This window comes from Sciurus carolinensis, chromosome 5 (assembly GCF_902686445.1).
Source record: "Sciurus carolinensis chromosome 5, mSciCar1.2, whole genome shotgun sequence".
NCBI classification, from domain to species: Eukaryota; Metazoa; Chordata; class Mammalia; order Rodentia; family Sciuridae; genus Sciurus; species Sciurus carolinensis.
In genome coordinates this window covers 113,917,577-114,205,934 of record NC_062217.1, presented here as the reverse complement: position 1 = coordinate 114,205,934, position 288,358 = coordinate 113,917,577, and the positions used below count along the sequence as shown (strand labels likewise).

The window sequence follows — 288,358 nt, the reverse complement described above, 5'->3', positions numbered from 1 at the left end:
GCCATTATAATGCTTCTGATTGCATTTTATATTCTTAACAATTTCCTCACCATCTCGGTAAAGATGTCATTTGACTTGTCCATGGGGATCAGTGACTGTGTGTCATGGGAGGGTCCCTGGAGGTCAGTAATGATTTACAGATTTACAGTTTAGCAACAGTACTCAGTGTACTGCCCTCTGAAGCTTCCTCAGCTGTCCCATAGACCTAAACAGAAAGAATTGTTGATTGTTCCTGTTGCACAGGAAGAGAAACATCTTACTGTGATCACAGAGGTTTTGAGGGCCTAGAAGCTAAGTAATAACGGGGCCAACACCAAGGTTGAAATTAGTAGCAATTACTTTTGAGCACAGTGCTCCCGCTTAAGTACTTGTGATGGGTTTAGGAAGGAGGAATTTGATTGATTGACGTCAGACTCTTTGAAAAATGGTACTGTCTCCATCCATACTGACATTGTGGGTTTTTTTTTTTTCTTCTTTTTTGGGGGGATATTTTATTGAAAAAAAGAGTTGACACTACTCATCATCACTTTTTATTAACAATTGTAAGATATTAAACATTAAACATGAGGCTCCCATCCTACCTACCAAAGGTAATCACTCTGAACATTTTGCTGTGCGTCTTTTTCTGGGTTATTTTTAAGTCCATCTGTCTGTCGGTCTATCCATTCATCCTTCTGTCCATCCATCTGTCATCCATCCATCCATCCTGAAAATATACTTGTAGATGGAAACTTTCTATATATGTTAGTCTGAAACTACTGTGGGTATTTTAACATATGATATATATAAATTTATAATATTTTTTAAAAAGCTGCATCACATTCTTTAGTCTGTATTATAATTTATTCAATCAGCACTCTACTAATGAACATTTAAATGTTTGTTTTCTTCTTCTGATTTTGTCATAAACAATGCTACAGCAAAATTCATATAATATAATATTTTTTTACTTGCATTTCTGTAGGCTGGATTCCTAGAAGTGGGATTATAAGGACAAAGGATAAACACATTAAAATTTTTATTTTTCAAAGAGTTGGGCCAATTAACATTCCCAACATCGGGGTATGAGATTGCCTATTTCTTTTACCTCTGGCACCACTTAGAGCATAATTCTCCAATTTAAATTTTTGCCACATTGAAAGCTGAAAACTAGTATCTCATTAGTGGTTTCATTTGTAATTCCCTGACAGCTAGAAGGTTTTACATCTTTCTGTGTTTATTACACATTTGTATTTTCTTTTCTTTCAATTGCCTATTCAGCTATCTTTGTTTACATTTCTGTGGAGTTATTTATATTTACAAATAATGTAGAAACCCAATATTTGTTTACACACAATATTTGTTTTAGTTGTCAATGGATCTTTTACTTATTTATTTATATGTGGTGCTGAGATTTGAACCCAGGGCCTTACACATGCCAGGCAAGTGCTCTTCGACTGAGCCACAACTCCAGCCCCAGTTACATATTTAATATTAAGTCTTTATTAAGCTTTTCTTCCAAAGATGTGTGATTTTCTAAGAAATGCTTAATTAGTAAAGCCTTTTACTCAATGGGACTCTCATGCCAAAGTTCAATAAATGCCATAGATAAAAAGGGGGTTGCAGAACGTGGTGTTGAAATATCATTGCTTGGTAAAAACAAGCTAGAACTCCTTGGAAAAATGGCTGATTCTGGATCTGGGGCAGGACATGTACACAAGACACTGAGAACATCTGGACATATTAGAAAGAAAGTATCAAAGATCACAAGTGTCATGTTCTGGGTGTGGTGGTGCACACCTGTAATCCCAGTGGCTCGGGAGGCTGAGGCAGGAGAATCACAAGGTAAAAGTCGGCCTGAGAAATTTAGCAAGACTTTGTCTCAAAATCAAAAATAAAAAGATCTGGGGATGTGGCTCAGTGGTTAAGCACCCCTGAGTTTAATCCCTGGTGCAAACACACACACACACACACACACACACACACACACACTCAAGGGCCATGTAACAAGGACCCAGGAGTCAACTGGACTTGGCTCCCACTGGACAAAGATGGGATATATGTGAGAGAGTCAAAAGGACATTAACTGCAAAGAATTAAAACACTTCAAGTTACTTAAGTTCATGGGTTCATGACAGCTAAAAAGTGTTTGCATTATGGTAAAGAATTAACTCAATTTGAAAAATAGTTAAATAAGTCATTTGCCCTGATTTTCTTGTACCTCAGGGTAACCAGAGAGCAGGTAACGAGCAGGTTATACTTCATGTAAGTATTCTATTCAATAAAGTCATTAAAATTAGAATGTCAACTAAAGTAAGGGATCACATTCAAAGATTCTGATGAACCTTCCTAGTGGTTCATAAATTATATAATATAAAGGATTTGGTAATGATTATACATGGCTACCAGCATCACAAAGAGATCAACACTCACTAGACATCAAAAGCCTCCTCATAGGTTTTTACAATACTGTTGCAAAAAAAAAAAAAAAAATCAAAGCCAACTCTGAACAAACCTCTTGCTGTAACTACCATGTTACAGAAAATACATGTGTCAGAGAGAAATATGCTAAATGATACCATAGGGATGTAATCCACAAAATCCAGAATCTACAGAATAAAGAACATGGTTTAGAAGGAAAGGAGAGGGAGGGATGGGGGAGAAAGAGACAGGAGGACTTTAGATTAAACAACATTTAAGAGACATATCAATGAATTTTACTGCATGAACTTTATTTTGATCCTAATTTGAGCACATACACTTAAAAATAGGAGGCAATTGGGAAAATGTTAGCATTAAGTAATTTTGTAATAATATTACAAAATTAAAGTTAAAATTTTAAAAGTTAAAAATGTAAAAATTGTAATATTATTACAAAATTAAAAGTTAACATTTTTAAGTAGGATAACAGTCTGTGGTTATTATTATTTTAAAGATTATCTGTGACTTAGAGATACATTATGACAATATTCACAGGTAAAATGACATGATGTCTGGGATTTCCTCCAAAATAATGAAAACCCATCTGAAGGAAAGAAGATTGGCCATGGGTTGGTAATTGTGGAAACTAAGTGAAAGATACAAGGGGGTTATACTTCTTTCTTTACTTTTATGTAAGCTTTAACATTTTCATAATGAAATCAGGTCTGTATTGTTAAAGTGGAGTAAAGGGGAACATCCTCTCATGCCTCAAGACACCCAGTAAAATCTCTGGGGTGCCACTGGAATGAAGTTCTTTTTTAGCAGGGAATTTTGCTCATTTTCATCCCTGTCAGGTCCCCAGTGTTCAGAAGAGTGTATGACACTTAGTAGGCCCTCATTATTTTGCAGAATGAATGAATGCTTCTCAATGTGATTGGTGTGAGTTTGGCTTCATCAGAGTCACTCAAGAGACATGCTACCCCACAGAGACCTGGACACAAGCCCCTGAGACCTTGTGAACCAAAGACCTCCTCACAATCTGGTGACTATTGGCATAAACTCAGGGCTTATCACACTGCAAGCTGAGGATCTTGACAGCAGCATGTGGCCTCATGTGGCAAAGCTGGCCAAGCCCAGGTCTATAGAGGTCCTATCTTATGGTGTCTGAGGCAGAGGATCGTGTGGTCTTTGCAACAGAACCACCTGGGAATGCTTTAAGGATTCCTGGGTCCTGCCTCCAGAGAGTTTGGGTTTATGAGACCCAGACAAGCTATTGTTAAAAAGAAGAGAAAGTTTCATAGGTGATTCTGAGGACTATCAGCAGTTACCCAAATTATTTCCTCAGCCCTGTGCTGGCCTTGGCCTACAGAACTGTGCTCTAGCATCAACATTCCTATATGGTCTCCTTGGTGAGAGGCTGAATAATCACCTTCCTTCTCCTAGACCCCATCTGTGGAAGTTTACCTGGGACACATAGATGAGATCCAGGTCCATCCTGATCCAACTCTGCTCCTTAGCTCAGCAGTGAATATTTGTTTTCTGAAGTTGAAACATTTTGCTTTTATGGAGCCTTTACTCCATATTCTCAGTAGGCAGCCCTCTTGCCTCAGAGCTGAATTGTCCCGCTTCTTTGTTTTTAACTAGCATTTTTAAGCAGTTTCTGGAGGTGGGGTTTCCTGCTGCTGCAGTTACTCTCTGGGCTAGTGCATCCAACTGATGTTCTCCCTGCAAGTAACCTCAGAGATAAGACTCCTTCATGGCTTGGAAGTTTGGCTAGTTCTTCTCAAGGCCTTCACCAACTTTTGCTTTCCTATTATATAACCTTATTGATTAATCAAAACTATTGCTCACAGCTGCTGGTTAATGGATGATGGCTCTGGAGTTTGCCTGAATACAATTATTTATTGCTTTATTGATGTGCTACTTATTACTCTGTTAAGTACCATAGGGTGTTTAATTATGTGAAAGGGAAGTGCAAAAGCAGCTGCTGAAAGCTGGCGTTAAAGAGGCCCAGTACCTGAGTTCCTGACAATGTGTCATAAAACAGCTTTGAAACACATGCACACACAAAGGACAAACCCCATTCCAAAGTTTAACGAGCTTGGAAGCAAAATGGGCTTGGGGAACTGCCTTGCCACTTTGTGGCTTGATATTAGCCACAGTATAAGCAATGAAAACTGAATGTTTTAAATGAAAGGGAGACCTTTTTTGGGCTTTCATGCATTTGCTATTTATTACTAATGACTGAAGTGGTGTCCATGACAAAGGCCACAGCTAGAGAAGTACCTGATGGGATTGAAAAATGGGTCCTGTTGAAATGGAGACATCTGACCTGGCCCATGTTGAGATGTTGAATCTGGGCTTCTTTCTGGTTGGTGGTCAACTCTTGCCATTCCGAAGGGCAGCCATATTGCCCCAGGAGAAGTTTTGAAAGCAGCACCACAGTGATCTGTTGGAGTACTCTCCACATTTTGTGTCACATTCTGTTCCTGCTAGCACCAAGCATGGCACCAAAATTCAGTGGTTTCAATGTTTCAGAGACCTTGGTGAAGTGGGAGATGTGCTTGTGTTGAAGTAAGCTCCTTACTTGAGCCTTGAACTGATCAAAGGGGAAGAAATTTCCATTATTTTTATTTTTCAGATAGGAAGGTTTCAAGTTGTGCTCTGAGAAGCTTAGGGTTCTGTGTTTCAAAGATGGCAACCTCAGTCAGCGTGTGTTAAGCATAAGCAGTAGGATATTTGGTCAAAGCACCTGGACTGGGGGCCTGCTAGGCAGTCTGTCTGGAGAACCAGGACACCATCCCACCTATGGAAACTCAGGTCTTCTCTCCTCATAATCACCTCTATCCTAGGACTCTTTGGTCCCTGTGGGCATATTTCTCCACAGTTTCAATATGGGGAGGAGAAAATAATTTTCTTCTTGCCTACTCTAAAATAAAGGGCAAACTATAAATTAATATCTCAGTAAATAATCTTGTCACAGAGACATGTATAGATAACAACATAAATGACCTCTAAGATGCATAGTGTTGAGTACAAAGAGCTCAGAGCTTGGAGTAAGAAAGAGTTGAAATTCTACTTTTCCCACTTTTAAAATTTTTGTAATAGTCCCTTAATTTCTTTAAACCTGGTCTCCTCATTTATAAACAGGCCAAAATAATAGCAACATCAAAAGCTTATTGTGAGCAATAGTGAGATAATAAAGAGACCAGCCCTGTCCTTGACATATAATGAGTTAACAAATTTTTAATGTTTAAATTTTTCCAGATAATATACATAATGCTTCCTCTTTTTAGATAGTGAAAGATAGAGATAACATTTGACTTTTAACGTATTCCTTTCTAGAATTTTTTTCCCATGCTATTATAGTGATTGTTTACTCTTAAAGTAATGGTATATAAAGTGTTAGGATTATAAACTTGGTATAAAATATAATGTTTTTTGAAAGTAAATTTTTACTAACATATACTTACTAGAAGTTTTAAGCATATTTACAAAATTGGAATCATATGCTGTATGCAATTATATATTCTACTTTTTAATACTATTGTATCACAAACAGTCTTGTTTGGGGGAGTTTTGTTTTGTTTTGGAACCAAAACTCTGTTCTCAAAAATTCCCAGGAACTAAGTTTGCTCAAGTGCATTAAAAAAACAAAGTTGTTTACAATACTTGAGAGGCCATATTTGTCCCATGTCTTAGGGAATGTCTAACTCAGATTCAAGATTCAAGACTTGGGAGGCTGCGTAGTATTATGGATGAGTGGATAGTTCCTAGAATCAGGTAGGTAGAATTTGAATTTCACTTCTTCCACTTATTGGCTTTAACTTGACCTTGAGAAAGTTTGTCTATTTCTGTAAGCTTGTTTCACATCTATTAAAGAGAAAACTAATAGCATCTAACCCAGAAGGCTGTTGTGAGGAATAAATGTCTTAACTTAGGTAAGGCAGTTAGCCACTCGGTAAGTGAATAATAAGCAAGCAATTATTATTTGATTCTTAGATTCCCCTAATTTAAAGTGAGCTCATTGAGATGCAGTAAAGGGAAAAGTCATAACTAGGGTAAATTACTTAAATTTATTCTTGTTGATTTGACTGAATTCTTATGGAAAGCCGAGGGATACCTTAGGATGAGAGCATTGGAGGAGTAGTTGACCATGACTTTGTCATGATTCAGCTAATTCAGGGGTTGTCAGTGCTTTGCTGTAAAATATTTTTCACTCAGAATGTCTAAAGTTAAGAAATGCTATTAATTAGGCTCTATTTTGTTTTTGTCTATGATAGCTGTATTTTGAGTGACATCAAAATACTATGATATTGTGCAAAGATTTAGAACACTCTCTTTGGCAACAGGCAGACCTGGGTTTCTGTTTTGAGTAGTATGGGTAAATGACTAATTTTTTTTCTAAGCTCCCATTTTATCAGTTATGAAACAGAGATAATCAAAGGGCATCCATTTTGTATCCTCTACTCTGCCTGGTACATAATTATTGTTTAGACATTCTGAGGGAATCTCCCGCTGGCTAAGTTTTAGTCTTCTATCTCTGAATTTGATGTACAAAAGGCCCTGTTGACCTTTCTGTTCTGGTCAGCCCCACATGGATTTCTAGGTGACTTCATTGCTTCAGTGACTTCTGTAAATTCTCTACTTGGTTCATGTTGAATCTTTTTAAACACTCCATTCTGAACATGAGCCTGCAGGACACACTTGGGCATGTCCCTGATGACCACTGACTGTCATGCCCACCCTCACTGCCTGGTCAACCATCAATGATTCCAATTGAATTCCCTTTGAGCACCTATGTGCAGCCCTCATTGGTCTCGGGTCATTTCACAGTCAATAATTAAACCAAACACAGATCAGACTTGGGGTCATTTGGAGAACCTGAGAAGCACCTCCTACATTGGACAGAATGATTTGTAAATTCAAAATCTTTGCCTACTCAGAAATGAGATGTCATATATAAAAGGACTGTGTCAACTATAAAGTGCTTCCTAAATGTGACATTTCATAAAATCTATGTAGGGTCTCACTTTCTGGGGAAGGATCAGCAGACAATCTTGTCCCCATTATTGAGATGGGGAAGAGCTTGGCTTGAAGATATATGGGTAGTTGGTGACACAAGTGGGATTTGAAGTCAAGGAGCTTGCTCTTGAACTATCAGAGTACCATGAAGTACTTACCTGTGTCACTTACTATAGCAAGCTAATATCTCTTACTGTTCTAGTTTTATATTACTAAGTACTGTAAAATAGGCATTTTACAAACGCAGTAACTGAGATTTGGAGAAATGATTTGCTTAAGGTTTTATAACTAGAAAATGTTGGAAGTGGGGTTTAAACCTTGGTCTGTTGACACTAAGTCTGAACTCATAGTATGTAGCTTCCTGAGGAAACTTTAAAGTATTTCAACATTAAACAGAGAACAAACCATACCTAAGAAAGTTTTAAAATTTATGGTTATCTGATGCCTTATTCTTTCCTTCCTTCATTTAAAAAAAATATTAGATTCCTGCAATTGTTAGTCACTATACTAGACATAAAAAGAACTGCATTTTAAATTTCTCAGAAGTTACTGCTTACATCTAAACACTTCACTTCACCAACGGGGCATGTCAGGGCCCTTCTCAGGGTCCCTCACCCTAGTATCAAGCCATGTTAGTCTGCTTCCCAACTTTTAGCTCTTGCCTTTCTTTCCTTGAGAGCTTCCTTTGGCACCAAAACCTATTTTTGCCTGCATATGCGGCCAACAGTAAGTACCGGGAACTAATGCCTGTCAGAAACAACCTCATCCAAATACCCATGGCAGCTGGCGTATAAATACTCCAGCCCCCACTCTCTGGTGGGATCATTATGAGGTCTACATTCTACTCCACTGGGATTAAACTCCAGTTGCTCTAGTGGTAGGTAACTTGACAGTATACCTCATATCTACTGTTTTTTCTCTTCTTGTTCTGTAACTAGTGTTTCTTTTGCCTCCCAAATTGACTTCTTGCACTCAGATCATCTGCATATCTACTTGTGAGGGAATCCAAAAATAAGTCAGGGCTTCTAGGGGTTCCTCTCTTCAGTCATTAATAGATAATGTGAATCTTTTTTTATCAAATGTGATTATTTTTGATATTTTGAATCTTAAGAAGAGAGGCTCCCATATTTGGTTTCTTAGGCTTAGTTTTTGGCTGGTCACGGTTTAACCCTTGTTTACCTCAGCCTCTCACTGAGTTATATGGGATTGTTGAGGGCTGTCACCTACTATATCCTGGAACCTGTGTGGATACTGAAGAAATGATGTATTAAAGATTCTCCTGAGAGAAAACTGTTCTTACTTTGCAGGGATTTACTTTGTAAGGCCCACTGGAGCAAAAAATACTTAGGAGTATAATGACTTGAATATGATATCATTTTATTTTCCTGGACTCTTACTCTTTCAAAGTTGAGCACTTTTTGCTCTTGTTGAGAAGGGAAGTACATCCCAGTTTTTGTCAGGTAAAGAACAAGTCTGAATGGGTGAGCCTGGGAGCCATCCTTATCTCCTTAGAGGGCATTTTTATTCTGCTGTTCAACAAAAGTTTATTGCACCTTAATGGGGTTTGAGCTCCAGGCTAAGCAACGTGGAACACACATAAACACAAAAAATGGATAAAAGGCACAGTTCCATCTAAAGGTTCATGGATCTGGGAACAGCAATGGCAATACTCCTTTTCAAGGTTCATTTGGGTGGTAATACATTTCCTCCTGGAGAACAATCAGAAAATCAAATTGACTTTGGTATGTTTGCTTGATTTTAAAAATATAATCCCAGGGGGGAAATGGACTGTCAATGGAGACAAATGATTACCAATCTCAAAATAGTTTTTACTGTATTTTTACTCAGCCACAAACATTCTCTTTTGGAGTCTTAACCTAATTTCCCAGAGTTGCCTGGCCTATCTTTCTCCTCTAATTTTAATGTTCTGTCCAAGTCTTTAAGGTCTCAGTTGGTTAATGTTTAATGCTCTCCACGACCAGTGTTTGATGTTTACACTTTATTGGGCTAACCAAATTTGTAGAGCAAATTAAATGTGTACAGGTCTCTGGCAAGCCACGTTTAGATATGTGTTGCTCAGAAACCATCTCCTTGTTCAATACTGCATGCCCCAAATAGTTTCAATTAACTGTTCTTCTTTCCTGGCAATATCTGTAGCTATCTGCTTTGCTTTTGGGGAGCTATTACTTCCCAGATTTACGAATGTTACAGCCTCATACCCCTTTCCTTCCAGAAAGCATGTCACAACAGAGAGTTCCACTTCTATGTGAAATGAGAGTGTCAGCAACAGGTAACCTATTAAACCAGATTGACCAAAGACCAGAAAAATACACTAGGGGTGGAGCAGAGGAAACTGGGAGGGGAGGGAGAGAGTAGAATTGAAGAGCTGGTATTGTTTTTGAAACGCACACACACACAGAGTTGAAGGAAACACAACTTGCATAAAAAGCTATTACTCTAATTACCTGAAGAAATATATGATATGAAAATCCATTAATTTAATTTCAGTCTTCTTTTCTTGAATAAATTAAAAGGGTGATGGGCTTCCATGTGATGAATGGGGTTGGAAAACCGAAATTTAAAGTCCAAGTCCAGTGAGGTCAGGCTTTTCTGGTGTGACCTTGGCCAAGCCCTCTCCTTGACCTTGCTGGGCATCTTCCATGAGAGAAGAGTTGGCTTTGATCTCTTGAGTTTTCCCGTCTGGACATTTTCAGATTCAGTCCTATCTTTAGCTCCAATTATGAAATTCCTGGGGAGTGGAAGATTGGGCTTACAGCAATCTTCCTAAAAGATGTGTTTCACAATAATTGCTCAATAGACTACGACTTACTATTCCTCAAAGAGTGCCTTGAGTTTTGGCTATTAGCAGTTTTCCCCCCAACTTTCCAAACTGGTATTGTCTTTCAGCCTTGCTGAGAGACACCCGGTTTTGACCCAGTGTGAGAAAATATTCAGATGGTTGGTTCTGGGATTTAATCAACAGATGAAAATAAGGAATCCTCGAACCACAGGGTCATTGATGGACTTTGGGGCTCAGGTTTCTTGGGGGTCAGATTTCCTCTGTCTCCTCAAGGCTACCAGAGAGAGGCCAGGTCTGGAGCCATAGCTGCTTTTCTGGCACAATAGCAGTGGCTGAACACTAATGTGTTTAACAGTTGGACTTATTTTTAATCTACTGTATTAGGAGCACAAATTTAATCAAGAACAAAATGTTACCAATGTTGTTTTTTTGTTCCTGCATATGCATATATCCTTAACACTGTTCTGCATTCCCTGGTGCTCCAAAGCTCTCCATCTGACATCTGACTTATTTCATAACATTAGTTTTTTTAAGTGCAAATATATGTGGAGAAAAAAGAGAAACAAGGAACTGAATTTCCACTCAACACAGCCCCCCTGCTTAAAGAAATAACTGCAGTACAGATTTTAACAATTAACATTCCTGTAGTGAATGTCGTTATGGACGGAGCTAATAAATGTTTTCAAACACTCCCCGGCTCAAATAGGCTCCAATACACGTTCAGCTTATTTTCTGTCATTTGATGGCATGGGTGGGTTGAGACATTCCTCCAAGTTTTTTCTCCCCGCTTAGTCAAAGAAAGAGATCTTATCTCCCCACCCTCCCTAACTTATCCCCTTCCTCCACCCCCGCCCCCGCCCCTCGTGCCTACTTTACTGAAACCTGACTTGCAGGTCAGTGAGCTGGTAACAGATTAATTTTACTTGGTGAGGAACACCAAGCGTTTTGGCTAGGATACATGAGAATCCTGTTATTATATTACCATTTTTCTAAATTAAATATTAGGAAAAATTAAACCAAATTGTGGCACATAGTGCAATGGAAAATATTTCTCTTCCAAACACTCCTCTGTGATAAATGCTTGTGTAAGTGAAAGCACAATAAATATGCAGTACGTTAAAAACCTAGATTATTCAGGTTTTAAGACTTATAGCTAAAAGTGGTTTAATGTTTCATGCCTAATAATAGATTACTCCTATCACATTTCTAACCTTTATTTCTCCTCCCTTTGAAGTCCGGCCATATAAAGGTTGTTTGTAGAACCACACGAAAGTTAAAGCAAATATTACTTAGAGTGATTCATACCAGCAAGAATTTGCAATGAAGGCAGTCTTTTTTTCTTTTTCTTCTTCTTCTTTTTTTTTTTTTTTTTTTTTTTTTGGTGTGTATGTGTATCTGAATCAAAGGAAATGAAATGCTTGTAATATTTTTTGGTTGATAAATTTATTAAAACATTTTAGAGGCTTGTAGTAGAAGCACAGCTGACATAAACAGACTGACTGGAAGCAGATTATATTCTGCTCTGTGGGGGAGGCAGAATTTAAAAGGGGGAAAAATTCCCTGGATTTCAAAAATTGCCACCAGGTCACAGCAATACTTAATTAACTGAATACATTAACAGAGGGCTATAACCTAGATGCTAAAAAAAAAGGGTGGGGGGAGTAGTCAGATTCATTTAATCCTCTGTTCTTTGCTTACAGATTAGCCTTTCAGAATGAGCAACCTGATTTTTTTTTTTTTAAAGGATCCATTTACCTTCCAGAGCTTTTCATAGCAAAACATTTTGCATGGTTGCAAAAGAAATTAATTTGTTGCCAGTTGCTCTATACTGGCAGGAATTCTGAATAAAGAATGTAAGCAATCTATCTTTGTTTGCAAGATATAATTAATCTGGCAGTTAAAATTCTTTGGAAACATTCTGATGACTTATGTGGAAAAGTAGCGCAGCATTTTCAAAGAAAACTCTGAACTGTATGCAAGGGAAGATAAAAGATATATGAAGTGTTTGTTCTAAGTGATACTATTCATTTAAAGATCATAATGTAACCCCACCCTAGCAATTATTGTGAAAAACAAGACAAATCTCCATCTATAGCTTTTTGACACAGTCTTGATTTGAGAAACAAAATAAGCACATTACTGTTATAGTCTAATAGACTGCAAGCTGTTTTATTAGAGTCGGCTGAATCCTGTTTTGCATAAAAAAGAACTCTGTTTGCTATCAAGAACACATTTACATTAATATGACTTTGACAAAGTAAAATAAAATCGCATTAAGATGATGTAAGTAGATAAGACAATGAAATCTCTGTGAGAGAGTTTTGGCACACACTAATTACAGTCAAGTCCCTGCAGGAAAAGAACATATTTTTACACCAACTATCCATGTGCTTGAAAATGTAGAGAACCTAAAATGCAATCCTTGGTTTAGGTATTTCCTGAATACATTGTGTTTCTGTGTTTCTAGGGTAGTTGTTGTTTTAAAGGAGCCTGCCTGATAAATAACACTTTCATTTACAAAAATACAAGCATGTTTCTTTCTGAATACTAGCCTGTAATCATCCTGATTATTTTAAGGGACTTTCCAATATAGGGCAGCTGAAAACAAGGTTTTAGATTACATGGTAATTTAGGAATGCATGAAAAGCTAAGCAGTTACCATAATAGGGTTCTGGATAAACTTCATGGTTTTTAGAGCAAAACATAACAACATATGTTTTGTGATTTGTTTCAATGATTTACACACACACACGCACACACACACACACACACACACACACACAGGCACATATATATGAAATATTTTTTTGTTGCAGTTCTATCAAAATATTTGGAAGGCTCATCTGTGTACAGCGTTTTTATAACCCTATTTTGAAAACTTTGATGTCTCTCTTTTAGGTTCAGTCATTAAAAGAAAGGCAATGATGGATGATGATAAAGCCTCAGATTTTAAGACTAATCAGTTCTTGGCAGTGGCCATATTTCTTCTGTAGTGAAACTTTAATATTCCTTTGGCCTTGAATAGACCTAAAAATTTTTTTTGGAACTTTGCTATTCCAGCTACTTATTAAATATTACCAAACAGCTATTGCACAAGTATTAGCCCTCTGATTTAACACCTGACAAAATGAAGCAACCGGGAAAGAGGATCTCATCTCTTTCCTGGCTTCTCACAAATTTTGGCTGCCTCGTGCTTGTGTTTTTCTTCTTGGTTTAAGGGTAGGAGTATGAAGAAGTACTGTTCGAATGGTAGAAATGAGAGGGGAGACAATCTCCTTGGGGTAAAGATGGGCTGCCATTTGCATTTTCTTTTCTCAAATTATCTTTGTGGTGATGCAATTTTTATGAGAAGTCTAATTTTCTGCCCAGAGTCTTTGATGTATTGTTCTTGAAGTTGCAACAACAAACACCAGGTGTCTCCACTTAGCTGAGCTAAAGGTTCTGGAAAGGAAGGCCACTTCTGGAAAAGTTGAAGCAGCCTCCCCTTTTCCTGGTGCTCCTGGCTACTGCCTGGAGAAGGCCAGAAGGGCTGGCTGGGAGCAAGGAAAGGGAGTTCCTTCTTTCTCCAGTGTTCAGGTGGGAGCTTGTTGACTCATATCTAGTTGGTAAGGGAGCCTTGTTTTTGTATGGAAACCATGAAACCTGGCATCTGTGGGAATATTGGTATGCTGGGGAAGGAGTCTAGTGAACCAGGTGGCTACAGCCTAGATTACATTTCTGATCTATTCTGACAGAAACTTGCCACATTAGATGGCAAGAGACCATTAGTGGTGGATGGGAGTCATCTTTTGGGAGCACCAACTTTGTGGAAGCTTCTTGGACCCAAGACTTGGAAGCTGATATGCTGGCTTCTTCTCTACCAGTGACTGATGCCTCCAATTCAAAGTTGTGATTTCTATGAACATTTATTCATTTCTTCCACAAATATTCATTGAATCTCTATGGTGTGCCAAGTACTGTCCATAGTGGTGGAAAACTGGACAGACCTGTTCTCCCACATGCATTAAGGAGCTTACAAAAATGCCCCTTTAATGCTGGGGGAGGGTAACAAATGATGCCAATATTTCCCAAAACAGGCCATTCCAAGGATGGTGTTAGGTATTGTCTGAAGAAACATTTTCATAATTCATGACTGGGTTAGAAATTTCCTAGATGCAAAACTCCTTAATAACCTCTGTATGCTAATTTGTGTCATCCCTTTCTAAGAGATGTGCTTTTTCTTGAACATATTTGGCTAAGGAATCATTAAAAAAAAATTCTTTCAGCCATTTTAAAAGAATTACCATTACTCTAGGGATATATTGTAACAATTTCATCTGGCCATATCATCTTTATAATTCTTTATTTTGTCAGTTGGCATCCTTATATTTATATTTATTTTTGTATTTTTAAGCTTAGACATTTTCTTAGACATAAGTGAATATTTTGAAGAATATGTTTTGGGAATAATTGCTTTGAAATATGGACACCGTGAATTTTTCTTTTTCTTCAGGTGGACATGAGACAAAAGAGCCAGGGCTTGGAGGCCACCTGTCATAGAAAGAAGTTTGCCCCAGAGAATGTCTGTGGAAGCAGAACTGGTCTCAAATGGTAGTTGGAAAACTCTGTTCCTTCTCAGATTCCAAGCAGTCATCAAACAGTAATGTGACTGATGGGAAAACTAAGAGATGGAGAGTATAGTCCTAGCTGTTTCTCTAACTATCTGTGCAATCTTGCATAATTTGCTTACCCTTTTGGTCTTGATTCCTCATTCCTAATAATAAGTGTTTAATATACATTAAGTCATTTAATCATCAAAACAACCTTTTGAGATAGGAGGTGTTATTGCCTGTATCCTGAGGATAAAGAATCTGAATAAAAGAAATTTGGAAACTTGTCTGAAGTCACAGAGACAAAGCTAAAAGTAATAAAACCAAAAATATTGAATGACACTCTTGAATTGGGCAATTCTTTTAGATCTGATATTCTACAATTATATGAGTGACTTTTGCTAAATCTAATATCTATTGTTATTGGGCAATGACTCCTCTAAGCAGAAGTGATTTATTATTCAACTGATTTATTGAGCATATGCTCTGTGCCAGATACTAACCAAGGAAGATGGGAAATCCACAGGGAACGAGACACATGACCTTAAAGTCTAGTAGCAGTAGGAGACAAGTAAACAGGCAGTCCATCTGTGTGCGAAAATATTATCAACGTTTCTATAGTGAATCATATCTTTAAAATATGAATGTAGACTATTCACAAAAGCCGAAAGGTAGGAATAGCTCAATGCCACTCAACTGAAGAATGACTAAACAAAATGTGGTATATAAACACAAAGGAATATTATTTGGCCATAAAAAGAAATGAAGTCCTGATATATGCTACATTACGGATGAACCTTGAAAATACTGTGCTTAGTGGAAGAAGCCACATATTGTATGATTTCATAAAATGTTCATAATAGGCAAATCCATAGAGACAGAAGGCAGATTAGTGGTTGCCAGAGCCTGGGGGAAGGAGTGACTCCTTAATGGGTACAGATGTAGCTTTGGGAGTGATGAAATGTTTTGTGATTGTTACACAACATTGAGAATGTATCATTCATAGTCAATTTTATGCTATGTGCATTTTACCACACAAAAAAATGCCCCTCCTTCATGAAAACAAGGCTTATTATCCTCATTTTGAGTGACTAAACAACTATTCATCACCTGCACTGTGAAAAATGGGCTCAACAGTGTTGTGGTTATTACGGCAAAACAGATACAATTCCTGTCCTTATGGATCTTACAATTTATTTATTGAGTAAAGGGGTGATCACATTGCATCATGATAAAGCATAATTAAACCAGTATCATAATGGCAGAATAGGTGAAGTATTGAGGGATATTTGGGAGGAAGAAACAATTTGTTATCAATTGAAGTTATTGGAAAATTCTCCTGGAGAAGGTGGGAATTCATTTATCTTTATGATTGAAGAGTAATTCACCAGAGAAGAGGAAAAAACAGATGGCGGCTGAGGGGAGGGGGTTCCAGATAACTTGCTGAATGTCATACAACAGTGACAGAGCAGAAATTGAATCCTGGGTTCCTGAGCCTTGTTCATGCCATTCCATCCTCATTATTTGGGGATTCTGTGTTTGTGAATTCACCTACTTGCTATAATTTATTTGTAACCCAAACCAAGACATGGGGCATGTTCACAGCCATTCATGGGCACACACAGAGTGGTGAAAGATTTGAGCTGCCTGACATGCATGATGCCAGCTGAGGGCATCCAAGGTGACCAGTGTCCTTTTGGCAGTCGGTGTAGTTCCATGTTTTTCACATTTTGGTGCTTTTTTTGTTGGTGATTTCCTTGTTTAAACATAGTGCTGAAGCGTGGTCTAGAGTTCCTAAGAGCAAGAAAACTGTAAAGTGCCTGATGGATAAAATTGTATTAGATAAGTTTTATTCAGGCATGACACACATGTTAGTGCTTTTGGTTGGAGGTTTGACATTAGTGAATGACAATATAAATTAAATAAGAAATCCTTAAGAAGAAACAGACATGAATGAAACCTATATATTGACAAAAATGCTGTGTCCAGAGTTTCATAGAAATCTGACCTTCTATTTCCCCCAGGAGAAATGGATCATTCAGTATTTGCTAATTCGGTCTTTGCAGAATATATAGATCATAACTTCTGCAAATAATGAGAATTGACTGAACTTCTCATTACTATCTACTACCAGGTTTGAAATTATGCTTTTCCTTCTCCTCATTAGTTATCAACAATCTCACTTCCTCTCTCTCACACACACACCTCTCCCGAGATAAATACCCAAATTTCAGGACCCATTTTCATTTAGAAAATGAACATATAGAACCTTTGTTAAGTAATTACTACACATTTTAAGATGGCAGGAGAAGTGTGTTTAACTGCATGCGTGGGGCCCTGTGCGGGCCGCACACCCATGAAGCTGGATGGTCCTTGCATTTCCTTCCACTTAGCCAGTCAGTCCTTACTTCAAGGCTTGTGCTTCTTTTTTCTCAGAGATAAAGAAAATCTTAATTTTTTGCCCCATATCATTTGAGCTACGAAGTTTATCAAGTCATTCAGGCTTCTCAGATGTCCCTGGGGAAGAGGGGAATAAGTGAGCAGATGCACAGTGTGGGACCTGGTAGTGGAAGGGTTGGCTTGGCCTTTGGTCTCCTGGAGTCAAGTGACTTGGAGGGTTTTTATTTTCTTGCTGACAACCCGCCAGAGCCATGTGGGCCTGCATGTCAGAGCAGAACAGAGCTGCAGAGCTCCACTCTGCCTCTCACGAGTCCCCTGGGTCACATTTCCTGAAAGAAGTCTCCTTAATGATCCGATAGATCCCAATTTAGCTTCCTTGAAGTTCCTGGACAATGCTTGGGTCTTGGCAGACTCTCACAGGCAGCCTTCGCTCAAGGACTGTGGACTCTCAGAGATGGTGAGACTTCCAGGACAGAAGCAGAATCGGGGTGTGGCAGTAGAGTCCTCAGGAGAGTTTGCTTGGCCTAATCTTCAGTGAGGAAAGGGAGGGAGGAGAGGAGAGGGTCAGAAGCGCTCACTGACGACAGATCCCTGGAGTCCTGTTCCTTATCTTAGCTCCCCTCACTCCCGCTCTCCCTCTGACCAAGTTGGAGTAGTATGAAGTCAGAGAGTGCCTTGCAGATTTGCAAAGAAGCAGGCTTGGCTCTTTATGGAAGGGATGACCAGGCCAGGCTAGTTAGATATTTGCAGCTGTCTTCATTTCTCCCTCAGTGTGGGCACCTCTCATGGACCCTTCAGAGCCACCCACCTCCAGAAGGCCTCTAAGCCTCCTACGTCATGTAGGAGGTCATAACAGTTTCCTGGAGCTGCTGTAACAAAGCACTTCACACTGGGTGGCTTATAGAGTAGGCATGTATTGTCCCATGGCGACAGAGGCCAGAGTCTGAGCTGAAGGTGTCAGCCAGGTGGGTTCCTTCTTAGGACTGTGAGGGAGAATCTCTTCCAGGCTTCTCTCCTAGTCACTGACCATTTGTTAGTTGTCTTTGGTGTTCCTTGGCTTAGAGATGTGTCATCACCTAGATCTCTGCTTTGATAATCACATGGTCTTTTCCCTCTGTCTCTGGATCCAAATCTCCCCTTTTTATAAGGACACTTAGAAGGTTCACCCCACGCCCATATGACCTCATCTTAACTAAGTATATCTGTAATAACCCTACTTAAACAAGTTCACATTCTGAGGTATTGGGGGTTCAGAAATCAACATGAATTTTTGGGAGATGCAATTTAGCTCATAGGAGAGGTTGTGGTGGTGGTGGTAGGGGACCACAGAGGTAAGATTAGCAAGGTAGGTACTAAGTGAGATGGGCTAGACTGGGTCATCAGTGTAGGATGGGAAGAGTGGGACTTGTAGTTTTACATATACTATGGAGCCAGTTTGTGAACTCTTTTAAAACAGCTAGGCAGAGTACCTTTAGACTTAGCATAGAAGGCAAGTAGGTGCCATTGTAGGTTCTTGGATTGGATTGTAATAGGGTCAAATGGCATTTTAGGTCATTGACCTAAAATCAATGGGTTGAAAGAGTATGTTAGTAGAGGCAGAGGAACTAATAGGAGCCAAGGCTACCATGGGACTGGAATGGAAAGGTTATGAGAGTTTTTAAAAGAAAACAAGATGGTAGACTGGATTTAGGCAATGAGACCCTTAATAGAAGTGACCTGGATCAATGGCCACATTGAGAAGGGCTGGGGGAGGATCTGTGCTGCCTGTGTACACATGCTCAGATGAACACCTTAGTTTGGTATGTATTGAGTTTGAAATGATGTTTGACATTTAAGAAGACACATGGTTTTCTTAGACACATGGGCAAACTTTTTATAAAGGGACAGTTAGAAAATAATTTAGGGTTTGTAGACCATATCAGCTCTGTTGTTATATCAGGAAAGCAGCTATACATAATATGACAGTGAATGGGAATGGTTGTGTTCTGATAAAACTTTATTTACAAAAACAGGCAGCATGTTGTATTCAGCCGAAGGACTGTTGTTTGACACCCTGTTCTTGGAAGTTGGAACTAAGATACAGCAGTAAGTTAAAAAGAGAAAGAACACAGAAGTCCTTTAAAGATCATTTTTTTTGTGAAGTCTTTTGGAATGATGAGTCATCACTATTCAGTGGGAATCTATATATAGCACCCACTGAAATGCATTGACATCTGCAGCAAACATTTTATTGAGGATCAACAAGGTGCCTGTGTGCTTACATGGAATCAAAACACTCTCTACTGACAACGTTCGAAGTCATGTAACTCTTATACCTCTTTTACAGATGAGGAAACCGAGGAGATGAGGAGGCCTTCGGGAAGGCAATGTGAAATTGTTGAACTTTCTTCCTAATTAGAAAGCATAGCCAATTGCTGGATGGAAACCTTCCACTCCAGCAAGAATTTTGGCTAGGCTTAATCATTTGCATGAGGCATGAGGCAATGTCAAATTCAATATCTACTTGTTTGACACCAGAGTTTTCACTTTGCACTTGGTTAATAGTCTTCAGTATAACTTCTCCCTGTTCTTGTTAGACAGTAAGGTCCTGAAATTAGGGAAAAGCTACAACCTGTCAAATGCCTGGAAGAGAGAGGAATAGAAGATAATTTAAGGTTCACGTAATTTGCCCATTTATCTAGATTACTTATGATTTTTTTCCCCTTGATTAAGATGGCTACTGAGTCCCTCACAGGATTTTTCTCTTGTAATATAAGACAAATACTGGTTTCTTTGTTAGAACTGTTAAAAATAATGTGGATTTTCTACCAGTTTAGCTGAAAATTATATTTGAAAATATTATCTATTACAACCTCATATATTGTTTCTTGTTGAGAAACTTATCCTGGAATTTGATATAAAAATTATTTCTTTCTCAGAAGATATGATTCTGTTTTTCAGTGAGAGAACCATGAAATTAATTGTTTCCTTTTTCTATAGGGCTTCCAGGAAGCTCAGAGCCATGTTTGATGTGCAAAAACAGCAAATACTGCCCCTTACTTTTATGTTTCTCAGTCTGTATCCCCATTCTTGTTCTTATTCACATGCTTCCTGGAGACAGATGAGTGTTTAGAAATATTAAATTTAATTGATTCAGAGTCAAGGTTAGAAAACTTTCAGTCAATCAAGATAGTAACAAGTTTCATTAGACTCAGGAAAAAATGCTTTATGATTAAGAGCAGATATTTGCTTTTGTTTTGGTGACTCTTAGAAGTTATTGGTATTTGTTCTATGATGACAAATTACTATATGTCTGTTGAGTGAGCTGCCTAAATGGACTATTACATTTGCCTTAACACAGGGTTACAAGTGAGGTACTGAGGACAGGCAACAGGCATAAGGTTTGGAGATGAGATGTGAGGATTTGTTTCAGTTCTGCCACTAAGTGCTCAGACACCTCCATAGAGGACACAGAACTTCAGCTCAATGGTTTTGAATATCCCTTCAAATGTAACCTTTTAGAAACCCAATGCCTATCTGCTATTCTCTGCTTCTCACCCTCTTTCATAATTCCTCAATTGTCTTATTTTTTTTTTTTTTTAGGAAGACTATAATCATCTAGTGGGTAGGAGCTATGTCTATGTCTATATCTATATCTGTATCTGTATGTATATCTGTATATCTACATGTCTCTGTCATTTATCTGTATCTATTCCTGAATTATATAAACCACCATATTCCATATAGATTTGATATGGTTTACAAAAATGAAAGCAATACAATAAGAGAAAATAGACTTGAAGTAAATGGAGAAGAAAAGGCTTATGTAGAGGGAACACAAGATTAAGGCTAGAGAGACGAGAAGGTGGGTAGGTAGTTGGTGGACACCTGTAGAATAAAACACCAGCATCACCTACCTGCCTGAAGAAATCACATTTGGTTTCTACCCAAGCAAAAATTGCCTGGGAAACTAAAGCAGAGTGGAATAAGAGTGTGAAGAAATCTCTTTGTCTTAAATTTAAGTATCACATGATAGAAACATAGTGTATATGAGTTGAGTATTCATTCAGTCAGGTGCTAATCATGAATCTATGAAAGTATTTACTAAATGTGGTATAGGGAAATTCCTTCAGCCAAAAATGGCCCTGTGGAAGTTCCAGAGAGATTGTGACAGTGGGACAAAGGAGATCAGAGGTTCTATTTCGTAAGGAGAGTTTCACTGGAAAGAAATTTTGGCACACAAATGGCTGCCTGGGATCCCAAAGAATGAAAAGGCTGCTTTGGCTGTAGGGCAGGTAGTAGCAGCAAAAATGACAGCCAAGGAGGAAGCAGGCTGGGGAATTCAGCAAGCAACACTTAGGAAATTAATGAGTAATAAGATAATATGGGGGACCATTCATTTTTTGAGGACAATATTCTCTGGTGAGCTCTTCAGATGGAAAGTTCTCAAATACTGTAATGCACATAACAGCAGAAGAAATTTGAGGTTATGGTTGGTAACACTGCCATTAATACTTCATTTATTTAACAGATATTTATAAAGCTCTTACCTTGTATTAGATACTATGCCAAACACTTTAGGGAATGGTGGCAAGGGAGCAAATAACGAGATACATCATATCTGTCTTTTGGAAGCTCTTATCTATATGGGGAGTTGTATGGCAAAAGGTAAGTCTTACTGGTTCATTAAAAGTATTTACTGAAGATCTATTATATACCAAGGGTAGTACCAGATGTGAGCTACACAATGTGGATCCAGAACAAACATGATTTGTTTTGAATTATTAAACCAGGAATTTGTAAATCAGTAGTTTCTTCCCCTGTCTTAACATAGAATTAACACAGAGACTGAACTGCTAAGAACTGCATAGATTAAGTAAAAACTGGACAGGGTCCAAGTAGTATATAATAAAGCCATAGGGAGAGAAACAGGCCTCCACAACTTAGAAATTCCCTTTCTCTCCAGGCCCATTTCTTGGTAGATTTGTTTTGAACACATCTTTCTCTGATTTTGCATAAATAGTAAGATGTTCTTAGTTTTGAAGATTTAGGTTGTTGGTTACTTAAAATACTGACCTGATATTTTGTCAAGTGACAGAGTCTGTATAAGTGATCTGAGTTGTCAGGAGAGGAGAATTCAGACAGTAGATAAGCAGTCTTTGTCAACTCTCCTGTCCTATGTCCACTGTAGACATTGCTAATAGATCACAGCTGGTCTGAATGTGGCCTGAAAATCCTTCTTGTTGTGGTGCATCAGGTGTCTGAGCCGGTCTTGGCACACAAGATGAGCTCATTTTGCCCTCAGAAGATCCTTCAGGCCTTAGACTACTCTCCAACCCTTCATATTCTGAGAAACAACAGAATACCTTGCATTTCTTTTGAGTTTTCCCCTTCACTTTCTGTTACATTCTTTTTTCAAAGTTTGGTTGAAATTGCAGTCTGACAGTTGTTGAAAGGCGATGACAATATGTTATGACTAAGGACTTTCACAGTTTTGGAAAATAATGACACAATTTTATTTTATATAACATGTAATAATTTAAATAATTTTATGTCACTACAATAGTTTTATTATAGTCGTTCCTGACCCCCAGTAATTAGGTGTAGACAACCTTCCATGTACTACACTGTGCGCTTTACGGACATATTTTATTTAATCCTCACAGGAACTTTGCGAGGTAGATAACTATTATTGTCTCCTGAAAATAACTTGTCTGAGGTCCTATCAGTAGTAACGGGTAGAATCTAACTTCAAATATCCCCCAGGTGTCTGATTCCAAATCTGAAATTTGTCCCTGCTTGCAGAGTCAGAAATGTGAGAGCATCACCCCTGGAAAGCAATGCTTTTCTTCTCAATGGAAAAAATAATCACTCCTCATTCTAAAATCAAAGTCATCATCTGTATTTTAAGGAGAAAGAATAGACTTAGATAAGTTTTTAAATTCATGTTCTCTCCTCAGTCTCACAGAAGAGAATACAAGATGTCAGTCTTCAGGTTGTCTCAAGGAGTTTAGTGACTGGTCCAAGTACTAAAATTGTTGTTCTTCTACCCATACTTCCACTGCCCATGGCCATTACTTGTTTGAAACAGCTGACATTAAACAGTGGGTTTGGGGGAAGAGGAGTAAATGCTCAAACACTTAACATTTTTCTTCTTCTAAAACTGTCAGTAAAATGAAGTGAATTTCAATTCTTACCTTGCCCATATTCATTCTGGGGTAAAACATATAAGAGGCTGAGGTAGGCATTAGAAAAGAGAAGTAATGGACAGTGTTATGGTTTGGATGTGTTTTGTCCTCCAAGGGTTCATGTGTTGGAGGCTTGGGGCTCAGTGCCGTGTGGGGATAGTGGACCTTTAAGAGGCGGAGCCTAGTGAGAGTCCCTAGGTCATGTGGTGGGATGGTACTGCCCTCAGAAGGGCATGCTGCTTTCCTGGAATGATTCCCACTACAATGAGTTGTTACAAGAGTAAGCCCAAGCCCACTACAAGTCACATCTGACTTCCTGTTTTAAAATCTGATCTCTTTCCTCCACATGCACTCCTGCCATTTGCGTGAGGTGGTTGCCAGCTGAGAAGACCCTGGTGCCATGCTCTTGAACCTCCAGAATGTTGACTAATATGAGCCTCTTTTCTTTATAAAATTATTTATTCTCAGGCATTTTGTTATAGCAGCAGAAAATGAACTTATATAGACCCAAAGAATCACAATTCTCAAAAAACTAAGGGTCTACATTAAAGGGGAAAAATGGGGGCTGGGGAGATAACTCAGTCGGTAGAGTGCTTGCCTTGTAAGCACAAGGCCCTGGGTTCGATCCCCAGCACCCCCCCCAAGAAAAAGGGGGGGAATGGTATTCTCTGAACAAATATGGGGTTATGGTGCTGATTGAGTGAGACAGTATAGGAAATAGAAACAGCAATATTATTTCTTGAGTTTGTGTGTTAGCTACCTCTTTAAGTGCTTTACACAGATTTTTAAAAATTTGTATAACTATATAGGGTTTACATTGATTTTTTTCTCTTTCATGTTTGGGATCAGAGCAATTAAGACACTTGTCTAAGGTCAGAGCTATAATGGTCAACCAAGATCAAAACAGGATTCCTGCTGGGTGCAGTGGCACATGTCTGTAATCCCAGCAGCTTGGGAGGCTGAGGCAGGAGGATTGAGTTCAGTCTGTCTCAGCAACTTAGTGAGGCACTTAGCAACTCAGTGAGACCCTGTCTCTAATAAAATATTAAAAAAGGGCTGAGGATATAGTTCAGTGGTTAAGCACTCCTGGGTTCAATCCCCAGTGCCAAAAACAAAACAAAATAAAACAAAAGCAAAACACAAAACAAAACAACAAAACAGGATTCCTTTTCACCTGAGGTTCTTAATCTGCTAAACTTGACCCATGAGCAAAAGGTCTATAATTTATCAAGCACTGAAGAGTGAATTTACCACAGAGCTAATAAAGTTTAAGTTTTAGGGACTGTTACTTTCCGGGATATTTTATAAACGTGCAAGAGGAACTCCATTAGTTTTTGCTAATAATTTTATATTTTTTTACTTAAAGATCACCCTTACCTACTTACTATGTAAGCTTCACAAAACTCGAATCTGCCCCTGAACACACTGAATTATTCTAAACTAAATGATCACACGGTCCTTCCACTCTTATCCTTTCCCACCCATAGTGCAGCATGAGTACAGCCTTCTCATCTCGAGGGAATTACTCATCATCAAATTCCCAGTGTTTCCCTTCTCTGGTGTCTCGAATTTTTAGACAGAAATCTGTGTTGGGGGCTGAAGCCTTCCAGCCACTCAGCAAAAATGTATTCATTTTTTCTCTGGCATCTCACATGTGACATCGCCAATGGTGTGTCTGTAACCCCTCGTGAGAACTGCCGACCTTCTAATTATAGTAAATGCAGTCAAGGAAAAGGGCCCAGATTTTAAACAAACAGCCATGAATTCTGCATTTGCATGTCATGCTCTGGAATCATCTTTTTCTGAGTCATAGATTATCTATTTAGATAAAGCTACAAAAAGCATCGTGTTTTGTTAATTTGGGGCTTTTGGGAAGGGCAAAAGAATTCTATTCAAATATCCTAAGAGATTCTGTACTCTTCAAAGTAAAACATCTTGGTAAATCATTAATAGTTCTGGGGTGACTACACATTTAGGACAAGGCTACGTTCCTGTTAAGTGAACTCCATTTCTAGAATGGCAATGATGTAGAATATGTGGTTATTGGAAGATTCAATAAGCACTGAGAATACCAAATTACTGTAAGATTTGATTTGGAAAATAATTTGAATACTGGGACAAGAATCATAAAATATTTATCCATAAACATAAACCAGATATATGTAAGGGAGTATTAGTTGAAGTAAGAATAATGTCATTAATAAGCTGTGTGGCTTAGTGCTGCAGCTGCTAATGATGATGATAATAGTAATAATGAAAAAAGTTAGCACCATTGTTTGTTTACTATGTCAGGAACTGTGCTCAGCACTTTATATCCATTATCTCAGTTAATCCTTACAATTCTATCACTGTCCCCATTTTTCAGATGAGGACCCTGAGGCTCAGAAAAGTTGAGTGACTTGCATGGTTACTCTGAATATTGTGGACCTGGTATTTGAGTAAAGTCTGTCTCACAACAGGATCCAAACTCTTATCCATGCTGCATGGTACTGCACCCCCTTGGGGCTTGGTTTCCCTTCTGCATAATGAAGGGTGTGGTTCCCTTGACCTCTGCTGCTTCTCCTAGCTGAAGAGCTCTACGATGCTATATTTTCAAGTTATAATCATCTGGCAGCAAAAGAGCTCCTGGTTTTTTCCTAATATGTTTGTTTTTCTAATTGATCTCTACCAGCTCAGGGTAATTAAAACCCCACAGCTCTTACATTCCTCAAACAAATAGAAGTGTGCATGCTCGCCATCCCTCTGAATGGTGCACATGGCATTGTTTATGTGTGGCACCTAAGATAAAAACCAAATACGTGGCGGAAAGCAGCAAGTGCTGTGTGAACAGAGCAATAAATGTGCGTACAGCCTCACTTACTATCCTGTAAGTTTCTGCCTATTTACCAACAGTGCTAAGTGTTGACCTGATCCACGGCTCTCATCCATAACCTTAGGTGATCTGTTGGTAAACAGTACTTTACCTTCCTGGTAAATATGCAGTGGACTAGTGAAGTGAGCAATGCAGAATGTCATTCAGCAGCTTGCGATCCAGGTAACCATTTATTATGGCTGAAGTAACAATTAACAGAATGAAAAAATGCTTAGCCTTCCTGGATTAAGATACTATCATAGGTGAGCCTTCATGCACGGCCTTAGTTATCATGGGGATCATGATATAGAATGTTCTAAGTTCTTTTCGTTGATGGACTGTTGCATTTATCTTCTGTGTAAGGAGGTGATTGGATGGAGGTAGAAACAGAACAGGGTTTGCTATGAGGCACCACACTACATAGCCAGGGTTCTTTAGTCTGTCAGGACAAGGAAGAAGACCATTTCACAGAGGACTTCCTTTTCCAGCTTGGTGTTGGTGCCACAGGCTCTGGTGGGATGAAGCACCCTGGGGACATGTTCTCAAGATCTTCCGGCAGGACAGAGAAGCCGCCCATCAATATCAGTCTGTATCACGTTTCTTTCTCTAATTTGTCTTGTCTTCCTGAAAAGATGACATTGCAGCTAGGCCTTAAAGGAAAATAATCTAGATATACAGAAATTGGAATGAAGATGGAGAGGATGAAAATATAGGAAGAAAGATTAGATGAGATGAAGGAAGGAAGAAGCTGGGCCAAGGATAAACTTGTTTGTGTTTTTCCTTTGTGGCAGCCACATTGTTATCATTGTGTTAATATTTGCTTATTGATCATCTCTCCAGACTGCAATGTCAGCCCCCTGAGAGCAAGGACGAGGGACAAGGTCTGCCCTATTCATCGATGTAGGCCAAGTGCCCATGGCTGTATATATGTTAGAAGGGGATCAGTAAATGTGTATCATGGAAAGGGAGGAAGAAAAGTTTGGAAAGGATCTGGTCAAGAGTGGAGAAATACGTAGACTGTCAGGATTGAAATCATAATTATCTAGAGAGTTAGTCAGGCTTTATTAAAAGTCAGAGCCTTATAATAGTCAAATGCTAGTGAAGTAGATAACAAAATTTTAGAAGAGAGCAGATATTAAAACTGGGCAATAGAGGTCACAGGTCAGAGATCATATGGGGACAACTTAATCCAATTTAGAAAACATGTTATCATTTGTAAGCCAGGCATTATGGAATGACAATTTTAAGAGAGTGCACAAGAGCCATCAAGATCAGCTCCAACAGAGTTTCAAAGGAGAGAAGCTTGTGTCTCATAGGTAAATAGTAGCTTCTCAGAAAAGGCAGTGATTCAAGTACAATTTGAATAATGAGCAGGGTTTTTCTAGAGCGGAAGAGGAGAAAAGGGCATTCTATTAAAAAAACAAGAGTTGGAAAGAAAAATAGCATTTATGGAGAACCTAACCACATATCAATATGATGGTATGCTCTTTACATAAATTATTTTATTTACTCTTTGCAGATCAGTGGGGTCAGATTATAAATGAGGAAATCGACCTTGCCAGTGGAGCTGTGACTTGAGTCTGTCTGACTCTGATTTGGCAAGAATGATCATAATAATCGTTAACATTTATTGAACTATGCTCTTTCTTATGCATTTGAGAAACTCCATCTTTCTTGAATCAACTCAAGCATTACCTCCCTGATACTTGTCCCTGCAAATGTCTGTAAATGGTCTGTATATGCCCTATTTAGAAGATTTATCTTGTTATATTACAGTTGTTCATTGGAAGACACGAAACCATGAATTCAATTTGGAGAGGGACCTGACATATCTGCCACCTTCTACAGATAAACTCCAGGTGGAAGTTCTCTGTATAACCAATAGTTCAAAGAATCATATGGAATCATCAGATGACAGAGTCTATACTGAATGGCTGTACCCTAGCTGCAAGGGAGGCTGGGAAAGTGAATTTCTGGTATCAATTTTGTAGTGAGATGGACTGAGTCTTCCAGCATAGCCGTAGGTGTTTGGATGAACTGAATCATTCCTGAACCAACTCTGAGTAAATATTAGACCTTGGTTTGAGTGTGGATTATGGATAAAGGAAGAATTGGAGAAATAAGGAAGAACTTATTATCCTTATAGTAACTCAGTTGAGCCACTCTGTGAAGACAGAAGGGGGCAGTTAGCCAAGTCGAGTTCAGTATGGGCATTGTTGGTGGGTCAGAGGATGGTTTGGGGGTTTACAAAAGCATTAAAAATATTTTAGTAGTTATTATCTTAATGTATGTCAGAAAAATAATTAGTGCATAAAGCCTGTGAGTTCATAGATGTTCTTGCTTAGAAAAGACTGAGTTTAAAAGATTAAAAAGAGTCACTCAATATTAAAAAGATAAGTAGGTAATATGGCAGGTGGCAAATGACTATGGCATGTTGTCTGAAGGTTGCTTGGGAATGGTGGACATTTGGGAAAGCTCAGACATGGAGGCAGGAGACCAGAGCTTCACTGGCTCTCTATGTGTATTTTCACATAGAACTTCAATTTTATCCTTACAGAGGGTCAGCATTATCTCTCTGATTTCTGAAGGTAGGATCAGGACTTGACTAGACCTCTTGTGGTTTCTAGGTGATGCTTCAGTTTGTTCGCCATGCCTGTCAAGACTGCTTGTGAATTTTGGGGAGTATAATCCATGCATCCTCACCATTCAGCCAAGCTTGGAAAATGTCAGATCCCTGAGTTATCAGTCTTTAAGTAAAAGTCTGCATCTGAGTGGGCTTTTGGGGGAGTTTTCATCAAGGGTGGATGTGTCTTTCCATTTGAGAAGTTAAGTCTCAAGTTTAAATTTTTTTTTTTTGTAATTGTAGATGGACAGAATGCCTATAATTTTTTTTTTTTGTATATTTTTATGTGATGCTAAGGACTGAATCCAGCACCTCACACACGCTAGGCAAGCGCTCTGCCACTGAGCTACAACCTTAGCTCTAATATCAAATTTTGATTTGCTCTAGATGTGGGTCTGCTTCCTGGCTCCATGGGGCCTCCTCCACTTTTCTTACCCATAAATCTTGCCCTTGAGTCACTGGTCACTTGCTTTCAGGTTGTGAGCTGACTGAGAGATGAGCATTCCTTTCTTCCTGTCCAGTTCCCAGTCTGGCTCCCTGTAGGTTCTTGGTGGATCTAGAAACACAACCCCCAAGAGTGGACATTATTCTACTATGTAAGTTCAGCTTTCAGAAAATGGAATTACTCTTCATTGTATTCCCACCAAGAATTCATTTTTTAAAATATTTCTTAGAGACATTGACAGTTTAGTAAGATCTACACCTTCAGAAAGCAAGGGAAGAAAAGGAACTAGGAAGAAACACAGGGTACTCTGTGTTTGTGAAGAGGTTGGGTCTGCTGGGCCTGGGGAGACTCTGGCTGAGTAGGGAGGACAATCTGAACACACTGTGCTGACCACTTGCTGAAGTGGGAGGTGGAACTGTCTCATACCTGGGATCTGAATATAATGGAGAAGCATGGATAGTTACTGTAAATGAAAAGTCTGTTTAGAAACTACTCTTACATGTGACTTGGATGCCATTGGCAGGTGTTTTGATCTTACTGGTTAAGCTGGGTCAACAATTAGACTAAAGAAAATGGGGCTAAAGATTGTGCCCTCAGTAAGCAAGCCCAGGCATTCCTTCCCCTTCATGGTTCTGTGGATAAACCTCAGATGAATTATTGGTAAGTTACCTGACTCATTTTATCTTCAATAAGTAATGGCATGGTGGAAGGTCTTACTGTTCACCAAATATTCCATTTTTCTTGTAGTACTTTCCTTCAGACCAGTTTATTTATTTATTTTTATTTATTTACTTACTTACTTATTTACATACTTGCTGGGATTTGAACCCAGTGTGCTTTACCACTGAGTTAAGTGATTCTTCTCCCTCAGCAGAGTTGCTGGAATTACAGGCATGTGCCACTGCACCCAGTTCTGCATGCCTTTAATACATTTTCAGTTTGCTAAACCCACAAGTGGCCATATTATTTGATTTAATCAATTAAGAATGGATTAAAATGATGTATAATTCCTGGGCAAAAACTTTAAGAACCCGTTCATCTCTTTTTCCTTTGTTGCAACAGCTAGCAATTTTCCAGGTGGGGTCCAACAGCAAAGTCCCTTAAAACAAAGCCAAGGCTGACTGCAAAGGACATGTGGGGAGTTCAAGAAATAAATCTTTGTTGTTGTAAACCATGTCATTTTTGTGCTGTTTATTATAGCAGTATAATCTAGCTCATTCTATCTGATAAAAACAATTGTAAAAATACCAACTGGGGTTTTTCAAAATATTTTTTTGGTTGTTGATGGACCTTTATTTTATTCATTTATTTATATTTGGTGCTGAGGACCAAACCCAAGCCTCACATATGCTAAGCAAGTGCTCTACCACTAAGCCACAATCTCAACCCAACAATAAGTTTTTTAAAAAGCACATACTATACACAATAGACACTGTGCTATGCTTTTTTTTTTTTTTTTTTTTTTGTGGTACTGGGGATTGAACTCAGGGGTGCTCAAACACTGAGTCACATCCCCAGTCCTGTTTTGTATTTTATTTAGAGACAGGGTCTAATTGAGTTGCTTATGCCTTGCTTTTGCTGAGGCTGGCTTTGAACTCATGAACTCCTCCTGCCTCAGCCTCCTAAGCTGCTGGGATTACAGGTGTGCAAACTGTGCCTGGCAAACACCAGTTTAGCGCACCTAGCTGTGCTAAGTAAGCATTTTTCATACTTTATATCTCATTTAATATTTTAACAACTTTGTGAGGTAGATATACTTCCCTCAGTTTATAGATGAGTAAGTTGAAACTCAAAGAGGTTGAAAGGGTTTCTTGTGGTCACATCATTGCATGTATGGAAGGGTTTTGCACCGACCTTTGCTCTTAACTGCTTCACTTTGTTGTGCATCCTGACCCAATAACTTTTGTTAAACTGTCATCAGATACGAGTGCAAAGCTTCAGGTTCTCAGATCCCTCAGGTGTGGATCTCTGCAGGGAGCAAACCTACAAGAGCGGGGCCTAGCCTCTCAGAATTTGGGGAATAAAATAAGAGAATATAGCTAATCTATTGCTCACAACCTATAAGAACCTATTATTTATTCTACAACACTAAAGCCACATACATAATTTTTTACTATAAAACCATGCCCTAGACCTATAAAAATAATCCAATAATTGCACTACTAACCTGATAGTGTGTTGGAAGTTATAACTATTTATCACTAAGAAAATATTTTTGTATAAAAATTGGGGGGGAATATAAATATACCCCATATATGTTAACAAATACTTAAGTGTGTGTTAACACACACACACATATATATGTATAAAATCTATTTTGGAAATAATGGTCTGGATAATTCATATTTAAACCACAATATATACATGTCTTAAAGTCTTGTTATTGGGTAATTACAGGCCAAAAATACTGCTGTGCAAATATACACCATTCGCACAGAAGAGTTTGCCAAACAACAAACTAAATTAATAATGATATAACAGAACTGCAATAATTTATAATTAAAAAACAAGACAGCAGTAATTTAAAGACCACAACCAACCAGCCCAAGACTACACTGATAATATGTTGATAAAAAAAGGACCCTTTCTGGAGCTTGTGGGAATTCCAGCTGTGTGCATGAGCTTGTGTTGAAGCTTGTGATGTTGCCAAGCATTGTGTGGGAGCCAAAATTGTTAGCAGAGCAATGAATTAATGTCCTCAGTAAACTAGTAACGTGTTAACTTGAATTTATGAAGGCTGAAATTTAGTGACTTCTAATTACCCACTTAGTGGTCCTCAGGTCTACAGATTAAATCAAGATCAATTTCCATTCTTTCCAATGGCAGCTGGGCATTGGGTCTCATTGGTCATAGTTTGATAATCATTCTTCTTGAAATCTGTTGAATCAGATTGCCAGCTTCCCCACTTAGACCCCTATTTCAATGATCTTCTGAAAAAGTACCTCCTATCTGAGGACCCAGGCATGGGGCATCTGCTCCCTATACTTTTCCAAAATGTTCTTTGTGGACCCATCAATCACCTCGGAGAATGCATTTGGTTTGCCAGATGCTACAGTATTGATGGAGATGTGTCTGGTGTCAAGAGCTTGTGTAGTTTGCCCTGACCCAGTGTGAGCATCATGTTTCCTGAGGCTGAGAACATCAGCACTTTTGGTTGATAGCCAATAAGATGGTATTACCAACCTCCATTATAGATTGTGCCAAGTACGGAATGTTTCAGACCAGGTGGAGAAGTGGTTTCTGGATCCCTTGCTGAGAAAGTGTGGCTTTCCCCCAGGGTCCCCGTCTGGACTATTAGCCAGGTAATTTTACTGACTTCGTTGTTCCTTTAACTCTCCTTCTTGCACCTTTACCTCCTCACTGCCCTCAAGTAGAGGTAAAGAGTGATGAATGAATTGGTACTTGAACTAATGAACATTGGCTTCTCCAACTGAAGGCACATTTTAGAGTCTAAGTTTGATCATTCTTAATTTAACATATCCTGCTAGCACACGCCCTTCCACACACCTTTTCATCTATATCAATACTTACTGTACCTTGTGTTCTGGGTTGAATTGTGTTCCCCAACTGAAGGCCTGACTTCCCAGCACCTCATAGTATAATAGAAATAGAGTTCTTACAGAGATAATCAAGTTAAAATGAGGTCTTTAGGATGGGTCCCAATGTATGAAGACTGATGTCCTTATGAAAACAGGGAAATTTGGACACAGACAAATATGCACGGAGGGAAGGCTATGGGAGTCGTTAGGGAGAATAACATCCCCAAATCAAGGAGTACCTCAGGCTACCTCTGGGAGAGATGAATGCAAGATTTTACCTTAAAATACTCAGAAGGAATCAATTTTGACAACATCCTCATTTAGGACTTCTAGCCTCCAGAAGTTAGAACATGGATTTCTATTGTTTAAGTCACCCATTTACCGCAATCCCGGGAAACTAATATACCATATCACTGTGCCAATGATATTAATTCATTGCAATTTAAATCAACAAGTACTTATAAAAGGATTCAGGCAGAGGTGGTGGTGTATGATTATGGTTTAATATGCTTCTCCCTCCTCAAACTCTCCACATTTTTTCCCAACTGGGACCTATACTCCACTTACCTTTCCTTCTTTACATTGACTCTCAACCCCCTCAATGTTCTCAGTTCACCTTACCCATATGTTATGGTTTGGATCTGGAATGTTCCCCAAAGATTTGTGTCGAAGACTCGGTCTCCAATGAAGCAATGTACAGAGGCAAAGCTTTTGGGAACTGATTGGATTCTGAGGGCACTAACCTCAGTAAAACAGTAATCCATCCTGGCTGAATGGACTATGGGGAGGTGGAGGAAACTAGGACATGGGACCTAGTTGGAGGAAGTGAGTCACTAGGACCACTCCCAGGAGGGATGTATCTTGTCCCTGGTCCTGTTCACCCTGCCCCTCTCTTTCTCTCTCTCTATGTTTCCTGGTTGCTATGAACTGAAAGCTTTCTTCTGTTATACCCTTCTGCCATGATGTTTTGTCTCGCCTCAGGTCCAGAGCAATGGAGCTGACCAACCATGGACTGAAACCTCTGAAACCATGAGCCAAAATAAATCTTTTCTAAGTTTTTTTTTGCCAGGTATTTTGGTTACAGTGATGAAAAGCTGACTAGCTTAGACTGGGTATATGACGTGGGTCATCATTATAATCACTTTTTTGCATTCCATCAACTACCTTGCCCTTTCATTCCTTATTCCACTCTTCTAGAAAATGCCAACCTGGATTAAATTGCACTCTCTGCCTATACCTATGTAATTCAATGTGGCTGTAGAATACACACATGCTGAACAATGACACTCTAATTAAGAGTGTCTAATTAAGAGTCTAACTAGGGTTGCTAGGCCTACCCAATCTGATCTTTAATTCCTTTTACAAAGGACTCTTCTACTTCTCTCTCCTCAAAATATACCTTCCCCTTCTCTTGCACTCTTCATTTTCACTTAGAAATTCTACTTCCCATTTCACAGAGAAGTTACATCAAAAGAATATATCTATATATTCCAATTTCCACATCTCTGAATATGTTCTATTGTACTCATTGACCTCCTTTTACTGTGATGAGCTGTTCATGCACCTAAGACCTCCCCATCCACCCTCAACAAGCCCCAGACCTCAACTCTTCTCTATATTCAAGATGGGACTCCTGCCTTTACCTCCTTCTCCTGCATCATGGATGTTTCCTGTTTACTTTTCTCCTGGAACTTTTCCATCAGCAAACAAACTTGCTGTGACTTTTCACATCTTAAAAAAAGAACTTCTTCTGACATACACCTCTTCCAACTGCCAATCAATTTCTCAGGTTTTCTTCACAGAACAACAGTGAATGAATAGTCTTTATTTTCCTCCAGTTTCTCTCCTTTCATTCTCTTTTGAAGTCACTCCAACTAATCTTTTGCCCCCAACAATTCACCAAGACTAATTCTGTGAAGGCCAGACAATAATCTCCAGACTCTTAAGTTCATTGGTCAATTCTTGATCCTCACTTTACTTGACTCATCAGAAGCACTTAACACAAACAATTGCTTCCTCCTCATTTGAACATTTTCTTCTTTTGTCTCCAAGACTCCATACTTACCTGATTTGCCTCATATCTCAATAGATACTTTTTTCCTCATCTCCTTTGATAGTTTCTCATTTTCAAATGCCAAAATGTTGGCATGTCTCAGGAATTGGTGATCAGAATTCTTATCTTTTATATCTGTTCTCACTTTCTGAGCAATAGTCAATACTATGGTACAAAATATCTAAATGCTGATCATCCCTGTATTTATATTTTTAGTGTTCACGTTTGCTCTGAATGCTACGTTTAGGTGCCCATTTGATAGCTTCTTAGATGTATGATAGGTTCTTAAGTTGAACATAGCCCAAATTAACTCCAGGTCTCACCTCTTCCCACTATTGTTTTATTCTGGCAGTGTCCTCCTCACAGTCCATGGAAAGACACCTTATCGGTGGCTCAGACTCTGACATTTACCTCTAACACATAGTTTATATTCAACCCTTCAGAAAGGAAAGGTACTGACTTATCATTTGAAGCATCTACAAATCTCAAGTGCTTCTCCCAACTTCACTATTCATTCTTTGATCCAAGCTGCCATCATCTTACACCTGTTGTTTTGCAACAGCCTCCAAATTGGTTTCCATTCTTCTGCCCTTGACACTGTATAGCCTTACCAAAGCAGCCCTGATGGTTGACTGTTATAAAAACAAACAATAACTTTATTGAGAAATCATTCACATATAAGTAACCCATTTAAAGTGAACAATTATATGTTTTAAATACATTTATAGAATTATGTAACTCTTACTACAATAAATTTTGGGACATTCATTACCCCAACCCCCAAAAACCCCTACACCCATGAGGAGTTACTTATTTTCTCCTAACCTCCCCTGCACCTCTAGTTCTGTGCAACTATGAACATTTTATGTTCCTATAGATTTGCCTGTTGGGAACATTCAATATGGCAATATTTTATCTTTTTTGACTGGTTTCTTTCATTTAGTGTAATGTTTTCAAGGTTGATCCCTGTTATAGTTTTTATTTCTTTAAATTGTCAAATATTCTACAGTACAGATAGATTAAATTTTATTTACATGTTCATCAGATGGGTATTTGGGCTGTTTCCATTTTGAGGTTCTTATGAATAATGCTGTAACACACATTTGTGGACAAGTTTTTGCATGGACATGTGTTTTCATTTCTCCTGGGTATGTAACTAGGAGTGGAATTGCTGAATCATATGGTACCTCTATGTTTAACATTTTGAGGAGCTGTCAGATTGTTTTCTGAAGTGACTGCACCATTTTACATTCCCACCAGTGTTGCATGAAGTCTCTAATTTTTCCACATCCTTGCCAATACTTTATATTATTTGACTGTTTTGTTTATAGCTATCCTAGTAAATGTGATTGCTCATTGTATAGAATGAAATCATCATGTTCCTCCCTTTCCAATGCCTTTCAGTGACTCATCACTCAGTAAAATGACCCTACATGATTTGTTTCACATTCTTTCAATCCAACTCTTTTTACTTATTTTCCACCATTTCCCTATTGCTCAAGGGGATCAACATGGCTTCAAAGTCTTTGCAGTTACTGTTCCTTCAGCCTAGGACCTGCTTCCTGCAAATGGCCACCTATCTTGCTCCCTCACCTCCTTTGGGTCTTTGTTCAATTGTCACCTTGTCTGGGGAGTTCTGTTCATTGGTTAGTTCTTGGCACCTCCTAGAAAATTTTCCTCCTGAATATTCCTCCATGGCTCTTATAACTGTCTGACACACTATGGATTTTAATTTGTGTATTGCCTGTCTTTCTCCACAAAATGTTGAGTTCTATAAGAAAAGGACTTGTGCCTTCCTTTTCTCTATTCCTATCCCTTATACTAAGATCAGTATCTGGAAAATATGAGAAGCTCAGTACATTTTGAGTAAATAAATAAAGGAATCACCTAACAGAATGTTGTGCAACTTTTCTTTAAGTCAAAAGAATTACTTAAGTAATTTTTAAGTATTGTGAACCAGGGAGACCTTTTAAAAGATAGGTACCCAAGTCACATGAATTTGGTAGTCTTTATCTCTTCTTGATAATTATACATTGCATGTAACTTTGACAGAATTGATATTTACAGTGCAAAAAGATAAAAAAAAAGATGGTGCTTTGTACTATCTGAAATAGAGATGATGTGTATGTGTGTGTGTGTGTGTGTGTGTGTGTGTGTGTGTGTGTATGTCAATAAGACAAGGCAATTCCTTTTCTGTTACTAATTTACTGTGTTACTCTGAGTAAATCACATAACTGTCCTCAGCATAGTTTTCCTATTTGTACAACAAGAGGGTTGAACTACATAATCTTTAAGGTACCCCTAGCCATGGTTTTCTATATTCTGTCATACTTTTCACCTAATGAAGTACTAATGCTGGCTTGATTTTAGGATGTGGGGTCCTGGGAACTGGCGGCTATCAGCAAAAAAATCTCCAAATGAAATTCGAACATAGTTGAGCTTAATGTATTTTTGAATCTGGGTTTTGAGAGATCAAGCTTTGAGTTGGCAATATAGGGACTTCAGTTACTATTTTTGACAAATGGTTGGACTTACTGAATGATACATTGCATCTGGCAGCATTACTGACGAATCAAGGAACAAGGACAGAGTTAAGAATTTCAAAATAATTGAAGGGCCTTAAAATATTGACCCTAATGAGGACACTAGATTCTTTTAAGATCCACAGAATTTGTCTTGCAAAACTGTCATTATGCAGAATGAGTTTCTTAAAGTCAGAGGAGGGAGATGATATGTGGAGTGAAGAGTTAGTGGGAAGAGGAGAGCTTAGGGAATGACTGGGGTCCAATTGGGATAGGCAAGGGGATTGCTTCTCAGAAAGGGTCAATTACTGCTTACCAGTATGTGTTTGTTGGGAAGGGAAGAAAGTGATATTGTGAAGGTAGGAAAGGTCGGGGTTGGTGGGCCTTTGTGACTCATGGGGAATTAGATTTTATAACTGTAAAACAATAATGCCTATTAATGGTCTGTAAAGATTGGAGCTCATTTGCACTGATGTGAAGACATGCTCTAAAATTGTTTTTTCTCAAATAACATCACCCTGGGTAACTGACGTGCCCTAGGGCAACCCCCACCTGGTGATTCCTTGGTAGGTTCCTTGAGAGATGGACAGGGCTGGGGCCTACACAGCAGAGGATGAAGGACTTTGGAGAAAGTGGAGATGTAGTCTGGAACTTCTGCCTCAGTGGTGTAGTGTTTCCATGATCTTATTAATGCCATGTGATCCTACGACATTTGTACACAAGACTGACTGTGGTAGTTTTGGCTTATGATTCTCCATACATGACTCTGAGGATGCCATCAGAGCCTGTGGATCCCATAGATACAAGAAGGGAACTTTTACTTTAGAGGTGGCCTCTAGGTTTCATACTGAGTATCACCATTGTTTGATTAGCAACGGTTCCCATGAGTGAGAAGGGTGAACACATATGTGCAAATCATGTGTTAGCAATATCTGATTCATTATATTTTACTGAATCTTAGAAAGTTGAGGGCAAAGAGGGGAAATGACCTGTCTAATGTCATACAGCTAATTAGATAGCTGGGAATAAACCTAGGTCTCCTTCTCTGATGCCTGTATGTCACAAAATGTGTAGGAAAACATGAAGATGGGCATGACGGGTATGAGAAACACTTAAACACACTGCTTTGAGCAGTATTGTCAATTCTGCTTAGTTCTTGATTCAACAGGGTCCAAAATAGCACATGTCTGCTTGCATCATCTGTGAAAGCTACAATACTGTGGAGGACATGGAAACTCTGTTCCTCGAGCAATTAACCTTTTTAAAGAAAGTTCATTATTTTATGGAGACACATGGAATATGTACATTTCTTTCAAATATTTTAGGCTCATATGAAATGGGGCCTTTGTCCTTTGGAATTTTCAGTATCTGCTGTTCTTCTAAAGGTGAAGTTACTAACTTAGGCTTTTGAAGTTTTTCATTTTATCATGAGAGTTTGTGTCTAATGGGCTCGCTAATGAACGGTGACTCCCACTTCATGCCCCCAACTACTGAGAGTGTAGGATGCTCTTTAGGAATTCTTTGATGAAAAAAAATTTTTTGCCCATGATGTATGCCCCTCTCCAGGAGTAGTTTGCATTTAGAAATTGTCTGTGTAGGGGTTTCACAGCAACTCTAAATGGCCATCCTAGTTTCATTCTCCCCTGCGATCAGCTGAGGCTTCTATTACAAATATACTAAACGGTTCCCTATGCTCAGTCCTGCTTCCTTTACCTTCTTTTGGGTGTTGTTCCTGAGAGCACACCCCAATAAACATTTTGTGTGCATGTCACCTTCACAGATATACCCAGAAATGTTCTACCAACAATCTGGGTATCCCTTAGCCCAGTGAAGTTGATACATAAAGTTAACCATCATAATACACCCATTGTCAACTTGGCACCCATGCACATCTCCTTAATTGTACTAAATCTTTAAATAAAGATAATAACATGGTTATAATTCTGCTAACATTAGTAGGCATACATGGATTGGCTTTTTGTAGTAATTTCCCATTGAACTTGATCCACAGCCTGAGAATAGTAAGGATGTCCAAACTATGTACTGTATTTCAGATATACGTTTCCTCATTGTCATTGTGTAAAACTGGTCAAATTTCCCATTGGTACTTAGGATCAACCACCACAAACCATAACTCTTTTTTTCCTATTGATTCAGACGCACGAAGAGTCAAAAGTGGGTAGCAGTCTTATCCTACAGTTCAGTAGATTCATTACTGTGTCTACTGGTGAAAGCACTCCTTCCTCTGCAACTAAGAGCTCTAGATCAGCAGAGCATAAAGTTGTGGGAGCAAAAAGCAATGACTTTGCTAGAGAGTCACTAGGAGTTAATGGTGAGTGGTGCCACTCCCATTTCTACCTCTTGATTCTTACATGATCCATGAATCCTTTCTAGGGGAGAAACAGCACCATATATTGGATGCTGATTCATAGAATATGTAGCCTTCTACAGAACTTTGCCCAAATGCTATAAAATATCATGACCTGGATGACACTGTAACTGGGTGCTCAAAGGACCACTGTGCTGTTCTATCAAACCAGCTGCTTCAAGATGTTGGAGAACATGATAAGACCAGTGAGTGCCATAAGCATGGATCCATGCTTATTTTGCTGTGAAGTGAGTACCTTGGTCAGAAGCAATGCAGAATACCATGATGGTTAGTAACACATGGATGGTAGTTTGGGCAAAAGCGTTGCATACAGGGAAGGGAAATCAATATTCAAAGTAAATGTCTATTTTAGTAAGAACAAAATTCTGCCCCTTCCATAATAGACGTAGCCCAATTTAACCAACTTGCCACCAGGTAGCTATATAATAACACTAGGAAATGTTTCCATATCAGAGGCTCATGTTGGTTTTTGCTGTTGCCAGAATAGGTACTCAGTGGTAGCCAAAGCCAGCTCAGCTGTGGTAAGTGAAAGTTCATGTTGCTGAGCTTGTGCATAATGTCCGTCCCTGCCACTGTGGCCACTTTATTCATAAACCTATTGGATAATGACAGGTGTGACTGGAGAGAGAGGCTAATTGCTATCCTGTCCACTTGATTATTAAAATAATCCTTTTCTGAGGTCATCCTTTGGTGAACATTCACATAGGACACAAATATCTTCATGTTTTTGCTTATTCAGAGTGATCTATTCATAGATCTCTTCCCCAAATTTATTTGTCATCAACTTTTAGATCATGTTTCTTCCCATGACTATCCAACCAAACCATTGCCTAAACTTCATGGGTTGATATATAATTCCATGTCTTTCCATTTTTCTTTCCTTGTGTGAAGTGCACAACCAAATGCATGGTTCAAAGTTCTACTCCCTGAAAGTTTCCTTTCACTGCTGTCCTTTTTGGATATTCCAGAGAGGGTCTTTAGTGCTTCAGCTATTCTTTTGGGTGGTGTCTGCATAACATGTAGAACTATCTGCAAAGCAGGACCAAGTCTCCTCTTCTTTTGTCAGCTGATTGAGGGTAATCACATGATGAGGCCACAGTGGCAGGATGGGAGACAGAAGGCAATGTAACCACTGTGGCGACCATGGGCCTTTAGACTATTTCTTCATGTAACTTATTTGTGCCTTCATGCCTTTTGGGCTCTGATCACATTTATATCACTTCCATTTGATGACAGAATATTGCTGGGCATGCCCAACTTTTTAGCTTGGTAGATGTAGAATTGATGATCTTATTATATCCTTACTTAATTCACTAATATTACTCCTTATAAATACTGAATGGATTCTGGCAGTTAACAATGAGCCAACACAGTTTCAAGCAAGGAGTGGCTCCAATTTCATTTGCTGTGCTGCATGTGGTATCTTTGCTAGTGAAGATTAAAATGACATCAGATATGTGGATCCATATGTGGTTATTGATCTAATGAGTGGAATTTCCCCCCTTACCATCAATAAAAAAAGATCAGAAACAGTTTACATTTATGTGAAATGGACATTCTTGCTTTGGGACTTTATTATTTCTCCTTCTCACTGTCATCATATTGTTTGAAGGGATCTGAACCATTTGGACATTGTATTGGCAACACATTGGTCTTTTACATCAATGATATTGTATTTATTGGATCAGATAAGCAAAACCCAGAAATTATGTGGAAGTTTTTTTTTTTTTATTGTAAACAAATGGGATACATGTTGTTTCTCTGTCTGTACATGGCGTAAAGGCATACTATTACATTATTTGTGGAAGTTTTGATAAATTATGTGTGCTTCAGAAGATAAGAGATAAACTCTGTGAACATATATTGCTACATTGGTAAAAATTTTTAAATGTTAGGTTGTCTGGGTTATGCTGAGACACAACCTCTAAGGAAAAGAACAAATTATGCCATTTCTCCTTTTCCTACCACCCAAGAAAGAAGAACAGTATTTAATAGAATGTTTTGGGTTCTGGGGCAGCATATTTCACACTTGACAATACTCCTTCAATCCATTTACTATGTTATAGGGAGTACTAGCTACTAGTTTCGAGTGGGATCAAGACCAAGAAAGAACTCTACAGCAGATATAATCTGCAGTGCAAGAAGCCCTGCCAATTGAACCATACAACCTGGAAGATCCTATGATGCTATAAGTCTGTGTGGAGTTTATAGCAAGCCCTCAAAGGATTACACCTAAGACCATTCCATACACAATACAAAACTATATAGCTTCCAACAAGTGGATTCTGGCATGTTACTGGTCTCTGGAAGGACAGAGCATATGACCTTGTAACATCAGACATCCTTGTGGCCAGAGTTTGCTACTATGAGCTGGATTTTCTCAGATCTATGAAGAGAGGGTAGACCTATGGTGATGATGATGATGATCACCATCTCCATCAGGCATCAGCCATGCGCAGGGACAGAAAGTTCAAGTAACTGTACAAGTAGGTTGCTGGACCCCTGTGCCATCCTCCACTTTAGCTCAGTCCTACTCCCTTAGCACAAATCTATGCTCACATGGAAGGCTCTGTATAACCAACTGACAGAGCAACTGAACTAACTTGGTTCACAGATGGGTAGAATCAGTATGTGAGTCAGGAAGCATCTGCAAAGGGGTTTAGAATAGTGCCACACACATATTTAACATAGTAGAAGAGTTTGCTGTTATAAAGGAGTAGATACTGGACTTAGTTTGACTTGTTTGTTAGCTTTGGAAGAGCCTCCGGGTGGCATTTTTGAGGATACTGGGAAATGGTTGGAAAAAGTACAGTGACTAAAAAAATAAAAGTGTTGGTATTTGATGTTACATTACCTTCATAATCTCACTAGTTCTTGTGTATCGAGTGCCTAATGTATATCAAGCACAGTGTTGAGCACTATGGAAAACCCAAAGATAACTACAATATGGACTCTGTCTTCCAATAGGTCTTTGCAAAGTCCCTGATTATTAGGGCAGTATTGTCCTTCTCTAGAGCCGAGGACAGTCAGCCTTGTGACACCTGCTGCCATCTCATACCATTTATATGCTTCCTAGTCCAGAGGTGTAAATTGCATCTGTAGAAAACCCAGGAAACCTCATCTGACATTGTCTCCAACTAATTTTTATTCAGTTACTGAATTTGTTCTTTAACCTACCTGAAGTCTCACCCAAGAAAGATCTGATAGTAGTCTTCCTGAGATGCTCGACATTTCCCACGCAGCACTTGACCTCTGGACCTCTCACTGCAGAAGACCTTGAACGCTGCTCAAGAGGAATTTATGGGTCAAACCTGCTTGGCTTTACACCAATGGATGATAGAAGCACACCACCAAATTTTTATTCTTGACACTGAAAACTCTGCCCCAAATTCTCTTGGGTTAATTGTATTTAAATTTCCCTGCTAATATTGTTTGTTGAATATACTAGTGATACACTAGCTTATATTGACTTCATGGTTTAACTGCAAATTTTACTCCTTGGATGATTTTTACATAGGAAGTTAGACAAGTCATTACTTTGATAATATTAGGAATATGGTCTTTTAACATGGATGTGTGTGAAAAAAATCTTATCCAGCAGTTTATTTTGCTATCCCCACCCCCGCCCTGGCAATGTATATGAGCTTCTCCTTTGCTCTTGGTATCAGGAAAGGTTATGTGTTGTTTTAATAGCATGTATATATAAGGCCTAATAGTACTAATGGGATGTATTCTTTCATCAGGACATAATCGCCAATAGCATGCAAATCAGCAAATTCGTTCTTCAATGCTTGCTGAAGTCTTCGTTCTTGGGTAACATATGGTCTCTAGTCACCTCCTCACTCTGCTCTGAAAATTTTCCATTACACATCTTAATCATCAATTTTCCCCCCTCTGTTTAAGAAATGAATTAAGCCAGTAAAAATTGGGATGACAATGATTTTTAGATTGAAAAGAACCTCTTATCCTTGCTGCCAAAACCCACCATTGCATTTTTATTTTTCATTTATTTTATTTTTTTACATCACCAATTAGTGCCTCAAAATGATTTTTGCATCTGGCATGCATGGGATGTGAATATAAGAATTCTGATTTGCTCTGTTCTACCAGGAAAAATGTTCCCTTTATCAAGTGATTGCGTAGGCACAAGGGATTGTAGAATAAGATGCAATGTGAATAGTATTTGTCCAGATAGTCAAAATGATTTTAGAAAATGTGTGTGTCTGATAAAAGCATATCTGATGAATGCCAGGCAAAAAGAAATTAATACTGAAAGAACACCTACTATGTGTCGGGCACTATATTCCCCTCATACCAATTAATTTTTTAGTTGACAAGGCAACTAAAGTAACTGGACCTGGTTTATTCATTCATTTGGGTATTCATTCATTGAATATAAAAATAATTACTGATCACTAGTTTGTCCTAGGGATTGTGGACTGAGGGCATCGTGATCCATGTGGTAGGCTTGGACCCTGCCCTTATTGTATTTATGATCAAATTGTGAAGACAAATAGAATCCAAGTAAACAAAGAGATAAATCAACAACAATAAAAAGGTTAGTAAATGCCCCAAGAAGATTTTGATATGAAGGATAACTGGGGATGCAGAGTGGGAGGGTCCTCTTTGATCTTGGGTACCACACCCAAAATAGGGGCAGGATTCGTGATTCAAACACCATTAGGTCCCCAAACTGTTCCTTTCATTGTATGTTTTGAGTTTCATCATGGTTAGGATTGCTAACATTTCCTAAGTCCCTACAATGTGCTAGACCCTATTCAATTTTTGTGTTTCTCTACCTACCTTATGAAGTGGAAATTATTTTTACTCCATTTTGCAAGTGAAGAAACAGAATCAAATCTTCAACCTGTTCAAATTGACATAATACCACTGTCTTCAGTCCCAGTGGTCAAGGTTTAAAGAGCTAGATTTTGTCATCCCCTTCTCTTCCCTGGGTCCAAAAGATTTTGTCTTTCTCTTTGGATTAAAGATTTAAGCAGTGGACTAACTGGTGGAACATGTCCCCCACCCCAACCCATTTCTACCTTCCCTTTTCTTCCCACCCCTTTATCTCTCTTTCCTTTCTCTCCTTTAAAAACAAAACATGCCTGGACCCTGGAAGTCAAGACAAAAAAAATACATTTTTAATAGAGTTCTACTTTGAAAACATCATATTTTTCAGATAAAATTGATACATGGTTATTGTTGGTAATTTGGCAAATTAAAAAAGGACAGGAAAAGAATAAAAATCACTCAAGTTTCCACCACCCAAGAAGGGAAGTATTCTGGTTCCTTGTAATATTTTTTCCAATGTATAACAAAAATGACTGTCCCTTAGAACACTTATCATGTGTCAGGCATAATTCTATATATTTTACATTTGTGAATTGATTTAATCACCACAGTAACCCTACACGGAAAGTGCTATTATTATATCTGTTTGGTAGGTCAGGAACTTGATTGACATTCCCAAGATCACAGGATCAAGCCTTCTCTGGCAGGCTACTTCTGGACTGCATGCTACTCATCTTGCTCTCTCACCTCTATCTGGAGTTGTACATAGTCCTTTATACACCTGGGATCATACTTCACAAAAAATTTTACATTTTCCTTTTAACATAAATTATTTCATGGGCATGTTTCCATGTCCTTACATGTTCCTCAGAATGTTTCTAATGGCCGTGTGGATGTGTTTTACATTACCACCTCCCACTGATGCACACTTAGGTTGTTTCCATTTTTTGTTATTATAAAAAATGATGCCGTAAATGTCTGTGTACATAAATCTTTGACCAGCTTTTCGGTTATTTCCTCAGGACAGATTCCTGGAAGAGGATGACTTGGTCAGAATTTTTGGCAGTTCTTCAAATTTTTGGTGAAATGGAAAAAAAAAAAAAAAAAGGAAGACAAAGAAATATTCATATGTGTGGTGCAGATTTAAATGACATACAAACTCAGGGAAGTCAGAGATCTACATGAGTCAAAGAAAAATAATCACTTCTTTAGGAGGTGGAATGGGGGAGGAGCTGTCCTGAGTTGATAAGGGCCTGGGAAGGGAGGAGAGGCTGTCTGAGATTCTGGCCACTTTCTTCCAGAAGTAAGTTGACTGGGCAACAGGCTGTGAGACAGCAGGGGCTACAGGGCAAAAAAAAAAAAAAAAAAAAAAAAAAAAATTTGCTAAGACAGATAAGGAAGTGAGAAGAGGTAAGTGTGTCTTTTAGGAGTAAGGAGTGCATTGGCAGGCCCAGAGTTTGAGAGAACATGAGAACATGGAAGGCCTCACATTGAGGCAGGGAGGATTTAAGAGATGAGTTTACAAGAGGTAGGCAGGGGTCAGACACTGAAAGGTCCTGGGCATCATGTTAGGGAGGATGGTGTTCTTATGTTGACAACAAAGAGTTGCTGGAGTTTGGGCTTAAAGAGAGATGTGGTAAAGTTGGTGGCACACATCTCTAATCCCAGTGCCTTGGGAGGCTGAGACAGGAGGATGAAGAGTTCAAAGCCAGCCTCAGCAACAGCGAGGCGCTAAGCAACTCAGTGAGACCCTCTCTCTAAATAAAATATGAAAAGGGGCGGGGGATGTGGCTCAGTGATTGAGGGCCCTTGAGTTCAATCCCTGGTACCCAAAAAATAAATAAAATAAAATAGAGATGTGGTAAGATTTGCACTGTCAATAGACAGCATTAGGGGGTCTACAAGATGGGTGGGAGCAAGGACAGAGGAAGACTGTATGGGGGCTTGCTTTGGGGACCTGAAAGAGAGTCCTTCCTCCAACGCATTGCTGCTTCGGATTGCTTTGCCCACATCAGTGTCTGTGGCCTAGTCATTGTTCCCCAGGGCTCACCAAGAGGAACACACATGGAACCCTGACATGGAAATGAAAAAGCTGCAGAAACTAAGAGCACAAACACTTCCCCTGTGCTATTGAGAGTGAGCATCCAAGAGAAGTATGTGCATATGTCAGAGCAGAAAATAATGAGGCAATATACTTTCTTAAACAGATTCAGTTCATCTTTGCAGGGGTCCAGTGGTGGGAGGACAGTTGGGTGCAGCTTACCTTGCTGGCGCTGGCTGCTCCTTTCCAAACAGGCAGGCCACTCAGTGCTTTCTTCCAGGTAATTATTTTTTGGATGACTGAAGATTTTGATCAACCAATCAAGCTTTTATAGAAGCCTCTTTCCTTGATTATGTCCCCGATCTTTAACTCAGGGAGAGATTTTTCTCTGTAGGTTTGAGTACCTCAAGTTTTCAATTAATTTCTCTCTCTTTGCCTCCTGCATCTTGCTTTTGCTTTTATTTGGGAAGCTGTACTGTTCCTAGGCTCACAAGAGCTCCCAACACTAGCTCCCAACCTGAGTTCCCTACATGGGCCTTTATGGCACCTGAAACTTTCCTCAACCAGAAATGTCCTGTGAAAGGGTAGAGGGACTGGTGAACAGGAAGCTGAGAGAACAAGGGGAGTTGAGATGTGGCACTGTAGGATGTACAGAATTCTAAGAACTGCAGTGACTGAATTTAGGACCAGTCCCAGGGACATGCAGAATGAAGAAGTGTGGATCAGTAGCTTCAAATGTAGGAATCATATCCTTGCTTTGAAATGCACTGATGAATATTTTGAATTTAATGGATATATATCTATTTCTCTGTGATTTATTTCATAGAAACTGTTGATTTTATTTTTAAATAAAATTATTTACCTAACACATAAATGGCTTCAATAAAATTTTAGGTAAATTGGTTCAAATGTTTGCATGAAAGGTAGCAAAACTCTCAAAGGTGGCACATGAGTGATTTAAAATTAGGAGACACCGGTATTGTGGAAAAAAATTTTGCAATCAGAGACATGAATTGAATCCAAGTTCTGCCTCTTATTAAACTTCTCATGGGAAAATTACTTAATATTTCTTTGCCTTGGTTTTCTTGTCTGTAAAATGGGCACATAATGCCTACCTTTTGACCTTGTGGGATTTAAAGATTCATTTGCCCATTCTTTTATTCCTTCAATCATGAAATGCTTACTGAGTGCTACGTTCCATTCACTCTCCCAGGCATGAGAATATGGCAGTGCATAAAAAAAGTGCATACCCTTGTAGATCTCCTATTCTAACTTGGGGAGACAATAAAATACATGGACAGATATGTAAGACGTGTTGGAAACTAAAAAAAGTACAGTAGAGTGAGGGCGAGGCTAAAGCAAAGCCTCTAAGACAGAGTAGTTGGCCTGACTGAGGAAAAGCAAGGTGGTCATGGTGAGGTTGGAGTGGAGGGATGGAGGGGGAGGGAGACAGGAGGAAATGAGGCCAAACAGCTGGCCAGATGTTAGGGCAGAGAGTACCTGATAGGGTAAAGAGATCTTGGATTTTAGGTTGACTGTGATGGGAAAAGGGATGATCAATATGTTACAAATCACATATGCAATTTATATTTGAATGACTACATACCTAGGGCCCAACACATGCAGAGCACAACATTTGGCTTCCAGATTTTGGTATATCAAAACAAACTTGAGGGAGTGGCTCTAATTCCTGTTGAGGGGACAGTGGTCTAATCAGTTGATATCTAATATTCCTTAATACTTGACATGGACCAGTATTTTGGGATGACTGAAGATTTTGATCAACCAATCAAGCTTTTATAGAAGCCACTTTCCTTGATTATGTCCCCGATCTTTAACTCAGGGAGATTTTCCTCTGTAGGTTTGACTACCTCAAGTACAAGTGCTTGACTACCTCAAGTCCATAAGTACAAGTGCTTTCTTTTAATGTAATACCTCACATAGTCCTGTGTAGTCCTTATAAAACAGAGGGCTATAATCAGTGATTATCCCATTTTATAGATGAGAAAATTGAGGCACAGATAGGCTTTCCACTATACATATTGCCTTTTTAAAAATTTTTGTTGTTGATGAACCTTTATTTGTAATGCGGTGCTGAGACTCAAACCCAGTGCCTCACACATGCAAAGCAAGTGCTCTACCATTGAGCTACATTCCAAGCCCCTATATTGTCTTTTGACTTTCATAAAAACCAGTGAAATAAATGGGCTCCCCATGAAGTTAAAATTGGAGTGGAGAGCAACATTACTCTAAGAAGGGAAGACAAAACCAAGGGACTGTGGGTGCAGTGGAAAGAGGCTGACACCCACTAATTGATGGTGGGGCACATTGCATCTCCCTGGGCTTCACTCTCCTCATCCATAACATGGGATCAACAGGGGTATGTGTCCCTGAGGGTGGTTATGAAGATTGAAGGACGAAATGCATGGGAAATGCTTTTGCATAGGTCCAGCCACCTGGCAAGTGTCCCTCCAGTCTTGGTGATACACCTGTCAGAAATTGGGTATGCTCCATGAACTGGTCTGGACCTTAAGGTACTGGAAGATTTTTACAGGAAGCAAAGTTAGAGAAGTTAAGTTTATCACAATGGAGAGCATCTCAGAACTTCAATGGAGTGCTGAAAGTTAATTGTGTGACTGGAAGGTTGAACTTGTGATGAGAATGAAGTGGACAGTTCTATTAACTTGTAATAGCAGACCTTGACTGTCATACTAAGGATTGTGTATTAGTCCGTTGGGGCTGCTATAACAAGATATCATAGACTGGGAGGCTTAAACAATAGAATTTATTCCCACAGTTCTGGAGGGTGGAAATCCAAGATCAAGATGTCAGCAGCTTTGTTTTCTTCTGAGGTCTCTCTCCTGGGCTTGCAGAGGCCACTGTCTCACTGTGTCCTCTTGTGGTCATTCCTGGGTTAGTGTGTTCTCTATTTGCTAAACTCTTTCTTGTAAGGGTGCTGGTCCTGGTGGATTAGGCTCATCCATAAGACCTCATTTTTGCCTTGATAACCTCCTTACAGGCCCTGTCTCCAAACACATTCACATTCTGAGAGGCAGAAATAGGATTTCAGCAAAGGGATGTTTGGGGGGACATAATTTAGCCCATAATAGAGTGAGACTTTGATCCTTTCAGCATAGGTAGAGTCTGTGTTCTGATCTGTGCAGCATCAGGAGACTGCAACTGTCAGGGTGGGACCGCCAGGTGGGGAGAGGGTGGAGAGGGAGGTGTGGGTGAGATGCGGCAGAGGTGAAATCCACAGGGCTCTCAGCTCCTTGGAGCTACACATAAACACACACAAAAAACAAGAGAAATCCAGATTTGCCCCGCCCCTGGCCTCTTTCTCTGTCCCGCAGGGATGAGTCTACTTTTAGCTCCTTAGTTTTCCCATCTGTTAAGTGGGAAAAATAAAACCAGGATCTCATGGCTCCCCACGGGATACAGTCATATGTTGCTTTAGCACTGAGACTCTCGTGGCAAATGCAGGCTGGTTTCATTCCTCCTGCTAAGAAAAAAAAAAAAAAAAACTGTCTTTCTACCAGAATACAGTACCAACAAACTTACATTTTCTGAGTATCAGAAAGCCATGGTTTGGGTTTGAGTTATTCACTTACTTATGATCTGAGATTATTCTAAAAAGACTTTGCAGCTTAGTCTAATTGGGTAATTGGGATGTTTCCAGATGAAATTCGACTTGTATTTTTAAAAAACGCTTTGAAGAACTGGTTGCCATGGTGCTGTACTGCTGACAAGATCCCTCACTGGCTCCCACTAAGCAGCAATAATGGGCTTCTGTTTATTCTGAGTTTCAGGTTACCCACCTGAACATCCTTCCTGGAGGAGACAGGGTGTGAACCTGAAGGACTGGTAAAGTCCTTCCTGAGAGTCTCTCCTCCATGGAGGGTGTGTCTCAGCAAAGAAGCAGATTTGCTTCCTGGGGCCGGTGTGGGGCAGGGGTCAGGCCTAGCAGAGGCTCAGCTGGCCTAAAGGGACTTCCCAGACCACTTCCTGCTGGGCAGCTGGGAACCAAGGAAGAAATCACTGTGCATTTGCCATGGTATAAACTAGGTGGCTGTTTCAGGATATGAGTACTAATCCTTTCATATTTGTGGGCAAATAGGTGTCTGGCAGGGAGAGTTGCCTTTACTTGAACATGTATGATAGTCTTAAAAGCTAGTATTAATGTTTTTATGATACTACTGTTTTACATTTGAGAAGGCCTTAGTTCTAATTCAATTTTTCAACCCAGTGGACACAATTCTTACCCATTGTCCTTAAACTTCTTGTATCTGAGTGTTTATTATAATAATGTGGAACATCATCCCCAGATGCAGTATTTTGGCTTCATTAAAAGTTTTTCTAGTTCCTCTTCAGTCATGTCAATATTTACCTTGGACAATGCTTTGTATCCTTTTTGTTTATAATTCCAGAATTCTCCAAGACAAACTGATTATTCGTGACTCTCTGGCCTGAGTTACAATTTAAACATACCTTAGGCTGATGTTTGAAGTATGAATCCCCCAAAATGCTTCCTCCATTTCTCATGGATTTGTAGTTCGTCATCTTACACACCACCTCATGCCTTGTATTCTTTCTCCTCTCTGGTGCCTTCCAAGCATGTCTTTATTCTTAGAACATAGAGCACGAAAACTTATTTTCCTTTTCTTTTAAAATCCTGGGGTCCCTCTCCCCTGCCAAGGATGCTTTTAACACAGTGTGTTGTCTCCACATTCTTCAAACACTCCCATTGTTTACCTAGCGAACACTGTCTTCCAGGTGGCCCATTCCCTCTTGCTCAATTTCTGATTGCTAGTACAGAGGACACAGGACCCTTGTCTCTACTGCCTGAAGACAATGGCTTAACTCCTCCTAGTCAGTAAAAGGAACCCTTAGTGGCCAAACAGATCTCAGGAAGCTCAAGCATTTCCCTAAGGGGCCCACTTGTACAGAGCCAGTCATCTTTCCTTAATCACTCAGGATTTTATCAATCTATGTACTTCTTCATAGACTCCATAGACTATTTTAAATAATTTACTAAGTATTTCAGATACATTATTATATTTGATCCTTATAGAAGTATTGTAAAGGAGAGTCAGAGGATTCTAGTGACCCGTTTAAGATCACAAAATAAGTTGAATAAGAAATTTTTCTGCCCTTGGGTTATTTATATCAATAAACCATTTGGATTTATGCAAGCCTTTCTGTTCCTCTAAAATGCAGTACTGTTCCTTGATTTGAGGACCTTGCCTGTGCTATTTTCTTTGTTTGAACTACACAACTTCCCCTTGGATTAGCTAAGCTCTTGCCCACTTTTCAAACCTCAGCTTCAATTTCACTTTCTCTAGAATCATTCTCTCGTCTCTCAAGTTAGGGTGAGAACTTCTTTTGCCGTGCTCCACAACACCCTTACAAACACATAAGCAAGTTTATCACAGTGTCTGTCACCCAATGAACCTTTAACAGGCATTAGTTTATCATTCTCTATCCTGACTCTTGGAGAGATGATCAATAAGTAGGTGTTGAATAAATAAACGATGTGATGCACATTGCATCTTTTGCTTGATATTGTTTTGGGTCCTTGAACTCAAGAGAAAATGCCAGAGAGGGCACCAAGAGAGTTCAGAGAATTTACAACATTAGAGTCCAACATTAGAGTCCACCTACTGTAGTCTGAGTGTAGGTAGCTAAAGTAGTGGCTATCTACTGTTTGCTGCAAACACTCTCTTCCTCTTACTTTGCCACCCCGTCCTCAGTTCCTTTCTGGAACTGTCTCTTTCACCATTTTTGCTCAGTGTTGTTCAGGTGGGGTTGTGCATGCTGATTGACCAGGAGTAGATCTAATAAGCATATTCCATTACCTGGGTCCAGTGAACAGGCTATGGATGAGCACACAGCCCAAGAAAGATGGATGAGTGTAACCCTGTTGGAACGCTTAGGAGAGGAGATCTTTTCCCCTTTGAATGTTGTGAGCAACAGAAATAAGCCTGAAACTTCATGAATTGGGAACTTGTGTAGAAATCAATGAAGCCAGCACAGAACAACCACAGCCAAGAAAGAGTGGCAGTGTAGAGGCATGATGGAGACATTGTTTGAATATCTGGATTCTGCGGTACCTGAAGAATGACCCCTGTGAATTTCCAAGTTTATGAGCTGATAGAAGTCCATTGTTGCATGTGAGCAGTTTGAGTTGTATTTCTGTCAGTCACCAACAACTTATAGTGTTCTGACTAATTTAGTAGCAAGCAAAATATGATAATTTTTTTTTACTGACATTAGTGGTTTTTGTTCCTTTGTGACTTTGCTTACGCTTGTGCTTCTTCATATATGTTTTGCAATTTGTCTTGGATAGTTAATCATGTGTGCAGTGAAAAAGTATGTGTTTGACTTATTTTTCCCAAGTGCATTGACACACGACAGGCTTGCTGGATGTGTACCAGTTTGTATTGGAGCTGAATTCATGTTTGGGATTCTTCTGGGAATGATGAATTACATAGAGTGGCTTTTCATACTCCCACACCCTACCTGTGGAGTCTCCTGGGGTAAACTGTGGGAGAATAAATGCAGTGGGATCTGGGAGGATGGCCTATGATCTCAGAGTAATGCATGCAAAGATCCTGAGCATGTAGAATCACAGCTTCAGTTCTGAACCTGACGTAGCTTTGTGTTCAGATCTGGACAGATGAGGCCTTTAAGTTCTGTTTGGAGACAACTTTCTGCTCTGCTAGAAAGCTAGGAAATCAAAAAAAGTCATGAGTTTTTGACTCTCATAGTCAGTGGACCTTGGTCTCTCAGAGCTATGGTGACTCTATGCATGGACTTTTTTTGTCCTGTGGAAATTCCTCTTTTCTAGAAGTCCTCATTTGGATATGAAGTGCCTTCCAAAAGCTCCTCTATTAATGCAGGAATGTTTGGAGATGAAATGATTGGATCCTGAGAACAGTAATTTAATCAGTTCATCCCAGTTTAAATGAACTGAGTGGTACCTGTAGGCAGGTGGGTATATGGCTAGAGGAGGTAGGTCACTGGGGTATGCCCTGGAAGGGTGCATCTTCTCTGAGGCCCCTTTCCCATTCCCTCTTCGCTTCCTGACCCTGATAAGAGCTGCTTCCTCTGCTGAACCCTTCCCTCCATGATGTGCTGCCTCATCTTGGGCCCAGAGCAATGGAGGCAGCTGTCCATGGACTGAGACCTCTGAAACCATGAGCCCCCAATAAAATTTCCCTCCTAAGTTGTTTTTATCAGATATTTTGGTCACAGTGACAAAAGAAGCTAAAACCCCCTCAATGAAGTACCTGTGGTGATTGCCATAATCAATAAACCCATCAATTGCTTTCTATACGTGATTCAAGGAAAGCATGTTTGTTATTAAAACAGAAAGGCAGGGATTCCATTAATAGAGATTCAGTCCTTACTTATTGCCAAAATATATTCCTGGAAACAATTATCATTTGCATCACTGGATAGGGGACAATACATTCCCATTCAAGCCTTGTTCTGTTTGGTAGCTGTGTTCTGGAACAAGGCCACAGCTTTGAAATAACAGAGGTGATCTTTCATTGTCATCAAATCCAAGATACAAACTGCAACATCTTAAGATGAAGAGGTTAGTATCTAATTACTATTTAATTGCAAAAATGTAAATTGACACATTTAAAATGGAATACATATTCTATGCCTATTGTTTATATATGTACCTCAATTATACATGAAGTATTTATCATATAAATACATTTGGCTATTATACTTTAAACAAAAGGGTAATGTCATGATTATAAAAGATATTCTTATATTAGGAGTAAGTTCATTTTGCTTGTCTTAGAATTTTGAAGGTTTGTAGGAGAATTTTTTTGAATAGTTTATATCTTTTAATCTTTTTACTACTGAACTGGTCTGCTCTTTTCCATTTCCGCATGTTGCGTAACCAACTGCATGAGAAAATATTTGTTTATGAAGATGGCGATGATAGTGATGGTAGTGGCATTACACTCTCTGAACCTGATAAACACGTGGAGAAGTGACATGCAAATTGTCATCTCTATCTAGTAAAATTTCAATTAATAAAGTCATAAAATTATCCATGAGGTGAAACCCATTTTTGCAGTGAACCATGTTTATAATTAAGAAGTAAAATCTGCTTACTGCCTCCTTGGGTCTGAAGTACGCAAAGTTTAGGGCTGATTTCAATGTGGGATATGAAGCAAGATTATTTTGTCCTCTCTCCTTTCTGTGGATGTCTTTTTCTCTCCTCTTTTGTCCTGTGATGTCCTAATACTAAGCTTTGGGTTTGCTTGGATGAGCAGAGAGAGGACAGAGGAGTTCTGAGCTGAGACTTAGGCTCTCCCTATCAGAGAGTTCTACCTAAGGGCTTAGGGCACAAATACAGTTGATGACAAGGTAGCATTTGATTTCTTTCGTCAAAATTTCTTTTGCACATAGCTTCCCAAGAAATTGCCTCTAGACCTAGGCTCTTGGATTTCTAGGACGACAGCATCTTCATTCATTAGTATCTTATATTGATTCCTATGAGAACCAAAAAGGAAAAAAAAAAAAAGATTTTTTTTTCTGCCTGGCTACCAGTTAACCTGAAAATTCAATTAAATGGCATCCTCCAAACACTACAGTTCATTGATGTTTAACTATGCACGTTTTAAGAAAGGCCAAACTAGATGAAACTGACATTTTGAAAGCTGTATTTTGCACCGAAATAGAAAATGAAATAGGAATGTGTTTTTTGCTTGCTTGTTTTGATAGCATTGTACCAATAGAAAGTTTGGGGAGGCAAATACCAGCTTTTTGGTTTATTATCAGTGAATATTTCCCCCGGTCTGTATTCTGTTGTTTCATTTACAAATGGTACTCAACAAAGTTATATATTTGCTTTGGAATCTCACTGTTGCCTTCTCTCTTCCTTCCTAGAAGATCTTTGGATATTTAAGGGTTGCATCCACTTAGATGAGTGTTGACTTCTGCATTGGAGGCTTTTTCTTAACTTTATCCCAGAATTAATGAGCACAACAAACAGCTGTGCTGATAGACCCATTGTGCTTGGTGACACTCTCTCACCAGCACAATTGGCAGATGGTCTGTCTTGCAGGGGATTGCAGCAGAGTGGGGAAAATTCTGTTAAGCAAGTGGGGTCCTGCTTATTTGAAGCCAGGTTTCTCCATTTTTTTTCCTGGTGTTGAGCATCCTGCCTCGTAATTTTTTTTCTCACCACTCTAATTAGGTGGGCTGCCTCTCTCTGCCATTTCATATTTCCACTCTGTTGTACATCTTTTTTCAGTTCCAGCATTTTTATTTCTGACATTGAAAACTGCCCAAACTCCTCTTGGGTGAGTGTCTGGGGGTGCTATTCCATAAAAAGTCTACAGCTTGATTCAATCTCCTGAAAAAAATTACAACCGGAAAACAGCAAAGTGAATAAAGGGAGACAAGATGAGCTAACTGAGTGACAAAGACAATCTTGTCACAGTAATGTTATTCAAACCAATGCTAGACTCAGCGCAGAGCACATGCCTGTTCTAAGTATGTGTGGAGCTAGTTTGTCTTTGTTTTTTGTAACCATGCCCTGAATGACGTTACCTCTTGCATAGCTTATGTCTCTCCTGAAACATGTTCCTTTATGCTCCAGACCTTGGAGTGCAAGAAATCTATGAACAATAAATTTGTATCTGGAAATCGAGATATTGGATTGTTGCTTGTTTCTTTAAAATGTTCTTGTTCTAGAGAAAAGAAAGCCTTCACTTGTTTCTAAGGGAAAAACATCCCTAAATGCCTATTGGGGAACTAATGGCCCTGGAGACAGGGATGGGCATATTCATTCAAGCTCAGATTTTAACCTTGAGTTACTTTGAATCCACTATTTAGAGGTCTTTAATGGCCTTTAATTATCAACCATACCTTTTAAAGCTATAGACCTATTTATCCACTCCCAAGAGAGACTTTGTTATGTTTGAGTTGTTTTTGATGGTGTTGAGATGAAAACTGATAACTCTTAAACTAAAAAGCTGCAAGATCCTGGAGCCACCTTTGTTACTGGTTCCTAAAGAATGTTCTTGGAATCCCATCACTGTGAAAAAAATGCATTCTTGCTGGTTGGGCAACTGGCCCTAAAGGGTTTTGTCAGAGATTCTTTATGTCTCATGGACACTTGCAGCATGAGACACTGAGGACCCCTTCCAATTCCAATATTATGCAGGATGTGAGGGTCCCTTTTTCTACAACTTTCCTTCATGTGAAAGACATCTAGTTTTGACTCGAGTTGCTTTCATGATAGGGAACTCACTATTTCAGCCATGCATATTATTTGGAGTTTCTGTAATTGTGTGAATTATCTTCTTTAAGAAAAAAATCTGCCTCTCCTCTTTCCCCATAACTCCCACAGAGTCTCTCCTCATATGACAGATGCTTCTCATTGCCAGGGTGTTCACTGCTATGCAGACCCTTCATCATATTGACTACCCCTATCTGCAGAAGCTACAACTAGTCAGGGTCTGTGTTAGAGGGTATCATGAAGAACCATTGGTATTGAGAAGAAGTGACATGTCTAGACAAGGGTAATCTGGTACCCTAGATGTGGTCTATGAGTGCAGAGCAGACAGAGGCTAAGCAAGCCCTCTCTGGAATCTTCTCATGTTCTTGTTTATTGTAAAAACTTCTGCCTATGAATATCAAAGTGATCCAGCCTTGTAGGCAACACCTAAGATTTGATGTTTCTGCTTGAATATCCAAAGAACCATGTACAGGCAAATTTCTAAAATCCCAATCATGATCTCTAAGCTGACAGTGCATCTGGTTCTGCCTCTTGACTTCCACATGTCTCTGATGACTCCTTTTCTCTCTACCATCTTCTTCCAACTGGTTATTATTTCTCTTTTATGGGACATCTTTCTCTTCTTGCCCCCATTCCTTTCCCGGTTCCAGTCTTTAGCTGATATAGGGAGTATGCAAATTGCAGGGTGTCCCTATAATACTTTATAACATCAGTCTCTCTCTCAGGAGGTCACATGGAGGAGAGGATTGCTACCAAACAACTGGCTCTTTGGCAATGCCAAACTGCATTTTGCTAGCACATTCCCAAGTGGGGAAGAAGTGAATGTGGCATGAAAAGTGAAGTTATCCATCTTGTTAAAGGGCCTAATGTTGAAAGGACCACAAGAGGAACACATTCTCAAGATGAGTAATCACCTACAAATTGTTAAAACAAAAGCTCCTCAGGCCATGGCTGCACCCAGAGGAGTGGGGACAGAAGTTCTGATTGAGAACTTTGATTTCCCACAGATTGTTGGAGTCTTAAATGAAATCTGGAAAGGTTCCCTGACATCAAAGGCTGTTCCTTTTGGCTAATCGATTGAGTGTGTTGTGCCCGTCCTCCCCGGAGCCCCCCGACGACTGGGAACATATGTCACATTCTCCCTTTGCCAGTAATTTAGAAGCTCATGACAATAAAACATCTTTTTTTCTAAGTAAAAGAAAGGGTGGTCCTGGGGAATGTTAATGTAGCAGAGAATAGCCACAATTTACTCCTCCCTGAAAAAATATACGAAGTCTGATCAATCCATATCTGAATATCCTCTGCATAATTTGAAAATAACATAGAAGGGAATAGGCCTCAGTATCCTGTTCACATTTACATCTGGAACAGCTGCCAGGGCCTCTTAGAGTTGATTTTGTTCAGTTTTGCAGGACCGATTTGAAACCCAGGCAGAAAATGAAAGTGAGCAAATTTACCTCTGGCATTCAAAGAAATGCTTTTGGTCAAAGTGAGTATTTCTGACCATGACTCATTTTCAAAAGAAGCATTGAATTCGCTTTGTCATCTTTGCCTGGATCGGGCTCAATCGGCCCTTTTATGATTTTTAAAATATCCTATATAGCTGGGATGGCATTTATTAGGCTTCAGCTATTCAATATTGCATTTCAATGTATAAAAGTCACTGTTCAATTGAATATTGAGTTTTCTAAGGAAGTAAACCTACAGAAAAGAAATTTGCAAGAAGCTAAAATAAATGAGTTTGAGGAAGATCAAACTGCCCTTTTGGCTGTTTCAAAGATCAAAAGATCTCTCTTTTATAGAAATCAGGAGCAGTTTGAATAGCTTCTTTCCTCTACTGTAAAGCCCCATTTTTTCCACTATCATTGATAGCTTGGGACTGAACCATAATGGTATGAAAGGCCTTGGGGGAGAGAGAAGATGGTTTCATTCTTGAAAAGCATCCAAGACTTTTGCACCTGAAATAACAGGCTTTTAATTTAATTTAGTCTTGAACCCAGTAGAGTGAGCAAATAAAAATCTGTCCTCAGCTCCTTCAGGAGTTGGGATGGCCTTACAGCACACAAGAGGGTCTCCTGATAATTGTTTTTAAAACAATTCTGTGTATCCTTGTTTCTACCTGTAGTGGAGGCTGGGTTATATATAAGAACACTATCTTTGGGTTCACATCACCCTACATTCTGCATAACCTTAGAAGTTACCCAATCTTCATACAAATTATTATCTACACTTTATACATGAAGCCATGTATAAAATAGAGATAATATTTGTACCTTGGCTTAAATTCCTTCCAACTCAGGGCCTTTGCTCATGCTGTTCCTTCGACGGGGTAAGGAAACCTAAAATATAAGTGTTTACAGGAAAATGAAATTACCAGGTATCTTGAGTGAATGAGATTCATGAAGTCCAGCACATAATAAGTGATCAACAAGTGGCAATTCCTCTTGTTTCCCTGTACTGTGAGTTTCTGGAAGCTGCGATGAGCCTAACCTCTCCACCACAGGGACTTCAGAGATGCAGAGTAGCTGAAGCACAAATGTGTGCCAATCGTTAGTTGCCACCCGATTTCCTTCTACCCTTGCTTGCTTTTCTGTCTTCTTTCTGAGAGCACATTATGAACTTTCAGGGAAATGCTGAAACCCTTGTTTATTCCTTCAAACTGAAATTTCTGTCCTGGGAAGCTTCTTCTGGTTTCAAAGAGAACTCCATAGGAGAGGTCTGCAGTGAGAGGCAAGGAGCCATTACAGGGTTAGGTAGGTGGGGGAGTTGGAGAGGTCAGCTCCAAAAGCTTTACCCATGAAGGTGGTTCTCTCATGCTTCTCAACATCAACACTAACGTTATTGTCAACATTGAACACTGACAACTTCTTTGAGACTGAAGGAAAAAACACTTTGTCTCCAGGCCTGAAGAAAAAAAAGTACCCATTCATGGTTGGAGAGTGACCACCAGAATCTTTCCTTTGGTTATAGCTTCTAATAAGTTCCTCTAGAAGTTATTGCTTACTTCTTATGAATTAGTTTGTCAGTCTTTTTTCTCTGAGAAGATGGAAGACCAAGTATTAAGGCCTTCGGTTGCCTATGGGGGAAGGAAGTATTGCTGTCAGCATTTAGTTATAGATAACAGAATTCAGTCCAGTTCTTTTTAGCAGAAATGGATTTCATACAATGAGTAAGGAGTTTACAAAAATCACTAGAAAGGTGGGAGGAGTAAAGAGTAGGTGGAACTTCCAGGAATCACAACTCATAATAATACCCCAGGCCTGGCCCACTGAGGTAGCTAATGCCTCTGCCATGATCAAGTCAGTGTTAGAGAAGGTCATCTCTACAAATACCCACATTTTCACTTAACCATGCCTAGCCCAACCTACACCATAAAATAAATGCACTTGTCTTACCTATCAATAGCCAGGGTGCTGGCCCTGGACTTTCTGTTATGGCCCCCATGTCTCCACACCGCACTGCTTGAGGTGCAGCTTCTACCTTCTACATCTCAGGGCGGAATATCTGCTTGGCTGGAGCTAGGTTCCACATGGGACTTAAGCTGCAGGGGATTCTGGGAAACGAGACTGTCTGCTTTCCAGCCTCTGTACAGGAACTTTGAAGAGCTTGGCATGGACCGAGTGAACCAGTTTGCAGATTCTACCATAGGGGCTACATGGTGGGGGTGCCAGAAGGACATTTTTGAGGAAGAATTAAATGAAAAGGGGCTGAAACAACCTTGAGTGACCTCACAATTTTGCCTACAGCTAGTTAGGACGATGAGGCATTTTAGGAATGCCACATCAGGGAGACATTATTGTTTTCTTTGGATAGATGGTTTTGAGATCTGTATGTAAACTTGCCTAAATAAAGAGACTCTGTCTCCTATGCTCCCGACACTTATGGTGGAGGTATTTGTGTTTCTTAGCAGAGGAAGAAAGGCCCCATTCCTCTTATGCCCTCTTTAGACTCACCTTCAACTGGGTAGTCTTTCTTCAGTATAATTTAGAAAATGCCTCAAGACAATGAGTGAAAAGAGAAGCTCTGGATAACACCTAGGAGCGTGGTAAATCACTGTTTTTCTGATGAAGCGACCCAAAAGAGAGCTTGACGTTGCTAGATGTGGATGGATCACAGAAGCACCTGAATTTTGGAAGCAGGAAGTCAGGGTGCTATTATGCCATCATCTTTTTAACATTCAATCCAGCAAAACACCTTAAGCTTTAATAAACATCTTCTCCTTTAATAGTGTTGACTCCAAGCTAATAAGGCAACCAGCGAATCGAGTGAAGGTAAATTTCTCATTAACAATTTATTTAACTTTGTTGAAGAGAGCAATTTCAAATTCTGCTAATTGAGTTTGTAACAAAAACATGGATCCATTTTACTACCACCCTCAGGACCTTAATCAAACTCCAGGAAAGGTAAAGTAACTCTCATTAGCAGACTAAGGAGGTAAAAAATCCAGGATGGAATGGAAGGTACCAGAACATTGTTAAATTCCAGAAATGTCAACAGGATTATAAAGCAGAGGCACAGACTGGCGTTTCACAATGTTTTGAGTTTTATTTGCCAGTGGAAGAACTGTTCTGACACGAAGCTAAAACTGGACACATGTATGACTTTGAAGATTCTGGCTTTGGGATGCAGGTGAGGTGTTCAACTTCCCCCCTTTATTTAAAAGCTCTCTGTGGAATGTGGGAGAGAGAGCTGGGTAGGCCTATGAGAGGACTTGCCTTTTTCAGCTGATCCAAAGCCTTTCCCTGTGACTCCCGGAGGTGGCTGTAATTTAGGAGTTTCATAAGGAAGGGCTGATGGAGGCTGCCTAAAGTGACAGCCCCGTAGGCAGAGGGACATGCAGGATGTCTGTGATTGGGCAGTGATTGAATTTGAAGGGATTTAATAATTCTTCTTGAAATTCTCTGCCTTTTCTTCAGATTTTCCTCTGGAAGCCTGATTAAATGCGTATTATTTCTTCTTAAGTGATTTTACAGGTCGTTTATTTTGGATTTATGAGCATCAACACGTTTTAAAAGGTATTAGCGAGTTGTGCTGCTGGATACTAGTTCTCCAAATCCTTAACTCTCTATCTGTGTCAGATAACAAGAAATCTTTCAAATGTTACCTTTTGCTTTTCTTATGTATTCATTTAGTCAACAAATATTTTAAAACACCTACTATGTGCCAAGCATTGTGCTAAGTTCTAAAACTACTCCAGTGAAGAAGACACACTTGGCTCTTGCTCTCTCTGTATTGTAGACAAAAAATAAAATAAAACAAAATAAATAAAAAGTTTGTAACATTTATATTACTGTGAAATTATGGAGAATGAACTCAAATTTGAATTAATATTTCACTACCATTTAATACTCCATCCACTGAATCAAAGTCTATATGGAGAAGCACCAACAGAATATGATTGTTTTGTGCTTTTGACATATGTTGGTGTGTGGTACCATTTAAGGTTAAAAGGAAGGTGAATGAGGGGAAAACCACTCCATTTCCCTTCATTGCCTTGTCTTAAAGTACCCAAAAGAATTTGAAATTGTCCATTTGTCTATAGTTTCAAAAGTGAAGCTGTCTCCCGTGCTGGCGGACACCCTCACATGGCCTACTTTGGGAGGCACATCTGAGCTCCTACAACTTCATGTAATGGGACACAAGGTGTGAAACATTGGGACAAGTTGGAGTGAGTTCAGGGAGTGTGATTAAGTGAGTCATTTAAAGCATGATGGGGGAGATAATCAAAAGGCCCAAAATGGATAACTGGTCCTACCTCTTAAGTGAGGAGAGTGAGGTAAGTGAAAGGAAAAGGGTCAGTCACAGTGTCAGGAGTCCGCTTGGGTCAGAGTGAGCGGTTTAGAAAGGAGACTGTGGGAAATGTCAGTGAGTGGAGAATGGGTCTCTATTTCTCTGAGGCCAAGTTTCTATGTGATTTGTGAGGGAGTAGTCAGCTGAAGAGTTCTCTGCAGGTCCTATACAAAGAGCCTAGTTGAGTGGTCAGTGTGTGGCAGTTACAGGTCTCTCCCCCAGGATACCTTATTCTCTCCACCTACCACTTTGGGAGACCTGATTGAGGAAGGTAGGGGAAGAACCAAGGAGAAAACTGCAGTAACCCAAAGCAGGGGAGAATTCGACAGTAAGATGAGGCTTACGACTTTGCCAACTCTTTTTTTATCCTTCTCATTTTCCCGCCCAATGGTCCTCTGATGCTGCCAGATAGCAAAAGGGAGGATGATTTTCCTTACCTGACAGATGATGAGCCTGAAACTAGGGAGAACGAGTAGGTTCAAGTTCAGATAACTTGGTAGGGTCAGACTTGGGCCTTGCGTCCAAATTTCCTCACTCTAGCTGCCATCCTATTTCCATCACAATTACTAATAATTACTAATATCACCTGATATTTAAATACAGGCAAATGATGAAACAGAGCATTGTGAACACATTCACCCACTGACACGTAAGTGCAAGATTGTAGACAAGTCTGTGATTTCTTTGGAGGCGTTGGCAATTCCCCTTGGCCATTGCCACTTCCACCTTTCTGGCCCTGATGGGGCACTGATAGAAATGTACCTCTGAGCAAGGACCATGCCTGCTCCTGCAGCATACACACTGTCGTTCTATCTGTGGCCACAGTACTCACAGTAATAAAAAAGGTGGAGGACCAGGAAATATTTTATTCAGTAAGATTTTACTCATTTGCTTATTCAGTTGCTGAATTATCTTCCAGAAATAAATCAGAAAGTTTTGCCATTCTTTGCCTGCTTTAGTTGGGAAATCTGAGGGAAATGAGTTTAATTCACCATTCCCATTTCTAATTAAAACTTTTCACATTTCAAGCTTTTTGACAGAAAAAAAAGACAAGAAATATTGTGTGGAAGGCAGCTTTGAGAAGGCATAATCCATGTGTAATTGCTTGAGAGCAAGAAGGGTTAAACAAGGCAACAACAAAAAACCTGTTCATCTTTGCTTGCTTAAAAAAAAAAAAAAACAAAAAAACAACTCAAACCATCTCCAAATGTAGTTTAATCCATTTTCAGACTCTATACATTATGCATCAAGATTTTGTACAAAAGGAATTTGAGAGAAGCTTTTGCATGAAACCACTTCAGTGGATTAAATTTGCAGTTCAGCACATTAGACTGAAAAAAGTGTACAAGACATTTTGAGAGCCCTGTCTTCTTCTTTTATATGCATGGTTCCTACTTCAGGTAAATAACTTTTTAAAAATGAGTAGATTCCAGCAGCTGTCTTTAAGAAAAAAATTAAGAAAGGATTTGGTCTTCCTTTCACTTAGCTTAACAATGACTCTAAATACTTAAAGAACAGAAAGCATTGTTGATCTAAGAAGGTCTGTGGATCCTAATATTCTTTCTGGCAAAACTGCCCTATCAAGTGGAGAAACTGATGTAAAAGAGATTCCCAAAGGAACTTGCACAGGTAGCTCTCGTATGAACAGTACACTCCACCCAGTTTGAGTTCAGAGTTGCATGACCACTGTGGTAGAACATCTGGATGGAAAACTCAGAATGAGTCATATGGTTGTCTTCACCTAGTGGATGCCAAACAACATTGAGACCACATCTGGATGCTTGGAGGGCCAATGCCATTTTTATTTCTTATTGTTTAAATAATGGATGGTCAGGATCTGGGAAACATATTATCTATTTTCTCCTACCCCAGAGACCAGGAACAATCTTTAATGGCAATTGAGTTGAGTTAGTAGTATCCAAAGAGCAACTCATTTCTGGGCTGTTAAAGATGGGAAGCCTGGGTTGTTGACAGGTAGAAGCCTTAGTCTTAGGCATCATTAATGTTATAAACCACGGGTTGTCCAAACAATCTAAAGGCCATCTGAAAATTTCTATAACTTTCATTTTTCTAAGTGTTGAAAAGTTCCTAGTGGTGTGACTGGTTGCCTGGGCTACCATGTTGCGTTGACAGCTTTGGTACTTTCCTGGCAGCTGAAGATCAGGATAGTGACCAATGACAGGGGAGCATTCTACTTTGAACTTTCCATTAGGCTGATGATTCATTTTGAAATCCATATTTTATGAATGTGCAAATTCAATGCAATGTAGTTGTTGAAGTGTCTACATTCAAATTGGATTCCATTAACTTTATGGTGTGATTAAATGCCTGAATCATAAGGACTAGGAACTGAATTTATGTGCTTTCTGAAAGCACTTTTGAAGACTGGCAGTTTGGATGAGCATAATTTGATACATGGGCTTGGGAGAACAAACCTAAAGCAGCATCACCTCATATCTTTCAAGGATCTGAGAACTCAGCTTTGAGAGTTGAGGTGGGTAATCAGCCTCACATGTAGAGTGAAACTACTCTTCAGCATGTATGCTTTTTTTTTTTTAATTTCAAAATATTTGAGTTTTGGTGAAGGATTTTTGATGAAAGACTTAGTGGTCTGCCATGACAGTGGTTTTCAAATATTAAAGTACCTGGGTATCAGTTGGGGTGCTTGTTAAAAATGATAATTTCTAGCCTTTTCTGCCTTCTAATTCTGAAAGCTGGTATGGGATACTGGAGTCATGGGCCTCAGTGGGCGAAACCCTGATGTATTCTGTCTGCATTTGGAAAAGGGACATATCCCCTCCATGCCTACTGTACCCTTACAGGCCAAGACCCAGAGTTAGAACTCTTCCCATTTTCCCATAGTGGTCTTTCCATCATCTTTGTAGTTCATGATCATTTGGATGGATATTTATGAAATGGAAATTACTAGTGGTGTGAAAGTCACACATGCCATGTTGGAAAAGAAGAACATGGGGTGGCAGAAAGAATGAGTGGCATATTGCAATTTGCCACAAATGAGTTCTGACATCTCATTTGGAAAGTTAAAGTACTCCTTAACACAGAGGGGTTAAATGGGAGATGCACAATGCTTCCCATATTTGAGTCAATTTTAGGCAGTTCCTGACAGCCGTGTACAAAATATTTTTATTTCTGTATTTTCCTTTTTGGACTTCTTTGACTTTAAATACACCAAGATTTACATTTCAGTCCTTTACATTCCAGGATTGATAAAATTAAACACTTTTCACCATTGTTGATAATTTGTACTTATTCTTTAATTTGTGAATTATTCATTCAGACCCTTTGCAATTTTTCTGTTGAGTTGTTAGCATTTTTGTATTGATTTTTAAGAGCTGTTTATATATTAAAGTTACTATTTCCATTTTGCTCAAAGTATTTTTCCCAGGTTTGATTTTCTTTTGTTTATGATGAATTTTCTTTTACATGGAGAGACTTAACATTTTCCTATGGAAAAAATTAAATTTCTCTTTGTCTGTTCTTTGTGATAATGTTTCATTAGTTTTGTTCCTTAAAGCTTATGTTGCAAGAGCAGAAAAATAATCACTCATACATTTTATAGCTATTTTGTAGTTTTAGATATCTTCTTTAAAATGTGACATATAAAATATACATACATATCTTATAAACATTTTTCCTTAAGTAAGTAATTGTTCCAGCACCATTTCTTATAGATTATTTTCTTGTTGGTTCACATAACTATTATTTCTCATATACTTGGGTGTAGTGTCAAATATTTTTGTTCAATTTTTAATTTTAATGCATGTACAATTTATTTGATCCTAACAACACAATTCTAGTGTAATTATTGTTATCCCCATTTTACAAATGAACAAAGTGAGGTTTAGATAGTTTAAGTTGTGTTTACTAACAGAGACCAGAGGGAAATCTCAGGATTGAATTTCAAATTCTATAGACTCAGTCCCCCAAATAAATTTTACCATAAAACTAATTCTTAGTGGAGGCCATTTTTGGGTTCTCTATTGTGACTTGATAAATCAGTTTGTATTTTTGCATCACTATGATATTTCAAAGTATTTTAGTTTTGTAATATTTCAAAATCTGATAGTCTTTGCAACCTTTCAGTCTTCAGCTTTCTCATTGCTCTTCCCACTGGTTCAATATTCATGTGATCCTCAGACTCACATCAGCAGAGGCAAAAAATACTTCCTGAGTTTTTCCATGGAATTACATTTTAAATACAACATCTTTAATATATTTGAACTTTGCATCTAGCAAAATATCTTTTAAGAGAGTTTTATGATTTTTTTTTCAGGTAGGTTCTTTACATTTCTTATCATCATCATCTCAAGTATTTTGTATGACTGTTGTAAGAGATTTGTCCACTGTATTTTTTAATCATTATTTTTTTAGAAAATTGATTTTTTAATATTTATTTTTTCCATCTGATTTCTTACTGATTTTTTAAAAATAGTTTTTCTCATGGGTTTTCAGTATAGATCATCTTATCCACAAATAATAATGGTTTTAAGTTTGTGTTAATTACACTTCTAGTTTCTACATGCTGTCTTATTGCAGTGGCAGGAAAAGCAAAATAATATTGGTGAAAATAGTCAAGTAGAGACCATGTTTGTCTCCCATCTCCTCTTCTTTCCACAAAATATTCACAAAGAAGTAACTTTGAGTCAGGCACTGTGCCACAGCTTGGAAATGGAACCTAGGAACAGTTTCATCCCTCTAGAGTTATATCCTGGACTGGATACAGACAATTATATAACTAATTTGAATCACAACTCTTATCTGATTCTTGACTTTGAGTTTCAGTTTTACCTGGTGTTTCAGTTTTATGCCAATTTAAGATATTCTTTTACTATGTTATTTGTCTAAGGTCATTTTCTAGCTTAAGAAAAAAATGTCAGGAATGACTCTTGAGTTTTAAAAAAACTCAAGAAAAGGCTTTTCAACGTTGCTTCCTTGAACATATTTTCTGGTCATTCATTTTAAAATCAGTAAACCCAAGGCTCCATGGGGTAATGTGACATGCCTGACACTAGGCCCTTGGTTTTGACTGCATCCTTCCTGGAATCTGGCTCTAACTCCTCCTAGAGCTACAAGGTAACCACATCTATTTGTTGGGTGCTGTGAACCAGAACAAGAACCTTTACTGGGAAGCTCTTTGTGCTTTCCTGGATTTAAACAGAGATCCGTCACTGCCCAGGGAGGATAGGGTAAGTCCCCAAGCTTCTAGTGGGTTGGTCCAGAAGCTGGTGAACCGGCAATTACACAGGAGGTTACTGTGTAACACAAAACTTTCAGAAGCACTGTTGATTTATCCTTATAGGAGGGGAGGGTAAACAGAATGTATGGAAAATACCAGAAAACAAAAGCGAAAGCTCATTTCTAATCTCACCATCAAGAGATAGCCTCCCTTTTGTTCGACTGCCTTGTCTTTGCCAGTATTTCCCTCCCCCAAACCATATCACATTAAATGACAGACTTTAACCTTTTTTCAAGTGTACTCATTTATTACTTTCGTGGAATCATTTTTTATTTTATCATTAACAGTGTCCACATCTGTAATGAACTCATTAGTTTGTTTTGTTTTCTCAGCTTAGTCCTGGCTGTGAGTTTGGATTTGCTGTGTTCCAGAAATTCATCTGACTGCTCATTTTGAAATAATCCTAATGAAAAAAGGAGCCTACGAGGACACCTTAAGTGAAGACACTTAACTAAAGCTGAAATGGCCACACTTGGTTGAATGAGTGATGTCCATGTCATCACAATTTCAGCAGAAAGCAGATGGTAGTAAGTCAATATGAGGCCAGAACCTTAAAAGCTGAGAAAATTTACTTTCAAAAATCTCTACCTATTTTTCATAGATATGTTGGAATTAAGAAGCTTCTTCTAAGGTGAACATTTTTAAACCACACCCAATACAGATAATAATCAGCAGCAGTAGCAGAGTCTTTGAAAAAGAAGAAAAGATTTATCTACACTTAATCTTTGCATCTATGTGCTATATGTGTCCTTCTGTCTTTATCTAACTTTGGAACTGAAGAATGCTGACAATGTTAGGGCATTCCAAGGTACAAAATGGTATGAGGGTAGGTCACTTGGTGGAGCAGAAATAGCAATTCCATCTCCTTTTCTAGTAGGATCCCAGTTTTGTGCAACCACTGGATGACAATGTTTTCATGGCTATCCCCAGCCCCAGTTGCTGAATCCTGACTCACCTAAATCACCTGTGATTATTCTACTTCCCTTGTTAGTGACTGTTTAAGAATTAACCTTGTGACACAGTTCTGGCCTAAGGGACACAGGGGAATTCTCCTGGCAGGTTTGGCAAAAAAATTCTGGCTCTTAAAAAGAGAAATAAAAGGAGAAGAAGAAGAAAAAAAAAAAAAAAACCCTCCTTGATATTGAAGAAACCATTGATAGAAACATTGGGTTCTCCATGATATTATTGACACTCTGGCCTTCATTTTATATTGGATAATATATTGTATTTGTGTTGATGTTTGAGATATTTTGAGTTTCGCACTTTGCTTACTTGCAGTCTAAAGCATTCTATATAGTTTAGGTGATCAGTATAAAAAATGAGACCAGGCATGTTGAGGGAGGGGAACAAATTCTATTTCTATTTCCAACTATCTCTGCATTATTCCTTTTATTTTTCCCTACAAAACTGTCTTACTATTTAAACCAGAATAATACTTCAGAGAAATATATACTGATCTTTAGAAGTGGATATAGTTACTACCCGTATCATATCAATATTTATATCAATCATATCATATCAATATTTGCCTTAGCCAGGTTCCTGGAATAGGTATTTAGTAAATAATTTCTAGTGAATTAAGGAATATATCAGCTAAAGAAATGCCCTTGACCTAAGGGAAAGAATATTAACAAATTAACAATTTGGGGTCTTTGTTATACTTTTCTTATCTTAAAGAATATTCAAGTCAACCCTGGATATTTAAAAAACAACATTCACAACAAAAGAAAGTATTTTAAGATGTGTCCCCAGGTAGGAAAATAACTGGTAGGAAAATTCCTGGGTGTGCACCTGGTTACATTTGTGAGGCTCAGTCAATTGTTTTATAGAATATCAGTTTAAGAGGTACTGTGGGCTTATGTAAACTAAGAACAATTATCTTACATAATAAAACTACAAGCAGGCCCTTGGTTAATGAATTTGCTGGTTGTTTTCCACATTATAGACATTGATTCATATGAGACATGTTACATATGCATAAGCACAGAAAGACATATCCTTTGAGTTAATTAGGGCAAGATTTGGCTGTGATAGACCCACAAATGGAGTGGCTCTGAGAAATGGTTTTATTTCTTGCTCTTGAGATAGACAAGATGTGTGCTTCCTAGTGGTGAGTGCTACCTGACAGGGGGAACCCAGGTGACAGTTGCTCTGTTACCTTCAGATTCACCCTGTCCTCACTGCCATGCAGCCCCCAGAAAGGTAGAAGAGACCATGGAGGAGGTGACATTGTCTTCAGGGGCGCATTTCACTTCTGCTCATTTTCCATGGGTTGGAATTTAGTTACATGATCACACCTAACTGTGAAGGAATTTCAAACTGAGTCTGACATGTTTTTAGGAGAATGACCTTTGATGGACTTCAGTGCATATGTGGTATGATAGCAAGAGCATGAGGCTGCAGAATTGTCCTTATGTGGTTGTGTGGGTATGCTCCTTGGTTTCTTCTGTTCTCCCGCTGTAATTAGAGTCATCCTTGCATAGTGTAGATGGCCTATCCTTCACCAACCATCTCCAGGTCTTTGCTTAAAACCTTTTAGCAACTCCTCATTGTATGGAGAGCAAAGACATGACTTTATCCTGATCCACAGGGCTCTTTACCATCTCACTTCCACTTAACCATTCCTCTTCAGTTTCTCACAGTGGTCCAGACATAGCCTCTCACATTCACATTCCACATTTTATTTCTATAAGGATTTGGCCCTTACTATTCCCTTTGCCTGTACATTCTTTCCTCCCCTCTTTACCTATTTAGTTCCTATTCACCTATGACGTGTGACTGTCCCAGTGGAACCTTCCATGACTTGGTCAAATTCCTCTATATAGGCTCTCATGGCAGGATATATCTCTTTCATATCAATAGTTGTAGTTTTTTAAAAAAAGTAATTGTTGGTGTGATTGATTAAGATCCACCTCTTCCAGACAAAACATACACAAGACACTGAGGAAGCACTTATGAGTATAAGCATGTTTGAATAAATGAAAGAATGCCTGAAGATCTGGGCTGTAATTTAGACCTAGTCACAATGTTATCACAGTCCTTTTACATTTCTGGGCTTCAGTTTCTTCATCATGAAAGGGTTGAACTAGATGTAGTTGAGGACTTTTAATATCATGGTCCTATGATGCTACTCCAAATTGAATCCCTTGGGTCATTACTTTGTTTAATTACTCAGTTATATTTCCTAAGCAGATGTAGCAATTACTGAGTCTGGCAAAGTAGACTGAGGTCACTTTTTATTCTTTCTTTTTGAATTTTTGGCTACTACAGTTTCACTGGAAACTTTTAACTGTATCCTAATCCATAAATTCTAATTATTGCTGAAAAGGAGATTGACTAGAGTTGACATTTTATTGGTTGCTGTAAGGGGTTAACTTGTGTGGGAAAGATGAGTATGACATGGGTTCCATCCCCAAGATGTCTCATTATACATATGACAATATTCCAAAATTTGAAAAAGTCCAAAATCCAAAAGACTTCTGGACCTAGGCATTTTGGATAAGGGATACTCAATCTGTACTATGGTTGAATTTAGGCCTTGGATTTAGAAGCCCATGTATTGACAGTGCATTAATATAAAATGTCATTAGTATAAAAAAGGGACTATTTCTTTTCTCCTTTGGATTTTGAAGTTAAATATTCACTGAAAAGATTAACATCCTGATTATTTTAACCTTGTTTTTGGTGATAGGGTGGTAGGTAATGATCTGATCTTTACTGAGCCTGATTTTCAGTAGCTAGATGGCCTTTATTGATTGATTGATCATGCTTTCCATGTGATATAAGATAAAGACTGCTTGTGTAGAGCAGCATTAGCAGGATCCACAGGACACTTACTTCATTGTGAGCAGCTTGACAGACTGGGATTATTCTATACACGAATAATCTCTTCATCTAAGATTGGCTAATAGACTATATTATCATGTCATGTTGCAGAGAGTTAGGTGCTAAAATAAATAAATCTATTGTCTTTAAACAGAAAGTTTCAGATTAAGAATGTTTCAAATTTTAGAACAGCAAAATCTGTAATCACCTCTTTTCATACTTTTTATTTCACATTTTTGTGGTGCTGGGGTTAGAACTGAAGTTCTCACATACGCTAAGCCAGTGCTCCACTACTGAGTTATACCCCCAGCCCTTTAATTACCTCTGTAAAATAGGATTTGTTTATCACCATCTTCTTCTTTATTAGCATTTCCCCCCTCATTTGCAAGATGACTGTCTCTGATTTTTCATGTGTCATTTAGAAGGGAGGGTCATTTCATTAATGGCAAAATATGACTGTGGGCATCTTTCTTTCTAATTAATTTTGTTTTATTTTGACCAAGATTCTGTTGTTTTTTTTTTTAATTAATAGGTTTTGTTTTGTAGAAGAGTTTTATATTTAGGGAAAAATTGAACAGACATAGACTCACTGTTCTCCTCCCTCATTTTTTCCACGTTATTACTAATTATTAATTATCTTACATTAGTATGGTACATTTGGATCAATTAATGAACCAATACTGAAACATTTTTATTAGAGCTTATTGTTTATTCATAGTGCTTTGTATTTCCCTTTTATGCTCCAGAATCCTGTCCAATATACCACATATCACTTGGCCATCATGTCCAAGCTTAAATTGGGGGTGACATTTTTTCATGCTTCCTTATTTTTGATGACTTTACAATGTTGAGAAATATCAGTCAGATATATAGCTTGTTGCCTGATTGGAATTGGCCTGATGTTTTCTTAACGATTGGGGTTATGAATTTGGGGGAGGAAGATTACAAATATAAAAGTACTGTTTTTATGGATATCCACATGATTTATGACTATTGATGTGAACCTGATCACCAAACTGAGATGTTTGTCTGGGTTTTTAACTATCAAGCTCCTCTGCCCACCTGACCCTTTCCATACCTTATTCTTTAGAAGAAAGTTGTTACGTGCAACCTACACATAAGTGGGACTCGTGCAGCTCCTTTGAGTAGCTACATAATTTTTTTGGAATTCTGCAAGGAGAAGATTGAGTCAAGATTTTTTTAAGTAGATGGGTTTATTTTAGCTGGGGGTTATCTTGATAAACTTTTTGTGGTTATAATTCTGCATGTTCTTTTGAAAAAGTAGGGTAATAGGGTCATGCCACCATAGTGAAGTAGAAAGAGCACTACATTAGGAGTAACAGAGTCTGAGTTTGGAAACCAGCCTGGTCAATTTCTAGGAGCATGACCCTGGAATCCCTCTTCTCTGAGAATGGCTTTGAGTGGCCGGAGGTTCTACGTGGTAAGGTGACACAAAGGCCTCTCTTGCTATCCTTGCTGAACAAACATTCCTTTGCACAGTCTCTGGCAGGCTTTCTCTCATGTTCTGATCTCAGCTCAAAGTCTCCCCTTTGAAGAAGTTCTCAGAGCACCCTAGGTAAAGTAACTTTCCTACATCCCTAACCCTTTTGTTCCCTGACTTTGTATTATTCATTTGTACCATTTATTATTTTATAAAACAGCACTCTATTCATTCACTTGTTTATCATATGCCTCTAGATTATAAACTTCACTAATTCCATGAAGTCAAAGACCTTATCCGTTTCATTTCAACCGGGTACCAAGTGTGTGCCCCGAACAAAACAAACTAGATTAAAAATTCAAATGACCATTGGAGACATCTTCACCGAGCATTATCTGAAACTAAAAATGAAATTAAATAGCAAAAACAGTCTGACAAAATATGATAAACTGATCTCGATTGCTGGTACTTCCATGGAAAAGGAAAGGGATTCTCAAAGCAAAGACAATTTTTAGCTTTCTCTCATTGTTTTGGCATTTGTGAATTCCAACAAGATGGGATTATTTTGAGGTAGACTCATTTCACTTAGGAAACTAAATTAATAGGTATTTTGGCTGCCATGAAGGAGTTCTGCCTTATTTTATTTAACAAATCAATGTCCAGGGGAAAAAACGAATTTGATGTCCAGAAGAGGGACATCTTCCTGAGACTCTGAAATGTGAGATGTCAGAAGTATTTCTCTTCTACGATTGCTGGGAAAAGGAGCACGTTTATTCTCTAGGGGAACTGAAGCATAATGAAATGCAATCTAAGAACATGCAAACTTATTATCTACCAGGATGGTTGAATGGTTCCAATCAAATGGAGGATAGAAATAGGGCTTTATATTTGGATTTTGGAAAAATGACTCCACAGTTATATTTAGGCGCAACAGTGCCTGCAAATACCTGAAATAGTGGCAGTCTGTGGTTTGTTCATAACATAATGAATATATTTGCTCTTTGAAACTTATCATGTGAGCTAGAAATAAAGCTCCCCAAACCATTCCTATAATAGGTGATAAGAGAAAGGCTGCCCCTGGTCTCAGTGATAGTTAGGTATTATTTTTAAATTAGCTTTTCAGAGGGCTTTCTTGTGCCAAACACCACTTAGTGTAGGTGGACCCTGTGACTTTAGGAAAGTCAAAATTTCCTTATTTCTCCCACTCCTAAAAATTGTTAAAAGGAGTACTATATTTTAATTGATGGTAGGAATCATTTTATGAGGATATTCTTTTTTCCAGGTCTTCATGGATAGAAATCCTGGTACTAGAAAGATGAGATTTTTTAAGAAACCCTAACTAATGGCACATGTTACTTAAAACTTATCAACAATGTCCCATTATTTTTAGGTTAAAAACAAAAACCTGTAACATGGTCTGTGATCCCGTGAGACTTCTGGCTCTGGTCAATTGTGCAGCCTCAATTTGTATCCCAGGGACTTTATACATGTCTCTCCCTCTCTGGCTGAAAAGCATCTTCTTTTATCTTTCTCTGCTTAAATTCTATCTATCTTTCAGGTCTCAGCCCAAATGTCAATACTTTCAGGAATCTCCCCTGACCTCTAACTAAACCAAACTCCTTCATTCTATACTCTCATAACTCTCTGAAGCTTGTCTTTGTCACAGTTAGTATTAACTGTGACAGATTTTTATGGCAGAGACTATATCTCTTTAGCTCACCAAATATCCAAGAATATAAGAGATGTTTAATAAATGTACAAGAATATAAGAGATGTTTAATATACGAATGAGTGAATGGAGGTGGGTTGTGCATTCTATCCTTGTGCAAATTTTCTAAATACATACTATGCTAATGACATAAACAAGTTTGTTCATTTGTTTTAACTAATAAGGAAAAACAAAGAATTTTATTTCGTGTTAACTAAGGTGAATAGATGAAGAACATGTTTAGGCATGTGGATTTTATACTCATACAGGTCTAGGTTAAAATCTAATTCTTACCATTTGCTAACTATATGATCATGGGAAAATTACTTAAAATTTCTCTGTATTCCAGCTTCATGATCTATAAAATAGTTCAGACCTGGGTTCGAAGCACTGATCCATCACTTATTATTTGTATAACTTGGGTTAAGTTAATATCTCTAAGCTTTAGATTCTATCAATATAAAATGAGGCCAATAATATCTATATCTGTCTATCTCTCATGTTCATGAGGAGGATTAAATGTGTGGTGTGTGTATATATTTGCTTCTATCATATAAAAAGTGCCTAATCCATCTGAGTGAAACAATAGAAGTAAATTGAAACAATAATATGAAATCATTTTTCTATTTATTACTATGACAGAGATAAAAAATTGGCTAATGTATGCCCTTGGTGACAATGTCGAGAAAGACACATTCACATATGCTATTGGTGGATGTACAAACTGGTGAAATATCATCGACCATATTTATCAAAATTCAAAATGCAATACAATTTGTTCTAGAAATTTCTTCTCTAGAACTTCATCCTATGGGCATGATCACATATATTTACAAAGATATATGCACAAAGATGGCAATGCAGCATCGTGACAACAGAGTACTGGAAACAATTTAAGAAGTTCATCAATAGGACCTTTTTAAAAAGTGAGGGCATTTGTAAAATAAAATATATGGTCATTAAAATTCACTGATACAGGGAATTATCTCCCAGATGCATTATTTGATGAACAATCTAAAGAGCAATGCAAATCATGTTTGAAAAGAACACTTACACAAACACCCAATTGTTTGGGCAAACAATACTTTTCTAAGCATTTGATGAAAGCTGTGGTTGCCCCTGGGGAGAAGAACATGGGTACCTAGGGAGAGACTTATTTTTCATCATTGTATGCGTTAAATTTTTTTTTAAATTTACAAATGCCTATGTTCCTTTATTGATTCAATATTAATTGAAAAGCATAGAGAATGTGAATTAAAATTTCTGGCTGCTGCTACTCTGTTTTTCTTCCTATTATTATTAGGTCTTAAATTTGAACTGTGGCAGAGATCTCTGGGGAAAGGTGTAGGGCAGCAGAGCGACAAGAGTGGTCATTGTGGGATGACCTCAAAAGAGGGGGAGGATATGCCTATCCACAGGTGCCAGGAGACAGAGGAGGCTGAGAATTCAGGCAGAGAGGTGGATCCAACACTTGGACCATGGGTGTTAGGTATGAGCAGGGGAGTTTTGTGCATTCCTGAGGTAACAGAAACAATAAATATTCTTTGATATGAAGTTATTGGATCCTCATAACTACCTAAAAATGAGTATTATCTCCATTTAATTGATGAACAAACAGAGTTTGAGTAGCTTTTCCAGGGTACTGGAAAAGCCAGCATCAGACCTGAGCACAGTACAGAGGCCCCTACTTCAGGCATATCTAGAGTATATTGTCTCTTTGTAGTGTTTACTTTTGATTTGGTTGTAGACTCCTGGTATCCTTGCTCAAATAAACAGTCTTTATTAGCAGTTCAGGTCCACTCTGTGCCAATGATTGCCTCTGAAGTTGTGCTTGGTGATTTCTAGAAGCTTTATTCCCTGTTTGCAGTTATCCCAGTTTCACTGTTTTCCCAGGAGAAAAGACTGCTGAGAGAAACAGACTTAGGAGCTCTCCTAATGGTCTCTTACTGCCCTTAAAGTTTTTATTCAGGAAGGACAGTTCAGGGAAGAAACACATATCCAGACCTGCTGCCTTGGAGCTGGATGAATAATAAACATGGTTTACGACTTTGCTTTCTTTGTTGATCAGAATAGTTAGAAAATGACCAAAAGCTGTCAGGTCCATTTCTGTCCCATATGAATATATTTTGGGCAGTTCCTTTGATACTAATAGAAAAGGTAAGGGTATAGCCTATATTCAACCAGGTACCACCCAGATGCACTTGAAAATTTTTGAGGGAATCACCTAGCCACGCTCTGTCCCCATTCCAGAATACTCTGAAGTCCAAAAACTTTGGAAAGGGCTTAGGCAGTAATTAATTAGTCTAACTAGGGACAATCACTAGGCTCATGGCTATTTTTGTTTTGAAATTATATGTTCGAAAGGGTATTTAAAGACATGAGGTATTGTTCAATTATTGCACTGCAATAAAATGGTTAATTTTGGGAGCTGTGTGAGTTTGATTTGTATTTAAGATTTTTACAATCTATATATAGGTTGGTCTTTAATAACCGTTTATACATTGCTTCTTTTTATATAGGTCATGTATTCTCCTGGGAGAGTAACAAGATTAGAAATAACAAATACAGTGCAGAATAAATTAAAATGCTTCAAACTGCATTATATAATTTCAGAAAATTGGTTTCACACTGAAACGTTTAAATAAGAAAACCAAATGATTTAAGTAAAAAAATTCCTTAGTATAAGCATTTGAATTGTCATTGTTTAGCAAGTTTTGTCTTCAGCAGTGTGGTACTGGAATCTTTTCACAGTACTCCAGTAATGTGACAGTTCCTTTGGATCAATATGAATAAAATTATTATTATTTTTCTTTATTTCTGGTTATTTAAAGAAGTTGGCTTCATTCTTACTGAAGATGAATAGTATTTATTAGTCAAAATGTCAAAGGACTATCCTAAAAGTAATTGTTTTTTTATATATAATTCTCCAAACTTGTACACAAAACACTTTCATTACACTCAGTTCAATAAATTTGGAGGTTGTTATGGGACAGGAGATGGCAAAATTGGGGCCAATATTATTCTAATTACTTGGGATAATAAAAAGTGGGTCTTGGGTTTTCTTTTCACAACTAAATGAAGGAGATGTGATGCTCTAGAGAATCTATTATTCTGGCTTGTTTTGTTTGTTTCTGTGAAGTTTAGCATCACTCTTCTTGTTCTGAGTCCTCAGGCCTTTTTCAATTTTTCTATTCGTGCATTAAAGGCCTCTTCCTGTATTTGCAGCTTTTCGTTTATCTCAGTCTGTGAAGACAATCATAAAAAAGTGGTTATGATGGAGCTATCTTTCGCTGCACATTGTCTTTGTGGTTTTGACATACTATAGTGCCTAAAGACAGACATTATCCCTCACACACCTTCCTGTTTTGCAGACATAGCCGTGTTTCAGCCTGTAGTGATGTGATAACACTTTATCATATTTCTCTGCACATTCCCAATGTATAGCATGTCTACTATGAACAGGAAGTGGTATTTGGACAGCCATTTTTCACATAGCCTTGTGCTGGAAGATAGGATAATTTATCTGTATTTTCAGACAGACTTTACCAATAAGCACCGAATCAGAATAACTGCTTTGGGCTCAGTTATTGCAGTGTTGTTGGTACCTCCACCCCTTTGCATTGAATGATTTTGTCTTCTGTGTAATGCATTCTAAATAGGATTCCATAAAGCTTTTGTTGTGAAATAACAACACAAATAATCTTACAATTAGAACAATTCTCCTAATTAAGAGTATTCATCATACATTATAAGTCTTGGAATGATGCCATTTTGTGGTATATTTTTGGTAAAAAAAAAAGTATGCAGTTGTTGACAGGTTTTTGTGATTACTACAGCTGTGATAGCATTTAGCCTCTGGCAGTGATATCTGTGGACTAACATTGCTACCTGCACAATTCCAGAAATACTTACACATTATCTGAACATTAGTAGCTCTGGAAATGTCTTCCTTTTATCACAATGAATAATAAAATTACATACAGAGAAACCAGCGTTTGTTGACATGACAAAATTGGTGTTTTTGTTGTTGTCTGGTGATTTTAAAATATCTATGAGTGTATGAAGAGTAGTTTATACACATGCACGTTGAGAATATGTATACACACATACTATATATATATATAAGAAACATAGTTTGAGTTCTTTAGGGTAATTGTATTTTGAGAAACTTTTATTATTTAGCTTTGAAGAAATCTGGAGCCTAGGGATATAGCTCGATGGTAGAGTGCTTGCCTAGTATGTGTGAGGGCCTGAGTTCAATACCCAGAAAATTAAACAAAAAAGAAGCAAGAACTAGATAGAAAAAATTTTAAATATCAATACTGGTTTAGGTCCTGATATAATTTTTTATATTTATTAACTTATTTATTTAGTTTTAAGAGTGTAACTATAATACCTCTGAAATGTCTCCCTGGCTATCTTATTTGATAAGATTTTGCTTTACCTTCATAGTAAGAGTTGCTATTTCTGACAAGATTGCATTGCTGTCAATAATTCAGGATTCAGAATTCATATGAAGATCAGTCTTTCTTGGTTTAAATTTTTTAAACTCTGGGATCAAGCTTTGGACTCTGGTTTCTTATCTTTTCCTTTATTAGTACTTGGGTTGAGGAGGAAAGCAATGATCCTTCAGGTTACAAGGGAACTCTCATTTTTCAGGATTCACTAAGTCTCCTCATGCATAATTTTGGTAGAGTGGAAGGGAACATTAGTCTATGAGTGAGGAGACCTAGGTCCTACTTTAGATATGTAACATTGGGCAAGTAATTTAACCACTCTGGCTATTAACCCTTATCTGAAAAATTAGGTATGAGAATAGGGTTTTGTTGACAATTTATCCTAGATTTAAGCTCACAATTCCAACTTCCAATTTTGTGATATACTTCACAAATGGCATATTTCATTAATATCTTGTTATGAAATATATTAAACATTTGTCACTCTTGTCACTAAGGTAAATTTGTGGGACAGAACATATCAGACCATGTAGGGGTTGAAATGGTTTGAAGAAATAATCTTGTCACAATTTCAAAAGATTAGGAAGGTTTGTTCTACCCAAACAGTTGATTCTTCCCACTTTCATTAATGTTCTATGTCCACCAATAATATCAGACAAGTATGGATGGACTGTCATCTACCAGCTTCTGTTTCACTACCTCACTTAGAGATCTTTTAGGTATTTCAATAAGAAAGAATTTACTGAAACAAATGTAGATCTTGTAGAAAAGATTCACGAAGGTAAGGTATACCTGACAGAGTGGTGCACTGCCCGGAAAAAACCTTTCAGCTCTCCAGAACTTGGTGATCAGTAATGGTATCATAAGTTTGGGGTCAACCAGCAGAGCCAGGATCAAAAGACTCCATGTCAGGTCAAGGACAGGTTTTTCATAGGTCTGCCATGTTTCCTTGTTATTTCTCAGAACACTAATAACAGATGAGTTATCCCACAACCATTAGGGTTGGGTCTGGTTCTATATCCTTTAGGAAAGAATGCACAACCCATGACCTCAGTTCAACAGTCTTTGATTGACACCTACTGTTTTGGTTTAGATTTTAGGTGTCCCCCAAAAGCTCATGTAAGGCAATGGAAGAATGTTCAGAGGTGAATGATTACATTATGAGAGAGATTATGAGATCATGATCCACTGATTTGTTGTGACCTAATCAGTGGAATAATTCACTTGAATGGATTAACTCTAGGCAGGTAGAGTATGGTTGGAGGAAGTAGGTTACTGTGGATGTGCCTTTGAGCACATTATATTTTGTCCATGCTGAGCAGAGCTCTCTTTGTTTCCTGGATGTCATGAACTGAGGAGCTTTCCTCTGCCACGCTCCATGATGTTCTGTCTCAGTTAGGGTACAGAGTTAAGTAGCTGGTCAACCATGAACTGAGCCTCTAAAACCTTGAGCCTAAACAAACTCTTACTCCTCTAAGTTGTTTTTGTCAGATATAGTGATCATAGCAATACAAAGTTAGCTAAAACAACTACTTTCCTAACCTGGAAAATTCAAAATCGACCTAAAGATGTCCTTAGTCATCTTAAGACCTCTCTCAAGGTTTTCACATTATTTTACCCTATTGCTAAAACAAGGGCCAACAGCCAACATTCATTGTAAGAATTTAGTGTTAGCATTCATATTTCTCTGAAATGTAATTCTTTAAATATATTAAAGTTTGCTCCATTGGGTGTAATTTTTATTATATTACTCAGGGCCAAAATAATTTCATTTTGAATATATCTTTAAAATTAAAATACCTAAACTATGTAGGCTTAAAATGTTTGCTCTATTCAGTATTATTTTAATTAACATCTGAGGGCCAAGATAACTTCATTCTTAATAAATCTCTAAAACTATAAAGTGAGTCAATGGGAAAATAAGTGGATTAACATAAAAAAGTAAGGATTCATGCTACATTTTCAGAAATTTCTATGTTATAGAAGATGAATTACATTTATTACCACACTAGAGATGAAGCTCTGAAAAAAATGTGTTTAAAACATGAGTTCTCTACTGCCTTTTTTCTGCAAATACTGTAGTAACAATATGACGTTCATATAAGGAAGGAGAAAAAAAACTATGGGAAAATTGAAAACATCTTACAAGTGACAATTCATTATTCATACAGCGTATTTGTTCAGAAGGGATATATAATATACACCAATCATTGACATGCGACTACCTTTGAAAAGGGTTGTGGCAGTTTTTACACCCAGGGTACACTGGGAGTCAGGTTTGAGAAGCAGAAAATAACTTACCCATCTGATACAGAAGGAGAAATTTAGGCAAGCAGAGTAATTACCCAACTTGGAATTTGACCAAGACACTAGGGTAAACACTGAAAAGTATCACCCCACAACTATATTAAAATCCAAACTATTCTGGCCATGATATTAGATGTTATGTGGTTTTTGTGGATAACACTGGAATTAGGACTAGACTTCAGCTTGCAGCTCCCATTCAGAACTTTTCATCAGTTGTCGACCCTGGAAACTCTATAGACAAATGACTTAATCTTTCTGTGCCTCATTTTCTAACTTATTTAGGCAAGTACCCTCTTCACTTACATTGAGTTTATTAGGATTACTGAGAGGAAATACATAAAGGGGTTAGCTATCTTGAGACATTGCATAAATCCACATCGTCTTGCCATTTCATTGAAAAACTGGCACTAATTTGGCTCATGCTGATGTCCACAGATCCACTTAATATGGAAATGATCATGGCACCTAAAGGAGCTGCATCTCTCTCCTCTGGTCCAAGTTCTGTCTGTGCCTAATTACATTTAGGTGGGCAAGCTAATGAACTTCCAGGATGGCTTCAGGCCAATGGGAAGATAATGTGCATATATAGCAATCACATTCTTTCTGTTATAGAGTAGAGGTATAAGCACCACAGATTCTAATGTGTTTTAAAAAGTCAGTGAATAGTTAAAAACATACTGTTCACGACGTGGAACATAACCTTGGTAAAGATGTTTTCAATTTTTTGGGCCTGCAAACAATTCTATTGCTGTCTAGTAGTTCTTCGGCAATAATTTCAGAGCCACAGGATTGCAAAGGAGCCCAGGGCCATGATTATACATAAACTATATTTAGATGAAATGTTATCAAATCTAAAGAGGAGATATGTTCTGAACTCAGCTTAATTCAACTGCACTCTGCCCTTCCACACAGTAACTAGTTATTACATTCATGGGGTTGTTAACAATAAAGCTTTGTGTAAAACGTGTTCTTCCACTATTTCTGGTAAACACTAAACACCCCTTATTAAGCTGAGGACTTTGGCTGATCTGTTGGCACCAAATCATTAAATGTTAGTGTAAATAGTGCAATAACATTTGACGATTAAACAAGTAACAAGGTATGCTTATGCCAATCTAATCTTTTGCTCTTTTAAAATTGGTTGTTAATACTGTGTGCTTTTTTATATCTTGTATCAAGTTCAGATAACAACTAAATCTTCCCCTGAGATGCATTCGTATTTTAAATATGCACTGTGTTGTCCTGCTGATTTATGGCCATTTCTAAGAAATTGCAAATTCATTCAAAACATGCAATTCACTTATTTAATCGTGTGGCCTGGAGAATTATGTGAATTCCTGTAACTCTTTGATGTTAGGTAGAAATGGTTGTTTGTTTGTTGGGCAGAATGAAAAAGAACTAAGCATAAAGTTAAGCTGGCTGATAAATCAGTGTCAGCTACTGGGATATTGGTAGCTGTCAGTACTGTTTTCATGTAACTTTTGACATAAAATGTTAAGCTACTTGATGTGTGAAAAGAAACCAACTATCTGAGAGGGATTTCAAAGACATTTTAGAGATTTGGTGAGAAGACTTAGTTAAAAATAATGATTTGATCTTCAGTGTGTACTATTTAGAAACGTACCACAATTATTCTTGCATACACAATGTTTACAGTGTAGCAAGACACAGAGTAGTTAACCTTTTTTTTTTTTTTTTGGTGTTGATGTTGATTTTGTAAACTGATAACACACGCCATACTAAATGCTATAGGTAAATCTATATTGTGATCTTATTGATTTAACTGAGAATTATGTGGAGATGTTAAATTGAACTCCATCATAAGTATCACTCTTGATGGCACAGTGTTGACAGTATTTACAGATGCTGAGTTTGGCTAAATTAATCAGTAATAAGGTAAGTAAGTATACTATCAGTACTGAGTACCTGAATGCCTGTTAAAATGTCCTCTGTGACTTGAGCCAGGACTGATTTTACATCTTCAATGGTGAAGCCAACTAAAGGATCCATGTCTGAAGTGTCGGATTCTGACTGGGAGTGTTCAGGGCCTTGTTCTTGATCCAAGCCCTAGAATATTGAAAGAAAACAACATCAAATGATTTCTAGGGTATTCAGTGATTTATATGCAGTATAAGCTTCTGTTGGGTGATATTCTATCAGGAATGATGTTTTGATTTGAAATTACTCTGCATTTTCATTATTCATGGGGGATTACAGGAGATCAAGTCATGGTGCCAAGCAGTGCCCACTTTTGGGAAAGTGAAGGTGGAGATTAAGGAGCATAGAGTGGAAGAGATTAAAATTGCCAAAGCACAGTTACTTGGCCCATCTTTGAATCACTATAAGAAATATTTATGTCTGGTTGAGAAAAATCATAGGCCAAGAAAATGGAAAAAACATTTGTTTTTCCCTCTTACCTCTACAAAATGTAGTGCTGAGGTAGTGTGAATGAAAAGACAGAAGGGAACCCACCTTTATTTCTGTATCTGATGTTGAGGGTGGCTCTATGAATGTTGAATGAATATTCAATGAGATTCCTTCTACCAGAGGCTCTGGGAATGGGCGGACTGAAGTCTTGACAACCTCTATCAGTTGCTGGAGAGGAAGAGAAGAACTAAAGTATGACAGCGTTCAGTAACAACAATTCAGTCAGTTGCCTTATGTATCTGCCATACTTCCAAGTCTGGTATATTTTAAGTACTTATTGCTTCTGATTTTTTTTTTTTTTTTGGTACCAGGGATTGAACCTAGAGGTGCTTAACCACTGAGCCACATTCCCAGTCCCTTTTTATATTTTATTTAGAGACAGAGTCTTGCTGAGTTGCTTAGGGCCTCACTCAGTTGCTGAGATTGGCTTTGAACTCGCAATCCTACTGCCTCAGCCTCCAGAGCCTCTGGGATTACAGGCGTGAACCACTGTGCCCAGCTCTTCTGAATTCTTGATGTCACTGCCTTCTTGGTTATTTGTTGCTTTTTGAACTCCATCTCTCTCAACTACTCTAAACTAGTATTTTCTTTTCCCATTTTCTTGTCTTATTCTCTTTCTACACTCAATGGTATAGGATTTCATTTTGTATTGCTTTGGCCTTTGTTTCAAGCCTCAGCCCCTTACTCCTGCCGACAAGCACTCTGTCAGTAGAGAACCAAGTTTTAGATCCCCTGTATATCTTCTCCAGTGCTTATCACACCCAGTAATAGCCTGGTGGTGATTGATATTACTCAGCAGAATATAGCTGTTTTTGTGGGCTGCGCTGAAGCAAGTAGCCATCGAGAACGTGGTAACCAGGAGAATGTGGCTTGAAAGATTAATATGTAGAGCCAGAAAGATTTACTGAAACACAGAGGGCAGGGCAAGATTTTTACCACCGTCAGCTGACAACTCTTTAGCAAGAGTATGTCAGTGGGAAGGAGGCTGATAGTTACCATTGGAAGGGAAGAAAAAGTAGAGTCAACTTTGGCAGTGCCTGTCCCACCAGGACTTGGGGGAGAGAAAGAAGAGATGAAGTGCAAACAGCATTAAACATCTGTTCTTTTGGTTCTCATTCCATGTTTAACATGCAGCGTTTTGACCATAATTTGATTTCCCATCTCAGTTGATCTGTGAAGACATGCCCACTTGAGTGTTTTGGTTTCTATGCCTTTTATATTCCTCACTCTAAATCAATAAATGGTTCTAGTTTATATGGTACATTCTCATGAGCTTGTGAGTACAGTTCTGAGAAGTACCTCACTGCATGCTAATAAGTTTGAAGATAAAACTTTGAAAACATATGAATTCACCAAATAATTACTATCTTCTGCAGCTTATAGAAGATCATGAAATATTATATGTTCATTGCTAACTTCACAATATTTCAAATAAACTTATATTTCATGATTTAAATATTAATATTTTATTCAGAAAAGATTCAGAATATACTGGAAATGAAGTTATTTCTTGGCCTTACCAATTTGTAGGTATTTGGCAATGAATTTGTATTATTGATTTTAACTTGAGTTTATAGGAGAATGCTGCTTAGTGTAATCATACGGAAGTATCCTAACTTTACAGGCACTGAGACTTGGAAATGAAGAGATTGAAGGATTGGTCTAAGGTCAAATACTTATTCAGTAACAGGGCTGGCAGTTAAACGCTGGTGTATTGACCCCTTGGTCTATGCAGTTTTCAGTAAACTGTAATACAACATCAAGTTGCCTTACTTGGAAATTATTGATATTATTAAGTACTTTAATTTTTATTCTGTTAGGTGATCTCATTCCAGGTTGTTTATCTTAAGTTGACCAAATGTTAACCAAAACAGAATATTGAACTGGGCACAGTGGTACAAGATTGCAAGTTCAGGAGGTGGAGGCAGGAGGATCAAAAGTTCAAGGCCAGCCTCAGCAACTTAGGAGGGCCCTAGGCAACTTAGACCCTATCTCACAATAAAGAACAAAAAGGGCTGGGGATGTGGCTCAGTGGTTAAGCACCCCTAGATTCAATGCCTGGTAGCAAACAAACAAAAAACCCCAGAATATTGAAAAAAGCATATAAGAACAGTTCTTTTTTCTCATCACATTCATGAAACCATTGCTTTCCTAAGTAGGGCATATAAAGGTTTCTATCTTCTCACCTCTTTCTACATCTTTCTACCACTCTTGGTTTGTATCTTTCTGTGTCTTCTATTGCTCTTTATTTTCCGAAGCTAGGGGAAGGACACAGCTAAACACCTTTTAGTGTCTTTAGAAATATTAGAGGTAAAATAAACAAGCTGAATGTGGAAATCAGAAGCAAGGAAGATGGTGAGGTATTTACTTACGGGTATAGACTTTAATATACAGTAAGAAACTGAAAGTTCTGGGTGCAGGTGTCAGGGGTGAATCCTTGAAAATAAGAAAACTGCAGTTTATTGAACTTACTGCAGGCACGTAGCTCTGCAAGGTGAAAGTGTTTGCTTTTAATGAAGCAGAATTTTGTCTGCTATGACCGTATTTGTCTTATTGCTTGCTATGCTTTTCTATTCACAGTCTAGGACTTTCTGCTAATGTGCCCTCCCCTGGTGAAGTTCTTAATAGATAGCCTCTCCATTCTGGTAATAGCAGATTCTACCATCTACCCTTTAGTACTCCTTTCTCACGAGGTTATACACAAAAATGCAAATGGATACTTGAGTTCAAGTCTCTCATTTTATTCCTCATATCCATGTGATCTAGATTTTTTTTATATGGTTCATCTGAAGTACTTTTCAGCTACCCAGTTTTCTGTTTTTATGGCACTCATGTGTGTGTGTATGTGTGTGTGTGTGTGTGTGTGTGTGTGTACTGGGCACACACTTGGAAACTTGGCACTTTACAGTTCCACATCATAATTTCTTTGGTAGAGTGCAGCTCCCATTTATTCCAAGAAGCTGACGTTCTGAATGACAGTGGGCTTTTCTTTTCCTTGATTTTTTATGAGTGTAGCTTATGTAACTACTAGATCAATTTAATTTGTGCACAAAACCCGGGGGCAAGAATTTCTTTTCTTCTGGCATTTTGCATACTATCGATGAAACTAACCATGGCTGTTTTTCTCTTTTATGAAGAGTTACATTTAGCTATTGGTGAGTTACTATAAGGAAAAGAAATATCCCAATTTCAGATGAGGGTAGAAATAAAATTTTCATTAATAGTAGGAACTTTCAAATACATAGTGTGAAATAAACAATGCCCAGAAGCATCTCAGTGATTTTTTCCCCATTAAAAAAATGGCAGCCTTTCTTTAAACAACAAGTTTAAGGAAAATTAGAATCAATAATTGTGTGAGAACACAGAGCCAACAAATATGCTTAAGAGAAACCGTCTGATGCAATACTTTCTTTTAAAAAAATACAATTAGGGCTTTGTATTTTTTTTTTTTAACAAAACCTCATGTTTTACAACATCACTGGTTCTGTAATAAAATCTATTTAAAACAGAGAGACATGGTCAGCTTTATTAAGTTAGATTTTTTGAAAGAACATTATAATTTCCTCAAGTCTATGAATAGTTGAAGCAAATTAAATAAAGCTAGTTTTATAACTATTTTTATACATTCCTGTAGAATTGTAATTGTCTCATATTTGTTTCCTCAAAAGTCTAATATGTTACCTCTTAAATCTGGAAAAATAAAAACAGAAAAAGGATCAAGCAAGTTTATTAAAAAAACACTCCTATTTGGTACCCTGACTTAGCAACCCCCCCTTTTCCATATAGGAATAGCACCCATAATATTCAGATCAGGAAACAAAGGGAAGGACTTTAAGTGACTTGCCTGGGGCCTAATGCTGAGATTAAAAATCAGGAGTTTCTGATTATACACATATATCCATTTGGCCAAATGATTGGTTTTGCTTGACTTTCAAATACCCCCTAAATATTACTTTGAATGTAAAGCAATAAATGTGTTTCTCTTGCCATTTTGAATGCTTGCACACAAATGGATATAATAAAAACAATCATGTTGTTCCATGTGAATGCCATTTATATTTTTTCTGATAATGAGCAGAACATTTGAACCAAGGTGAGTACATTAAAAGCTCTAATAAAGAAGAGAATAGATTTCTAAACAGAATAATGGACTGTTAAGTGAACATACGATAAATAACATCTACAGATGTGGTCACTAGAAAATTAGTTTTGCATAACTTACCAATCTACATTTCCCCCAGATGTTATCTGTTATATGAAAATTAAGTTAGCTATATTGTTCATTATGTGCACATTGCATTAGTGTTATTTAAGACAGTTTACAATCTGCGCTTTAGTTGAATTGTACTACAGTATTTAAGGAATATCAAGAAAATGGCTTTTTGGCACAGTTTAATTCTCAAAAGTACAAATTTTCATTGTCAAACATCATGTTATTTTTTTAAAAATGCAAGATCTTTACTTACAAGCCAAATGAAATTATTAGAAATCCTTTAAAAATGTGTATTTTCAATATTAATTGGACATCTACTATGGGAATCAATGCTAAGAATTTTGATCTGTCTTGGAAATAAGTACAGATCAGTTTGGGTTTAAAAACACAGTTTTAGGAATTATATTCTGCTTCTAGTTCTTACGTGCCTGAGTAGTATAAAGATTTTATCGCAATGCTGTATTACTTCATGCTTTCTTTTTCTGTTATATGTTAATATTACCAGTAGTATGGGCTCAGACTCATTGCTTTCTTCAGTAATGCTTGTTTGGAGAAATTGTAGGTGATTTGTTGGTAGAGTTTGTACCACTAAAATCCATAATTAAGGTGGTACTTGTTACATTATTAAAAATATTATTAAATTATTTAACATATTAAAAAGGCTATTGAGATTATAACTTTTCAGTATTTTGAATGGCAATAAGCAAGATAAGTCTGTTCAGTCCTTTTTGAGCCACCAGGCACACAGACAAAAAAGTGGATTTTCTTTGAAAAGACATTTGTTTGGAATTGTCAGAGGATGACTTCATATGTAAATCAGAACTTACTAAAATATGTCAAAGTTTCAAAAGCAAACTTTATTGCCAACTTTCCCCACTATTAACTAAGTGAAAAAGGCACAAAAATTCCAGTAATATTTTAACTATTTTCCCCCTTGAAGAAAAACATTACTCATTTGCAAGTCTAATTAAGAAGTACTTGTGTGGTTCTGGAAATTTTTAACAAAAAATTGTAACTCATTGCCCACAATACACTGCACATAAAGTACCAACATATGAATACCACCTGCAAAATGCAATAAACTCGGGTAATGTCATACTGAGGCCATAAATTTAAAATGAAAAGAGAGGAAATTCAAAGCTAAGATTATCAGAGAAACTAATTAATCCATTTCTAAAGTATTTTTCTTTTGTGTTAGGGCCATTACAAACTTCTTAATATACCCTGTAAATGTAGAATATCAATTCTGCTACAAGAGTTCTCTTCCTCCCTTTGCATTTTTGACTTGGAAATAAATTTGCAAATGCAGCACATTAATTTTCTTTCCTATGCTTAATATGCAGTATTTACATTTTGAAAAGGTTCAAAATGTTGCCAGGCTTCTGCAGGGTATGAATAGACATCTAATAGCAACTTCTATTTTTATCCTCTGCCTACTGGTAGTTTGAACATTTATAACTTAATCGGGCTTTGAGACCATCAGATCCACACATGCTAATCACCTCAACAGTGAATGGTAACCCAGCACAAGTCAGGACAGGAAATGAAGACGACCCATTCCAGCCAGAGCTGAAAGGAGGAATTTACGTTGGCAGGCCTCCGTAAACTGATTTGCAGTCTGGCTAGGATACTGCAGTTAACACCTTGTGCCCATTTTTATTTACATATCTTGATTTGATCTTGTTTAACTTGGGCTTGAAATAATAATTTGTAAAAAGTTGAATAATTAAAGAAATGAATTCCTGAGTATTTTAGATATCTTTGGTATTTCTAAGTGTGCTTCTGTTTAAGGTCAATACTACAATTTGAAAAGAAATCATAGTACTCCTATCTTAATGACCCCAGACAATAAAATCCTCTTTAATGAATTGGAAAAGGACAACCTTCTTGTACTGTAAATGCAATTTGAAAGAAAAAGATGTTTTGATCTAGCTCTGGTGCAAACATTTCCTGAGGGATAGAACTGTTCTTTAGATACCCAGATTCTTTCAAAAGATGTACTAATCTGGAAGATAGATGACTGAATTATAGGCTTTAGGCTTGGCTCTATTCCTAATTGTGTGATGCTGAGAAAATCCCTAGGCCTCAGTTTATTTATCTGTAAAAAGAGGATAATGATAATTGCTACCTGGCTACTTCATTGAATTGTTTCAAGCACAAATTAGATAATGTGGATGAAAATGTGGGGAGATCTTCAAAGGGAAGGTATTATTAAACCTCAAGGTGTGTTATTATTATTATTTATAATTATCACTATTATTGCAAAGCTCATCTCTCTAATGACTTCACTTTCAGACATTTGACAGGCTAAAGTAGCCATATTTGAGGACACTGGTCCATGCTATCTTTTTATGTATTTGTTAATTCACTTGGCCAGTCCAATTAAATTTGAAGAATTGGTTAATGAGGACGTGCCTTCACCCTGTTTCTACAGAGAGACAAACTTTAAAATATCCAGTGTATATATCCAATACTATGGAAAGAAAATCATCCACTTAAAGCAGAGTGTTGACACCTGATTTTCCAAATGAGAAAATCTGCCTCTCTCCCTACCCTGCCCAGTTTACCACTGTCTTTATCTTTTGTTTTTTGGTATCAAATGTGGCCTGTGGTTGTCCAGATTGCATTTATATCACAAAGATTCCCTTTAACAAATTTCTTCAAAATTAGATTTAGTGCATTACAGGGCAAACTTTCAACATTTCTTGAGAAAATGAAATGCTGCAGCTCTTGAAACTACTCAATCTGGTACTGTACTTTTGATTCTTAGATTGACCTTATCTGGTAACTAACTTCCTCAGGGTGAGAGTCAGAAAGTATGGTTCTGTTATAGATAGTTGGAAAACACCTAATGCTTTTAAAATATATTTTTTAGGACTCACTTGAAGTATATTTACTTAGCTGAATAGTTATACTCTGAAAGGCATAACCTTAAAGTCAGTATAAAATATTTCAAATAATTGAAGTCACACATAAATTTCGGTTTGGTTTCATCTAGGATATAATATTTACATTTGAGGTTTCTAATTTTTGAAATTAAAGAAGTAGTCCAAATTATCTCCTTTTTAAGGATTCAAAATTGAATATCAGTATCAGTCTATTAGTCAGAATAATAAAGACGAGTTATGCAATTATCTTTGTGGAAATCCTGTTTTGAATGATTAAATATAAATTTAAAACTTGATTTTACATATGCTGCATTTTCATTGCAGCTTATGTTAGTTTACATGCAGATAAAGCTACTTCATGGCTCTCATATTTGAAATACTCTTTTTGAATAAGTACCTGGAATTTGCAGAAACTATATGAGACAATAATTTATAATGGTTAGCACAAAAACTACAATGGAAGAATGCTAGGTCGTTGGTTCTAGTGTTTCTTTTTTCATGGACTTTCTGTTATTTTGTTAGTTTAAACTACCTGAATAAGAGGAAGCTGAAACTATTTGGAGAAATCTATACATGTAATTTATTTAACTTCAAAGCATACTGATTGAACTGTACTTCAGTCCTCACTGGAGTTGTCAGTTCAAAGTAAAAAAAAAAAAAAAAAAAAAAAGGAACAACTTAAAACTGTATTGAAACTAATTTCATTTAGAAATATGAAGTTTTTTGAGGGCTAAATTAGAATGTTTATAAAGTGCTATGAAATCTTAGAGAAGTCAATGTAATGTTATTATTCCTGACCTCTTAGACCCAAGATGTCTATTTTAAGTAATCTGACATTAAAAATGTGCTGACAAATATAGATTTAAAAAACAACACAGGAAGTTGTAAATCAGTTGGTAACCCTTAGCATCAAGGAAATAAGAGACCACGAAAATGTAGTCATTTACTTTAGTCAACCTCAACCTTAATTTTTAACTGGAGAAAATTTGCAGAAGGCATGATGTTTATGTTTTGGATATTTTATTCATAGTTTGTGTGTTTCCTTTTTCTCCAATAGGTTCATAAATTATTCGTAGGAAACATGTTGTCACAGTTATAAATATTTCCCTCTCTGCTTAGTTTCCCTGGCCCCCACCTCTTTTCTTCTCTTTTTAAATCTATACTAACTGATTCTTTAACTGTATTAGGCACTTTTTTTTGGTCAACAGGGAAGGATTTTCTTGCTTTGGAGGAAACTACTGCCTACTGCTCTCTGTGCTTTTTAGTCTAGAAACAGGAAAGAACCTAAACCCTTTCTTTCTTTTATTCTTTTCTTTCTTTTTTTTTTTTTTAATGCATGGGGGTAGCCATTATTTCAGTACTATGAAGAGTCATTAATTCCCTTCTAAAGAGTAAGTCTAGGTACCTTAAGATTTGGGGGCTTTTCTCGAAATTCGAAATCTTAGAAGTTAACTACAAAACTAATTTTGTGGAGGACAATGGTATATGTAGTAATAGATGTTCTCAACAAAGACTTTTCACCTACAATCTGTAAAGCATATTAATTTAGTTAAAAACATGACTACACATACTCAGAAACATTTAGGTGGTATTTTTGTTCTAGAAATCCAGTTTTTTTTTTTTTTTTTTTTTCCTCCTTAAATGTGTTCAGAGTCTGGATTGGCTCAGCCACACAGTAGAGAGTATGTGTAAGAGTGGTTTGTTTGTAAAATTTTGGAGTTGGATTAGGTCATCTCTGGTCCAATTGCAGATGTTGTATTCATGTTACTAAATTTCAAGTGACTTTCTCTAAATTTACACAAGATGCAGGGTCAGCTGCCTGTGTAGATCCTTAGATTCAGTATTTTTCTGTCATGACATTGAAGAATATTTGGGCTGTACACTTAGTGCTTACTGGAATCTTAGACAGGCTGAAGCTTGTCCCTTGGTAGCTACTTAATTATCTTCCCAACCTCCTCTTTCTCCCATTCTTCTTATCTTTCAATGGCATCAACAGCTTCTCAGTTACTGTACTCAAAACCTTGCGGTTGTCTTTGGTTATTCCCCCTGTCTTGTTTTTAAAATTAAATCAGCTGCAAAACTTCTTGGGGGCACCTCTATGGTGTCTGCAACATCTGCCCCCTTATTTTCATAACAATGTCCATCTTGAAGTCTCCAAATCCATATTCTTGCCTTCACGAATCTTGAACTCCACCCAGAATGGACTATTTACTCTTTCCCAATAAGCACAGTGCCTGGAACATGTAGGTGCTCCATAACAATTTATTTGATGATTCTCACCCCCTAAAAAAGAACCCCCCAACCCCCCAAAAAAACCCCGACAATCACCAAAAACTAACAAAGCATGAGTGAGCCTGCTTTCCTTGCCTCATTTTGCCTGGTCATCTCCCTCTGCTGGAAGGGAGGGATTTTCTCCCTGGACTCTGCCAATGATCCATTGGGTCTTCCAGGTCAACCCATTCACTTCAGTGAAGTTTTTCTTGTCTTCCTTGTGTTCTCAAAGTGTTTTGCTTATTCCCTTGAGTTATATCCACTCAAGTGGAAACAACTTGAGGTCAGGGAGTATATTTTACTCATCTTGAGGGCTCCTAACACAGGTCTTTGTACATAGGAGGCATTTATTAGATGCTGGGTGTACCATTAGGGTATCTGTTCTTTTAAAAAATTCCATGCTGCCTGTTTTGTTTGATCCGCCTCATACAGTTCAGGTTAAATTAAAAGTATGTCATGAAAAATGAGACCTGGAAGCTGACCTAGTTGCTGTATTGTTGCATCACCACCGTACCTGTATTTCTTAGTTATCTTTGGAGTCTTGGACTATTTGTTTGATTAGTACAACATCAAAACCAAAACCAAAACCAACTAAAAAAACAAAATCAAACCAAAAAAAAAGATTCTCATTGATTTGATTGCATTGATAGTTGTTTTTAATATTCTGATAATTAAGCTGATATATACATTGACTGATGGTTTGTTGATAGTTCCAGTATAGTTTCAAATTCTGAAGAATTCCCCCATTAGCTCCTGATGGATGTGACAACAGAAAATCTCCAGGGGATGCTGCCAACATATCTTCCTTCAGAGGCCACACTTTCCATTGCTTTCCAATTTCTGCTGTCCCCCATCCCCACCCTGGGGAATCCACTGTGAAAGGCACCTGCTGGAGTTGTGAGATGGGAAAGTGGAGGACAGTGCTGGATGCCATGCTGGAAAATAAATGCTGATGACCAGAAAAAGAAGCAGCTCTTATTTACTGAGACTGAGAACTTAATTGAGCGTGGCATTGGGTTGGTTAAAAAGCACATTATAAATTTTAGGTTCTTTCATGTCATAGCACATTGTGAGAAGAAGTTCTATTAGTCTCATTTTTACTTTTACTTTTTGTTATTTTTGTGGTGCTGGGGATCAAACCTAGGGCCTTTCACAAGTTAGGCCAGTGCTGTATCATTGAGCCACATACTTTGCCCTGGATTCACTTTTTTTTTTTTTTTTTTTTTTTTTTTTTTGATGAAGAACCTAAAGCACAAAGAGATTAATTAACTCATCCAAATCACACAACTAGAAAATGGCATCAGAACTTGAACCCAGGTCTATTTGCTTTGAGAGTCCATATACCTAATTTTTAGGGGCAACAGGAATTCTATTTTTTTATGAATCTCCAAAATGTTTATCTCCAGTTTATGGGTGAAGAATAAAAGATTAGAAAAGAAAAAGGATGTATGATGTTTTGGGGATCTAAAAACACGAGTTCTCTGGTAATTGCAGAGGGAATTGACTCATCAGTATAGTGGATTGTTCCCAAAATAAATCAATGAAAGGCATAGAGGATTGAATTTTTAAAAACAACGTGACAAGATAAAAAAGTTTTGGGTTTATAAAGAAATCTGAGAACATGCTTAATTCATTTGTGGAAATAAGAAAGCATAGGAGCATTGGTTTGCTTTCAGTGACTAAAACTGCATGTTCCTGCTCAAATAGCAATTTATCCTATTTGTTGTAATTGTAATTACTGTTTTCAATGGAATCACAACTTTCTCTAGGAAGAGGCCTACAGAAAAACAACCACTAACCTAGACAGTTAAAAAAATGCATTGAAAAATAGGTATGGTTGTGAGAACAAATCTCTTCCACCATGTGCAGTAATGGGCTTTAAACCCATTTCCATATTTTTAATTAACGCTTAGTTTCAAAAACTTTCTGGAGGCCATTTAAATCACAAATTGGGAAAAAAGCAAATTTATTTTATCAGAAAATTGACTATGGACTATTTTGTTGGCTTTTATTATTTTTACATATTAATGATTAAAATTAAATATGGCCTGATTACTCATGACAGAACCGACAGTGAAATAATTTTTCATGGCTGATATAATTTTCAAGTCAAACCTGGTTGAATAAGATATTACGTCTGTTGTGGACGAGTTTCATTGTCCATACTGCAGCTCTAATTCCTGATCAGATCCATCCATTTCACAAAGGCGATTATATAGCTGAACCAAACTACTTTTCTAGCAGAGAGCCAGTGGTGTATTGACTTTGTATCAAGAGCAGTCCTATGGGGACTGGGGTGCTGCTTCTGTCCTGTGGTTTTTAGACACCTATTTTTATGTTTTAAAGCATTCATTTATTTGACTAGGAAACAGAGACTGCTATCCTACTGCACAAATATTCTTCTACAATTCTAGCATCAAAAATGCTGTCATCTGCTATGTCCAAACACTGTCCTGGGTGGAAGAAAAAGATATAACTCGCCTCTCTGAGGGTGCTTCTTCATCCCTGGTCCCACAAAAGGGCCAATATTTCCTCATCTGGAAAATGGGGACAACAATGGCTATTCACTCCATGAGTTTTTGTGAGGAATAAATCAATATGTGAAAAGCACTTACACAGTATCTGGTACATAGAAAAAGCTTAAACGTATGAAGTTGTTTTTTTTTTTCTTTGAGATTTCATCATCACCAATTTATATCTTCAACAATGCTAAACAAAAGCTCCCTGAGAATAGGAAGCTGATCTATTTTGTTTCCTACTTCACTGCCTAGCAGGTGGCTGATAAATGGTGGGAAAGTAATAAATATTTATTGAATAATGAAATGCGGGAAATCATTGTGTGGCCTCATAAGGTCAATAAGTCACTATATGATTATTTCTCTTTGCTATGTATTCTCTTGAGGTGCAAGGTACTAAATTCTAGAATTTTTCCTCTACATTTCTCATCTACCCCTAACATGACCTGTGCCCAAGATGCTTCTTGTCTGGGTATCCAATACTCCTTCTTGACTTTCTCGTATTCTTCTGCTGTACTCTCCAAGGGTGCCCAAGCTAAGGGAAGTTGTACAGAATGAATAGATTGTAGCAGTGAGACTGAAATTTCAGGATGAGCGTAGCTCCCTACACTGATCCTGATGAGGGAATTATTCAGGCCAGGGAAACCCTTGAAGGGTCGTTCTGGTTTTCACACTTGTATGAACACAGCCGTGGTATGAGGGGTTGCTAATGAAGCCAGTGAATCTGGCCCAGTATGTTAACTTACTCGATTCAGGGAACTTCCCTGTATTTATAAATGAACTCTGTACTTTAAGTAACCTATATTTAGATAAGAAAATCAGAAAAAAGCACCTCCTGTAATATAATGCTCCAACAGATTGTAATACCAATTGACTTTAGCAAAGCTAACATCATTTAAGTAATATAAAAAAAAAAAGGACAATGAGCTACTGTTTCAAAATTCTTCTGCTAGAAATTAAAAACCAGGGTTAAAAACATTCAAATAATAAAGGTGCATTGCAAAATTAAGCTATAGCATTAATTGGGTTAATCTAATTATACAATTTGCAATTAAGTCTTAACATATTTCAGATTGCTGGTATCATTGGAAACATCAGCCATCTGATTATCCTCATTGCCTCAGGAGGAGACAAAGTCTTTACCTTTGAAGGATCTGGTTTTCAAGGCATGTTTTGAAGAACAGATCGACTATCAAAATGTTATGAAAAGACATGTAATATTTCTTTAGCTTCTGTTTGTATTAGAAGCTTTCTATTCTCATTATATTCAACAATGATGTGTAAATACTAAAAATGACTTGGAAGGTAATATTCTTCATTCTAAAAAATGCCAGTTCCCTTATATTTTGTTATAATTTACATATATATATATATATACTTATTGATGAATGATTTTACTTTAGTTTTAGACATAGAAATATAGCATTGTAAATGATTCTTCTATTAGGTTGATTTTTCTATTGGCACATCATAAGACACTTTATTATTTTAACAAGAATTTTTTTAAAGTGTTTGCTATTATATCTCTGAACTTCACCATCTCACTAGCATCTGTCAGATTTAATCACCTACAGAACTACCTTATAAAGATTACCTTATCAGAAAAAGTGTCATCTTGTGAGCTTAGGTGTGAGAATTGCAAAATAAAGCTGAGCTACACTAACAACTGCTGTGCTAATTTATTGTAAATTATGTTTTTTTGTTTGCAGAGATAAGACATGAGAAGTGTTTCTATTTAAATTCATTTCCTATTATTTCAACATAAATACCAAACAGCTCGACAAAAAAAGTGAGAATGTAGAATATTCCTTAAATAGATTCTAGTGACAGTGAAATTTATTTTCTAAGTTATTGGTTCCAGTCATATCACACTGTTCTAGGTGCAGATTCATACAGCATAATTAAGATAAAACATAGATGGTTAAAATGCTAGATGGAAATTTCTGATTGTCATGTGACCAGCACTGATTTATAGGATATGAACTGGAAATAATTGCATAGCAAGTTGGTCTACAACAAAGCTTTAATTCACTGGGCTGACACTGTAAACTCATAATCTGTCGACCTAGCACCAGCCATGATAGATTACAGCCGCTCAGAACACATAAACCATGTCCTTTTCATGAACATTCTGGGAACTGTAGTTCAGATGACCCCAGTAAAAACAACTGCAATGGTTTTAAGCAAGCTGGTTCTCTAAGAAATGTAAAAATCATGAGTCATTATATTATTAAAATTCAGAATTATGTGGCAATGAATCACATGAAGTTATCACCTTTAAATCACCAAAGAGAGCATAAATTGGGCCCTATAAAGCTCCATGAGTCTCAATGCATTTTTAACAAGATGAACCTCTTATATAAACAAGATTTTATTATTATATTTATTGTTATTATTATTAAAACTAGAGTGAAATTTAGTACTCATAAAAGTGAAGGGCTATGTTGCGGGCTTGAGTCAGAATGCATAGGCCTGTATTTTGTAGACTCCCTTATATAGCTCTGCCAATATATTTTGACCTATTCTTGTTCTTATGAGCCAATGCCAACATGGGAATTTGTGTGGTCTTTGATACATGCATTAGTGGCAAGAGGCCCTCAAATCTATCTTGGTTTTTAACCTAAAATAGGATATGAACTCTAATATCAGAGAACCAGTTGTAGGTCAACACAACTGTTTCATCCTGACACCGCCCCCCACCCTCCCCACACATACTTCCACCTTTAAAAAACACTTTGGAAGGAAGTCGAAGTGCCATTTAAGAAAAAAGTGAAAAACAATGTTTTTGTCAGATTTGCTGACTTCTGCAAGTACACTTTATATTGTAGCAGACATGGTTTTTTTTCGTTTGTTTTTTGCCTTTTGTGTAAGATTTAGATTTTGGTTCAATTCAGTTGATCTGGGCACATTTCATGTGCTAGAAACATCATAGGCAGGATTTCTGTCCTTGCAGGGGTTTACAGCTTGGATGTGGGGTTAGAAGGCTGGGAATACAAAGTTGTGTATGATTATAATAGTATGTGAAAATGGTCCCAATAGGGCTATATTATAGGACTGTTGGGTTAGTCACCCTTTATTTAACTGACAACTGAGAGATGTGTCAGTAGGGATCAGCCAAAAAAAGAGAAGAGCAAGGAAGGGAAGGACCTGGGAGGGTAAGTGGGTAGACACTGTTGTCAGCTAACTGCTCCTCACAATACTTATCTAAAGCCAGAGGAATTGGTGGCAACAGATGACTTCAAATATAAAAACATGTCAAAATAAATTTGGCTCTTGAAGAGTTTGAGCATAATTGTTAGTTTCTAATAAATATTACTTTGATTTTAAAGAACAGAAGAAATATTGTTGTTGGCCAATGGTTATTTTTACTTAAAATGTTAGAAGGCTACAAATAGACCTCTGATGATAGATCATGGAAAACACATTTGATAGCTAAATATAAAAATCCAAATATTAATAACTACTGACATTTATATAGTCCTTTCCTCCCAAAGCTCTTGACAAACATTACTGACTACATATACTTAAGAATAGCACTGAAATGTTGCTACCCTTTCAAAGGACTAAACCCTAATCCAAGAAAAGAGTAACACATGTATGATCTACTTAAAATATAGGTTTTCACAATATAGACGCACAGTTGAAACTGAACACTATACCACTTCACTTTCAAAATATTGGTCCTATTTTATTTCAATGTTATTGAATTTTTGGTTTTATTTAATTCCATTCATTTACTAAGATTCCTACTGTGTTATATTTTTTTCCTTAGATGGAACCTGAGGTGATTAATGGGCAGTAGTTAAGTACTAGGGCTCATGGCGGCTCCTTTCTGAGCACAGCAGCTCTGACTCTTTAGCACCTCCTAGCACAAGAAAGGCTGATATGCCAGTTCCACCCAGTAGTGTTGTCTACTGAAGAACTAGTTCTGTTTCATCTTGAATCAAGGATGTTCTTAGTTATCTAAGAAACACCATCTGTCTCAAACCAGTTTGATTTATGAACTTTGATCAAACGAGTTGTTGCCAGGTTGCTTGATGACACTGATTAAAAGGATGCTATGTTTGTTTTACTTGCTTGGACAAAGTGTAAATTAAGTGGCAATAATCATTTTTAAAGGCCAGAAAATATAAAATATTTAATGTACACATTTAAACCCTTACTATAAGATATTAATTATTTTATTGAATTAGCATAGCATGCCTGGCAATGACAAAAATATAAATTAAAGTTCTTTATATTTCCTGTAATGATGTTAAAATTTGGACATTTCAGTTCAGGGCTTATTCTAAATAACTTTCTTTAAATTTTAACATTCCACCTGTCCTTCTCTATAAATCTTATGTAATCTTCAAAAGTTAAGTTAAACTCCCAGCAATTCCTTCAAGCTTTCATATTTCTTTTCAGAAACAAGAAGCTGTATATTTTTAATATTTATGCCATTTTCTCATTTATGCCATTTATGCCATTTTCTCATTTATGCCATTTTGAGCATACCTTTCCTGAGCATGCACTACAAGCCAAGTACTGTTGTAGGTTGTTGGGGATCCAGATAAGCACAGCACAGTCCTGACTTTCAAGGATGTCACAGTTTAGTCTTTGGCGTAGAAATGAAATATAAGGAAATTTTCAGAGTAAATATTATTATTTAGAAATATATATAAGGAATTTTAGGAAAAGTACAGTCAATTTATTCTGGTGAGAGGGGAAAAGATTAAATATTCAGAGAAAACTTAAAGTTGAGATGTTTCAGTTGAATGAGGATAAATAAGAGTTAGCATGCAGATGGGGTGAGGGAGAGGTAGAAAATCCCAGAGTGAGACAGACAGAAGTAGTATGCATAAAGTAATATAGAGAGAAAAGAACATTGCAGAGCAAAAGATGTACATGGTGTTAGTAAAGGGCTGGGGTCAAACAGGCCTAAGTCTAATCCTGACTTTGGTATTTAATAACTGCATGACCTTTTGGCAAGTTACACACTCTCCTATAAGACTTATGTTTTTCACCTGATAAATGTGGCAAGTAGCCTGCCCATTTGACAATCATCCAATTGGTAGAACCAATTTTATTGGGACTATATATCAAAATTTTAAAAAGTCAGTGGAAAGACTGGTGGAAAAAGTTATGGTATTAAAGTTCAACAACAACTAAGTGGAATTTAGTTGAGGAGTGCCAATGTTTTAAAATATTGAAATGTTGTAAGTGTTTGAAATTTCAAATGTGACTCACAGTCTTATAGAGTAGGTTATATCTAGAATTAAGTACATGTTTGTCTTTTACTATAAATAAATTGTAAAGATAGAGGAAAAAATTCAAGAGGTTTATTTTCCATGTGTCCATATAATATTCAGCAATTTTAAAAGCAAATTTAGCAAAAGTTAGAACAATGTATTTCCCTCATCATTTGCTGAGAGGAAGCCTGCTTGATTAATGTAATTAAAGGGTTGCTTATAACTCAAGACTCAATTAAAAAAATAAATTTGGCCTTATTACTTTACTTCCAACTGGTGGTTTTCCTAGTGTGATTTTTGAGCTAAAATCTGTGGCTGCTTTGTTCATGACACATGAATTGTTTTAGCACATCCTTTCCCCTGCTGTGCATATGATTAAGAAAGCAGAGGTTAAATAGTGCAGTAAAGAATTGGGTAAATTCATTCTATTTTTGCTCTCAGTGCCTTTTAGTCCCTCCTCCTCCTTTTTAGGACTGGAAGAGTTCAGAAACCTACTATCTTCTCCTGAAATTATTCAAAATAAGTTATGATGAAAATATAACTTCTCTCTCTTAATATTTTCTAGTACACTGATTTTGTTATATCTCTGCTCTAGGTATTGTCAGCATTGGCAAGACAACTAAATGCAAACATATCCTACCCTTATTGGGAGCTAATCTATGCTAGACAGTATTGTAAGAGTTTTGCATGCATTGTTTTATTTTTCATTTGTAACAATCCTGTGAGTAAAAGCATTCTAATTTTCAGTTAAGGAATAAGAGGTTCTGGGAAGTTATACTAGTGTTCCAAGGTTCCCAGTTAGTGGGTGACAGAACTAAGATGAGAACTCTGGTCTATCTCATTCCAAATTTTGGCACTTTATTTAGTAGAGTCTGATTCATGAAATCTGAATCTAGCTACATTGCATATAGTTTGTATGACCAATGTTAAATTTAATTGAATAGAAATTTTATGCTCACTAGGGCAAAAAAGCAGTCAATTATTGTTCTCTTTGAGTTAACCATCTACTGTGGGTGGGACTCCAGGGTATTGCATGATAAGGAGCATGGAAAGCTATGTAGTATAGCTGAGAGACTATGACAAATGTACCATGTCCAAAATGAAGGAAATCTTCTTCCCTCAAACCTGTGCCTTCCCTGCTCTTCCAGGTAATAGTTCTAATATCCACCTGACTATCAAACTAAATTCTGGGGGTCATCATCAATTTTTTCATTTCTTTCACCTTTTGCATTCAATTCTTCAGAAAGACCTGACAGATCTGCTCTGAAACTTATGTAAAATTGACTTTCCTCTACCTTCTCTGCCACCACCGTGTTCCTAACTATCTAGACCACAACATTCATCACCTTACATCTGTCTCCCTGCTTCCCCTGTCCAATAAGAGCCATGTACAAACAGCAGAAGCTAAATCAAGATACCAAATTGGGTACAAAAGTGAATATATAGTTCACAAAAGTGAGTATGTAGAATAATAATAGAAGAATTAGCAAGTTACATTCATTAAAAAGCTAATACATTTTAAAAAATAGCACAAAATTTAAAATTAAATTTAAAAATCATTATCTGCTTAGTCCACAGCTACAATACATTTTACACTATTTTTGGACCTCATACTCAATAGCTCTTCAGATACAACAATATTATAATATTATTTTTCATAGAACGAATAGAAGAGTTATTCAGTCTTTCTTCAAGTTTGGTTAATGGAAATCTTTTTATTACTGATAGTTTAGGAAAATTCAGCCTCATGACTTTTCACTAGTAATATCACATACATTTTAGGATTGCTGTAAAGTTTCAGAAAACCTTTATCAAGTTTCCATCATACATGAACTGCAAGATTTAGAGTTATTTTCAGCTTCTCTCATGCAGGGAACAATTTTAAATACTCCTTACTCCTTGGATGAAAGACTCATTAACCAATATGTGTTGATGCTGTCATTGTACATGCATATTATATAATTTTGTTATCTTAATTGATGATAGTAGTTGTTATTAAAATGCAAGAAGTTTAAATATTTTTTATGTTGTTTTATGATGTAGTCCTTTCTATTAATTTGATTATCAAGCAATCTAGAAGCCTATTCATTGATTCTATTTAGGAAGTATCTCTTATAGGATTATGACTTTTAATTGTTATATCTGAATTCTGGGGAGTTGCAATTTCCTCTGACATCAGAATAATTTCTATTGATTTCATTGCTCATTTGCATTGCTCTTGTTTCAGCTTCTATTATGTTTTTATTTGTTCAGTTCTTTAATAAATCAATTTTAAAATAACAAAAGACAGTACCCTACATATAAATCCAAATCACAAGTTGTAATTTCTCACTTGTTGAACTAAAACATTCCAAATGTCTGCCCAAATTACAGTTAAAGTGGTATATTTAAAATTTATTGAATAAAATGTTTGCATTTCATTTGCACTTTGGTTTTTATTCCAAGTCTTCAAAAATGTATTTTAGAGTTCTTAAAATGTCATTTAACTCATGGCAAGACTTGCATAGCTTTCTACATAGCTGATGCTTAAAAGAATTTTCCATAGACTGGCTTCTAGTTCCATACATTTCCAACAGTTTCTCCTCTATTTCTCACACATGTCCAGAGTCTGACCCCAAAGGACACACTTACATTGCAATAAGACCTTGGTCCTGGAACCTTTGTGTAAGTATGTCATAATAGATGGTAGGAGAAAGCATACCTGCACATAGAAGGCTGGATTATAGATTATTACACAAGAATTTCCTCTCCCAGTTCAATCAATGGTCTTTCTTGTATAGTCCAATTTCTCCAATTACTTGTAGAAGTTTATATGCTGTCATTCCTATATTATATTAAAGTATTTAACACTAAACTTATCATCACAACCCTTACTATTAAGAAAAATGACTTTGCTAATCACACTAATGACATAATTGCACTTTTATGTACCCTTTTCAAATCTGTGCAAGTTTTGGTTCATCTAAATGTCTTAGTCTTTTGTATACAACTGTTCACCAATTCCTATGTTAAAATTTCTGTCCAATATTTTTTTAGATTTGTCCTCTTTCCATTACCATTGCTATATCCTAGCAATTTTTTTTTTATAATTTCTCCATTTCCTAACTTCCTAATTAGTCTCTCTGCCCCTAATCACTTTCATTTCAAAATGTTGTGTGTAACATTGCCAAGTTACTTTGCTCAAAATACTGCTTTTATCATACCAGTCTTATGCTTAAAACCTGCAAGCTAAATTGCTGTTAGTAACATTTAGATGAGAATCCTTACCAAAGATAGAATTTAAAATGAACTCAAAGTTCTGCAGAATTAAAGTTACATCTATATCTATCAATTATTATTAATTTGGATGAATTGGTTAGAAAGTTAGTCAATTTAAGGGCTGTTTGAATCATAAGATATTTTCTAAATAGAACTGCACATTCAAGTGGCAACCATTCTCAACTTCTCAAGAATTTTCCCAGAAAATTTATCCCTCATGCCCAAGGCATTTACTATTTGTAATGAATTAACTTTTCTCCTGTGTATCTAGAGTCTTATTATGCACTGTCCTTGAGAAAATTAAGAAAATCGTTAATCTTTTTCTGTAGCACTTAGTTTCTTGCACAATCTCTCTTGAAAAAGACTGGTAGGGCAATTGAAACTATTAATAAAATGTTATAAGCAAAGATTCTGGGTCTACTCAATGATTTAGAAAAACAAAACAAAACAAAAACAAACCCCATTTATAATTAGCAATGTCCACTTGCATATAAACACCAAATGCTGCCAAATTCAAATGCTGTCCTGTGTAAGAGAGCAAGACCAATTACAAACAAGCACCAAGAGTAAAGAAAGAGGTGTTGAGTTACATGAGTGTGCGTGCATGAGTGTGTGTGTGCGCACCAGTGTGAGAATGTGCCATGATGATGAGTTCACAGTTCTATGCCCCTAAAACCAAACAGTCTGTCTTTGTTCTTTTATAAATTAGAGAACAGTTTGCAGAACAGTTTGATGTATCTGAAATTCAAAGTTATTGGTATTTAAACTAGTAGGCTTTTTACTGTATACAATTTGTAAGAAGGTTCAAACTAGTACATTTATTGTCAAATGTAGTTATTAACGTATATTCTAATTTCTATGTTAGAGTTACAGGAAAAAAAAACGATTTTTTTTTTTGTGTGTGTGTGATGCTGGGATCAAACTCAGGGTCTTTTAAATGCTAGGTAAATGCTGTCACACTGAGTTGCACCCCCTTCTGTAGGAAAAATTAATTTTCAAGAAGAGAACATGTATTATTTCAATTCTGAAAGTATCATTAAAATGTTTTAATTTAAATATTTTAAAATTAAAAGTCGATAGTATTTGTTTGTTAACAATACAAAGTAGTGGCTTAGGTGTATTTGGATAAAATACTAGTTATAGAAAACCCAAAGTTCTATCAGTTTTAACAAGATAGTATTTTGTGTTGCCTTCACATAGCAGTTCTGAGTAAATAGTACAAAGCGCTTTTTGGGACTCTGCTTTTTATCCAGTCTTTTGGGATCTAAGTTCCTTCTATCTTGCAGCTCTTCTATTGGACTCCATTTCCAAGATTATGTTATCATCCAAAATGCCCCTCCTATTCTAGCCAACAAAATAGAAGGTTAAAAAAAAAGTGTGGTCCTCCCCTTAAAGGGCACTTCCATGAAGTTTCATAGTTTACTTCTGCTCACCTGCCATCAATCAAAACTTAATTTTGACTAAGTGTACTGACTTACTGCAGAAAGGTTGGGGAATGAAGTCTTTATTCCACTTAACTATTCACTCAGCTAAAAATCTTCTCTTAGAGGAAAGCAGAAATAGGTATTGGAAGATATATTGAGATTCTACTAACATGTAGTATTGACCTCATTTTTATGTGTTTCATAGCTTTATCATAATAAACCTTACCTACTATATCTCTTTGGAAGAGGAGATGGGTAGGTGGACTTATACCCAGTTACAGTAAAATTTCAGCCATAGCTGTGCATCGAAATCATAGATGCACATGGAGCTTTTAAAAACTGGAGGTGACAAGTCCTATTTTGTCTTTTTGGTGGAATCACAAAGAGGGGTGTGAACAATTTCTTTTTCCAAAGTGCTCCAAGTGACTTAGGTCCAGAGTCAGGTTTGAAGACAGCAGAGGGATCCCCTTGGTGGGCCTTCTGAACCACAATATTTCAGAACTGTTAAAGGAAGTGACTGTCGGAAAATTCAAGTCAGAACTGTGAACACCTTTCCAAACCTTCCTTTCTTCCTCTTGCTTTTCTGACTTGGTTACTTATTCTTCTCTTCCTCAACTTTCATCAGGCCTTCCAAGTAGTTTTTGTTATCACAGTGACAGAGAATATAGAGAATCCTTAAGTGTCATTCAGGATCAAAAAAAAAAAAAGACTCAGGAAAGGAAATTCGATGGTAGATAATGGTAACTTTCACAGCTACAGCCTGAACATTTATTCAAGAAGACCTGTACTGGAACCAGACTGTGGCTCTCTGTCTAAATCTGGCTATCCCAGGGGCTCTTGGTGGAAAACTTGGACCCAAGATTTGAAGATTAACAATAACCTAGTCTTCGATGATTTCACCTTGATGATATGTGATTTTATGACTGAAAATTGCTCTCAGATTTTCTTGGAGTCCAGGGAGAAAGCAGATCAAGTTCTTGCTGATACTGAATTAGCTTTCTGAAAAGGGAGTGTTCTGAGCCTTTATCTTCCTTTTGGACTTGGGGCCAAGTGATGCTGTCATATAAATGGTGTTTTGGAGTTCATCCTGCATGCTGTGAGGGGCATTCTTTATCAGGGCCCCAATTTTGTCTTACTGATTTTAGACTGATCTACAGAGACATTTTAGATTCTCCCTTTATCAATGAAACTGCACGTATTTCTGACCTTGGAAAATCTCATTCTTCTAGATTTTCTTTGAAACTAACAGACAAACAAGGATGCTTAGTACTAAGCTTACTCTTTCTAAAAGTTTAGGTTTTGTTGGGTTTCTCAATTATGCTTCTAATCTAATCCGGTCTCACTAATTAAGCCATTTTTACTAAAGGGAACTAACACCATCCTCCACTCTGTTTCACATTTTCTCATCCTATTTTTGTTTTTATTTTAAGATTTTGTCCAACACTTCTAGTTTGGATGTGCTTACTCATAATCTTTTGATCATGGCTATGGCTTCAGAGAGAGCTCTGCTTACTTCTCCAGGTATGAACATTGCCAGTTACCTAATAGTCTGTAATTACAGACATTTAAACTTTGCAAAAACAGTGCTTCCCTCTTTCCATTTGCAGGAGACAGATTTAAAGAGATTTATGTGAAGAGACAAAAATCCATTGTATTTTCTGTTGACACAAAATGCTATAGATAGCTTTCTGGTTTTTCTCTCAATTCTTTTTTTTTTTTTTTTTCTTTTTCTTTTTTCTTCCCCTTTCTACTTTGTACCGAAAGTCTTAATTAGGATCTAATGGTTCCTAACACCCATTTAGTTTCCCATGTAAGAAGGGGGACAGACTTTAGTTTTGAGTAGTCAGTAGACATCTTTGGCAATAGCAAATTAGAAAAGGTTGGTTAGTGAAGCAGTGGGTTAGGAAAAGAGTAAATAAAACAGAAACCTGATCTGCCAATCTGAGAATTTTGTATATATTGAAACTTAATTATAAATGTGCACCAAGAGTAAAGAGTTCTTAGCGTGTGTGTATATGTGTGTGTGCCATATAGAGTTTATATTTCCATACCTGTGAAACTAAGCATGAAAGCAAGTTTAGGGTTGAGAGAGAAAAAAATGAACCAAATTATTTCAAAATTAATACCTAATAAGTAACTTTATCTTGGGGAAAATGTTAATTCTTGAACTGGGAAAAAATGCTTAACAGTTTGAAAAATCTTTTGCATAGATTTGATGGTTATGAATGAGCATATATTCTGTTTCTTTTAAACAGGAAAATTTTCTGATTTCTATTTTTGCATGTTATTCTTAAGTACACAATTATAATAAAGTCACACATCCCTAAATGATTTTCTTTTTATGTATTTTACTTTCTTTACAAAAACATAGAGGGAGGGGATATGATATTTAATAGTATATTTCTGCAGAACAATAATTTGTATTAGGTCCTTGTAAAAAATCTGTACCTAAATGAACATATATTCTAAACAAAACTTTCATCATCATTTTTCTTTTGTCATTTAAAAATATTATGGTCTTTGTTTCTAAGAAAACTGTTTTCATTGCACAAATCTAAAAATTTTTAAGCTGAAGAATTCATCTTCCTAGTTAAATTTTTTGATTATGCTATTTCCTCGCTTAGTATTTAATTTTTAAGTAACAATCAAGAAAAAATCATATCAATAAAATAATTAAGAAATGAGAAGAAAAGCTGACATTCCTCGATTTAGATTTTGAATTGCAAATCTTATGAAGTGGGAATGCTTTTTATATTATAAAAGCAATTTAATGTTTAGTTACAAATTTAAAAATGACTAAACTAAACTGAACTTCAGTAATTCTGGATGTGATGACTGCCACAGTTTGGAAAATCACTCTCGTGGGCACAAAGATGAAGTTTTAACCAAACCTCCACAGGAGGGCACTATAGTGTGACTCTGGTATGTGTTGCAACTGCAGCAACCCACTCTGTCCTTATCCAGCTCTTGATTAAATGTCTCATATAGTGAGTCCTCCCAAATTAGAAAATTTTACTTTTCAAAAGTCAAAATAGGTAGATTTCTTATGTGGTAAATATATTTCTTTGGTAAAAATTAAATTATGGGTAATTTAATCTTTCTTTTCAGGCATATATTCAATGTAAAATTTTAATCTCAAAATAGAGCAAAATTGGTAGGATGTATGGTCTGAATGAAGCAAAACGTAAGTAGGTAAAAACTATATAATACTTTAAAAAGTAACAGGAATATTTTAGAATTACAGAGCTGAGCAATCAAAACCAAAAGACATTACAATAGAAAAATGCATTTATTGCTTACAAATGGTATGTATTTATAAATATTAAGTATAAATGGTATTACTTACAAATTGTGTATATTACTTATAATGGTATGTCTAGCTAACTGAACAGCAAATAGATACATCAATCTTACTAACTGTAGATATAGAATTAAAATATAAATATCAAAGCATTTCAAAACTGGTTCTCCTTATTCCCATAAAGACTCTCAAAACATTCTATAATAATAAAGATGGGGATTTGGCCCAAATAAAGATTTAAAACAAAATTCCCCTTATCCTAACTTTCAATTTCATGATCATATTTTCAAGTCATTCTCCAGAGAGAAAATATTTTAATATTTTGCTAGATCTAAATAAATACAAAAGTAATTATAATCTTGGCAGTTGCCATGTGTTTCTGTGAGCCTTGCCTTGTAATTTTGAGGATTAACAGAGCCACGCGAGTCTAAGAGAGCTATACTGAAGAGACAGTTTCATTAAATTTGAAAAGTAGCAGGAGTAGTGGTTATAGATACAGATTATATGGTTTCAATAACTGTTTATATAACAATTCTATTTCCAGTAAGGAAACTATTCATTTCGTTATAATTTTACTAAAAAATGTCCTTTTGGTAAATCCTAACAATGGAGGGGAAAGTCTTGGAGGTTTTCAATACCTCGATAAGAGGTAGACATATTGTCTTAGAGGCAAATATTGGTAGTTTTAATGTTCTGCAAATTTATAGTTCGAGCAAAATAATGTAACTACAGTACATATCTGACAGTTTTCTAAACCTGCCTTCTATGTTAGAACTCGATGTCATCATAATTTCATACAAATGCAAAGTACTTGCTTAAAGCAGAGGAGTTCTCTAAACTTTTTGATGGTTCACACCTGGATTGAATAAATTTGTTAGTAATTAAAATGCTAGTTCATTACTCTCCTGGGGAATCAGGACAGACTGTTTTAATTTAAATATCTTTTCTTTTAGCTCATACTGACAGATCTTTATGCCAATAAATAAATTAAAAAATAGATTTAAAAACAAAAATGAAAGCCTCAGATAATCTGCCTGTATTTTATAAAAATTACTTAAACATTGTCATGTAAAATTGGCAAATTTTATATACGTCAGATAATTAAATAATAGACCATAAATAATCAGTTTTCTTTTGCCTCTTAATCAAGAATACTGCAAAACACTTAAGTTATAAGATTCTTTATTGCTCAGAAGAGGTAAGTTTTAATCACATGAGCTGATACCAGCAAGTCGAACTAGTGCAACTTCTGAGATTTATATTAAGGATGGAGTAATTTCCACTGCATTCTATATAACTCTGAGAAACTAAAATATTGTCCTCAAAAAATTTGTTTTTATTTGCGAAATTTTCTTTCTTTTCCTTCCCTCTCTACCTCCTCCATCTCTCTATTCTTTCCTCCCTTCCTTCTCCTTTTTCTTTGTTTCTTCCCAAAGTCAAGATTTACAAATACATTTTTTTATGATATAGAACATGTCAAAATGAAAGCAATTGTTGGTTGATTGTTAATTACCAGATTTGACTTCCTCTAAAAAAGAACTCTTCTAAAAAAATCAGTAATTTGAGGTGCAACTGTTTTTCTAACTTAACAAGAAAAATCAGAAGGTGAAAACATGTGCTAGAGACATCCACAATACAATGGGGGTACAAAGAAGATAATGAGAAGTTTACAGTCCTGGATTTTATATGGGCTTCATCTACATGTGAGAGGAAGTCACAAATCATGCCTCTCTGGGTAGGATTATGTCATAAACCCCTACTGAAACATGAAAGCAGCTTCTTGTGGCCCACATGAACTTACCTAGCTTTCCCATGATTCTGACCATGAGAATTCAAAATTTTGGTCAAATAATCTTTTGTTTTCAAGAAACTTCAAATTTACATTTAAACTACCAAAATAATACATAGTGCTCCTATATAATCATTAGGAATAAATTACAGATTAATGCAGCACTCTTTGCCATACTTCAGTATACATTTCTTGAGTCAGATACTCTCCTACACACAAATAGCTATCAAAATTAACTTTGATCTAATATTGCCATATGACCCCCAGACTCCAATGAACCTTACCAATTATCTCAACAATGTTGTTTAGGATCCAATTCAGAAGCATAGGATGTACATAAATGTTCCTTTAGTTTCTTTCAATTTATGAAGTCCTCAGTCTTTCCTTTCTTTTCTTGACCTTAACACTTTTGAGAAGTCTAGAATATAGTTTTTTAAAAAATATTCCTCTTTGAGTTATTCCTCATTATAGTAGCATTCTGCTCTTTGAGTCTATGAATTTGACTATTTTATATCTCACATAGGTGAAATCATGCAGTATTTGTCTTCTTAAAATTGGCTATAAATAGCTTAATTCACTTAGCATAATGTTCTCAAGATTCATCCATAATATGCATATTGTGGAATTTCCTTCTGTTTAAAGGCTAAATACTATTACATTATGTGTACATGTCATGTTCTCTTCCTCCATTCATCTGTTCATGTACAGTTAGGGTGTTTCCACATCTTGGCTGCTGTGAATGGTACTGCAGTGAACATGGGAATGCTAACTTATCTTTAAAGTTCCGATTTCAATCCTTTTGGATAAATAGCCAGAAGTAGGATCCCTGGATCATGTGGCAGTTACATTTTAAATTTCTGTGGAAACTCCATACTGTTTTTCATAGTGGCTGCACCATTTTGCATTCCTACCAACAATGTGCAAGGACTCTCATTTCTCTGTTCTTGACAACATCTGTTATCTTTTCTTTAGTTAGGTTTTTCTCTTTTTTTTTTTGTAATAGCTATCCTGACATGTATGAGTTGATATTTAATTGTGGTTTTGATTTGAATTTCTCTGATGCTTAGTGATAGTAAGCAGTTTTCAAATACCTATTAGTTACTTGTATGTCTTCTTTGGAGAAATGTTTTGAACTGGATTTATGATGCTTCAGAAGCATAACAGCAATTACTAGTCATTGATTGAAATAAGCCATGGTACATAATTACAGGTCACAGCACTCAGGATTACAAAGTAAAGCCTAATCTTTAAGCATGCTTATTCTGACTGAAGTATCACTGTTCTGTGCCCTCTCAGAAGACAAAGAAAAAATTATTCCATCTATGTTCCATCTCTCTATCACTCATCTTAAAACCCCTTGTTCATAGTGATATCCTCAATATCACAGGGTTTATTCTAACCTCCCCATTACCACATATATAACTTCCTTCTCCTACAGTGACAAACCCATTGTTCTTGATTTATTTACTTATTTGCTCAGTGTCTCCTTAGGTAGCTACATTTCAAGGGTGTGCAAACCAAAAGCTCAGTGCTGGACACAGACTGCTCCCTTCCTTCCCTCATTTTCCCTCATTTTCCTGATCAGCCTCCAAGGAGGCGAATGGGAATGGGATAAAGAGAGGAGGAAGGAGGCAAGACATAGGAATCTCAACTCTGGTTCTATCAGTACAGCTGCCGGTTGTGTTGAGTGAAAGCTAAACCCTGGAATGATAAACCATATCTCTGCAGTACCTTGCCAGTGTCAAAATTTCTGAAAATTCAAATTCTGAAGAAAATTTTGGGTTCTATTTAACATCAATAGAAATAACCAGAAAAACGATGTAAACATTTAAAAAAAAAAAAAAAACCAAGTATGGTCATATTCCCTTGTAATTTCCCGGGTTTAAAACATTTTTTATTTTGAAGGGTGCTATGAAATGCACAGAGATATAGATTACTTATTATTTTTTATTGAGAACGGTATACCTAATGGGTTTAAATATGATGCTGACTCCTTATTAATATGTTTTTGTCCAGAGATCTGCAATCACCCGATGATATTCGATGCTGCTTTGTAAATTTGACAGGCCTGACTGCGATACTGGTAGACCTGTCTCCATATGTCCATATTTTTGGAGATATAATTATATTCTCAAACATCTGAGAATTGACATCTCAAGTATTAAAAGCCTTTTACATAAACATAGTTAAGAACTAACTTCATATATTTAAAAGAAAAACAAACAAGAAAAATCAACACACAAAAGGATTTACAGAGCAAAAAGGAACTAAAGAAATCAAAAGATATATTATCCATATCTTTATATGCATTCAGAAGTATGTTGAAACAAAGGAAGGTTCAAAAATAGGTTTGATCCTATGACACTGTAGTCTAAAAATACTGATGTTTGTGACCCACAGAATTTAAGGCTCTAGAAATAAAATTTAAAACCAATTCTGTAACAGATGCTAATGTAAATGATGCTTACAGGCATTGATAAAACACTTTGCCTTCCTTCTACTAACATATTCCATAATTATACTGTGACTTAAATAGTTTATATATAGAGAGATGAATGTGGAACAGGAGAAAAGTGTTCATACATTAGCATTCAGAGTAAGTAATTCAAACATCTAATTGTTCCAGCCCAAGGAATATTTAAAAATATTACCAGTTAAGTGTTCAAAATTATTTGGGTTTTTATTATTGACTCATGCTGATCATTTGCAAAATTAGAAAATGTTTTTGATCAACGTAGATGCACATTATAGAAAATAGAAAAAAGAATAGAATGACAAATCAGGAAAACATTTCTGCTTTTTTTTTTTTTTTAATTTGAGGTACAGGCAAAAGTCATTTTTTAAAACCAAGCTTTTGCTATTTGAAAAGAGTTATGGGTAAAAAGAGTCCTTAAAAATTTTTACTGAAGAGATTCTATGTGTAAGAGGTTTGATTGTGCATTCTTTGAACTTTAGAGCTCTTTTCTATGTATCTTAATTAATTTGAATTAATTTAAATATCTTTCTTCAATAGTCTAAGAACATCCATTAAAATCTTAGCATTATAAACATTATTCTTGAGACCTATGTAATGGCAAATTTATGAATCTTTCCCTTTGCAGTTAAAATGATTTAAAAACTTAAAATCTTCATAAATTCCAGTTTTATTAGTGTAGATATTAAGATTATGGTATTTTGTGGTTTGTATAAGTACAGTTGGTTCAACTCAATGTTTACTAAGTGTTTTCCTATGTTAAATCTGTAGAAGAGTCAAATAAATAAGAAATAGCCCTACCTTCAGGAAGTTTATAATCTAATTGAAAGTGATAACTCAGAATATGTTTTGTGTCTTATTATTTATATAAGTGGCATAAATGAGGACTGTGGAGTAAGAGAGTTGTTCAGCTCTGGGCAATCATATATGATTCCACAAATAATAGTATTTTCTACCTATTATATATGTAGATTTTTTTCCTAGTGATTTTTGTTTAGATTTACTATGGCCATAGAGTTGTTAAGAGAATTTAAAAATTTGCAAGCAGTTTTTATTATTGTGTTGTTTCTTTATATGTATGTTTTCACTCCTAATTTGAATACATCATTGCCATTTTTTATGTACTATTCTAACACAGGAATTTATTGAGGCTTATTTTGTGGACCAAACATTACATTAAAAATTTTTATGGCAGCTTAAAATAATGTCTTCTCTATGGCAATGGATATATTGTTTATGTGTGTATCACATATTAATGCCCACCAGAGATTATTTACCATGGAAAAACAAAAGAACTAATTAGAAAAATGCCCAGCCAGTTGGCATCAACTAGTTTTTGACATCAGTTTTCACAAGGGTGGGGTCATGGTTACGTGGCTGGCCATTTTTGTCCTATGTGGAATGCTCTCATGATCCCTTAAACTGCCCAGTGGATTGGCTGAGGTTGTCCTTGCCTGTAACACATGTTCAGTTTTCTTTCTCTGTCTAATCCTTCTTCTCCTTTCCCTTTAGGGTTGTTGAATCCTACTGAGATCCACTCCATTTTGCACCCAAACTCTGTTAGCATCTGATTATGAGAAACCAAGCTTGTGACACTGAATCTTGGCTGCATTGGGTTAATAATAAGTGGACTTTTAAAAACGGATGTCTGGTAAGTGGAAGGTATGCTTCTTCAAACTTTGTACATTTGGAGATAATTTCATATTGTCTGGAAATTTAAATACTATTTTGAGTATAAAATTCTAGAATCATATCTCTTTTCTTCTAAAACTCTGGTGATATTGTTCCATAATTTTCTTACATCTAGAGCTGCTAATGAGAATTCTTAAGCCAGCAGTGTTTTTCTTTTTCTTCTTTCCCCACTTCTTTCTTTCTTAGTGACTCATTTTTATTTTTCAGATGCTTTAATGGTGAAGTTCAGTCACTTTGTTGGGTCTCAGAGTTTGTCCTTATTTACCTTTTTATTCTAGAACAATGATTCCATTTGTTCTTTAGATCCTGTCTGCCTCCACTTCACAAATGTTATTTCATTTCTTTGAATGATATTTTATTGAATGCTATTTGAAAGATATTTCATATCTTTGAATGATTTTTCATTACTCCATTCATTCTGTTCTGGCCCTCAGGAACAGAAGCCCTGTTTGTGCTGGATGATCATCACGTCTCTGGCAATCCTTGCTTCTGTGTCTTTCCCCTCATTTTTCTTTTGTGATTTTCTTAAGCTTGTTCTCCATGTCACAGTTTGGTTTTTCTGCATTGTCATTTTTACTCATTACTATTTCTAAATATTTTAAAGTCCTTTAATGTCATTATTTTTCTCACTTTAGAAGATCAGTTCCCTTTTCATTTCATTTGTTTTTGTCCTTATATATCATAAGTGTTCTCTTTAATTTCTTTGGGAGTTCAAAGCATGTAGACTTTAAGGCCTTTTCTCCAAGATAGCCTATTCAAAAAATGGTGCTGGGAAAAATGGAAAACCATATATAACAAAATGAAATTAAACCTTTATCTCTCACCCTGCATGAAACTCAGCTTGCAGTGGATCAAAGACTTAAGCACTAGAACAGAGACCCTGCAACTACTAGAAGAAAAAGTAGGCTGTATCTTCACCATTTTGGCCTAGGATCTGACTCCATTAACAAGACCTCAAAAGCACAAGAAGTTAAATCAAGAATCAATAAATGGAATGGATTCAAACTAAAAAGTTTCTTCTCAGCAAAAGAAACTGAAAAGCACCCAGAAACCACTCTGAACCTGGGAACTCATGCAAGGGATTTTATTAAGAGGACAGGCAGAGTGTTTGCCCACAGGGTAAGAAAGAGAGAGAGAAAAAGAGAGAGAGAGAGAGAGAGAGAGAGGAGAGAGAGAGAGAGAGAGAGAGAGAGAGAGAGAGAGAAGAGAGAGAAGAGAGAGAGAGAGAGAGAGAGAGAGAGAGGAGAGAGAGAGAGAGAGAGAGAATGTCAGTGGAGCTATTCTTAAGTAGTGGAATTTCACATAATAGAAAATCTAAAGACCCCCACCACAAACTTTTTCAGTTAACTTTCAAAAATCCAGAAAATATTCAGCACATGATCTGCTTTTCACTGCAAGAGCAAGTACATGGAAAGTGGCCTCTCCAAAGAAGCACCCTGTTATTTCTGACCTAATCTTTAAATCAAGAATATTGTTGACCACATATAAGTAAATATATAAATAAAAGATCCATTGACAATTAAAAAATATTTTTTATTTTATTTTTTTATTTTTTACAGACTGCAGTTTGATTCACTGTACAAAAATGGGGTACAAGTCTTCATTTCTATGGTTATACATGATGTAGATTCATACCATTCATGTAATCATACATGTACATAGGGTAATGATGTCTGTCTCATTCTATCATCTGTCGTACCTCCACCCCCTGCCCCCCCATTTCCCTCTATGTAATCTAAAGTTCTCCATTCTTTTCTTACCTCCCACCCCCCAGCCCCCATTATGTATCATCATCCACTTATCAGGGAAACATTTGGCCTTTGGTTTTTTGGGATTGGCTTATTTCACTTAGCATGATATTCTCCAATTCTATCTATTTACCTGAAAATGCCATAATTTTATTCTTCTTTATGGCTGAATAATATCCCATTGTGTATATATACCACAGTTTCTTTATCCATTCATCTGTTGAAGGGCATCTAGGTTGGTTCCGTAATTTAGCTATGGTGAATTGAACTGCTATAAACATTGATGTGGCTGCATTACTATAGTATGCTAATTTTAAGTCCTTTGGGTATAAACTGAGGAGTGGGATAACTGGGTCAAATGGTGGTTTTATTCCAAGTTTTCTAAGGAATCTCCATACTGCTTTCCAGAGTGGCTGCACCAATTTTCAACTCCACCAGCAATGTAAAAGTGTGCCTTTTTCCCCACATCCACACCAACATCTATTATTGTTTGTGTTCTTGATAATAGCCATTCTAATTGGAGTAAGATGAAATCTTAGAGTTGTTTTAATTTTTATTTGTCTAATTACTGGATATGTTGAACACTTTTTCATATATTTGTTAATCACCTGTGTATCTTCTTCTGTAAAGTGTCTGTCCAGTTCCTTGGCCCATTTATTTATTGGTTTCTTTGAATTTTTGCTGTAAAGTTTTGTAAGTTCTTTATAAATTTTGGAGATTAGTGCTGTACCTGAAGTTCATATGGGAAAGATTGTCTCTCACTCTGTAGGCTCTCTTTTCACATTATTAATTTTATCCTTTGCTGAGAAAAAAGCTTTTTAGTTTGAATCCATCCCATTTATTAACTCTTACTTTGATTTCTTGCGCTATGGGAGTCTTTTTAAGGAAGTCTGGTTCTAAGCCTACATGATGAAGATTCAGGCCTACTTTTTTTCTATTTGGTACAGGGTCTCTGGTCTAATTCCTAGGTCCTTGATCCATTTTGAGTTGAGTTTTGTGCACGGTGAGAGATAGAGGCTTAATTTCATTTTACTGTATATAGATTTCCAGTTTTCCCAGCACCATTTGTTGAAAAGGTTATCTTTTCTTCATTGTATGTTTTTGGCTCCTTTGTCTAGTATGAGATAAATGTATTTATGTGGGTTTGTCTCTATGTCTTCTATTCTTTACCATTGGTTGGCCTGTCTATTTTGGTGTCAATACCATGCCATTTTTGTTACTATTGTTCTGTAGTGTAGTTTAAGCTCTGGTATTGTGATAGCTCCTGTTTAAAAAAAAAAAAAAAAAGAGTGGTGTTCACTTGGGGCAAACATTAAGCCCTAGGGTATGGAAACCTTCCTTCTATGTTTTTCTCAAAACTTTTGAAATTCCTAAACTGGAGGCTGCTTTTCTATGTTAGCAGTTTTTGCTGTTTTGTGGTGTGTACCTTTGTTTTCTATATACTTATGGGGCACAGGTTAATGGGCACCAGAATTGGATATATTTAACAAAACAGAAAGAGGAAAAAAGAAGAGGAAAAGGAAGAGAGAAGAAAAGGTAGAAGAGAGAGGAAGGAGGAAGACAAGACAGAGAGAGGGCATGAGAGGTAGGGAGGGGAAGAACAAGCACAGACTCACTAAAAATGGATGAAGTTTAACTTTGGGGAAAAGGTCTTTTTTCCTTTGTTTTCTTCTATATTTACTTTTTTTGTTCCAATTTGTTGTACATGACAAGTAGAATGCATTTATACATTTTGATAGATCATACATAAATGGAGTGCAATCTCTCATTCCTCTGATTATACATATTGTAGGATCACATCAATCATGCAGTCATACATGTACATGAAGTAATAATGTCTATTTCACTCTACTATCATTCCTAACCCCAAGCCCTGTCCCCTCCCTTCCCTCCCCTCTACCTAATCTAAAGTAACTCTATTCTTCCCCATCACCCCACCACCTTATTGTGAATTAGCATCTTAGAAACACTTGGCTTTTGGTTTTTTGGGTTTGGCTTATTTCACTTAGTGTGATATTCTCTAACTCCATCCATTTACCAAAAATGCCATAATTTTATTCTTCTTTAATGCTGAGTAATATTTCATAATATATATACATACATACACACACACACACACACATATACACACACACACACACACACACACACACACGGTATATATATATATATATATATATATATATATATATATATATATATACCATGTTTTCTTTATCCATTCATCTGTTGAAGGGCATCTAGGTTGGTTCCATATTTTAGCTATGGTGAATTGAACCACTGTAAACTTTGATGTGGCTGTGTCACTATAGTATGTTGATTTTAAGTCCTTTGAATATAAACCAAGGAGTGAGATAACTGGGTCAAATGGTGATTGCATTTCAAGTTTTCTGATGAATCTCGATACTTCTTTCCATAATGATTGCACAATTTTGCATTCCCACCAGTAATGTATGAGTTCACCTTTTTCCCACATCCTCACCAACATTTATTATTGCTTGTATTCTGATAATTGCCATTCTGATTGGAGTGATTTGAAATCTTAGAGTAGTTTTGATTTGCATTTCTCTAATTGCTAGAGATGTTGAACATTTTTTCATATATTTGTTGATCAACAATATCTTCTGTGAAGTGTCTGTTCAGTTCCTTAGCCCATTTATTGATTGGGATTTTTTTATTTTTGCTGTTAGATTTTTTGAGTTCTTCATATATCCTAGCTATTAATGCTTTATCTGAGGTGTATGTGGCAAAGATTTTCTCCCAATTTGTACGCTCTCTCTTCACATTATTGATTGTTTCTATTGACATTAGATCTGCTACTCTGCTTCCTCCGTTATTCTCCCTCCCCCACATCATTTTACAACATAGATTGCTAGCCTGCAAACTTCCTAGTCAAGTCATTGGTCCAGATTGTTAGTCTGCTAACCTCTTTGCCAGTCCTTGGTCCATTGTTATTAGCCCATGAAATTCCACTACTTAAGAATAGCTTAAATTCTCCACTTTATGAATATATTATAACTGGAGAATTTAAACTTGATTTTCACTGTCCTTTCCCAATATTGGAGAATTTAAGCTTGATTTTCACTGTCCTTTCCCAATATTGCCTATATAATATTGTACCGACTAGTTGCTCTTTGGAGTGTATAGTATAGGCCTACCCTTTCTTAGTTTAGGTTGGAAATAAAAGAAAGTAGTTTTGTAAACATGTTCTCATGTCATTACATTTTCAAGATGCTTTAAGACTCAGGAAAGCAATGATCGACATTAGCAATGATTAATGTTTGATTTAAGACATAGGTAGTCTGGGTCCTATTAATACTTTCTGAAATACTGAGTCATTTATAAGTAAATTATATATTAGAACAATTTTGCTCCATCAGTTTGTGTATTAAGGTGATTTATTTATTGACCTAATGACCTGTAAAATTAGCAAAGTGTTTTCAAAGCATATTTATAATAAAAAGCAACCGATGAGTTTTTCATCTGACAACTTTGCTGAACTTTGTATTATGACCTGGAAATAAATTCTGAACATCTAGAAGATATAGGCATTGGGTAGAAATGAACTTTTTTTTAAATGAAAAATATGCCCCATCTGTTTAATCAAGTTTATTTCTTTAATAGATTGATGAATTATTAGATCTGGTGAAACAATTATTAGATCTGGTGAAAGGTATTAATATCTTTTGTTAGATAAAATCATGCTGACTTTTCAAAGTGAATTGGTAAATATTTTTCTTAAACTTGGCTGTTTGAACTTTTTCCAGTGAACTATCCACTTTATGGATTGAAATGTCAAGTTTATTAGTTGGCTTGACCTGCTGTAGTCCTACCCTGCTTCTTGCCCTCCACTTTGGAAGTTAAAGCACACACAAATGTGTGCACACATGCACACACATGTTCATACTGAAACTCTGACATCTGATGCATGTTTAGAGAATACTATCTTTATATAAAAACTTGCTTACTTTAATAGCTTTTCAAAAACAAGCTTGTTTCAAAAACAAGCTTGCTCTTCACAAATAATTTGTCACTATTTTTATTTATACTTAGTTCTTTGAAAGTTTTTCAGTGAATTGACCACTTTTTGGACTGAAATGAATAGCTTAATTCATTGCCATAACACTGCGTAGCCCTAACCTGCCTCTTGACCCTGACTTTGGAAGTTAAAACACCTACACAAGTCATCATGTTCATGAACACAAATGCATACCCAAACTCTGACTTTGGCTTCATGTCAAAAGTAATAATCTCTTTATGGAAAATCATGCCAATTTTATGGCAAAAAATGTAGGAATTTTTCATTCTAACTGCACTTCAGGAAGAGCTTGTCTATATTAAAGCTCAGTAAAGTTACCTTTAGTATATTAAATACTCACACAGTCAGTTGTGGAGACGGCCTTGGGTTATTCATTGTATCAAGCTGGAACCACATTGACTAGCATTCATTCAGAACTTGTCATGATCTAGCCTCGCCTGTCTTACCCATTTGACCACATTTTCCAATGATCTCCATCACATAGCTCTGTTCATCTTAGATTCCTCTTTATCATTGGGAAATATAATCTAATCCTTGCTTATGTTGTTACTAATTTCAACCTTTTCAAATCTGAATCTGGAATTTTCTTTGGTATCCTATCTAAATTCTACCAGTTTTCGAAGGGTCAACTCCAATAAAATTTTATTTTGCTGTTATATTCCACTTAAGCTTTCCTATTAATTCCCTAAATATTTAGGTTTAACTTTTCAAATAGATTGCATAGTTCCTTGATCTCAGGTACCATATTACAACATTTCTTTTTTGCTTTACAACATTCATAAAGCACAGTACTGAACATGTAATACCTTTTGGTTATTGAGCAACAGTATCAGATATCTGTTTAATTTTTATCTGATTTTAATAGTGTACTATGGCGTCTAAGTAGAACACAACTTTTAAAAACTAAGTTACTGTTAACCTTTCTTTTCCTGTATGGGTGATTACATTTTTTGTGGGGGTGGGGGCGGGGTACTGAGGATTGAGCTCAGGGGCACTCCATCACTGAGCCACATCCTCAGCCCTGTTTTGTATTTTATTTAGAGAAACTCATGGAGTTGCTTGGTGCCCCGCTTTTGCTGAGGCTGGCTTTGAACTCCTGATCCTCCTACCTCACATTATATCAAAACTAAAGTAATTAAGAGACTGAGCACTGCCCACTGCACCAAGAGGACCACTGGAGAATATCATGCTAAATGAAATAAGCCAATCCCAAACAACCAAAGGTCAAATGATTTCTCTGATAAGTGAATGATGATACATAATGGCTGGGGGGAAGGTAAGGGAAGAATGGAGGAAGGATGGATTGTGTAGAGGGAAATGAGGGTTGGGGAGGAGGCAGGGGAAAGGAAAGAGAATGAGACAAACATCATTATCCTTCGTACACGTATGATTACACAAATGGTGTGACTACTTCGTGTACAACCAGAGAAACTATAGTTGTACCCCATTTGTGTACAATGAATGAAAAAGTTTAAAAAAACTAAAGTAATTGAAGTCCTCAAAGTTCCGATAGACCCAGAATGGATCTATTTGTTTTTTAAAATAAGAATTCATGAGCTAAGTAGTACTCTATATAAAATGGAAAAAGTAGTTTCTATTTCAGAGGAAAGATGCCTTTTTATTCCAAAGTCCTTTCCTGTGTATGTTCATGGAGCCTGGCTTCCCTCCCCAAGTAGCCAATGTGTGTCAGAATTTCAGATGTCTTGGAACTGGTCAGGATCCTATAGCATAAATTTTTTCTGGTTCTTTTGATTTTCTTTGATTTTAATTTCTGAGTTAATTTTTTCCCTTTCTTTGAAACGTTGTAGGGTGTTATGAGACTGAAGTACTTAGAGCTGTGCCTGACCACGGGGAGGAGCTCAGTAGGTGTTAGCCACTGTGTCTTCCTCATTTGAAATTTTATTATGACTTTGCCCCTAATAAAAACCTGGAAAATATTTATTATAATTTTGCCTAACTGTATCTAAAAAATAATGATTGCATATAAGGAAGAAAGTGGCAAGCTACAAAACCTTGGGAGAACTAGTATTGACCTATCAGGAAGTTTGGATTTTATTCCAAGTTTTACTCAACAGATGTTTATTAAGCAGCTCATGTGGGCAAAGCAGGCACATATTTACTCATAAATGAATCCCACTAATTTATACTATATGCATTTCTTATTTCAGTAACTAGAAATAAATGTTATTTAAAATGTAGAGGAGACAAGATTTATATAAATAATTCAAGGTTGAAAGTTAAAAGTGCCCTAAGAAAGGTAAAGATGAAATGAAAGTTCACAGGGGGAAATGGAGGAGCTATTTTCAGTTTAGAGGGTTAATAATTTATAAAAGAGAGAAGGATTTGAAATTAACTTGATGATAGAGTTAGTTTGGACAAGCATACATTTAAGGAAGGTGGGATGATACCATGGATATGAATGACTACAAATTCCATCACTTAACCCATTGAGAGGTGGGGTTGATTTCTGCTCCCCTTGAATCCTAGATGTGTGACTGCTTTAACCAATGCAGTGTGTTTGAAGTTACACTGCTGTTCTGAGCCTCACTTTTGGGATCCAAGCACTGTTTAATGAAAGTCCAGATAGTTATGTGAAGAGAGTACTTGTGGAGCCTGGGTAGAGAGGACTCAACTTCCAGTTGATTTTGTTTGCATTTTCTTGAAGATCAATGTGTTAATCAGCTTTCTATCACTGCAGCAAAATACCTGAGACCACCAGCTTATTGGAAGGAAAGACTTTTTTTGGCTCACAGTTTCAAAGGCTTCATTTGGTCCAGTTGCTTTTAGGCCTGTGACAAAGTACTGCATCATAGTGGAAGCATGTGGTGGAGAAAAACTGCTCACCTCATGGCAACCAAGAAGAAAAAGGGAGAGAGAGGGGCCAGGGACAAAATATACCCTCAAGGCACATCCCCTCCCAATAGTGCCACCAGCTGCAAACTGAGCATTCAAAGCATGATTTTTTTTGGGGGGGGGGCATTTATAATAAGAGTTAACAAAGCAGAACATAGACTTTCATTTGGTCATCCTCTTTTGTGAAGTGCATGTTCAAATTTTCACTCATTTTTCTAAATATTGGTTTATCTGTCTCATATCTTACTGATTTGTAGTTCTTTCTTTATATGGATATGACTTCTGTCACATACATTTTTATGGCAAATATTTTCTCTTGATTGCTCAATTTTGTCTTCTTCATGGTATCTTTTGTTTAAAAGAAATCCTTACTATGAATGTAGTACAGCTTGTCAACTTTTTCTTTTATGGCCTTTCTCTGTTTAAGGCTGTAAATGTTCCTCTCTATGCTGACTTCTATAAGCTGAAGTAGTTTGCCTTCATGTTCAAATCTTTCATTCATCTGTATCATTGTTTACATTGTGATGTGAGGGTCCAGATTCATTATTTTTCACATGGAACATTCTTTTGATCTTTAATCATTTATTAAAAAATTACATTTTCCCCTTTATACTATAGTCACCTTTGTCACAAATTTATACCTGTGTAAGTCTATTTCTGTTCTTTTTTTATTCTCTTTCAGGGATCAATTTGTCTATATTTAAGCCAGTGTAAACTACAGTTTTAAAATTACTGTAAATTTATAACTCTTGATACATAGTGACATAAACCCTCCAGTTTTGCTCTTCAAGATTGTCTTAGCTTTTGCAAAAACTTTTAATATGTTTAAAAACCAGATTGTCAAGTGTATGTTCAATTTTGCACAATAATGTTTTGTAGTCTTTCACATATATATGCTTCACACATTTTCAGTTAGATATCTTGGTTTTTGATGCTGTAGTAAATGTGGTTATTTCATTGTTTGATTTTTCTAATTGCCTCACATCAGTGTATAGAAAAAAAAATTTTATGTATTGGTCATTTTATTTGTTCAATAATCTTGCAAATTTTTTTGTAAGTTCCAATCATGTTTGTGTAGATTCTATTGTATTTTACATGCATCATTATGTCAAATGTGAGAAAGGAGAATTTTAAAATCTGGCTTTTCTATTTTTATAATTCCCATTTTTTTCTGTTTAATATATCCTGACTATGATTGCCAGTGTATTTTAAGTAGGAGCAATGACAGCAGACATCCTCATCCCCATTCTCAGGAGGAAAGGCATCAATATTTGACCATCGATTATAACATTTGTTGGTGGTGTTTGTAATTACATTTTTTTTTTTGATGCTTGGGATTGGACCCAGGGCCTCATGCTTTCCAGGCAAGCACTCTACCACTGAGCCACATCCTCAGCCCTGTAATTACTTTTTAATTCTTTATCACATTAAATAATTTTCCCTCTATTACAGGTTTGCTAACAGATTTAGGAAAGGATTATTCTGCTTTTAATGAGAAAACCATATGATTTCTCATCATTCTAACACTGTGGTTAGTTGCATTGATTGATTCTCAAATACTAAATAAACCTTGCTTTCTTAATACAAACTTAATTGGTAGTGGCTTACTATCTTCTTAATATACTGTTAGATTTGATTTGGGAGCATTTCACTTAAAAAGATATCAAATTTTCCTTTAATAGAATGTCTTCATCAGGTTTTAGTATTACAATAATGTTGATCTTTTTCTAAAATGGAAAAGTTTATATAAGATTCATTTTGTTTCTTTCCTAAATACAAAGCATTATGAGTTTAGAAGTTTCCATGTGGAAAATATTTAAAATTTTATTTCTATTTTTTTTTTTTTGGTATTGGGGATTGAACCCAGGTCCTTGTACATGCTAGGCAGCTATTCTACCACTGAACTACATCCCCCACCCTTCAAATGTTTTAACTAATATTTTTATATGGAGCGATTAGAATTTTCCAAGTTTTATTGTTTTTTTGTAGTATGAAAATTTAGACACAGTATTTTTCATATGCTCTTATCTTTTAATACCTATATTATCTTTAGAGATATCTCAATTTTTTACTGACATTGTATTTTCTGCCATCTCTGTTTTTATTCTTAAATTCTTATTAAGAGTTTGTTTTTTCTTAAAGTCACCTCATAGCTTTGTTAATTTTCTCTATTGCTACATTTTCTATTTTGTTAATTTCTATTCCTACTTCATTTATTTTCTTCCTTATATTTTATTTAAGTTCAATTTGGCATTTTGTTTTTTATTCTTTAACTTTGTCCCTGACTCCAAGGTCTAAATTTCCTGCCAGATTCCATAAAACAATGAATAAATCATAAAGTAAGTAAAAATCAAAGACCTTGCACAGTTTCTAACAATGAAAATAACTTATTATCCTTTCTATATTTGTAGAAATTTTAATGATGTCATTTCTCTCATTGATGATATTGGTAATTATGACTTCTCTCTTTTTTTATGCTCAGTATTGATAAAGATTTATCAATTTTATGATTTTTTCAGAAAAAGACTCTATTCTACAAATTGGTTTTTGTTCTTTATTTTTTCTTCTGCTTAATTTGTATTTAATCTTTTCTTTCCTAGTTTCTTGAGGATGAAGTGTAGAGGTGGGAAATTTAAGAATGTTTGCTTAGCGCTATGAATTCCCTGTAAATATTGATTGTGCTTTATCATAAAAAGTTTTAGTATTTTGTTTTATCATTTTTGTCCCATTTCAAAACACTTAAAAATTTTTTTTCTTCTTTTTATCAATTGGTATTAAGAAATGTGTTATTTAGTTCATACGCATTTGAGATTTTTCTATTACTAACTTCTAATAATCCCATTCTGATCAAACAACATGCTTTCTATGTTTTAGATGGTCTTTGCTCTGACATCTACTGTGACTAATATTCTTTTGGTTGTTATTGACATGGTGCATGTATTTTTTATTTTTTAACTTTTAATCTGTTTGTGTCCTTATATTTACGGTGTATTTCTTGTAGGCATCATGTAGTTGGGTCATATTTTTGGCAATCTAATGACTTTTGAATCTTATATGGGTCATTATGTTTAATGTGATAATTGACTTGGTTCGATTAATATTTCATTTAATGTGACAATTGATATAGTTGATTTAAATCTACCATTTTACTATTTATATTTGTCACATATGTCCTTTGTTCTTTTTGCCTGCCTTCTTTTGGATTAATTGAACATAGTTTTATTTCACTTTACCTCCTCTGCTTGTTTATTATCTATAAGTTTTGGACAATTGACTTAGGGTTTATATTATGCATTCTTAATTTATTCCAGTCTACCCTAAATCATATTATACCACTTCATGTGCAAAACCTTATACTTCTATCTCTCTTTTCTTGGCATTTGTACTTCCCATTGTCTTATATTTAAGTTTCTATGTATATTATAAATCTAATCACACATTTATTTTTGCTTTGTGTGATTATTTTAAAAATTTTTATTACTTAAAATTTATCTTATATGGACTCACATGTTTATCATTTCTGGTGGTTTCATTCCTTTGTGGGGATACACATTTCCAACTGGCATCGTTTTCCTCTGCCTGAGTACTTCCTTTAATATTTCTTCTAGTGCAGGTCTGCTGATGATGAATTTTTACACTTTTGTACATCTGGAAAAGTATTTATTCCACCTGCATTTTCTTAAAATGTCTTCATTGGATATAGAATTCTAGATAGACTGTTTATTTTCTTTCAATGTTCCACTGTCTTTTGGCTTGCACTATTTCCAATAAAAACTCCACTCTCAATCTTATCTTTGTTCCTCTGTGTGGGACAAAGATAATGTGTTTTGATTTTCTGGCTATTTTTAAGATTTCTTTTTATCATTGGCTTTTAGCAATTTGACAATGATGTATGACGGTTTAGTTTTCATCATACATCTCATGTTTGGAGTTTGTTGGGCCTCCTGGATCTGTGAGCTTATAGTTTTCATGAAACTCGATTAAAAATTCACCACCATTCTTCAAATATTTTTCTTTTCCTCTTCCTCTTTTGGAGCCCATTACACACATATGTCACCATATGAAATTGCCCCGCTGCTTGTTATCTTCCTCCAGATAAGTAAGAGTAGGAACAGATCACCTCAATCCAAACATGGACTGGGCTTATTTGGGACTGTTTTTCAAACTATGTAAAGCTAGGAATACCTGTGATTCTTAGGATGTAGCACTATAGAGTCTCAACCTATAAGGACTCTTCTTAATTTCTTAATCTTTTTATGCCCCTGGCACTCTAAAACTGCCAGAACCTTCACTCTGCTATAAAGATGCTCTGCACAGTGAATCATTTGCTTGCTGGGGCTAAAGAATAATGCCTGGAATGGTGTGTCCAACTCACTTCTGTGCATCTTGACATCTTGTGTACTTGATCCTGGCTGCTTTGGTATGCCATACTATAATTTTGTTTTCCATTCTCAGGAAATTGCAAAAAGTTCTATTGGCTTCTCTTTCTTAGGGGTGATCCTCTGCATGCTTCTTAATGTCTTGCATCATAACTCCTGAAACTGAACAAATGTCCCAAGGGATAAAGCAGTACACAAATATTAGGCCCATATCAAAAGTCCTCACTTCTCTCTGAGATTCTAACTTAAGTCCTGACTGTCTTGGAAGACCTCCAAACCTTCTGATGGATTTTGAAAAAGAGTACCAAATTCTCTATTTGTTCTTGATTAAACTATAGTCTATTTTAAGATATACTATCAGAGCTGGAAGCAGATGGGCCAGTATGATTATTTTTTGAATGAAGTAGTTTCATATTTGAAAAATATGAAATTATATATTTGTATATTTTATGCTTTATTGTTAACATATTTCCACTATTTTGAGAAGTAAAAATATTTTTGTGTTTACTTCATATTCTAGAAATAGAAATAGCATCACAACTGCTTTAGGATCCAAACTGCGTTCAATAGAAAATTAGGATTTCTCCAGTTAACTCTAAGGGCTCTTTAAATAAATTACTATAATGAAGCTATTATTATTGTCTCCGTATCAATGTCTCTACGCACAGACAGACACACACACAGACACACACACACACACACAGACACTAATCCAGCATCGCATGCCTCCAATCACAATAGTATATTAGAGTTTGAATCTGTGGTTAGAAACTAAAAATTTCCATTGACAATATACACAAATGAAGCTCACTGCAAAAATTACTTAAAATGGTAATTAGGCAATTTTTTTCCTGTTTTTGGCAAATAAATGCATTATGTTCTTAAACCATTCTGTCTGCATTTTGAGGCAACAAAAATTTAAATTTACAAATTATGTAAAATGCTTATCTTATGAAGTCATTCATGCTTTAATTCATGTCCATCCCTTTCTTAATTCATTTTATAATTTTTAAACAGTCATTGGAGCTTAGGGTACCACAAATATTTCTTTTAATCCAAAAAATGTGTTTCTTGAAAAGCTAAAGCTTCTCAACACAAATAATGCCATAAATAAAGCTTCCCCCCTGAAATCAGTTTAACATTCTTACATTTTAGATAATGATATAGTACTAGAACCCTAAGAAAAATGAGAGAAATTAGGGGAATTTGCATTGACTTGTTGTCAACAGGTATACATTTTTTTCTTCCTATTTGAAAAAAGGAAGTCAGGATAATAATGATTTAGACAACTTTTAAAAATCTACTTTTGTCTTTTGTTTTTAGTGATTTAGTGGTTATAGATTTCTTATAGCTCATAAAATAAATTTTTTTGAAGGCAAGGTTTTTGTAAATTTGTGTAAAAGCAATATGCATTTACTGTGAGATTTTTAACTGAGGTTGTATGATTATGGCATAAAGCTAATAAAACAATCCAAACAATGCAGTCATGATTTAATGAAAGGTGACTCTCTTAAATTGCCTTAATTCCAAATCTCTGGCCTTACTTTAATTTAATGACTCTGTTCCTAAGCAGTAATCTAATTTTAAGCTTTTTGTTTATTTCAAGTAAAGTCAAACAATATGTGCGTATGCTAAGAAGAGTCTTTGGGTGACACTTGAGTTGATGTATCACATTAGAAATGATTAGGGGAACCTCTTTTAAGTAACCTACACAAACTGTCTCTTTTATGATGCACAGAAATAAGAAATAAAATTAACTATATATCTCTCCTATTCAAAATTTAACTGTTGAATGTTAAATATTTTCCACATCTATTCATTTTGGATTTATTGCAGTATCCGAGGTGGGAACTCTTCCAAATTCTTAGAGCATTTTAATCATAAAAGGCATAAAAATATTTTGCAATCCCATGAGAAGTAATCTAATACTTAGGAGTTTTATAAAAGGAATGAATAGAGTATGAGTTTTCAAAATTAGAACTTCATGCATAGTCCATCATGTACAGCACTTACTTCTGTACCTATAATGTGTTTGGTTCTAGAAATACCAAAGGGACAAAGGTGAAGGGAAGCGAAATTTATGGAGTACTTTCTATTTTCCAGATATTTTAACTATTTGCTAATTTATTTCTTACAGTACTCTTATGAGACTAGAAGGTTGTTATGGTCTCAATGTTTATGCCTCCCCAAAATGTATATGTTAAAATCTAATCCCCAATGTGTGGTGTTAAGAGATAGGGTCTTTGGAAGATGATTAAGCTGGATGATATTAGTGCCCTTATAAAAGAGCCCAATGAAGTCGCCTCAAGAAGGTACCATCTATGAGGCACACAAATTCAATTTGCTTTTTCAATTGAGTCACTGTCCCATGCCAGACCCTGTCTTGTTTATCCTTGAAATGATGTGAGACAGACATTATTCCCTTCATTTTGTAGATGAAGAAACTGAGTTTCACAGAGATTAGGAAAATTGTCAATGATAATCCAATACCTAGGTGAGGAGGGAGTGTCTTCCTTTGAATCAGGTTCGTGTTTCATCTTTCATGTTCACCTTGTGCCAGACTTGAAGTCATACTACAACTTAAAAAAAAATCTAATATAGAGTACATTCATTGAAGCATTAGTGAGCAGTGTAGATTTTACAGATAGTTTCTTTAAAAAGTATTTAATTGCAGTACTTTTTCTCACTAATATTAAAACTTCATGTAGCAATTTAAGAAAGCATAAACAACTGGGTGCGGTGGCATGTGCCTGTAATCCCAGAGGCAGTCCTAGGAGGCAGAGGCAGGAGGATCACAAGTTCAAAGCCACCCTCAGCAATTTAGTGAGGCTATAAGCAACTTAGCCAGACCTGCCTCAAAATTAAAAATAAAAAGGGCTGGGGATGTGGCACAGTGGGTAAGTACCCCTGAATTCAAACCCTCATATCAAAAAAAAAAAAAAGGTATAAACACATCAATGGGATAAATGGGATGGTGTGGATTGCTGTCTTCAGCATGCTCTTCATCCCAAACGTGGTCCCAAGCATCTCTTTCTCCTGCTCTGAAGTCAATCACTACAAAGGTGGCTACTGATCTTAATGTCTTGATGGAGAAAATGTTTCTTCTGGACACTCCCAGGGGTAATGGTTAGGAAATGGCTAAACAGATGGTACATGATTTCCTCTCCCTAAGCCATCACAATTTTTCCTCTACATTATGCCAGGGAAGTTCTGGTACATCAACCTAATTGACTCTAGGACACTACTGAATTCAACCTTCAGTCAGCCAGCTTAGCAACTATTGATTCTACTCCTAGTGCTCTAGTCACATTCTCAAGTCCACAACCATGAGTGAGTGCACCCACATCAACACATTTGACCCATTCAACCCATCTACTTACTCCTTTCCTGAATCAATTCTCAAATCACTTTTCTAAGTGTTCCATTCCAGCTTCTCCATTTCTCCATTCCTGCCCAAGACATTATTTGAGTACCACAGACATATAGAAACAACCAATTCAGGATTCCATCTTGGAGGTCAGTTCTCTGAGGCCATTCCTGGTATCAGTGACTATAAAGTCAAAGTTCTCAGAGAAAATAACATTCTGAAGTTCATTAGTTGAGCAGGTTTCAATAAAGGGACCCTTTGCAAAGGTGTAGATTGTTTTTGGAGGAAGTAACAAACAATGGTGCAATATTCCATCTCTTCTCATTTCTGGGACTAAGAATAAGGGAAGGAGCAGTTTCTGGAATACAGAGAAATGGGTTGCATAAAAAGGACGGGAACCTTAACCTTCTACAGAGGACCACCCAGCAGGCAGTGACCCACTGGGGGGAGCTGGGAGTGAAACCACTTCTGCCTCACTCTTGCGCTGTCCATGTTCCCCAATGGCCCAGCTGGAGGTCAGAGGGTAGGGCAGCCTTTGCTGGCTTCCCTACACATTGACCTCCTGAAGTACACAGCAAGGTGGAAAAGGGTAGAAAGGAATCTGGAGGGGCAAACAGAAGATACCCAAGCAATAGGCCAATAGTCAATGTAGGATTATTTATGTTATTTAAAATGTATCTGGAAAAAAGCTATGTTCAAATATAATTGTTTTTGCCCAGATAACTAATTATGTTGAATAGGTAACTGCATTCATTTTGTGAAAACAGAGCAATTAAATATTCAGGACTTCAGCCAAAGAGTTTATCTTAAGGAACATTTTAAGTTTTGAAAAATTTACATTTATAACAGAGTTATACTCATTTGCATTTAATGATCACATTATTTCAAAAACATTCATTATTTAACAAAGAATAATGAAGTACTTTCTCTTCTCTTTTCTCAATTTTGGCTGTAATTTAATATATGTACAGTGTCCATTTTCATAAACCATATATAAACTGAAACATACATATTAAGTTAGCAGTATTTGTTATATAAAAGAGAACATCATGAAGTTCTTGGGTAGAAAACATAAACAAATTGAAAGGGTTGTAAAAGTGATGAATACTTAAAATAACTTTGCTTCAATGTTATTTATATCATACTTAATTTTTTTAAGAGTACATGTTTTGAAGGTAATAAAGCTAAACTATATCCTATGTCAAGTTTTAACTTTTGAAACTTCTGAGGGTAAGTGATATTATTACATGCTGCTGAACTTAAAAGTGCTCTAAACAGAATCCTTCATTCAAGGCTCTCTTTGGTACTTAAGGATTAAATCAAAGCCTTGGCATTGGGAGTTTGGGACAGTAGTTAAGCTTGTGGACATCTGTCTGGGGTTAAATGTCTTTAAAATGTGGTTAATGTGGTGCCTACCTCCTAAAGGTACATATGTTGATAATTAAAGTGCCTGGACAGAACCTAGCATATAGTAAATGCTCAAATAACTTCTCTTTGCTGTGCACTTGCCTAGTAAGCATGTTATTCCTTGTACTCTCCCCAAAGATAACTAGCTCAGAGGAGGCTCCCTTGATGCACTGATCCCTGAACAGAGACAGATTCTTTCTAGTAACCTGTATTTTTACTTTATAGTTCCTACTTTGTAATTATGTCTAAATTAATGTCTGTTTCTCTTGTGAAGGTTGTAATTGTTATAAGCAACTGTGTTTTGCACATCAGTGTCACATGATAATAGTAAAGGTAGTATTTTTTTATATGAACTTACTGATTGACAGTAAGTCCCCAGAATACTTAGAATGCTGCTAGGCACAGTGCATTTGCTCAGTAAATATCTTGATAATCAGCGGGCAACAGACACTGACCTGAAGATTACAAGAAACACCTAGACCTGAAAATTCATTCAGGTAGTGATGTTGAACCTTATGGTAAAGGACTTGTTGGACTTTCACTGCACTGCAGCTTTGCCATGTGGAGTTGAAATGTATGCTTAGTCTTGTTCCTAAGCAAAGGCATTCACTGAGCCCACGATCTGCTTTGCTCAGGCACCAGAGGAAGTGTTATAGTTATTAGTAGTAGCAAGTCTTCCTTATACAAGGTTTAGCTTCAAACACTTAAGCACTTCTCCCTATAACTTTAGCCTGAGTTAAGAAAATATTTTTCAAGTGAATGATTTTTATCTGCACAAGTCAGAAGAAATTGGTATTTTGTTAAGCTATGAAGAGATATTTATTGAGGGCCTATTGTGTGCAATGGTTTGAGATATAAGCCACTTGCAGTGGAGAATAAGATTTTTTAAAAACCGGAATTCCAGAAGTTTCTCTGAGAACGACAAGCAGTAGAAAAAGGTCCATGAAGGTTATGCAGGAGCAGCCAGACACAGGGGGTACAGAAAATTAAATAATGCAAAATGAGCATTTGGGAGGTGCCTGAAATACAGGGCAAAGAGAGAGATCTCAGCTGCTGTTTTGAGTGAAAGATGTATTAGTTATCTGTTACTATGGAACAAATCATCCCGAACTTGGCTGCTTAAAACAACAAACATTTAGAAACACAGGATTGTGTGCAGGAAGCTGAGAGTGGTTTGTTTGGGTGGTGCTCCCTCAGGGTCTTTTGAGGTGTGCAATCAGGCAGGCCTGCAGCCCTCTCAAGGCTCAGCTCACACAGCGACTGGGCGAGCCCCAGCCCTCCCCTCTGGGCCAGAAGCTCGTCAGTGTCCTCATGACCCAGTAGCTGGCATCCATCTCCCAGTGGAAATGATTCAAGGGGGCCACATCAGAAAGCAACCAAGAGGGAGACCACCATTTCTTCACAGACTAATCTTGGAGATGGCAGTTGATACTTCTGCCATGATATACTCACTACAAGGAAGACACTAAGTCCAGCCCACTTTCAAGGAAAGGGAAATTAAGCTGTACTTCTTGAGGGGAGAAGCATTAAAGAATTTGGGAATATGTTTTCAAAACTTAGAAAACCTAGATAAGGACATACTCAGATCTCTTTGTGACATCCTATGTATAATCCCTGGGTTGGGCTGACTTTTTTTTAACTTTGAAGATATAAAGTAAAAAATCACTTTTTCCCTCAAACTACTAAGAATCAGTGTGTGTGTGTGTGTGTGTGAAAGAGAGAGAGAGAGAGAGAGAGAGAGAGAGAGAGAGAGAGACAGACAGACAATGGTCTATGGAGGGAACATGGTTACCCTCAGCATGATTTGGAAGTCAGGAAGTACTTCATAGAAGACACATGAGTTGCTCCAGAATATAAATATTAATACATAATATTTACATAATATACTTTGCTTTTTATTAAAGGAAATATAATTCAAGGAAGATTTTCACTCTTTAAATGAAGCAAAATATCTGTGTTCATTAGTTAACTGCATGTGTCTTTTCTTCCCATTGAAAATATTTCATATCTTTAGCTGAAAGTCCTTAATTATTTTTTATGTATTGAATAAGGCAAAAAAAAATTCCTTGAATGATTGATGATCTACCATTTTGTTTCTTCCTCTGTTAGAGAGAGAGAGAGAGAGAGAATGAATATCTCCACAAGCACTAGCATATGTGTATGATACTGTATGTACCAAGCATGCAGATCTCAAAATACATGAAAGTAGGCCGAGACTCCCATTCACATTCTCATTAGTCCAAAAGCTGTGCAATGGGAACTGTGAAACTCCATATTCATCAGTTAAACTTGCTACTTCTGCTATGGTCATTAGTGCCACAGGCAAACAGAAGATATATGCAACTTAAAAAAACAAAACAAAACAAAACAAAAACCTCTATCTCCTCTACCCTTATATTATTTACTTGATCAAGCACACAGCTATTTTGCTACAGAGGACTTTGTTGTTTTCGCCCCTCTTCACTCCTATAATGTCAATGATGCTGATGCAGCTGCAACAATTAGCATAGAAAGTTGTCCAATTCTGTAGTCAGAATACCAATAAGGTGGCCTCTTTCTAAGCATGTTTATTCTCTCTTGATTGACTCTTCACTTGCATGCTTTCTGCACAATGCATACTTACTTGCATATTCTCAGCCATCTGTCAAACACTCACCACGCCTTAAGGGTGGCCTAGTAATCAAACTGGAGCACTATGGAAACATTGGTATGTGGCCCAATTATATAGAGCTGTGACCAAAATCTTTTCAAAGAAAGTAACTGATACAACTATAGAGTCTTGGTTGACTTAAATTTGAGTACATTTATTAACATGTAAATCTGCATTCACCAAAATAGAGCCAGCTATATATTTATGGTAAATACTTCCAAGTTATAGACAACTATATTTCTCTATCCATTTCAACTGTAGCAGTCCAACATGATTTCTAGCCTGCAGAAAGGAATCCACTTTGTCATTTTATTAGTTATGCTACCCAGAGTAAGATAGGTTTATCATAAATTATGGACTTTAATGATGAAAAGAGCATTTGAAAGCATACTCATGGGAACAAGAGGACGAAATAAATTGGAATTGTCCTAGAAAATCCTAGAAATACCTGGGTTAGATGGTCACACACTAATAGATCATCTAGCTCAATTTCCATCTGATTTGTAAAACCACTTTACAAAATATTATTCCATAAGAATCATATTGCTGAACTTGACACATATTCAATGAAGATATAACATTATCTCAATTCATTTAATACAAATTTATTAAGTGCCTTCTGGTGCCTTCTGTTTGCCAGGACCTTGGCTGAAAGTCTATACTATGAAAGAGAGACCCTATCCTTCCACATTTCTTCCCTTCCTTTTTGGGTGGATACTTTTATTATTTAGAAAGTGATTGCAATTATTTAGTCAAAATCCTCCTCTAGAAGATTCACTGGTTTGTCATTTGGGAGTTGTGCGAGCTCTTTTTTGTCTTGACAGTACTTTAGAAGATAGTCTTTTTTTTTTTTTTTTTTTTTTTAAGAAGAAAGTACTTTTAAAGATAGTTATTATGTTCCTCCTGAATCTTTTCTTCTACAGGGCTTCTGTCCCTGGAAAATCAAGATTACTGTCCTCTAATCACAATTTTATATAAAAATGTTTATTTTTAATGTGTGTTGTTGAACCAGACACAGTCTACCTTAGGCAAGTCTGGACTTAAACACTGAAAAGAGTATGTTATCTTTAAACTAGAAGCTTGGATTTTTAATGGATTTTGTGGGTATGAAATCACAGAAGGAAGACAAGTTGACTTTTCTTAAACAGTGTTCATCTCCCCACATCCTGTCATCTCTTGGTCAGATAGTATTTTAAATAGAGGGTAAATCTCTGTAGCTAGAGTCCTTGTTTTCTAGGTCTTATTGTTATCACCCTGGACATATTTTTGTATGTGATTTATATAACTCATGAATATTAAGATGCTCATACTCAAGTAACAATTAAATCTTCATTTGCAATAGAACCTTTGCTTCAGGGAAAAAGAACATTGCCTAATCACATAAACATGAAATGCATCTCTTCAAAATAAAACAGACATTTTCATAATGTTATGCAATCTTTTAAAGTTAAATAAGCAAGAAAAAAAAAGAAATAATGCTGAATCTGGAAAATAAAAGGGAATGAAGTAAAAGTCTAGTAGTTAAACCTTTGCTCTCAAAAAAGAGCTACATGTTGATTGCTAAAAATAATTTCAGGGCATAATAGACAAGTGTAAAGGAAAAGCAAAGCTCACTTGGTATACTACCAATATGAGGTGATTACTGACAACAGTTTGATGTATGTCCTTCATCATCCTTCAGGACCCATTCTCTATGTATGTGTACACAATGTAATATAAAATTATAAACTGCAATCACAATAGATGTATCTAGAAACCTGTTTTATCACGTAATTAATGTAGTACAAATGATAGTTACAGATAAAACATTATAAGAGTACTTTTCATAATGACAGGACTATGTACAAGTACCACAAAATTTGAAACTTCCTTCTGATGACAGGCATTTAAATCATTCGCAGTTTATTGTGGTCAAATATATGCATACATATTTTTATCTATTTTCTGATTATCTACTTGAGATAAACAGAATGAAGTACAAGTGTTGACTCAGAAGGTAAACACATTTACAAATTCAATGTCTTGCCAACCTATTCTCTGGAAACACAGGAGTGCCAGTTCCCACATTCTCACGAGGGACAGTATCCTACCATTTTAAATTTTGAGAATCTGATAATTTTATTTTAATTGAATCTATTTGAGTACCAGAAAGGTCAAAAAAATTTTTGTGTAGGTTTACTGGCAATTTATATATCTTCTTTGGAAACATGATTTGTTAAGTTTTTCATTAGGAACTTTTTCTTAATAATTTGGAAGATACTATTATATAAAACATTAATACTATTATGCCTTTTCTGATATTTGTACTGAAAATTTTATTTGAGTATAGATTTGTAATTTGTCTACAATGGCTTCCTCCCTCAAAATAGAATTTTTAAATTATGATGTAGTAAAAAATATTAGTGGCTTGTTATCTTGGAGTATTGACTCTAATAGACTTTAGTCAGAATTTTCCAAGGTGGCCCATTTAAAACAAGTTCTCCATAATTAAAAATGATTCATGCCTTCAGTCTTATATCAGCTTTTAATTTCTTGGTAATGGTCTTAATAATTAATAACAAACATTGATTTAGGTTTATCAGACTGTATGCTAAAATAATATATTTCAAATGTAGTTTATTTTTTTCAATAAATTAAAACTTTCTTTTTACATGAATTGACTTAGTAAAAGTTATCAAATGCTAGGTAAATGTATATAGCTCCTATTCAGATAAAAATATGAGAAACAATAATAGTTACTCTGATCTCACACAACTATATAATAAGTTGTATGAGATGTAGGTCTATAATTTGAAATCATTTTCTTAGAAAGTGCATGATGACAGTGTTCTTGAACAAGATATTTAATGCTGAGGAAATAAAAAGTAATGTTAGAGGAACTTCCCTTCTTCCCTTCCTCCCATCCTCCCCCTTCCTTCCTTCCTTTTCTTCTTCAAGAGTAATGTCCCTCAAATTGAGCTTTGAAGGAATAATAGGTTTAGACAGGCAAAAGATGTTGAAGAGTGTTTCTAGAAGTAGGAAGAGCCTCATACTACCAAACAGAAGTAAGTAGGAAGACTATAATTATGAGAATACCAACCTAGTTCAATCAGAGAATGGGTCACAGAAGAGCTGAGATTGATGCTAGTGGGACAACAGCTGGAAACACTTGAGTGACAGGCTTAAGAGCTGAGTTGCCATGTGATCCGTGATGGAAACCATCTTTAAATTACGTTCCTGCCATTTATCAATTGTTTTGCTGGAGACAGATTCCTCAAATTTCTCTTAAAAGATTTATATTTAGAGAAGGATGATTATTTTTCTATGCTTTGAAGAGAAAGGGCTAGAGTGAAGTTTGATAAATTGTACACTGAAGCATCAACCGTTTTCTTTAAATGATAGATTCTAAAGTCAGTTAGTCACACATGCCAGGTAGAGCAGATAGAGTTATTTTAACACAACAACTTCTGATTGATTTTCTTTAGCAACACCCAATGTGAGTAGGTCAAACTACAAATTATGCCCTGTATGATTTTTCCTTCCAGCAGTTTGCTAATAGGATCATCCAACAAGAAAAAAGCCTTTTTCAAGATTAAAAACATCATTTGGATAAGTTTAGATTATTTTGATAGGTACATCTCAAGGGTAAACTGAAGTGAAAAAAGGTATCTTTGTAGCTATGCTTCAGTTGCCTTCTTCCTTTCCAAAATATGATCAGACATGCAATGTTGTTTTTACTGCTTTTTTTTTTTTTCCTTAAAAGGGTGAATGTTTACATAAGTTTCAGATTTTGTTTATTTAGGACATCATAACTTTATAGTTTAAAGAAAGAAAATAAAATTTATGTTTTCATCTGGTGGTTGTCTTCCTGAAAGCTAACAATTTTTAAGTACAGTGTCATTAACACACCAATAATCAGTGTGAATTTCAAAATAAGGGCCAAAAAAAAAAAAAAAAAAAAAAAAAAAAAAAGACAAAGAAGAAAAAGAAAAAAACCACAGCCCAAAAACAAAAAAAACAAAGAAACATTTTCTTTCTTTTGCTTTTGCTTTGAGAATGAGTGTTCAGAACATGAAATTATATACAGTTGGCATTCACTGATTTCAGAGAGGTCTGAATTTCCAATATTTGCTGACCTTAAGTGGTATTATTTTGGGTTATAAAAGGCTGCCAAAGTCTGACTCTAGGCAAGGTAACCACTTATTGTATATTTATGATTCTCTTTAAATATCTTTCTAGTCTACCATGTTTATAATAATCAGATCCTGGTACAGCACTGCTTGTGAAAACAGGGCACAGGCTGTATAATGCCCAACTCCATTAATCACAGGGAACATGATGTGAATGGTGCCCCCTGGCGTTGTGCAAAGGAGAGCTGCAAGAAAATATCCACATCATAAGAGTAAAATTCTGCAACATATCAGGCATACTGGCGTAAGTGTTTAGAAATAAAACTATACCTTTGTATCACATTTTTGAAATTGGGAAATTATTAAAATAGATTAAATCTTGTGAGATTTTAAAATACCAAGTGCAAATATGTATATATGTGTGCATGTGTTTAAATACATACGTATATATATACAAATATAACCTTCAAGAGTATACGTGTTCCAAGATGTATTGTCACTTCGGTGAAATTAAAATGAATAAATATTTTAAAAATGGATATATATACATAATCATGATATCAATTTTATTTTCCTGGGGAAAATTTGGGATGTAATAGTACAACACCAGATTTTTACTCTATAAATGACTTTTCAACTAAACCTGATTTGTTCTGAAAATTTAAATATCATAACAACACACTTGTAAAGTATTTAATTTTATGGATTGAGAATTCACCTACTTTTTTTTCTGTTCAGCCTTTATCTTTTAAAAATCCAGAAAATGTCTCTCTGACTGATGTCTATCTGTCAATATGTTAGTGGTAAGAGTGTTTATATACCTGCACTTAATTTACAAAATGTGCCTCAATACTTCTCAGGAATGAACTAGGGAACAATTTTATTCTTGAACAAGTAATACATGAAGACATTCACATTGTAAAAGTCTAACATAAATCTGAAATAGACAGAATAAAATGTCCCTTTTCACATCCTATCCAACTCCTACTTCTACTTCACTACCCAAAAGTAAACCACACTAATGGTTACTATAAATTCTTCTTGTTCTTTTACTCTCACTTACATATCTATATATTTTCATGTTTACCTGCTTTTAAATAATGAATGAGGACACTATTCATATGGTTTTACTTTAACACTTTTTAAATCAATAATAATCACTACGGATATTAATGTAACCATACCCAAGAATCTACTATATTCCTTCTAATGACTTCAAAGTTTTTTTTAAAGTGTGACTAGATTCATTTTATTTAACCATTTCCCTTCTGACTTATCTTCTGCAATTTTTAGCTATTATAAATCATTCTTGGATGAATATTCAGAATTAACTAGTTTTATATAATATAAATACTATGTCTACAATGACAGTTTTTATACTTCAGGACAAAATATATTCACATTTTAAAAAATTAATAGACTCTGCCACTTTAAAGTGGCTTTAAATTTAACCTCTTACTAATTTAACCTCTCACATTTTCTTGTATCACACACTAAATTAAGGTGTTACTCTTTTTACAATTAGCCAATCTTGTAATTGAAAAATAGTTTCTTCTTTTATTTGTAGTTCTTTTATATATATATTCTACCATGGAGCCACAACCCCAGCCCCAATTGCAGTTCTTTGTTAGACAGTTTTCTGTCACTGCAAAAGAATGGCCCTTAAAAAAAAAAATACCTGGGATGATCAACTTAGAAAAAGAAAATATTTATTTTGTCTTACAGTTTTATTTTTTTGTTTGTTCTTTATAGTTACACTTGACAGTAGAATGTATTTTGATATATCATACATACATGGAGTTTAATTTCCCATTTTTGTTGTTGTACATTATGTGGACACTGATCATGTATTCACATATGAACATAGGAAGGTTATGACTTATGCTTTCTACTGTCTTACCCATCCCCATCCCCACTTCCTTATCCCCACTCCTTCCTGTTCAATCAGGTGAACCCCCGCAACCACTCCCTCCTGTTGTGAGTCAGCATCTGAATATCAGAGAGAATATTTGACCTTTGGATTTGGGGGATTGGCTTATTTTGCTTAGCATGATATTCTCCAGTTTCATCCATCCATTTACCGACAAATGACAGAATTTCATTCCTCTTTATGGCTAATCAATATTCCATTGTGTAGTATACAACATTTTCTTTATCCATTCATCGGTTAAAGGATGCCAAGGTTGGTTCCATAGTTTAGCTATAGTGAATTGAGCTGCTATAAATGTTGATGTTGCTGTGTTACTACAGTATGCTGATTTTAAGTCCTTCGGGTATATACCCAAGGAGTGGGATAATTGGGTCAATGTGGTTCCATTCGAAGTTTTCTGAGGAATCTTCGTGCTGTTTTCCAGAGTGGTTGCACCAATTTTCAGTCCCACCAGCAATGTATGTGTGTATCTTTTCCCCAAATCCTGACCAACATTTATTATTGCTTGTATTCATGATAATTTTCATTCTGACTGGAGTGAGATGATATCTCAGTGTAGTTTTAATTTTAATTTCTCTGATTGTTAGTGATGTTGACCATTTTTTTAAATATATTTGTTGACCATATTTCCTCTGCTGTGAAGTGTGAAGTTCCTTTGTCCATTTATTAATTAGGTTATTTGTTTTTTGGTGTTGTTTTTTGAGTTCTTTATATATCCTAGAGATTAATGATCTATCTAAGGTGCAGGTGGCAAAGATTTTTCTCCCATTTTGTAGGCTCTTTTTTCACATTCTTGATTTTTTTTTTTTTTTTTTTGCTGTGAAGAAACATTTTAGTTTGATACCCTTCCATTTATTGATTTATTGATCTTGATTTTACTTCTTGTGCTTTAGAAGTTTTGTTACATATGGATTTTCAGTTTTCCCAGTTTTCCCATTTGTTGAAGAGGCTCTCTTTTCTCCAATGTATGTTTGTTTATGGCATCTTTGTCTAGTATGAGATAATTGTTGGTTGTTATGTGGGTTTGTCTCTGTGTCTTCTTCTATTCTGTACCCTGGTCTTCATGTCTGTTTAGGTGCCAACACCCTGCTGTTTTTGTTACCATAGCTCTGTACTATGTCGTAGTTTTAGAGTTTCTACTCCATGATTACTTGGCCTCACTGCTTTTGGGCAAATGGTGAGGCAGCAGCATGTCATTGAGCAAAAGTGTTCACTTCATCACCAGGAAAGAAAAGGGAGAGCTAGGAGGGGACCAAGGTCCCATTGTCCCTTCAAGGTATGGGCCCATGTCCTAAAGATTTCACACTATGCCCAGTCTTAAAGGTTCCATCACTTCACAATCCCCACAGTGGGGACTAAGCCGTTAAACATATGGGCCATTAAGGCTGAATATTTTTTATCTGTTTAAGGACAGTTCATTTTCTTTACCCACGTTTCTGTTATTTTGTTTCACTTTTTCTTATTTTATCACAGGAACCATTGATGTATAAAATATTTTTAACCTTCATATATTGATTTTTAAGTGTTTTCTCCAAATTATTATTTTTCTTTACATTTTTTTTTATTTTTCCTAAACTCAGTTATGCTTTAAAAGAAGTTTTACCTATGGGCTCTCTCATCAAATTTTAAACAAAAGGTAAGTGGTTAATTTCACAATTAAAAATATTTTCCTCCATATGTTTCTCATCTTTATATAATTTTGTATTTTAAATTTAGCACTTTACACTAATTTATCATTCTATTTTCCTCCTTTATTAGTTTAACATTTATCATTTATTCATTGCTTATAAAAGAGATGATAATGTGTCCCTGACTTATTAATTACGTATAAATGAATACTTTTCTCAAATAATACCAGAATTTTATAATTCTACTGATTTACCTTCCTCTCCATTCTTATGCTATTGTCATTGTGTATTTGAAACTTGACAAAATTTTGCTCAATATTTATTTAGAATGATCTATTTATCGACCTGTCCTATTTTACTGTCCCTTCACACACACATTTATTTCTTTCACTTTTAATTTGTAATAACTTTCTTTATGCCTTAAGAACAGCTTTAAGTATTTGCTTTAGAGTATTTCTGTTTGTAATGAATTTTATTATTTTTTTTTAAATTAATTTTTAACTGATACATAAAAATGTAAAAATCATATGTATTATTGGGATAATGTGATATTTTGATATGATATTTTGATACATATATATACCATAAAGTGTAATGTTTAAATCAGATTACATATATCTATCTCATCAAACATTTATCAATTCTTTAGAATGAGAACTTTTAAAATCTTTTCTTCTAATTTTTGAAATATAAATTATATTATCTATAGTCACCCTATTTTGAAATAGCACACCAGAACTTATTGCTCCCACTAAAGTGCAACTTAAGGACCCATTGATCCATCTTTCCCTATCTTTTCTTCTTCCCTACTCAGCCTTTTTAGATTCCACATATGATTGAGATCATGCAGCACTTGTCTTACTATGCCTGCTTTATTTCACTTAATATAATAATCTCTAGTTCCATCCATTTTGTTGCAAGTGATATTTATCACTGTACAGTATTCTATTGTGTACCATTAATCAGTAGATGGACACTGCTGTTGTCTCCATGTCTTGGTTATTGTAAATAGAACCACAATAATCAGAGGAGGGCAAATGTTTCCTTGACATACCAATTTCATTTCATTTGGATATATACTCAGCAGTGGGATTGCTGGATCACATGATGGTTCCAAGAATATAAATTCCAGAATAACAACATTTGGTAAGACAGAATAGTTGGCACATTCCATCTGGTGCTTCATATCAGGAAAGTTATAAAGATAATGTGAATATCCTCTGATTTACTATTTATTTCTTATTATGATCATTCCCATTTCTAAGACACAATGAAGACTCTTAAGGTAATTGGGAATCTACAGAAAGCACTTTTTATGGCACTTTAGTCTCCTAAGGCTGTTTAAAAGTGTCCCTTGGTAGATTGTTTCTTATAGAACTTCCATGCACTGCCATTGAATAACCAATATGGCATTGACTGAGGGACTACTGTGTCCTGTATTGTATTCTAGGCTGTCACATGTCAAAGAAAAACCAGCAAATGATCTTTGCTTCTGGGAAGATTATGTTGTACTGTGTTGACTATATCAACCCACAGGAAATAATTAGAAAACTATACAATAGTGCATGTTTATGTACTCATTATGTAAGAGCAGCCAAAATTCAGCAGGAAGAAAGAGACTAATTGAAATGTAATCATAGACTGTGATTAAAGAGTTTTGATAAACCCTTTGTTTGAGATATGATGTAATTAAGACAAGTTTGCATCAGTGAGGAAGTGAAATTTGAATTAGGTCTTAAAAATTGAGTAGACTAAGTATGAAAATAGAAGAAATTTAACGGGATTAATTTATTTCACATTTCCTGGTTTTATTTGTATGAAGATATACATACCATATTCAATTTAGCTTTGTCAAATAATCCATAAATTCTTAAAGTATATATGATTAACAATGCTTCTAATGCCGAAAGACAGCTTATTTCCTTAATCCAAAGCTCACTTTATACAATTATTCTTTTTGCAAACTACTACTTGGTTATATTAACACTTGAATAATCTTGACAAGAAGTTGCTTTAAGCGGTTAAAGATCCAGATGCTGATCAGCATGCATTAAGTGATTCAGCTTAATTGGTTCCATCTAGATAAATTACTTACCTCAGTTCCTATCACAATTTCTTCCCTGGTAGAGAAGAACAGAAACTCATATAGCCTGTAGTGTTGAAACAAGCTGAAATACAAAATAGGTGTGCAACTATGATAAATTTATTTCAGGGAAAAAAAGAAAACACATAAAGGCATTTATTAAAAATATGTTTGTGCTGATAAAACTAAACTAAAACTAAAGATATTAAAATCTAATATAAAATTATCCACCTCTTTTATTTCAGAATAAATTGTCTAGAAATGCTAAGAAAGAAATTTAATTTTTTGAGATATTGACAATATAACACGGTACCTAGAATAATGTCAGCAAATCAATCTGTGATGATTGGATAGGTTTGGGATAAGGGAGCAATTAGATTGCATCTTAGTAATTCCTAGCTTAAAACCAGATAATGTACTATCCCTAAATAACCCTAAATTTCACATTATTTGCTGTTTTGCTCCAAAATAGAGTCAATTTGCTCTGGTATGAATGCCACTGAATTCTGTAATCTACTTCCATATCAATTACGTCTTCTTAAAGTCTCAAACTGTTTCAAGATTAAATTAATCTCCAATAACACCTGAAAAATGATGCGACATGAGCTGAAATCCATTTAGAACATGTCCAACTTTCCTGCAGAATATTTAGTCACACATCAAAGGGTGGAATAAATTTAAGACGGATCATTTCCTTTTTTCCTACCTGGAAACTAGGTGGTCAGTGTATAAAAACTACAAAGAGTCAAAGAATAAGAGATTCTGAAAATAAATATTTCTAGTAAATGTAAAGAGCTTAGCAATGTATTATTGAGAGTTAAAAATATACTGAAGGTCTGACTTCTAATATCCTGTTTGTGATAATATTTGAATTTTTCTAATTCTCTTCCTGCTGGTTGGGAAAATTAATAGACTCATATTACAGCAAAATGCCCAAGAACAAAAAATTGTTTTAGTGGTTTCTCTTTCACTCTGGTGCCTTTTGCTATTTAAGAAAATTGATTTTAATATAACTGAGAAATTAACATTTGCGAAATGTAGCTACAGAGCATGTATAATAATGTCTTCTCCTGAATGCTGTAATGGATCAAAGTTTCAATTCATTTGGAATCAATGAAGAAATCCTCAGGCAGCTGGGTCTCTTTGAGTTATATTAGCAGTTGATCTCACTACTAACACAATCCATTAAAAAGTGATAGGTGTGTAGACTCAGTTATGGTTTTTATTTATTTTTTTTATCTTGTACACTTGAATTACTCATCAACATTCACAAAACTAACTTAGCTTTTTGACACCACTTTGATTTGTTGGCTAGGAAAATACATTAAGATTAGTGAAGTTTGATAATTCATTGAAGCAAAATAAATTTATATTCTCCCTCCCTTAAATTGGTGGCCTAGAGAAAACTGTAAGGTCAAAAGTATTACATTGGCAGTAAGTGATTTTGAGTAGAAAAATTGAAGGCTATGTTTTGGAAATAGGCTTGGCTTCCTCCAAGTGAACAAGAATAAAATTTCCCTTTCTCCATCCTGTGTCACACAAAGCACTTAGTTCATAAATATTCCTTCTTGCAATTTCATAATTTTTCAGTCTTATACTCCTCATTGCATATAGGAATTAGGTTGTCCATGTCAAGAGGGAAATGAACTTACAAAAAATGAACTGTATGCCTCAGTGCTATGGTCAGAGATGCAGGGCTGGGAGGAAGGCAGATCTAAGGTGATACATCCAGGGAGAGGTGCCTAAAGAGTCAGGTTCTTAGGGCGGTCCAAGTTCCCACCTTTTCCCCACCTCACTCTTCAACTTTACCAGGGAACAAGTAAATGGTCATACTTATAGTTGTGGGAGTGCATTTTCTCTTTCTTTCTTTAGACTTCTGGATGATCAAGCTCCTAGACTATTTTGCCACACAACTAGCCTTAATGTTAATTTAAAGGGAGATGGAATGGAAATAGGTCAAGATATCTGGCTCCATGCCAGGGTGTGCAATACACTATTGTGCACAGAGGGGCAGATTGGCTTTCTTATATTGGATATATGCCTGCACATATTACCTTTGCCTAATTCCTAGGGAACAGGTAGAATACACAATGAAAGAAATGTGCTTGGACTTATACATATACATATATATTATATATATGCATATATATATATATTATATATATGCATATACATGTATTCTTTATATATCATGATATATATAGAGATGATTATAAAGAAGATATATATATACATCTATATATATCACACACATATATAGTTCTCTGTATATCTATGCATATATCACACATATATAAATGATTATATTAAAAAGCTACCATAGCATTTATAGTCATATTTATACTTGTTTGCAAAATACTATATATACAAATATATATATTGCACAAATAGTTTTGTCAGTACTTACATTAATGTGGGGGAGAAATTTTGGTATTAGTTTTTTCAAATCAGAGACACATCCCAGGATATATTAAGAGCATCCAATGGAATTTAATTTGATTGTCAATTTCCTGTGCTAGGAGTCACATTCTACAAATTGATCTACCTATATTAACTAGGGCTTTGAGCAGTTGGGTAAAGTTAATATCAGGTTAAATTGAAATACACATATATACTTCTAATAATTGAGTTGTCTTCATATTTATAAAACTGTCTTATAGTCATCAAAATGAATATATTACGTGATTTAATTGCCACTAAACTTACATTTATTAATCTATGAGGGATATTAAACAGGTGGTATATAAAAAGCACATTTCCTTTCACCCAATTTAGTATCAATTCCAGATATACCACTAACTGATATATTATCTTTCTGTAACAGGGATATTTAAAATATGAAATTTCTTTAAAATCACAAATGAAAATAAAATAGCATTAAATGATTAATTTTATTTGACTAATCTCTTAAATGTTACTTTTTTTAAAAGAGACATATGATTAGAAGTTTTTGGTATGTGAAGTTAGCTAGGCTAGAATCTAAAGGTGAAATAGAAAAGGAGGGAACTGTGCCAAACTCATTCTATAAAGTCAGTATCACTCTGATACCAAAACCAGACAAAGACTCATCAGGGAAAGAAAAATTCAGACCAATATCCCTGATGAACATAGATACAAAAATTCTTAATAAAATATTGGCAAACCACACACAAAAATACATTAAAAAGATAGTGCACCATGACTGAGTGGGTTTCATTCCAGGGATGCAAGTTTGGTTCAACATACAGAAATCAATAAATGTAATTCACCACATAAATAGTCTTAAAGACAAGAATTCCATGATTATCTTAATCAATGCAGAAAAAGAATTTGACAAAGTACAGCACACATTCATGTTTAAAACACTAGAAAAACTAGGGATAGAATGAACTTAGCATCAAAAAGCTCCCAAATAACCCAGCAATAAATGAGAAAAAGAAGAAAACAGAAACCTTTCAATAGAAGAAACAAAAGGTAAATAAATACATGAAAAAAATGTTCAACATCTCAAGCAATCAGGGAATTATAAATCAAAACTATACTAAGATTTCATCTCACTCCAGTCAGAATGGCAACAATCAAGAATACAAACAACAATAAATTGTGGGGATAAAGGGACACTTGAATATTATTGGTGGCACCGCAGGCTAGTAGAACCATTCTGGAAAGCAGTTTGAAGATTCCTCAAAAATTAGGGAGGGAATCACATATGACCCATCTATCCCACTCCTGGCTATTTTCACAAAAGATCTAAAATATTAGCAATTCCTTCATAGTGTCCCAGATATTTTATTTTATTTTTTGCAGTGCTGGGGATCGAACCCAGGGCCTTGTGCTTGCAAGGCAAGCACTCTACCAACTGAGCTATCTCCCCATCCCTGTCCCAGATATTTTGATATAATGTATCACTAGTCTCATTTACCTCTAAGTATTTTTTAATTTCACCATGGAATTCTGCTCACCATTGGTCATTCAAAAGCATATTATTTAGACTCTAGGTGTTAGAGTATCTTCTATTTTTTTATTGTTCATTTCTAATGTCATTGTATTATGATCTGACAGAGTGCAAGGTATTATCTCTATTTTTCTTTATTTGTTAAGTGTTATTTTGTGGCCTAAGATATGGACTGTTTTAGAGAAGGATTCATGTGCTGCTGAGAAGAAAGTGTATTCAGGCATGGATGAATGCAATATCTTATATATGTCTGTTAAGTCTAAATTATTAATTGTATTTTTTAGTTCTATAGCTTCTTTATTTAGTTTTTGTTTGGAAGATCTATCCAGTGATGCAATAGGCATGTTAAAGTCACCCAGAAGTATTGTGCTGTGGTCTACTTGATTCTTGAAATTGAGAAGTATTTGTTTGATGTACAGAGATGCTCCACTATTTGAGGCATAAATATTTACCATTGTTACATCTTGGACTTCTAAAGCACAAGAAGGAAAGCCAAGAAGCAATAAATGGGATGGTATCAAGCCTAAAAACTTCTTCATAGTTAACAACATGATCAAGAATGTGAAGAGAGAGCCTACAGAATGGGAGAAAATCTTTGTCATCTGCATACAGATAGAGCATTAATCTTCAGGAGATATAAAGAACTAAAAAAACTTAACACCAAAACAAATAAACTAAACAAAAAACGCAATCAATAAATGGGCAACAGAACTGAACAGATATTCCACAGAAGAAATACAAATGGTCATAAAATATATGGAAAAAAATGTTCAACATTTTATCAATTAGAGGAATGCAAATTAAAACTACACTGAGGAGTTTTCAAGATGGCGGACTAGAGGGCGGCTGCATTTCACGTTGCTCCAGGACACAGGATTCAAAAGAGGAGATAGTGAGAGGCTTGGGACCAACTCAAAGCCGCCGGGTGAGTCTCTCCCTTTGGGGAGGTGTCCCCGGATGGGGCAGTAGCCCCGGAACACAGGGCTTTGTGAAGTGGAGTTGCTCGGCGAGACGCCCCTCCCCCCACAGGAGCGGTAAACACGGACAACTGGGATCATCATAGAGGAGGTGGCTCAGCACAGCGCTTGGACTCGGAGCAACCACTGGGGCTCCAGGCAGCTGCCTGAGGAGGAGCTACGTGGTGAGCTGTTTGAACTCAGAGCGACCGCTTCTGAACACCGGGGGGTTGCCCGGAAGAAGAGGAGGAGTGCAGCAGGTTGCTTGGTCTAGGAGTGACTGCATCAGAGCCACAGGCGGTTGCCAGAGGAGGAGGCAAGTGGTGAGCTGTTTGAACTCAGAACGACCGCTCCAGAACACTGGTGGCCTGCCTGGAGGAGGAGCGCGGTGGGTCACTTGGTCTCCGAGCCACCGCTCCTGAACACCCGGGGGGCTACCCCGAGGAGGAGGAGGAGGAACACGGCAGGTCACTTGGACTCGTAGTGACTGCCTAGGGCTACGGGCGGTTGTGGGAGGAGGAGACGCGAAGTGAGTTGCTTGGGCTCCTAGTGACTGTGTTGGAAACTGGGCCACTGTCCGGAGGAGGAGGTGTGTGGCAGGTCTCTGGGTCTCGGAGCTATTGTACGGGGCTCCAGGTGGTGACTCAGAGGAGGGGCCGCATAGCCGGGCGATTAGGTGCAGAGCAGGGTCCCAGGAGCTAGGTGGCTTCTTGCTGGAAGAGCCGCACAGAGACATGCCTAGGGGCGGAGCGAAGTTTCCAGGACTGCGGGCAGATTCTCTGGGAGAGGCAGCCTAAGGAGACTCGCCTGCGAAGGGTGAGGCTCCCAGGCCCAGGAGGTAGGTCCGGGCCCCTGGGAACGTTGCAGAGGAAGACAGCCCAGCCCAGGAGGTAGTTGTAGATTGAGGGGAACCTCTAGGAGGGCAACTGACCAGCGAGACGTCCCCACCGAGTGAGTCTTCCCTGCCGGGTGAGGTTTTCCCACAGGGACGGTAAAACCAGAGACACAGGCACAAACAGGACTTGCCTCAGCCCACAGCCTAGTTCCCCATTGGATGACCATTGGTCAACAAGTGGAGGCACCTCTGCCCACTAGCAGGGAATATACACCACCTGAGGGTCACCACCCCTAGAGAGGCAGCTTCTTCGTGGAGCTCCGCATTATCAACTTCCTCCAAGACTTCAGGCTACTGAAGGATAAGAGGGAATATACTAGCAATCTTCAGGGACATTATAAGTCGATAGAGGAAATCTGCAATATCTTAATGACCCACTGATTCCTGAACAATATGAGAAAACAAGGGAAGAAAATGCCCCAAACAAATCCAGATGTTACATCAATAAAATCCAATGACAGCATGGCAGAAGAAATGACAGAAAGGGGAGTTCAGAATGTACATAATTAAAATGATTAGGGAAGCAAACGATGAGATGAAAGAGCAAATGCAGGCATTGAATGATCACACCAATCAACAGTTAACAGAGCAAATTCAGGAAGCAAAAGATCATTTCAATAAAGAGTTAGAGATATTGAAAAAAAACCAAACAGAAATCCTTGAAATGAAGGAAACAATAAACCAAATTAAGAACTCCATAGAAAGCATAACCAATAGGATAGAACACCTGGAAGACAGAACTTCAGATATTGAAGACAAAATATTTAACCTCGAAAACAAAGTTGAACAAACAGAGAAGATGGAAAGAAATCATGAACAGAATCTGCAAGAACTATGGGATATCATGAAAAGGCCAAATTTGAGAATTATTGGGATTGAGGAAGGTTTAGAGAAACAAACCAAAGGAATGAACAATCTATTCAATGAAATAATATCAGAAAATTTCCCAAATCTGAAGAATGAAATGGAAAATCAAGTCCAAGAGGCTTATAGGACTCCAAATACACAAAATTACAACAGACCCACACCAAGGCACATTATAATGAAAATATCTAACATACAAAATAAAGACAGAATTTTAAAGGCTGTGAGAGAAAAGAACCAAATTACATTCAGGGGGAAGCCAATACGGATATCAGCAGATTTTTCAATTCAGACCCTAAAAGCTAGAAGGGCCTGGAACAACATTTTTCAAGCTCTGAAAGAAAATGGATGCCAACCAAGAATCTTATACCCAGCAAAACTTACCTTCAAATTTGACGATGAAATAAAATCATTCCATGATAAACTAAAGCTAAAAGAATTTACAAAAAGAAAGCATTACAGAACATTCTCAGCAAAATATTTCATGAGGAAGAGATAAAAAACAAAGAAGCAAATCAGCAAAGGGAGGAATTATCCTAAAGGAACTGTCAAATAAAGGAGGAACCAAAATGTGTCAAAAATTTTAGATATGAACCAAATGACCAGGAATACAAATCATATCTCAATAATAACCCTGAATGTTAATGGCCTGAATTCATCAATCAAAAGACATCAATTGGCAGATTGGATTAAAAAGAAAGATCCAACAATATGTTGCCTGCAAGAGACTCACCTCATAGAAAGACATACCCATAGACTAAAGGTGAAAGGATGGGGAAAAACATACCATGCACATGGACTCAGCAAAAATGCTGGAGTATCCATCCTCATTTCAGATAATGTGGACGTCAAGCCAATGTTAGAAGGGATAATGAAGGACATTTCATACTGCTTAAGGGAAGCATAAATCAGCAAGATATAACAATCATAAACATCTATGCCCCAAACAGTGGCTCATCCATGTATGTTAAACAAATCCTTCTCAATTTTAGAAACCAAATAGACCATAACACAATAATACTAGGTGATTTTAACACGCCTCTCTCACCACTGGACAGATCTTCCAAACAAAAATTGAACAAAGAAACCATAGATCTCAATAACACAATCAATAATTTAGACTTAACAGACATTTATAGAACATACCATCCAACCAAGAGCGAATACACTTTCTTCTCAGCAGCACATGGATCCTTCTCTAAAATAGACCATATATTATGCCACAAAGCTAATGTCAGCAAATACAAGAAGATAGAGACACTACCTTGTATTCTATCAGATCATAATGGATTGAAGTTAGAAATAAATGAAAGAGTAAAAAACAGAAACTACTCCAACACCTGGAGATTAAACAATATGCTATTATATGATGAATGGATAACAGAAGATATTAGGAAGGAAATTAAAACATTCTTAGAGGTAAACGAGAACAAAGAAAGATCATATCAAAATCTCTGGGACACTATGAAAGCAGTACTTAGAGGAAGATTTATTTCATGGAGCGCATTTAATAAAAGAAGTAAGACTCAAAAAATAAACAACCTAACACTACAGCTCAAAGCCCTAGAAAAAGAAGAACAGACCAACTCCAAAAGTAGTAGAAGACAGGAAATAGTTAAACTGAGAGCTGAAATCAACAAAATTGAAACAAAAGAAACAATACAAAAAATTGACAAAATAAATAGTTGGTTCATTGAAAAAATAAACAAAATTGATAAACCTTTAGCCACACTAACAAAGAGAAGACGAGAGAAAACCCAAATTACTAAAATTCAGAATGAACAAGGAAATATCACAACAGACACGACTGAAATACAAAACATAATTAGAAGCTATTTTGAAAACCTATACTCCAACAAAATAGAAAATTTCGAAGACATCAACAGGTTTCTAGAGACATATGAATTGCCTAAACTGAATGAGGAGGACATACACAATTTAAATAGACCAATTTCAAGTAATGAAATAGAAGAAGTCATCAAAAGCCTACCAACAAAGAAAAGTCCAGGACCAGATGGGTTCTCAGCTGAGTTCTACAAAACCTTTAAAGAAGAGCTCATTCCAATACTTCTCAAAGTATTCCATAAAATAGAAGAGGAGGGAACCCTCCCAAACTCATTCTATGAAGCCAATATTACCCTGATACGTAAACCAGACAGAGACACATCGAGGAAAGAAAATTTCAGACCAATATCCTTAATGAACATCGACGCAAAAATTCTCAACAAAATTTTAGCAAATCGCATACAAAAACATATTAAAAAGATAGTGCACCATGATCAAGTGGGTTTCATCCCAGGGATGCAAGGTTGGTTCAACATCAGGAAATCAATAAATGTCATTCACCGTATCAATAGACTTAAAGTCAAGAATCACATGATTATTTCGATAGATGCAGAAAAAGCGTTTGATAAAATACAGCATCCGTTCATGCTCAAAACACTAGAAAAAATAGGGATAGTGGGAACATTCCTTAACATTGTAAAAGCCATCTACGCTAAGCCCATGGCTAATATCATTCTAAATGGTGAAAAACTGAAAGCATTCCCTCTAAAAACTGGAACAAGGCAGGGATGCCCTCTTTCACCACTTCTATTCAATATCATCCTTGAAACTCTAGCCAGAGCAATTAGACAGACCAAAGAAATTAAAGGGATACGAATAGGAAAAGAAGAACTCAAACTATCCCTATTTGCTGATGATATGATTGTATACTTAGAGGAACCAGGAAATTCCACCAGAAAACTTTTAGATCTCATAAGTGAATTCAGTAAAGTAGCGGGATATAAGATCAATGCACATAAATCTAAGGCATTTTTATACATAAGCGATGAATCTTCAGAAAGAGAAATTAGGAAAACTACCCCATTCACAATAGCTTCGAAAAAAATAAAATACTTGGGAATCAATCTCACAAAAGAGGTGAAAGACCTCTACAATGAGAACTACAGAACACTAAAGAAAGAATTAAAGAAAACCTTAGAAGATGGAAAGATCTCCCATGTTCTTGGATAGGAAGAATTAATATTGTCAAAATGGCCATACTACCAAAAGTGCTATACAGATTCAATGCAATTCCAATTAAAATCCCAATGATGTACCTTACAGAAATAGAACAAGTAATTATGAAATTCATCTGGAAGAATAAAAAACCCAGAATAGCTAAAGCAATCCTTGGCAGAAAGAGTGAAGCAGGGGGTATGGCAATACCAGATCTTCAACTCTACTACAAAGCAATAGTAACAAAAACGGCACGGTATTGGGACCAAAATAGAAAGGTGGATCAATGGTACAGAATAGAGGACATGGACACAAACCCAATTAAATACAATTTTCTCATACTAGACAAAGGTGCCAAAAATATGCAATGGAGACAAGATAGCCTCTTCAACAAATGGTGCTGGGAGAATTGGAAGTCCATATGCAACAGAATGAAACTAAACCCATATCTCTCCCCATGCACGAAAATAAACTCAAAATGGATTAAGGATCTCGGAATCAGACCAGAGACCTTGCATCTTATAGAAGAAAAAGTAGGTCCAGAGCTTCAACATGTCAGCTTAGGACCAGACTTCCTCAACAGGACTCCCATAGCACAAGAAATAAAAGCAAGAATTAATAACTGGGATAGATTCAAACTAAAAAGTTTTCTCTCAGCAAAGGAAACTATCAGCAATGCGAAGAATGAGCCTACAGAGTGGGAGAATATCTTTGCCAATCAAACTTCAGATAGAGCACTAATCTCCAGAATCTATAAAGAACTCAAAATACTCTACACCAAGAATGCAAATAATCCAATCGACAAATGGGTTAAGGAAATGAATAGACACTTCACAGAAGAAGATCTACAAGCAATCAACAAACATATGGAAAAATGTTCAACATCTCTAGTAATAAGAGAAATGCAAATCAAAACCACCCTAAGATTCCATCTCACCCCAATTAGAATGGCGATTATCAAGAACACAAGCAACAACAGGTGTTGGCGAGGATGTGGGGAGAAAGGTACACTCATACATTGCTGGTGGGGCTGCAAATTAGTACAGCCACTCTGGAAAGTAGTGTGGAGACTCCTTAGAAAACTTGGAATGGAGCCACCATTTGACCCAGCTATGCCACTCCTTGGCCTATACCCAAAGGACTTAAAATCAGCATATTACAGAGATACAGCCACATCAATGTTCATAGCTGCTCAGTTCACAATAGCCAGATTGTGGAACCAACCTAGATGTCCTTCAATTGATGAATGGATAAAGAAACTGTGGTATATATATACAATGGAATATTACTCAGCCATAAAGAATGATAAAATTATGGCATTTGCAGGCAAATGGATGAAACTGGAGAATATCATGCTAAGTGAGATAAGCCAATCTCAAAAAACCAAAGGACGAATGATATCGCTAATAAGTGGATAATGACACATAATGGGGGGTGGGAGTGGTTAGTGTTGGGGTTGGAGTTGGGTTTAGGGAGGGGGGCAGGAATGGAGGAAGGAAGGACTGTATAGAGGGAGGGGAGGTGTGGGAGGGGTGGGGGAGAAGGGAAAAAAATGGCAGAATGAATCAAACAACATTACCCTATGTAAATTTATGATTACACAAATGGTATGCCTTTACACCATGTACAGGCAGAGAAACAACATGTATCCCATTTGTTTACAATAAAAAAAAAAAAAACTACACTGAGATTCCATCTCACTCCAATCAGAATGGCAATTATCAAGAATGCAAGTACAATAAATGTTGGCGTGGATGTGGGGAAAAAGGTACACTTGTACATTGATGGTGGAACTGCGAATTGGTGCAACCACTCTGGAAAGCAGTATGGAGATTCCTCAGAAAACTTGGATTTGAACCACCATTTGACCCAGTTATCCCACTCTTTGGTATGTACCCAAAGGACTTAAAATGAACATACTCTAGTGACATAACCACATCAATGTTTATAGCAGCTCAATTTACAATAGCTAAGATGGAACCTACCTAGGTGCCCTTCGAGAGATGAAGGATAAAGAAAATGTGGTATATATACACAATTGAATATTACTCAGGCAAATAAAGAGATGACTTTTTGATATTTGCTGGAAAATGGTTGGATCTGAAGACTACCATGCTACGTGAAATAAGCCAATCCCCCAAAATGGAAGGTTGAATTTTCTCTCTGATATGTGGATGCTAACACATAATAAGGAATGGGGAGGGAAGAATAGAAGTACTGGCAACAAAACAGACATGAAGACCAATGGAATATAATAGAAGACACAGCAACAAACCCACAGTTATCTCATACTAGATAAAGATGCCAAAAACATACTTTGGAGAAAAGATAACCTTTTTAACAAATGGTGCTGAGAAAACTGGAAATACAAATGTAGAAGAATAAAATGTGACCTCTATCTCTCAATTTGTGCAAAAGTCAATTCAAATTGGACCAAGGACCTAGAAATTAGATCAGAAGCCCCTGCAAATGCTAGAGGAAAATGTTGGCCCAACACTCCAACATGTAGGCTCAGCAACTGACTAAGACTCCTAAAGCACAAGAAGTAAAATTAAAAATTAACAAATTCGATGGCATTAAACTAAAAAAACAAAAGAAAACCAAAAAGCCTAATTAATAAATGGGCAAAGGCACTAAACAGACACTTCTCAAAAGAAGAAATATGAATGGTCAATAAATATATGAAAAAATGTTCAACATCTCTAGCAATTAGAGAAATGCAAATCAAAACTACACTGAAATTTCATCTCACTCCACTCAGAATGACAATTATCAAGAATTCAAGTAATAATAAATGTTCGTGAGGATGTGGGAGAAAAGGTACACTCATACATTACTGGTGGGACTGCAAGTTGGTGCAACTATTCTGGAAAGCAGTATGGAGGTTTCTCAGAAAACCACCATTTGACCCAGTTATCCCACTCCTCAGTATATATATCCAAAGAATTTAAAATCAGCATACTCCAGTGATATAGCTACATCAATGTTTATAGCAGCTCAATTCACAATAGGTAAGCTGTGGAGCCAACCTAGTTACCCTTCACCAGATGAATGGACAAAGAAAATGTGGTAGCCAGGTGTGGTGGTGCATGCCTATAATCCCAGTGGCTGTGAAGGCTGAGGCAGGAGTATTCCAAGTTCAAAGCCAACCTCAGCAACTTAGCGATGCCCTAGGCAACTTAACAAGACCATGTCTCAAACAAACAAACAAACACAAAAAGGGCTAAGGATGTTGCTCAGTGCTTAAGCATTCCTGGGTTCAATCTCTGGTACTCCCCCCCACAAAGAAAACAAAGAAAGAAAGAAAGAAAAATGTGGTATATATATATAATAAAGTATTACTCAGTCATAAAGAAGAATGACTTTATTTCATTTGCTGGTGAATGGATGGATCTGGAGACTATGGTGCTTAGTGAAATAAGCCAGTTCCCAAAGCTAAAGGTTGAATGTTTTCTCTGATATGTGGAAGTTAATAAAAAATAAGGTGAGTAGGGGATTAAAAAAAAAAAAGAATAGACAAAGATCAGTGGAGTAGACAAAGGGCAATGATGGAATAGGGAAGATAGTGGAATGAATCTGACATAATTTTCCTATATAGATACATGAATATACCACAGTGAATGTTAACACCATGTACATCTGTAAGACACCAATTTAAAAAAACTATAAGTAAATAGCAGAAATATCAGTAGAGTAGAGAAAGGGAACAGAGTGTTGGAGGACGGGAGGGGAAGGAGTACTCAGGACTGAGTTAGAACAAATTATATCCCATGATTTTAAAATTATGTCAAAAATTCTATTGTCATGTATAATTAAAAAGAACCAATACATTTTTTTAAAGGTGACTAACCCTTGTCAGGGTTAAACTTTACCATTTTCTGAAAGAAAATGTCAAAAAATAATTGATGGACACCTGCCTTAGAGAGATGAAATGAGAGGGAAAGGAGACCATTCTTCACTGTCCAGAAGGTGCCTTTACAGTGTTTATGTGTGTGTTGAGGCTATGTTAGCTACTGGTCTCAGTGCCCATTATAAGCCTCCTGAGCCTACAGTTCAGGTATAAAAAATGTGTTCTTCAAGAGCAATCCGGCATATTCAAATACAGAGAGCGGGGAAAGAAGTATTCCAGTACAGATGTGTTGGGTAGATTTCTCTTGCTTAATGCTTCTCAAACTCTGATGGGCAAAACACCTTGAGGCACAGGTTCTTATTCGATTCTGAATTTCCAGCTCCTTCTCTCCCCACACCCAAAGACCTTGCCTTACTCTAATTGATATGAGAACTACTACTATGGCTTTTAGTGAGAGTCACTCATTAGGAAGTATGTTTTTATATTAAGAAATCATATTATATCAAATGCTATTATATAAAAAGCATATCATATGCCATTATTAACTCATGCCAGAAGTCAGTATATAAACTTTATCATATTAAACACACTAATATTTATAAAGCTTCCAGACTACAACCAGGATCTTTGCCAAAGCAAATCATGAGCATGTCTAGAATATCATTTGGCACTCTTTGCTTTAGAATTTTAATTTTTAAAATTAGAAAACACTGTAGTATATAACATAAGAGGAACAGGATATTATGTAGAAACTTTTAGTTAGGCAAAAGTAAGAATTTTACCTACTCTTGTGTGAGTATTTGCAAACTTAAAAGGTTCCTTTGGAGTGTTGCATGATTCTAATGCAGACTTTGTGACAGGCTATATAAAATAATAGCTTTCTTATTCACCAATGAAGAATCACTGTAATAAAAAAATACTTTCTCTCCATCCACTGTTGTTTTCCAAGTAGGAAGAGAGACAATAGTTTAATTGGTCAATATTACAAAATATCTTATGGTATACAATAAATAAATCTCTTACATTTCTAAAATAGAACATTTAAAATAAACATTTAAATTAAAGTGACAATTGCTCTTTAAAATGTAAATTAGTAGTTGGAAAGGTCAATTATCTGAAATATAGAATATATTATAATTAAATCTGATTACTCAGAAGAAATCATCTTATTTATAGAGACTAAGGTACTTTAGTACCTTATTAATAGGTACTAAAGATGCAGAGAAACAAGAATTTCTTAGGTATCTTATTATGATTCTAGGTAAAATTATATTTAGTAAACACAAATAATTTTAAAGAATGCAATATTAGTCAAAATGTTTAATGTCCTGACTTATTTATTAGATGGAAGATTTAAATATTATTTGTGCATTGGTTTGATTAATTACTGCAGGCAGTCTGTAAACATTTGATTTTTCATGAGTTAAAGACTTTATTTTTGCTCTTATATACTTATTTTTATTTTATTTATTGGTTTATAATAGTTAAATATAACATTAGTATTCATTTTTACATAATTATAAATTCATGGAATATAATTTGCTCTAAGATCCCAGCATTTACCCTTACCCTCTACTTACCCCCCTTCCCTTATCTCTACTTTACTTATCTATTTATTTACCTTTTTTTGTAAAATTAGTATCTTGTGAATATACATAATGGTGAGATTCACTATAGTAAAAGCATGTATGTACATTGCAAAGTTAGGTCAGATTCATTCTACTAAATATATGATTTTAAAATTTAATTTTTAAATAGACAATTCTAGAAAAATATGAAATGAAAAATAATGCTACTTAAAACAAAACTGTACCTGATTTTTAAGTAGTCAATGATAGCATTGGCTTGTCGTATATCAAAGATATTCTGTTTCTCATTATTTTGTGATTGGGTTGGTCCAATCTCAGCCATAACTTCCCCAAGCCACTTTATGCTGTCTTCTAGGGACATATGTAGTGCTGAAATGAAATTCAGGGGAATCTTAAGCATTGTTTTTATAGATGTTTTAAGAGCAAAATAATCCAAATGTCATAAATATGCCCCAAATTTACTTTATTTTTGTGAGGGTTAATGGTAAAACTCCTGTTGTTTCTTCATTGTAAATTAACTACATTTTGAGGTAAAATGTAGCAACTGACATAACTCAACAATTGTAAATTACTGTAATGCTACACAATTGTCTGAAGAGTTTTGTTGCTTATGTTTCCATTTTAAGATCAACAAAATCAAAATGTATATAAAGATTACTTTAAAACAGAAAGGAGATTTTTAAAAATGATCTTAGAATAAAGGATACATAAAAATTACAAAAAAGTTGGTTGACTTGGATGATGAGGAAGACCCAGATGTTAGATTTAATCACTAAACTCAGAGTTGAACTCAGCTGGAAATGTAAATGTCTGGAGTCCACTAACACTGGACTTTAGCAGATGGTTACCATGGAAGAAACTGGACTTGAAGATTTTCAGTAGAAGCCAGGAATATGGACTTTTATGGGAAACATCAAGATATCTACACCTTTTCCACAAACAAACCTATGACACTTTTCAGCTCTTCCTCAAATGTATGCCCACTGAGGTTGGGCATTGGAAGAAAATGCAAGAGAAACACAACTTCACCACCAGTACGCAGCACAAACAGCTCAGTCATTCTAGTCTGTTTGGTGAGCGATACAAACAAACAGAAATAAATACCCAAAACCATTTTCTGTGGCATTAGTCCAATTGAAAAAGTAGATAAATGTCAGAAACCTTAGCTTTTAGAGTGTCTATAATAAAAAATATTAGTTTCTATTGTTTTTTCTTATTTGGTAATATTATGCTCCTTTTCTGACAGTGGAAGGCAAAATATTAACTTACAATCCATAATACTCTCCCCTATCCCTCTGAAGAATGAATCAGGTAACTGGAGGATCCAGAGGGACCTTTGCTGACACTAACAGGTGTATGGACATAAAACCAAGGTGGCAGGAGGTGGAGAGTTGAAAAGTTCTAGAGAAATTAAGGCTGGGCTGGCTGTTTAGGGGACTTGAATATCAGTTGTTGGGGGGCATCTGGATGAGGCATCAGAGGGAATTGTGCTGCTCACTATGAACACTGCCAACCAGTTTGGTATCTCAGTATATGTTCCCTCTTCGTGCAAAGAAATGGATTTTTGGAGGGATTGAGGTGGAGATAAAAATAAATTGTGAACTGGGAGCAGTGGCACATGCCTGTAATCCCAGAGCTTGGTAGGCTGAGACAGGAGCATCTTGAGTTCAAAGCCAGTCTCAGCAATTTATCAAGACCCTAAGCAACTCAATGAGACCCTGTCTCTAAACAAAATACAAAATAGGACTGGGAATGTGACTCAGTGGTTGAGTGGCCCTTAGTTCAATCCCTGGTAACCCCCCAAGAAGTTGTGAGACCATCTCTTGATTGTTGGACCTAGCCACTTTTAAATTATACAGCTCCTCTTTCTGAGATGTATATACCATATATCCCAATTACCAAAATTACTAATAAAATGGCAGTAATTTAAAAATTTGAGAAAGACACTATGAATACTAGCTTATAATTTGTTTCATCTAGATTCTCTTCCACTTAGAGGAGTTAGAAACAAGCATAAAACTATATAATGATTTAAATCTGGTTTAATGAATCCTAATTGGTTCATTTCTCATAGTGTCCCTCCACATCCTTTTATGTATGTCAAATATACTAAATTACTGCTGACTTTCCAATATCATTCTAAGTAGAATTCAACTCAATTTCTTTCCATGATAAACTCTTTTTGAAAATAGTGGAAGTAAATTCAGAAATGAAAAATCTGTTGAATAAGAGCAATTCTAGATGAATGGAGAATCTGAATAATTTTATTAATAAAATGGTATTAATTAGAGATGCAGAGAAAAAAGGAATTCTTAGATAAATGATTATAATTCTAGATGAAATTATACTTATCAAATACAAAAATATGTTTTTAAGACTATTCCCTCATGCTGAAAAATAACTTATTCTTTAAAACTGTTTTTCTGTGTCTAATGTCTTTCTATACATAATTGCTTTAAAAATTAGGAAAGTTATCATTTCACTTATCTAACTGAAATATTTGCTCTTTTAAAAATCACATTCAGTGATATGATTAAAATATGAAAGATCAAACCACTTAAATAGTAAGGCTGATAGAAATTAAATTTATTCTTGAAAATCTAGGGTAATGAAAGAATACACTAGACTTCTAATTAATTGGAAAACTTAGGATGGTACCTCATAGCTGATATTAGCTAGGTGACCTGAGTCTCATTTTCTTTATCTGTGAAATGAGAATAATACCTATTTTTATAATTATAGTGTAGTTGTGATGATCAAATAAGAAATGCATGTCAAGCTCTTGGCAGACTGAAAAGATGCACATCCTAGCAAATTATGTGGTATGATGCTTCAGCCCAAAGCCAGGATTATTTGATACAGTAGTTAGGAAGGTAGAATCTCATTTGTGGAGGTTGCCTTTATATGACCTTACAGAGTTCTTCGATTCCATGGAACTTTGTTTTTCTCAAAGGTTTTGTGTGAATTCAATAAGATGTTCTTTATAAAGCTATTGGTACTATGTCTGGCACAAGTTAATTATGCATAAATGCTATTTGTTATTATTATTTACATTTTGGGGAAAGCAATTTAGCATCACAGGAAATTAGGATCCTATAGTTACGTACTAGTAATCATGTTATACACCAGGATGTTAATCTATGCCTATGGACCTGGGTAAAGGCCACATATCTAGTTAATACACTTTATAGTTGGTCTTTGGTCAGATGCTAGAAAAACTAGACCTCCAAATGTATGAAATTGTTCTTCAGGATCCAAGAGGATTGGTTCTGGAACCCACCAAAGATAACAATATTTGCAGATGTTCAAGACCCTTAAATGCAGTGGTGTAGTATTTGTACAGAACTTACACATATTCTTCTGTATACTTTAAATCATCTCTAGATTACATATAATTCCGTATACAATGTAAACTCTAAGTTGTTGTTACACTGTATTGTTTAGGGGATGATGACTTGGAGAAAAAGTCTGAGTCGGGCATGGTGGAGCACGCCTATAATCCCAGTGGCTCAGGAGGCTGAGGCAGGAGAATTGCAAGTTCATAGCCAGCCTCAGCAATTTAACAAGGCCCTAACTAAGCAACTTAGTGAGACTCTGTCTCAAAATAAAAATTAAAAAGAACTGTGGATGCGGCTCAGTGGTAAAGCAATCCTGGGTTCAATCCCCAGTACCATTAAAAAAAAAAAAAGTCTAAACATGTTCAGTAATATGCACAATTGTTTTTAAATGTTTTCTATCTATAGTTGGTTGGATTCCCAAGGGCTAAATCTACAAATCTGGTATTCCATATAATTTTGGGGGTTGATCCCATTTGATTCTAGGTGGTTTGTCTGCAGAATGCCTTGTGAATATGCAGTACAAATTCCAGGCAAAGATCAAATAAAAAACTGAGGCTAACCAGTAGATCCATACTGAATGGGCCACAGGACAACAATCCTAGACTGCGCACTCTCCAGTGCTTTTACAGTAAGCTGTGAGTGAGTGGGAGGGACAAGCATGTGTGCAGAACTCCACCACCACTTAGTTTAAATGTAGACATACTTGATCTCCTTTAATCTGTAAGCATACTGAAATTACATTCTTTACTGATTATGACTGTAACTTTGTTAACATCCATGAGATTCTCATGGTTTATGAATAGTTGGATGACTTCTACTCAAGTTTTAGAAATTCATTTTTTAACTGATAACAGCAATGAAAAGTTTCCCCTTTCAATTATAAGGTGTGGAAAAAGTCTGAGATGCATATACTTTCTCAAACTGAGAATCTTGAGATTCACAAAAATATTTCCTCTTCTTTATTCTCTTTCTAATTCATTGATATTCTGCTTAGAGATTCAAAGATTTGGACTGTCATGTCATATATTCTCTTTTAAAATTGAATTAAAAATTTTTTATGGATCATATATTCATTTTCAAGGTATAAACATGGAGATAATATTGAGAAAATACTTCCTTCAACCCTTGTCCAAATGCCCAGTTCCTATGACTTTTCTCAACAGGTAATTTTAATTATGAGCTTTTTTCTGTATTCTTTTGTATTTATCTGCATTTCTTTGTGTATATCCAAAAACATCTAAATTCTTATTTTTATGTCTTTTATAAACAAAAGCACCCAATTCTTCACTTTACTTAATGATATGTAGTCTTCTACACAATACACAGAGAGTTTTGGAAATACTTACGAAAACTTTTAATTCCAGAGAGTTTTAGATAAACAAAAGAGTTGCAAGAATATCACAGAAGTTGAGTGTGGTGGTGCACACCTGTAATCCCAGAGACTGGGGAGTCTGAGGCAGGAGGATCACAAGTTCCAGGTCAGCCTCAGCAACTTAGCTAGACCCTATCTCAAAATAAAATTAAAAAATGGGCTGGGAATGTGGTTCAGTGGTTAAGCATCCCTGGGTTCAAAAAAAGTTGTTTTATATGTATATAACATAGAAAGTCCCCAGCTAATTGAAGGGTGATGGCATTGACAAGACTCTTAAATGAAATTAGCATATCTTTGCAAAAAAATTGATTATTGAGAACTGCAGTCTTGTTAAGCATTATTTGAAGATTTACAATTCAATAAACATAGGAGCCATATCTTTGCTATAACCAGAGTGGGGGAAAAACCATTATTTTCATTGAAGAAATTACAATAAATTCAGGAACTTTTTCTGAAGAGCATTCATTCAGATGGTAGGCTAAATTCTTCTTTCTTAGAAAAGAGAAAAATGATGTACTTACTTCTAAGATTATGAAGCAACATATCCAGTAAAGTCATAAATTTTGAATATTGAGTAATAGAAAAGTCCAATCCTTTAGCCCACAAAAATCCAGACACATAATAATCTAGTAGAATGCCTTCCTTTAAACAAGTTTGAAGATGTCTGAAATTCAAAAACATGCCCATTTTTCTGTAACAAAAGAAAATCCAGATACTGTATCAGATTAACTACTGAACAGTTCCTTTTTGAAAACAAATATTTTTCTTGAATGAAAATTCCATAATGCTCATAATCAAAAAATATTCAGTTTTTTTTTTTTTTTCTTTTTGGCGGTGCTGTTTTTTTTTTTTTTTTTTTTTTTTTTTTTTTTTTTTTTTTTTTGCAGTGCTGGGTATTGAACTCAGGGCCTTGTGCTTGCGAGGCAAGCACTCTACCAACTGAGCTATATCCCTAGCCCTAAATATCCAGTTTTATAATTATCCATAAAGTCAAACAGCATTCAAAAGAGAAAACTGTATTTTGTATCCTTTTGTTCCTCTTTATTTTCTAATTATATTCCTCCCCCTTTACTTCCTTCTTCTTTCTTTGATTTCTAGAATTTTTTTTTTCCCTCTGAAATTTAGTATCTCTTCTTTTCACAATTATGTTTCTTAAAACATTCTGGAACTAGAGTGTTAAATATTCTGCTGTATTTCTCTTTTTAAAATTCTAGTAAGGTATGTTTTATTAATTTTATTCATAGCTACAATTTAACTTTATTTTATATTTTAAAATACATTTCCTTTTTCATTTTGTATACTTCTCATTACAGTCTTCTGTTCATTCATTAGCTTGTATGAGCAGTGTTATTTCTTCCATCGACTACTATAAATTTCATCTTAAATTTAGCAAGATTTTTCCTTTTCTATGTTTTAAAAATATGTTTTATTAGCCTTTAATTTCTTATTATCTCTTCCTTGATTTTTATATGTTGTATGTTCCTGTGATTGCTTTGTAAGTTTTAAAAATTCATTATGAAATATTTGATCAGATTTTTTTCTGCTCAAGCCTATATCTTTCTGGTGCATTTTCTTTACCTGCTACTTTTTTTCCTATGAGTTTCCTCTTTTTTCCCTTGCATTATCTGTTTTTGTATGCATATTCTTTGTTCATTACTTATCTTTGAATGAAGTCAGTTTTTGTCCTTGGATAGCTACATTTGGGAAATACAGTGAAGGTGGAGACTTGTCCATGTTATTAACTAGTAGGTCTTTGCTGTTTGAGTATCTTTCTGCCAATTATTCTAATATTTACTTTTCATTTTAATTAGTGGAGGAAAGAAGCACACAGCCTGGATAGGGTCTCTTTACCATCAAATAAACAGGCTGCTTCCTGTGATTCAGAAAGTATCTGCTCCAAGCCTGAACATCCGGGTCCTGCCGCTAAATAAGGGTTCTTGGAATGGCAACTTGGGGTTTTATCCTTTGGGGAGAATAAATATATTTTTTAACCCATTCTAAGATCTACAATTATGTGTATCTTACTTATATTTTCTCCTGCACTTCTGGTTGTTTCATCATGTCATAGCATTCGTCTTCATATTTTGTAGTTTGGGCTTCAATCTTTTTGCTTTGACAAAGATAGAATTGGTATTTCCTTGTGGTTTTTATGTGATTTGCGGGTGGGGCAGGGGGAGTATATGTGTGAGAGTTTTACACTGCCATCTTAAGAAAAGGAAGACCTTCATAATATTAACATAAACTGTATGATCAGAGTAATAAATACAAGGGGATTAAACAAGTTTGGGAACAAGTAGTTTACACTGATATGTGTTTAATTAATTCTCCAATATCCATTTCATACTCACTGGTTTCAGGGTACACCTCAAAACCAAAAGGGAGTTCTGATTATTCTAGGCAATCCTTGTAATTTTACCCACTTTCCTATAATACCATGTACTGCTATTCAGTATATGAAATTTCTCTATGATTATTTTTCTGTGGTGACCACTTTTGATTATTTATTAATTCACAACTAAGAAGTGATTCCTTTTCTTCTGTTGAACAAAAATTAAAAAGGGTAAATATATATATGAGCTTGGTATATGAGAGAGGTAGTATTTCAATTCAATGGGGGAAGTATGGACTCAATGGTGCTGGGAAAACTCTATCCATATGGAAAATAGCATACTACTCTACCTTATAAATTAAAATAAAATCCAGGTAGGTTAAAGATTTAAATGCTAGTAGTAAATATTATAAACTTTTAATAGAAAAATATATTTCTGATATTCGAGAAGCTCAAAATTTCTTAACCTGACACCCAAGATACAAATAAAAACAGAAAAAGACCAATAACTTTTATTCAGGAATCACATTCTTTTGACTCCCTAAGTTCTGATGATTTGTCAACTTCACCGATTTCTGTTGCCTGAAATGACTAAAGAGAAGTCTGGAGCCTGTTCAATTATTTTCTTCTGTGTGTGACTTTAATCCAGAAATAAGCAATACATGTAGTTTTATTCTATTTTAATATTAAAATTGAAATATTTATGAAGTTTAAATTATTTTCTGATTGATTATGTCAGATGTATATTCTAATATCTTCTAATTGCTTTAATCTTCATTTTCATGTTTTCTTAAATCTGTGTTACATTATAATTATTGACTTGATTTTCAACTAGGTAAACTCTATATTGGTTTATTTCTTATACTTAGTTCCCTGCTTTAGTTCTAAAATTTTCTTATTTACATATTTTATCATCTCTTCTTCAATCACTTGTTTTGTAAAATTGAGGTCCTTTCTGATCATTGGTTTTTGCCTAACATTTTCTGCTACTAGCCGTTATTTTTCCTTCTCAGTTTCTCTCATCTGCCATCTGCATGCTAAGTTTTGTTAATAAAATATCTGGCCTGAATATTTGTATATGTCCTTTGACTTCTATTTTTATTTTTCAATGTTTGCATTTGAATGAAGATAACTACTTTTCTAAATTATTTTGGTGAATCTCTTTGACCTCCCTCTACCCCTTTCCCTTTGAATCTTCTCTGTAATTTGAACCATAGGGCTAATACGTGTTTATCATTTGTCTTGTTTGTTCAGTCATTTCACTTCAAAGCAGATTATGCCAGGAAACATTTGGAGCAAGATACTACTGAAGTTTGGATGCAAAGTTTCCATGCATTTTACTCGCAAATTTGTAAACCTCTTCTCTGGACACAAGGGGAGATGGAACAAGGGAGAAAAGAGAGATGGACACAGATATAGTGCTAGAGAAAGTAAGCAAAAATAAAGATGTTTAATAGTGTTTTAGTAAGTTTTGCTACAGTGATAGATGATGTACTATCTACTTTGTCTTGCCAAGTATTTCAGTAAAATCATTACCTTAATCTTGCATGTTCTTGAAATTGGATGTATTTTAATTCTCAAAGTATGATAACATGAAGAAATAGTCTGAAGGAAGTACTAAATTGCTCATAGAGGCCCAGCTACATAAAGGTTATTAAAAGATGCCTCATTGTTATTTCTGTGTTTATAAAGTTATATTTAATTTAGTCCCCCCATCTTTTTTAGAAAAGGATTTGGGATAAATATGTAAATAAAGTTAGGGTTACATTAAAAATATTATAAGTGATAGCAGCTAGGTCATAAGAAATATACCCAGATATTTAACTGTTTAAAGTATATTCCAAAAATAAGTTTATTGATAATGTTTAATCTGACTGCTGCTTTCATGGAGGGAATTCTTAATTTCAAAAGGTAGGGAAATATACTGATTTTTTTTAAATTGGCTTATAGCTTTGTATATAGCATGATTTTGGCATAGTCTGTCACTTGGTGACAGGATGCCTAAATAATATTTCTGTCATTTTGAAAAGCATGCAATTCCCATTTACAATAGTGCTATTTTAAACTGGAAGTAAATTATTAATTGCAAATATTTCAGGATTACTGTACAAAAATCATATAAAGGCACCTAAAATAAATTACAAAGAAATGATTCCTAACAACACTGATGTCATTCATCCAAAGATGATATCCTAAAATTTGAGACTGCTTCAGGTAATTTCTACATTAATGAGACAGTCTAGAAAGTCAACCTGCTATTGAACCTATGTTTTTATATTGCCAATTTCTGCATTACCTACTGTATCATTTACTTTTTCCTGGTCCTCATCACCTAGAGATTAAAAAATATTTTTTAAACCTAAATTTAAAAAATTCATCACATAAAGTACAATACACAATACAATGAGGTGATAAGAAACAGTTCTAAAAAGCAACAATACATATTATTTAACATAATTGCATTAAATATTTCATCTTTTACCTAACATTTAATACAAGTAAATAGTAAACTATTAAACACCTGTCATTTATATTTTATTACTTTTGCCTAGTAATAGACACATATTGTCTTGCACTGCATTGTTTAATAGTATTTGGGGTTACCTGGAAATGGAAAATGATATTTTACATGGGAACACAATCAGTGACATCAATACAATGAATGCATTTTTGCAATTTCACACTAAGAATCTGAATTCCAGTGAACACTCATTTCTATAAAAATGGTAAAGTTATCATGAAACAGTTTTTAAGAATCTGTGAGAATTTAAATTTTCTGATTGTAGGCAGCATGACTGAATCACAGGTCACACTTTCTAGCAGTCTGCAGGGTTGGCTGGGGTGAAGAGCATCATGGGAAAAGACCTTTCAGTGTTATTCTCCTGCTCTCCATAAGTCTTCTCTATTTAGATTTATCTTCCAGTTAGTACATCTGTCATGTCTCCTTCTTAATAGCAAATTGCTCTATTCTATAATATTTCTATGATTTGCCACTGATAACCACTGATACAGTTATTATCTATTTGTCCATATGGTCCACAGCACCTTGTGTCCTGAGGATTGGCATGCAGAGACTAGACAGAAAGACAGTGGTCCAGCACCTCATCCCACACCTCCATACATTGTGAGCTTTCATTTTAAAGTAAGATAGTTTTTTAAACAAGTGATAACTAAAAATATATTTTAAGAAATTGTTTGATATATTTGACTAATGTTCTCAATACATGATCTACTGTAGAAATAAATGAGAAGGACTTATGCTAGAATTATGGCCTATAAATTGAGTTATATTTACATTTTTAAGCAATGTGTGTATGCAAACAGGGTAGGTAGCATAGCTTCATTTTTGTTATAATAATCACAGGTGGATGGCTAATATTCAGGATTTCCAAAATAATAAAATATATTGACAATTAATATTACAGAAAACACAACCCTATAGGTTCTAGTGCATATTTACCATTCTATGAATGAGAAAGAAAAGAAGTGGAAGATGGCATATGTTGGAGGCTGCATTTAATAGTAAATCCCTACTCTTGGTTAGTATCAGCAAATTGATTTTCAGTGGATTTCTCCCCATAAAAAAGATTGCTGGGCAGTGCAGAAAGTCAGTTATTTTTAAAAATATGTGTTCTAGAGTCTGAATATATTTCAGTGCACAATATAACAAATATTTTGAAGAAAATTTATAATATCATAGTAATTTACATATGAAGAGTTAAAATCATTCTATATTTGACTGTAATATTGAAGTACTTACTCTTGAACTCCATCAACATTTTCTTTTAGCAAATCAGTGATTTGGGCATTTGTAAGAAAATCTGAAGACAGAATCTTTTCATGCTCCTGCAATTCAGTATTTTTCTATCAAAAAAATGAAATGAGTTATTTCAATCTCATGCATTACATATTAATTCTAATAATATCAAAATTTGTTCTTCCTGAGGCCTAGTTACTGTCAGAAAAAAAATTGAAAACACTGGTCTCTTAGATAATCTGTTTACTTTTCCATTGTTATGTGATGGTATCACTTTCCCGAAGTTAAGTAACTGGTCAGTCTATTTATTGGACATATGTAAAATTTATTGGACATGAGTAATGAATTAGGTTTCAACAAATATTTACTGAACACCTTCGTATTCCTCCTTGAACTTGGGGCTCAAGAGGAAGCAAAGGTGAGTAAGAAAGACTTGCTAACATCTATTATGAGGAACAAACCAACGTTGATTAAAACAAGAGAAGAACATGATAAGTGAGCTATAATAAATGGGGCAGTCAGTCTTACAGAAGGGATGAGGACAGGGACATGATAAAGAATGTCTGCAGAGGGGGAGTCCAGGAAGAACTGCTACAACAAGGCAAGATGATGCCCCAGGTAAATGAATCAGCAACACCAAGGTTATGTAGACAGAACATGGGATCCATAAATGCAAGCAGTTCACAGTGGTATCAAGGGCATGCTGAGATGAAGTGGACTTAGGTGGGCAGTGAGCATTGGGAACATATTACAGGCAATAGTAAATTGAATGAGTCAACAAATATTTAGTGAGTGCTTACAAAGTGCAAGATATTGTGCAAGGGACCATAAATATTTTAGACCCTGGCTGGTTGAAGAATGACAAGCTGACAAGTTGTTTTTTCTCTTAATAATACAGGCAAAAGGGAACCCATAAAATTTTTGAGCAGTGAAATGACAAGATAAAATTGTACCTTAAGGAATGGTAATCTGTAGCAGGATAAAGGAAAAGACGGAGCAAAAAATGACCCAGAGAAGAGTTAAATGAAGAGAGGTCATTAAAACAGTTTGGAGATGAAGCATTGGGCTGCATTGGCATCCCGGCAGTATAGATGAATATAAAGGAGTGAATGCAGCATATTATATTATGGAGGACTGAAAGAGGGAAGAAAGAATGGACATTCTGAATTTCTGAAATAGGCGACTTGGAAAAAATGGTGGAGATTTTGGGACTTTCAACAACACGTGTTGCCTTTGTATGAACGCAACAAAGCTATCCTTTCAAGAGGTAGAGATGAAAAAAGACCTTTCCCAAAGCTGGTGCAACCCTGTGCAGGAGCACATCACATGTAAATATACTTTCATCCATCAACAACATCTCAGCCAAGTGCATGTGTTCAGAGTACCACCTACACATCTCCATATAGCACCCTAGTTACACCTATAAAAATAAGCAAGTTAGAAGATGAGATAAGCCAGGCACAGTGGCTCACACCTGTAATCCCAGCAGCTCAGGAGGTTGAGGCAGGAGGATGTGAGTTCAAAGCCAGCCTCAGCAACTTAGCAAGGACCCAAGTAACCTGGTGAGACCCTGTCTGTAAGTAAAATACAAAAAAAAAAAAGGGCTGGGGATGTGGCTCAGTGGTTGAGTGCCCCTGAGTTCAATCCCTGGTGCCAAAAAAGAAAAAAAAAAAAAAGAGACTGGTTTTAAAAAGGTAAAAGTTAAGTTTAATTTCAATGGTTGAGTTTAAGGAGAGTATGCATAGCAAGGTAGAAATATTTAGAAGTTAATTAGAAATGCTGGGTCAGAAAGGTCAAGCTTAAAGATGTTTTAGGAGTCAACTGCAAGTGCGAAAATGAATGACATTGTCCAAATCCAGAGCAGGATTGTCAATGGGAGATGGAAGAGGAAGCTGTGAAATAGATGGGAGACAGGTGATACACAACATTAAGGACTGTGAGATCTGGGGAGAAACAGACCAGATGTTTTTAAATTCACCAAATAGTTATTAAACCTTCCATGTGAATGTGCTCCGATAAATAAAGGCAATAAGGACATGCTTTGCTATTGACCGGATCACATCCAAAACGTTTCTTTTATTCCTTTCCAATAGTAGAAGAATCTCAAAGTTAGGGCTTATTAGTAATGGTTATTGGTTCAGTGTTTGTAATTAAAATATTAGGCTATTATATTGTACTTTTATTTTATTGTATTTTTATTTTAAAAATTAGTTTTGAAATAAAATATACAACATGATTAGCCATCTTTTTATAATCTAAGGATGAGCAAATTAACCTTAAACTAAGTCATATGACGAAATTATAAACACATTAAGAAAAATATTTTGTTTTATTTTAGTTTGGGTATTGGGGATTGAACTCAGGTGTGCTTCATCACTGATCATCCCTAACCCTTTTTGATTTTGAGAAAGGGTCTTGCTTAGTTGCCAAGGCTGAACTTGAACTTGCAATCCTCTTTCCTCAGTCTTCCAAAGTGCTAGGATTATAGGCATGCATGACCATGAAAAAAAATAGTTGAGCATTTTTTAGCACTTTGCACCTATTGGTCCCTCAGATACTTGTAAATTGAATCAAATCACTCCATTTTTATATAGGATACTCTTCTGGGTCCCAATACATGGCTATATATTTTTTAAATGTTTTCATTATATTCCTTTTATTAGCAGTAAAATACAGTTATCTCTGTCAATCCCATTCAATTATAAATTCCTCAGGGACACTCAATTTTTGACTTCTTTTAGAACTGCAGATCCTGGTATGTCAACACAGGTTGCTAACAGAATTTCTCTTCATCACAGGATGACAGTGTTAGGTAGTAGAGTGCGATGAAGGACAACATTTAGAGCAGGATCACATGAGGGTTTGACTACTGATTAACTTTATGTCTTGAGGCAAGTCATTTGAGCCTAAATTCAGATCCATATTTAAAATTATTTTATATGTTTTCATACATTCAAGATTGCTGTCATTATTAATAATAAATATATAAGAGAAGTGAATTACAGAGAGATTCAGATCAATTTATTTGATTTGAAAAAACTCTGGATAGGAGAAAAGTAGGCCACCCAAGAGCTATAAGAAAGAGAATATAATCATCTTAACCTTCTGGACAATAATAATTCTAGCTAAGACGCCTAATATTAGTGCCACATTTTTTACTAAAACTTTCAGGCTTAAAATAATTGTCTTCTAGTAGAGTTTGCCTCAGGATTTTTTTCTTTTCTATTAAATTTTATTCTTGGACCTATTTAAACTAGGCCTCTTTTTTGTTTGTTTATATACTGCCTTGCACTAGAAAGAACATTAGGTGGCTAAAAATCTTTGATCTTTCAACATATACATTCTGATTTGTAAGAATTAAAGACATAACAGAAAATTCATAAATAGACTAAAAATGTGGATATGTAATTGTGGCTTTCTCTGTAAAATTACATCTCTAACTAGGAAAATATGTAAGCTAAATTGCACTGTTAACTCATTTTATTCCACCACCTGGTGGATTTTAGCAGTTATTCCAAGAGCAATAAAATTTGAAGCTTGGCATTATTTACCAGATAATTTTTTTCTCTGATTCCTTTTTCATCTAATGTCACCAAAATATTCCACATTGGAGTGTGTGTGTGTATGTGTGTGTTGTATGTGTGTGTGTGTGTGTGTGTGTGTATCTTCTTTTTAGAATGTAAGCTTTCAGAGGTGTGTTTGTATCTAACAGCAGTGCTATTTTATGTAGAAAAAATTCTTAACAGATATAATTAAAAGAATGATAACATATTTTATCCAACTACTATAGAGGAGCTTCCTAGTCACACAGAACATAGGCCTGTCTACAAATGCCAGATTTTGAAAGGCTTTTTTCAAGTTTAAAATAAATGAACTAAGGAGTAATGCAGTGCTGAGCCATATTAGAGCCTGAGGCAAAAAAAAAAAAATCAGTAATAATGATCCTATCTTTATTTTAAAATTTAATCCATCAATATTTTTGCATTAATTTTGTTTTTTTTTTAAGTAGTGCATTAAAACATGATTTGTCTGAATTACTGAGATTTTGGCATCTCCTTAAACTTTATGCTCAAGGACAGTACCTCACTCATCTTGCCACTTTTTCACTATGAAGCAAAGGAGCAAATAGTTTTAAAAAGAAAATAATGAAAGAATAAGAAATGACTCCTTAAAATATGAATAAAATAAAAGAGGCAAATCTTTGGTATTGTAATTAAGAAAGAAAGAAAATAAATATATACCACATTCAGTTGAAATACACATGAAAATTCCAAGGAAATGGATGATTTTTCTAGAAAAATTTAAGTTATCAAAATTAAGTGGGGTAAGGGGGGAAAACTGGACCTGGCCAAATGCAAAATAAACTCATGCTTTTATATAGTCACCAGGCCCAGATGGTATTATACTTGAATTTCTAAATTATAATATTAAATTATAATAAAAACACATAAATCCTGTATTAGTCTAACAATTTTAGACTTTAGAGAGTTCATTTTTAAGAAGCAATCATAATCAACACATAAACCCCGAAAGAGCAAAAAGAAATCATAAACCAAAATCACTAATACGTTCAGATGCAAAATTTACAATTAAAATATATATTGGAAAATTGAATCTAGCTATGTATTAAAAAATAATGAGCTATTATTATGACCAAAGAAGATTAAATTCAGAAATAAAAAATGGATCATCAATACTCTCACATAATTTTATGTCAAGTTAAATGACATAAATTTTATGATTATATGAATAAATGTGAAAAAGGTACTTTGCAGACTTGGCAGCAAGACTCAGTAAATAAATAGAAAAAGTAGCTAAACATGAAAGAGACTATTTACCAAAATGAACAATAAACATTTTGAATAGTGAAATGATAGTCATTTCTACTAAAAACCAAGAGCTGAAAAAGTACTATGGCTATTTTCATACAAGCTGATTTAAAAATACTCTATAGAAAATAATATTAAACACAATAGTAATAAAATATGAGTTTATATTATAAAAATAACTATGGCTAGCAACATTATTGTAATTCTATACACTATAGAGGTTCTAAAAATTACAGAGAGAAAACTAAATATGTACCTTAAATATTAGAAATGAGAAAATTAAAAACTCTTCGTTGAGGATAATATGATTACATACCTAAGTAAGTTGACATTGTATTAATATTATTTGAGTTAATAAGAAATTTGATAAAATGGTTACATATAAATATATAAGAGTAGTTTGCTTTTCTCTACATGAGAAACTAGTTGGAAAGGGATATGGAAAAACTTGATTGAATTATATTTGGTTATAATTAGAAAGGTATAAGGCCTATAAAGAAATTCTAAAACTTTATCAAAAGTTTAAAGATAAGAATTGATAAAAGAAATTTATTGAAAACCTCTCAATTCAAAACATGAAACACTTCCCATGTTACAAATGTGATGCAACAACAATGGGATTCTAGAACTTTACAAGATAAATTTTGAGTTCTTTGGGGAGACCATATTTGGAAAAGAATAATGAAAAGGACCTTTCCAAATAAGCTATTGAAACTGAATATAAAAATTATATAATATTGATACAAGAATCGACAATCTAGTCAATGGCACATAAGAGAGAATTTTATATGTAATAAAATTTGCATTCTTTATTCTTTTCCACTAAGTAGTTTGTTCATTCTTATGCCCACTCATGTATTATGTATAATGTGATAGCAACAGTCTATTCTCAATGGGCATGATTAAATCAAAATTAGATCCTTATTTCAAATACAAAATACATCTATCAAAAAGTAACTTTAGGGTTGGGGATATAGCTCAGTTGGTAGAGCTCAGTTGCAAGGCAAGCACAAGGCCCTGGGTTCAATCCCCAGCACCGCAAAAAAAAAAAAAGAAAAAAAAGAAAAAAAAGTAACTTTAGATTTGTTAAATAATTGACTTTACTAAAATAAAACTTTATTAGAAAAAGACTGAGGATAATTTGGGACTACCTGGAGGGAGGACAGAGGCAAAGTAAGAGCAGAGCTTTTTAAACAAGACAGTAAATCCAAAGAACAATAGCAAGAAAAAAGACAAGCCCGAATATCTCCATGCTTATGGCCAGTATTTGCTAGAGGCCCCAAATACTGATACATACCACCATTCTATACTAAGATTTTGGAGTACATTAGTGCATTAGTGTTTTTTTTTTTTTTTTTTTTTTCCGGGGGGAGCAAGGGAGCAAGGGAGATACCAGGGATTGAACTCAGGGGCACTCAACAACTGAGCCACATCCCCAGCCCTATTTTGTAATTTATTTGAGACAGGGACTCACTGAACTGCACCTCGCCCTTGCTGAGGTTGGCTTTGAACTCTCTATCCTCCTGCCTTAGCCTCCTAGCCACTGGAATTACAGGCATGCATCCCTGTAGCTGACAGTACTGTCTTTTTTTGTATTATCCCACAGCCTACACAGGTTGCTCTATACTATGGGACAATAATATTTTCACTCACATTGAATTACTCACAATTTAATTAAATTTCAATAAATTTGAATGACGTTAAAATTATAGAACCTTGTGCTGTTGTGCTGCTCAAGTTGAGCCCCAGGGTTTTTCTCTAACCTTCACAGGTGGGGTGGGGTCTGTTCTCTAACATTTGTAGGGAGCACCTAACATAGAAAGAATTGTATATAGACTCCACTGGATATGCGGAGGTTATCTCAGACAACTGACATTATCTTTCTTCTGAAGATTATGTACTTGTTCCAATCAGGCATGGTGGTGCACGCCTATAATCCCAGAGACTTGGGATGCTGAAATGATCACAAGTTCAAAGCCCACCTCAGCAACTTAGTGAGGCCCTAAACAGCTTAGCAAGACTTGGTCTCAAAACGAGGCCCTGGGTTCAATCCCCGCACCGCAAAAAAAAAAAAAAAAAAAAAAAAAAAAAAATTTAACAAAAGCTGGTAATGTGGCTTAGCGGTTAAGCACCCCTGGGTTTAATACTGGGTACCAACACACACACACACACACACACACACACACACACACACACACATTCTGATAAAGCCCCAAATGCATTGAGTAAATGTCAGTGATTTGAGGATGTGGTAACATTTTAAGAGACATTATTCAGAAGAAGCAATTGAGAAATACTCATCTACATTTTCTTTTAGGTCTCTGATGTGAGTTGAAGCATATTCATCAACCACTTAAATGATTCTATTTTGCAAATAGTATTTTTGAAGATATTAAGAAAGACAATTTATGAACAAACTACGAATAGAAGACTAATCACTGAATTCTAAGTATGCATTTATAAACTCCTATTATTTATATAGATCTACACATAACGAATGTTTAGTTTCAGATTTTTTTCCATTTTTCTCTGTTCTTATGAGTTCATACATTTAAATGCCAAAAGTTTAATTTAAATTTTAAGGGGAGGCATTTTCTCCAATGTAACTAAACCTAGAATATTGAATCCAGAAAGTTGGCAAATAGAGCTTATGCAATGTCACAGAAAAAGTCTCCCTGGATCAGTGTCTAACGTCCACTTGCTCACAGCATTGCATAGAGTAGTTTTAGTCTATGATAACTGCCTCTCCTGCATATTTCAGACTACCCATGATTTTAATAATTCATCGTGTGTCTATTATGTGGTTAGGATATGGTTACCTTTGTTCTAGGTGTTGGCTACTACCAATAAGTGGGAAACCTCAAGCTATTGGAAGTTTGTTTTATTTCTGATAGATCTGGCAAGAAAAGACACATTTCACTACATCTTGGCTCTGCTGACTAGATGGTCTACTAGCTAAGCCAGTCAATTAAGATAAAGAATTTATTAGAAATGACACCATCAGGGACTAGCTCCTGGGGGATCAACTCTGCAAAGAATCTGATCTAAGAAGAACCTTTCAGAATCCAACTAAAAAGCTGCAGTCTTGGGAATAGACTACAAGAGAGTCTTGCCATCTTTTCCATCTAACCTCTGAAACCCACAGTAAGCATAAATGGGAGGCAAGCAGGACTTGTCACTGTAATGAATGACACAGCTGTATGGAGCAACTGTCTCCCCTGTGAACGATAAGAACTCTGCTTTCATTAGAAAGGAAAATGGAGCTTCTACCACCCAGTGTATTAATGTGTCATCTTAGTAAATGAGCCCACTAAGTGAGTCCAAGTTACAACTTGATGTCCCTAGTTCGTTACTAACCAAAAGATTGAGCATATCCTGGATTGCACATCATGAGGTATATCTGCTCCTCCACAAAGTTAACAGATGGGCAAGCTGACAGTTCTAAGATGGTAGATAATCATCTAAGGTCTATAACTAGTGCATTCATCTGACTCATCCATTATAAAGTGTTTTTTTTCCCCAGAGCATGACACTTCTTTACATCACATATGTGTAATCATATATGAATATTAAATATATAATATATATCTATAGCAGATATCTGTATATTTGTGTATCTATACTTATATATACAGATAGATCTATCTGAAGTAGTTATATATAATGACTATTTTATATATGTGTATGTTTATATATATGGCACAAATTGTGTGTGCATGTGTACTTAAGTATAGATTCAACAGACCACAAATTATCCATCTACTAAGAAAAGGGTATTATTTACTTGGATAAGTATGCTTACACTGGCAATTGTGCATTCTCATAAGTTTTTCTATATGTTTAAATAATACAATTTAATTGGGAAATTTCCTATGCTACTTTTGAAATTCTATTACTTACATTAGAGATCACAAGGGAGTAACTGGCTTAGAAACCAGTTTATCACATTAAAAAGTGCATTTAATGTATGCTAATTTATTTCAAAAGGCTCATATGAGACCGCATGCCATAGCGGCCTGCTTATAGTATTGGAGGGATCCAGACTGGGAACACTTACATGTCTGGGAGCAAGATGCAAAATTATTGGCTCTCTGCATTTCCTCATTTAAAAAATTACAGCTAATACTTATCTTCAGCACAAAAAATGTTGTTTAGACTAGAAAGGAGACTGAGCAAAGTGATGTTAATTAACACATTATTATTCACCTTAGAGGTTTGAAAAAAAACTGAAGAATAAAACTCAGTGTGTGGAGATTAAAACATTTTTTGGTTATATCTGGCATGGCAGTGTTCTTAGTTAAACATCTCAGGATATTAAGTGCAAATGAGTAAAGTTATCTAAAAATCCATTCATTCCTGAGAGTTGGTGTTGGGAGGGGCTTAAAGATAATAAACCTTTCTGTTACACAAGGAAGCCACTGGGGTCCAAGGGGTCAAATGATTTCCAAAAGACAAGTTAATGATGAGCAACAAAGACATGGCTGGAAGATGAATTTTCAACCTGCTCTTCTTTGTCCCTGTCTCCTATCTTGTATTCTTTTGTTCAGAGAAATGGCAAAATAATAACAGAAACACCAAGGCCTGGTCTTCTACTATTACTCAATCCACTACCAATAAGCAGTTATTATTCAGGACACCTTTTGAACAATCCCAGCTGTGATCATTACAGAAGAATTTAAAAGGGACTGGCCCATTTAAAAATCCGAAATCACTTTTTAATTTTTAAATTAAAAAATGTTGAGGAAGAAGCCAGTGGTTGTAAGGTCTTTAAGGCATGGAACCGTCCAATGCAAGAACGAATACAATTTATAATCGCAGGCACCCCTCGCGGTGCTCCAGAGGGAGCCGGGGACAACCAGGCGGCTGGGCTCCGGCACCTTGCGGTTGCGGCCCGGGCGAGCTGCAGCCCCGCGGCTGTGCTGGGCGGCGCACCTGCGGGGGCCGGGCCTGGAGAACCTTCCCGGCGGCGCTGGCCTGGGCCGCGGACCCAGCGGCGGGGGCGGGCGCTCGGGCGTCCTGGGACCCAGACTGGGACAGGAAAGGGGCCGCGTACCTCCGACTCGGCGGTGCTTCCCGCAAGGGTCAGCCCCGCTGGGGTCGTCCCCAAGGAAGTCTCCATGATGTCGCGGGAGAGCAACGGCCCTGGTCGCCTAGGCAACCGGGGTGGGGCCAACGTCCCGGGGCCCGAGCGATCCCAGCGCAAAGCCGCTCCCGCCCAGCCTCCGCCCGCGGGGCCGCCAGGCAAGGCTGGAGCCGCTGCGGAGGCTCTGAGTCATCCATGCAGACAGACTCGTCCTTTCAGCTGGAGTGAAAGACGGGAGCAAAAAGCTATGTAAATAGCAGCAATTTCAATGAACTAGTTTATGTGATGGCACCAAATGCTGGCGCGCTGCAAGTTCTCAATAGATATTCAAGTGAGATTAATTATTGAAACTTGGACCATTCCTTGATATTTGATCCTAATAAGCATTTTTATTTGCAGTATTATGATAGTTTTGTGGTTATGTTTATAAGGAAAAAAACCAAAGTCTTCATTTTTCAGAGATACATTCATGTGCTATGCCTCTCCTTATTTCCTATATCCTCAGTGTTTCGTGGTAATACTTTATTTGGTTTTATCATCACTAAATCCAATAATGAGGGATGGTGTGCGAAATGAAGGGAGGTATAGCAGATAAATCAAGACTGCGTACAACTGGGTATAGGGGTGTGTTGAGGGGTTCAGTGTACTATACTTGTATAAACATTGGAAAATTTCCATAATAAAAACACTTAAAAACAATAAGATACATTACATGGCAGTTTGAGTATTCTCTTCTCTGCTTTTTATTCTCTTCACCTGCTTTGAAAATGAAATGTATTTTTCTGATATTTATCTTAAAATCAACTCTTAAATTTACTCTTAAAATCAACCATTATTTAAGTGGTTCAGTTCCTGGTCTGTAAAACACGATAATAACACTTTTGGCCTCAAAGCATTAAGGTGAAGATTTAATGAGTTACTTCATATGGAAATGTTTAGATAGACCTAGCACCTAGTAGTGGTCTGTGTAAGTATTAGTATTAGCATGATGCTTCTCCTGACTTTAGTTCATCCTGAATATAGTTTGCAGAATACTGCTTCATCGAGTACTTTAAATTAGCCTATTGCCTTTCAGACCAAATTTAACCTGTTACCTTTACATAGTCTCCTAACTGTGCCTTTCCTTCAAATGATCTCATGAATCAAATTATGCACATAATTTGTGCATTTTGTGCTCATGTGTTGTCTCTAGTTATATGCATACCCCATCCCTTCAAGTGGGTTGTATTGTTCCTCTTTTTTTCTTTCCATATTTTCACTCCTAAAGGAACTAGTTCTGTTCTCAGTACAAAGTATTGACTCAACAATGCATTTCCGAGTTTCAATGCCATTTATAAAGGACTATGTTAGAACTTCTTCAATTAGTGAAATTATATAGACAATTTTTAGTGATTGCTAGCATTAATGGAGAGCCACCACTTTACAAACTAATTAGCAGGTCTACTTGTTTCATTGTTTCTTTTTGATCTGTACTCCAAACAAATTGAAAGTAGCTGGTCATTTTCTACAAGTTTAGAATGCTTCTGTGTTCTTTAAATTTAGTGTTTGATACAAAGAGCCAAAAGATTTAATTTCTCCTAACTGTAGTTTTTTTCTTTCCTTAAAGATCTGATTTATTTTTCTGACTTTTAGTTGTTCTTCCATTTCATTGACAAGTTTTTAGGTTTCTGGTGCCCCTTTTTGGTATTGGACTCCAAAATGGGATGATGTATTCCATTAAAGAATTCCATTGAAGGAATTCCAATTTTATTTTAATATAGTTAATGTTGTAATTTATTAGAGAAGTTAGTTTTGAGGAGGTAATTTAATTTTATGGGGTAGATTTTTTTTTCCCTCAGTAAGGAGTGGTGTTGAAAACCCATTAGCCTGAAGGTTACTTTTAATTTGCACAAGTTGAAGCTGATTTTAGCCTCCCACTTCTTTTGTACAGAGGTGCCAACAAGAAGACAAATCTCAGTAGGTGCTATGCTTTCTTACATGGAAAGGTCAGTTAAGTCTTCCTTCTCAGATCTCCTTTGAAGAGAAAGGCTTCTAACCAAAGCCTGGAAAATTCCACATATTATCTTAGTTTATTGTTTTAGGGATAGAAGAGAAGCAGAAACATATGGGCCTTGCAGTTTACACTTTTTTTTTTTTTTTTTAAAGACCTCTGACTTTAACCACAACAGTAAAATCTGTGTGTGTAGAGGGGAGAGGGTGCCTAAAATTTTTATTTAATAAATCAGATCAACTCCTCTTTTACTGAAAGAACTCTAATATGCACATGTATACATATGTAAATAGCACATTCAAATGGAAGTGGGTTTTCTTGAAGTGGAATAGTTTTATCATTTTACCAATTTGAGCACTGTATAGATGTTTAAAATAAAGTATACTTTTAAATACTAGAGAAATACATAGGAACGGGCTGGATGTTTCTGATGGATATTGATGGTCTGATATAGTAATATATGGCCACTAGTATTGACAATGAGGTTTTAGTTGAGTTCTTAGAATGGGTCAACATTTTACTCTGCTCTTCACAGTTCTTCTATCACTGGCTCATTTTAAGTATTAATCAGGTGCTTCAAAAATAAATGATATAATATCATTAATGAGATGGGTGACATATGAATAGTTCAAACACTGGGACTCCTGAGATCTTCAGTCTATTGAGCAACCCCCAAGGCAGTCTTAGGAAGATCAGGCTACAAAAATTCCAATTTGTCTGTTATTTATTTATTTGTACTGGGAATTGAACCCAGGGGCGCTCTATCACTAAGCCTGCCCCTAGCCCTTTGTATGCTTTATTTTAAGACAGGTCTCATGCTGGCCTTGAATTTAGGATCCTCCTGTTTCAGCTAAAAGTTAGAGTCACTGGGATTATAGGCAGATGCCATCATGTTGAGCTCAATTTGTCCTTCAAATGGTAGTGAGAGAATAGAGAATTTTGGAGATGGAATTTGATAGAACAATGTTCTAGCCTTGAAACATAGTAACCTTTTAGTAGAAAGAAAAAATATAAAAAGCAATTCAATTTCTAAGTAATTGTCTTTGCATCTTCTTACATATTTAAGCAAAGAAAGTCTTCTAATAATCATTTTAAAATATAAAGTTTTAAAGTTTTTGAAGTTTTTGTAACCTTTACCTCATCCTCAAATTTAGTCTTCTCATTTCAATCAAGTGCTTTAATGTGTGCAAATTGTACCAAAAACATTGGAAGTTCTTACCTTAATAAAACACTCCTAGGAGATGATATAGTAAACCTAGCATAGTAGCATACATTCTAAGAGTGACTAATTATTATTGAGGATGGATGGGACAATGATTTCCAATAAACACTTTTGGTCCTGTTTTGACATTATTTCACATAATACAATTCGAAACCATCTTCTCTCATTTCATGTCCTTTTGTTAGTCCTTTTTCTCCAGTCATTCCACTTTATAGTGCTTCTTTCTGCTCTTCAAAATGAAAAGTCAATTTTTTCCATTTTGTAAACAATTATATGTACTACTCCAGATTCTCTAAGAAAATTTTATAACTTGTTCCATTTATTTTCGATCAACTTATTTTTTATTTTTGTTCTATTTAGTTATACATGACAGCAGAATGCATTTTGATTCATTGTACACAAATGGAGTACAACTTTTCATTATTCTGTTTGTACATGAAGTAGAGTCACACCATTCGTGTAATCATACATGCACATAGGATAATGATGTTTGTCTCATTCCACCATCTTTCATTCCCCCTGTTCCCTCCCTCCCTTCATTTCCTTCGACACAATCCAACAACGTTCCTCTTCTTCCCTTATCCCCCACTGCCAGTTATGTATCAGCATCCACTTACCAGAGAAAACATTTGGTCTTCTTGTTTTGAGATTGGCTTATTTCACTTAGCATGATATTCTCCAACTCCATCCATTTACCTGCAAATGTCATAATTTTATTCTTCTTTATGGCTGAGTAATATTCCATTGTGTGTTTGTGTGCATGTGTGTGTGTGTGTGTGTGTGTGTGTGTGTGTATATGTCACAATTTGTAAATGGACTAAGGAACTGAGCAGACACTTTATGGAATAAGATACACAATCAATCAATAAATATGTTAAAAATGTTCAACATCTCTAGTAATTAGATAAATGCAAATCAAAACTACCCTAAGAGTTCATCTCACTCCGGTTAGAATGGCTATTATCAAGAATACAAGCAACGATAGGTGTTGGTGAGAATGTCGGGAAAAAGGTACACTCATACATTGCTGGTGGGGTTGAAAATTAGTGCAGCCACTCTGGAAAGCAGTGTGGAGATTCCTTAGAAAACTTGGAATGGAACCACCATTTGACCCAGCTATCCCACTCCTTGGTTTTTGCCCAAAGGACTTAAAATCAGCATTCTACAGTGATGCAGTCACATCAATGTTTATAGCAGCTCAATTCACAATAGCTAGTTTGTGGAACCAACCTAGATGCCCTTCAATAGATGAATCTATCAACTTATTGATCCCTCATTTTTAACCACTCCATGCTCTTTTATCTTCTTCCTCCCCTAAAGCGGTACTATGAAGGTTTGCTACTGGTTCCTGCCTTCCTTGGTGTGGGACATTCTCCTTTGGCCTCTCATATACATTCTCTACCCTTTTCCACAGTCCTTCTATCCTGGAAGACTAATATTTCTGGGCTCCATCAGTTGGATCTGCCATATTCTTACCCTCTGACATATGGTTGAGTTTGGCCAGTGGGAGCACTAGCAGGTCATTGGAGGGTAGATGAGTAAAGTTAGAGTATTTATTCTCTCAATTCACTCTCTGCAGGATTACAGTTAGAAGCAGCTGGATTCTTACAAGGAAGATCTCAAAGAAAATAGCCTGTCCCTGAGCTTATCCATGGCTACAGCTCTCTTCAGGTTCAGGTAACTTCTATCTTTATCCCTTTAGGCCTAAGGGTAGTAAAGGCTCCCTCAGGCTGCTAATCCTGAGCTGCTTCTCCATCTCTTGTTGATTTCACTTGTGATTGCCTACGTATTTGCAAATAGCTTCTTAACTAAACTTTCCTCAGTTTCCAGATAGATTTGTATTCTCTAGTGGGATCTTGACTGATATTAGCAAACATTAACTCTAAGACTTTTAACAAGGAAGGTTATGTCTGATTTGTTCAATGCCATTGGAATTGGCCACCACTTACAGTATTGTCTGTAATTGAACATGGGAAATCCCAGCAATTGGCTCTTATTTTTATTCTGGATTTCCAAACAATGATCTGTCTTTATCCATTGCTCTCTGCCTTGTTCCCAAGCTGGAGAGACTGGGCCTAAGCTTAACTACCCTCAGAATTGATGGCAGACAGGGAGACTGGAAATGGGGCTTATGCCATTTATGTCCTGGGCAGCAGGCTTCCTCAGACAATTTGTATAGATGGTCATTTCTCTAAATTCTAACTTTCTAATGTCAAGAAGAATTTGTAGTTCCCTATTGACAAGCCATTTTTAAAAACTTTCCCTGTAAAATAGCAAAAGCAAGATCACCTGAACCCTGACTGGCCTCTCCTTGGATTATGGGGAGTAGAGGAAGGAACAGTACCTCATCTTTTCTTCTTGTTCATCCTGCCCTTGAAGTTTTGACCTTTCCCAGTAAAATTTCACCAGGGGATGGGAATGGGGGTGGAGAAGTCAGGGCATTTTCCTCCTCGATTCACTCTGTGAAGGATTACAGGTCACAACATCATGTGAGGTTGCAGAATTCACTGGAATCCAGAGGACCACACCTGGTGGGGGAAGTGGTATGGGAAAATACTTATTATTCACAGATTCAGTTGTCCCAGTATATTTATATATATAATCTATATTTCACACAAGTTCTGTTTATCATTTCCATTTACAAATTGCTCCTTAGTGCAGTATTTGTGTTAGTAGTTTCATCACACCTTTTAGGCTTCAGTGAACTATTTTTATGTCATTAATTCATACCCGTGAACTGATAATTTAATACAAAACCAAGTTAACAAACCTAAGCAATGACATATATGTCATGTGAAAGTGTTTCAGCTGAGAATGTTAGCCAAGGCAGACTGACCCAAATTTCTAAAGCACAAACCTTTAAATGCATGATTTGAGCCAGCCATGATCTTCTTTTTATGAAAATCAAAATTCATCCTACACTTTAAACTTGTGAAATATGGATGATCAAAAGCATTTTATTGATTTTTTTTTCTTCTAAAACTGTCTAAAAGTGACTGGGTGCCACTTAATTAAAGGCAGGAGCTCCATTTCTCTGTGAATACATTTTGGAGGAGCCCTCCCCCGGGCGATTCTGGAAGTGCCTTCACTAAGCAAGCATTACCCCCTTCTCTGCAGTACCTCTTACCCCATCCAGATTTTAAATATAGCAATTTCTATTTTATCTGTTTTACATAATAACTTTCGTGTACATTTTGTTAGAAGGAAGGATTTTGAGCTTTAAAAAGTTTGAAAATTACCAGATAATCTCAAAGGAAACTTCATCTCTGCAAATTCTATTACTTTATAATTTCCCTAAGTATTCATTGCCTCAGACATCTTCTTTGGCAGTATCACTGTTATTAAACATTTCTGTTGCATATGCATGTTTATGATTCCAGGAAAGTGAAATAACTTATATTGTCTCACTTAATCATCAGAATTACTTTATGAGGTAGACGGTACTATTTTTATTTTGTAGATGAAGACACTGAAACCCAGAAGGCTGAGTATCTGACCTAATGTCTCATGGCTAAGTATGCGGCAGGCAGGTGCAGGTATGGACCAGTTCCTATGATTCCGAAGCCCACTCACTCTGCCTCACTGCGTCACATCACTTCAGCTCTTTGTGCACTCCAGAGCCTGGGTGGGTGGATGGAATTTATATCTGGTGCCTCTCTAGTTCCTTTCCAATCCTCTTTTCTTGCCCCCCCCCCCCATTCCATTCCCAGTATGTTCACAATAATTGTGAACTCATTTAGCATTTTACTCTTGGCCAATTTTCAACCAGGTCTACAGTAGTAAATAAAGTATAAGATGGTATGGCTTAGCTCCTACCAGGGTGTATTTGTATTTTCCTAGGAGACTTTTGAAGATGGTAACTTCTTTTGCCACTTAAATGAAGGAGGATTTAATGGAGTTCATAGAGTTGCTCACTGTGGGGTTTATAGCTTTTAAACAGGAAGTCTTTTTCTGGTGCCTTCTTAGACTTCAACTTAAAGACAACTTTGTTTCACCTTCTAGTCTTAGAAAATATTGCTATGATTCCTTTCACCTCCACAGTATTTGCTAAAATGCTTTGGTAAGCCTTCAATAGATAGGCAAGCATGATGGTGAAACAATCAACTAATCAACAAAAAAATATTTTTGTAGCTGTGGTTATTCTCAATTCTAGCACAATAGGTGACAGATTTTTAAAAAAAATACTTTTCGTCATCACTAAAATTCACATCTGTATCCTGTTCAAATGAAATACATTTTCATGGGTCTCAAAGCTGCTGGGTCAAGCATTGCACTACAGAAATGTGTGACGTCATTGAACGGGTTTCAGAAGATTGCAATCGATATCACAGGACTTATACCTTATTCTATTTTGTTTTATAATAATTTTGGGGAGATGATTGTCTATGTGTGCCAGGAGGCTAGGACTGAACACATGAGGTTCTATGTGCTATGTGTCAGACAAAATATCATAGCCTAATGGTGGTTAATGATTAGTTTCTGGCTTGTTATTTTGATGATAGTCCTGTCTCATTATGTCCATTATAGTGCCCCTCTTATGGCCCCAAGGATGCAGATAGGCATAGCTTTGTACACAGCAGTAGAGAAAACACTGTTGAGATTTTTGATGAATTATGAAAAATAGCTTTATTTTCATTTAATATGGATGGTTTTCTTAGAAAACTCCTTAAACAATTCCTTACATTAGAGCAAATAAACTTAGAATGTTTACACAGAAAAAAACAAAAGCAGAAGATTGGGGGAATGAAATGAAAAAAACGATGGATCATAGGACAGAATTGATGTTCAGATTTTTAAAAAAAGTTTTAATTAAAAAAAACAGGGGTGGGTTGGGGTTGGTGGTTCACTGTGTTGTTCAGGCTTAACATAAATATCCTTTAACCTCTTGAGTAGCTGGGATTATAGGCACCGGCCACCTCACCTGTCTAATGTTCAGACTTTAGAGAGAGAAAATGGAATCTGGCAGGTTGAATCAAAACAGCACACATTGGATCACACGCCTCTTCCTTAGGAATTTTCTCTATGAGATTGGCCACAGTGTTCTAGTGGGTTCTGCTTTACTCTGGAATTACCCTGGTAATTAGTAGAAGGGTTGCTATGGCAATGCCTTCTTTGTGATCTACATCTTCTAAGCACTCTGACATGATGCTATGTTTTCTTTCAATCATTAGACTCTCTTGAAATAATTGATACCATGACCATAGATACAAAGCTGACTGATTCAATTTGATTATCATTTCGTAGTTGAGTTAGGAAGCAGAAATATGTTTAAAATGCAGATCTTTTAAGGAACTGTGGATTCTTCTTGTCTGGGAAGCCCACTCCTGAGTGCTTGAGTCTGACGTGGCAGACTCAAGAGGAATTATGCTGCTCAGTAGACTCCATAAATGGTAGAGCCCAGTGATCTTAGGTTCAGGGTCCAAGGACAGCTTATGACAATGGGGAAGTGTTTCTGATTTCTTATTGCTGTTGCGTCATTTGAAACCCATTTGCAGAACTGCTTCCCTTGACTGGACAAGAAACGGCCTGTTTTTCTAGTGTATGTATAAGCTGTTGGAACAAGTCTATCTATTCTTCTCTGGCTCTGCATGGATTGATGAGACCAACATTAATTCCAATCTTTATAAGGAAGCTGTCCCTTTCCTTCCTACCGGAACTTTATCTAGTGAGAGGTACCAATGAACTGACCTCAGTTGTGGTCAGACATGGAGAGATTTATTAAAGCTGTGCTTCTAACTCCACCTCCAGTGATTAGTGGTTAATTATTAATATGAGTATTAAAATAAAAAATGGAATGAAAGACATTTTTCACACCTTAAATTTTTAAAAAATTGCTGATGATATGTACCAAGACATTTTCTTATCATTCCTTCATCCAACAAAATTTTATGGACTACTGTGTATAGAGTCAGACACTGTCCTATGCCTGTGGTTTAAAAAAAAAAAAAAAAAAAAAAGAAGAGGAAGACAAACACTCTGAGCTCCCAGAAATTCCATTTTAGTGAGTTCATAAGACTAGATTCTATTTAGATCTAAGAACTAACTAATTATTATTTTGAAAGGCTTTTTGTCTATACAAGTCTGGGAAGTTAAGATCTACAAAGAGCCTGATATTATTATATGTGTTTTTAAACTGGAAATCATATTCCCCTGGCTGATGGTTAATCATGTGTTTAGAGAGTGGTAAGTGCTATGGACAAAAAAAAAAAAAAAAAAAAAAAAAAAAAAAACAAAACTTCCCAGATCTAGGGGTTGGAGGACTCTGGGCATGTTGTAGTTTTAAATAGGACACTCAGAATAAGCCTGGGAGAAAAGATGACAATTGAATAAAGCTTATCATGGTCATTATCATAACTAGCATTCTGGCTAACTGCTTTTTGTGCATTATCTTCCTTAAACCTTGCAACAGGGGTAGTCACTGAGGCTTGAAGAAGTTAATTATTTACCCAGCATTACAGAGCTATTTACCAGAGGTGATAGAATTTAAACTCAGGACTATGTAATTAAGAGCCCAAGTTTCACTGTACTGTACATCTCTCAAAGCAATAGTTTGCAAGCTGTGTTTGGAGGGTCTACCGAGATTTGACTTGATATTAGTTTTTTTTTTTAAGCATCTATTGTTAGCCACCTAGTTTTCAAACTGTACTTTAAGTACAAATACACTGTAATCCACATATTAACATGTTGGAGGGCTTCAACCTATTAAACAGTGGGTTAGATACATTTTGAATATATCTTTTTCTTCCTTGCATTTGATCAATGTATATATGCTTCATTTGTTAGGAATGTTTTGATTTTGTACAATTAAAATAATTCAAACTTTATCATGTCTGTTGTCATAAAATTGCAAAACAGCTCAAGCATAGCACAGAGGATAGGCCTGTGAGAAAAGATGACAATTGAATAAAATTTATAAAGGTATATCCACTGGTGACATGTTTTTGCATCACAGTGGAATCATCGAGAATCTGTAGATAAGGTAAACCATACCATTAAATGGCCATCAGAGTACTGTCCCTTCGGTTTCGATGCTTTTTGTCTGACTTAGATTTGAGAAAATCTGAGATATAATTAGTGTCTAAATTAGTTTTATTTTAAGCTCTGGATTACCTAACTGAAGAATGTCCAAAGATTACCCAGGAAATGAGTTCTTTTTCAAACTATCATTTGTAATTTCTTACATAGATCAAATGTGTGCATGTGTATTTTTTAATTATAGGAAACCAAATCAGAATACTGAAATAAGTTCTAGTCTGTCCTTGACACGACTAAGAACAGTCTCATTATGTTAGTATTTATAGTTATAAATACATGTTGTAATAAGTTAATGCATTTTATAGTGATAATAAATACATGTCTAATAGACTGGACAATACATTTATAGAAATATAGAACATTTTCACTTATTTACCCATTAAGAACTTAATACAAAAATATAGCTTTAAATCCACTGAAATAAATTGAAAGTTAATTTCTAAAATGATGAATACCTAAGAAAACAGAAAATAATATAGACTATCCAAAAGTGGCTCTAAATGAAACTAGATAATATTGCTCTTTTTTCTGAACATAAATAGTCTAATGATCAAAATGACTGGTATTTTTCCTCACTTATTTTAATCTATAAAATTCTCCTAATAAGAAAGTAGAGTAGCACAAAAACCTTCACAATTTCATTACTCAATCATAGAGTTCAGGCGATTGAACTTGGAAGGGAGCTACTCTCAGAATGGTGCAGAAAAAGGGGAAATTCACTTGAGTTTTAAGTTGCCACTTCCATATCTACAGACTTCTGGGGGTCTCATTTTATGCCTCTCCCTCAACTCACTTGCAGAACCAAGGCTAAAGTTTAGCCTCTTATCTTGGTAGAATGGAGTGTTGTTTTCTTTTTTGTCTATAATATGAGAACTGGGCATTCTTAATATCATTTCTATAATTATTATTTTAACACCAGAGTGAATTGTCTTCAGTGGTTGATTAAAATGTTGGAGATGATTTTATTTATGTGGAAATCATAACCTGATGTGGGAAAGTAAGACATAAAATTAACTAAAAAACCTATTTTGAATTGAAAAGTGGAACTACTGAAATAAATATAAGATAATAAGAAAAAGGACAAATCTATCTTCTTCTATAAAAAAATAATTAAGGACTTAAATGGGCACATGAAAGGTGTCTGACTTCAATTATGATGAAAGAAAGAAATACAAGATGAAAAATCATAATATCTCTTGCCAGTCAAGATTGGCAAACATTCAGGGTAGCGGATCTTCTCATGCACTTTGGTGGTCATGTGAATTAATTACAAGTTCATATGAGACTATTCATAAAAATTTAAGTTTACTTATTTCTTGATCTGGAAACAACATTTCTAAAATGTGTCTTAAGGACATAATCATAAGCATCTGCAAATATCACCTATAATTTTTAGTGTAACATTTTTATAAGTATGGGGAGAGAGTGAGATATCAAGTAATATACAGTAATGGGGAATACAAGTTAAAATCATAAAATGAAATTTTGTATGGCTACAAAGTCACATTTTTGAGAAATTATTCATGATAAATTAAGAGAGAATAGTACAAAATAAGATATACACAGCATGACGCTCATTTGTGGATCTGTGCAATTATAGTAATACTTATCTAATAAGAGAACTAGAGGGAAATTGACTAAAATATTGCCTTTGAGTGATTTCATCTTTTTTGCTTGTTTGTACTTTGCAAATTTTCTGTAATAAAGATGCAATTTTTATTTCTTTATTTTTAATAGAAATTTTAAACCTCTACCTTTTTCTAAAAAAAAACTACTATAAATATCCATGTATCTATCACTCTAGCTCAGCAATTATCCACTATAGTTTTTTTAAAAGAAAATATTAAAAGGGACTCAATTATTTGGAAACCATTTTCTGCAAGCCTCCTGGAACTACTTACTAGCTGTGATTCTTTGTAACAAATTTGTTACATCTTTCCTTGAAAAATATTTTGTTTCCATTTGTCCAAGTACTGTTTTCAGAACACTAAGTAACCAAAATTTTTTGAAGAGAAAGTTAAAGCATCTCAGTGTTTTTAATGAAAATAGTAAATTAATAATATGACTTCTTATTTTTTTTCATCAAAGTGGGAAAAAAAGCTGTTTTCTGGCAGTGTGCATTGTTTCTTTAATCACATAGACAAGAAACTTTTGAATAATAAGATCCAAAAGGTACTGTAGCCAACTGTGGGTTCTTTGGTACCTCTCTTCATCTAGCTTACGGATTGGGGCAGAATTTGGCAAATCATATTTTAGCAAAAGGGTCCTATCCACTCTGAAATAGGTTTGGGGAACACTTTCATTCTTGACTTACAATTTGACATATAATACATGCTATGAAAGCAGATGTTTATCAGAAGACTCTAGAAGAAGTTAAGAACTCCAAGGGTGTTCAAAAGGACTATGTGCTTGCATGCAAAAAATGGACTCCCATGAATTGAAATATTTTCCTAATAAAGAATGACACAAAGAGATGCAAAACCCACTACCTAATATATTTATTACTTAAAACCTTTCTGCCAGACTCCTGTTTTTCTACCAGTCTTTAAAGGTACATTTTTCACAATGTGTGTTAGTAGGAGTCTGTGCATTTAGATGGACTAACCCCTCTGGCAAACTTTAATGCATGCTATTAAAAAAAAAAAAAGATAAGTTACTTTTGGGAAGTGGAAAACTGTTTATTTCTTTTATTTTCATAAAGCCCAGTACTGTGGTTCCAAGGTACTCAGTATAACTGGACCATAAAAATAATAAATGCATGACAACATGAAAATAAACATAATAAATGTCATGCTTTCACATGGCAAATTGTCAGTATCTATTGACATTTGTTCTTATGGCATCTATTAAGGCCACAAAATATTTATTAACTCTGGTTTGATTACACCGCTCCATTAACTTGGTAATTTCATTATACTTTAAGAGGGATTTTAGCTGCTGGATTTAGTTTAAATTTTATGCACAAACCCAGAAGTCCTTGGGCAATGAACACATTTCATATAAATCAAATAAATAATTAATGAATAAAAGCGATTTTGGTGGAGCAGAAAACAACGAATCTGGATCAGATAACTTTTAATAACATACTGAGAAATTTCTCATGAAGATTATAGACGTAACTGTGTCAGGTATATTCATAAACTTGTTAGTAAAATATCATGTGGAAACACCCATGTCAGAGGGAAACATCACTGCAGTCAGAAATAGATGTTTGGCCCAGGGTTCGAACAATAAAGAGGATGCTGGGGGCGGGGGTGGAGGGAAAAGCAGGAGGAAGTTTTCTTGTTTCTGAGCAAGATATAGAACTACCGTCAGACATCATCTTTTCCCTGCTGAAAAATCTAACAAAACTTGCCAATAGGACTGGTTCAGAGAGAAAACAGGGAGCAGGGGCTTCTTTATCCTGTAGTCAGTCTTCCCAGTAAAATACACAGAACATAATCCTGTGTTATGTTAGCTACTCTCCATTACAAATATACACCACACCTGGGTTTGACCTTTCTATTCTCTGTCCACTCTAATTTGTTTAATTTATTGTTCTTTTTGAAAGTCTTTAGAATGTTAAAAAAAAAAAAAAAAAAAAAGTGTTTCAAAGCTTTGAAACAAATGAGTAAACGTGTTCTATTTATCACACTGAGCAAAGCTCTTTGAATGTACTCAAGAGTTCTTGGATGAAGACAAACACTATCAGTTAAATAAATGAATGATTTCTTTGGGATCAGAAAGTTTCAGCAGGAGCTATTAATTTTTATAAGCATTAACTCTGACAAAACTCTATGTATTTGATACAACCTATGTATCTGTTTGGTTCCCTCCCACCAGGTTAACATCAAGAATAGAGCATCAGGCAATTCAGATAAAAATTATAGCATGTGGTAGAGTCTTTACAATGGTGGGAAGATAGGCCAAAAATTATGTTTGTAAATTTCTGAAATGATTTCCTCAAATGCATTATGGGCTAAGTGCTTTATACAGTGGGTATTGTTAGCAGGTGTTGGGAGTACTTTATTCCTCACACACAATGCTGACATTTTTTTGCCTTTATACTCTTTAAGGGAACAAGCAGCATAATTGGAATTCCTTAGAGAATGATTTGTTAGTTATTTTGGACCTTTACAAGGAGTAAATGGTAAATAAGAGCTGAATTTTTGGACATTAGTATCTATTGGTTCAGCAGATTATACTGTAAATTTTTAAAAGGAAGGGCAATTTAGGCAATGATACTAACAGCTGTACAGTTATTGTGTAATAGTGGCCCACCTGGGCTGAATTGTGAATTGCAAAACAAAGCTGAATGCTTTCAATTCCATGATGTATTATGCTACAAGGGAAGCTCTCAGCTAAGCAAAATGTAGAGCTACTGTCAGACCATCCTGCTGCCAAATTACTACTGCACTGAAAAATGACTATGGTGATATCACTTGGTGAGATCATCACAGTCTACTTCTGTTAATGTTTCCATCATTTCTGATCCCAATTTTACATCTCAACTATTTATTTTCAGTAATGAAGTATTTTTTTCCTCCTTCACTTTGGTAGAGCTTATATTAATTAAAAAACAAACAGGAAAAAAAACCTTTTCAGCTCTTTGAAAATGAGAACACATGCGGTTTCCTCCTTCCACTATAAACAGTGTACTAGGTGAGCAATGTCTAAGAAATGGGTTACATGCTATGATTACATATGGAACATGCAATTCATCTGCAAGAAGGAGAATGTGCTTATGGATGAAACTCAGCAAAAGTAAGTCTCCTTGAACTTAAGAATGTACTACAGTTAAGTGAATAATTAATTCTGAAGTCATAATTCTTTATTTTAGAAAAATAAAGAAAAAACTGGGTGTGATGGTGCATGCCTATAATCCTAGCAGCTCAGGAGGCTGAGACAGGAGGATCACCAGTTCAAAGTCAGCCCCAGCAATGGTGAGGCACTAAGCAACTCAGTGAGACCCTGTATCTAAATGAAATACAAAATAGGACTGGGGATGTTGCTCAGTGGTTGAGTGCCCCTGAGTTCAATCCCCAGTATCCCCACCAACACACACGCACATACAAAAAGATAAAGAAAAAAAATATGTCTTACATCTACAAGACCTTAAATCTGCATGTGAGTAATTTTCCTCCGTACTCTCTAGTATTGAAGAGAATAATGGAGTCTTCCAGAAACATGAGTTCTTAGAAAAGGAAGGAGTTGAGACAGAGGGAAACCATGTGGTCTTGCTGTGAATCATCACAAATACGAGCCAAAGAAAAGCTGGGCATGATATCAAGCACTGTTTTCTTTCCTGGTTTTGCTAAATTTGGCTGAGTTTTGCAAACACTTGAGGGGAAGTTCAGAGTTCTGCATTTGATTCCTAGATCTTTGTATGACCCTGAGAAATCACTTAAGCTTACAGATGTGTTTGAGATGGCTGTTAAACCACCTTTCAAAATATATCAGTAATATAAAGTGTTCATTTGGGTTATTCTCTTCATACACACTCAGAAAAAAGCGTGGAAACAGTGATATTATATTCTGATGCAAAGAATAATTCAATTCTTAAAAAGCCAAATGGCTGCCTGAATAAATCTGTTAATCAGTTTTCTCCTTACTTGTTTTCTTTCAGTAATGTGGTTTCCATTATCCATTTCAATTCCGCTTCATTGCTGGTAAGCATCTGTTTTAAAATACAGTTAAAAATTGGTACTCTTGGTCCAATTCCAAGGGGCAAAATCAGCAGGAATAAGTAATCCCACAGCCTTAAGAAGAACCTTCTAAACCATGAAAAAAAAAAAAAAAAAAAAAAAAAAAAAAACCAATAAGTTCTAAACTTTGAATAAAAGAGCCATAAATGAGTCTGGAAGCCTCATTTACATTGTAATGTGCATACCAGCATGATGTCATTATCAATTAGTGTGAGTATTTTCTAACAGCCTTCTATTCTGAGTATGTAGTCATTTAGTTTATGGTTATGATTGTGGTGTGTGTGTATTGGTATGACAGAGCTAAAGCAGCAATGTCCACGGAAAGTAGTAATACAGACAATATTTATGTCAGCCATGAATCAGTCCTACTTCATTTAATGTTATTTATTGATACAAGGTAAATATAGTACCTCAACAATCTATGTGTGTTGAGCAGAATAATAAAATCTGGCTGTAATATAATCTTTCTACTCTATTAGTTAAAGCAAAAAAATGTATATATACATACATACACACACACACACACACACACACACATATATATGTGGGCTATTTTTTTTTTTTCTTTTTGTCAGTCCTATCATAAATGTAATTTTTCCTTTTGGGTTTTGGAATGCTATAGGTATTATTGAGACTAATATTTCATTCTCTGGTTTTTGTCTTGCTCAATCTCTGCCTTTTGATTATGTTTCAAGAGTCCTGGTACATGAATTAGTGAGGTGAAGTCTGAGGTGCGAGGTGAACCTGTCCTTCATAGTTTAAAGTTTGTTCTTTACAACTCTGAGAGACTATAGGGCATTTATAGATGAGTAAGCAATTTTGATGAAACACTGTACGTTTTAGATCTAGTTTCTTGGTATTAGGCTGTCTTTTGAAATTTTATTTAATTTGTTTCTACTTCCCTGTATATACTTTGAAATATTCCACTGGATTTTTCCCCTTTAACTTCATCAGTTTCATTGCATTTCTACACATGAACTCATCCCAATGATTAGTAAATATTTTTTGATTTATAATTTTAGAATATAAATACTTACAATGACTAAGACTCATCACGAAAAGACAATGAATTTGTTAATGTGTTTGTGGAGAGTATTTCTAAATATTTCTGAGAGTATATAGAAGGCTGGCACTGTGCTGCATACCTGTAATCCTAGCCACTCCGGAGGCTGAGATGGGAGGATCGCAAGTCCAGAGCTAGCCTCAGAAACTAAGTGAGGTTTTTAAGCAACTTGGTGAGACTGTCTCAAAATAAAAAATAAAAAGGACTGGGGATGTGGCTCAGTGGTCAAGCACCTCTGGGTCCATTCCCTAGTACCAAAAAAGAGAAACAAACAAACAAAAAGCAAACATGTAGATAGAAAGATCCAAGATCACCTGACAAAAGTACATCTAATTTAGGGGGAAAAAAAAAAAGGCTCAAGACTCACAATGGCGGTTTGTTTACCTGTGCAATAAAGGAAAAAGAAAAAGTAGTAAGCAAACAGAGCAAAGAAACAACAACAAACCCCTGTTCCTGGACTCTAAATAAACTTTTTTTTTTTTTTTTTTTTTTTAAACTGGAGACACTGGTTTTCCCTGGGCAGCAGTATGCAGCCAGCCTCTGTTCTCTCAGGCTGAGGCTCTGGGACTTCCTTGTGAGCACACTGCAGTTTGGTGATCTGTGTAATGCTCTGTGTCTTTGTTAATCGCACAATGGAAGGATTCAACTTACTGAATCATTTGCTTTATTACAGTTACAGAACAGCACTGTAACTGCCTCGTGGGAACTTTCTCAGAGGGAGTTATCCTGGAGGTAGTCACTATGTAAATACATCTCTTCAATTCCTGTAAACCGCACCAGGACATTCTGCTCCAACTCAGTTAAAAAACAGAATGACACTTTTGATAAGCTCTGCTGGTGGAGGTCTCTTCTGCTGCAGTTGCTAAGTTCATGGTGTTAGCATGCTAAATTGTTAGGGTGGTAATTGAATTAGGTCATGTATGTAAGAGTGCTTCAGTGCAGTGACTGGTAACTGGTGAGCATTCAACACATGCTAACCATCTAGCAATGTACTGGCTGTCAGCCATGTTTACATCATAGGCTACGTTTTAAATGGGTTGCCCCCTATAACTGCTTAGTTTGAAAACTTGAATGTGCCTCATTCATTTTCCAGGACACAAAAGTATATTTAAAAAATTACATAAAACTCTTCCACCTGATCCCATCCTCTCTCTCTGTTTCCTAGACTATCCATCAGGAAGGATCCTAACTTGTGTCATGTCAGTCTCTTCTGTTTTACCATCCTTTTTCTGCAAACTATAAGTACTCTCATATTTCCTTCTAAGCCTCATCCATAAAACATAACATTTTTCCTTGCTCCATCTTTCTGTTTAAGTGATTAACTTTGGTTTTTTCCTATCTTTTATAGCCAAACTTCTTCAAAAGGTGTCTACTTAATATCACCTCCCAACTCCCTATAAAACAACACATGATATGGCAATATGACTATAAAGTTACCATGGCATGTATGGTTTTGGGAGGATCAGTTGCAAATTGAGTGTTAATTGGAAAAAAGATACCTCTGTAACACATTCTCCCAATATCTAAATCATGAGAATAATTATTAAGAAATTGTCTTACATACTGTGGGTGTTGCCAAGACAGGCAAATCATGGGTCATTTCTATCTTCAACCCTAGTATAACCTACTCATGGAAAGATAGCTAAGAAGGAAAGGGAGGGCCAGGTGAGAGGTCTGGGTAATGTGTGTTATGGAGTCAAATAAAGCAGACTCCATAATGCATGTCTCCACATTTGAGATCATCTGAGGCTGGTTAGGATCATGGATATGCTGATTTCTGAGGTTAAAAAACAGACAGACACTCTTCAGTTGGGAGGGGGTGGTGGCAAGATCACATCTGGGTTTAAAGGGTGGGTCCAGTGTGACAAAGTTCAGATACAGCTCCAGATGAAGGTCTGGTGTGTAAATACAGTGAATGATGGGAAAAAGTAAAATTTGGTAGACAGAGAGGAATAATTTGATCAAGAAAGAATTATTACAGGAGAGTGGTATGCCTTTTTGGGTACTAAGTTTTGATCCCAGGGGTATTTAAACACTGAGCAACATCCCCAGCACTTTTTTATTGTTTATAAGAGACAGGGTCTCCCTGCATCTTATAGAAGAAAGAGTAGGTCCAAATCTTCAACTTGTTGGCTTAGGATCAGACTTCCTTAACAGGACTCCCATAGCACAAGAAATAAAAGCAAGAATCAATAACTGGGATAGATTCAAACTAAAAAACTTTCTCTCAGCAAAGGAAACTATCAGTAATGTGAAGAGAGAGCCTACAGAGTGGGAGAATATCTTTGCCACTCATACTTCAGATAGAGCACTAATTTCCAGAATCTATAAAGAACTCAAAAAACTACACCAAGACTGCAAATAATCCAATCAACAAATGGGCTAAGGAAATGAACAGACACTTCACAGAAGAAGATACACAAGCAATCAACAGATATATGAAAAAATGTTCAACATCTCTAGTAATAAGAGAAATGCAAATCAAAACTACCCTAAGATTCCATCTCACCCCAGTTAGAATGGCGATTATCAAGAACACAAGCAACAATAGTGCTGGTGAGAATGTGGGGAAAAAGGTACACTCATACATTGCTGGTGGGGTTGCAAATTAGTACAGCCACTCTGGAAAGCAGTATGGAGATTCCTCAGAAAGCTTGAAATGGAACCACCATTTGACCCAGCTATCCCACTCCTTGGCCTATACCCAAAGGACTTAAAATCAGCATACTACAGAGATACAGCCACATCAATATTCATTGCTGCTCAATTCACCATAGCCAGATTGTGGAACCAACCTAGATGCCCTTCAGTTGATGAATGGATAAAGAAACTGTGATATAAATATATATATATACACACACACACACACACACACACACACACACAATGGAATAATGGAATATTTACTCCACCATGAAGAATGATAAAATTATGGCATTTGCAGGCAAATGGATGAAATTGGAGAATATCATGCTAAGTGAGATAAACCAATCTCAAAAAACTAAAGGATGAATGATCTCTCTGATAAGCGGATGAGGACATATAATGGGGGGTGGGAGGGGTTAGCGTTAGGGTTAGGGTTTGGTTTAGGTTAGGGATAAGGAAGGTGGTAAGAATGGAGGAAGGAAGGACTGTATAGAGGGAAAAGAGGGGTGGGAGGGGTGGGGGGAAGGGAAAAAAATAACAGAATGAATCAAACAACATTACCCTATGTAAATTTATGATTACACATATGGTATGCCTTGACTCCATGTACAAATAGAGAAACAATATGTATCCCATTTGTTTACAATAAAAACAAGCAAACAAACAAAAAAAGAGACAGGGTCTCACTGAATTGCTTAGAGCCTCTCTAAATTGCTGAAGCTGACTTTGAATTCCTTACCATCCTGCCTTAGCCTCCCTAGCTGCTGGGATTACGGTGTACCACCACACCCAGCTGAGTGATATGCTTTTCAATAAATATGTTCCTGGAAAGTGAGAGAAAATAAAGTCAATGCTTTTAGTTCTTTAAAAATAATGACAACTGAGAGATCCAAGATGGCAGAATAGAGGAGGTCTCATTCCTGTGTGCCTTATGGTGTGAAACCAAGGCAGATTCTCCAAAAGGTGGGTGAACATAAAAAAGAGGGGGACTTTACTGGAATCTAAAACTGGACATTCAGGGACACAGAACATTGGATATAATAAAATAAGGAAAAAATTCCCAGCAGCACAGCCTCTGCCATGGCCGGGCCAGAAGCTCTAGCCAGAGAGGGCCCTTCATGAGCACAGTAGAGGGATAAGGGAATTAAAGGAATATGCATTTTTTGGAAGGTCCATGGCATGTCTGGGTACAGAGCATTTGGAGATTGCCCAACAAACCTGAAGGACTTACTGCACAATATCCATGTATGGAGAAAGAAACTGCCATCTCTCCAGGCAGCATGCAGAGGACAAAGAAAGGAACCATTTTGCAGTTGTGGCTAGGAACAGTGACTGAGGAAGCTGATTCCTGGCAAACCCAAGTCTGACCCAAAATACAGGCCCAGTAAACACACACTGCATTACACGGAGTGTGCTTTAGTGACCAGGAGAAAATCAAATATGGAGAGAGGTTTACACAGGATCAACTGGTTTCAGAAACCCACCTGGCTCTACCTTCCCCCTCCAATCCAACTGCTTGCAGGACCACCTGGGAGAAATGCATCTGGCAGGGAATTCAGAAGGAAGGGGTGGCGAGAAATTGAAGACTGAACCGAAGACCAAGAACATTGGGTCTGCACTGGATTTAGGAGTCTAAGAACTGTCTCCTCCACTACACGAGTGGAACCCAGGGGAGGTTCCTGGGATACAGTCTTCCAGCGTGGACCAGCAAGTACTGGGAGCTGGAGTTGTGCTGATTTTAAATCTCTAGACCAATTAGCATTCAGCAAAGAGCCTGGAGCCTGCCTAAGCCTAAACTGTGCCTCCAGGAACTCCACCTACAGGATTACCTTCCTTACTCCAGCAACCAAGACGGTGGAGCATCACACTCAGAAGACCTCACCTAAAACTGCTGAGAAAAGAAGCTGAGAAAAATTTGAACTCCAAAGGAAAGAATTCTTTAAATTTTCATCAACATTTTTTCTCTTCTTCTTCTTCTTTTTTAATTCTTTTTCACTGTTTATTTATGACCTTAATGGTACATGAACCTTCATTTAGTTTCCTATTTTTTTCTCATCTTGATAGCATTTTTGAGGCCAATTATTGTCCATGGATTAGTTTTCTGTGAACTAGGATGTTTGACTAGTATATTTTAGTTTTGTTTTGTATTTTTATTTTTAATTTTTTAAAAAAAATTTGCTTTATATATATTTTTTCTCCTACCAATTAGTTTCCATTGATTCTCTCTATTCTTCTGTTACCAGTCAATCTCTATTGTTCTCTTTAATCTCTTACTTCTGTCTTCTCTCCTCCTCCTTCATTATCATCACATCCTATATCACTTCTGTTTTCTCCCTGTCCACCATTTGAACATGTAAAATCCTTTTGCAAATTTACTATTTTCATTATAGGCAATAACTGATCATATCATTTGTTTATTGTGACAATTAACATTTTATACATCATAGAAGGAAATATTTGGTTTAATGTTGTGTGTTGTTTGGATAGGTTGTTGTTATTATTTGTCTCCCCCTAAGCAGTGAGGTACTGGAACACTGTAAGTCCACAGGGACATTATAATTCCACAGGGTAGAAACTCTACTGCTTCAGATCCATACTGTTAGATGGGTAGACACACAAACAACATGAAAAAGCAAGGTAACAAATCACCCCAAGCATATCAAAATACTCCAATCACCATTAATACCACAGAATCCATCAACACCACAGTGGTAGAAATGTCAGAGAAGGAATTCAGAAGTTAAATTAATCTGAGAAGGAAAGGGTTATGCAAGAGAGCAAATACAGGGGGCAATCACTTCAATAAGGAGATATTCTGAAAAAACAAACAGAAATCCTTGAAATTAAGGAAGCAATAAACCAAATTAAAAATTCAGTAGAAAGCATCATCAACAGACTAGATCACTTGGAAAACAGGACCTTAGGCAATGAAGAAAAAATATATAATCTTGAAAATAGAGTGACCCATGGAGAGAAGATATTAATAAACCATGAACAGAACTTCCAAGAATTATTGGATAACATGAAAAGATCAAATTTAAGATTTATTGAGCTAGATGAAGGCATGGAGATACAAATCAAAAGAAAACAAAATCTTTTCAATGAAATATCAGAAAATTCCTAAATCTAAAGAATGAGATGGAAAATGAAATACAAGAGTCTTAGAGGATCCCAAACATGCACAAGTACAGTAGATCCATGTCAAGTCCCATTATATTGAAAATGCCTAGTATACAGAATTAGGATAGAATTTTAAAGGCTTCCAGAGAAAAATACCAGATTACATATAGGGGGAAGCCAGTATGGATTTCAGCTGATTTTTCAACCCAGACCCTTAAAGCTAAGAGGTCCTGGAATAACAATCCAACCTCTGAAAGAAACTGGATACCAACCAAGAATCCTATATGTAGCAAAATTTAACTTCAGATCTGAAGATGAAATAAAAACCTTCTATGATAAACAAAAATTAAAAGAATTTGCAACCAGAAAACCTACACTTCAGAATATACTCAACAAAATATTCCATAAAGATGAAATGAGAGAAACAGTAAAAACCAGAAAAGGGAGGGACTACATTAAAGGAAGAGTCAATCAAAGGAGAAACTAATTCAAATTAAAAACTAGAAATAAACCAAGATGACTGGGAACATAAATGTTATCTCAATAATAACCTTGAACATTAATGGCCTCAACTCATCAATCAAGAGACATAGACTAGCAGATTGGATTAAAAAACAAGACCTAACAGTATGCTGTCTCCAGTAGACTCACCTCATAGGCAAAGACATCCATAGACTGCAGGTGAAAAGATGAGAAAAAACATATCACTCACATGGATTAAGTAAACAAGCAGGGGTTTCTAGCCTCATATCAGATAAAGTGGACTTCAAGTCAAAGTTAATCAGAAGGGACAAAGAAGGACATTTTATACTGCTTAAAGGAATTATGCATCAACAAGACATAACAATTGTAAATATTTATGCCCCAAACAATGGAGCATCTATGTACATCGAACAAACCCTTCTTAACTTCAAGAATCAACTAGGTCACAACACAATAATACTGGGTAACTTTAAAATGCTTCTGTCAGTACTGGATAGATTCTCCAAACAAAAACTAAATAAAGAAGCTACAGAAGTAAGACACAATTGATAATTTAGACTCAACAGACATATATAGAATATTTCATCCATCAATGACTGAATGTACTTTCTTCTCAGAAGAACATGGATCCTTCTCTAATATAGACCATGTTATGTAAGCGATCATATATGTTGGCATAAAATTGTAATATTACCTTAATATATTTTTAGCATCTATAGGGTTATTTTAATAGCTCCCTTTCCATTGATACTAATTTCTGTGTTTTTACTTTTTTCTTGAGTAGACTTGTTTGATTTTTATCAAATTTTAGCTGTATTATTTCTTCTCTATTTCATATATTTCTGCTCCTATTCTTATTTTTTCTTCCTACTACATAATTTTGAGAATAATTTGATTCTAGCTTCTTTCTGATACAAGTACTTTAAGGTATAAATGTTGAACTGAGTACTATTTCACCCCAGAGATCCTGATATTTTAAGCTTTTATTATCACTTAGTTTAAAGCACTTTTTATTTATTTTTCTTGTGCTTTCTTCCTTGACTTCTGAGATATTTATGAGTACACCATTTAATTTTGAAATAGCTGACATGTGGGTGTGAGGTTCTATATATCTTAAGGTGATTGATTTCTAATGTAATAAATCATGCAGGAAACACAGTCTGTATAATTTCAAATCTTAAAAAAAGTACTGAAAATGCTTTTTATATTGATAGTATTGGTTACATATATGTCATAACTGATCAAATTACATACTTCAAATATGTGCATTTTATTGTACTTTAATTTTGCCTCAATATAGCTATGGAAAAAATGAGGACAACTGAATCTCTCATTAATAAGTGAATGCTAAGTAACTAGGTTCCCATAGTTTCATTTTGCCTTATTGTAGATAATTGCATCAACTTTTTCAGACCTTTAGTCATCATTTGCCACTTAAATAATTATCTGGCACTTGCCAGTAAATATACTAATAACAAAGGTGATATTATATAGAATGCAGAATGTTGTTGAGTTTCTGGATATTATTTCAGAAAATTATTTGGATTATATTCATATCAGCCCAATTTTTACTACTATCTCAATAAATTTCTGTGCTATATGGTACTCAGTGGGGCAAATTTAGGAGGAAATTGTAACATATTCATATATTACTAGGGATTTCTCAGGTCCTGAATTGTTTTCTAATTCTGCAAAGTTGATAAAATTGTTAAGAACAAGGCTAAAAGGGCACAATTAGTCCAACTTCCTAAGAATGTATCTTACTCCTTGAAATCACCTATCAGATTTTACATGGTCAGTGGTTCATTTAGTAAAAAAAAAAAAAAAAAAAAAAGACTCGTTCTGTTCACTAGATAAGACCCAAGAGACATGAAATTATCCATGTGACTTTTAGTCATCCACAGACCCATTGTGCTTATTTATTGCTCCGTAGCCCCATTTTATTGACATCTATATGTCAATTTGTCAAATCGGGTTATTCTGTGCAATGTTACAAAATATTGTTGATTTTTTTCTTATGAAAGTCTATATTCCTCTAAAGAGGTTTTGTAAAATAAACACACCTTAGTAATTTGGGAAGCTGATGGAGGTGGTTGCTAGAGCTCTGAGACTGGTGTTGAAGGTGTAAACAGAATGCACTCGCTGGTCTGTACCCAACCTAGTCTAAAGAGGATGGAGTATTACTATAACTGGAAACACTAAATTCGGTCTTAATTCAGTAACTTGATATTAGCTTTTCATTTAAAATGGCAGTAGCAGAGGAACACTGTGGCACATACGTTCACCTGGGATCCTTTGAAAGCAATCAGTCAGGATAGATTTCCCTTTTAACATCTGAAATTGACCTGGAAACACTGTGTCAATTTGAAGACAGTGTGTTGATAATACAATAATAAGATTCAACAATGAATAATCGTTTTTTTCCCGATTTTCCTATTTGGAAATTCAAAATCATGAAGTAATTGGCAGGAAAACTCTCAGTGTTAGAAATAACATATTTTAAAGATCTACATTATGTAATATAGCAGCATCAGCCAACAATTGATCAGAAATATCAGAGCTAGACCAAACAGTGTTACAGACATGAAGGAAAATCAGTCATATTTCTTTGAGTAAAATCTTTTTTTCTATGGTTGTATTATTTCATGGATTAACTTATCTGGGGATTAAAATCATCTAACCATGGTTCAAAAAATTTTTAAATGAAATTATAAAAGGAATATATACTTAATTATAACTCAAAATAGATGATTTTGTTTCATATTTAAAGACTGAAAATGTAACTTCAAACGAGATTGCTGTGAAACCTTTCCCTGACAAGGCTTGCCAGACTTTTAAGGTGTGGAAGTTAAGAATTGTTCAACTCCAAAATGTTCATCAGTGTTTTAATAAAACTAAAGCAACAAGATATCACTACATGTCTATTGAAATAGCTATTAAAAATGAGAAAAAATGGTTAGGATGTGCATACTGTTGATGAGTATGTAAAAGTACATACACTGTGGAAAACAATATGGATTGTCCTCAAAAATTTCAAGTAGAACTACCATATGATCCAGTTGTCATACAACTGGGAATATGTCCAAAGGAAATGAAATCAGTATGTCAAAGAGATATCTTTCAGCATTATTCACTGCAATCAAGATACAGAAGTAACTTAAGTGTCCATCAGTGGATGAATGGATAAAAGAAAATGTGGCATATACTTCATGAAATACCATTCAGCCTTAAAAAGGAAAGAAATTCTGTCACTTGCAATAATTGAATGAACCTGGAGAAAATTAAGTGAAATAAACCAAGCACAGAAAGTCATAGTGAGACTAGATGATCTCATTTAAACTTGAAGTCTAACAAAGTTGGATTCATAGTAGAGAGTAGAATGGTAGATGGAAAGGAGTGGGAGAGGTCAAAGGATACATGATTACAGTTAGATATGAGGAATAAGTTCAAGAGATCTATTCTACACCACGTTGACCACAGTTAATAGCTAATAATAAACAGTTAATAGTTAATAATAGTGTAAGTTGGCCTTGAGAATTTCTAAGAAAGTTGATTTTGAGTGTTCTTACTGCAAATAAATAAGTATGTGAGGCAATATGTATGTTTTTTAGTTTGATTTGGCCATTCTATAATATGTCCTTACTTCAAAACATCATATTCTACAGCATAGATACATGCAATTTTTGTCAATTAAAAAAAAGTCTAAAATATGTTAAAAAAAAAAAGAAAAAGAATATTCAGCTCACCAGACCATTTGCAAGGTGGGGAGCCTGAGGGTCAGAGAATAGCTGAATTGCTCAATTTCTTGCAAATAGGCCACACGTCTTCCCTGAACCACTTTGCCATGTACCTGAGGGCATGGGATTCTAAAACTTCTCTTAGATTCTATGGTTCTTAATTTTGTTATGCTTTGGTATCATGTGGTTCTTTGATCACTGTTTTTCTTGTGAGTGAGGCATATATTTCCAAAGGAATGTACATTATTTTTTTTATCAGTATACTTTAATATCAATCAATTATTTTTCATGTACTCAAGCTTACAGACAGGGTGGGTTTGGAGCATGAGATTTACTGATCTACAGGCATGGATTCAAGTCCAGGTCCTGAGACTTGCTTAGTGACATTTGACCCATTACTGAAACTAAGCCTCAGTTTCCTTATGAATCACATAGCATTTGTTTATTATCATGAGTATGAGCAGTCAATATTATTGCTCTTACTATTATTTGATAAGTGTCCATTGGCCAGTTGAATATGGAAAAAAATTTCTGGGGCTTCATTACTACCTTTAAAAATATTTCTCATTCCATATTGTTAAAACAGTGATAGTGACAGTATTTAGAGACAAAATTTATAAAAATGCTATATAGCACATTTCAAAATTCTGAATCTGGAAGATGGTATTTAAAGTTTCAAAACCAAAGACAAATTATTGGCATTATTTTGTGTTATAGTGTAACTGAAATTTCTTCTTTGGAAAATAAGTCTCATAGAGCAAAATAGAAATGAGATTGGAATAAATTCACTTGAATCATTTTGGCCAAATATATAGTTTCTACTTTTAGTCAAACCATAATGTCATCTACATGTAATCCTTCTTATTTCCCCACATATTATTTAACAGATATTAGCCAAATGTTTTAGTCAGCTTTTTTGTTGTTGTGACTAAAAGCATCTGACCGGCTCAATTATAGAGGAGTAAAAGTTTATTTGAGGGCTCACAGTTCAGAGGTCTTAGTCCATAGAAGGTTGGCTCCATTCCCTGGGGTTTGAGGTAAGGCTGAACATCATGGCAGAGTGTCTGGTAGAGGGAAGCAGTTCACCTTAGATCAGGAAGCAGAGAAAGAGTCTCCACTTGCCAGATACAAATATATACCCAAAGCTATGACCCAATTCCCACCTCTTCCAGGCACACCCTACCTCTTCAGTTATCACTCAATTCATCTCTATCAGGGGATTAAATCACTGATTGGGTTAAGACTCTTACAACACAATCTTTTCTCCTCTGAACTTTCTTACATTTTCTCACGTGTGAGTTTTTGGGGGCCACCTCACATCAAAACTATAACACCAAGTTAGAAATTCTTTTCTGTTACCATCAAGGAAATTTATGTTCTCTATTCTGACATCATCTAAACATTTATGAATCTCACCAATGAATATGAGAGTACAAAAGTTATCTAAACTGTGGCAAAACTGAAAAGTAATTATGAAAGTATAAACTGAAATAAAAGTATAAACTGAAAGTAATTATGTCTACAAGGTAGATTGTATCTTCATAGAGATAGATTGTATCTTCATAGAGAATGTACAGCTCACCAACAGAAAACATAATTGCAGAACCATATGAGTCCAAAGCACAACAAATCAATAAAACCATTGAATCACAGAGAATTTTTAAAATAAAAAAAAATGACTTATTTTGGACTTCATGGCTTTTGAACTCATTGAAGAGTTTCATGGTAATGACCGAGTAACCTAGAAGAATGTGGCATTGGGGGCATTTTATATTTAGAGTCACAAATTCTTTGAGAGTCAGATGAAAGTTATAAAATTTCACCTGCAATTTTAGGGGTTCATAGACTCCCTAAAACTTATTTGTGTAAGCATTTATATAAGCATATATAAGTCATTTTTATCAGAATGCAAAACTAAACCCTACTTCCTTGAATTTTAAAACATAATATCTGGCTTTTTATAGGAAAGGCTTTAGGGATTTGAAAGAAATAAGTTAATCGTTTTCCAAAATATATTTGTAGTGTTCAAACTAATTGGAAAAAGAACATGGAAAAAAGAAATATGGAGCATTAATGGGTTTTTCCAATGCCTTGCACATAGTAGGTATGATGAATCTCAAATAAAGTAGTAAAAACAGTCTTAGAATTATGCAGAGGTGGAAGGAAACTCAATTCTAAGGTTATAAAAGTAACAATAGGTGAACACTTATTTTAAAATTCCTCTATAAAACAAACCATTCACTCCTATATAATTTTTAGACTTCCAACTATGGTTTTCTTAGCAAGTAATTTTATCAGAACATACAAAATAATTTAAGACCCAGCTAGTTTACTTCAATTCTTGCCTTTACAACCTCAGTGAAAAAAATTTTTTTTAGATAAATAATGTAACATGTTTATGAAAGACTTTAATTTGTTCCATGAAGAATGTCTCTTACATTTTCCACTTTAAGGGCTATTTTATTTTTGTCTTTTGATTTTTATAATCACTAATAAGCTGAGTGCCTCTAAAATCAGTATTCTCACTGGAGATGATCCAACATGTCAACTCAAATGACTGAAAAAACACGACTGGTCCTAACACTGAGCAAATCTATGTGGAAAATTTGTAATGATTTGTAAACATTTTCACACTTATGATTCAGATATGGATGGTGGCCCAGAAAAGATTTGGATTTATTTTGATAGTCCCTCTAATTAGCTCAGCAATGTTTTTCTAAGTTATGATTTCATGCTGACTATTAGAAATTGCACAATATTGAGGTGCCACATGCAAGGAAGGTATAGGATTATATGGCAACAATTAAACACACTATAAAGTAAACAGGATTTCAAACCAAGAAAACATGAAGTAAATGTAGCATAAATAGACTCTAGTAGGAAAATTGATATCTAACCTTATGTTTTAGATAGAATTGTAATCACCTAGACTAAAGTAAATTTGAACAAGTAGAGAAAACCTGGAGTACTGATGAAGTGATAGAAAATGTGGACTTCACTACTATATTATTGGCATCATTGAGGATATCAAAGACATTTCTAGGCCCAAATGATGTGTTACTAACATTGTTTCTCCTATTTTTCCCAATGATGTGTGACAGGAAGGACTGGCTGTATAATCTGCAAAATGAAAACGCAAGGTCCCTGGGTCAACATTGGTTATGAACTTCAAGATGGCGACCACAGAGTGTTAAACCCAGTGCAGTGTTGTGTCACTGACTATCCCAATGTGAAGGGAACTCTAGGGATGCTTCTGAATCTCATCTGTTCCTGTCTCCCATTCCTTTTGGACTCTGAGGAGACCAAGCCTAGGGGAAGGGCCAGCTCTCTGGTATAAGTTTTGATAGTGAATAAGATGACAAGGGCTGCTCCTTCATGAAATCTATCCTCTGGATAGGTTGTGAGGATTAATGAGTTAATATCAGAAATTGCCACAGGGCAAATCTTCACTTGCCTAAAAGAGCATAAAATTTTTATTTTGTCTTTTATGCTTTCTGACAATCCCTTCAGTCTGCCACTAGGCTTTTAGTGGAGCGTGTAGAGAATTTAGGACAAGATGATGAATCTTACTCAAGGGCATCTCAATAGCTTTGCAAACTTAATGCAATAATGTAGGTCTTGGGCCTTGTGTCATAGAGGAAACGAAGACAGTGGAAATTTCTGATAAAAGAGACTGTAGCTGATCTGTTATTATTATTTAGGAGACAAATTACAGCAATGAATATTTTTCCCCTTAAAATCTCTTTTATCATTATATGTCTACTTAATTTTATTTTGAACAACTAGAAAACTATAAAATCACTGGATTGAATGTTCAAGGCTGTTCTTTATTTTAAACAGTGTATAAAGAATATATTTCGGCCTCTCTGAATAAAAAGCCAGTTTTTACTACTTGAACACAGGGTAAAGCCCCAAATGAAGGCTGTTGGAACAGCTGGGAGGGATGTCCTCACTTTTGTACATACTCAAGAGTCCAGAGAATGAGTGAATGCAGATTCCTACCAGGCTGCTGCCACAACCAGAGCTGTGCATGTAGTCTTAAGAGCCACTTGAGGGCATCTACTTTTGAGCCACTAGAAAAAAAAAAGTGCTAATGAGGCATTTAACCCATGTGCTCCACTGATCTAAAAAACCATATACCAGCTACAAGCAGGGAAAATAACTGGAGGCAGCGAAGGGGAAAAGGGAAGGAACTGAAGCCAGAAAGTGGCTGAAGTTTGAGACAGTACCCACATTCATCACTGAGACTTAGAGGCTTCCCTTTCTCTTGTCCCATGCATTCACCTAGTTTTCTATTCCAGAAACCCTTGGGGGACAGCACTGTGGGACAGAGCAACCAAATTCCTGCCTTCAAGCAGCTTTCAAACTTATGGTGGAAATAAGTGGAGGAAATACTAAGAACACAGAAAGGTATGGAAGAGAAGGGAAGAGAGAGGTCAGGAGAGGTTGGAGATGGGAGGTGCTTTCAGAGGCCAAACCTTGAGGGCTGTGATGGGGGAAAGGGACTGAAATGGAAAGGCAGCACATGCTGCTTTAAGACAACTACTATGGATCCCTTCCCTGTCAGTATGGAGTGGAACAGTTTGCAAGTTTGTCTGCTGCAGTCTTTGCAAATACTCTGTGAGTACATGTACTATTAGCTTCATTTGGAGATTTAAACACACACACACACACATACACAGGTCATGACTAAGATTTTTAGAATAGCTAAGTATCAAAAAGATCACTGTACCCTCCTCCATATGTAATTCAAAATGAAAATACCACATAACATAATACATTCATATATATGCTAACATTAAAATATGAGATTATTTTCACAGTTTCCCTTGGATAATTTCTGGAAAAGTTAACTGAAGGTGGACTTGCATAAGTTGAGGGGCCCTTGTTCTGCTGTGCCTTGTTTCTGGTTTACTCACTGGATTAAATGATACTGCATCCAAGGATGACAGAGCCAGTAAGTGGCAGAGGAAGGATTCAAAGTTAGGTCACTCTGATGCCCAAACCCAGGCTTTCAACAAGGTGGCTTTCCCAATGAGCAATGTCCAAGTGAGTCCAACTCCCATGCTTTGCTTAGGAGCAGCCTAAGATAGAGATAGAGACAGAAAAGAGATGGGATTCTTCCTTGGACTGTGAAAATTTGTCAAAGGACTTTTAAGTGACATAAACATCCCATTACCTATGTTGTATTTTTATGTTGTAGAGAAATAGAATGACCCTATTTTCTCCTAAAAAGAAAAATTGCTTCTGTATGTTTGTAGATGTTGTCATATGTTTATATGGTTACCTTGGGTACTGGGTGGAGAAAAGAAAAAGGAGTGTAGGGGCAGAATGTAGATTGGTGCAATGTAAAGGGAACATATACAATAGCACAGTCAGTTCTGGAACATCCCCTAAATAGATCATCATTGAATGTTCCCATGAGACTCAAAATAACACAGTTAAAAGACAACATGGAGTTGTTTGGGTGATGGTCTTGAATTCCTTTTGTTCTTTGAATTTTTATTTTTTTCTCTGAGATAAAATAACAACACACACAAAAAAATAATTCTCCAAATCTGTGGGAACTTAGTCATGCCTATCTGTGTACAAGCAACAATGACATACCTAGTAGCCACAGAGGCAACCTCTTCCCCCCTCCCAGGCCTCTTAACTCCCCTCTATGCTTCTGAATGAAGAATCACTTGCTCTGTTCTCTTGGACTACATTGATGGAAAGTCCCTAACCACATACCACACCTCAAAATAAATGGTACATCTGGTGGCGTGAGCTCACTAGGAACTTGGTAACCTGCAATGTCCATGTCTAAAGGAGGCATCCTGGCTTTACTCCCCCAAAATGGTGAGCCAAACATTTTCAGATCTTCCAGTTCTTATAAAGTACAAAAGTCTGATTTGTATATGAGCACTCTGCTTTTAATGGTTAGTACTAGTGCATATCTGAAGTGATGCTATGCGAGTCAAACTAGATATATTTACAGTCACATGCCATTTTATCTCGAGTAGGAAAGGGTTTTAGTTCAATATTTTGACAAGAGCTCAGGAAAGTTCTGGCATATGGCTCTTGGGTAGGATGCTATATCTTGTGGGTGAGGTGGAGGAGTGTGGCTATGATGGCTAGAATGGGGAAAACTGAGCACACATGAGAGTCATTACAAAGTCACACACTGGGGAAGGAGGGCACTGTGGTCCCATAAAAAGATATTGGTGATTATTTTCACCAATTTTTCATCTTTGCTAAGTGTCTATCTTTTCCCAGCTATCTACTCTGGTTTAGATCAATTGGTAAAATTGAACTTGGAAGCTTGAATTCTGAAAGTGTCACTTCCATAAAGAGTAAAGACATTCTCTCTCCAACCCCAACATCATGTACACATACGTCCCACATATTTCAAGCATCTAGAAACATAGAATGTTGTTTTGCTCTTTCAATGACTTAAGAGGCAGGCTAGGGAAGAACTGAAGTGAAATGCTATTGTGTGTCACTTCATGGTCTGAATTCCAGCATAATTCAAACACCTCCCACGAAGATTTGTCATTCTGCCTCTAGTCAGGACTGTTCTTAAATTGCCCTTGACGCAGGAGCAACGGTGGTGTTCATTAAGCCCTCCTGGGAATAAGCTCTCCTTAGAAATACTCAGAAAGTATCTCTAGAAACTGAAGTTCTATATCTCCATCAAAATAACGAAGGTATAGTCTTCATTTTGCTATATCTTAAAGAGAAAAAAAAAAGTAGGTTAGCTCGTAGGAAGTGGAATGAAGTCAGTGCCAACACATATTCAAGAGGTATGCCTTATATAGCTTGTGACTTAATATCAGCAAAATCCTCCTCTCCACTCTGTCTTCAGAAAAGGGTATAAGAATTCTGGAACATCATACTCTATTAATTTTTAAACAGTGCTGGAAACTACTGCTTTTAAAACATGGAAATATTAAGAATTGTTCTGTACCCAAAACAGATCTTCTTATTTTAGAAAGTGCTTCTTCACCAACTATCATAACATTCTTTTGCAAGGAGCTAGCTAAAAAGGAGTAAAGTTTTTTTTTTTTTTTTTTCCCTGAATCACAAGTCTGTCTTCTCTATTCTGGTTCAAGCCAATAACTCATTTTATGCAGCCATAAACCAGAAATTTTGAAATTTCTGAGTCATCATAGGGATAGCATATTCTCTTTGATCTTGAAGACACATTTCTTGATAACACTTTGATTACTATATCCCTAAATGGATATTTCTGGTACATTGTCTGTCTAGCAGTCATATATTCCCACCTATTTGTCTGGGTAATTTCAGGCTCCAGAAGAACATATGGGCCATATTCACAACTTCTACCATTTTCAGTGTTTATCTTTATTCCGTCAAATTTCTTAAGAGTTCTTTCCATTTCCCTTCTGTCTTGTTATTCTTTTCATTTTTCTTGAGTATGCCTATCAGCAATTCATTTTTACAAAGTTTCAGCTTTAAAGTTTGTGAGATGGGCAAGCTCAATGTTAAGAAAATGGTAAATCCAGAGGTTAACACTTTAGTCCTTGCTGTTATTATTTAACATTAATAAATTTTACAGGTCATTGTGTTACTCAGTTCTTTTCTGGGACCAAAATACTTAACAAGAACAACTTAGAGGAGGGAAAGTTTATTCCAGACCACAGTTTCATAGAGGTAGTCCATGGTTGACTGACTCCATTGTTTTGGGCCAAAGGTTAGGCAGAACATCATGGTGGAAGGGTATAGTGGAGCAAAGCTGCTCTGCTTATGGTGACCCGGAAGAAGAGACAGAGGAAAAGGGGCAGGGGTCATGGGAAATATGCACCTCTCTCTCTAGGGAAAGCCCCAGTGATCCACCTTTTCTAGTCATGCCCGACCTGCCTATACTTATCATCCAGTTAGTCCATTCAAACTAGTATCAACTGATGATGTCATAGCTCTCAAAAATCTAAGCATTTCACCTTTGGATGTCCCTGGCTTTATAGGAGGGAGACACATCATATCCAAGCCATTATAGTCATTTAACCCACCCATCTTTGAGATTCCTCACCTACCAAAGTAATTATGGCAGCCTTCCTCCTACCACCTGAGCAGGAATGTAGTGGCAATGAAAAATAGACATAATTACTTTGGTTCTCCTTGCAAACAATCTTGAGTTTGACCTTACTCTGCCAATGGTTTATTTTGCAACCCATGCATATTGACTTTGAGGGTCCTTTGCTTTAGTTTCTCCATCTAAAGAATCTGAGTAATAATTTATTCATCTACTTCACATAGATGCCTGTGAGTTTCCATAGGAAATTGTGGTATTTTGAAAAAAACACTTCTCAGCATCTAAGGCCATGTGACCTTATATCTGGAAGAGAAATAGTAAAGTGTGCAATGGTTATCAATGGTCTGTTAGGTGTAGGCAACTTGGTCTGTCTGTTAATTACATGACCTCTCATAATGTTTTTACCATCTTTACAATTGTTTATAAATATCTCTATTTCATGTGGATCAGGAAACAGACTTGGCAAGTGAAAAACTCATCCAAAGTCACAAAGCCTAGCAAGAGAAAAAAAAACAAAACAAAAAACAGAATTTGAATCAGTTTATCTCATATTTGAAGTTCTTTTTATACTTCAATAAATAATGGTGGGCATATTTTTATTTATTTACATTTATGTTTGTGTAAGTAGCTTTTACTATAAAATTTTTGGAATATATAACAATTTGAACTAAACTTCTGAATGTCACCTGTGTAGGAGTCAAAGAACATGTACTCCAGAAATGGCTTCAGAGACAAAGTAGCCAATGTGTTTTCTGATGTGGGTTTCAATACGAATTTCATAAAGAAGTCTACAGTGACAGAAAGTAGAACATTGATTGCCAGTGGCCAGTCTCAGTGGGGTTACTATAGAAAAGGCAACAGAAAATGTATTGGGAAAATGGAAATATTCTGTGTCTTAATGGTGATGGTGGCTACAAAGCTCTAAAAATTTGTCAAAACCCATTAATCTCCACACTTAAAATGGGAAACTTTTACTGTAGATAAAAATCATGCCTTAATAGACTCAATTTTTTAAAATACCAGTGCTATCATCTACTTGCTGTCTGATTCAGAAAGTTACTTAACCCATCTGTCTCATATTCCTTCTGTATACATAGGGATACTAATTATATATTAACATTTGTGGAAGGAGCTTATCTTCGTGTTTGTCCATAGCAAGTACTCAACACATGCTTGTTTTGCAAGAATAAGTGTCAGTGTTCTCAGAAGTAAATACAGCAAATCTCTGTTCTCAGAGAGTTTTTATTCTAGACTGGGGAGGCAGGCATTAAACAAGTGGACAAAGAAATGACTAAGATAATGTCAAATAGCACTGAGGGCTGTGAAGTCAGTAAAACAGAAAACATAGTGATAACTCACATTTTGGAGTACAGAAAATAAAGCTGCCAATGATTTAGATGCAGTAAGGGACAGTGAAGTTGTTTGTCTTTTTTTTTTTTTTTTTCCACTTTAACAACTAATTGTGGAATTGTTGCTTTGTGTGGACTTATGTTGTGGGCTTAACGTTCACTGATCATAATGATTTCTACTAAAAATCCATTTAGTGAGCTACTAGATATTATAAAGTGTTTCTAACTACACATATGAAGCATTTGTCCTTTAAGAACTAGTTTGGTGTCCAACCCTGAACTCTAGGTATCAAGCTTTCTGTTAGGTAAATAAAATGTTGTACCAAATCATTTCTGAAATAAGAAGAGCATTTGTGTTTGTATGTGTGTGTGTGCGCATGTGCAAGTGTGTGTACATTCAATGTGTTCCTGAGACTCAGGAGCTTTACTTTCAGGAGTGGCATTCAAGGGCAGAAGCCCAGGCTTCCTTCCCAAAGCAGGTCTTTAAGTTGCCTTTCGCTCACTGGTTCCATTCAACACTCTGCCTAACATTCATGTGACTGAAACTTTGCCTATGTGTGGTTTCCTCACTATTGTTGTATAAAGCAACTAGAACTTCACCAGTCTTTTCCAGTATCTCTGGAGTGTCCAGGGGCTTCTGTTGTGGAAACAGAATAGAATTAGAATAGAATTCTAGAATTCTCAGCTTAGAATTCAATAGCTGGGGCTGGAGTTGTAGCTCAGTGGTAGAGCCCTTGCCTAGCAAGTGTGAGGCACTGGGTTGGATTCTCAGCACCACATAAAAATAAACAAATAAAATAAAGGCATTCTGTCCATCTACAACTACAAAAACATTTTTAAAAATATTTTTTAAAAAACAAATTCAATAGCTGGAGTTTTATGGTATCCCTTTGGCAGAGAACTTCAAAGTCAACATCGGATTCGTTGATTAGCAGAACTTTCCCTCCTACTCTACTTCTCACTGGCTGTTCTTCCTGCCTCCCTCTGTTTCATGTTTCCTTCTAGAAACCACTGGAGATTTCAATGAGTGTGAAGGATAAATCAATGAACCAAATTCCCTGGGGGATAACTGACAGCTGATAGAACCTTTAATTCAACAATAATAAAATATACAGTTGCTGCCCTCAGTTGCGCACATGTTACTTGCCAGTGCTTTATAGGAATTTTCTCTCTTAATCCTGCTGGCAAACGCAAGAGCTGTCTTGTACAAACTTGTAAAGCTCTTATTTTCCACTTCTAATGGTTGAGTAATGGTTAAGTAATTTGCCTAAGGCCACACAGCCAGTAAATGACAGAACTGGAATGTCAACTCAGGTCTGTCTGGCACCAAATTCCAAATTTATAACTACTGAGCTATAGGGCCTCAATCTATCTAAACCTTTGGGCACGGAACATTTACAGTAAGGCTTCCCAGAATCTTAACTGGTTAATAAATCAGCTGCTGATACTGAATATGAAGCCTAGAGAACAGTACCTCGAACTTGGCAGCTAAGTCTTAACTAAAAGTCAGATTTTCTAAGATACTTAAGTGGAAGGATCTGTTTGTTCTGTTTTCCACATTTCAGTAGGGCATAGAAAATAGCATCACTTTCATGTTTGGACTTGAAATTCCCTGATTTTATAGTTTTTTAAAAGTATAGTTTTTTTTAGAAGTAAGTCTTTAACTTATTACTAATGATTCACTAAACAGCTATTAGTAAAATAACAAATTTATTATTAGCCATGAGATTTTACATGCCCCAAGTATCAGTCCGATTGACTACTTGTAATACTTCCTGTTCCTGTATGAGGGAATTCAGAATGTGATGTTCAACAGATAAGTTCAAAAGGAGGCCTTTGTGATTAAAAACAGAAGACTGTTTTTCAGATTCATGGTTCCTTAAGTTCTGGCAAGTACTTGTGAAAGGAAATGCAAGAGAGACAGAGAAAGAGAGGGACAGAGAGATTTGGAGACAATACATTTAATGGTACTTTTGGCCTGTTTGAAAGCAGGAAATACTGGAAATATGTTTCAAAGTATGCTCTTCTGAAATTTCGAGCCCATTTTGGAGGAATGAAATATTTAGCTAATATACATAATCAAACATTGGAAGCTGGCACTAGAACCAATTCCAACAAAACCTGCACCTCTTCCCTTGATCCTGGCAAACTTTATTTGCCAGAACTGGGGACCAACGACCATTGGCCTTCCTATGACAATTTGCTATTCAGAGATTCTGTCTTTATGTGACTCATCTGTACTTTGTTCAAGAGATGGAAAAATGGAGGTCTGATTCACAGATTTCTAACAAAGCGATGCAGATGAATCTATTAAAGAATATCTCCTCATTGTTTTGTTTTTGACTTCCAGTTGGCACTTTTTTCTTCTCTCTCAGCTTTGAAACTCGAGAATAAAATGCCTCTGGAAACAAAGAAATGCGAGCTGGGAGTGTGTGCGTTATACAGAATACTGAGAGAGATCTTTGTGCCTTTCACAGCTACAGCTGTCACCGATTTTTCATCTACAGTAAGGTCAGCCAGACAAAAAGACCCAAGACAACATATTCAGTAGCATCTTTGTTCTCATCTTGGTCTAAAAGAGGCAATTTCTTGTAGTGACTTCCAATTATGGTCAGAGTGATTTTTCAGCACATCATTGGTTTGGATTAATTGTTGGTCACATGGGGGAGTTCTTTCAAGCTCTTAAAATAAAATAAATGTAGCTTTCATTAAAGATGCTGGCCTCAGAGATAAATTCCTTAACTCTCCATGCTGGGTCCTGATTCGTTGCCTCCAATTTGTTTCGTGGGGATAAACATTGATTATTAATTCAAAAATGATTTTAGTCACAAAGAGCCTCCTCTGTTATTTAGGGTTTGAAGATATGAATTATTACTGAGATCTTTTCTCTACTTTGCACTATCTTCCTTTTGAAACTTTCCTCATCCTTTTTCACATTAAATGGCTGCATAGGCACAATCTTCAATTTATTAGATTACCAGGAACAGTTAATAAGCTGAGGTTTGAGAATTGCTCAACCATCAGTGTCATCTATCTCCTTCCATTTTTTTGTGATTATGTAAACTCAAATTTTTGAACATTTTTCTTTTTTAAAATGCCAACCTTATAATAAACTAAGTTAAAAAGTCAGACAGCTTTTAGTCCTAGTCTTAATTTTTTTTTTTTAATTTCAAAGACATGATTTGGAAAGAATCTCTCTCTTTCTTGAAACATTTTACATGATAAAGATAATTATTTTTGGTGATTAAACAAAATGAAGGGTGCCAAAGTGCCAACTTAATTTTTCTATAGACTTTATTTCTTAAAGGTTGAACTTCAGCTTGAATGAAGTTCAGTGTCTCCTCTCTTTTCCTCCTAGAAGATTGTTTCATGGTCTTTCTACTTCCAGAATATTTGATTGTATAAAAAGTTCTAAAGGAAGGAATTTCACACTGTACCAGAAGTATTGCAAAACAGTATTTTTCATGTGTCACTGTTTACCTTTCTCTTTCTATTACTCATGTGGTTATGCACTAAATGGAAAAAGGTAACACAGCCTCCACAGACCTCAAAATCTATAATTAAGAACTGCCTCTGACAAGATTTTTTTCTATTGACAAATAAATGTCATTTTAAAGAAGAATATTTTGGGAGGTGTGATTAAAAAAAAAATAGGCAAAAGGGCAAAAATTGTTCCCTGTCTTCTTCATGTTAGAACAGAGGTTTTTCTTTTTTCTTTCTTCCTTTTTTTTTGATAAGTACTTACAATGAGTACACTGTTGACTTGGCATGCAGATCAAAAGACTGACAGATTTAATTCATGTTTCTGTGCTGTACAAACAATGACATGTACAGCCAATCTGGGTTGCTTTCAGCGAGTAATTGAAGGTAGTGCAAACACAGACTTTAAAAGATCAGTGGAGCACAACTGAACTGTTCCACAAAAAGAGATCCGACAGTGCGTATTCTTTTTACTGTTTCCTTGAAATTCCTCTTTGCCTGCCCTCTGCCCTGCCCTTACTCTCCTGGAATTAATAGCGACTGATAGCCTGTGCATTGTGTCAACGGAAATGGACACACATGCACTGTATATTAACTCACTTGTCTGCTGCTGGGTGAAGAGATAAGCTCCGGGAGTGCACGAGAATAATCTGGAGACGTTTGGAAGTTAACCACAAGAAATCAATGTTTGCATAAGCTTCCATTACACAGGCAGCTTTTGCTCTATAATGGGGATAGTCTGGGTAATAAGGTAATAAATTCATCCATAAATGTATAAAGGATGACCCTGCAGGATTTTGACATGACATTTTCTGTGGATCTAACTTGGTTGGAAAGTACAGGCAGCGTTTTTCTCCAGTAATTTGTGTACTTGATGTATTTTTTTTTTCCAAATTGCATGGTGCCAGCAATTTGGTTTTTAAATACAATAGTCTTTTGAAAAGTACTGAAGAAAATGAATAGAAAATCACCAGCATCATAGCAAATTATCCCAGGTCAACACATAATGCCTTCATTTTCCAGATGTCTCAATTCAGGCAGCTACTTTGGGCATTTTTGTCTAAGGATGCTTATAAGTATTCTAAGTTTAATAATACATTTTCTGTTGTGTGTTACTGTAGGCTAACATTACTGTACATGTATCTTCCACATCAAGGTTCCAAAAGAAATGGATTTCAAACAACATACCCAGAGGCAGTGCTTTGCCTGAATGTTTCAGATGAATTCTTTGTTCAAACTCCTTGCCGTTACTTGAGGATCATAGATAATTTCTCATGGATTCTGCCTCAATCATAAAACTGTAATTGTTTTATACAAAAGGTTTTAGTGTATAATTTCCATTTATTTCTTACTACCCAGAGGTTCAACTTTTGGAAGTTGTCTGTACCAAAATGATTGATTGGCAAATTCAATAATTTTTTTTAAAAAATGTGTATAAACCATGCTAGCTCCAATGGAGAAAAAATTAGAAATTTCAAATAATCAAAATCAATAACCAGTAATAGTAATACCCCCTTATGAATATTACTATAACTTGGATTCTATTCTTTTGAATTTTAAAATATAACATACACCCATTCTTTTAGGAAATAAATAAGAACCTTGAGTCATGAGTCGATGTGCCTATATTTAATTTAATTTTTTTTTTCTCTCATGGACTTGTGCAGAGTGCTTATCTGATAAGTTTTTTTTTTCTCTGCATTGGTATCTTCAAAGGATTCCTTAGTATCTAAGATTTTTATCTTGGAAGATTCAGTCTATGTATGTCTATTACCACATAAGTTCGGAAATATTAAGTAATCCATGGACTGCTTGGTTGTTTAGGGGTAAACTGATAAAATGAAGTGATTCCTGAACAATTGAATGGAAAGTGAAATATTTAAAAACCATGGGTATGAAAAACAGCCAAAAGAAATTGAGCATGTTTAGTCTGGAGAAAAGTCTTAAGAGAAATTTAATTGTGTGTGTGTTTTATAAATGGTTGCTATGTAAAATTCTTTTGCAGTGCTATCTTAGTTCTGGCTGCAACAACAAAAATACTATAGATTGAGTGGCTTAAATGGCAAATGTTTATTTCTCACAGTTCCAAAGTTTGGAAGTTTAAGAGTAGGTTGCCAGCATGGTTAAGATTTTAGCAAAGGTCTCCCTGTATTCTCATTTGGGGGATAGGGAGAAGGGAGCAAGCCAGTGGGAGACAAAGAGGAAGGTCTCTCTTAGTCTCTTCTTATAAAGGCACTAATCTCATCAGAAGGATTCTGCCTTCATCACTTAATTACCTCCCAAATGGCATAATCTCTAAATACCATCACACTGAGATTAAGGTTTCAATATATGAATTTTGAGGGAGGGGATACAAATATGCAGTCCATAGAAATTGCTTCAGAAAAGAGAAAAAAAAATTAGACCTTTGGGTGGAGATTACCACACAGGAGACTTGAGACCCTATTGAAAAGGAAGAAGGGATTAGCAATTACAACTACTCAACCATGATGATATCAGCTGCCTTTTAATGTACTGAACTTCTCATTGTTGAAAGTGATCAGGGGAAAAGGAGTACTTTGAATGCCTATCAACTAGGGATACTGACTAAGGTTTGTTGCATGAAAAGAAATGTTAGATTATGTAAGAAGTCCCTGCTTCTCCAGCACCATATTTCCTTCATGCCAGGAAATCTATAGGGACCCAATTCCATAAGGATAAGATTGCACATATAGGTGGTGTTGAAACCTAAATGATAGAAAAGACAAGCAGAAACAAAATCAGTTCTGACTGAGACAGGTATTTAGATAAAACTTCCATTTATCAAAATATTAGCAGGTATTTGCTATGTCAGATATAAGGTATACTTTTAATTTCAGAAACATAGGATTTATAAGGTTCAAATTCATCAATTCAGATTGTCATTGTAGATTACTTTGGTGATGTAGACTCCATACCACAGTTCAGAAAAGGAAACTATGAGAAAGGCTAAAGAAACAGGGAATTATGTGTAACACACATGATTAAGTGAAGTGTGTTCAATTTTTTCTGTGCAAAATCTAATCAGTTAGTCTGTATATGAAAACATTGCAATAATATACTCTAGAAGCAAGTGAACATAAATCACAACTTTGGCAAGAAACCAAACCAATAGGGAACAAAGCCTAGAGATAATTCTTAGGTAGCAACATAGTAGCATAACCCACAGTGAGTTTGTTATTCCAGAGACAGAATGAGATTCAGCATTATTCCTAAATATTGTGCAATATCTGCAAAGGTGAGATGATCATTATAAATCAGGATGTTGCAAAGAGAAGAAAAGAGCTGTAGCTTGAGACAGATGCTCTAATTAGCAAGATATCCATTCCCAAATTATTATGTTTTCAAATAAATTCTGACATGCAATTTTGGAACATTGGAAAATAATACTAAACCAACCCAAGTAGAAACAGGAAGTAAATCTTGGCAGAGCCATATGCCTTCAGCATATTACTAATAATTCATTACATTGCTGAGAAAGGGGTGGTGAACAGAATGATTTTCAAAACTAGCCTTTACTTGAGATGGTTTTCTCAAACTTGCACTTACAAATTGAAACTGGCAAAGTCAGAAAAACAATCCTGTAATTACTAGAGCAGATAGTTCAACTAGATAGTTTAAATTGATCTATAAGGACCCTCATGTTCCAAAGTATCAAATGCAGCTGAAAAGTCTTATGAACTTAATTTTACTCTCCGGTACATGGTATGCATCATTACACATTGCAGAAAATCTATACTGTTCCTACATGCAGGCATAAAATTCTGTTTCCTTAAAGTAAGTACATTTATGCTATACATTTGGGAACAATGTAGGTCCATAAAAGTATCAACCCCACTCCCACTTCCTCAACCCTCAATGTGTATGTCAGTTTTTCATGGAGAAAGGCAATATTGGTGATGCAGGTACTGACTTCAAATATTTGCGGTCTTGATAATGTGGGAAAGAAGGAGAGTAAGTCAGTGTTTCTCAAAGTGTGATCTACACATGACTTAATGTCAGGATCAGCTGCACTGCTTCCTACTAATGCATTGTTCTAGTCCCATCCCAGTCTTAAGATACCAAAATTCTGTGCAGGTTCACCTGCTTTTTAAATATGCTTACCAGAATTTTTAGTGCATTAGCATGTGTTTGTCATCAGTTTAAGAGGAAGTGTTGGGGTTCTCCTCTCCAGCACTCTCCAGAACCTCTAGAATATGAGTGCTATAAAATCAGTATTAAGGAATGAGTTCTGGGAGTTAAAAAAATTTAAAAAAAAATCCAAGGGAAATGAGATGAGGAAGAAAAACATGAAGAATGACAAGTTTGAAGATCAAATAATTTGAAGTCTGAATGTCTGAGAACAGACTAATGCATGACATATGTAGACATAAGCTATTGAAATCAAAAGCAATGGTTTAGGGATAGAATGAGGGAAGGATATAAAATGGTTGTGTTCTTAAGCTGTCATTTATGTCAGCCTATTGCTTGTCGCTGGAAATAAGCTGAGAATCTCCTTTGTGTAACACAGCAATGAATCTTGGAAAGAATGTTTAAGTGCCATTTGAAGCTCAGTTGAAGCTTTTCTGTTTCAGTTCAGTTTATACAACTATTGCCAATGTGATACTAATAATGGTGTTTTATGGCAGGCAATACTTTAACCCTTTTAAATGTTTTATCTCAATTAATCTTTACAACACTTCTCTGAGGAAAATGCTACTACTCTTCCTGTTTTCCAGATGAGGACACTGAGGTGCAGAGAAGATGAATTCATGGATGAAGATTTCTAATACATGGTAACAGGACCAGGCTATAGACACAGAATTCTGGCTTCAGAAACTGTACTTTAAACCAGAATGTTATTCTGCCTTGGAAGTTGGAACCATGTTACATAGCAAGAGTAAGCAAACTTTTTGTGTAAAAGCCAAGAGTAAATATTTTAAGTTTTATGGGCTATACATTGAATGCCACGATGGCATGAAAATCATAGACACCCTGTAAATGAATGGGCATGACTGTGTTCCAATAAAACTTTATTTATAAAAAGAGATGACAGACTGTGGTCTGCAGCTGCCTGTTCTATAGTATTTAGAAAATGACCAACCCTCATGATGTTGTAAAAGAACAAGTCTCTTTTTTTAACATGGGACTTCTCTGGGCAAAGATTTTATATTCTATACAGGTAGATTGGACAAAATCTACCCTTTCTTAACTGCCAACAGGCAGAAGGGCACGGGTTTAAAGGGGACTTCCAGACATGGCAATGAACTTGCTTGCAGGTGTTGGTAGTGCCACACCTAGCTGCCCTTGTGATCAGAAACACAGATTTATGAAATAGCTAGCTAGGCTCAAAGGGCGGGACTTTCTAGAAAGGTGACAGATTTTGTGCTTGGAGAATGTAAAACCCAGAAAGGATTTCCCCTATGATTCAGGCTTCTTTGTTTTCATGTTTTAATGAAATGAGGTGTCCAAACTTGACAAGCCAACCGTCTTGGGTTTTATTCTGGTGTTCATGCTGTAAGTTTTCTTGCTTTATGAATGCCTATTCCAATTGAATATTTCTTGAAAACATTGACTTCTTATTTTATCAAAATGAGGAAACTTTCCAATACAAACTCTTTCAGATGGTCTGCTAATGAGTGACTTGGAAAAAATAAATATTGATAATGGCTTTTGGAAATTCTCTAAAGGCTTCACAATTTTGTTTTTTCCATCTGTGGATGGAGAATATGGCAGCTGCCATTATCCACAGAACAGGGAAGATTGAGAAAACTGTCACCCCAGAGCCTTGATAACCTCAGAGGGCTAAATATTGACTCTTACTGGTGAGGGTACTAAGTCACTTGGGACCAGCAAATCATACCCAAGGCCTATGTGTGTGGGGAGACTTGGTAAACTTGTAATAGCAAAGTAGGATTCTTATTATAAAAATGGATAGTATTTCAATGGCTCATATAAAAGTTTATTTGTTATGGTCATTGTGAACACTTTGGATCTGTTTCAGGGTAAACCTATGTTAACTGTAAAAGAGGTGTGAAGGCTTATGTGCACTGCGATGCAGTACAGCAAAAGTGAACTATGGTTTTGAATCTGAATGCCTCAGAGTGATAATTACCAGGGATTTTTTTCTTTTTTTTTTTTTGAAAATGGTTATTCTTTTTCATTTTTAGGAGAAGAGGAAAGTTATTATGCTAACAAAGCTGGAAAAAACTGAACTGTCTTCCCATGAAGGGAGTTGGTAGAAGATTGATGCCTTCCCCTTGCTTTGTGCCAACTTTGCTTTGGAAACTTTAGCATGGGCTGTCCCAGTGTTCAGCAATGGCTTGTTGATACTGAGGAGACTACATCCATATAAAGGAAACAGACCAGATGGGTTCTATGTAGCTCCTCAAGGTGAAGTTCTTCATGTAAACACCTTATGATTTCTGATCTGTTTTCCTTTTGGAGGGAGTTTGGATTGATGAAGGTAAGATACATGTCGTCAGGAAGGACCACACCAAGGGTGATTTGGCTACCATCTTTCAATAATAAACCTGCAAATGTTTTAGATAAAATAAAGTTCTAATTATCTTTATTATAAATACTTCAGACTGAGCATTTTGCCTTTGTCAATAACTGTGGTAAGAACTTAAGTTATCTCATTTATCTCTACATCATTATAGAACAATTTAAATTTTTTACATTTTTGCAGTTGAAGAAAATGATCAGATGTGCCCAGCTAGTAAGTGGGACTTTAACCCAGATCTATGTCATACCAAAAATCATGGCACTTGATCATGAGTTCAAAAATGAAAGAACAACTGGAAACTGAGCTTGGCTTATATAAAATTGTAGTGAATAGAACTCATGAGTAACTTTGATACTATAATTTAAGAAGAGGAAAAGTAACATGTTTTCTTTGGAGAAGGAATGCAAGAGGTCTTAGTGGAAGACATCTTCTCAACTGAGGTACCCAAACTAGAGTAAGTGTCCCTTCCCTGGGAATGCTATTAAACAGAACACCTGTTTGTTTCTTATTATATAACCTGCCAAAGTCAAAATTTAATCAGATTTAATTTGCATATTTGTTTGTTTTAAGTTTGTTTTGCTTTATGAGTGCCCATGTCCAGCCTACTTGTCCCCTGTTGTAGTCCCAGAACCTCCTAGGCACCCATTAAGCACCCCATACCCAACATCAACAACAACCTCTTTTGGATACTTCCTGTATGCTGGAGACTCTTCCAAACACTTCACATGTATCATCTTAATCTTCTCAGTGAGTCATATCAGACTCAGAGGGAGAAAGTGCCTGTGTTCTGCATGGATTTTTTTTGCCCACCACTGGTCCTTGTAACTCCCTACCCTGTAGTTCCATTGCCTGGCATTTCAGTATATTTTATCTTCTAAGTTTCTAACAAATTGTTGTTATTTTTTTGCTTTTCATTGTTGGCTTGATTATTATATACTTATATTTTAGATATTGCAGAACATGTAATATATTTAACATACACATACTAACACACAATGGAATTTATATTTTCTTCTGTGAAGTTTTCTATTCTTTTTGGATATCCCTAATAACACTAGCCATAAGCTGGATTTTTCGTATACAGGTTAAAAAAGGAGTAAAGTCAGCTTCTAAGAAAGAATAACATCAAGAAAAGCAAGGAATAAAGTCTATGCCTTAATCCCCAGGTACTTGGGAGGATGAGGCAGGAGGATTGCAAGTTCGAGGTCGATTTGGGCAACTTAGGGAGACCCTGTTTCAGCAGAAAAAAAATAAGCATAGTGAGGTGATTGGGAATGTAACTCAGTGGTAGAACATTTGCCTAGCATGCATGAGGCCCTGGGTTTGATCTCATGTACTATAAACAAACAAACATCCCCCCCACACAAATTGACAAATTTTAAAGTTGTGAAGGTAACAGAATTTTTGAGAAAACTCTTGTGGGAAGATCAGTCACATGTCCCTTGGGGTTTGCATGAAGCCTTGACCCACAGAGTAAGTCAGTTTTCTGGTGAAAGGAATTTTCAAGGAACCATAGTACATAAAATGGTAAATATGTGCCCCCACTACATTCACTGTACATATATGCATGGGGAAAAAAAGCTTCTACCACTAACAGTAGATGTTAAACATAATGTTAAATTAGCTTAGAATAAAACCAGAAAATAGGAGCTTGAGCCAGATTCTAGGTTAGATGATCTGGGAAGAATAAGAAAGAGAGGCAAAAATCAGCTTCAAATTAGATAAAGCTGAACTAGTTCAAGTACAGAAGGTAAAATTATGAATAGCCTTGCACATAGTAAATATTCAACAAATATTTGTTTTGATGGATTTGATTTCAAGGGTATTTATAAGAAGCAATGGTCTCCCTTGTCCACCCACGTCAGTACAAGTCTTTCACTTTAACAGAAAGGAAAGATTAGCTGTTTATTTTTAATCATCCTTGAGAACAAGGTTCATGTGAAAGATTGCTTTATTCACTTATCTTTTTGTACCATCCCATACTTTGACCACCATAAATCATTCTTTCTCTGTTCTCTGCCCATGGCACCTGTAAGTTCCATTCTTGTTGTGTCTGAGCCACATGGGTAAAAGAAGGAGAGGAGTGTTTTCTTTATCTGTTTCTGTAAACAGTCCAGGAACATGACACTGGATCTAGGGTAGTTTATATAGGAAACTGACTAATGTCGTTGAGGGGGAGTGGCTAAAACTGAGGGATATGACCCAAGGAGACTAGTAGTATCACCTTAAAGGAGAGCTTAAAGGGAGAATCTTGTTTTTGTTTTTGTTTTTGTTTTTGTGGTGGTGCTGGGGATCAAACCCAGGGACTTGTGCTTGCAATGCAATCACTCTACCCACTGAGCTCTCTCCCCAGCCCAAGAATCTTGTTTTTAAGAAATAATAATTAGAATTTGCTTGAGATTTATGTTAGTTTGCTTTTTTTCTTCACTTATTTGAAGAGCACCAATTAAAGACATAGCCATGAATCCATAAAAGACAGACATTTCAGATTTACAACTCTTCCTGTGGAAAAAACATGGAAGGGATTGGTAGATGCTATGCCAAAAAGATATGCTACATCGTGTTTCTGCCATCCCCAGCTGAGGGGATCCCCCTGGCATGAACTTGCCACACAAGAGCCAATCTATCTGTCTTCCCAAAATGGAAATCTGGAATGGCAGCTTTTGGAGGAATCTGATTTATCAGAATGTGCATAAGAGGACAAAAGGCAATAGCTTTGATCACTGGTTTCCAAATCATCTGAGCAGGACTGAAGAGATTTAATTGCTCAAATTGACTGAAGAACAAATAGAAAAGTAGGTAGATGGTCATAGCCCATGTAGAACCACAGGCATACACCTACCACTCTGCACCATTGGAGGACTGGAAAGAAGGTACTAGAGTAGTTCTAAGGAGAAGATCTCACAGAGAGAATCATTTACCTACTTTACTTCCTCCACAGTTGTGATCCCATGCAAGTTCTCTAAACTTCTGTGTTTCAATCGTTGTCTCTCTCCCTCTCCCATCTCAGTCTCTCTCCCTCTTTTTTTTTTTTCTTTATCATTCTCTCCCTGTTCATTCCAGAAGAGCTATCAAGTCACTACATTTCTCCAATATACATCTACATGTTTCCCTCCATTGCTTCCAATTTGCCTCCCTCTCCCTCTTTGGGGGTAGCAACTGATAAGATTTGTACACATTTGCATATTTAAACTTATAGTGAAATATTCAACTATTTTTGGAAATTAAGCAGTTCCTAAAAGATATGCAGATGGACAGAGTGATGAACAGCCTTCAGAGCACCATGCTCAAGTTTTATGTTGACTACTACCTCACCCATGACTCTCCATTTGTGAGAAAGACACACTGCAATTGTATGAAACACAGAAAGTGGAAAAGACTACTACTAGAAACGGATGGAACAGCAGGTTCAGAACCTGATTGACAATGACTGCAATTCAACAATTGAAGTTAATACTTCCTACTTCATTCTCTGCTTCTCCTCCTGCAAGGGTGATGATCTTACACCCCCTTCCCACCTCCCTGTTCCTAGTTGTTCTGGTACAATGCCAGCACACCATTCGGAAGGTCCTCCCATTATGCTAGTGATGGGCCCTCCTCCTGGGATGACACTGACGGACCTGCTCCCAAAATGAGCCTGCTCATGGGAGGCCACATGCCAATGACGCCTGGGTTCCTAGTGGGACACCTCCTGCCTGTCCTGTGATGATGACCACCTAGGATGACTCCATCTGAGAGATCAGGATAAAGGGGAGCTGGCTTTTATATTACTTGTACTTCACCAAGGAAGTGTGGTGCTGGTTACTCTGGGTGTTTTCTAACTGTGTGAAAAGGAGGACTTGCTCCCCCTTCCTGCCAAAGAGAATATAGTTCTGGAAGGGAGAAATAGGATTCAAAAAAAAAAAAAAAAAAAAAGAGACCGTTTTCATTTGTATTGTGAAATGTGAAAATAAAATTGTCAACCCTTTAGTTAAAAACAGAAGATATGTAGGTCTGTAACAAATATTTTGGGAAGGGTCTGAAAAAATGCAGGGCTAAGCAGATTCATGAATTAGGCTAATGTTGCAATTTAAATCTGGTGTCTAACTGTTGGAACAAGAGTTTTCTTGCATAGTTGGATCCCATAATAAGGAAAGGAATAACTTTTTTTTTCAGGTGGGGATAGAGTTTTGCTATTACTTTAGAATCACCCTGTTTCTAACCAGGAGAATGGGATTGAGTTCATTTTTGTTCAAAACAAAACCAGTAACAAAACCAAAGCATAATTATTCAAACTCAAATTCTTCCCTTCTTTGTTGAACCAAAGGAAGGTTTGGGAATTTGTTCTCTTATCTTTGTAATATTTTCTAGAGCATATGGCAGGGACCTCAGTAATTTCATAATTCTAGAATTAGCGAAAACTTGAGAGACTCAGCTACAGGGCAAGAGCAGAGATGCATTATGGAGCCCTCCCAGGGATGCCATGCTAGGACAGGAAGAGTTCTGTGGACTGGGAGATTCATTTCTTGCTAGGTGCTGTACTCTCATGTGGCACAACTACTCTGAGCCTCTAATTCCTTCAGTGCAAAGCAAGAGTTGATAACAAAGCCATGAGGAGGATAATTAAAGACCTAGGTAATTTTTGAAATATTGTACACATATGAAATATGCAGATGGGGACTTATATGAAGCAATTAGGTGAGAACTTGTAGTTCTGTCCTTTGTATTTTTGTTTTCTTAAGCAAAATAGTCAGCCAGGATGTGCTGGATTCCCCGGAATTTTTAATCCTTTTGGTCCCATGACCAAATTAGCTTCTGTAAGAAGCTAATTTAAGCAATGGAGTCTCACTTCTGGGAAATGTGACTATGCACGTGTGCACACACACACACACATTGTGCATGCATATGTAATGTCATGCCCTGCCTCTGTCAAATCTAGCATAGAATAGAGTAGTGAGCAAGAATTCTAGAGAAACTTAGACCTACTCCCTCCTGCTACAAGCTAGGACTGTAGATAATTTACTGATCTTTGAACTTCAGGTTAGTTTGTTCAACTCTAATACAGAGATAAATCCACCTAATACATTTTGTTGTAGAGCTGACATGTGTATTCAGGTTTCAAGAAAGGGTAGGAATAGTAGTTATTTTTACTATTTCCTATATTTTCATGTAAGTCTGAGGTTTTGACTAGGTACATACCTCACGATATTCTGTAACTGTGGAACTTTGAGTGATCTATGGATAAAGATTACCCCAGGGAGATTTTCAAATTAGAGAAAAGATAATTTTAACAAATATTTAAGCTCCACTTGTGAGCATGTTCTCAACTTGGAAACATTTAGTAGCCATAACCACTAAAAATGTTTTTACTGGAAAGCGTAGATAAAAATGTATAACAGACTGACAAATGCAGCTGTAAATCTAAGATTTTAAAAACAGAACTGTTGACTCGGTAATGTCTATCATTTGGACTTTCACGGAGATATAAATTTGTATTGTAGTTAGGATAAAATATTTTGAAGTTAATTAGGGCAACATAAGGGTTATATTAATGGAATATTTCACATTGTTGTCACTGTCAGTTTTCTTGGTTTTAGTATCCTATCATTTCCTCTATGTTAAATATACTCTGGTTTATAGCAATCATACTTTTCATATGGGCCATATCTGTCTTGTTTTCTCTTTCAAATTGTTTCTTTCCCCAAGTTTCTGATGTTAGTAAGTATAACATCTAACATAATTTGGATCCCTCCTTGCTTTGGGGTTTTAACAATCACATCCAGATGTTGTTTTCCTTATCGTCTGATTCCATCCATTCAATAAAGTTTGGATATTTCAGAATGTTTTACTATCAATCGTTCCTTTCACATTCTTTCTAATTCACAGTGATTTAGATGTTCCCATAATCTTTTCTGTTTCCAACATGGAGTCATGCAAAGGACTTTAGTGGTCATTTAGTCCAACCCCCTGTGCTGGAAATGAAACTGAACCCTTGAGAGACTTTGTGACCAATGTTAGTAGTAGGCAACATTTGCCAATTCTAGGGACAAACCATTGATCTCCTCCCCCACCATTCCAAGTTGGAGTTCTTTGTGGTTGACCACAAAAATATTTTTAAACTTTAAAAATTGTTTCATTTATCTACTATATTCTGAATTCAACTCAGAAATAGTTTTAGAAATCCCTAAGAATGACTGCAAACTAGAAATGTTTCATTTGACTTAAATATGTAACTTTTAAAGCAAATCATGAATCATGTGCCTCTGACTTTGGAACAAATTTGTACTTCTTCGATTTCTATATTTTTGAACACTTTAAACAAAGAGGTCAGTTTTTAAACAACGAGTCTTCTCCATTTAAGCTGTTTTCAAATGTAAAGTCTGAAAACGAAGAGCAGTGAAATCATCAGTAGATCATATGTCATCCAGGGCTTAGAGGCATGTGTAGAACTTCAATATTTTTCTCACTAGAAGAAGCAAAGTTTAAAATCTAATTCATGTGGAAAGTAAAAACCAAGAAGAACTAAACCTTTTATTAAATAAAACCAAAAAGAATATAATTTTAAAAATGTATACTATAAATACTAGTTCATAAAAATGCCTTCATTTTAATCACAACCCATTTTTGATTTAACTGGTATTGAAATGAGGAATGCAAAGGCAAATTTAAAATCTTTTTTTAAAAAATGGGATATCTGCCAACTACTAGCAATTGAGTAATTATTTTTCCCCACAGGACACTTTGGGCTCATTGGAATGTGGCTTAAGATCATAATTAGATTCAAAGAAATCCTGATGCTAATGTAACATGGAATTTGGTCATGATGCTCTTTTTAGGAACATATTAAGCTTTATTTGGAGAAATATGTTCTGATTCTGTTTTAGTAGGATGTATAGTGGGGCAGGGAGAGACTTTCTGCTTGAAAGCATGCATCAAACTTTTGTCTGTAGATTTTGAAAACAAATTTATTCATTCATTCTTCATCTTCAAAGTAAACAGCTTTCGAGTCACGAACATATAAGGAATACTCTAGTTGACACTGAAGTTCAGAAATTAATTCTGTTTAAATCAGTGTTCCTCCCAAATTTATTTAGTAGAATGGGTATTCCTTTAAGAAAAAGGAAAGTGAATGTGGAAATCTGCAAAAAGGAAAAAGAGACCACAATAGTAATAGTTACCATTTAAACACAACACACATAAATACTGTATCAAACACTTCATGTGTCTTATCCATATTATTTTACTTTGTCTTCATAAATACCTCATGAAATAAGTACCAATATATTCCATTTTTTAGAAGGACCATGAAGGATTAGAAAAATTAACAAAGGTGTTCCAGGGCCTGTAGCTAATACGTACACAGTGAAGGTGAACTTGCAACACAATCTGTCAGACCTGATACTTCAACACTGTAACACAACAGTGCCTCTAGAGGGCCTCAACAATTATTTCCCAGGATGAGCCAGTTTAGATGAAGCTAAGTTAAAACTTAGCTTCATTAATAATTAATAATTTAATAATTATTAAATAATTAAATAATTAATTATTATTATTTATTAATTATTTAATAATTATTTAATAATTTAATAATTATTAAATAATTTAATAATTCATTAAAGTTGAATTATTTATACTCATTCTTGGAATCACCTTGAAGCAAATTTAAATGTACCTAAGATTTAACATCTTGTAGATGTATCTCATTACATCTGAACTGACTGCAGCATCCAAAATTGTGACAACTAATTTGCAATTCATGTTCTATGATTCTTTTGCCACCCTTGAGAACTAAAGGTGTCACCAAAAATCTGGAAGGTTGATGACAAAAGTGCAGTTCATAGAATGAACACTTCTGGTCTTCATCCCATGGGATGATTTATAATGCAGGTCATGATAATATTGCTGGGTGGTCTATATGTTGAACTTGCTCCATCTGTCTGGGTCCTGTAAACACAACTTAGAAGGACTAGAGTGACTTGGGACACAGATGTTTTAAAGCATAGATTTTTGTTTTGGTCAACCAAAACCATGTACTCCAACATCCCCAAACTAGCTCACTGAATACACGTAATGAGGCAAAACTTCAGAAATTGGGTAGAATCAAATTTTTATAATACCTAATATGACTGAGACTTTATACCACTGGTATTGACCATGGTTTGTCTGGGCAATAGATACATTTTTAAGCAAATAGGAATTTCAGAAACTCAGAAGTAGTTCAACTATTTTGTTATTAGTTCCTCACCTCTAAATTGAAAGATTAGCACCAATGTGATGCTGGGCTGCTTGCAGAAAGATAGATTACAGTTATCAAAAAGATGATGGACTGTATTTTACAAAACAATCTTGCCTCCTTGCTGTTTTATATTATCTAATAAACAGCATGTGTAAGGAAAAAAACCTTTCTATGATAACATAGTATATCCTCACTCTTGGAGACTCACCTTTTATCTTCACATAGTAAAGATACTGTAGAGTCTTACAGACATTTTTAACTCAGTGTTTCTCAATGCTATTAGTCATGTACTGCTATCTTTCACTCTTCCCATGGAACTAGTATTCTGTGGAAGATGGCAACTTTCATATGGGAATAACCATTTCAAAACAAAACGGCTTCTTTCATCAAATCCCATTGATTTCTTTCTGTTGTTTAATTTTTGAAAATTTCAAACATACATAGGAGGAAAAGCAGGATGAATCCCATACACTTACCATTTAGATATAACAACTATTTAGGTTGTGCCATATGCTTTATTTTTTGAGGTGATTTAAAACAAATCTCAAGCATCGTGTTTTATCTTCATATACTTTAGTATGCCATCACAAATAAATAAGACATTTTCTTATATATCCAAAGGACATTATTCCCTTTAAAAATGAATACTATTTCTCTAAGGGTGTCTAACACAGTCATATTGGGATTTTCTAAAATTTACTCTATATGTATTCTTTTTAAAGCACTCAGTCCAATGGCCTTTAATATATTCACAGAACTATACATCCAACATCACAATAAATTTTAGAATATTTTCATTATCCTCAAAAAAGTGTCCCAACTCCCTCTAGCTATCATCCCGAGGTCCTCACATTATCCCCAACCTTAGGCAATCACTAATCTACTTTCTTTTTTTTTTTTTTAGAGAACTGCCTATTGTAGACATTTCATACAAACAAAATCATATAGTATGTGGTTCTTTCTGTCTGGCTTCTTTTGCTCAGCATGATCTTTTCAATATTCTTCCATGTTACTCCATTTGATTTTATGGTGATATCACATTTTACTTATCTGGACATAAATAATCCAGATCTGGTTGTTTCTACTTTCTCATGATTTCTTTATTATAAAAATACTTTTTTTGTTATGAAAAATTTCAAACATGCAAACATGAGAGAGAATAATTCAATAACCTCCAAGGTAGTATTCCATCCTTCCCACATTATCAACTCATGGCCTATCTGGCTTCATCTATACTTTAGTACTCCCTTGCTCTCCAGGTTATTTGGAGCAAATCCTAGATATCATGTTGTTTTATTTATAAATATTTTATTCTGCATTTGTAAATGATGAGAACATTTTCTCTGGAAAATCACGTCACCATTATCAAATCTAACAAACAGTAATTCCAACACCATTAAACATATGGTTCACTGGTATCTTAGCATTAAGTAAGATGTTTGTGTTCATATCTTAGATTTGAATTATCTAGTGGATATAAAAATTGTCAGAGGCAATTGATTTATTGATAGGATTACTTGATGTACTGGAGGAATAAATTCTTCTTTCTTTGAAATTGCTAGACATGAACATTTTCCATAGATTCTGCTATCATATAGAGAATCTGTCATTTCTGGGTCCCCCAAATGCCTGTCCCAGTTTTAGATCTATGCATGTCTACAGTTCAGAGAGATCAGTAAGGCTAGCATTCTGAGATCTGTAAGAGTCAAGTTGGGTCCCAGACCCCTTGAATTGGAGTATCATGATATTGATCTGTTGCAGAAAGAGCAATCTACCAGCTGGGAGTTTCTCCTGTTCATCGATGAAAATCTAGGCTGAGGCCACAACATGGAGGTGGAACAACATCATGGCTGAGATGGGGGACGTTAATGACAATGAAGCTACCAAGCAAAATACAGTCTGCTCTTTCAGTCAAAATGTTTGAGAAACATTGGTTTGATCAATGTGCATTTATTTTATTTTTATTTTCTCTCTGTAAAATAATTGTACTTTTTAAAATTAAAATCACAACAGAGGATTTAAAATGTTTTTAAAACCTCTAAAATTATTTGGACACAAGAAATTTTGTGGTTATCTAGAGTATGTATATAAAGGAAAGAACTAGTCTTCTACTTTCTATTGAATAGTTAATAGTATTTGAGAATGCATGTTTTGTTTTATAATAAAGTGATCAACTTAAATGGTAGTGAATTTAGGAAATGGTGAGAGAGAGAGAGAGAGAAAGAGAGAGAGAGAGAGAGAGAGAGAGAGAGAGAGAGAGAGAGAGAGAGAGAGAGAGAAATCAGTGTTGCCATGTCTCAGTTTTGTGACTCAGATGTGTGACTGTGTAAAGTGAATGATTAGAAAGGGACAAGTGTGATATTGGGTGTAGACCATCAGTGGTAATTAAATAGGATTTTCATCTAAAGCAGTGTTTCCTAGCACTTGGAAACCCTTGAAGTAGCATGTAAAGGTTATATTTGTCTGGACTTAGGAGTGTATTTTTTTGGTATTTTCTGTTTGGGAAGGTCTATAGCTTTCAACAATTTCTATACAGAGTCTATGACCTTTCTCCAAAATATTATAAAAGAGTCATTTGAAGATTTAACAAGAAGATCCAGTGAAATTCTTTGAAAATAATGTTAATTTAACATATTTTCTTGTCCAATTAGAAATTTTAAAGGCCAGGCACAGATCAATATTGGTTGAATAAATGAATAAGTAAACAAATAACTGCTTCTCTTAATTTACTTAAGTTTTTGAGATTTTGGTCAAATCAAAATGATCATTTATTGATTGCTCCATTGAAAACCCCAGTGACACTCTAAGTGTTCAACAGGAGGCCTAAGTTCAGGGAGAAAACTTTTTTCCTATAAGAGACTCAGATCCTCGAGAGGTCCTGTGTACTAGTAAACCATCACTAATGGAGTGCGTAAGCAATAGATTTTAGAGGCCAATTAAAGGATGCAGTTCATTGGTTCCATATCTGAGGAAAATGTTGTAAATTATTTAAATCCATATTAAAAATATGTGTTTGGCATGCTGATACAATCTAGACTCATCTGTCTACTTTCTATTAACCTTCTTAGAAGAACCATTAGGAATGTAAAGTACTTTGCTATCTAATGGGCTATTTATTATTGAGAGAAACCCAGAATTAGAATCAAACTCTGGAGGTGGCAATTCATTTGAGATTATGGCCACTTGTGTAATCTTATATTTTATTAATTTTGGTCTATTCTACTCATTAGAAAGGAGGGATTCCTACCCCCCAACCAAATTTCGTGCTATTAAAGACTAAATCCCATCATTATGTACAACTACAATGCACCAATAAAAATGTGGAAAGAGAAAAAAAAACTTAAAAAAAAAGGTTAACACTAGACATCTCAGGGAAATTACTGGACATTTCATATTGACACTGAAAATTACCTCTCATTGATGGCAATTGTGCTCAGGGTGTCTGTCTTCTGGATGAAGCTCTTTCCATAGTTGCAGAAGTCCTGTGATATGTAACACCATCCTGAGAGAACAAACAACTGCACATTAGAGCTCAAAGTGAAGAGTGCTGGTCTAACTCCAACCATAGGGTAGCTTTGATTAGTTTTAGTGCCAGTACTGAGTCATAGGCCAAGTGAGCAGGGCTTTTAAGGGCCCTTAATGGGTAGCAAGACAGATTCTATATCTTATCTGAAAAAGGCAGCCTAACAACAAGGGAACAGTCTTTGTTGAGTTCCTGCCTCAATTTGCATTTTGGAACCAAGAGAAGGAAAAATTCATTTAAAATAGATTATCTGATGACAGGGAGTCAGACTTATGAAAAGAATATTTAAGCTTTATACCAATGAAAAGAAGAATAAAATACATTTCTTACTAGAGCATAATCTTTGTGAAATTAAACATGTATAATGATTATACTCCAAACATGTCAAGAAGTCCTGTGACAACAGTGAGGTCAGAAATGGAAAAGACAGGAAAAATATTATCTCATCAAAAGGGAGACATACATATATAAAATATTATATATATATATTCTTATATATTAAATTGCATATACATATACATCCATATGCATTAGAAACTTTTCTGCCCTACCAGGTTAGTGGATTTATTGTATTATCATATAGACACATAAGATTAATATCAGGCAAACATTAGTTCCAAATTACTTCTGAGTGAAATCAAGGTAAAATATTTAGTTTAATTCTGCTGTGAACTTGACAGATGTCCGATGGATGTCTTGATGAAATGATGATAAAATATGCCTTAATTCGTTTTAGGGAAATTCATATTTTTCATTTTCTTTTGCAACTAAATTAGACTCTCTAAAATTCTGTTTTCTGTTTATATTTAGATATGTCTTCATAAATGTGACTGCCCATAGAAAGTATAATAGACACAGACACACAAGTATAGTGTGTTAGAAAAAAAAGAATTGGCCAGAAGTTAGGCATCTTTGATACCCATTCTTTCTCTCCAGCTAAATGAGTGGTATGACCTTGACCAGACGTCTTAATGCCTCGGAACCCAGCTTATCTGAACTATACAATGAGTCCACTGGAGTATCCTTTTTGTTCTATTAAAAGTAAAATTCTAAGTTGCTCTGTGGGCTAAATCAACTTTGACACTCTGGTTAATTCTGAACTTCCAGCTTCTTTAAAATGAAGAATAGTTTATGTGAATTTTACAAAAACAATTGATTCATCTCTTCTCCTCTCCACATTGCCTTTGAACACAAGTCTTAGGTTTTTAGTCTGTACGGTGGCATTGTGGGCCTATTTATTTTTCCAAAGACCTTTTACTCTGATGATTTGATAAGAAACAATATTTTTTCCAAAGGTATTGAGTTATTCCCTTGGTTTGTATTTGGGTAGATAAGTCCTTTGAGTTTTTAAATGAGTTTACATTTTCATTCCATCTCTTTGATTCAAGTTTGAAGGGATTCTATTTTGGCTATTTTATCTCTCTGCCCCTAGGAAAGCCAGACATTAAGTTATCCCCAAGGTCTCACTGGCAGCATTCCACACCATCTGCAATGTATAAATATATTCAGTTATTCAGTCTATTCCAACCTAGCTAGCTCTAGTAATTTTATATCATTGGAGTCTTTGAGGAGAAAGGCATTCATTCTCTACTGATTTATTCCTTACTGTTAGTCCTGAACTTTTGATTCAGCTGACAAGTAATCTAATACAGAAACAAAACTGTATGATTTTTCACAATGAGTTAGGTAACACATAGAAAGTTCTGGAACCCATTCATTGTCTTTATTGTTGTTGCCTGACTGAACACATTTGAACACCCTTGACAGATTCCAGATTTGAATTTAGGAGACTTACGGCAGGACAGATTTTTCTCAATAAAGGGTGTTCGCCTTTGGAACTCCTCACATGCTATAGCTTTTTACTTACCTTTCCAACATGGTGTCAGCTTGGTTTCTTTGACTATTTCTTCTCTATTGAAAAATTCATTTTTTGTTTTCTTTCTCTATCACTATGATAAAAGCAAACGTGCTTTTCTCTGGCCAGTGCATGGTTCTGAAAAATTGATTCTTCAATTTAAATATTGAATATATCTTTAATATATGTATATATATATACATATATATATATGTATATATATATACTTTTTATTTTTTTTAGATTTTCATACAACTTCATCTACATGAGAGTTTGTAAGTATAGAAATACTTGACCATGATAGAAAACCTTGTGTGTGAGGTCTTGGTTGAGAATGATGCTCAATGGAGAACAAGTTTAGGAAATATATCTGTGGTAGTAAGATAGACCCCAGCTCTTGCATTACTAGCTGTGACCTGGAGAATGTTAACTTTTCTCAGTATTGGTTTTTGTCATCTGTAAAATGGGTCATCTGTTATAAAAACTAATTTATATTTATCTGTAAAATTTGCTCTGCAGGATTGGCTTTCAATAATTGAAAGTTATTTTTAAGGACCTCGTGGTATTTAACTGCGTGTTTGCATTTGGATGGGATGCAGAACACTTTCAAAGTATGACTCTCTTCAGGAACTTCTAATTTAGTTAAACTTTAAACTTTGCAGTAAGCTTCATACCCCAGTGATTCTATCTTTCTTCACTCACTTATTCACTCATTCACTTAATAACTGCTTCTTATATGTTGCTTATTGTTCTTAAGGTACATAATCAAAATCAATGAAAAGATACAATCTTAACTGACTTTTTGTTTCCTAGCCATAGCAATTTAATGTATGAGAGTGTTTATAAAGATATTGTTGCTCTAGATAGCTTGGGTTCAAATCTCAACCTAATCAGGAACTCTCTGAATAATTCTGGGCAGATTTTAATACTGCTTTGTGCCTCAATTTCCATATCTCCAAAATGAGATAATAATCCTATATCCACACAAGTAAAGATTAAGTGAGTTCGTATATATAAAGTACACAGAATCATTTTCAGGTTATAGTAAAACATAAAAGACCAGTAAAATGTTAACTTTATTATGAATTTTGTTGCTGTTATTATTTACTACTTTCTAGTAATCAGATTCTCATTATCCTTTAGGGAACAGCCTTTTCCCCATTCTCAGACCATGTTTCAGCCTTAGGTGGACTTGTGGCATAACTTATTTAGCATAGTTCACTTTCTTCAGGCATGGTGAGTGGTATAATCAGAGCAAAAACTAGTTAATCAGAATCAAAGTTCTTTCTAGAGCTTTTGCTTTTTTCCCAGAAAGACACATGCTCTTTTCTAGTAGAATTGAACCTAAGTTGATATATTCTAGATTTCTAGGAATCTTTTTGTCAATTTCTGGAGCCAGATAATGACACCACTGTGGAAAAGGACAGAACAAGAAGTTTGGAAGAAATCATACATTATTTATAACACGTAAACTTCTAAATCAAACAATGCCAAAAACATCGCTAATCAAATTTTCACTTATATGTACCAACTTTTCTATTTTATTTTCAGTGTTTGACTAAGTTAGCCTGATGGTTTATGTTGCTTATAACTAAAAATACCTGATAACTTGATTATTTACAGGTTGATGAAGATTTATAAAGTCTCTTTTGTTTCTTCCTTTCTTCTCCAACTAATATAGTTATATCATGCCACTTCCTCAGCATTTGAAGAAGCTTCCCTCTTGGGTAGAGCTTTGGTAGAGATTGTGTTTTCAGAACTATGATTTCCTGAATCTACGTGAGGTGACTAGTGCATAATCAGGAAGAAATGACAAGAAAGAAATGATGTAAAGGAAGACATAGATTGATAACATCACGGGTAAGTAGTACACTTTGTTCCTGGTAAAAAGGAGTTTCCTAATGCGTATGCAGCTATATGAGAGATCTAACATAAACATTCTAGAAAAACCACAAGTAGATTAAAGGACAATCAAATAGTCTAGGATAATAAATAGGTGGTTACAAATGTTGGTAAGTATTATAAGGGAACATGTAGGGTGTAAATATTACAGTAAATAAACACCACCCAAAATAAAAATAATCACTAATAGTATAGCTGATATTTATTGAGCACTTAAGCATTCTGATTGCTTGCCAAGTACTTCATCTATGTAATCCTGTAGTCCTTGATATATCCTGTCCTTTGACATTCATACTTAATTCTCCTCACCTCTCTTTGCAAGCACAGGGGTGAAATTCAAGAATTCCTCTTAATTTCTCCTACATTTACTGGGATTGGAGGCTAAGATGTCTCTGGCTCTAATCATTTTCTTCCACTCAATTAGTTTCTTCCTGCCTTGCTTTGAATATCTATCTCTGAGTTTGTTGTCACAGATTTGTCATTCTAATACTAGATTCCATGTTGTTCCCTTACCCTTCAAAGAAACAATGACAAAATGAAATGTACAGAGATTTGTAAAAAAGCTGGGTGTGAATGTAGAATTGAACTATGGTGTGATTTATACTGCATTATTGTACCATGAATATCTTTAGTATGAGCATATAGCATTCATGGTCCAATGAAAATCTCTCAAGCATTGTTATTGACCATTGTCCTTCCTGTTGCCATGACCTTCCTATTAGGCTTATTCTCCCTCTCCTACTCTGGGCACCTTCCTTTGGTCTATCTGCTTAAAAAAAAAGATCATCATTTTATCTAATACCTATAAGTACCTTATGAACTATGTGTTATTAAAATCATAAATACATTTACCCCACTCTAATATGTTGGGTCTAGGAATTACCAATGCTGGTTGAGTTTAGGAAAATTCCTTTATATGTCAATATGATGAAAGAAGAAAGAAGACCTGTAATTTCATGACTCTCAAGTGAGCTGCTAAAAACTCAGTATATGTATATGAGGAAGAGGGGCTCATGGATGGGAAGAAGTAGCAGTTCTCAAAAATATAACAGATATTCTTTATAAAATCTTTTGAATTTTTTATAAAGTGTGATTTGAGGGTTTATAAGTAGAAGTGATTAATTAGTTGGAAAAATCATTCAAAACCTAGGGAAAGATGCTAAGAGATAGAAAATTATTTTCCTCCTTCACTTTTATTCTTCAAAGTAGATCCATGCTTGAGAATTCCTTTTTTATTACTATGCAATCAAAATGCATTTCTTTCTTATAAGACAATTAGTTCTTATTTGTTTGAGTGAATACTTTATTATTTATAAAGAAATAATCAAACAATTTCTCCTACAAAATTGCTTCTACTTAATGTTAAATTGTAAGACTCATACATCAAGTGGAATGTTCATCTCCTCGAAATTTACTTCCCCAATAGTGATCATAGCTGAAATTTTATCTATAATAATGATGATGATGATGATAATAATGGGAAATATTTTTGAGCATTTATTGTATGGCAAGTAAATGATATGTGCATCATCTCATTTAAGTCTCCCAGCAATCCTGTGTAGCAAGATTTTCTCTATTCTTATTATTTATATTTTGTATTTGAGAAAGAGAAAATAGAAAATCGGTTAAATCAGACATCCAAGGTCACATCAAGCAAATGAATAGCCAAACTGTATTTAGGTAGTAAAGGCTACATCTTGGTGATGTTTTCCTTGGATGTTTCATGATTGCTTAGATGCTCCCATGGTTGATTCTGTTAGAATTTGTCATTTACATCAACTGGTGAGCTGGTCCCTATCAAGCCTTTGTTTTCTATTTTATAATTAATGATTTCATTTTGAAGAAATTCCATGTGTAAAAGACAATGGAGAGAAAAAAAAAAAAAACCCTGTCACCACTAACACATCATCAGACAAATTTTAGAACTAGAAATTTCCTTAAGGATGAATAATAAAACATTAAGAAGACCTAAATGTCAACTGACTTGCTCAAGGTCAAACCGCTAGTTTTATAATCACATTTGCCTTTGTCAAAGAAGTTAAGTGTTTTAAGTAACTAATTTATTTTAATGTTGGAAGATCTCTATAAATCTTCCTGCATTACTTAGATAAATAATTTGCCACTAAAATTGTTTTTCAGTAATTTTGTTTGGCTATTTTAGTGTGTGTTTTTCATAATCTCTACTGCTGAATTTCTCATCAATTCAGCCCTCCAGATTTTATTAGGTTTTGCGTTCTCGGGAAATAACACCATCAAAGCAGAGTTATCTTCACATACGCAGGACAATTATATTGATATATCATGTGCTGTATTTTAATTTCAAAATTATTGCCTCATTGTTTCTCCTGGAGCCCAGTTTTATTTCTTCCTTCTTATCGTCAAAGGTACAACGACAAGTAATTCACCCTTAAAAAAAAGAAGAGGAAAAACGAAAAGGTTTGCTTAAAAAATGTAGCTAGAAAAATCTCCCACAGAGTGAATTCCCACAGTGTTATGGAGGATGTAAATTTAGCCCAGTGTGATTCAAACAATCAAGTTAGGAATTTTAATTTAATGGTTTGTTCCTTTGAATTGTTAGAAGCTCACCTTATTGTGCAAGTTGTGTTTGAATTGGAGAAAATTAAACTAAAATGTGTTGAATTTACCCCAATCAGGTCATTTGGGGAGGTCTGTTTCACAGGCTGAGTGATAAATTAGAAAAAAAATGAATCAATATACACAAGAAGAAGAGGCTTAAAATATTTTGCCTTAATAATAATGACTCTATTATTCCTCAATATTTTAGAATTTAAATATTTGGTTTTTGTGGTGTCTATATTGTCTTAGCAATTTTAATAGGCTTGGGGAATTATCTTATTTTCATTTCAACATAACCCCACATCCTAAGTTTTTGGTATGTTGGTCAAAAACCTCAGTACCTCACAGCTTAGAGGGCTTGGGAACCAGTACCTGCTTGACTGATTTGGTTATGCAAATAAAATGCTGGGAGTGGATGGGAGATATTAGATGAAACAACAGACCAGAATAAGAACCAAGTATTTTTTATGAAAACTTAGGGAATAGTGAAATAGGTCAACTGGGTCTAGACAATCATGGCTTATGTTTGGAATTATAATTGTTAAGATTTGGTAAAATATAGTACTCTTCTTGGAAAGTAAGAAAACATATAAAAAGCCCATCAAGAGGAAAGTAACTTGGTTATAAGCCTTTTTATGTGTTTACCCATAAAGAAAGAATGTTAATAAAGTGAGCTCTTTGATAGTAAAATCGAGTTCTTACCACTAAGAGGTTTTAAAAGTGAGACCGGGCAGGGACCTTACAGTCACATGTATTGTTCAATTTTGTTTTAAATATATTGGGACTAAAGCTCAGAGATAGCATGTTATGCCCACACTGGCACTAGCTGAGGTGGAAAATGTATTCCATTTCCATTTTTGCCATATCTCCTTGCCTTTTCTTGGGTGTGCTTAGGTCTCAAAGAGCTGTCATTGCTCCCTAGTCTCTTTCCTTGAACTTAACATGGGCATCGGCTCAGAGCACGTGCCTCTGCCTTTTTGAATGTCCATGGCTATGTCATACATATGGAAAAATAATGCCAAAACAAATGCTGACCATATATTGGCTCAGGATCTTTCTACTGCCCTTGTGGTTCTGGGAGCCTCCGGCCTTCCTGCAGGAAGATCCACTTCCTGCAATACCATAACCTGAGCCCTAAAGTGATCCCTCAAACTGGGTGGGAAGTGGGACAAGGGGATGGTACTGACAAATTTAGCAAAGGTGGATAGTTTCATCTACCTCCTTTCACCAATTAAAGGCATTTCACATGCATTGATGAAGCACGTCAGTGTAAAACTATTAGGACTGAAGAACAAAATGTAAATGTGAGAAAGCAAGCCTTTTAATAGAGATGGGCTATTCAACCCACTGTACTGATTTTATCAGGAGTCCCAGAAAGCAGGAAACCTGGGTTGCTAAAGATTTAAGTGGTTTTAAGTCTCTTAACTTCTCTAGTCTGAGTTGCTTCACGTAAATAAAAGGTATGGATTAGGTTATTGCTTAGGTCTTTTTGTGTTCTAACAAGTTCCTTTAAAATAACATCTCTGTTACCTTTGAAATGTGGAAAGAATAAATAAAATGATATAGACTAATAACTTTTTAAAATCCTGATTGCAAAATTGCTCTCAGCGAAGATTAGCCTCATTTATATGGTTTCCCATTGGGCCCCTAGTCTCTTACAAAAACCTAGATGCTTTTCAGTTTAATGTGTGTTAACAAGATATTTGTTCAGTGCTTAGAACAGTAATTGTAGGGAGTACTTTCCTCTCCAGAATCCTCAACGAGCAATCCTTAAGCACGGACTTAGTGCAGGGAACTCTTGGCATTGAAAGTTCAAGGAATTATAGAATTTGGCTTGGGTCCTTGGGGGGCTTTCAGAGCTGTCAAAAGGCAACATGATCAGACATATTTAATTAAGTGACAAATGAGTGACTTAGAGAATAACTGCAGTTTGTAGTCTGTTTATTTAACCACTTAATTTTCCTATATAGAGGATTTCTGATCTTTAAAATCTATCATGGTTTAAATAAATCTATTTTGAGTTGATTCATGTAGCTGAGAATAACTGTATTCTTGTTAATTTGGAGGTCATTCTAAAATTTTTACATTTCCCCGGCATGTGAGTCTAACAATAGAAGGCCATGATAAAGAAATAACCCTGATGTTTATATCTAAAGAAGTATAGGTTACACATATTCATAACTTTTTCTGCTATGCCAACACTGTACCATATCTCAGGACACTGTAACACTGCCAGTAATCTGTGACATCTATGAGCCTGGATTCTTAAGTGTGTGGTGAGACTTTCGTATCAGCCATAGACTTATTATCTCAAGGTTTCTTATTCAGTGAACAAAATATAAGTCTTAATTAGTGTAAATCATAATTGGTAGGGGTGCTTCTATTGCTTGTGACTGAATATATTTCCTAATGGATGTAAGTGAATACTGTGTACAAAGTACTAAATTTGCTGGATATGTGAAAGCCTTCTAGGAGTTTCTAAGTCTCACAAGGGAGACAGAAATCTGAGTCTTCAGAGAAAGACATGGTTGAATAATGCTGATAGAAGAGAACCAAATACTTATTTCTACTCTTGGGACTTAGGCTTGTTATGCTCCCTGAATTTTAACCTAATAGGAAGGCACACATGAGCTTGATAGTCGAAATAAACTTGAGAAAAAATTATGATATATCCTGTGTCTCGTTTTTGAGATTTCTCTGTTCTTCATCTCTTCTGTCCCCAACATATAATGATCTAGGAATTTCTAGCTTAGAGAACAGTGAGAGTTGATATTGTGTGAATAGACATAGATCAGACAGTTATACATTTAAGGATGGTATTCAGCTATGTCATCATTTATATGTCAGTCATACTCATTTAGATGTTATACTCAAAAACACATATTCAGATGTTACCCTCTGGAGTCTGAATGAATGAGTGGTTAAAGTCCACATCTGAACTTCTGCTGCCAGAATTATTCTTACCTTAAATTCTTCTTTGCAGTTCTGTTTTCTTTCTGTGGCTAATTTTCTGATTTCTTTTTTGTATTTAACTGACTTTACAAACTACACGTGCATACATGCAAATTATTGCATGGGTGGAGAACAGGAATGGTAAGTGCAAGTACATGGCAGAAACTGCCCCCCACCTCACCATTTTTTACCTTCCATGTGTCTGACCCTAGTTTGCATTCCTGAAGACTCAGAGCGCTTTCCCACTGAGGTTAGATGCCTTAAAGTCTTCCTTAATGTAGTGCTCTAAGGGATGACAACGAAAATATTTGACTTGAAATGCAAGATGAAAGTCACTTGCCAACCATTGAACAGGGGGAAACCTGGTACACTATTGCTTGAATACAAGGCTTGGCTAAAGTCTCATGTGCAAAAAGGGGCATCTTTGTCTTTGGGAGGACAGGAATTTTCTTTTAACAATGTAAGAAATATTTTTTTTTCCCAGGAGGTGGATTCACAGAATAACTTCTGTCCAGTTTCAGTTTTAAATCTGCCTACTCACCCACTAGTACATCAGCTTCCTTAATACTGATAGTGAACTGGTAATCTCATTTGTTTCTCTGGTCACATAAATATGAAACTGTTTCCTTTTAAAATTGTGGTCCAATCCTAACTAAAATAAGTTATACTCTATGTATGTATAATATGTCAAAATACACTCTACTCTCATATATACATAAAAAGAACAAATTTTAAAAAAGAAAAGAAAACTGTGGTCGAACAGGTGAAATGTCCCCACAAAATACTACGTCTATGTACTCACTGTATTAGATTCCTCGTGTGGTTATAACAATTTGGCACAAATATAATAGCATGAAGCAACAAAAATGTTGTCTTTTTTTTTGTAGTCCTAGGGGTCACATGATCTAAAATCAAAATTTTGGAAGGCAGAATTTCCTGTGGAGAATGAAAGGGAGAATCTTTTCTTGCCTTTTCTAGCTTTGAGAGGCTGTCTGCATTCCTTGGATTAGGGCCCCTTCCTCCACCTTCAAATCCAGCAGTGTGACGTCTCCATGTCTCTCTGTGACTCTAACATGACTGCTTTCCTCTTATAACATTCCCTTCTTATGGTCTTCATCTTAATCATATCTGTAAAGTCCTTTTGTTATCTAAAATGATATATTCATAGGATCCTTGGATTAGAATGTAGATGTCTTTGGGGAGCCATTATTCCATAAACCACCCATAGTCAATCCCTTTTTTTATTTGATTACTAACTTACCTTCATCACTTCATGGATCGTGCATACTATTTTCCTTACCTGCAAAATAAGAAAGATGGTTGTAATTATCTCCTTTATCTGGAAGAGGCCATGGGATTTCAGAAAGTTTAAATTAGTTGTCCAGGAACATAAAAGGGAGTAGGGTAGCTGGGATGCAAACCCTGTGTGTCTGAATTTGCAGTCTGGGTTTTTAACTTTTTCACTGTAAAAATCCCCAGCTTTCATTCACCACGAGGTCATGATTTTTTTTAAAAACATACTTTAGCAAAACCTTATGAAACCTTACCCATGTAATCGATATGTCCCAGTTCACCATCCAGGGGTTCAAAACAAGTTCATTTCTCTTTTAATATTCAAATTAAATGACTTTAAGCCTTATTTTGCCATCATGAAAAGGTCTCTCTCTCCTCTTCTGGCCTTTCCTCTCATAATAAGCCCCCAAACACTAAAAGTGTATACTCAATCTATGACATATAAATACATGACAAAAAATCCAAAAATAATCTAATATATTTACCAGGAGCCAAGATTTCCACTGGGTGTTGCTGCTATTGTTGCTGCATGGTGTCACTGAGAGAGATGGGGTTTCCACAGCCACTGCTGTTCATGTCCCTGGAAATAGTCACAGGAGAGACTTACTTGCACGCACTGGAGTTTTTGGCTGATGATGGACTTTGAATGTAAGGAGTAAAAGGAAACTTGGAAGAGCTATGGTCACCTATGCCTCTGCTCTTACAACTCTACTATGAAACTGCTCTTTCCCAATATGATCTATAGTCATGTGTCCAAAACATTCCCTCTCACAGCGTCCATGGATATGCAGCAAGTGAGTTTTCATATCTTAGAAACACATCTCATCCAGGGTTAGGGATCACACCCAGCCTTGCCTAGCATGCCCCAGGTTCAGTCCCTAGCACCTCAGAAAATAAAACGAGAAAGCCAGAAACAGACCTCATCCAGAATGAGCCTCCCTTATAATATCCATTCTGAATTCATGACATCAGAAAAAGTCCTCCCTTGGTCCCAAGGTCTATTCCACTTGATGCATCCAAATAAGTATTTCTTTGGAGGTATTAGAACTAGACTGGCTGCAAGGGAGAACAATAAAAAACATCAAATATTATTGGCATGAACAGGACACAAGTTTCTCTTTTTTCTCATATTCTATCTTGGTTCCTTAGTTCCTCAAAGCCTACCTATAGTACAAGGTATTTGATAAATCTACAACTACAGGCATCATGTCCATATTCCAGTAAGAAGATGGGGAGAAGGGCAAGAGAGAGGCCCTCCTTTTAAGGATGTTTTCTTTGCAGCTCACTGTGCAGCACTTTGATGCTTAGATGGCCACACCTATCTTCAAGGGAGCAGGGGAGCGTGAATTATATTCCGGATGGCCAAGTGTCCTGCTAAAATGGAAGGACGCTGTTCCTGGGAAAACAAGTCCCAACCAGCAGTCTGCATTCCAGGGAGGACATCTAATCTTATTACAGTCACCTCATCTTTATAAAACAGATGGGAGCAGAGATTTCCTACAGCGCGGCCCACTCAGCCTTCTATACCTTTGCTCTGGTCCTTGGGGCTGTGCTAAGAAATATTGGACTATGGAACTGTTTGAAGATCATAGTACAAATATGAAAACTTGCAGCTAAGTTACCTGGTTCCTGCTTTTGATGAACACATTTACTATTTTTTCCTGATAAATTAAAAATTCACAGAGAAATGAAGAGTGATATAGGAAAAATAATGTGCCTACTTTCCAGATTCCTCCTCCTTGCAAAAGTTCTCATTGTTATTTTAAAGAAGTGAAACATTTGGGTTCAGCTAGAATTCCTTGGAATCACCATAGAGACTCCTTCCCCTCCTTCTCTGTGTTCAGTTGTGTATTCCTTTTATTGGAATATGGTATCAAGAACCAAAACCTAGGCATTCGGCATGCTCATACTCTATTAAATATGTATACATATATATAACATTGTATGTATATATTTGTATATTTACATATATATGTATGTGCATGTGTGTGTGTGTGTGTGTGTGTGTGTGTGTGTGTGTGTAAATGTGTGATTTTTGTTGTACCGGAATTCATTTGCAAGCTAACAGGAATAAAGTTCAGTGATATTTTTAGCATTAAGGGAAATGGGGGTAAAACACTTAATAGTGTGTCTCTTCTCCATCATAGTTGTGGAAATAGTCACTTATTCATATTAGAACTTTCAGGGCTCCTTTTGAAAAACAACAAAAGGGAAAAGATTCCATGACCACCACCACCACTAAAATCAGTATGAATAAACACACACAGAATTTATCCAGGATTCCTGAGTTCATGGCCTTGCTGAAGTTCTGACCTGCAGAGGTCAGTGACATCCTGGTCAGGGGCTGGTGTTATAAGAGGAAGGACCAAGAAACCCACGTGCCCCATTTGCTGGTTCTCTCAAGCCTTGATTTCCACTGTGACTTCTTTTCTGACTGAAGTAATGGAGCCATTTAAAAAATAAATCAAAAAAGCCTGATCCAATAATATAGTTTCTTCATTAGTTGATTACAAACATTTCATTTTAAGCTGTTCCTTTTATGTAAAATCATGATGGACTTGTTTAGAGTTCTCTTCTGGTTTCTATGATTTAAAGAAAAAAAATCAGAGGTAATTTGCATGGTTTCTTTAATTCGTATCTCTTTCAATTTCCTTTGAGTCACTTCCCTTTGCATCAATGGTTCCTATTTAAAAGCAGTACTGTTGGAAGCAGGGTATACGTAGTGTAAAGTTGTGCCTGTAAGAACTGACATCAGTGTAGGACTGGAAGGGTTAATTGAGTTAAATCTCAGTACATTTTTCTGAAGTTGTGTTTAACACTGATTATTTCAAGGTGGTTTTTATAATCACTTCCAAATGTTTTAATGAGGCTGTTTTTCATTTTTCTCAAGACTTCTTTTTAAAAATTTTTCCTTTTCATATTGATTTTCCAGCCACTTTCCTTAATGCTGTCGTTGGCAAGCCCAGCCATACACTTTTGCAGTTTGCTCAGGAAGCTTCCTCCTCATTCAAGCCCTACCTCTCTTCCTGTCTCCTGGGTGCTTATCATCTGAGCATAACCCTTTTCCAGTCTGATTTTTGGTGGTTTCTTTTGAAGCCTCAATCCCAGGTCAGGTGTTGTTTTTATTTCAATCAGTGTGTCCTGGTGGTAGCTATCTCCTGATGTCATCTTACTATTTAAAGATCCCTCTGGAATAGAATCTGCAAGATTTAAAAGTTTTATCTTATTTATTGATTATGAGCATTGAAAATCTGTTTAATCGTGTTTGCATTCCTTTGGTTTGAGACTTTTCTTTAGAAGAAACTTGCCCCTCTCTTTCCCCTTGAGTTTCCTCTGCCTGGCAAGGGGCCCCTTCCCTACTGTATCAGGTAGCAGTAGTCAATTAGGCTGCCCAAGGAAGGAGGGCTGTGACAGTTGTCACATGCCACAGCTTTTGGACAGCTCTGTGTAAACACATGTTACCAGCCAGCCCAGGCTGATGTCAGAGATTAGAGTCAGAATGTGCCTGCCATTCCTTCAGACAGAGGTCCTGTTGGGTCATGATAAACAGTCCCAAGATTTATGGCTTCCTAAAGAGGAAAACCAATTCCCTAGACTATTGCTGGGAGTGATATCGGTATGCCAGACACTCTCCTCATTGTGAACCTCTTGACACAGAAACAAGATCACTCATCAAATGTGTTGTTATACTGTGGTGGAAAGAAGGTTGAGTGTTTTCTAAAAGGTAATGATAATAAATGGGCCTGTTGTCCCAATTTCCTTTGCCTCACTTGTCTATTTGAATCTAGAAACCTATTCTCAATTTAGTCTAAAATCTTTATAAATATAGCTTTTCTTTTACTTATACAAGCTTATTGAGACAGTCTGTATTTTTATTTTGAAAGCCAAAAGACCAGGGTGCATCTCTTTTAATGGACAGGAAAAGCATGTATTAGTGAATATCAAGGTCTCTGCCTAGATCATCAGAATTGAAAGCATTAATATAGTACCCCCTAAGTATACATATGAGTATTTAATCTTGCTGATTGGCTTTTTCCCTAACAAGGAACTATTTATATGTGAATGATATTATAGTAGTTCTACTGCTTTATAAAGAGAAAGCAGATTATATAACTGGATTAAGAAAAGATTTGTGAAACCTGGATCATCATGGTACAATGTTAACATTAATTTTTAAGATTAAACTACCATTTTAATTGAATTGCTAATACTAAAATAATAACAAATAATAGATGAATAATGAAAATCTATATTTTTCTAGGACTATTCCAATGGAATGGTGAGAATTATCAAATCATTTGGGTAAATACTATCCCCAAGCTCCAGATGTCTTCTCTACACACATCTAAACATGTGAATATTTGGAAAAGTCAGTTTGGACCTCATATTTTCTCCTTCCGACCAGATGTGTGACACCCTGTGAACAGGGCAATGTGTCTAACTGTATGGCTAAAAATTCTGCATTAAGCACAACTGATTAATAGTATGTGTTGAAGGACAAAAGAAGTGAACAAATGTCTTTGAAAAAAAATAATAGAATCAGGATCTCTGCAAGTTGAACTGAGGTGCCAGGCAATACCTTTTCATGTCTATTCATGCCCACAGAGGTGATTGATTAGACTTTAGTCCTAGTTGCTTGAGCTAGTCCAAACTCAACAAAAGGTTACTTGAAGTTGGGGTATCTTATTAATAAGATTAACTGGCATAAAATTTAATAATTGAGAAAGAATACTAAAAAGAAAGATAAAGAAGGGGTTGTAATGAAAAACAGGTATTACCCATCCCCAGGGAAATACATGTGAGCATGGATGTAATGTTAATACAAAGAAAAGGAAAAAAATGTGTAGCTGCTGCATGTAGTGGTGAGTTCCCTCCTAGGGCAACATACTGGCTTCCAATTCTGTTCCCCCTATTATCTCCAACTTAGAAAAATTCTGCTGTTGGAATTGAAATTCTCCATGCTTTGTTTCACCCTAAGGGAACACATTCAGTTTTTCTGGAAGTTTTTATTTTGTGAAAGCTCAATCTCTTCTGCTTTTATGTAGGCAATGATGTACTTTAACAAACAAGAGAGCTGGCAGTCCCCACAAAAATTAGTAGAGTCTCCGCTTTGTCCCATAAGGGGTTGGGAAACACCAGCTCACTCCTATTGGCATCTGTATCCTCATTCATGTTTTATCTTTTCTGGCAAAGCCTTTCCTGTTTATTTTGCTGACTGTGACCAATTGCAGGATCAACCTCGGTTCCATTTGTTCTGTGGAGTCTTTCTTTGGGATTCTGGCCCCCTTACTCTAGCTGATTGATGCTGACTCCCACTTGGCAAATGTTAATTAACCTCAGTCTCATCAGCTGGACTGTAGAGTACTTGAGAGACCAGTGACTCCAACTTCCACAAGGTCTCTGACTGCTAGCATGATTCCGGGCATGGAATATCGTACCATGCGCTGCATCTCCACTTGTGGGTTTGATGGGCTTAGGTGGCCAGGAGAATCCTTTTAGTTGAGAGCAAGAAACACACAAAGAATTGGAAAATATTTTCCAATACATTGTTAATGAATTACAGGTGATGGATGAAAATTCTGAGAAAGGTGTCACAATTTGTTAACTATCCACTCATAAATCAGTTTCCAAAAATTCCTGAGACCAATTGTTGCAGACAAAATTACCCTAATATTATTGCTTCAGTGAAGTATTTGCATCTCTGTCATTTTGGAATCCCTTGAGACAACAGAAATGAGTCAGATCAGCACTTTACAGATTGTTTTTTCATGTGTTAAAATCAGTTATTCCACAATTTAAATGTGTGACTTTAAATCAATCATATTGTCTTTTTACCACTTCATATACATCTCTTATTGTGCTAAACCACCTTTCTGTGGTAAGGAGAATGAAATATTTTAGAAAGGTTCATCAATAAGCATTTCAGATTGTGTTGGTCAGCTTTTCATCACTGTGACAAAATACCTGAGAAAAACAACTTATAGGAGAAAATTTATTTTGGCTCATAATTTCAGCTGTTTTAGTCCATGGTGAGCTGATTCCATTGCTCTGGTCCTGAAGTGAGGCAGAACTTCAAGGCAGAAGAGCATGACAGAGAGAAGCTACTCACATGATGACAGCCAGGAAGAAGAGAGAGAGAGAAGAAGGGTCCAGGGATAAGATAGAGTCTCCAAGGCAGGTCTCCAATGATCCACTCTCTCCAAAGAGGTTCTACTTCCTACTGTATCTACTACCTCCCAACAGTCCATTCAGTTGTGGATCCCTCAACAAATTAATTCGCTGATGAAATTAGAGCCCTTTTGGTCCAGTTATCTCTCCAAATCTCCATCTCTGAACATTATTCCATTGGGAACCAAACTTTCAACACATGCATCTTCAGGGAACACTTCATATTCAAACAATAGAAATTTATGTTTTGGTATACAGTACAAAAGAGATAGCAGGCAAATAAAACTCCATCTAACTGGTATTATTGCTTAAGTATGTGAAAACACTGTGAACCAAGTTAAAGAAAGCTACGAAGTCTTTAAATATTTATTTACTCTTTGTATGCTGATGCATTCACATAAAATTGTAAATTTAGTAGGAGATATCAACTTAGAGAACCCACAGATCAAATCAAGACTAGATAATCTGTTAAGAGGGGAGAAGAGAGTTCTTCTGTGCTCATCCAATGAGAGAAATATGTTCCTAACATGGTGCTGGCTCTATTATCCTTGGTACATTGCTTTCCAGGCTCCTTTGCATTAGGCACCCTAGTTCTTATGATAAGTTGAGCACAACCTTGACCCATTGAAGAACAGGCTGTCCACCTGGTAATAAGACCAGAAGAAAGACCAGATATAATTCCAAGTTCTAAAAGTTGATGTTACCACATACTGGTTGTCTTATGAAGTATTTCACAAATAATCTGCAAATGAGATGCATGTATTGTACTGAAGTAGACAGAATTTTCTTTAAGATATGAACTAAAGCAGTTCCTCTGGCATCTTTATAAATATCTTTGCTTTTTTTCACATCCAACAGTGGAATAGAAGAGATACAGAGATGCAGGAGAATGCTGGAATTGCCTCTATCTTTAGGTACAACGTTGGGATTGTATCATACTTGGGGCCCTCATCCATTCTAAAGAGTCTTATCATAAACCCTACTTCGTCCTCAGCCTTGTCTGATTACATATTTCTATACTTTAAACCAAAATGTATTCTTAAAATACATATTTCTATACTTTACATATTTCTATACTTTAAACCAAAAAAATGTATTCTTAAAACTTGACAGCAGCTAAATCTCATCTTTGGCTCTTTTCCAATGGTCATAGAATTGAGAAATTAAAGGAATATCCCTTGCTCCTCCGAAGTATCAGTTTAAGTATCAGTGTGAATGGCTAAAATTGTGAGGAGCTGATAAAGACCAACTCATACCTAAGAAGAGACTGGGCCTGTATTACACAGGTCTCTCCAGGATGGGAATCCAGTGACCATTTTGCTGAAGACTAGAGACTCAGCATACATTTGTTTGTTTGCTGGATCTGAGAAATCTCCTTGTGGAAAAATGCATGAAGAATTAAGAGCTTCTCTTGTCTTGCTCTAATGAAACCATTGGTAAAAATTGAGGTTAGTCCTCAGTGGACATTCTAAACTCTCCACTTCTATAGTAAGATTCCACTGCTTATGGAGGAATGTTTGGGCCTTAATGCAGAGTCTGGTCTGTGAAAATGGTCAGTCAATATGTGGTCAATTTACATGAGGCAACCTGGGATGGAGAATTAATAGAACTGGGTATACCACCTGCCACACCACCAGTTAGCATTTGACAATAGAGGAATTACACTCTCTGGAAATCAACTTCAAATATTTCCTGTTCCTCTAAAATTAAAGTATATAGAATATATGATTTCTAAAGTATAAAAATATGCTTGGATGTCAGATTTTGTTTATGGATAGATTACGCCTAACTGCAGTTAAAAGAATGACCAATAACTTAAACCTTTCCCTAGTAAGTGTTTCCCCTAGCCAGGCACTTCACAAAGGACTTTACCCATTATTTGATCTGATCCTTCTATCAATCTTGTGTGGGCCAGTATCGTCATTCCCATTTTATACACAAGGGTTCCTTGAGTTTAGAACTGTTATTTGCTAGAGGCCAGATTACATCTAGAGTTGCTTGATTTTTTCATATTGGCCCTAAACCAATTTACTACCTCTGAAAATCTGAATTTTTTTCATCAATCAATAGACCATTTGTTATTGTTAATGGTCATTTAAAATATTCTTCATTTATATATTTATAAACTTCTTACAATCTATGTTACTGAGGTCAAGTTATATATTGATAAGTGGTCATGTCACTGGTGGAAAAAAGGCAGAAAAGGAGGAAGAGATTTAAAGGGGGAGAAGATATTATGACAATCTGTAAATCATTTATTAATTAAATTTGAACATTATTTATTACTGAAAATACAATCTCTAGGCATAAACACAAATTAAAAACATATGTAATTATTTAAAGTTTGTCTTCACTGACCTGAATAGATCATTCTTCTTTTCTGTAACTCTGCTACTACAGAGGAGCAATATTTTAGTAACTTTTTAAGCAAAGCAAAACATTGGTTTAGGCTGAAATAAGAATTCTTATCATCCCATTCACTGTGTACTCTCCATTAAGCACAATTGGATAATAATGTAGTGTGACCACTGTTGTTCTCCATCTCCTCTTGCTTCCACATCAAGACAGTAGTTTTCATGATTACAAATGTGTTCATTTGAAATCAGGAATGTTACAGAATCACTAAAACAACAGTTTCAAAGTTTACAGATCATTAATGTGACTTAAATTGATTTAGTGACTCAAATATTGCAATTATCCTTTACTAAAAACCTCAGTGGGGGATTTGAAAATACTGTAAAGTGCTGATTTAGAACTGCAATCCAATATGGGTAATCTCCCTCCCATTCATTCCTTTCCTCTCTGCCTCCTTTCGACCTTCCCTTTCTTCCTTTGTTTCTTTCTGTCTTTTGGCATTACTTTCACCAACAGACTGCCCTGGTTTAAACATTTGAAGAAATTAAAACAATATTTCTGGATAGTGTTCTGTTTTAATACAGGGCCCTTTGTATAATAACAAACATTTCTTCTAATGACAAATATTCTGTATTAAATGGTTATTAAATTACATATAAGCTTTAAATCTTAATTTATGTGTATGAAGTTGAAACAATGCAGAGGAAAACTGAGGGAATTTGGTTATGAAGATGCATTTTAATTTGTGCAAACTCCTGGAAACTGGCTGTTGCTTGTGTTAAAGGCTATTTTATTTACTGCTGTATTGTGTGAGTAAATTTAATGCATCAGTAATTTAGATACCTGTATTCTGCTAAGACTGTGGATTTGGGGAGTTCTCATTATATATAAAAGCACCCTGCAGTGTTCTTTGCTTAGGGAATCCAACCTGTGTCTATAAACCTTTGCAAGGTTTTCTTGGTTCACCACAGGGGGCTGTAATAAGTAAGCAGATGGAGATGTTTTAAAATGAAAAGGAAGAAAAATTCATTCTGTCATAATTACAGTACTATAATGCTTCTGAGGAACAATGTTAATGATCAACACTGGCAGGAGAGATGATTTGGGGATGTGTGTGTTTGTGAGAGTGTGAAAGCTTTATATTTCCAAGGGCAATTTAATAACTGTGCAGAGTGACTTGCAAAAATAAAAAATACTGAGACCAATGCTGTAAAGCATTGCTTCTTTCCACTCTTACTGGTCCCGGGCAGCCTGGGAATGTCAACCTTCTGGCACAGAATGAGCCATCAACTGAGCTCATGTCTACAGAGACTCTCCAGGCATTATTAGGAAGTTCCCACAGCTCTCCTTCTTGCTGGATTTCTTTTGTGTCTTTTCATTTCTAAATTTAAAGCAATAAAACTCTCTTTCCTTCTTTAATTTTATTCAGAATGCAATAAGAAAGGAGGAAAAAGAAAAGTAGCTACTTTCAAAATGGTATCTAGAACCTTAGAGCTCTGGTCACTGAGGCTCTCTCCTGCCCAAGGCTCCCTCTATAATCATCCTCAGTGGACCCTTCTAGAGTGCTGGGGGATGTTCTAGTTATTTATTTGCTTAGTTTAAGACTCTTAATGCCTTAGTTACAGTATGAATGTCTGGGAAGGTTTTCATACTGTGCCACTGTGTGTTAGCCATTTCTATCTTCATTAGTCTGTGTTGGATAGTAATAACTAGAGCCCTGAGTGACTGGATCAGATGGAAGAGAGTTTTGAGTTGGGGAAAGATGGAGGTGAAAGATTCAACATATTGGGTTGTATCAGGGAGAATATGAAAGGGCTAACATAATAGTAGTAGGGACTGAACACTTACAAAACAGTCTTAGAGCACTGGTTGTCCGGCAGAAAGAAATACTTCTAGCCAAAGGGAGGAAAGTAATTTGGAGAGAAAGTAGATTATGAACAAGCCTCCACTTGTTAAAAAACTTCATCAAACCTGAAGACCAACTAAAACTAAAGACACTCTAAAATCTTTCACCCAGGAGTTGGCGTAGGAAACCAGTGGAATAGTCCACAAAGTAAGAAAAAATGATCCAGAACAAGAAAAAATGATCCAAATGTCTCGGTGCAGATCTCAGATGTGCATCTTGGTGTTTTGAATACCCTTGCTTCAGAGATCCACTTGGGAATACTCTGGAGCTTGATCACATGCTAATTAGTACTTGCATCCTTTCTTGACTTAGATACTGATCCCCCAGGATGCTTCAGAAACAAGGAAGAGCAGGCGTACTTTCTATCTTAAATATATCTCCAGTCTCCAGTAATTTTTTCTACTTTCTTTAGTTCATTATATAGGTGGGGTGAAAAAAGTTATTCCCATTTTTTCAAAGGCAATGGTGGAGAGAATTGGTATATGTGTAAAGGAAATCCAGTGATGATTTCTGAAATAAATCGGTGGTTGATTTGCTTAGAATTTATGTATTAATAATGACAACTGTAGATTGAGAATCATAATGAGTCAATTTCTCCCACATTATCTACTAATTAATTTGTACTTTCCCCATTGGTTTTTCCTGTTAATACAGTACTTTTAGGAGGAGTGAATCAGCAATTTATATGCATATAATTTTCCTGAATGTATAAAACTTGAATGCTTCTGTATGTGATACCCTCAATTCAGTGTTTGTATGCAATTTTCACAAATGGTTTATGCTTTGGTGGTTTGGTTTAAGACACAAAGATATCTGTCATCATTAGATATTATTTCAAAATTTATTTTTTTCTGCTTCAGTCTTTTTATTCTCTTGGGACTCCAAATACCCTTGTATATGGTCATCTGATGTTATCCTACAAAGTTTTAAAGTTCCATTCCTTTCTTTTAAAATCTTTTTTTCATTTTAAAAATTTGTTCTAATTAGTTATACATGGCAGTAGAATGCATTTTGACACACTGTACACAAATGGAGCACAAATTCTCATTCCTCTGGCTATACATGGCGCTGAGTCAAACCAGCAATGTAATCATACATGTAGATAGGGTAATAATGTCTGTCTCATTCTATGATCCTTCTCATCTCCACTGCCCCACACCTCCCTTCACTCCCCTCTACTCAATCCAAAGTTCCTTCATTCTTCCCTACTGCCCCCCTGAACCCCACTATGGATCAACATCCACTTATCAGAGAAAATATTTGCCCTATGGTTTTTGGGGATTGGCTTATTTCACTTAGCATGATATTCTCTAGTTCCATCCATTTACCTGCAAATGTCATAATTTCATTCATCTTTCAGGTTGAGTAATATTCCATTGTGTATATATACCACAGTTTCTTTATCCATTCATCTATTAAAGGGCTTCTAGGTTGGTTCCACAATATAACTATTGTGAATTGAGCTTCTATAAACATTGATGTGGTTGTGTCATTGCAGTATGCTGATTTTAAGTCCTTTGGGTATAGGCCAAGGAATGGGATAGCTGGGTCAAATGGTGATTCCATTCCAAGTTTTCTAAGGAATCTCCATATTGCTTTCCAGAGTGGCTGCACTAGTTTGCAATCCCACCAGTAACATATGAGTGTACCTTTTCGCTCGCATCCTCACCAACACCTTATTATTGCTTGTATTCTTGATAATTGCCATTCTGATTGGAGTGAGATGAAGTCTTAGTTTTGATTTGCATCTCTCTAATTACTAGAGATGTTGAACATTTTTTCATGTATTTGTTAATCAATAGTATATCTTCTTCTGTGAAGTGTCTCTTCAGTTGCTTAGCCCATTTATTGACTGTGTTTTTTTTTTTTTTTTTTCTTGGTATTAAGTGTTTTAAAGTTCTTTATATATTCTGGAGATTAGTGCTCCATCTGAGTTAGGTGTGTAAAGATTTTCTCCCGTTCTGCAGACTCTCTCTTTACATTATTGATTGTTTTCTTTGCTGAGAAGAAACTTTTTAGTTTGAATCCATCTTGTTTATTGATCCTTAATTTTTCTTCTTTTGCCTTAGGAGTCTTGTTAGGAAAGTCAGGTCCTAAGCCAACTTGGTGAAGATTTGGGCCTATTTTTTCTTTATTAGTCACAGGTTGTCTGTCCTAGTTCCTAGGTCTTTGATTCACTTTGAGTTGATTTTTGTGCAGAGTGAGAGATAGAAGTTTAATTTCATTTTTTACATATGGATTTCCAGTTTTCCCATCATCATTTACTGAATAGGCTATCTTTTCTCCAGTATATGTTTGTGGTGTCTTTGTCTGGTATGAGATTACTGTATTGATGTGGATTTGTCTCTGTGTCTTCTCTTCTGTACCCTTAGTCGACCTGCCTATTTTGGTGCCAATATCATGCCGTGTTTGACACTATTGCTGTGTAGTATAGTTTAAATTCTGGTATTGTGATGCCTCCTGCTTCACTTTTCTTGCTGAGGATTTATTTGACTATTCTGGGTATCTTATTTTTCCAAATGAATATCATTATTGCTTTCTCTAGTTCTACAAATAATGTTGTTGGAATTTTAAGACAAATTGCATTAAATCTGTATAATACTTTTGGTAGTATGGCCATTTTGACAATGTTAATTATGCCTATCAAGAGCCATGGGAGGTATTTCCATCTTTTAAGGTATTCTTCAATTTCCTTCTTTAGTGTTCTGTAGTTTTCATTGTAGAGGTGTTTCACCTCTTTTGTTAGATTGATCCCAAAGCACTTTATTTTTTGAGGCTCTGGTGAATGGGGTAGTTTTCCTAACTTCTCTTGCAGTGGATTCATTGCTTATGTGTAGAAATGCATTTGATTTATGGGTATTGATTTTATATCCAGCTACTTTGTTGAATTAATTTATTAGTTTTTGAAGTTTTGGGTGGAATTTTTTGGATATTCTAAATATAGAATCATGTCTTCAGCAAATAGTGATAGTTTGAGTTCTTCTTTTCCTATTCATCCCTATAATTTATTTCATCTGTCTAATGATTCTGGCTAGAGTTTCAAAGACTATGTTGAATAGAAGTGGTGAGCAAGGTCATCCCTGTCTTGTTCCAGTTTTTAGAGGGAATGCTTTCAATTTTTCTGCATTTAGAATGATGTTGGCCTTGGGCTTAGCATAGATAGCCTTTAAAATGTTGAGGTATGTTCCTACTATCACTAGTTTTTCTAGTGTTTTGAAAGTTGGTTCTTTGATAAAATAAATAAAATTGATAAACTTTTAGCTACACTAATGAAGAGAAAACTCAAATTCATGATGAAAAATGAAACATCTCAATGGATCCACTGAAATACAGAAGACAATTAGAAACTATTTTTGAAATTTTGTGCTCAAATAAAATAGAAAATCTCAACAATATCAACAAAATTCTAGAGACATATGATCCACCCAAACTGAATCAGGAGGACATACACAATTTAAACAGACCAATTTCAAGCAATGAAATAGAAGATGCTATCAAGAGTCTTCCAGATTGGTTCTCAGTCAAGTTCTACAAGACCTTCAAAGAAGAATTAACACCAATACTCCTCAAATTATTTCATGAAATAGAAAAGGATGGAACCCTTACAAACTCATTCTATGAGGTTAGTATCAAAAACCAGACAAAGACACATCAAGGAAAGAAAATTTCAGACCAATATCCCTGATAAACATAGACTCAAAAATTCTCAGTAAAATTCTGGCAAATTGTACATAAAAATATATTAAAAAGATAGTGCACCATGATCACGTGGGGTTCATCCCAGGGATGCAAGTTTGGTTCAACCTATGGGAATCAATAAATGTTATACATCCATTCCTTTCTTTTCCTTTATTTTTTGTCTTTCAGTTGAATAAAGACTACTTATCTTTCTTCCCTTTTTTGTCATTTACATTCTAATGTTAAGTCAGCAATTGAATTTTTAAATTTCAGATATAGCATTTAAAATTTTTTTGAATTTTTCTAAAATTCAAACGAGTGTATTTTGACATATCATATATACATGGCATATTTCTCCCCATTCTTGTGAATGTACATGATGTGGAGTTACACTGGTCGTGTGTTCACATATGAACATGAGAAAGTTATGTCTGATTCACTCTACTGCCATTCCTGTTACAACTCCCTTCACATTGCTTTATTCCCTTTGTCTAATCTAATGAACTTCTATTCTACCTTCCCCCACTTAGGGTGTATTTGCATCCACATCTCATAGAGAACATTTGACCTTTGGTTTTTTGTAATTGGCTTATTTCACTTAGCATGAGTCTCCAGTTCCATCTGTTTACCAGCAAATGCCACAATTTCATTCTTATTAATGACTGTGCAATATTCAATTGTGTATATATACCACATATTCTTAATCCATTCATCTATTGAAGTGCACCAAGGTTGTTTCCATGGCTTAGCTATTGTGAATTGAGGTGCTAAAAACATTGATATTACCATTTCACTATAGTATACTGATTTTAAATCCTTTGGAAATTTACGTGGAGGAGTAAATAAATGGGTCAAATGGTGGTTCCATTCCAAATTTTCTGTGGAACATCCATACTGATTTCCAGAGTGGTTGCACTAATTTATAGTCCCACCAGCAATGTATTAGTGTACCTTTTCCCCCAAATCTTCACCAACATTTATTGTTATTTGTTTTCTTGATAATTGCCATCCTGACTAGAGTGAGATGAAATCTCATTGTAGTTTTAATTTGCATTTCTCTACTTGCTAGAGATGTTGAACTTTTTTCATACAGTTGTTGACTGATTGTATTTCTTCTTCTGTAAAATGCCTGTTCAGTTCCTTTGCCCATTTATTGATTGGGTTATTTTTTATTTTATTTTATTTGTTTTTTTGGTGTTAAGTTTTTTGAATTTTTTTTTTAATCTAGACTTTTTGTGGTTTGGATACGTGTTATCCCTCCAAAATTCATGTATTAAACAATTCAATAATTTTCAGAGGAGAAATGATTATAGTACAATGGTTGTAACATAATCAATGAATTAATCCACTTGCATGGATTAACTGGGTAGTAACTGTGTACAGGTAGGATGTAACTGGAGGAAGTAGTTCATTGGAAGTATGACTTGGGGGTTTATATTTTGTCGCTGGTGAGCAGACCTCTTTCTATAGTTCCTGGTTGCCATGTTCTGAACTGCTTTTCTCTGCTATCCCTTGCACCATGATGTTCTGCCCCACCTCAGCCTCAGGGCTATGAAGGCAGTCAAGCATGAACTGAACCTCTATATCTGTGAGCCCAAATAAACCCTCCCCTCTCTAAGTTGTTCTTGTCAAGTCTTTGGATCACAGTGACAAAAAATTTAATTGAAACAGAAATTGGTACAGAAATATGGGGTCATTGCTACAACTAACTTGACCGTGTGTTTCAGAAGCCTCTGGGGCTCCTTTGTTATGGGGAGGAGTTTTTGAAAATTTTAGAGATGAAAGTTGGGAAAATCTTAGGCTGTTGTAAGTGGAGCTTACTGGGTAATTCTGGCAGGAGCTCAGAAGACCAGAATGTCTATAGGAATGTGGACAGTAAAGACTGGGGTCATGAGGTTTCAGAAGAGGAGGATTCTATTGGAAATTGGAATAGAGGTCATTAATATTAGATTTTGGCAAATAAGTTTTCTACATTTCCCCCATATCCTGAGGCTTCTTGTGAGGCTGCATTTAAAGGTGATGAGCTAATATATCTGTTAGAGGAGAGTCCAAGGCAGCAGTGCATTCAAGCAAGTGGCATGGATATTGCTGGCAGCTTTTAGTCATGTTTATGTGATAATTCTGAGAAGAAAGCAAAGCAGAAAGATTTGAAAAACTGCAGTTTGGTCAGAAAGTGTGAGTAGAACTGGGGCTGAGGAAATTGTGGTTGATAAACACATTATAGTCACTAAAGAGATGCTAAGTACCTTGCACAGAAAAGATGACAAAGATATCTCAGGCATTAGCAAGATCTCACCAATCTCAGGCTCAAGGTTGTAAAAGTAAAAATGTCATCAAGAAGAGTTTATGGGAGCACCCTGCTTACATGGGGGAGGGGGTAGGGAGTTTTTTCATCATGTTCATCTGTCTAGGTCACTCAGTGTTTCCTCTACCATGATCCCAGGATTAATGGCTCCTGATCCAGATGGTAGCAAATCTTGACTTCAATCATATGGTGCTGGTTCTGCAGTAATACAGAATATTACAGTTATTATTTCATAGGGGCTTCCACTGGGATTTCAAAGGAAGACCTGGGAGGCCAGGCAAAGTGTAGCAGGGTCAGAGACCTGAAGGCAACTCCTGAGAGATGGTGCATAAAGATGTGAGGAGGAAGCTAGAGCTGCAATGGAGACCTCCAAGATTAAAAGATGCCAGTAATGTGGAATGTCTACCAAGAAAAGTTATAGAAATTGAGCTCAGAGAAGTCGAGAGAGAGAGGCCATGTGGCCTACAACTAGCAAAGTCATGGGAGCAGAGTTATATGAGTCCTTTGGAGGGAAAAATCACAACACCATGTATCCCAGAGACTGAATGTGGAGCTATAGGACTTGTTTGCCCAGGTTGATTTTTGTCTTGCTTTGGTTCCATTCCTTCCTTTTATGCCCCTTTTTCTCACTGGTGGATGGAAATGTTTACTCTTCCATTATTTATCAATATTTGTAATTTGCTTTTGATCTGTATTCTCACCCTTAAGAATTTGTCTTCAGTCTCAGATGAAATTTCATACTTGGTCTTTTGGGGAATGCTAGAACTGTTAGGCCTATGGGGACTCTTGAAAATGGACTAAATATATTTTGAATTTTGAGATGGGAATGAGCTTTTGGGGGCCAGGAGCATAATGTAATGGTTTAGATATGGGGTGTTCCCAAAAAGCAAATGTATGTGACAATGCAAGAATGTTCAGAAAGGACATGATTACATTATGAGAGTGCTACTTTCATTTCAATTACAGATAGTATTAAAGTTTCCAAATAGCTCTGAAACTATTGTGGGAATAATATTAATTTTATTCATTTCTGTTAGGAGAAATATATTGATTTTTTTCTGACAAAAAATGGTACTTTTCTGGGATTGTGATGTTTTCTTTAAATACATATTTAGATAACTAATATTTTTGAAGGATATTCACAACTATGTTTTATGTACATGCACCTAAAATTTTCTTCTTTTGTCTTCCCTTTGCTTCTTTTTTCTTTTTCTTTTCCTTTTCCTGTGTTGGAGACAAGATTACACTAACCTCATAAAGTGAACCAGAAAAACCTCTCACTCTCTCTCCTGGAATAAATTTTGTAATAATAACCTGCTCTAAAAACATGATAGAATTTGCCTGTATAATTTTGTAGATCCAGATCATTTTGGTAAGGAAGATGTTTGATTACAAATTCAATGTTTTTAATATTTGTCCCTCCATGTCCTATTTTCTTTTTTTTCATCAATTTTTAGGGTATTCAGAAATTTAAGTTTTATATAACTTTCAATTATATACATGCATTTTTAAAGTAACACTCCATAATTTTCCTTTTTATATTTTATATGTTTTATAACTGCTTTCTTATTCTCTCTTACATCTTATTTATCTTTGTTCTTCACTGAGGAGTAGTTCTGTAATTATTATTATTATTTTTGTTATTTTTATTTCTGTTGGTGAGCTCTATTGTCTGCTCCCCACTGAAATAAATGCTTCACTATTTGTTCTTAATTTTTTTCATATTATAATTGTTTATATATGGGCAACATATATTATATATTAAACAAGTATACATACATTTATCTTCTTTATTAACTTTTCCCCACAAATTCTGAAATGTGCTATTTAATTTTGACTTTACAATATTCCTTAAAATTTGTAATTATCCCAAGGGCTATAATTAATGTATTATTTTATAAAATTTGATTTTAGCAATGTTTTCTATTTTTATTCCATTATGACCATAGAACATTGTATGATATTGATTCTGGAGAATTTGTTAGGCTTGCCAGGTGCAGTCACACACAACTATAATCCCAGCAGTTTGGGAGACCGAGGCAGGAGAATTGTGAGTTCAAAGCCAGCCTAAGCAATAGTAAGACACTAAGGAACTCAGTGAGATTCTGTCTCTAAATAAAATATAAAATAGGGCTGGGGATATGGCTCAGTGTTTGAGTGCCACTGAATTCAATCCCAGGTCCCCCCCCAAAAAAAGAATTTATTAAACTTATTTTGTTTAAGTAATGTAAATTTTTCCTATGCCCTCCTAGAGAAAATTATTCTCTCTCAAGTGTAGATTTTCTTGTATACCTAATAATTCAAATATTAAAATTATATTATTCAAAAAGATCAAAAGAATATCATATCAAGAGATCTGGGCTTTTAGTTTTATTGGCAACATCTATTAAATATAAGAGAGTTGTGTTAAGAAATCTCCAGTTTCTCTCAGTTGTTACTTTATATAATTTGAGGTTACATTTTAGGAGTATATTCTTCACCATTATTTTATTTTGAACCAAGATATCATATTGCATCATGATAATTCTTTCCTTGAATTTTCTTAGACAAAATTTAAGTTTTTATCACACTTTTTCTTGTCCATACTTCTTTCTATGTAACTGTTCAGCTCTTTAAATCCTTATTTTTAAAATATTCCTTTTGATTGAATTGCATCTACTATAGAAAGTGTTATTGATTTTTACAAATTGGAGAATATTGATGAGTTTGATTCATTTATTATAATTCTTGTTAGATTATAATTTCTATTTCATTTAATAATTTCTATCTATTTTACATTAATTGTTCTTCTTTCCTACTTTCCTTTGGATAAAATGGATAAGATTTTGTTGCTGTGAAATTTAAGCTGTGCATTCTTTTTGTTTAGTTCTAAGAATCATGATTATGTTTCTTTGTCCCTAATGATTTTTGTAAAATATCTTTACTACATAAATTTTCTATCAAAGCTAAAGAGAGAAACAGAATACTAAAACCAATGGATGAATCCTCTTACTTCAATTTTTAGCAACACTTTATAAATAGATTGCATATCCCTAATCTGAAAATATAAAATGCTTTATATAATAAACCTTTTGAACATAACGTGACACCACAAGTGGAAAATTCCACAAATGATCTCATGTTACAGGTTACAATAAAAATATTGTATGAAATTACCTTCAAGCTACATGAATAAGGGGTATATTAAACAGAAAATGAGTTTCATGTGTAGACTTGGGTTCCAGCCACAAGATATATCATTATGTACATGCAAATATTTCAAAATCTAAAAAATCTGAAATGCTTTTTGCCAAAGTGTTTCAGATAAGGAATACTCAACCCATAATGTTTTCTTTTCCCTCTGTAACTACTTTTTATTTTTAATTTTTTCCTTCTTTTTGTTAAAGCATTAGTCTGTGCTTTATGAACAGGTCAAGACATTAACAAAGATGAGCTTCTCTGAAAAACAGCATTTCTATGGAACAAAGACAGTTACAACCTATATATTTTTATTACTGACTTCTTCATTGTCTACTACCCCAGTACGTCTAAGGTTATTTTAAGGCAGATCCAAGATTTTCTTTATAAATTTATTTCTTTATAAACATTTTAGAATATAACTCTAAAAGGTAAATATTACAAAACAATCATAATATAATTACCAAAAGCCAAAATGGTGAAATAATTATTGTTTGTAATTCAATATTCAGTGTTCCCATATTTCTAATTGTCTACAAAGTTTTCTTGAAAAATTTTTTTTTGAATCAGAATCTAAAATAGGTGCTCACATTTAATTGCCCGATAAGTCTCTTGTTTTTTGGTCATGTTACTCTGAATTGCAGAAGGCTCCAAATTATCTTGAAGTAGAGCAAAAATGCAGAATTTTAGGCTCCATATGAGAACTACATCATCTGAATCAACATTTTAATGAACACTTCAATTGTAAGAAATACATACTAAAATATGAGAAACACTGTACTCTTGGCTCCTCCTTTTCTCTCCTTTATTATTATTATTATTATTATCATTGTTATTATTATTTGTGTTTGTGTGATTCCAGGGATTGAACCCAGAGGTGCTCTATCACTGAGATACATCTCTAGTCCTTTTAATTATTTAATTTTAAACTGGGTCTTGCTAAATTGCAAAGGCTGGCCTTGAACTTTCAATCCTCTTGCCTAAGCCTCCTGAATCACTGGGGATACAGGCATGTGTCACTGCTCCCAGCTTTTCATTAATTTTTAATTGATTAAGAAACTGTGTTACAAATCTCATGGACCTTTCTAGCTGATATTTTGTTAATTGCCTCATGTTGTGTCCTTAATATGTTTTTTATTAATATTCTCTCTAGATTAATAGATCTGGAGTTTGTATTAAAAGCAGGCCCAATGTTTTTTCTTAAGAATTTCAAAATTGATGGTCTGTACTTCCACTAGAAGATAAACAATATACAATTGCCATATTTTTGTGATGTTTCTTAAGCCTGTATTACCTGAGGATACAGAACACATGGGAAGAATAGGATACATTCTGCATTCTTTCACTTCATTTCAGTTTCAAAGTACTAAAATTGAGTTATTAGTAACCTCAAAATATGACCTAATGAATTGCTTTTAATTCATTTTTTCATCCACCCATCCATATATTCAGGGATTATTAGATTGAGGGATTTAAACACATTGGATGTACATAATCTATAATTATCATTATCTTTAATGATGCTCAAATTTTCCCATCTCATCTAAGACCAGGTTGTCTTCTCAGTCCTTTTGGCCTCAATTTTATAGTCTTTTACTATCTTTTGTGTATAGTCAGAATTATGGTTTCTATATGAGTTGTCCCCCAAAGAATCATGTGTTGAAGCCTTGCCCCAATGCAGTAATGTTTAGAAGTGGAGATTTGGGGAACTGTTTGGATCATGATGGCCCTGACCTCATCAGTGGGTTAATCAATCGAGGGATTCATATTTGATGGCAGCATTGGGAGGTGGTGGAAACTATAGGTGGCAGGGTCTAGTTGGAGGAAGTAGGTCACTGAAGTCATGTCTTAGAAGGACATATTTTATTTTTTGCTCCTTTCTCACTCTTTTACTGCTTAGCAGGTACTATAAAATGGGTAGCTTTCCTCAACCATACCCTTCTTCCATGACGTTTCCACCTTGCTTAAGGCCCAAAGCGAGGGAGCCAGGTGACCATGGGCAAAAACTTCTGAAACTTTGAGCCAAAATAAATCTTCTCTTCTAAGTTGTTTTTCTCAGGTATTCACCCCAGCAATAAAATATGAAGACAATAAGCTCTCTGATATGTTAATTTTATCTCTGTCTTATAGCAACTTTTAAAATGAATACGGTTCCTTTTTGTATGACTGGTTTTCAAGATCACGATTTGATTATTGGAGACCCTTATCAATACAATCATGTCATTTAATGTAGAAACTCCTCATTTGATACAGGAAAAACTCATAAAGTTTTTGGAAATATTCTACAATAGAATCATTGCCAGCTCGGACTGAAAAGGGCATACACAAGGCAAAATTAAAGAAAGTTTGTTGATTTCCTAAAATATTATGAACAGGAAACAGGTTAATAAAACTACTCATCTGTAAACATGTACTACTTTTCATGAGACTGGAGGAATAACTATGAGGGTAGAGCTGAGTCACAGAAGATAATTTCCAGTACTTGAAAACTGATGGAATTTCTGTAGCTGAATTTCAAAACTGCCTAGGACCGGGGACACGTTTTTTGCCTTTTATATTTATATTTTTTTGATTTACAATATCTATGACTATTATCTAATGCCTATACCATCATTACATTTTTGAAGAGGATAACTTGATCCTTCAATGTCATGGATTCACAGATGGATAGGTATTTTACCATGGAATGGATCATACTCAGACAACACTTTCAATGACCTAAAGATGGGGATAAATGTATTTGCAGATGTGATTTTTGAGTTCTAAATGGATGACTATGATAAGCTGAATAATGCCCCTTCAAATATATCCATATGCTAATCTTGAGACATGTAATATCTTACCATGCATAGTAAGAGGAATCTTGAAAATGTGATTAAGTAAAGGATTTTGAGATGGTGAAATCATCTTAGATTATACAGTTGGCCATGATCAATGCAATCAAAAGCATCTTTAACACATTAAATAAATAAATATGCATCTTTTACATAGTGTAAGTAATTTTTTTAATTAGGACATGAACATACATTATATAATATACAAAGAAGTGACTTTCATGACTTGTTCAACAATTATTTGAGGTGAAAAAGAGAAAAGCACTTCAAACAAAGGTTTACATTATACATTTTACAATATGTGGCCAGTTTCCAGGACATGGCTCATTTTGACACAATCAACCATCAGTGCACTGCACATTACTATGCATTATACATTGTTCCGGTGTCATATTTGTAGAGAAGCAATTTTCTTCCATTGATAATTTGCAATACAGTGCATTCCTTGAAATAAAATGACATTCTAGTTCTAGAAAATATTTTCATGAATATATTTCTTATATTACATATCAGGTATGTATGTAATGCTTTATTCAGTTGAACATTTTGTTGAAATAACTTTTGCAGCAAAGTTTATGCCATTTTTGTAATAAATTGTAATACATTTTCAAATGCTATAATCATTCACCTACAACTTTTCCCAAAAGATTAGACTTCTAAAAATATAATAATTATCTCAAAGTTACCCTAAGTGGTATATTTATCACTCAATTTAAGTTTTTATAGGTGATTCACATCTGTGAAAATGGGATAAAACAGGTTCAAAAAAAGGAGACAGGAGAATCAGACTTAGTAGTAGCATATATGATTATGGAAGTGAGAGGTTGGAATGATGTGAAGAAGAAATCATTAACCTAATTATGATGGCCCAGGAGTGGGAAAAGACAAAGAAATGAGAACTCTTTCAGTACTTGCAGGAAGAACCAGTTTTTCTAACACCTTGAGTTTAGCTCAAATGGATTTGGGTTTCTGACCTCCAGAACCAGAAGACAAAAATATCTGTGTTATTTTAAGCCAGTAAATTTGTAAAATTTGTTGCAACAGTGATAGAAATCAAATATATTGTTAATATTGGTCACCATTTCTTTGACTTTTCATGGATAGAGCAAGGAAAGGTATATATTATACATAGTTTTAGAAGATAAGATATATTGTATGTTTTTACTATTACTTCCAAGACAAGTTCAGAATTTCTAAGAATTGCTTTTATTAAATTTATGTCAATATATATTTTCTCCTATGCTGAAAATCTCAGTTGTCAGTGATAAAATAATAATTATTTACTGTCACAGATTACAAATCATAAACTAGTATTAGAATTACAATACTACCACCAAAAATCTGATTACCAAAAAATGTTTATTTTTAGATTACATGCTGCTGAGAGTATAAAATCAAATTACTCTGTTTTAAAGTAATTTAAAATAGATCTCTGTGTGATTATGCCACCAACTGAAGATTGAATTAGTTCATTTGTTTCTCTTTAAGATTTTTAATGATTGCTTTTTGATTGAATTTTATTTTATAACCATGTAAAATATTTTTATGGTTCCAACATTAAATCTACAAAATTTAAAAAGTTTGGCTTCTATTCCTGTCTTTTCCAATATTTCCTTCATCCTTTATGAGTACATACATTTTTAAATCACTGGACAAGTGTTATTGATTTATTTTAAAGAATTGCTCAGAGAAGACTTGTTCTTTACTATGCATTAGTAATATAAATAAAAATCTGAGGTCATGGAAATTTTAAAACATTTTATAAGTACACAGAAAAAAAAATTTTATGAAGTACCCTGGTCTCATCATCCTTACAATTCTCAACTAATGGCTTCTTCTTTTTCACCTCTAACCCCTACTCACTCTCCTCTTGCATTTTTTAAAGCAAAATCCCAAATATTGCAGCACTGTACCCACAAGTTTGCTAGTACATATCTTTAAAGATAAAGAATAATTAAAAACATTAATACTTCCATGATTCCTTAGTAGCATCAAACAGAGAATTTAAACTTGCATGCAATGACTCATTTTTGGAATATAGATGAACATAACTGCTTCTATTTTATGAACTAGAATCCAAAATCAGTTTTACTTAAGGAAATTTTTTCTTTAAAAAACACTTTATTTTTAATCAATAAATTCTATTTCCACAGTTTTTCTTTGCTTACAACTTATTTTATTTGCTATTGCTGATAATTTCTTGTTCTGTGGATTTTCACACACTTGGCATTTTTAAATTGTGCCCTTGTGATGTCATCTAAGCTATTTCTTAATGTATTCTCTATAAATTTGTATTCAGATATAGGGTCTTATAAGACTTCTTCATATGTGGCATTTTGTTTTTCAATCAAGAGGCACATCTTGGCAAATTCAAGATGGAGGATCAGAGGCACACAACACTCCTCTTTTCCTCCAAAACAAGAATGTAGCTGGTTATTGAAGGGAGTGACTGTGGGAGAGTGCTGGCATTCAAAAATACAGAGAAAAGACCTGGAGAAACTCAGAGATTTTGGATAATGGAATAGTGGGAAAATCAGATCATCCTAGTGTTGATCACATGGCAGCATATGGGGACCCTCAGAAGGGGTATAGGTGAAAGAGGAAGCATTTTAGTAAACTCCACTAGTACACAATTTGGCACCTGGAAGATATACAATCTAAACAGAAAATTGATCTGGCAACTACATAGAAACCTGGATTTTGAGACGTTTCTGGCTCCTACCAGTATGTTCTCCCAATATTGTAACTAGGAGCCATTTTACTGCTCTGAGGGTCACAGACCCTTGCATTTTCTTATCTCTAGGACCCCTCAGAAATTTTATGGCACTGGTCTGGCAGGCAACCATTTAAGAAGTCAGTTTGTCTTGGTGGGGGAGACTCTGCCACATATCTGCTAAGAATTCTACGTAGTGGGAACCAGACTGTGACATGGAGGGGAGCATAAGGAGTTTTCTTTAAGATTGGTAGTTTTGAGTCTGCTATTTGAGTCTGGAAGAGGAGACAGTTAAGTATGATTTTTGCATGGAAACCAAATTTGGAGGCACTAGAATTGTGGGCAGTGAATCACACAGATACCAAATCTTAGGGAAAAAATGGGCATCCAGGTATAGGAGGCATTTAAAACCACAAATAGACATAACCAGAAAAGAGTCTTTCTGAGGTATATTATAGATAAATTTGCAAAAGTATGGGATAAAGAAATAATATTGCCAAAAATATACATCAAAGAAAGAATATTAAAATCTGCAGGAGAAAATGTCAAGTCATGTTTAAAGGCAAACCTATTAGACTAAGCACATTTCTGAGAAGAAATTCTAAAAGCCAGGAGGGCATGGAATGATATATTTCATATTGTGAAAGAAAATAGCCAGACCAGATCACTATATTCAGCAAGTTATTCTTCCTGAATTGGTGAGATATGGAAACCTTCTAAGATAGCATAAACTAAGGGTATGAATGACTACTAGACCAGCATTACAGAAGATAAATGAGGGAATCCTATAGCCACAAGAGAAGAAAGATAAACACAATCATAAGAGACTGTGAAAGAATCAATATCACTAGAAAAGAAGATATAAAACTAGGGAAGAATCAAACATTATTAATACAGTAAACCATCAAAATTCTAAGATGCATAAGAGAGTGACAAAGTGAATGAAGACTATTCAGAACAATGAGAAGTAAATCAATGAAATGACAGGAACAAGCATATACCTTTCAATAATAATCCTGAATGTAAATGTTCTTAATTATCCAATTCAAAATCCCAGACTTCCTGAACAGATTAAAAAACTGGACCCAACCATATACTGTCAACAAGAAACTACTTCACCTACAAAGACATACAAAATGAAAGCAAAACATGGAAAATGATTGTTATGGTTTGGATGTGAGGTGTCCCCCAAAAGCTCATGTGTGAACAAGACAAGAAGGTTCACAGGAGAAATGATTGTGTCCTAAGAGTCTTAACTCAAATAGTGAATTAATCCCTGATGGGATTAACTGAAGTGGTAGGGTGTGGCTAGGAGAGGTGGGAATTGGCACATGGCTATGGAGTATATATTTTATTTCTGGAGAGTGGAGTCCACCTCTCTCTGTTTACTGATCATCATGTGGGCTGGTTCTTTCTGCCACACTCTTCCGCCATGAAGTTCAGTTTCACCTTAAGCCCTGAGGAATGGAGTCAGACTTCTATGGGCTGAGACCTCTGAAACCATAAGCCCTCAAATAAACCTTTCTTCCTCCAATGTTGTGCTGGTCAGGTCTTTTAGTTGTAGCAGTGAAAAAGCTGACTAAAACAATGATGTTCTTAGCAAATGGGATCTGGAAGCAATCAGGAGTGTTATATCCGAAAAAATTAACTTTAAGACAAAGTCAATTAGAAGAGACAAGGAAGGTGACTATAAATTAATCCAGGAAAACTTCATACAGATTTGATTATAAATATATATGCACTAAATGTTGGTGCACTCAATTTTATAAAACAAATGACTTGAAATAAAGATATACACACCAAAATGATAATAGTGGGAAATTTTAATACTTCTTCTCAACAATAGACAGACAATCTAAACAAAAAAATGAACAAAGAAACATGAGTTAAATTACATGACAGATTAAAAGGACTTAATATACATAAAAGAATATTCAATAATATAGCTACAGAATAAGTAATGATTCATAAGCATATGGAGTATTTTCTGCAATAAACCACACATTAGTTCACAAAATAGGTCTTGACAAATTTTTTAATAATTGAAATAATTTCTTGCATGTTATCTAATAACAAGGGAATGAAACTGGAAACCAGTAGCAAGGGAAACTGCACAAATTACAAAATCACATGGAGATTGAAAAATACAATTTAATAAACAGTGGCTCATCAGGGAAATCAGAAGGAAAGTTTAAAAATTCCTTGGAGAAGATGAAAATGGAAACACAACATACCAGAACTGGTGAGATACAGTCAAAACCCTACTAAGAGAGAAATTTATAGCAAGGAATGCCTACATCAAAAAGTAGAGAGAACTCAAATAGCATAGTGATGCCTCTTAAGGTCTTAGATAAACAGGAACAAACCAAATCCCAAATCAGTAGAAAGAAATAAATAATAAAGATCAGAGTAGAAAGAAATGAAGTAGAGATGAAAACAATACAAAAGATCAATGAAACTAAAAGTTGTTTCTTTGAAAAGATAAATGAATTTGTCAAACTTTAAGCAAAGCTAACCAAAAGAAGGAGAGAGAAGACCCAAATAAATAAAATTAGAAGTGAAAAAGGAGACATTACAATGGATTCCATTGAATTTCAAAGGATCATTGGAGAATATTTTCAAAAACTATATCCCAGTAAATTTGAAAATCTAGAAGAAATGGACACATATGATCTACCAAAGCTGAACCAAGAGGATATTTAAAACCTAAATAGATAAATAACTAATGAGGGTGGATCAGTAATAAAAAGCTTCCTATTGAAGAAAAGCCCAGGACCAGATGAATTCACTGCTGAATTTTACCATAATTTGAAACAAGTAAAACCAATGTTCCTCAACCTGTAATATAAAATGGGAATGAAAGGAACCTTTTTCAAATTTGTTCTATAAGGCCAGCTTTACCCTAGTATCAAAACAACAGTTAAAAAAAGAAAAAAGCTAGAGATGATCATCCCTGATGAACATAGATGCTAAATTCTTCAATAAAAAATACTTTGAGAGCAGTTGCAGAGCGAGCTGGCGGCTGAGCCAGGTCGCCTACATTGCGGAGGTAAGCGGTGGGCAGATAACACACCCAGCCAGCAGGCCAAGGACAGACATCATAACTGAGCAACCCCACCTGACCCCGCCTGACCCCTGCACCTAGGTCGGTGCCATCACTGGTTGGTCCTAGTCGCGGAGCAAGCTGACAGGCGAGTCAGTCCGCTTGCATCGCGGAGGTAGTAGGTGGGCACCCAACCCACCTGCCTTGCGGAGCAGGGTGGAGAGTAGCCAACCCACCCAACCACCAGGCCTAATACAGACGCCACCACTGAACAACCCCGCCCGACCACCACGCTGAGGTTTGTTGCCATCATGGAGTTAGCCAGAGGCTTCTTTATAGCCTCGTGCAGGCATTTTGAATTACTCCTGAGGGCGTGGCCATCATAATTGGAAGGGCAACTCCCTTCCTGAGATACCTACAGGAGGCTAGAGGACCTTTGACAAGACCCTGGAGCCCAGAAGAGGAGGTATTGAGAGACTTGGGAGGACTCAGAGCCACCAGGGAATACACCCCACCTGAAGGCCACCACCCATAGAAGGCCAGCTTCCTAGTAGAGCACTGCATTATCAAGTTCCTCCAAGACTTCAGGCTACTGAAGGCTAAGAGGTGAGTTATTGGAAATCTACAGAGACAATATTAGTAAATAGAGGAAATCTGCATTATCCCAGAGTTTCACTACTAGAGGGATAGATACCCGAACAATATGAGAAAACAAGGGAAGAAAATGTCCCAAACAAACCTACATGGTATAGCAATAATATCCAATGACAGCATGGCAGAAGAAATGTCAGAAAGGGGGTTCAGAATGTACATAATCAAAATGATCAGGGAAGAAAAATAGGAGATGAAAGGGCAAATGCAGACATTGAATGATCACACCAATCAACAGTTAAAAGAGCAAATACAGGAAGCAAAAGATCATTTCAATAAAGAGTTAGAGATATTGGAAAAAAAAATCAAACAGAAATCCTTGAAATGAAGGAAACAATAAACCAAATTAAAAACTCCATAGAAAACATAACCAACAGAATAGAACACCTGGAAGACAGAACCTCAGATATTGAAGACAAAATATTTAATCTTGAGAATAAAGTTGACCAAACAGAGAAGATGGTAAGAAATCATGAACAGAATCTACAAAAACTATGGGATATCATGAAAAGGCCTAATTTAAGAATTATCAGGATTGAGGGAGGCTTAGAGAAACAAACCAAAGGAATGAACAATCTATTCAATGAAATAATATCAGAAAATTTCTCAAATATGAAGAATGAAATGGAAAATCAAGTACAAGAGGTTTATAGGACTCTAAATACACAAAATTACAATAGACCCAGACCAAGGCACATTATAATGAAAATACCTAATATACAAAATAAACACAGAATTTTAAAGGCTGCTAGAGAAAAGAATCAAATTACATTCAGGGGGAAACTGATACAGAGATCAGCAGAATTTTTCAATCCAGACACTAAAAGCTAGAAGGGCCTGGAACAACATATTTCAACCTCTGAAAGAAAATGGATGCCAACCAAGAATCTTATACCCAGCAAAACTTACCTTCAGATTTGACGATGAAATAAAATCCTTCCATGATAAACAAAAGCTAAAAGAATTTACAAAAAGAAAGCCGGCATTATAGAATATTCTTAGCAAAATATTCCATGAGGAAGAGATGAAAAACAATGAAGCAAATCAGCAACGGGAGGAACTAGCCTAAAGGAATTGTCAAATACAGGAGAAATCAAATCGTGTCAAAAAAAAAAAAAACAAAAAATGAGCCAAAGGACCAGGAATACAAATCATATCTCAATAATAACCCTGAACTCATCAATCAAAATAATAATGGCCTGAACTCATCAATCAAAAGACATAGACTATTAAAAAGATAGTGCACCATGATCAAGTGGGTTTCATCCCAGGGATGCAAGGTTGGTTCAACATCAGGAAATCAATAAATGTAATTCACCATATCAACAGACTTAAAGTTAAGAATCACATGATTATTTCGATAGATGCAGAAAAAGCATTTGATAAAATATAGCACCCCTTCATGCTCAAAATACTAGAAAAAATAGGGATAGTGGGAACATTCCTTAACATTGTAAAGGCCATCTATGCTAAGACCATGGCTAATATCATTCTAAATGGTGAAAAACTGAAAGCATTCCCCCTAAAAACTGGAACAAGGCAGGGGTGCCCTCTTTCACCACTTCTATTCAATATCGTCCTTAAAACTCTAGCCAGAGCAATTAGACAGACCAAAGAAATTAAAGGGATACGAATAGGAAAAGAAGAACTCAAACTATCCCTATTTCCTGATGATATGATTGTATACTTAGAGGAACCAGGAAATTCCACCAGAAAACTTTTAGATCTCATAAGTGAATTCAGTAAAGTAGCAGGATATAAGATCAATGCACATAAATCTAAGGCATTTTTATACATAAGCGATGAATCTTCAGAAAGAGAAATTAGGAAAACTACCCCATTCACAATAGCTTCGAAAAAAATAAAATACTTGGGAATCAATCTCACAAAAGAGGTGAAAGACCTCTACAATGAGAACTACAGAACACTAAAGAAAGAAATTAAAGAAAACCTTAGAAGATAGAAAGATCTCCCATGTTCTTGGATAGGAAGAATTAATATTGTCAAAATGGCCATACTACCAAAAGTGCTAGACAGATTCAATGCAATTCCAATTAAAATCCCAATGATGTACCTTACAGAAATAGAGCAAGCAATTATGAAATTCATCTGGAAGAATAAAAAACTCAGAATAGCTAAAGCAATCCTTGGCAGAAAGAGTGAAGCAGGGGGTATGGCAATACCAAATCTTCAACTCTACTACAAAGCAATAGTAACAAAAACGGCATGGTATTTGTACCAAAATAGAAAGGTGGATCAATGGTACAGAATAGAGGACATGGACAGAAACCCAAATAAATACAATTTTCTCATACTAGACAAAGGGGCCAAAAATATGCAATGGAGAAAAGATAGCCTCTTCAACAAATGGTGCTGGGAGAATTGGAAATCCATATGCAACAGAATGAAACTAAACCCTTATCTCTCACCATGCACGAAACTAAACTCAAAATGGATTAAGGATCTTGGAATCAGACCAGAGACCTTGCATCTTATAGAAGAAAAAGTAGGTCCAGAGCTTCAACATGTCGGCTTAGGACCAGACTTCCTCAACAGGACTCCCATAGCACAAGAAATAAAAGCAAGAATTAATAACTGGGATAGATTCAAACTAAAAAGTTTTCTCTCAGCAAAGGAAACTATCAGCAATGCAAAGAAAGAGCCTACAGAGTGGGAGAAAATCTTTGCCAATCATACTTCAGATAGAGCACTAATCTCCAGAATCTATAAAGAACTCAAAAAACTCTACACCAAGAATGCAAACAATCCAATCGACAAATGGGCTAAGGAAATGAATAGACACTTCACAGAAGAAGATCTACAAGCAATCAACAAACATATGGAAAAATGTTCAACATCTCTAGTAATAAGAGAAATGCAAATCAAAACCACCCTAAGATTCCATCTCACCCCAATTAGAATGGCGATTATCAAGAATACAAGCAACAAGAGGTGTTGGCGAGGATGTGGGGAGAAAGGTACACTCATACATTGCTGGTGGGGTTGCAAATTAGTGCAGCCACTCTGGAAAGCAGTGTGGAGACTCCTTAGAAAACTTGGAATGGAACCACCATTTGACCCAGCTATGCCACTCCTTGGCCTATACCCAAAGGACTTAAAATCAGCATATTACAGAGATACAGCCACATCAATGTTCATAGCTGCTCAGTTCACAATAGCCAGATTGTGGAACCAACCTAGATGTCCTTCAATTGATGAATGGATAAAGAAACTGTGGTATATATATACAAAGAAATATTACTCAGCCATAAAGAATGATAAAATTATGGCATTTGCAGGCAAATGGATGAAACTGGAGAATATCATGCTAAGTGAGATAAGCCAATCTCAAAAAACCAAAGGAAGAATGATATCGCTAATAAGTGGATGATGACACATAATGGGGGGTGGGAGGGGGTTAGTGTTAGGGTTAGAGTTAGGGTTAGGGAGGGGGGCAAGAATGGAGGAAGGAAGGACTGTATAGAGGGAAAAGAGGGGTGAGAGGGGTGGGGGGAAGGGAAAAAAATAACAGAATGAATCAAACAACATTACCCTATGTAAATTTATGATTACACAAATGGTATGCCTTTACGCCATGTACAAACAGAGAAACAACATGTATCCCATTTGTTTACAATAATAAAAAAAAAAAGACATAGACTGGCAGATTGGATTAAAAACAAAGATCCAACAATTTGCTGCCTGCCAGAGACTCATCTCATAGAAAGATTCCCACAGACTAAAGGTGAAAGGATAGGAAAAATCATGCCATGCACATGGATACAGCAAAAAAGCTGGAGTATCCATCCTCATATCAGATAATGTGGACTTCAAGCCAAAGTTAGTTAGAAGGGATAAAGGAGGACATTTCATTCTGCTTAAGGGAAGCATAAATCAGCAAGACATAACAATCATAAATATCTATGCCCCAAACAGTGGCTCATCCATGTATGTCAAACAAATCTTTCTCAATGCCAGAAATCAAATAGACCACAAAACAATAATACTAGGTGATTTTAACACGCCTCTCTCACCACTGGACAGATCCTCCAAACAAAAATGAAACAAAGAAACCATAGATCTCGAAAACACAATCAATAATTTAGACTTAACAGACATTTATAGAATATACCATCCAACCAAGAGCGAATACACTTTCTTCTCAGCAGCACATGGATCCTTCTCTAAAATAGACCACATATTATGCCACAAAGCTACTGTTAGCAAATATAAGAAGATAGAGATAGTACCATGTATTCTATCAGATCATAATGGATTGAAATTAGAAATAAATGACCAACTAAAAACCAGAAACTACTCCAACACATGGAGATTAAATAATATGCTATTGTATGATGAATGGATAACAGAAGATATCAGGAAGGAAATTAAAAAAATTCTTAGAGGTAAATGAGAACAAAGAAACATCATACCAAAATCTCTGGGACATTATGAAAGCACTTCTTAGAGGAAAATTTATTTCATGGAGCACATTCAATAAAAGAAGAAAAAATCAACAAATCAACAACCTAACACTAGGCTCAAAACCCTAGAAAAAGAAGAACAGAGCAACACCAAAAGTAGTAGAAGACAGGAAATAGTTAAAATCAGAGCTGAAATCAGTGAAACTAAAACAAAAGAAACAATTGAAAAAGTTGACAAAATAAATAGTTGGTTCTTTGAAAAAATAAACAAAATTGATAAACCCTTAGCCACACTAACAAAGAGAAGAAGAAAGAAAACCCAAATTACTAAAATTCAGAATGAACAAGGAAATATCACAACAGACACGATTGAAATACAAAACATAATTAGAAGCTATTTTGAAAATCTATACTCCAACAAAATAGAAAATCTTGAAGACATCAACAGGTTTATAGAGACATATGAATTACCTAAACTGAACAAGGAGGACATACACAATTTAAATAGACCAATTTCAAGTAATAAAATAGAAGAAGTCATCAAAAGCCTACCAACAAAGAAAAGTCCGGGACCAGATGTGTTCTCGGCCAAGTTCTACAAAACTTTTAAAGAAGATCTCATTCCAATACTTCTCAAAGTATTTCATGAAATAGAAGAGGAGGGAACCCTCCCAAACTCATTCTATGAAGCCAATATCATTCTGATGCCTAAACCAGACAGAAATACATCGAGGAAAGAAAATTTCAGACCAATATCCTTAATGAACATTGATGCAAAAATTCTCAACAAAATCTTAGCAAATCACATACAGAAATATATTAAAAAGATAGTGCACCACAATTAAGTGGGTTTTATCCCAGGGATGCAAGGTTGGTTCATCATCCGGAAATCAATAAATGTCATTCACCATATCAATAGACGTAAAGTCAAGAATCACATGATAATTGCGATAGATGCAGAAAAAGCATTTGATAAAATACAGCATCCCTTCATGCTCAAAACACTGGAAAAAATAGAGATAGTGGGAACATTCCTTAACATTGTAAAGGCCATTTATGCTAAGCCCATGGCCAATATCATTCTAAATGGTGAAAAACTGAAAGCATACCCCCTAAAAACTGGAACAAGGCAGGGATGCCCTCTTTCACCACTTGTATTCAACATTGTCCTTGAAACTCTAGCCAGAGCAATCTGAGAGACCAAGGAAATTAAATGGATATGAATAGGAAAAGAAGAACTCAAACTATCCCTATTTGCTGATGACATGATTACATATTTAGAGGAACCAGAAAAGTCCACCAAAAAACTTTTAGAACTCATAAGTGAATTCAGTAAAGTAGCAGGATATAAGATTAATGTTCATAATTAATGCATCAATGCATTTTTATACATAAGTGATAAATCTTTAGAAAGAAAAGTTAGGAAAACTACCCCATTCACAATAGCATCGAAAAAAATAAAATACTTGGGAATCAATCTCACAAAAGAGGTGAAAGACCTCTACAATGAGAACTACAGAACACTAAAGAAAGAAATTCAAGAAAACCTTAGAAGATGGAAAGATCTCCTATGTTCTTGGATAGGAAGAATTAATATTGTCAAAATGGCCATACTACCAAAAGTGCTATACAGATTCAATGCTATTCCAATTAAAATCCCAATGACATACTTTACAGAAATAGAGCAAGCAATTATGAAATTCATCTGGAAGAATAAGAAACCCAGAATAGCTAAAGCAATCCTTAACAGGAAGAGTGAAGCAGTGGGTATTGCAATACCAAATCTTCAACTCTACTACAAAGCAATAGTAACAAAAACGGCATGGTATTGGTACCAAAATAGACAGGTAGATCAATGGTACAGAATAGAGGACATGGACAGAAACCCAAATAAATACAATTTTCTCATACTAGACAAAGGTGCCAAAAATATGCAATGGAGAAAAGATAGCCTTTTCAACAAAAGGTGCTGGGAAAACTGGAAAACCATATGCAACAGAATGAAACTAAACCCCTATCTCTCACCCTGCACAAAAATCAACTCATAATGGATCAAGGACCTAGGAATCAGACCAGAGACCCTGCATCTTATAGAAGAAAAAGTAGGTCCAAATCTTCAACTTGTTGGCTTAGGATCAGACTTCCTTAACAGGACTCCCATAGCTCAAGAATAAAAGCAAGAATCAATAACTGGGATAGATTCAAACTAAATAGTTTTCTCTCAGCAAAGGAAACTATCAGCAATGCAAAGAGAGAGCCTACAGAGTGGGAGAAAGTCTTTGCCATTCATACTTCAGATAGAGCACTAATTTCTAGAATATATAAAGAACTCAAAGAGTACACGAAGAATACAGATAACCCAATCAACAAATGGACTAAGAATATGAACAGACACTTCACAGAAGAAGATCTACAAGCAATCAACAAAAATATGAAAAAATGCTCAACATCTCTAGTAATAAGAGAAATGCAAATCAAAACCACCCTAAGATTCCATCTCACTCCCAATTAGAATGGCGATTATCAAGAATACAAATGACAATAGGTGTTAGAGAGGGTGTGGGGAGAAAGGTACAATCATACATTGCTGGTGGGGCTGCAAATTAGTGCAGCCACTCTGGAAAGCAGTGTGGAGATATCTTAGAAAACTTGGAATGGACCCACCATTTGACCCAGCTATCCCACTCCTTGGCCTATACCCAAAGGATTTAAAATCAGCGTACTATAGAGATACAACCACAACAATGTTCATAGCTGCTCAATTCACAATAGCCAGATTGTGGAACCAACCTAGATGCCCCTCAATTGATGAAGGGATAAAGAAACTGTAATAAATATATATATATATACATATATATATATTTGCACACATACCATGGAACATTACTCAGCCATAAAGAATAATAAAATTATGGCATTTGCAGCCAATGGATGCAGTTGGAGAATATCATGCTGAGTGAGATAAGCCAATCTCAAAAAAACCAAAGGACAAATGATCTCACTGATAAGTGGATGATGATACATATAGGGGGTGGGAAGGGGGCAGGAATAGAGGAAGGAGGGACTCTATAGAGGAATAAGAGGGGTGGGAGGGGTGGGGGGAGAGAAAAAATAACAGTATGAATCAAATACTATTACCCTAGGTAAATGTATGATCACACACACACACACACACAAAGAAACTGTGATGTATATACACAATGGAATATTATTCAGCCATAAAGAAGTATGAAATTATGATATTTGCAAGTAAATGGATGCAGTTGGAGAATATCATAATAAGTGAGAAAAGTCAATACCCCAAAAAACAAAGGCAGAATGATTTCTCTGATTAGTGGATGATGATACATGATGGGGTTTGGGAAGGAGGCTAGAATGGAGGAAGAATGGATTATACAGAGGAAAATGAGGGGTGGGGAGGAGATGGGATGGTGGTAAGGAAAATAACAGAATAAGATAAATATCATTACCCTAGGTACACATATGATTACACAAATGGTGTGACTCTACTTCATGTACAACCAGAGAAGCAAGAGTTGTACCCCATTTGTGTACAATGAATCAAAATTTTTAAAAAATGAAAGTTAATTGAACCTGAACACTGTAGAGAAAAACAATTCAACTGAGGAATAAAAAATAAGTGTAGAGGAAATGTCACTTGGCAACTCCTTAAAGACTGAGAAGGCATTGAAAACGAACTCTAAACAGTCATCCTAAGTGGGAGCAGAAAAATGCATCAAAAAGTTTGTGGGTGTTCAAGTAAAGGGAACAGAAGATGGAAAGGAGTAAGGTTTTGCTGAGATTCCTTTATGGAGTATTATGAGAAAGATCCTGGTGTCACTGAACTTTTAAATATGTACCCTTCTACCACCTACGGGGCAAATAATTTGGCTTCTTATCAGTATTGAGAAACATTGACTTATTTGGAATTTTGACTATTTGCTTTAGGGTTTCCAACAATCATAGTTCATGTTTTCTATAAATTCTCTAGCAGCCTGTATATTGCATGTATAGAACAGACAGCCTCTTGGATGGCATGAATTGAGACATGATGAAAGAATCCTTGGCTATACGATAACTCAAGGCTATCCATCTATGGAATTATAACCCTCACTACTAAAAGCAGTGCTGGATACAGGCATATTTTTAAGTGAAGCAAAAGGAAAACTGTATTTTTGCTCATAATCACATAACAGTGGTGATATTATGTACTTATTTTTGAATTACAATGTTGTTTCTATAAAAAAATACTTTAAAAGTGAATTCAACAGTATATTATAAAGATTATTATAATGGTTAATTGCATTGTCAACTTAATTGGATTAAGATATGTCAATGAATAAGAGACTACTGGGTATGTCATTGAGGCATATCTAGGAATAGTTGGAATGTGGGATAGTCAACTGAAGTGGAGACTCTCCCTAAGAATGGGCAGCACTGTGCAATAGGATGGAATAAAAATTGGAAGAACAAGGAACAGGTGAAGATGCAAGCTCAGCTCTCTTTGAATGGTTTCTTAATCTCAGCTTTGATCCCCTGAGGACATTGAACTCTTGCTTCTTCAGTCTTCCAAAGCAGACTCTGCCAGTGATTATTGGTCTCAGTGAATTCTTGGTCTCAGACAAGGGTAGCACCATTGATCTTTATTGTTCTTGGGCTTCTGTGTCTTGGACTGTGCAACTGCTGATTCTTCCAACTCTGCAGCTGGAGACAGTCATTGTGGACTATTCAGCTTCTTGTTGTGTAAGTTAATCTAATATATCCCCTTTTTATAATCATGCTTCCTGTTGATTCTGTTCTTCTAGAGAACCCTGACTAATACAATCATACATCACAATAAATTGACTTCATCCAGAAATGCAAGGATGGTTCAGCATATGTAAATCAGTAAACCTAATACAGCACATAAACAGAGTCAAGAATAAAATTCACATGATCATTTCAATAGATACAGAAAAAGCCTTTGATGAAATTCAATATTCCTTCATGACAAAAGTCCTGAATAAATTAGTATAGAGAACTCATACCTCGGTGAATCTCCAGTGCTGACCCAGGTCCAGCCCTGTGCAGACTCAGTGCCACGCTCCACACCGCTCCCCATCTACCAATGTATTGGGATGTCTCTGCCACCATTTTGGATTATTCCAGATGCTGATGCTGCCATCTTCAGTTGGGGCATCTTTCATCTTAGTACACCTGCTGAAGACTAGAAACTCATTATCAAGGTAACTAGAGGTTAGCTGCTGCTTTGAACACCAACTTGGGATATGGCC

General features: G+C 35.8%; 1 protein-coding gene across 2 annotated transcripts; it reads right to left on the bottom strand.

Annotated features, from left to right (window-relative positions):
- Positions 1-75,558: 75,558 nt before the first annotated feature.
- Positions 75,559-209,181, bottom strand: Cabcoco1 (ciliary associated calcium binding coiled-coil 1). Of its 2 annotated transcripts, XM_047554243.1 has the most exons (10): positions 209,131-209,181; positions 186,722-186,905; positions 184,995-185,073; positions 171,257-171,360; positions 165,689-165,858; positions 160,682-160,826; positions 145,382-145,454; positions 84,166-84,288; positions 83,620-83,760; positions 75,559-78,172 (listed from the first exon to the last, which is right to left on the bottom strand). In XM_047554243.1, exons 3-10 carry the CDS (start codon positions 185,004-185,006, stop codon positions 78,098-78,100), a joined length of 843 nt encoding a protein of 280 aa, XP_047410199.1. In that variant the 5' UTR covers positions 185,007-185,073; positions 186,722-186,905; positions 209,131-209,181; the 3' UTR covers positions 75,559-78,097. The 2 variants fall into 2 exon arrangements, with proteins under 2 accessions (XP_047410199.1, XP_047410198.1); XM_047554242.1 differs by lacking the exons at positions 184,995-185,073; positions 186,722-186,905; positions 209,131-209,181 and adding an exon at positions 181,136-181,371.
- Positions 209,182-288,358: the final 79,177 nt, after the last annotated feature.

Bases quoted from the DNA above. Each gene is read 5' to 3' on its own strand.
- Cabcoco1 (XM_047554242.1), bottom strand. From the start codon at position 181,201: ATGGAGACTTCCTTGGGGACGACCCCAGCGGGGCTGACCCTTGCGGGA. The intron at 84,289-145,381 runs GTAAGTAATTTA...CTTCCTCTCCAG, and splicing joins AAATTGTGATAGGAACTGAG to CAACTGATAGAGGTTGTCAA. The intron at 83,761-84,165 runs GTGGGTTCCCTT...TCAATATTCTAG, and splicing joins CATCAGATACAGAAATAAAG to GGCTTGGATCAAGAACAAGG.